General features: G+C 35.0%; 9 protein-coding genes and 2 long non-coding RNA genes across 23 annotated transcripts; 3 read left to right on the top strand and 8 right to left on the bottom strand.

Moving 5' to 3' along the window:
• Nucleotides 1–4,267: 4,267 nt before the first annotated feature.
• Nucleotides 4,268–8,677, bottom strand: LOC129922349 (cytochrome P450 2J1-like). Its single transcript, XM_056008084.1, has 2 exons — nucleotides 8,469–8,677; nucleotides 4,268–5,968 (listed from the first exon to the last, which is right to left on the bottom strand). Exons 1-2 carry the CDS (start codon nucleotides 8,621–8,623, stop codon nucleotides 4,468–4,470), a joined length of 1,656 nt encoding a protein of 551 aa, XP_055864059.1. The 5' UTR covers nucleotides 8,624–8,677; the 3' UTR covers nucleotides 4,268–4,467.
• Nucleotides 8,678–17,879: 9,202 nt separating this feature from the next.
• On the bottom strand, nucleotides 17,880–20,864 carry LOC106075286 (uncharacterized). Its single transcript, XR_001219085.2, has 3 exons — nucleotides 19,995–20,864; nucleotides 19,401–19,510; nucleotides 17,880–18,150 (listed from the first exon to the last, which is right to left on the bottom strand). It is a non-coding gene; the product is annotated as an uncharacterized LOC106075286 (long non-coding RNA).
• Nucleotides 20,865–23,427: 2,563 nt separating this feature from the next.
• LOC106075284 (cytochrome P450 2J1-like) lies at nucleotides 23,428–29,084 on the bottom strand. The gene is made up of 2 exons (XM_056008086.1): nucleotides 28,963–29,084; nucleotides 23,428–25,241 (listed from the first exon to the last, which is right to left on the bottom strand). The coding sequence occupies exon 2, from the start codon at nucleotides 25,232–25,234 to the stop codon at nucleotides 23,741–23,743; it is 1,494 nt and encodes a 497-aa protein (XP_055864061.1). The 5' UTR covers nucleotides 25,235–25,241; nucleotides 28,963–29,084; the 3' UTR covers nucleotides 23,428–23,740.
• A 4,792-nt stretch (nucleotides 29,085–33,876) lies between these two features.
• Nucleotides 33,877–38,677, bottom strand: LOC106075287 (cytochrome P450 2J2-like). 4 transcript variants are annotated; one of them, XM_056008780.1, is made up of 2 exons: nucleotides 38,427–38,677; nucleotides 33,877–36,397 (listed from the first exon to the last, which is right to left on the bottom strand). In XM_056008780.1, exons 1-2 carry the CDS (start codon nucleotides 38,543–38,545, stop codon nucleotides 34,888–34,890), a joined length of 1,629 nt encoding a protein of 542 aa, XP_055864755.1. In that variant the 5' UTR covers nucleotides 38,546–38,677; the 3' UTR covers nucleotides 33,877–34,887. The 4 variants fall into 4 exon arrangements, with proteins under 4 accessions (XP_055864755.1, XP_055864756.1, XP_055864758.1 ...); XM_056008781.1 differs by having other exon boundaries at nucleotides 38,469–38,677; XM_056008783.1 differs by having other exon boundaries at nucleotides 38,487–38,677.
• Nucleotides 38,678–47,872: 9,195 nt separating this feature from the next.
• Nucleotides 47,873–131,973, bottom strand: LOC106076228 (solute carrier family 2, facilitated glucose transporter member 1-like). Of its 2 annotated transcripts, XM_056007359.1 has the most exons (14): nucleotides 131,824–131,973; nucleotides 111,047–111,201; nucleotides 57,698–57,808; nucleotides 56,855–57,015; nucleotides 56,563–56,730; nucleotides 56,325–56,449; nucleotides 56,032–56,172; nucleotides 55,538–55,675; nucleotides 54,186–54,373; nucleotides 53,691–53,801; nucleotides 53,051–53,170; nucleotides 52,870–52,945; nucleotides 51,349–51,476; nucleotides 47,873–50,465 (listed from the first exon to the last, which is right to left on the bottom strand). In XM_056007359.1, the coding sequence occupies exons 2-14, from the start codon at nucleotides 111,056–111,058 to the stop codon at nucleotides 50,256–50,258; spliced, it is 1,689 nt and encodes a 562-aa protein (XP_055863334.1). In that variant the 5' UTR covers nucleotides 111,059–111,201; nucleotides 131,824–131,973; the 3' UTR covers nucleotides 47,873–50,255. The 2 variants fall into 2 exon arrangements, with proteins under 2 accessions (XP_055863334.1, XP_055863333.1); XM_056007358.1 differs by lacking the exons at nucleotides 111,047–111,201; nucleotides 131,824–131,973 and adding an exon at nucleotides 63,400–63,831.
• On the top strand, nucleotides 112,588–115,960 carry LOC129922246 (uncharacterized). 2 transcript variants are annotated; one of them, XR_008774184.1, is made up of 4 exons: nucleotides 112,588–112,602; nucleotides 114,169–114,314; nucleotides 114,791–114,900; nucleotides 115,709–115,960. It is a non-coding gene; the product is annotated as an uncharacterized LOC129922246 (long non-coding RNA). The 2 variants fall into 2 exon arrangements; XR_008774183.1 differs by lacking the exon at nucleotides 112,588–112,602 and having other exon boundaries at nucleotides 113,910–114,314; nucleotides 115,709–115,954.
• A 2,545-nt stretch (nucleotides 131,974–134,518) lies between the features above and the next one.
• On the bottom strand, nucleotides 134,519–163,502 carry LOC106075289 (phosphatidylinositol 4,5-bisphosphate 3-kinase catalytic subunit delta isoform-like). 4 transcript variants are annotated; one of them, XM_056008029.1, is made up of 26 exons: nucleotides 163,484–163,502; nucleotides 161,496–161,603; nucleotides 160,285–160,452; nucleotides 159,973–160,190; nucleotides 159,421–159,516; nucleotides 158,819–158,954; nucleotides 158,090–158,190; nucleotides 157,266–157,394; nucleotides 156,398–156,574; nucleotides 155,172–155,241; nucleotides 154,428–154,606; nucleotides 151,203–151,394; nucleotides 149,590–149,716; nucleotides 148,704–148,813; nucleotides 148,026–148,079; nucleotides 147,246–147,431; nucleotides 146,029–146,153; nucleotides 144,925–145,068; nucleotides 144,163–144,328; nucleotides 143,711–143,829; nucleotides 143,029–143,138; nucleotides 142,243–142,321; nucleotides 141,216–141,380; nucleotides 140,585–140,702; nucleotides 140,271–140,413; nucleotides 134,519–139,374 (listed from the first exon to the last, which is right to left on the bottom strand). In XM_056008029.1, the coding sequence occupies exons 4-26, from the start codon at nucleotides 160,138–160,140 to the stop codon at nucleotides 139,116–139,118; spliced, it is 3,153 nt and encodes a 1,050-aa protein (XP_055864004.1). In that variant the 5' UTR covers nucleotides 160,141–160,190; nucleotides 160,285–160,452; nucleotides 161,496–161,603; nucleotides 163,484–163,502; the 3' UTR covers nucleotides 134,519–139,115. The 4 variants fall into 4 exon arrangements, with proteins under 4 accessions (XP_055864004.1, XP_055864003.1, XP_055864006.1 ...); XM_056008028.1 differs by having other exon boundaries at nucleotides 163,266–163,499; XM_056008031.1 differs by having other exon boundaries at nucleotides 154,428–154,579; nucleotides 163,266–163,499.
• Nucleotides 163,503–172,677: 9,175 nt separating this feature from the next.
• On the top strand, nucleotides 172,678–191,151 carry LOC106075291 (PDZ and LIM domain protein 7-like). Of its 5 annotated transcripts, none has more exons than XM_013236257.2 (5): nucleotides 172,678–172,835; nucleotides 173,662–173,910; nucleotides 188,064–188,215; nucleotides 189,758–189,996; nucleotides 190,912–191,151. In XM_013236257.2, exons 2-5 carry the CDS (start codon nucleotides 173,797–173,799, stop codon nucleotides 191,019–191,021), a joined length of 615 nt encoding a protein of 204 aa, XP_013091711.2. In that variant the 5' UTR covers nucleotides 172,678–172,835; nucleotides 173,662–173,796; the 3' UTR covers nucleotides 191,022–191,151. The 5 variants fall into 5 exon arrangements, with proteins under 5 accessions (XP_013091711.2, XP_013091714.2, XP_013091713.2 ...); XM_013236260.2 differs by having other exon boundaries at nucleotides 172,698–172,767; XM_013236259.2 differs by having other exon boundaries at nucleotides 172,710–172,835; nucleotides 173,638–173,910.
• Nucleotides 191,152–193,542: 2,391 nt separating this feature from the next.
• On the bottom strand, nucleotides 193,543–203,556 carry LOC106075281 (tRNA pseudouridine synthase-like 1). Its single transcript, XM_056009077.1, has 9 exons — nucleotides 203,409–203,556; nucleotides 200,394–200,460; nucleotides 199,595–199,707; nucleotides 199,414–199,494; nucleotides 199,147–199,260; nucleotides 198,661–198,774; nucleotides 196,692–196,944; nucleotides 195,001–195,166; nucleotides 193,543–193,761 (listed from the first exon to the last, which is right to left on the bottom strand). Exons 1-9 carry the CDS (start codon nucleotides 203,456–203,458, stop codon nucleotides 193,616–193,618), a joined length of 1,104 nt encoding a protein of 367 aa, XP_055865052.1. The 5' UTR covers nucleotides 203,459–203,556; the 3' UTR covers nucleotides 193,543–193,615.
• A 445-nt stretch (nucleotides 203,557–204,001) lies between these two features.
• On the top strand, nucleotides 204,002–229,093 carry LOC106057550 (phosphatidylinositol N-acetylglucosaminyltransferase subunit A-like). Its single transcript, XM_056008715.1, has 12 exons — nucleotides 204,002–204,158; nucleotides 207,906–208,062; nucleotides 208,620–208,742; nucleotides 209,124–209,299; nucleotides 209,987–210,102; nucleotides 210,657–210,764; nucleotides 212,246–212,352; nucleotides 212,948–213,030; nucleotides 213,994–214,079; nucleotides 215,403–215,586; nucleotides 226,297–226,396; nucleotides 227,394–229,093. The coding sequence occupies exons 1-12, from the start codon at nucleotides 204,121–204,123 to the stop codon at nucleotides 227,514–227,516; spliced, it is 1,401 nt and encodes a 466-aa protein (XP_055864690.1). The 5' UTR covers nucleotides 204,002–204,120; the 3' UTR covers nucleotides 227,517–229,093.
• A 1,736-nt stretch (nucleotides 229,094–230,829) lies between these two features.
• On the bottom strand, nucleotides 230,830–239,656 carry LOC106053602 (uncharacterized). The gene is made up of 5 exons (XM_056008687.1): nucleotides 239,410–239,656; nucleotides 235,994–236,096; nucleotides 235,696–235,829; nucleotides 235,083–235,186; nucleotides 230,830–230,929 (listed from the first exon to the last, which is right to left on the bottom strand). The coding sequence occupies exons 1-5, from the start codon at nucleotides 239,554–239,556 to the stop codon at nucleotides 230,899–230,901; spliced, it is 519 nt and encodes a 172-aa protein (XP_055864662.1). The 5' UTR covers nucleotides 239,557–239,656; the 3' UTR covers nucleotides 230,830–230,898.
• Nucleotides 239,657–246,189: the final 6,533 nt, after the last annotated feature.

Here is a 246,189-nt window from a genome sequence, read left to right as displayed (position 1 = left end):
TTTGTGTTTCCACACAAACTGTCTTTTGTAACCTTGTTTTTTTTTTTTTTTGCTTTTTTTTTTTTTGTCATTTTATTTAGGCTACAATATTATCAAGATTAACTTTTTCTTTGTTTCCCACGAGACGTGTATGCCTATAGCCTAGTCCTTTCGATAATAAAAAAAACCGATTAGAAATGCTTAGCTTGGAGTGTCAAAACTGTATTAGGCCTCCTATTTTTATTTCGTGCAATTTAGTATATCGTAACAAATACGCATTTAGCGGAACGGTAGACAGGTCTTCATCCAGATTTAGTGTAAATAAACCAAACACAGAAACACTGAAAGATTGTATTTTCGGAATTTAGATTCTATTTTTTGGAAAATAAGTGGCATTTTATAGGGTGATCCAAAAAAATAACTTTTTTGACGATCTCTTATTCAGGGAAATTGTATCTATTTTATCAGATAGTCAGAAAATGGATAAAGTTTTTACAGATCTAATAAAATATAGTGTGGGGAAGTTTTACTCTCAATGAAGGTCAATCCAAGTGGCTCTCGGAGTAAATTTCTTCTTTGGCATCCTCATCGATTTTTCAAAATGGTACGGTGCGCGAAAAAAGATGCGCGACGGCACTTCGACTCTCTTTGTCTTTGTAAAAAACTCGAAGCTGGTGTTCCATTAGAATAGTTCCATGGTTGGATGTAAAACGCATCTGTCAATGATGAAATAAATATTTAATATTAAGTAATTAATAAATAAAGTAACTTCATATTAAATATGAATGAACAACTTAAGTAACTTGCTATGTAATATGTACATTTAAAAAAAAATACAAATCTATATTACAAGTGAAAAATACCATCAGCTGAATGATTTATGTATGTATCAAGAAATCACTTAAACAGTGGACGGATTCGCTTGAAATTTCCTACACATGTTCCTTTCACCACTTAGGTATTCGCTAAACACGGTCATGACAGATTTGCGAATCGGGAAAAAACGCAAACTATCTATTAAATCTGGTGTTGTTTTTCGGTATTTCCCTAAAACGCCTCATTCAATATATCTTCTACTATATGAAATTATTGGCCCTGAAGTCTAGAAAAACGAAGCCATTTTCAAGATCGAAATCGAAGTGGTTAAATTCACCCTAATCTGTGTCAGATACCATATCTACTTATCAGAATTGTGTGAATACTTGGCATACACGCTTCTGGAACACTTCTGTGTCAGGAACTGTATCTTGTCTTATACCACCTAATAGTCAGTATTTTAATCTGAGGCAGATCATGTGGAAGTGGTACCGTTTCTTGTTACATCTTCATATACTGTTAGAGAAATAAAGCAACGTCAAAAAGATGACGATGTGACACTGATTGATAAACCACCAACTCTTGGTACAAAAAGAAATGCTTATCGCAGAACCTGAGAATAAAGCGGTGTTGTGTATGTATGTTCTTGTTGTGTGTTGTGAACTGATCTGTTCTTATGTGTCAAACTGTCTTGATGTCCAGATCAGCTTGTGTGTGTGTGTACTGTTTTATCGTGAACTGTTTTGTCATTCTTGTTCAATAAAGCCTAGGATCAAGACCTGTCTTCTTGTAGTGTTTCATTAGGTTACTACAATTTATTGAACAAGAATCTTGTGGACTAATTGTGCTTCAAACTTCAATTATGGATCGTTTTCTAAAACCTGAATTATTGGTGGTTGATCCTAATGATCCGGACGCTGAAAGGATCTGGAAGCACTCGCTTCACACAATCGAAAAATTCGTATTAAAACTAGGTGTACCAGAAGATGAGAAGCTCGATTTACTATGTAACCTAATCTCACATGGTGTGTATGAATTGGTATATGACTGTGCCGATTTTGAAACTGCTGTAAACACACTAAATGGACTCTATGTCAAACAAACCAATGAGGTTTATGCTCGCTATCTCCTATCCAACTGTAAACAGGAAACGGGCAGAGTGTTGACAGGTATGTTCAAAAATTGAAATTGCTGTCTAAAGACTGCCGTTTCAGAGCAGTCTCTGCCCTCAAAAACCAGAACGAGGCCATCAGAGACGCATTCATTAGTGGCATGTCATCACCAGAGATTAGGCAGAGACTTTTAGAGTACTCATCTCTGGACTTCGCAAAGTCATTGGAGGTAGCTATATCTCTGGAGATGGCACAGAAACATTCTGTGACATACAACTCGCAACAAGCCACTATTTTTCAAACACCACAAGCACAACAATCCACTACATCGGAATTGCCGCTTTGCTCTGCTGTAGAGGACAAGATTGATTCGGCACCCCTTACCATAGCTGCAGCTCAAGTCAAGTGCTACTTTTGTGAAGGTTCTATTCCCTGTCGTAGCAAATGCCCCGCTAAAGATGCCATCTGTAATAAATGCGGTAAAAAGGGACACTAGAAAAAGGTATGCAAATCAAAACTTTCTACAGTTTACAGACCTAACTCTGATTCAGCAGCGTATAAATTAAAAGCCGCCTTTCGATTTCTCTATCTTGTGCTGTAATGAAAATACAAGTTAACAATATTACACTTGATTCCCTCATCGATACAGGTAGTTCGGACAGTTACATTTCTGCATCGGCTGTCAAAAGGTATAGATTTAGAACTTTTCACTCATCAAAACTTATATCTATGGCCAACACGAACCTAACTGGTTATACTCGCGGCCATGTTAATGCTAACATTAAGAGTAAAGGCTTCACTTATAAAGACTTCAAACTACACATACTTGACAACCTCTGTGAGGATGTTATTTTAGGCCATGACTTCCTTGAACAACATGAGAGTGTTCAGATCACCTTTCAGGGGCCAAAACCAACAATGGTCTTAAATGGAATGAAAGCTGCTAATGTCGAACCCGCTCACCTTTTCCAAAATATGATTAAAGAGTGTCGACCTATCGCTCCAAAATCCAGACGTTATTCTGCAAATGACACTCTATTCATCAATTCAAAGGTGGACAGACTCTTGAAAGATGGCATCATTGAGCCCTCGTCATCTCCATGGCGGGCTCAAGTCTCAATAACACCTATCGAACGACACAAACGAAGACTGGTTGTGGACTACAGCCAAACTGTTTATCGGTTCACACTTCGGGATGCTTATCCCTTACCCCGAATTCATGATATGGTCTCTCAAATAGCTAAATACTAAATACTTAGCACCCTTGAACTTCGCAACGCATACCATCAGATCCCTTTAGGGAAGACTCATCGCCCTTATACTGCCTTTGAAGCTGGAGAAATGTTATACCAATTATGTTGGATACCCTTTGGAGTTACTAACGGGGTAGCCTGTTTTCAACGGACAATCGACAAGATCATAGAACAAGAGTCACTGGAGGGTACATTTGCTTAATATAAAGTCCTCAACGAGGAAGTCCTGAGAAGAACATGGTGCCAGGACATTCAGCACGCTTGTAATTAATGCAGAATACATACAGGGGGGGGGGGCCCAAGATGTGACTGAAATCTTAGCAAAAATAATATTTTTTTGAGGACAAAATAAGTAGACCGCAAATTTCTAGACGTAATTTTGAAGACACAATAGTTAAGCGTAGCCGAGAAGTCAAGAATCAACATTCATTAAGCTCAGATCATCATTAGAAAATCGATTATTTTAATACCACAATTTTGAATCATGTAACTTAATAACGCATAATAGTTGAAGTACAAATGGGCAGTGGTGGCTAAGTGGTAAAGCGCTTGGCTTCAGAACCGAGGGGTCCCGAGTTCGATTATCGGCGAACACTGGGATTTTGAACTTTGTGATTTTAGGACTCTCCAGGTCAATCCAACTGTAATGGGTACCTGACATTAGTTGGGTTGGTCGTTGTGCTGTCCACATGACACCGTCGTAAACTGTGTCATCATAGAAATAGATGAGCTTTACATCATCTGCCCTATAGATCTCAAGGTCTGAATGGAATTACATTTTTTTACTTAAAGTACAAAGATAGAATGAATGAATCAATCAAACTAATTGATAGTGTGGAAATGAAGATAAATAAACAACAGACCCCCGCATTTACATTTATGCCCCATTTTTTTTATTTAGCTCAGAATTCTTGTAATTTGTGGATTTGTTTCATTTTATTTCGGATTCTATAGGCAAGTTTTTTTTTGTAAAAATAGGTTTTCATTTTTTTCTAAAAAAAAAATATGTGGACTGCAACTTTTCTGTTGTCATTGACGACCTTGGAATGTTTTATCACGTGCCATATATACACATTTGAGATTAACAAAAGACTTGAACAACTATACTTTAAAATTATCTATTTTATTGTTGGTAAGTTTGTGGAATAAAAAGTATACAAATATTTTTCTATTACTAAAGGTCAAAATATTTTACGTCTGCTGCCCATTTTCAAGTTGAAAACGTTGGCAGGTTCACCAGAAATTAGCTTCGATGAAATCTATTTCTTATCTATTGAAGATTTCAAAGTTTTAATAATATTTGTAGTTTAATTGTCTCTTTCAACACATCTGATTTCAAAATGTTCAGGGGCGGCAACTAAGCCCCAAGTATCCTGTAGTGGTGGAACCTTATCCGGAGATGCTGGAAGAAATTCAAACTTCTGAAATAAAGTGGACAGATATAAGAACAACTCCATTTTAGCCAATGATTCTCCCAGACAAATACGTCTGCCAATAGAGAAAGGCATGAGTTCTTCCCTCTTGATTATGTTTCCTTTAGCATCCAGAAATCTTTCAGGGCGAAAATTTTCAGGATCTCCCCAGATTTCTTTACTTGAATGAATGGCGTCTAGATTGGGCATTACGATGGTGCCTTTTGGAATGTTGTAACCAGCAAGTGTTGTGTCTTTGTTACAAAGATGGGGAACACTTAAAGGCAGAATGCTGGCCTTTCTTTGAACTTCCATGATCACAGCTGTCAAGTATTTCAAGTTGCTTTTGTCTGTTATGTTCGGTGGACGTTCTGTTCCAATCTGTTCAACTATTTCTTTATAAATTTTCTGTTGAACTTCAGGATAGTGCAACATGTATAACAGGCACCACATTATTGTTGTGCTTGTAGTTTCTGAACCAGCTACAAATAAATTGTCAATGTTGCGAGCCAAATTTAATTCGTCCAAATAAAGCTGTCCAGATTGTTTTTCTTTCTCCATTTCCTCAATATAAGCGACTATGTAATTGTCTAGATTTCCAGAATCATTTCGATTTTTTACTTCACTAATCATCTCATCTGTAAAATTGCGCATTGCAAAATATAACTGTACCAGCTTTTTGCCTTTGAACAAATCGAAAGGTAGATAATATAAACTAGGGAAAAAGACTAAAACTCCCGTGCTTAACTTCACCAGGTCATTGAACATTTCAATTTGCTTTATAAATTTTGGATCATTGAACTCAAAACGTTTCCCAAATATGATGGAGCTTATTACATTAGAGACACTCATATTAGTTAGATAATGAATATCACATGGTTTTCCTTTGCTATTGGTCAGCTCTTTGGTGTAGAAAGAAACTTCTTCTAAGATTTTTTCAGCCAACATATTTTTGCCCATACCAAAGTTTCTGAGAATGGCTAGGGACGTGGTTCTCTGGGCTTTCCAGTTGGACCCAGAACTTGAAACGATGCCATGGAAAACATCAGAGGCATGGTGTGAAACAATACTATTCTGAGATCTGTCTGAGAAAAAGTCGGCTTTCTTGATGAAAGCTTCTTTCATAGCTTCCAGTGTGTTCACAAAAATAGTTCTCTCTGGACCCATTTGAAGTGTAAAGACATCTCCATATTCCTGTGCCCATTGCTTAAACCTTCTCCGAGGATTTTTCCCCAGCAGATGCAAGTGTCCAATAAGAGGAAGAGCTGCTCCAGGTGATGGTGGTAAATTTTTAGGTTGACGTGACCTGATGTAGAAAGTCACCAAAAGTAACAGAACAGCAGCGAGAATGGCAGAAGTCTCAAAATATGAAAGAACTGTTTCAAACATTGTTAATCTGAAAATAAATAAAGGTTTTTATTTATCTAAATAAGGGGGATAAATGCTACTTATTGAGAGATGTGGATATATATATATATATATATATATATATATATAAAGATTTAGACCCCTTATTACGTTTAAATATGCTATTTCTCTCACTTCCCATTCTCGGATCAAGTTGAAATTTTGCAGAATTATTCATACTCTATAGTAACACAAGAACAAGTTAATTAATCCTTTAGTACTTACAAATTTATTTTGTTACACCTACGTGTTAATAATTAGCAGTTTTTCCCCATAGATAAGCTTTAGTTTCAAACAGTATTCTTAATTCTATTGTTTGTTTTATTTATTTTAATTTTAACTCAAAGTCTTTAGGTGTTTTAATAAATAAAAAGCCATCATGGAATTCCAATATTGTAGAAATCAAACAAAACATTAGGGTTTATTAAAAGAAATTCATACAAATCCAACAAGAAGATAAAGCTAACATGCAATTCAAACTTGGTTTGGTCAATATTAGATTATGCGTCCTCTTATTGGGACCCTTAACATAAGAAAACATAAAAAACTAGAACAGATGCAAAAGAGAACTGTGAGATTTACAACGAATGAATATTCACATTTGATGAGTTTAACACTATTATTAAAATCAAATAATTTAAAGACACTTCGGAACAGAAGAATAGCAAGAAAAACATTTTTAGAAAATACTTTTAAGAAAAAAGCCTATATTAAGTGTAATTTTATCAATTATTTTGGATCAGTCATGTATTTATATTACGTACAGACTTACACATAATAAGTCTGTGCGATTAGAAATATTTTTTCCAATTTTTTTTGTTAAGCTTTTAGCTATCTAAATGCACTCTAATCCTATCCCTTGTCTGAACCAATTGGAAAATACTAATTGCATCCATGAGAGGCAGAACCGGTCTTAGACTTGATAAGGTCCATAAACTATTTGAGATATGGGGCGCCTTGTAATCAAAATAAGGCAGTTTATTCTTTTGCATTTTGTTCAAAACAATATTTGCGGGGCCTTCCCTTAAGTTATAGCTTATGTTGCCTATAGGTAAACCCTGCACTGATAACAGGACTGCCCTCTAGCTGAATTGAGGCTTACTAGGGCTAGTCAGTCTGTTTTTTATTTTGGGGGGGGGGGGGGGGACGGTTGTTGTTTTTTTTTGTCTCCCCAAAAAAATATGTCTTCACCATAACCCTGCTCTGCATTATTGAGAGTAATGAAAACAATAGACTTTGTTTTCAGAAGGAGTAGAAGATTTGTGACTAGTGTTTGCCATTACAAGATCGCTGCATAGTTATACATCTACTGTTTACACGTTGAGGGACTGGACTGAAGGCCTAAATGAGATGAAGTATCTTGTAAAAGTATGAACAAAATTTTTCTTTCACTGTATTTCTTCCCTCTTAATAACTCGCTACCACAGTGAATGAGTTGGTGGGTGGACTCGACTCTCTTTTGGCTAGTATGAGTAGAAAGGAATTGTCATTAAATTATAATATTAAACACGAGTTCTTTACTTTCAGTATGTAATAATTGATATTGCATTCAATTATTGTGTAACTACAAGAACCTTTTAAAAAAAAAAAAACAATACGAAGTTTCAACACCGGCGACTTCTAGATTAGCGTCCTAAGTCATTTTATTAAAACATGAAAAACATTTTAAAAATATATTTAAAAAAAACAAAGCTTATATTAAGCGTAATCGTATCAATTAGTTTAGATCCGTTTTATATTTTATATGTGATGGACCTAAATCTGTAATAGAAAAAAAAATTAATTAATGACAAAAATTGATACCAATTTGTTATTTTTTATTCTTATGTTTTCAAGTAAAAGAAATAATTGTGCAAAATTTCAGCATAATCCGAGATTGGGTGTGGGAGAAATAACGTGCACAAACTTTTTACCATACAGACAGAAAGAGCTGATATTTAAAAAAAAAATACATATAGAGGTCCGTTACTCTAGGAACGATGATGTACCTTCTAATTCCTCATTGAAATTTACATGAAGGTCAGGGCTTGGCATTTTCCATTAAACTCAGATTTATTTTTAAAAATAACAGTAGAATAAACGAAGATTTTAAAAACCATTTTCCATTATTAAAAAAAATGTTATAACCCAATATTTAATTTGCTATATTCCAAACAATATAATTAAAAATACATGGATGAAAAATTAATCTACACAGTCAAAATTACATCTCGATTATCGGATTGTATATACATTCGCAATATCACATAGGATACATCATCATTGGCAATCGTTAATTCAGCGCTTTTTTTTTTCATTTCGTCGTTATGTTAATAAGAGATTATCAGCTTCACAATGACCTCACTTAAAAGCAATTAATGATTGACCTCGTCTTGACACTGACGGACTGCACAGTGAGAACATTAATTAGATATAGATCTCTACATTCAATACAGCTTATAACAACAATGTCTCAATGTCTGAACTTACCATTGATGTAAGCCAGTTACATAATAACTGTTCTCGTCTCGTACTTGTACTTGTACGGCTTATGTGTGGCTTCAGTGTGTAATAATTTACAAAAGAGTTCGTCTGAAGCAGAGGCAGGAGGAAGTAATGCAATATACACAATGCACATTTCGAAGTTACAGTTCTTGATTCTCATCGTTATTTAGGTCAAGGAATACGACTAACAGAATAAAAGACACTAAGAAAAGGGAAAAAAATTATAACATTTATGTTGTTATCTATCGTTAGAACATTTTTTTTGGTTTATATATCTCTATGTTTACGATATAAGTATTGGTGTTCTGGAGTCTACATTCTTTTATTTATGTATACAAAGAGATTTCATGTAGACCAGGGGTTCTCGACCTGTGGGTCGCGACCCCCTTGCCAGGGGTCGCCTAAGATTATCGAAAATTTAGATTATTATTGTCTATTCTTCTACTGCCGTATGTGTGTGTGGGGGGGGGGGGGTCGCGGCAGATAGGCGGATTATAAAAAGGGGTCGCCGAGCATAAAAGGTTGAGAACCGCTGATGTAGACCTACACCCTATCTGTAAATGACTAAATAATTTGGAATAAAGTAGATAATGGCTTAAGTAGCCTTTTATTTCATATGTATGCGGCTAAATGTGACAAATAAACATTTTACACGTATATCAACTCGGCCCGTCTGTCTGGTAGAAATCTTGTGCACGTTATTTCTCCCACTTTTCATTCTTCAATCAAGTTGAAACTTCGCACAATTATTTATTGCTTCTCACAAAACATGAATGAATAAAAAATATAAAAAGAATTATTTTGTTTGAAAAGGGGAAATAGATCTTACATTATTGAAATATTACGATGTAAATGTAAAATTCTTCCCCTTAGATAAGCTTTGTTATTTTTTCAAAAGTATTTTTAATATTTTGCTTGTTTCACATGCATTGATCTGTAGTTGAAAGCCGAAGTCGTGGGAGTCTTTTTTTCGTGGCAGTTTGATTTCAAGATGATGTATCAGATAGTGTTTAAGCATCTACTAAATAAAGTGCATATTTCGCTAAGTCCATGACTGAAAGTCACAGAACTGCGTTGATTTTTTGATAACAAGAAATGGGGAAAATTAAGTAACACTCATCTTTCAAGGTCTTCATTCTATGTAGAGTAAAGGCGATGTACAAAGTAGTCGAAACAAAGTTTACTTATAGACAAGACTCTGCTCACTTATCTTAGCCGTTTTCTTTGGTTTCATTGGTCTAATTATAACCGAAGGACAGGTTTATCGATCTGCTGTTTATGTGTTTTTTTTTTAATAAGATTTCTATGAATCAGATTAACTGAAAAAAAAAAGGGGGGGGGGGACACGAGATGTTTCACAATGTCCTTACTTAGATGTACTAAATAATTTGCCTCGTCTGAACACTACAATGGCGAATGACTATTCATATCTCTCTGGTGTATCCGGTGTACAGAATGTAGACAACGTTGATAAGCATTTAAAGGTTTATGGGTCATTCTGTGTGTGCACCTTTTAGCGCATTTCGTATGAGTCCAGTTGAAGAAAGTCGCACGAAGCTGCATGATCTGAATTTCTGTTTCATTCGTTGAGTTAGAAATTTGACACGCATGACGATTGGGAGTAAAAAAAAAACAGGGGGGGTGGGGTGGAGGGTAAGTTATGCATGCAGTACATTTACTATGCCTTTTAAATTCTCAAAGGCCGTTAAATGAGTGGTAAATATTTAAACTTAGTTGAAGCTTTCCATCTCGTGGTAATGTCTTTTAGTACATGCATTTATCACTTAACAATATAGATGTGTATTGCAGAGTCGGACTTGGTCTCGAAATCAGTCCTGACATAACCATACGAACCGGCCCACAAGTTACGTGTCATATGATGTACATCTATTGGTACTTGTCCTCACAATATATTTTGAAAGGCGTGAATGGAAAAGTGATTCTTGTGTTACCTATAAGGCTCTATCTCTATATGTAGGTTGACTTAGAGGCTATATGTCTTAGTTTTTACACACACGCATCTACCGTACAATCGTAACCTTACAATTTTTTTTATTGAATTCCTCATTACATACTTTTGAAACATTTTTTTATTACTAAAATAGTCATACATACATCTTGAAAATGGCACATCCAATAGTTCCGTCTGCTCAGTTCTACTGTATACATTAACATACATTCACGGCATAAGGTTTCCCATTAAAACAAATCACGTTAACAGGACTTGCTGTCATTCAAAGTGGCCAATTAGGGTACCGCCCCCACAGGGCATTTGCTCCAATGCCCGTATAACCATTCCGTTCCTGTGTGTATGTGAGCTTGCTAGTGTGGTGCACACTTTAAAATACACTTCGCACTGTCGCAACTATTATTCCGGGTTCGAATACTGCCCGCAGCTATTTCATGCGTCCTCAAGATGGTTTAGGCTAGGACTTTAAAAAAAAATACTAAAGTGAAAGTTCCGGAGCTACTACTATACAAGTCTTAACAGTGCAACATTGGCGGTGTTTTATCGAATCACTTTATTGGGGTTCATTAATCTATATGCAGATAATCATATGTAGACTGGGTGTCAAAATCGGCCCGGGCCTTACCATGCGATTCGGCCCACAACTTGATTGCATATGATATGGCTAAAACTGAAGGCTACGTATTGTGTTTCTTCATGTCAATAGACTTAGGGACTCTAGGAAATCTCAACTTGCAGTAAAAGAAAAAATCTATAGTGTAATCGCAGCTTAAGTAGTCTATTACATTATTTTGATATAACTCAAAGAGTCAATCATAACCCTGTTCCTGTGACATGCTCTCTGGAGTATCGTCTCGATGGTCGCGGATTCGCACTTTGTCACAGAAAGGCGCTTATATATGTTCATTGTAAATGGGGTAGGTGAGCGCCAATAAAGTACCTTGCCGAAGCGCACGTTTTGCCCACTACGCCTCTGATTGAAAAGGACGTAACGTGAAACGTTCTTGAGACAGATGTATGTATCCACATACAAGAGATAAGAAAGATCTCCTCATCAACAAGCTACATGTAACTCGCTGACCATTCCCTCATGCCTGTGTTCAAAAACAATTTCTTGTGAACATCTTTATCAGCAACCTTCAACATGAAACCTTGCAAGTGTTCTCAAGTGTTCTTGTGTCATGAGGCTTTTAAGCCTTTATATGCACAGATTACGTAAACTGTTAATACCTACTCGAAAAAGTCAATGTCAAATTAATTTATAAATTTGTTGTTTCGATACACTACTGTACTGCTTATGGGATATGTATAATGTTTACTTGTGTGTGTGTGTGCGTGTGCGTGGGTATTGTCGAAAGGAGATAGGGAGAAGGAGAATAGAAAGTCTACTAATGCCTGAGAAACTAAAAAAAAAAAGGATGAGAATCACTGCTGTAGATGTCAATCTACAGTGTCATACTGTCACTAATATGTGCCCTTTTTTTACAAAGCTTTTATTGATTCACTCTGTCTGTTTAGGTGGATTTGTTCTACTTTTTTCTTCCATTTCCCATTGAAAGTTGCACAATTATTCACTGTCGATGACAACACATGTGTGACAAGTCAAAAACTCGCTGTCAGAGTCACTCAAAATTATCACAGCATTAATTATTATTTTTCATTATTTATTTATTTTATTTTAATTATTTCCCCATCCTACCCCTAAATTATTCACCCGCCACACCTTTTCCGCTCCAGGCTAGACTTAGTTGACCACATTGGAGATAGCTAGGCCACGTCTTTCGAGTTATCTTCCCTTGACCGGGGCAAAGATACGCACAGACTTTGATCTTATCGACAGGATGTCTGACAGCCGCAGTGGACACCACCTTGTGTGGAATGCAAGTCACCCCCCCCTTTCTCCTATGTCTCTCTTTGATCTAGGAGACCACGAGGACAAACACGCCCATTGACCTCCCAATGTGCGAATCCCATCTCTTGTCGGACTTCACCCACGTGTAAGATAATTCTAAGCCTAGGACATTTCCTGTTTTCGCCTGCATTTTTCAGGCCTATAAAAAGTAGATCCAAATAAAATCAGACTCTTTCATTCTCATTCGAGCTGAGCTATCGAGTCTTGACTGCTTCATATATTCTTTTTCCTAGAGGAATACCTGGTGATAAGCCGAACTTAATCACAAGTTCCATCTTAATTACTTTTGTGCTATTTCACTGGAGATCATCATGTGTAGTTTATTATTTCATTTATATTTAATTAGTGCATTGTGTATTTCTCACTGTCGTAAGTAGAAAACATGAACATGGCTAATGTATATTTTATGTATTGCATTAATCTATTAATGCTACGTTGCTCAATTGATCATTGATGCAACCATGTATATATTTGTACATCTTATTTTATTTCCTTTATCTCGGTTGGCCGCCTTGATAATTTCACTAGCGCACTGATACTGCGTCTAGAAAAGAGTTATGAATTATCTCCCCTTTACTCATTTTACTCTAAAGAGAGTTGCGCCGCTTGAACGGACACCCTCTCCATTCAAGCGCGCTCCGTTGTTCTCGACCCACGGTCATATGTAAACATACCGTCAGGGTCGCTGACCACCGCCCAATTCACCCCCCCCCTCTCTTTCTCTATCCACCTGTGTTGTTTATTTGAGATTATTATCTCCCCTTCTATGCACATTTTTATATTATTACTTTCCCTTTTATATACATTTTTATATTGCTATTGTCAGCCATCTATTTTCCCAATCCCATTTGTCATCATCTCCCTATTGTGCTCTAAAGCAATTTCACCAATCTGACGAATGCACCTCAGTCGAGGGCATCGATAAGATGCATGAGAGACATGTCCTAACTTGTCTTTATTTATCCGCAGCCTCCCTCAGGTGTCTGCCTATCTATTTATTGGATCAACGATCTATTTACCTGCCTATTTATTTGCTAACGAGAATCACCTACTATTTATGTGCTTAGTGCTATTCAGCACTGCACTTGCCTACTGAGATCTACTCAACTCTACTACTTGGCGCTATCGGCATTGCCCGCCTATTCGACAGCCCACCTGTCATCTTATTAGGTGCGACGTCCCTATGGACTCAGGTCTGTGCAAGACGTCATAGCTACGCCAACCCTCTGTAACTCACTGGACATATCCTGTCAACTACGCTGCCCACGGCAGATCAGCTCTGCCCGCAGTACACTTGTGCCCACGGTAGCCGGCCACCCGCCCTACTGTGCCCACTACAGATACTAGAACTTGGGATTGAGACTCCACAAGAACTATATCCCCGGCGTCCCTCTATCCGCTAGAGCGCCACCTCCAGCTGCAGAACCTCAAGCCATGACACAGCCAGCTGCGACATCAACAGGAAAACCAGCTAAGTCAGAGGACAAAGTGACATACTCTCTTATTAGGTGCAAGAGTGATGAATAAACATAGTATTCACCAGAGATAGATGCGAACCCTCCCCCCTTTTTATTATTATCTGTAAATATTTATGTAAATAAATATTCTTCTTTTTAACTTTTGTATCTATGTTTCATTGCTTGTCTCGTTGCGTGTCTGCTCCCGATTCATATGCTGATAGGTTGGGGTGTGATAGCTTTAAAAATAATCATCCCCTAGACATTAAACGCGCCAAACACACGTCACATTTCCCCACCTGTCACAACATGGTAATTAATTAATTTTTCATTTACATAGAAAAGGGGAGATAAACCTTGCAGTATTTAGATATATATATGGCAGTGATTGAGTGAGCTTTCCTTTATGAAGGCTTTTTTTACGAACTAGAATCCCGGGCATGTTACCCTGCCTCATAGTAGGGCGCGGGTGGAAACGATCGTAGGAGGAAACGATTAGGCTAAAGGGTAGTAAAACAAGACTCCCGTGGGGGTGCCTAAGGGGGTGCGAGAGTATCCTCATTGCACTGTGCGGAGTTGTAAAAAAGCTCCCACAACCTTGTCACAATCCACTGTTACATAAATGGCGTGTCCTGCACTGTGTACGCTGCCTCTGGCCGCAAGTCTGACCCCACTCCAGACAGAGCAGGGTACACTGTTCCCGTTCAGGTGGTGAGAGGGAGCTCTTGTTCACTTTTGCTGGGCTAGAGTTCCAAGAGCAGAAGGCTCAGGTCTACCTGACATGAACTAAAGTCTATGCATGCCAGTGCTCTCTGTTGACATTTAGTAAATCACACACTGTATTACACTCGTACGTTCTATGGATTTCTTTTGTTCTAAGGGAAATTTTTTTTAAATGCCGGATAAAAGTCACCGTTCACCCTTTTTGTACGCTGCAAGTTTGCATCTATCTGTCGATTTATATAAAGTTATATACAGTTTACACTTAGTGTATTTTTTTTTTGCATTAGTTCCAACATTTTTTACATTAAGTCTAACATTCATTGCATTAGCGAAACCCCCACCAATCGGAGGCCTAAGGCGGCTGCCAAGTTTGCCTATGCCTAAGGCTGACCCTGCTTAAAGTAAATACTGTTATGACTCTACGTAGCGCACTGTCATTTGGCGCGACATTGTGTACCAGAGGACACGATAGAGAACAGAGGAAGGAAGATGGCCGATGATTAGCGATGTAAACAAGAAGGCCTGAGCTGTGATTCTAAGTTTGGCTCTAGTTGTAGTTTATAATTGATTATTAAACGTTCTGTTTTATATCACTTTCGTTGAGGCTAATTGCTAAGTTATAGCAATACTTATAGAATATATTTTAACAGTGACGTTACAAGGATGCCCAGTGTTGTTATTTCAGAAATTCAAAAGCTTCTAAAGAAACTGCGACAAACCGTTGAAGTCTCTTTCGCTCCAGATGAAATCCATTTTTGTCTTTTCGCTGTGAGCACTATCGAGATTGATTTCAATCTGAAGATTCAATAGTTGCGATAGCGACAAAAGTTCATATTTACCTACCACATCATGATATTGTAATAACTTAAGTGAGGCAACTCAACGAGGACATAAACGTATATTTACATAGAGACATGACAAACACAAAGGGGCATCTGCCTTGAGCATAGCGTCTCCATATTGGCTCTCTACTTGGGCGGAAATCCTTAGTCTCCTCATGTCAACATCCTGTTCTAGTTTGGTTACTAGAAGTGCGCATCTCTGCACTAGCCTGGATGGTGGTGCGCATGGCGCACTAGCCTGGATGGTGGTGCGCATGGCAAAGTCATAACATTGCCCCCGTCTTAGCACTTTTCGTCCCGAAAAGAAACACTGCAGTGGAGCTTTGACAGTTCAGGTGGAGGTCGATCGGTGGGAACCACAGACGTTAGGGTGTCTGTTGCCCACAAAGCCATCTGCACAGTTTCCCGTGGTCGTCGCTTCCTCTTCTTCCAGTTGGCAAGTCTACGCTTGAGGCAATATCGTGGTCGCTGCTTTGACCTCATGACGATAGTCGCTGATGCCAGCCAGCTGACACAGGGAGAGTTAGTGGAGGTCAGGGTTGCCAGCCACGTAACACAAATGGATGTTGTGGCGATCACCGTAGATTCCAGGGTTGTTGTTCTAAGACGCTGAGTCAGATGACCTTTTCCATGGATGTCTCGTGACACAGTTGTAGGCCCACTGGTAGCCATGGTTTCAGGCACATAGTCTTTCTCAGCCTCATCTGTAAGGTATTCCCATGAAGCATCCTTGTAATGTTCATCCACCGCTACATCAGGTTTCGCTGGAATTAATTCACAACCGTTCAAGTCACTCGCACTGATGTGGGCAGAAGTACACATTTCAGTCAAGTTCAGATCTTGTAGCTGGGTTTCTTGGCATGGGCACTGTCCCCGCAGGACGCCGCATATTCAGTTCAAGTCAATCGCCTGGATGCAGCTGCCTAGCATCGAGTTTTCTTATGCAGCTGCCAAAGTCCAATTCGTTGTTTCTGTCTCGGCTATTGTTGGGGCCCGTATTCGTAATTTTACCCGACGACATCCAAGGCAAGGAATCAGAAACGGTCTTCAGGCTTTCATGGTTTCAAGGTTTCTCGCCAAAGGTACTGACAGATAAACTGAGGTCTTTAAGGTCCACAGCAGAAAGCTTGGACGCAGACCCAACGTTGTCTTGATCTGTCCGGCTCACCGAGATACTGGTAACAGGGGATGGGGACATGTATGCACTACGCAATACAGAAGGGTTTCTGTCCAGGGCTTTTGCAAGAGAGGATTTGAGCCTCTCAAGCCCTCACTCAAATGGAGTTTGATGATGTTGATGATGGTGACTTCTTATGCCCTATTTTCTGTCTTGGTGAGAGTTATTGTAAGACTGAATTATTGACATGCAGCTGTCGAAGTATTGACTAGCCTTTGTAATCATTATTGCGGACGGTAGTGAGAGCTGCATCGTCGTCAAACATCAGTTGCCTAATCAGGATATGTCGTCTTCTCGTTTTGGTCAAGCCAGTTTAAGAAGACTTCCATCCAATCTACTGTGGATATATACATCTTCCAGGTTTTTAAAGGCGCTGAGAGTACAGACGAAACTTCAAATTTCAAATAGTGTTAATGGCCTAAACCCAACCTTGTTTTATCCTGCTCTTGATAGATAATACCTAAAAGTCTAAAAGGAAGAACTGTAAAACTTTACATTTCCTATCATGTGAAGCTGACAGTAGTTTCAATAGCTTATTGGGACAGACAATTTTCACTAGTAAAAAACCACTTCTGCTTAGTGTGAGCATATTGCTAAATGAAGTTCATATTTCTATTACTTTCTACTCAAGTCACCCAAGAGAAATTTGATTTAAAACAATTTTTATAATGCATTTATCTTTTTTACTACTTCCAAAAACCTGATTTGATAGTCACTAACTTTCAAATTGAAGGGGATCTACTACAAGTGAGATTTTTTTTACTTTCTCCAATAACATTGTGTGTTGTATTTTTTAAAAACATATAGGTATCACTTTAAATTACTTGTCATTGTGAAATAATAGGTAAAAAAGCAGCTAAAGTACATGCTATAATTAATCCTTCGAATAAAATTTATTTAAATTAAAAAGATAAACAGTAAAGCAGGCCTAACTGTAGAGAAAAAAATATTTCTTGTGATTGCATTGAAATCAGCTTTAAAGATGCTGTCCATTGTTGTAACAAAAAGTAGTCTTACATTTTTATAAGCAAATATATATATTTATAACATGTCTAAACTAGTTTGAATTTCTTTTCTTTTTTTCTCAGCTGGTCATGAATTTTGAGATACTACAGCTAATATTTTAATAAGTCAATAAGCTCTAAGTCTCATGTTAGTTAAAGCATACAGTATTGTTTTTTAAATCTTTTTAGTGTGCTAGTTAACTTGACTCAGCTTACATTCACAGTTAAAAAAAAAACAACAAAATGTTTAATAATTGAGTATCAATTTTTCCAAGTTGGACAACTATTTATTAAATGTATATTATACAATGAACAAAATATGTTTAAGATTATTTTCAAATAACTTTGCTAAAATATTAATATTAAAGAGAACAATATTATCTTCAATTTCTTAATATTATAAAGACAATATTTTCTGAAGAGTTTTTTTTTCGAATTATAGAAATAATGCTCAAGTCATCAGAAATGGTAGTTTTCAAAATCATCAAATCAAGGACAACATAATATTCATGAACTTCCAGCTATCAGCAAGGTACTAGTAGGTATTATGGAGCACATTCTCCTTCAACTCAGAGGATCACAGGCATTGGACAAACTCTAGGTCTGTTGATGGAATATAAACAACATACATTAAATTCATATACATTAAATTCATAACAAGTCACCAATTCAATCTTAGTTTCATATAGTACCAAACTTCCATATGTTAAGTCCTTTACGGATAAAATCAATTCTGAAAAATTCTAACAAAACAGTTCTTTCTTCTTTTTCTTCAACTGTCAGGTAGAGTAGAGCCTTCGGCTCTTGGAACTCTAGGCCAGAAAAAGTGAACAAGAGTTCCCTCTCACTGGCCTGCATGAGAACAGTGTACATTGTTCTGTCTGATGGGTGGGTCAGACTCACAGCAAGAGGCAGCGTATAGATCTACTAAGACCACCACCATTTTCTTTTCTATACCAGGCTAACCGTGCGGTCACGTCATTTATTATGTAACTGCCCCTTGAGGAACAGCGCCTGGATTGTGACAAGGTTGTGGGAGCTTTTTTGCAACTCCGCACAGTGCAATGAGGATGCTCTCGCACCCCCAAGGGAGTCTTGTTTTGCTACCCTTTAGCCTAATCGTTTCCTCCTACGATCGTTTCCACCCGGGCACCACTATGAGGCAGGGTAGCATGCCTGGGAAGACAATTCTTTAAAAAGTAAAGTATATTAGAAGTTTTATGGGAACATATTATGAAACAAAAATAGTTGCAAATGTATTACAAAAAAAAATAGTATAATAATAAAAATATTTAATCTGTAACATTTTATTCAGTAATATGAAAATTTAATGAATCATTAAATGCATTTTAAAGTGAAGGGAACAGATTTAAAAATAACTTTAGGAAATTTTCTGCACAAGCATGCTGATGTAACCCAAATAAAAAGCGTCATTGAATATTGTACTGAGTGTTTGAAACAATTTTTTTACTGCATACATTAAAATATGAACATATCTTTGCAAATTTAAAGGGAAAATTTGAAGACTGCTTTTATTCTTTTTGCACTAAGATTAAAATATTAAATTTTAAGCTGCCCTATTTACTGGAAGGAGGCGCGGTGGCTGAGCTGTAAAACGCTCGGCTTCCGAACCAGGGTTCTAATCATGGTGAGGACAGGGTTAATTTGAGTCTGAGTCCACCAAACTCTAATGGGTACCTGACATTAGAAGGGGAAAGTAAAGGTGGTTGGTCATTGTGCAGGCCACATGACATCCTCGTTAACCGTAGTCCACAGAAACAGATTATCTTTACATCATCTGCCCTATAGACCACAAGGTCTGAAAGGGAAACTTTAATTTTTTTTTTACTTACTGGAAGTTTCGTAGGAAGAGTTTCTGACAAAGCAAGTAAGTTTTGTGGCATCCATCCTATTGATAAACTCTTAGGGATAAGAAAGATTAATTTCTTCTTGAAATATACATCTGCCGAAAAAAAAAGATCAATTGCTTTTAATGTGAGCAATAATAAAAATATTATTAAATTTTAAAAATATCTAAAAATTTATAGTGACTTAGTTCAAATAATTATGTAAAGTAAAGTAAAGACTTTCTTTAAGCATTTTCTCAACTCATCTGACATCCTTTTCCACCAAGATAACTGGAAAATCTGTACTTCTAATTGACAATTGTTGCACTATATGTTTAATTCTTATGCAAGAAAGTATAATTTGTAGGAAAACACCTTAGATAAAAAAAGAGTGGTATTGGCCTGCATGAGCCAATTATCACTTTAAAAATACACTGCACATGCTGAGGGGAATATAATGTTTTATTTACAACATAACAACAATATTGTGTAAATATTCACCTAGAAAATTAGCTTTAAATAAAATAGCACATGGATTCTTACATAAAAATAGACTTAAATACCGTTTAAAAATAAATTATGATTTAATTAAATACTTACTGTTAAATGTATTTATACAGCTTCTGGCACTGGGTGCAAACTCTTTTGAAAACAATGAACATATTGTGACAGTATCTGGGTAAATACTTGAATCCACACATTGAACACATTGAACAGTAGCAATTAGAGCACTTTGAGTACCATTCAACACCCTTAGTGTACTTCTTTGGTACTTAAAAGTTAAGATCTAGATCTACAGTGAATAATAGCACTATTTGGTACCTACTCAGCCTACTGGAATTGTGAGAACAATCAAAAAAAGAAAATAGAACCAATTAGAATGTCTAGTCCAAACTAGTAGTTTTTTATATCTAGGCAAGATATGAGTAGTGATCAATAGAGCCAGATCTAGTACGAGTAGGCTAATTGGTAATGGCTGTACAATAGTATTGCTCACCAGAAACATTAAATCTGTATATGTATAATCAGTGTAAGAATAGACCTAGATAGTAGATACAGATTCTAGATGTAGATCATAGATATAGATAGTCTAATTTAGTCTAAGTTATAAGAGTCTAGGACTTGACTCTAGGTCTATTATTATTATATAAAATATAGATATAAAGTAGAGTTAGTAAAGATAAAGTAGATCTTTAAAAAAATGATCTTAGAGCCAAGCACTTCCATTCGTGATACACAAATGAAGAAGCTAAGGCTAAGACTTAAGACGAATTTAACAAGTCAGGAAGTCAGATTAATTTTAAAGATTAGCCATGAACAAACTTTCACGCTAAAGGAGTAAAGCCCCTAGCCCTAAAGTTAAAGTAGGCTAGGCTAAAGCCAAAGCCTAACTATGATGAAGCTGATCATCTAGGTATATTATTATCTAGATCTAGAATTGAGATTTATTCTATGTATAGTCTAGAGATAGATTCTATATAAAATACAGATATAGACATCTTCATGATCTTGATTCTCTGGGTTTATCAGACACACAAAAATGATGATGAATCTATATCTAGCAACTTGACGGTTTTGACGTTCAAAATATTATTAGTCATAATTTTGTTAACAGCACTATAGCCAGATTTTAATAAAAACAAATTCTGATTTTACCAATTTTGAATGTGACATTTACATGAATAGTGTTTTAACTTGTTTATTAATAAAACAAAGAAACTATATAGTAGTGTGTACGGTCGTACTTGAAGATAACGTTTATAGCCATAGGTCACTACATGTATTTGTATGAAAGTCTACATGTTTATGTGCACAATTACTTTCTATTGATTCTATAATTTTATTGGGCGAAGAAAAACAAAAAACAAATTATATGAAGGAGTGCAACCACCATCAGATATTGTTGTCTTTACAGACTCCCAATCTACTCTGCAAGCACTTAACAGCAGCACCTCAAACAGCCCAAGAGAGTTGACAACACTCATTGTGATAATCCACCAGATGATATCAAAATTAAATATCAATATTACACTACAGTGAATCCCTGGACACATTGGCATCATGGGAAATGAAAAGGCAGATAAGCTATCAAAGGCAGGTTCATCTATGGAACAACCAGACAGACCTGTTAACTACCTCACCCTAAGGTCAATGTTAGTCAACAATCACAAAGAGGAGTGGCTCAACCAATGGGCATCGGGAAACACAGGCAGAGCCACGTACAGAGAAATGACTACGCCTAACAAACTGGACAGTATTAACTTCCTCCCCCGCAAAGAACAATCTACAATCTTCCAACTAAGAACAGGACACATGCCACTATTAAATTACCACCTGAACAAAATAAACTCCACACAACTACCCCTTTGCAGACATTGCGCCCACCCCTTTGAAACCGTAAACCATATCCTCTTTGAATGCCCCTCCCTAATCCACCTTAGGCAGACCCTACTTCCACTACAGCCCAACATAACCAACACCCTGTACGGCAGTGCTGAACAGCTGAAGAAAACAGCACACTTTTTTTCCTTGGCACAGTCTGCAAAAGAGCTCACAGCTCAGCAGCAATAAAGCTGGCTAGAAGAAGAAGAAAGAAGAAGAAGAATTGGGCGAAGAAATATTTGGCAGTCCTAGCCCAGTTCCGAGTCGGGTGCGTACTTTGGATGGTGGAAGGAAAACTACGACACACGGTGCCGCAAATGCGTCGAGGACGACGAGACAATAGAGCACATTCTTTATGAATGCTGAGCTCTGCATGGGGGACGACCGGGACAAGGAATTGAGAAAGAGAATACTGGTCTATGTGCGGCAAGAGGCCTGTCCTTGTACGGGGATAGGCGACTTTACAACTCACTGCCCGCTTCCTCTTTCGTGCTATAAGGGAGTAATTCTCAGCACTGTTCGTTACTAATGGGGTTTCTGATTCGGTCTTTAAAGAATCTCCACTTTTTAGCTAAAAAAAAAAAAAGACTTATTTTGGCATATGTTCATTCACCATACGAGATATGTATAAATTGTAAATCCAAACTGGCATTACAATTCGATTAATGTCGTAAACAAGAAAATACACGAAATACAGGCTTGGCTAATTAGTCTATGTTGGCTAAGAAAATCAGTTATAAGGTTTACACTTATAGATCTAAGTCACAAATTGGTTTGTGCACACTTACATCTGTAACATCTTCTATGACAATTAAGTTTCCATTCATGATTTGCTGTAAAAGTAGTGGTAAAAATCTTCGGGAATGGTTTCTTTAAATATTAAAAAAATCTACCGGAAGTCAATTTGTCATGCAACCAAGGACGCCTCGGTGAACGGGACTTATGCTTAGTTACCTTAGTGTTAGCAGTCCATTTATATATAGTCTATGGTTCGGAGCAAATTTTCTCTCAGGAGTGGATTGAATTTGGGTAGTAATTTCACAAACTCCCACAAATGACCTACACTTAGTCTTTGCAATTCTTCTTGAGCTTGCTCATTAAGTGTCAGATTCGTCAGAACATACATACTGTTGTAAATCTAAGGCAGGCAACTCAACGAAGTTCTGAAGTAAATAAATGTGTTTATTCAACAGGACAACCACATAACAGCCTTCTGCATTCAAAGAATCTTTTTACTAATTATATTAGTCCTTTCAACAGCAACCGGAATACGGACCAACGACAACCTTCCCCGCTTCGCTCCAGGTCCCACTACAGAATTCAGGAAACACAAAAGACGGCTCTTTAGTTTCCAACAATTCAGACTCTCCACAATCTTTTGATACATGTTCTTTTCCTCTATCCTAGCGTCTTTCTGTTCTGTTTCAATAGTGCGCTCGTATGCACCACAAGCACTGGTGCAAGACAGGGTTACAACAAAATACATAGATAGTACAAAGATAGTATGAATCAATCTAAGTGATACTGTTGAAATGAAACTATTTACATTTATGGCCCTTTTTTATTTAACAATTCTTGAAATTCGTAGATTTGTATCCATATCATTTTGGATAATATACACGTCTTCATTTTATTCTGAAAAAAATATTTTGTTGAAAGCAACTTTTCTGCTGTTATTGACAACCGTGGAATGAAAATACCTTTGAGATTAACAAAAGACTAGAACAACAAAACTTTTATTTACCATTGTTTTATTTTTATTGTAATATTTGTCCATGATGATAAGTTCGTGGAATGGGAAGTATACACATGTTTATCAGAGTATAAAGAAAAGTCAAAACGCATTTTACGTATAGTGCACATTTTCAAATAGAGGGAACGTTTCCCAGTGTACATAAACTAAGCATGGAGGAAATCCTTTTCTTATCTATTGAAGGTTTGAAAGTTTTAATAACATTTCTAGTTTAATTTTCTCTTTCTACACATCTTATTTCAAAATGTTCAGGGGCGGCAACTAAGCCCCAAGTATCTTGTAGTGGTGGAACGTTATCCGGAGATGCTGGAAGAAATTCAAACTTCTGAAATAAAGTGGACAGATATAAGAACAACTCCATTTTAGCCAATGATTCTCCCAGACAAATACGTCTGCCAATAGAGAAAGGCATGAGTTCTTCCCTCTTGATTATGTTTCCTTTGTCATCCAGAAATCTTTCAGGACGAAAATTTTCAGGATCTCCCCAGATTTCTTTACTTGAATGAATGGCGTCTAGATTGGGCATTACGATGGTGCCTTTTGGAATGTTGTAACCAGCAAGTGTTGTGTCTTTGTTACAAAGATGTGGAACACTTAAAGGCACAATGCTGGCCTTTCTTTGAACTTCCATGATCACAGCTGTCAAGTATTTCAAGTTGCTTTTGTCTGTTATGTTCGGTGGACGTTCTGTTCCAATCTGTTCAACTATTTCTTTATAAACTTTCTGTTGAACTTCAGGATAGTGCAACATATATAACAGGCACCACATTATTGTTGTGCTTGTAGTTTCTGTGCCAGCTACAAATAAATTGTCAATGTTGCGAGCCAAATTTAATTCGTCCAAATAGTGCTGTCCAGATTGTTTTTCTTTCTCCATTTCCTCAATGTAAGCGACAATGTAATTGTCTAGATTTCCAGAATCATTTCGATTTTTTACTTCATTAATCATCTCATCTGTAAAGTCGCGCATTGCAAAATATAACTGTACCAGCTTTTTGCCCTTAAACAAATCGAAAGGTAGATAATATAAACTAGGGAAAAAGACTAAAACTCCCGTGCTTAACTTCACCAGGTCATTGAACATTTCTATTTGCTTTATAAATTTTGGATCATTGAACTCAAAACGTTTCCCAAATATGATGGAGCTTATCACATTAGATATACTCATATTGGTCAGGTTATGAATATCACATGGTTTTCCTTTTGTCTTGGTCAGCTCTTTGGTGTAGAAAGAAACTTCTTCTAAGATTTTTTCAGCCAACATATTTTTGCCCATACCGAAGTTTCTGAGAATGGCTAGGGACGTGGTTCTCTGGGCTTTCCAGTTGGACCCAGAACTGGAAATGATGCCATTGAAAACATTAGAGGCATGGTGTGAAACAATACTATTCTGGGATCTGTCTGAGAAAAAGTCGGCTTTCTTGATGAAAGCTTCTTTCATAGCTTCCAGTGTGTTCACAAAAATAGTTCTCTGTGGACCCATTTGAAGTGTAAAGACATCTCCATATTCTTGTGCCCATTGCTTGAACTTTCTCCGAGGATTTTTCCCCAGCAGATGCAAGTGTCCAATAAGAGGAAGAGCTGCACCAGGTGATGGTGGTAAATTTTTAGGTTGACGTGACCTGATGTAGAAAGTCACCAAAAGTAACAGAACAGCAGCCAGAATGGCAGAAATCTCAAAATATGAAAGAATTGCCTCAATCATTGTAACTCTGAAAATTTAAAAAAAAATGTATTTTGTATTTGTATTTTCAGCTGTATATATTTATATCATTTTTAGCTGATACATTTAAAGTTTTGTCCTCCTGTCCACACTCTCACTGTCATTTAGAACTTTATATTCAGTTAAATACGTTAGCAAACAAATTTATGAATGTTGTGATGATAGAATGTTAACTTTATGTGCTTACACGTTAACTTACACGTCAATTGTAAGTGCTAACATGACGACTTAATATGCTTGATTACATGTTACCAAAATGTGCTAAAATGTTTTGACGTATCGTGCAAGCATGTCAACTGATTTCTCCGTCACGAAGTCCAAATGTGTTTGTTTTTCTTACTAAACATTTTTGTTTTCCTATTTCGTTAAACATTTTTTTTGTTTAATATAACAGTAAAACAGATTGTTTTCAAGATATCTCACATTCTGCTGGCACTTTAACTTGAAAAGCTGTTGTACAAATGTAGGTATCGAATCGGAACTTTCCAGCCAGATAAATCTCAATTGTTAAGAGAAGCAAATAAAAAATAAACAAGGTTACAAAAACAGTTTGTGTGGAAACACAAACTCAAAATCGGCTCCCGAAGTGGTCCACCCAGGCAGGTAAAATGGCAGGTTTCAATATTTTTAGAAAGAATATCAGAATGAAATTCTATCAAAGGCAAATGACAGTGAAGAATTAAGAAAAAAGGTTGACAGATCCTGCGTGGTGCCCCAACGGTCCAGCAGCCCAAGGGATAGGTGAAAATGTAAGTGAAGCTAGATATAAATCTGGCTTAACTGATATCATATAATGATTATCTACTTGATGTAATTGTTTTGTAAAGGTTCAATCTCTTATTCAAAGTCTTAAGAAAAAAAAAACAACTTTGGTTTTATATTAATATCCATGCACTGCTGTTCACGCGATAATATGAAAAACTACTTATTATTTGTTGTTTTAAATTATGTCCCACTTATATGCATATTAAATAGATTTTTTTCTCTTTAAAAAAAAACAGGATACATTTTTTCGTAAATGGGATAGTTTGTATGACAGAACTTAACTAACTTAGCAATACATTTGTAAAAAAAAAAAAACTAAAACCGTTTGCATAAATATTTTAAAATATGGTAAATAGCCATTTCCCTTACTAAATCGCCTCCTGTGTTTGTTACTATTAATAGTGAATAGTTGTAAAAATGGTGTTTTTTTAATGAAACAAAATTATTCAATAGTTAATTTTAAAAATTAAATTTTTAGCTTTTAGAAAAAAAAGTAGCCGTTGCATTAGAACTTTAAATGGTCTAAAATGTCATGATGTCGGATTTTCAATATCTTTTCTAGTTTACGAGATCTAAACCGGACGGACGGACGGACGGACAGACAGACTCTAACCCTAACTTAAACTACACAATACTAATAGCGTCTTTTCTCCTTTTGGGGGCCGCTAAAATTACAAAGCTTATATCAACTCATCTTGTCTGTCTGTCTGTTTGTCTGTCTGTTTGGTTAAATGTTTGTAACATGTTTTTTCTCCCATTTCCGATTCTCGGATCAAGTTTAAACATTGCACAATTATTCATTGAACCTGACAAGACATGAATCAATCAAAAAATAATTAAACAATTTGGTAATTCATTGTTTGTGATTAATGATTTTGTTTGATTCGAAATAATGGGAATAAATGCTACTTAATGAGAGATGTATATATATATATATATATATATATATATATATATATATATATATATATATATATATATATAATGATATATATATAATGATATATAATAAATAAATAATTATCACAGAATTCTAAAATTGGCGAAATTCGTTTTTAAAAACATTGGGGTTTATTAAAAAAAATTCTTACAGATCAAACAAGAAGATAAAGCTGAAATTCTATTAAATCTTTGTTAGGCCTATATTAGTGTCAAGTAGCAGACAAGCTGATCAGCCGGAAGTAATCTTAGCAACTAGATCCGCCTTTTTTCTAGAAGGTTCAAAAACAAAGTGTAATGACGTCATTGAAAGCGTTGTTTGCGTGAAATTGTATTAGCTACGCTAGGCGTCAGTTGTAGACAGGATTTCATAAGAGAAGGTTATATACTAAAACTTGTAGATAAAAGTGGAGTTGTAAAATTAATACATTTGTTTGAATCTATTTTATTACGAGCATAGAAGAAGATGCACCATTTCATTTGTACATATATATATTGTGAGTGATTCCTAGTTCCTGAATTAAAGTTTTTGTATTTTAATTAAAGAATCTTCATCATTTGAATTTATCAAAATATTTAGAGTCTATGTATGAATCTCAGGCGTTACAGGATGTTCTTTAAGTGTTTAATAAAGATCAGAGTTTGTGTGTTTAATAAAGATCAGAGTTAAGAGTCCTCAATAAACCAAGTACTAAAATTGAATTGTCTGATCAACACTATACCATAGTAACCTCAAGTCAATATTCACATATTAACAAATAAAATCACACTGTGACATTATGGCACCTCAAGAACTCCCTGTGACAATTAGAATTTGCATCCTTTTGTTTAGGACCCTCAACTTAAGAAAACATAAAGAAACTGGAGCGGACGCAAAAGAGAGTCATGATTTATAATGAATGAATATTCATATTTGATTATAGTAACACCTTTAGTAAAAATCACTTGATTTTTAAAGACACTCCAGAGCAGTAGAATAAGAAGACAAACATGAGAAAAATATTTTAAAAAAAACGAAAGCTTATATTTAGTGTAATTGTATCAACTAATTTGGATCAGTCATGTAATTATAAATCTTATCGATGAAAAATTTGTATCGATTGTTTTGGTTTAGGTTTTAGCATTCTGAATATGCTATGATCCTGTCTCGTGTCTGGACCTGTTTGAAAAGGAAGAGAAGAATAGTGTATCCTAGTGAATGTTTACATGATCGTTTTTATACATATTAAAAATAATTCACTCAGGGCTCAAATTCCATAAAAGGACTAATTCAACTTATACCACCACATCTGTCAAGTACGATTTCTTTCCATTGTTTAAGATACCAAACACAATAATTAATTATCAATTTGTAATTAACTAATTAGTGAAATATTTATTGATTCTTGTGTTGTCAGGTAAAAGAAATAATTGCAAAATTTCAGCCTTATCCGAGATTGGGTGTACAAGAACTAACGTGTATAGACAGACTGAGTCAATATATGCTTTGTAAAATAAAACTATCTAATCTTATATTATAAAGGTCCGTTACTCTAGAAACGATGGTATACACCTCAATACTCATTGAAATTGACATGAAGGTCAGGGCTTGTAATTTCCCATTAAACTTATCTTTATTTTTCTTAATAACGGTGGGATAAAGGAAGATTTTTTAAAATCATTTTCCGTCGCTAAAAAAATTTTGTAAACCAATATTTAATTTGCTATATTCCAAACAAAATCGCTAAAAAAAATACAAGGATGAAAAATAAAGCCACCTCGATTATCGAAAATTTTATAATTTAACCTTATCACTTAAGGTGATCATCTCTGATAATCGTTAATCTCAGCGCTATTTTCTTTTATTTTGTTGTTATGTTAATAAGTAACAATAAGCTTCACAATGACCTCACTTAAAACCAGTTAATGATTGACATACTGCTCAGTGATATGGTTAATTCTTGTTAGATATACATCTCTACATTCAATACAGCTTATAACAACAATGCTTCAATGTCTGAACTTACCATTGATGTAGGCCAGTGACATAATAACTGTTCTGGTCTCTTACTTGTAAAGCTTATGTGTGGCTTCGGTGTCTTATAATATCCCACAAGAGCTCGTCTGAAGTAGTGGCGGAACATATACTGCAGCATGTATGAATATTAAATCTAGAAGTTTCAGTTCATGATTCGCATCGTTAGTTAGGTCAAAGAATACGAGTTTATTCTATGAGTTTTTCTTTTGTAGCATTGCCAAAAATGTTTTCGAATGGAGTTTATCGCAGTTAATGTGGAAAAATAAAATGATGGAAATATTGTTTATAATGCCAACATTGCTCTTAAATATTATTGATACTTCAAAATCTTATCTTCTTGTCTTATATTACTTCAAAAAAGAAGATGATTACGTCCTACGCGTCATGTATCTAGTCATACATGTTAACCAATGGCTTAAATCCTGCCAAGTCACTGGTTTTCCTGGCTGGCTCAGGCAACCCATTCCATGCTCTAATAGAACTAGGGAAGATGGATCGTGGTCGAGAGGCCAAGTGCGCTTGAACTGGGCTTGGCCAAGAAGGGGGCTCGAGGTTCGAGGTTCGACACCCAACTCGGGCAGAGTTGTGTTTACTGAGCGCCTAAAGGCAGCACGGAAAAATAACTCCTAGATATACCCCCCCCCCCACTGGTCCAAAAATGAGATTGGACCAAAAACGCTCTGAGCATGCTATAAGCATGAAAAGCTATAATAATAATAATAATAATTTGTACAAATTTGTCCTATCATATGGAAAGGGGAATCCTTGTGTCTTTCTGCAGTATTTCATTAGATTTTGTTTTTGTATTTGAAGATTATGGTTTAGTGTTTTATGTATAATTTTCTATTTTACTTTTAAGTCTTCTCTCCTGAAGGCTTTCTAAATTTAGTGATTTTACTAAAGGTCTTACTCTAGTCAAATGTGAATATTTATTTGTTATGAATCTCAATGCTCTATTTTGTGTCTGTTCATGTATCTTAATGTTTTCTTGAGTTTAGGGGTCCCAAACAGAGGATGCATATTCTATTATTGGCCTAACCAAGGTTAAATAACCTTAAACTAGTTCAATAGCCACTGATTGTTTTTCACATTCCTGTTTTACATTTAATAAATTATTTATCTTCTGTTAGGTCACGAAAATAAATATAGTTGGTTTAGTTCTACATACTACTGCGGTGCAATTGTTATTTGTTAAAACCTTTTTTTTATGTATCTTTTTGTTTAAGATATAAGTATTGGTTTTCTCGAGTGTGCATTCTTTTTTTTTATTTATACAAAGAGATTCAACGTAGGCCTACATCTTATCTGTCAATGATTAAATAGTTTGAAATTAAGTAGATAATAGCTTAAGTAGCCTTTTATTTTATATGTATGTGACAAATACACATTTTTACACGTTTATCAACTCGGTCCGTCAGTTTGGTTCAAATCTTGTACACAATATTTCTCCCACTTCCCATTCTCGGATCAAGTTGAAACTTTGTACAATTAAACATTATTTCTCATAAAACATGAATGAATAAAAAAAATAACCAATTAGTTAATAAAATAGTAGTTATTCATTAATTTTGTTTAATATTGAAAAGGGAAATAGATCTTACATTATTGAGATATATGGCTGTAACTGTACAGTCCTTTCCTTATGTTATCTTTGTTAAATATTTTAAAGTATCTATATATTATATATGATTCTTTTCAAAGCTCAACAGTTTGGACATCTAGAAGTAATGGAAGGATCGTTCTTTTATTTCTGCAAGTCGGACTAGACTTACCCCACGTAACTTTAAAGGCGAAAAAAAAAGAGGGGGGTGAACATGTTAACTACTCTGTATTCACCCGTCACTAAATAGTAGGGCCGGACTTATCAATTGTGGGGCCCTATGCGAAACGGATTTTACGGGGCCAAGTTTGGGTAGGGAAGCGGATAATAAGTGAAACTTAAGAGTTTGTATTAGAAAATAAATTCGTCTATGCATTTTATTCATTCTTTTTCTACGTACAGAATTATTTACGAACCTTTTTGTAGCAAAGTCATACAGTATATCATAATAATTATGTTTCATACATAGATCACGCTCAATAGCAAGAATTACCAAATGTTTCAATCTATCTTTGAGAATTGATGAGCTCAAGTAATTCTTCATTAGTTTGAGGCGCTAGAAGCTTCTTTCACCAGATTACACAATTATGGCTAATTCATAATGCCGTTTTTATTTATCGCACGTAGGATTGGCGTTTTCCATATTGAATGACACCCCAAAATGACAATTTTCGTCTATATTTTTCCGTATATTTTAAGGACATTTTCTTATATTTTGTAATTTCGGGAGATTTCCATAAGCTCCTGGTAAATCGACAGGAGGGTGCGGGAAATCTGTTTTAAGTTATAATATAGTTTAATTTAGTAATTTATACACCTAGAATTAGCGCGGGTCCTATTAAAGTGAGGGTCCTATGAAAGTGCGGGGCCCACTGCGATCGCATAGTTTGCAGTGGCCTAAGGCCGGTCCTGCAAATTAGAGGCGTATGCTACGCCGCCGGTCGACTAGTATATTTATAAAAAGCTAAAAAAAAAATAAAAATTTCTAATCAACACGGGTAAATCTCGCGCGTTCGAGGCGTAAAATCCTTCTTTGTCTCCATTATTTTATTTTGTAGGCATTGCAGGATGCGCGAGAACATGCGCAAAGAATCTGTTTTCTATACGGCTTTGTTAAAAAAAAAACACTTGAAGTTGCTGTGTAGTATAGTTACATGGTATATCATTATTGTGCACTTTCTAGCCCTGCTGAATCAAAATTCCCAAGCTCCTCCGTTTGTTGCTCAAAATTAATTTAATATATATATTAATATAATAATATATTATGGTAGACGTCCATTGTAATGGGCAGCTAACTAGCATTAATAAAGGAGATTTGATACGATTGTCAACTGCCACGCAGTGAGATAGTAATAAAATTCACTGGCTCAATTCTTTTTCTTTTAGTTGGCAACTGTGACGTTCATTTCAGCGTTCTTGACATTGTTCTCCAAATACTCGCAGAACCTTTTGATTCTTTTTAGAAGAGCGTCAGAATCTCAAAATCAACAACCAATCCAAAATCCTTTCGCCTTATCTCGAGATTCAAATACGTTTGCAACATTAATTTGGATACAAATCCTAATGGACTTTATAGTTCAAGTTTGATGCCACGACCAAAAGTAAAATCCCACAGATTAATGAGCATTAACATCAAATCTTTCTCTGGAACCAAGTTTGGTCACAGCTGCTTAATTTTGAATATTATTCCTCAGTATTAGCCTACATTTTAACCATATAGCCTGGATGGTACACCAGAAAAGCTAACCTTAGGAATGCATTTTAGCTCTTTACTCAACAAAGATTTTTTGTTGGACTACCTTGGACTAATAAAGCGAATAGCTTTCTTTAGTTTGTTTAGAAAATATGTTGTAAACTTTTTTAACATTTTTGAGGTAGCAGAAAGCAGAGGCGTAGTTAGGGATCTGGGGGCCGGGAGGGCTTGACCTCTTTAGGGAGCTCTGCACTTTGACATTCGACATCATGACATGAGTTAATGGCGTAGTATTTAATGTAAAAACAAATTTAGGACACTCATTTGGGTGCCCCCTCCTCATCAAGTGGGGGCCGGGAAGATTTTCAAATTTGGACCACCCACCTATGCCACTGGCAGAAAGTAATTATTAGTTTTAGGTTTAATTTAAATCTAAAAATGAGTACTCTTTAAAATCCTGTATGCTCGTTGATAAGCAATTCTCTGATTGGATTTATGTTACAACTGCAAAGACGTTGCGTTCATATACAACAAAATATTTTTGTATTCAGATTACAAGACAAAATGTTGGACTGCATCTTGATACAAATATTAAAAGGATGTACGTTTGTTTGGTACCTATATTAGTTTAGAGTCTAGAATATTTCTAGTATTTTTTTCTTTAAAAAATATGACATGTCATGGTTGCACTTGTCTGGCTGCAATCCTTATAAAGCTTTTCAACAAATCTATTCAAATAGAGCAGTATGTATTTACTTTACAGTCTATGACAAAATGTCACGCACACAGACTACACACACTCGAAGACGTATACACACAGTCATATAAAGACATGCACACCACACATAATAATACACACATAGTTTAAAACCAATTGACAACTTTGATTTTTTTTTCTTCTTGAAGACCCATTGACATCATTGAACTAGTAGGCCTACCTGGATGACTCATCATTGGTCTAGTGTAAGTAAAAAGCAATAATGTCTAAATCTGGCTATGATTGATATTTAGACATATATCATGAAAAGACTACATTAACTTTCAAAACTCCACCTCTAAAAACATAAATATATAACAACAACAAAGAAAACAATTATTGAATCTCCATTAGTGTATTTAATATTACTATTTATTTCAATTCTATTCACATTGTACAGTACGCACAGACGGACGCACAGACGGACGGACGGAGAGATGATCAGACGAGAGAGAAAGAGGGAGAGAGTTTCTAATTCTCCAAACAAGAAGCTTCTGATGTCTATCAAACAAAACATTCCAAGTGTGAACTTACATCATAAGTATAACACAATGAAAATATGAGGAGTTTTGTAAGTACGTCGTCGCTATGTGTGTAAATATATATACACACACATATATATATATATATATATGTTTATACATATTATATATGTTTATTTTTATAGAAAAATTATTTTTAAAAATTTTAGAAACTATGGTCCATATTTTTATATTATAATTGAACACTTAGAACTTGTCATGATATATATAAATGAGAGAGAGAAAGATAAACATATATATATATATATATATATATATATATATATATATATATATATATATATATATATGTGTGTGTGTGTGTGTGTGTGTGTAAATCTCTAGAAAAAGAGTAAGAAGAGAAAAGAAAGAAAAAAATAGAATAGAAAGAAACCAAGAGAATGAGACAGACGAAAAAAAATGATGGAAAAGAAAGAGATAAAGCAACAATTAAAATAAAAAAAAGTCCTTTTTTTTTAAAAAAAAAAAAAGCTTATCTAAGGGAAATCAACTATATCTCTCAGTAATGTAGAAGCTCTTTCTTTTATTCCATATCAAAAATAATAATTAATGATAATAATGAATTGATTAGTGGGTTAATGTTTTAATCGAGTCATGTTTTGATAGGTACAATAAATAATGGTTTTAAGTTTCAGTTTGATCCGAAAATTGTATTGGGAGAAATTAATTGTTTAATTATCATAGACATAAATAAATATAGACTGGAAAAAGGAAGTAACTTCATGTAACTTGAAAACATGTATATCTATTGTATTCGGATTTCCGAATTATGAAAAGTTGCATGATCTTCATTCTTAGAGATTAAACAAAGCTACACTGCCTCCTTATTTACAATATATATAGGTGTGTATCAAAGTTAAAAAAACACTTTTATACTGCTCATAAATGCTTTATAATACAGTACACAAAATTGCAAGTCACAAATTTTCGTTTCATAAAACTCTTTAATTGGCCAGTCTATATTTATTAATGTCTATGTTAATTATCTAAGGGGACAAAACCCACATAGTTAGCTGTATTTGTGAATACTGCATTATTTTCCTACGTTCGCAAAAAAAAAAGATAATTATTATTAATATAAATAGCGTATACAAACTTTTACCAGACAGACAGACATATAGACAGACTGACAAAATGAGATGATATAAGATGATGTAAATAAAAAGATAAAGTAAGAAAACTAGAGAGAGAGCAAAGAGAAAGAGATTAAGGGACGAAAAGAAATAATAAGGTTCATACAATAACTAATGACATTTCCAACAGTAGACAGAATTATAATTTCGATATATGCAGAATGCACAATTAGCTCCTGTACTTCTGACTCATTTGTTTCTTTCCACACATCGTATTTCAAAAGGTTCCGAAGCAGCAACTCCTCCCCATGTTTTAGTCAATGGAGGAACCTTGTCAGGAGAAGCTGGAAGGAATTCAAACTGTTGAAACAAGCTCGATAAAAACAAGAACAACTCCATTTTAGCCAAAGACTCTCCAAGACATTTTCTCCTTCCAATAGAGAAAGGCATCAATTCCTCTCTGGTCATTACGTTTCCTTTGTCGTCCAGGAATCTTTCTGGGCGAAACGTTTCAGGATCTCCCCAGATTTCTTTACTTGCATGAATGGCGTCCAGATTCGGCATTACGATGGTGCCTTTCGGAATGTTGTAACCTGCTAGTGTTGTGTCTTTGTTACACAGATGAGGAAGCCCTAGAGGCACAATGCTGGCCTTTCTTTGAACTTCCATGATCACAGCTGTCAAGTATTTCAAGTTGCTTTTGTCTGTTATGTTCGGTGGACGTTCTGTTCCAATCTGTTCAACTATTTCTTTATAAATTCTTTGTTGAACTTCAGGATAGTGCAACATGTACAACAGGCACCACATTATTGTTGTGCTTGTAGTTTCTGTGCCAGCTATGAACAAGTTGTCAATGTTGCGAGCCAAACAAATTTCGTCCAGATAACTTTTTTGGTCTAAGCTCGCTTCTTTTCTCATTTCATCTATATACGCCACGATGTAATTATCTAGATTATCTGGGTCATAGGACTTTTTGATCTCTCTAATCTTCTCGAAATCAAACTGGCGAAGTTGGCCAATTATTTCAAGCAGACGTTTACCCTTAAAGAAATCAAACGGAAGATAGTACAGGATAGGTACAAAGTTTAATATTAGATCAGCAGAATTAGCTTTCACTGCTTCGTTAAACATCTGAACAAGTTCTGTGAATTTCTCATCTCCAAACTCAAAACGTTTTCCGAAAATGATGGAGCAGATGATGTTAGAGATGCTCATATTCGTAAGATTTCTTATGTCAGAGGGTTGACCGTTTTTTCTGGCAAGCTCTTTCGTAAAGAAGGATATTTCCTCGATGATTTTTTCCGCCAAAATATTTTTCCCCATGCCAAAGTTACGGAGGATTGCCAAAGATGTTGTTCTTTGAGATTTCCAGTAGGATCCTGATGACAGAACAAGTCCTTTATCGAAATTTTGAGAAAATTTAACTGCAAATAAATTATTTGGTCTGTCAGAAAAATAATCTCCTTGTTTGATAAAAGCTTCCTTGAGGGTGTCCAGTGTGTTGATGAAAACTGCGGTGTTTGGACCCATCTTTAGTGTAAACATGCTTCCGAATTGCTCTGCCCACTGTTTAAACTGTTGCCTTGGATTTTTCTCCAGCATGTACAAGTGCCCCACAAAGGGCAGGGCTGTGCCCGGTGTAGGGGGTAAGTTTTTAGGCTTGCGTGACCTAAAGAACATAGCCAACAATAAAATGAACAGTCCAATTAGACACGATGAAACATCTAGACATGACATCACACTCTCGAGCATTTTTAATCTGAAATAGAAATAAAAAAGGGAGATAACAGAAGAAAAACAATTTAATGCATCTTAAGCCTATAAATTGTAGAATATTGAATCCCCTTTCTGTTGCAAACAGGTCCTTTCTTTCTATCTGAAATAATACCTCACATTCATTTATTCACAAGGCCCATTGCTTGTTCCATATGCTAGAACAAATTTGTACAAATACTCCTTCTTTCCTTGTGCTATTAGAACATGGAATGGGTTGAGTGAATCAGCCAGGAAAACCAATGACTTGGCAGAACCTATCATTCTATCCATACTTTGGGTTCTAAAATTAACAATGCACATGTGCATTTACTAATTTAAACTGTATACATATTAAAATTTACTTATATAAAAAAGCATAATAAATACTTAGCTAACTAATCTAGCACAATTAAAAAATTATAAATACTCTAAATTATTGAGATCAATACAACTAGACATGCTTAAAGAAGATATATAAGGTTATGTTTTAAAAAAGCCCAATCATATACCAATATATCATTGCTAAGAAACGATTACTTATAGCAGGGTGTAGGTGAGCATCCTATTGTATGTAAACAGTTTCAATAGGCCATCTCTGTTGACTAGATCGAAGGCTTTCGACAGGCCAACAAAATGAATGTACTTAAGGCATTCTCTGGCTTCTGATCTTTTCCTGCAGCTGGCGGAAAGAGACTATCTAGTCAATTGTTTGTTTGTAAAATGTTTTACATGTTTCGGATGTTCCTTCAGAGTTGAAGATAGTTTACTTCCTAGTCCAAATCTCCCGCAGGACGACGGGGGATGGGAGCGGGCAGGATTTGAACCCTCGACCATCGATAAATCCGAACTACAGTCCAGCGCGCAAACCGCACGACCTCTAAAAGATATCTAAAAGAAAAAGTTACATTGGAATTCTGGGTAGACCCGTTCGGCGAGCTTTGTAGCCTATGCATTTGGAGATGTTTATGTTAAAGTGTACGCAGATAAATTCCTAGAAAGAAAGAAATGGGTGTAATGATAAAATGGTTGGTCTATGTGACGACAACAACGGGAGACAATGGCATACAAAACAAACAAACAAGAACAAACTTAGAATTAAAACTTGACAAAGTAAATGCTTTACCTTGCTTCCAACTCAAGAAAATAACAACATGCAAGTCAGTGACGATGGACGATGTTGAATTGTACAATGTGCTTTTTGTTTAAGATTATATAGGCGACGTATTTTTACAGTACGTGACCCGCTTTGTTGTTACAAAAAGTAACCCAGTATGTGACCTACTTTTAACGAAGCAATGGCTCTGAGCTTCATAAGTTATAGGCTGTGGAGTCTGTTTACATTTCATGGTTATATAAAGTTCAGTGGTTCCCCAGCTAGCACACAGTGCACTCAGGAGTTTTTAATTTATATTAGTAATTGTTCAATACAAAGTATAAGGATAAACAAAAAAAAAAAACAAGGTTATAAAGACAGTTTGTGTGGAAACACAAACTCAAAATCGACCCACGAAGTGGCCCACATTTTTTTATCGAAAATACTTTAGACTGACAACATAGTCGTGGCTGAGAAGTGTCTCCGTCATTTTGTCAACTCAGGGCCTTGACATTCATGTACTAAAAATGACACTTTTTTTTTACTCAAATATGCTTATTAAATATTCTTTTTTAAAGAAGGAAAGTAATGTTAAATTTACAAGTACTCAATTTATTTCTTCTAAAATACAATATAGCCTACTGTTAGATATAAGTATTATTATTAATAAATCAATTTTTATTAAAGCTTTTGAAAAAGTGTAGGGGCCTCCACTTATAACACATAGGCTACACTTAATTAACAATTTCATAGAATAAGTGAAATAGAGCAGTGACATTTATAACAAACGAATATTCAAATTTGATTAGAGTAACACCATTAGTAAAAATCACAAAACTTAGAGACACTTTAAGACAGAAGATTAAAAAGTAAAGTAGCTATGATACATAAAACACTAAACCGTAACATATAAATAGAAAAACAAAACCAAATGAAATACTCAGAAAGACACAAAGATAAAGGCACATTTCCTAGTCCATACGCTAGAACAAATTCATACAAGTGCTCCTTCTTCTGTAGTGCCATTAGAGAATGGAATGGATTGCCTGAATAAGCCATGAAAACCAACGACTTTGAAGAGTTTAAGTCATTGATTAACAAGCATGACTAGATTGACGCATGAAATGCCTAGGACGTAATTATCTTCTTTTTTGAAGTAACGTCTGTAATACATAAGATAAGATGTCAAACAAATTGGCCACTTTGCTGCTAGTAACAATATTTGGAGCTTTTTATAGTTTGTCTGCCTTGACCAACTTCATTGTTACACAAGTTAACCCCATACTTTTACCAAAAGAGACACTAGGTCTAATCTCGGCAGGTTCTAGATCTAGGCCTGCATTTACTAAGTGCAGTGGTTCTCTAAATAACACATAATGGACCTGTATTTTTTCTTTCGTGTTTGTGAATTTTATTTAATTTAATTTGAACGAAAGTTATGAGGTATATCCGCTGGATTTGTTCAAGTATAGAATTTCCTAACATTTTAATGCCTTTAATCCATAAATCAAGCAAGAATAACAAAGCGAAATTTCCGATTTTTTTGTTTCATTCACACGGCACTGAAGAGCGTGGTGACAATACTTTTTTTTTGCCTTTCTTATTACTGAGTTCAATGTGAGGTGAGACCATTCGTAATAGAAGGCTTCAACACTGACTTGCAACGTCGCAACTTGTGGGCTGTGGAGACCAATAGCTTGTTGCACGTCGTACAGTCCTGTGACGTGGCAACAGGCTATTGGTCTAAACGGCCCAGATAATCTTCATCCTAATCCAAACCTACCGCAGGACGACCGGGGATGGCAGCCGCCTGGGTATGAACCATCGAGATGACAGAACGACAGTCCAGCGAGCATAACGCACGACCAGACAGCCATCCACGTATTGAAATGTCTTCTTTAAAAAAAATTATTAAAATATGCAGTGGAACTAAGATTATCAAACCACGTCTCTTAATTGAATTATTGACATTTTTGAAACATTCATAATGATGTCATTTTTCCTAATTAATATTCACATGTGGATTTATAAGATCAGAGCAAATATATTTGTATCCTTTCCAAAATTAATTAAACATGTTCACGCTCTTTTCAGCACGCCAAGCCCCCATAGCGCGCGTCATATTTTGAGATACGCTGCTCTGAAGGTAATATTTTAGACTGACCTTGAGTTTGAAGATATGCATTAGCATCAGCGGTTCTCAGCCGTTTTGCTCCGCGACCCCCTAATTCAATTTTCCATTAGGCATTGACCCCCAACCATTTAATTTGTTCGTTCCAAATGTATATATCTGATCTCCATGTTGTTAATTTCAGTGTTAGAAACTGAACAAAAGCTTCATTTAGTGAACAAGAAATATGTACTTAAAATACAAAAAAAAAGTGTATCTTTTATGATTTTTATGTATTTATTTTTCAATTGCATGTTTATAATATTCATGTTGTATGCATATCTTACAATTTAGCAAACTATTGCTAAACATGGAAAAAATAAAACGTTTGCTACAGTAAACTACATTACTACAAAATATTTGCAACAGTATTCTCAAACACGCCAAAGTTGGGGCGAAGGTTGAGGGCGAAGGTTGAGGGTTGAGGGCGAAGGTTGAGCTTGTTTCTGTTTCACTACATTAAGAGTTCACGGGGCAGTCTTTGTAAGAACACATCTTCTGCATCAGGTTTTAGTTTTGTATTTACACTTGATAACTATGAAGCAGAAAAACATGTTTCGCAAATATTTGTTTTTGGAAAATGGAAGTGGAAGTCGCGAAAAAATCTCAAATAGAACAGAATGGCTCCAAACAGTTGACCCAGAATTGTGTAACTGACATAGAAGAGAAATCATTTAGCTGCAGTGTAATACTTTTGGCAGTGTCTTCATTGCTAATATGTGTCGATGAATCATACAGTGAGTTACGGTGAATTCATATGGTGACTTATTCTGTACCAAACATTGAAATCCAGTCCGACATCCAAGCATACGTAGAGCACCATCTGTGCAGGAAAAGGAGCGGACATCATTTCCTGTATTACCTGATTGATAATATCAGTAAACAGTGTCATTAGATATGGAAATTGCACTAAATTTATAAACAAATTCGGCTCCAATCATAACTCTAGCAATGTCTCGGAGTGGTGTGAGGTTTCATAGCTCTGGCAATTCTGAGAGCCACCAAATAAAGAAGCTTTTAGAATCACTATATTTTAGTTAAGGTACTTGCAGTAGCGGCCTTAGGGGGTGGCAAGTGGGGCAACCGCTCCAGGCCCCGCTATCAGAGATTCCATTGTCATCCTCAGCTTCGATAACCAGATCAGTCTTCATAAACTAGGATATTTGATACCACATGATTTGATATGATACCAATTACTATGTAACTCTTAACATGACATTTTGGTTTCAAAATACCGTTCAGTTTTAGTAAAGACAGCATCTTAATAGCTGTCGAGTCTTAAAGATTACAATAAATAAAAACGCAGGAGTATTTTTGTCATTAATTTTATTTTAAAACCTTCCACGACTGTCGGAGCTGTGAATGAAATGAACTACTGTAGCTCCTAGCTCACTCTTCGTTCTTATACCAAAGACAGAGTATTGTGTTTTCCTTGTCAAATTGTCACGATAGCTACTGGAGGCAAATTAGCAACTAAAGGCTACTGTGACTGGAAGCATCTTGGTAATAAACTTGTCAGCACGATGTTTTTGTGAATCACGTCCAGTGTGTGCCAGCGTGGTTGGATTGAGCTCTGTCCAGCGGTAGCACAACGGGTAACAGAATGCTAGAACAAATTACAAAAGAAAGACTGCATTTGCGAAAAGTCTGAACAACAAGCATTTCGTGGGAACAGATCAACTTTATGCACCAAACAACGGTCAATTTTAGGCTTGGTTGAGATGCTGGCCAAATTCGACTCAATCATCTTCGACTAATTAAGAACTCCGTAACTCATGAACATCATTTGTACTCACGTCCATATATTCGGGCAAATTATTTAAAACGAGCTTATGGACCAGTTGAGATCAGAAGTAAAAGGGAAAATTATTCATAAAATCAATCAAGGAGCAGATGTCCCTTCTATTACGTTTTGAGGACCTATCAGATACAGACGTTAAGGTGGAGAACACTTCATCAAATTTGTAGATGTTGAAATGTTTTGTCAGAGTCTCTTCTCGCCGTGCTGGAGAACCTTGGCCTGGACATCGCCGACTGTCGTAGCCAGGGATCTGACAATGGTGCGAATACGAAGGGAAAGCAGCAAGGCGTTAAAGACGCACATTATTCGCATTAACAGTTAATCATTTTACACTCCGTGCGGCTGCCATAATATGACATTTGTTTTAGGAGACATAGCTTAATGCAACTCAAACAGTGACGTCTTTTGATATCATACAGAGATTTTTTTATATAAATGTTTTGCTGGGTCATCTGAAAAGTAAAAAAAAATTCGAAAGACACAGTGCCTTTCATGACACCAAAATCACAGTCAGAAACACAATGGTAGTGCTGCCTCGAAAGTTATAATTCACTACGCCATCAAACGAAAGAATTCTGGAGGCGCTATTGACTGTCGCTGACACCACACATGATCAATTGGGGAAAAGTAAAGCCGAATGTCTAGCGAACTTTTAACAAGGAAGGAGTTTTTTTATCAGCTTCATCTTATAGTATGATATTTGATTTGTTATGAATACTGTCAGCAAAACGTTGCAATCTGCTGACATGCAAAGGCCTTCTTGCACTTTTTAGAAAGTACCGGGACAAAGATTTCTCTGGTGCACTGACTACAACAAAGAAAATTGCTTCTGAAATAAACGACGATCTGAAATTCAAGGAAAAGAGAGAGTAAAACAAAGAGTCAGACAGAGAATCAAACGAAAGAAATAAAAACAATTTGATTAAGAAAGTAGAGATGAATGAACATATTCGCCAACAGCTTTAGAAGCGGACGAGCCCGTTGGCGTGATGTTAGGATATATATATATGTGTGTGTGAGTGTGTAGGGCCCCGCATATGACACGCACTGCTTAGACCGCCCCTGGGTACTTGCCACCTGAGTCAAGTCGGAATTTGTTGACTCCATCAGCTTTAAAAGTAAAATACTGAATGTCCTTATCGGCAAAGCTCATACATTTGTTTGGCTTCATACATTTGGCAGAGAGAGCTTCATTACAATTGACTTATCAGGATATTTCAAATCATGCTTAAACGATATTATTGAAGTAAAACCATGTCGCAAAAAATTCGTCACTTTCTTAACGTTCTTTCGTTCAAACTCCATGTTCATGCGTTGTTCCCTAATGAATGCATTTCCTTCAATAACATGGACAATCATTTGATGGCGTATTATTAATTAGGTTTGCTTTACGAGGTGATTATATCTTCACCATAGAAATGTTTGATCTCGCAATGGCATTACGACGCATGTGATGGACAGTTATTTCCATTGTTGAATAATTTATTCTGCATCAACGGAGATGTGGTCTGCAATATCTATTTTCGAATGACAATATATATATATATATATATATATATATATATATATATATATATATATATATATATATATATATATATATATATATAAATATATATAATATACCTCGAGTGGGTTGGTCGGTCGAGCAACACTCGAGCAAAGATCTTTCCTGCTACTGACAGAAGTGTAATGCCTCGCTAGTTGGAGCAGTTAGACTTGTCACCCTTTTTGTATAGGGATATGATTACGGAGTCTCGGAGTTCTCGAACTTAAACATATACGCTGCCTTTGTGGACCTCACCAAGGCTTTCAACACGGTCAGTCGCGATGGTTTGTAAAGGATTTTAGCTAGGCTTGGATGCCCATCTACGTTCCTATCCATTTTCAAGCAGTTTCACGGGGGACACAGAGACCACATCAGACACAATGGTGCCCTTTCTGATGGACTTCCCGCTGAAATATTTAAAATGGGTGGTGTTGCCCTAACAGAGAGGCTAACAGACTTGTTCGCTCTATGCTGGGAGAAGTGCGTGGTCCCACCTGAACTTCGAGACTCCGTAATCATATCCAAAGGGGTAAAGATAAAGATTTTCACCTTTTGATAATCAATGTATGTATTAATTAATTTAAAAGATAAAATGTAAAAAAATTATAACGTCAAACTAGAGTTTTTCCAGTATGGCCAATTAGCTAGTAATTCATTTCCAAAAGATATGCATCAACTCTCAAATTTCTAAGAAAATCGTTAGAGCCGTTTTCGATTACCGAGTCCACCAAGGTTCAAGAATTTGCTAGCTGAATAGGGGAATTCTAAAAACCAAAAAAAGCTATAAATTATTTGAAACAAAGTAAGAACCATATGTATGCCACTTAATAAAACACAGGCTACACATAATTAACAACAATACCATAGATCTAAGGCAAACAAATTGGCCACTTTGCTGCTATAACAATTTTTGGAGCTTTTTGTAGTTTGTCTGCGGTGACCAACTTCATTGTTACAGAAACTAACCTCATACTTTTACCATACATAATGGGCCTGTACTTTTCACTTTTTATAGTTACGCTTCTGCGGCTTGCATTTCACTGCAAAGTGGATTATCCTTTTGACCCAAGCTGGGCTTAACTGTCTGTTAAACTCATGTCTGCTTTAACTCTTTCTCTCGTAATTATTTTTTCACGTTTCGACGGAATTCTTCATTTTACTCATTACTATTTCACTCCCCTGTTATGATCAAGCTTCAATAACTTTGTCGTTTGTTATCAGAAAATGTTTTATTTGGTCTAGAATTAAAGGGGAATGCAGGCTCTTTTTATAGTACACAAAATAAAAGTTAATAAAATTAAACATTAGTTTAATTAATGAGGTCAAAATCAACGATGATATCGTCGAATAGGAGATAAAGAGTTAAAGCAATCTGCTGTCTTTCCTATTGAAATTGTGCTCCTGCACAATGAAGTAAGCCTATAATGACATTTAGTTGACATTTGCGTTTCTTCTTCGCCATTTACGATAATTTTTAGCAATATTACTACCATCTATCACATTTCAATTCTGTGGTTGGTATAAGCAAACATTCTGCATTGTTTCAATAATACTAGATCTACTCTGGTTTCTTAAATTACTATGGTTGAATACAATCTGTGTGTGTGTGTGTTTTGTAAATCGGCATTGTAGTTTGTCTATTTCTACTCATATTTAAGAGTCCATTTCTTAGTACATTTCTGACATCTCTGGTATCGACTTTTGAACTTTGTTCCCAGCCAGACATTAAAAAAAAAAGGTTAATGTTAGATCGTCTTGACCCAGCATTCACATGCGGCCTTCTTTCTGCGAGTCAGGACAGACAAAAAAAAGTTATTTCACTAGAAAAAAAAAAAGCAGATTATCACGAGGTAGTCAACTGTATTTACAAAGCTTATATCAACTCACTCTGTCTGTCAGTATGGTCAAAAATGTGTACACATTATTTCTCCCACACACAATCTCGAGTTAAGCTGGAATTTTGCACAATTATTTCTTTTACCTGACAACACAAGGATCAATAAAAATAACAATTAGTTAATTAACTATTGGTAATTAATTATTTTGATATGTATCTTGAACAAGGGAAAGAAATTACTTGACACATGTGATGTGGTGTTATAAGTTGAATTAATCCCCTTGAGGACTCAAGCCCTGAGTGAGCATTTTGTTTGTATGCATTTAAAACACCATCATGTCAACATTCACCAAGATACCCCCTTTCTCCCTTCCCGTTTCCCAACTGGTCCAGACAAGTGATAGGATCAAGGCGCCTTGAGAAAGCTAGGAACTAAACAACAAACAAATGGTAAAAATATTTCTAATCACAAAGATTTATTATGTCTAGGTCAACAGTACATAGAATTACATGACTGATCCAAACTAATTGATACAATTACACTTAATGTAAGCTTCGTTTTTTAAAAGGTATTTTTTGTTGTTGTTTTTCTTGTTTTAAAGTATTTTCTTCCATTTATCTCTGACGCGATAAAGATACTATGTCCAAATCAATTGCCTTAAAGTAAAGCTTAAACTGTGGGAAACAGTACGGTAAGCTTTGAAAATCTCTGTCTTTCCAGGCAACTGATATTCACCACAGTCTAAAATAATACATAACAAAATAACAACTCATATTGACTTAATATAAAACATTTATTTAATAGCAGACATTCTCTAGTGATAACACCGAGCAGACGAGTGTACACCACAAACTCATAGATACAAAGCTTCCCAAAAAGGAGTACTGTGTGTCTTTACCCCTCCCCCCGGTCTTAAAGGATTAGAGGCTGAGGGCAGTACATCAATTCTGTAGTGCAGGAAAAAGTGGGGAGGGGGAGGCGGTGTTTCATCGTTTCAATCAGTACTGAATCAAAAGACCGACCATTCGAAACATTTCTATGTACTTCCAAAAATGCTTTTTAAAAAATTTGCTCTGCAGCCCCAGCCAGGTCTTTTAGAATGTACGCTATTGCTCCAGTGAACCGGAGATTCAGAAGGGGTTTGTTTGGGAAGCTGCATCCTTGTGCATCTAATCTATAGCAACAATGGGTACAACACAGTAGCTTGGCCTTTTGAAATGATAGGGGAAAAAGTCATAGTGGAACAAAAAAAAAATAAAACAAGTCTAAAGATTAACAAAAACAAACGTGTATAAAACTAAAATCTAATTGATTGGTTTCAATTCTCCTCACTCGCACGAAACTATGAAACCAGGAGTACAGAGCAACTTGAACTTAGACATTATGTCATGAATACAGAAGTATCAAAACATAGTGTCTGTTAGATACACACAAACTGAACTTATTAACAACAAAATAATGCACCACAGCAACAAGGGGTAAAAAAACCTGCTAAGAAGCTATTTACACAAATATCAACCTATAGTTGAAATCGTATTTTATTTATAAACCAATGCGAAGGAACAAACTAGAATCAGAACAATTCATTCTATAAATGCCAACGTCCTGTTCTGATTTCTGGATGGAGGAGGGGGGAGAGAGAAAAGTAGCCCCCCCCCCACATATGTATGTATTTCATTGGAAATCAAACACGCGAACACTTGTTTGTTAAACTCATATTTTAGAAAATTGCTTTACTAGAAATTCCGTTTTGTAGAAGCTTTGATTATGAAGTCAGTGTTGTGTTATACATCTACTAAAGAATGATGACAGACTGACAACATACAAACATTTTACATGCACATTGAATTTGTAAATAGCAGCATGAAATTATTGAAACAAATGTCTATTATATTGGCAAACAAAAATATCCTATATATTGATGGCATCAAGCAGATATACTCTGACATAATAGTAAGTGAGAAGTCATTCTGATGAACATGAGTTTAACCTAGCAGGAAGACAACAACAAAATGACAAGATTTCAAACTCTTGAAGGAGTTAAAAAGAAATGTATGAAAATATTGTGTGTTTTTTTTTAAATTCTACTTATTAAGAACAATCCTGATGTGAGGTAGTATCCAATGCCACGTAAAATACCCTGGCAATTAAAACTTTAAATTGCAGATCATTTGAAAAAAAAAAGTGGAAAAATTAACAGAATTAACAGTAGTGCAGTAGAGACAACACTATGAACACAGGAAGAATTACTAAGTAGAAAAAAAGATTCTTGAATTAAAATCTAATTTTAAATAAATGAAGATTAAGGAATGAAAAAAAAAAGTTTTAATTTTATTTGACATGGAAGAAAACGGATTGACCTTTCACATTAAGATTGAACTTATCTGGTACTCAAAAAGATTTTTTCAGTGATACAATGAAGACTTTGAAAGTGCTGCTATGTGAATGGTGGTGAGAAGTAGCTTGTATGCTGTTTTGTAAACCAGCCCTTAACATTCTCTACATATTGAAGTATCACATGACAAACCCATATATTATGTTCATGCTGACATAATAAAATGCCATGTTTAAACAGGAGGGCATGCATGCAAAATGTTCACAGATTAAAGCAAGCTATTATTAACATGGCCTGATTAAAAAGATACCCCCCCCCCAAAAAAAAAAGCTAAAATAAGCTCTCTTGGTCTAATTTAAAGATGTAATCCCCAGCTTAAAGGAATTACAACTGCAAGAAGACCCTAACCGTAACCTTTTCTCACGACCACTGTGTGGCTCTGTAGAGAAGTTTGGAATGTCTACTAATTGACTCTATTTGGTTTCATTCAACTCTGTAACAAAACACAGTGTAAAATTTCCCTTAAATATATACTAGAATAACTGATGCATAGGCTACTATATATCAGTCCCTTGGTAAGACACATACAGAAGAAACTGATTTTTTTTGTCCATATTTTGAGGTAAATGAATTAAAGTTTGATTCTGTAAAAAAAAATGTTCCTAATAACAAACTAAAATCAAGAAAATGAAATAATTCTATAATAAAACATCTTTTATTAAGACAAACAATGGAACACAAATAGTGACAGAACAATGGACATTTGCATGCAAAACTAAAGAATAGCTCCTAATACATTTTTTTTTTAAATGTATATAAATGTACAGTTTTTATTTCTTTTGTTTCTAATACACTTGTAACATAATCTGCGTCATTCTAATAAATGTAGTAATATGATTTATTTTTTTACACATGCCTCTGTTTATATAAATGATTGCATTTTATACATTCAGACATTTTTATATTTATGAGTCAAAACTTTTCCTAATCATTCAACATAATTTTTCACAACCATCACTAATAAAACACAAATGGCCTAACAATGAACACTACAAAGAACTAGCCAGGAAGAATCAAGCTAACATACTGAGACAGAAAGGATTTTTTTTTTAGCAATGGCCAAGCATTTTTTTCACATAATAATATATTTTTTAAAAATCTAAACACAGCAAAACTACGGTTTAAAACATCTGCACAATATATAATATGAAAATATAAATTATTTTTTTTTGTGGAAAATTCCCAGTGACTGATATATAATTAGACTGACGCCCAACAAAAAATTTAAAATCTTTAAAGAAAATTTACTTTTAAAATGATGTAGCGATCATACATAATATATGTAAGACATTTGGAAAGTAAAATATCTTTATAAAAACGTATTCTGTACAAAATATACACATAGTAAAATACAGAATAGCTGACTAAAAGCAGTCATCAATGGAAAGTCTGAATTCAACTGAATACATTCAGCACTAGCATACTGCTGTCAAAGTACATAACCATGTTTCTAGGACATCCACTAATTTAACCCTTTAATACCATCATGTGTGGGATGAAACAGGTTATAAGTGCTGTAGTCACAGCACATGCCTAATGCCAGCAATTTGGCAATGTACAAATAACACACACATTTTCTATCATGAGATTTGTTATATTACCTAAAATATTCCACTGTCTGGAAGGAGTTAAGCCCCGTACCTTTGTGTCTGAGGCCTCAGATATGATGGCTCTACAACAAGGCTTCCAAAAAATAAGGAATTGTTGTTGTTTCTTTTTAAATGAACACTCAAGTTAATTGAGTGAATTAAAATGATAGTGAATAAAAACACAACTAACAAAAATATCTAAGTATGCACTCAAAGAGTTTAAAAAAATTAATATTTTAAAACAAACTAATTATTGTCTGATACCCTCATAAGTGAATGAAACAGATGAATCCACCAATCATACAACATTTCATTCATTTATGAACACTTCACTAGTCTGTCAACAAACCATACGACACATACACTATTCATCCTATGAAGAAACATATAAGACATTGGGGAAAAAATACTGCAGGAAATAGTATCAATGAAGTAATGACTAACTGAAAGTAAATAATAACCCACTGTTATATTAAAACACACCCAAAGAATATTTTGACATGTAGTTCATTCAAATGACTAATAACACTAGCAAGAAGCAGTTGAAACAATTGATAAATTAAAAAGATTTAATAAGAAATCATAACATCTTAAAGTTTCTATGTTGAACATATTGACAAGACTAACTTACTGCACTATTCAACTCCCATTCTGAGTATCATTTCCTTTGAAACAAAAGTTCAAAAGATGATTCACTTCATTTCGTCATTGACTATATTTTTGTTTATAATTGCAGTATGAACAGAATATACTGTGATGAAATAGATACATGGTATGCCATAAGTGTTACCTTTAATAATAAATAAACAAACAGGCCCTTAAAAGTTGCTAAGTGAGAAGCTCAGCTCTCGCAATGATGGTGGAGATGAACATTCCATGAATGAATGTAGTGTTTAAGACTTGTTCACAACAGGAAGAATGATCAAGCTTAGTTATGCAAAATAAGTCAATCCCAGCACTGACCTTTTGATACTTTATGGGGTAATATACAGAGAAGTTTTTAAATATTAAAGAAAGTTTTTGGTTTGGTCAATAAATTAATGTTATAAAGCACTTTTCATGTTATTTACACATCAATAGCCGCTATATGACTAACGCCACAATTTATAGCCACAGGAAAAAAAAAAAATTAAATACGTAAATGAAATTTAAATGACAAAAACTTTATCTTTTTTATTCTAGGACATTTCATATTTCATGATATATCAGACAACATGTGAACTATTTAAATACAGTCCCCACTTTGTAGAAACATAGCTAGTTATTAGCTCTACAGTTTGAAATTTAAAAAAAAGCCCAACTGTTTACGCAATAAACATTAACATGGAGATAGAATTGGCAAGGTGTGGAAACACTGCTTCCCCTGAAAGGTAAAGATCTCGTCTCACGTTGAAAGGTACTAGGGCCTAGTTTGACATTGTCCCAGCTCAGACTTTCTCCAAAGGTATATTTTCTCCTCCTTTCTCATCATCCACATTGAAAGATTTCTGCTGGCCTCTGGCTTTTCCGAATGCAATGGAGTTGGCTATTTCGTCAAAAGTTTTATTTTTGGTCTCAGGTACAAAGAAGAAGATAAATGCTATGGCAAAGGCCAAGACTATGGAGAAGAGTATGTAGACGTAAGCACCAAGGCCATCCTGTAAGCAAAGAAAGAATTGAATTATGTCAACAAAATAAAGTTTATCAAACAATCATTTTTCTAGATGAGCTACTGTGCCATATGCCCATCAAAAATACTCAACAAATTCTTTATCAATAAATTCTTTATAAATGTTTGTATTGCTTATTAATGAAGCCATATTAGAGAAACCTATTGCTGATGTCTGACATCTGCTCTCAGAAATGTTCAAAGACACCTGCTGTATAACAGCAAATGAAGTAAGATGAGGATGATTCTTTAATTGCAGTGGTAGAACTAAAAGTATCAGGGCTGAATGTTGTCAGTTTTCTTAATTAACCTTGGAATCTAGTTTATTTGAAGTGTTTTTTTTTTAAGTCAAATGGTTAGCAACAAATTTGGAAAAAAGTAACAGCTGGTAAGAACAGCCCAATCAGACTTAAACCACAACACATCCAGTCTACTTGGTATACTTTGTAAACTTCGTGAACTTTGTCGCAATCATTTAAAAAAACAAACTTGTTTTAAGAATAAAGTTAGGTTTAGTAACAAGTGTTTCACCAAGGTCCATGATAAATGCTTTCTATTGTTAAACTAACACTTAATTAATGCCTCTGATGATATTTAAAACAAAATGGTTTGACTTTCACAAATTGTATAGCTGTCTTGAAGGCTGATATTCTCAGAAGCATAAAAGCAAATATTTGAACTAGGTTGTGTTATGTTAACTTTTTTAAAAAGAGATAAATAAAACAATTTATATAAAAACACTTTGTTTTCTGTTATTTTCTTTGAGCTAATTAAAAGTGTGATTGCTTACTATACATGAATCTTTGAGCCAATAAAAAGTGTGATTGCTTACTATACACTGCACACATTTGTATGAAATACATTTGACTCACTTTTAAGAATGGGAAAGTTAACATGAGAGTGAAATTACAGATCCAGTTGAAGGCCAAAGACAAACTCATTGCAGCAGCTCTGGGCTCTTGTCTGAAAATTTCACCAACAACAATGAAAGGGATGGGGCCTGAAACAGAGGAGAAATAATTTGTTTACTCATATGTCACAGAACACTGAATATTTCATTTCAATCTAAGCTTTTTTTTCTTCTGCAAAGTTTGATATAATATTAAAGAAAAATACTGTTCTTAACTCTTTGACTCCGGAAGAACACTCCCATCGTTGATTTTTTACAACTATAAAGCTGTGATCAATGCTGGCAATGTCGATGTTTAGAAATTATCCGGAATTTCATTCTATATTTTTACAGTGAAAGATTTTTTAACTGAGTGGGGTCTTAAAAAGGCTCTATTTTCTTTAGATTTATGTTCTGGGTCATTGTGATAAGTGATAATGAGCTAAGAACATTCATTTTATGTGTTTTTAAATGGTTTTCATGTAAAGTTATGTGGAAATTTGAATAAATATAGTAAATCATTTTTTTTTCTACTTTGGATCATAATATATTTCCAATATCTGGTATAGACCCAGAGCTGTTGACTTGTCCAAAGGTGGTGGTCAGTTTTCATTTTTCCAATAGTAATGATATAGATAATGAGCTCAAAATTTTCATTTTTTGTGTTTTCTATATAAAGTTTTGTGACAATATGGATAAATGTGATTAAAAAAATTGTTTTTTTCAATATGAACCATACATTTTTTCTAAGACCAGGTCTAGATCTAGTTCCTGGAGGCTTTTTCACAGTCAGTAAGTTTCTATTTTTTATTTTCAAACATTAATATAAAAATAATTCTTTATTTTATAATAATTTCTTTGAGCTTTATAAAAAAAGCATGCATTCCTTTTAATTCTATACTAAATATATCATTTTCTAATAAAAAAACAAAAAGTTATAAAAGTGTAATTAAATTATTAAAGCATTCTTTTCATTCCAAATGGCCCAAAAAATTATCCAAACGTGGAAAATAATTCCGGAGTCAAAGAGGCATCTTCAAATAATTTTATGCTTGGCAAGAACAAATAGGATTTATCATATCAAGACTTCATAATCTCCCTTTAATCATTTGAAAAATGATTCTATTGTCTGTGTACCAAACATGATTTTAAAAAACCCAACTCATTGAATATTCTCATTAACAATGATAATTGAACTAAATGATGATAAAATCTATCATCAGATGACTTTTTTTCTAACATTTTAAAATTCAATTGACTTTTACTTCATTTATATTATTATTATTATTTAAGGTGACTTGTAATAAATATTCAGTAAATACTGAAGCAGAATATATCAATGATAAACAGTCATATACTGAGTTCTAAGTTACAGCTAGTATAATTCAATACTCCCCAATAGAAATATTTAATATTCTTACACTAAATCATTGGATACATTGACACATTTGTATAGACTGATCAAGTGCCTACTTTATTGAACCAAACTGGTACAGAGACTTACCAAGACCAAGAGCAAAGCCAATAATGTAGGTATGCATGAGAATGATACAGATGTAAGCAAAGTACTTGTGGGAGTCCTGTGGAGAGATGACACAAATATAGTTTTATCAAACTGAAGTCAGCAGAACAGCGTAACATTATTATTAGTATTAGTATGTCTGCCATCTTAGGTGAACACTTACAGCCAGATCTGAGTTTTCCCCAAGATTTAAGAAGATGGTCATGAGTATGAAGGAGATTAACATGCCAATCATGGGATAGAGCAACAGTGGACGACGTCCAGCCTTCTCCATTAGAGGAACCTGTCAAACATAAGGAAAGAAACACAGACTCTTAGAGACATAATAAACAATGGTTTTAAAACTTCACTTAACTAGTGAGGAACTTCTCCATCCCAACAGTTGTCTGGCAAAGTTCAGAGTTGTTCATGACTCATCACATAATTAACTTAATTTAATGATTTTAACTACCATCTGAATCCCTACTAAAAGAGGGAAATGACATCATAAACAACAATTTTTAAAGCTTGTTCTAAATTTTCTTACTACAAATTGAGTTTTGGGTACAAATTACAAAATGTTTTGGACTTTAAAAAAAAACACCTTTAAAATTCTTGTATTACTTTCTAATCAGCATCAGAAGAATCAAATTATTCATAGATTTTTAATGAGCATCATATATTTTAATTAATTTTTTTTTCTACAAAGATTTAAGAATTGACGATACAATTAGCTCAAAGGTTAAGCTCCTAACTATTATAAAATGGTGGAAAAGATGTATGTAAAGTACAAGCTGATGTAGATTAATACAATAGCAGCTTACAGCAACAACAGTACAAAGGACATTGATGACACCAGTTGCTACCACAATATAAGGGATGGTTGCAGGGTCCATGTTGACTTGACCAAACAGAAGTGTAGAATAGGACATCACCTGGAATGGAAAACATATTATGTCTTACAAAGGTCACTGGTTGAAATTTTAAAAATTACTTCCTATATATATTTATATATATATTCTGAGGGTTAACTTTTCTTTTTCAGCTTAAATTGTTTAAGTCGTCAAGTTTAGGCTAGTCACTTACCTTAAATTTAGATATCATTTAAATAAAAACAAATGTTTCTTAATGTGTTTATCCTGTTCATATTAAATCTAAGTTGAGATAACAACAATTTTCCCAAACAGAAAGCTAAAGTTACTAACAATAAACAAAAGTCCCTACTATTCCCCTAACCCTGTGGTGCTAATGTTGAAAAAAGCTGGGTCTATTGGGCTAACACATTTATGTGCTATAAGTAAGACTTATTGTAGACTTACAGCGTTAATTCCTGACCATTGTTGTGAGATCTGCAATACGCATGCAATGATGACTGGCATTCTGAGTTCGGGTGCTACCAAGAGCTCCTTGATACTGAAATTCTTGACGCTGACAGACTTACTGGCCTCCAGTCTCATCTCTTCAATTTCATCCGAAACATTGTCAGTGCCTCGGAATTTCTTCAAGGCTGCAAAATTTGTACATTAAAGCATTTATCATCAAATTCAACTAAAGAAACACTAAAAACATTTTTAAAATTTACTTTTGTAGAGCAAATCTTTCCTGCTACAGCGAGATCAGGCACTCTGTCTGAATCTCATTTGTGGACATGTGGGGTAAGGAGTATATGGGTCAGCAAACACAACTAAACTAAGTTGAGATTCAAACTCGCAGTTTATGTTACTCAGCCACACATCCCAAATGATATCATAATTATAAATTATTATGATATGATATGATATATATATCAGTTTGTTTCAATTAGCTGAGGAAGGCTAATTCAATTTCACATCAAGCTTTCATTAAATGTTTTTAAAAAGATTTTTGTTGGTATTTTTCATTCAATATCTCAACAACAAATAAAGTATGACATGTCACTTGGAAAAGGTAGGGTGGGCATATCTGTTTCTTTACTAATGAAATGTCCCAAAGCAAGTCTTTTTGGGAATTATTATAGATATTTTTTTTAGATCCATCTACTACCAGTTTACACAAAAAACTACAGTCTCTGAAATAAATATTATTTTCGTTGCATTTAATTCATTGCTTTCTCTCATTTAAAAACTTGGTCCCTGGTGCTGCTTTTCATTTATGTTTAATATTTATGCACCATTCAATAGTTTCAGCACATAGCTTCACATTTATTTTTCCATTTCCATATGTAGTGTATTTATGTGGTCCACTTGTCATAGTGAGAGATACACAATTAGATCAGAGTCATTGTTGGTCTAATACATGCCTAATGGCTGTCTGTGTTATCTAAGTTGTAATCGTTTGTGAACACAGATATGGCGAGGTGGTGGGCGGGGCTAGCTGGGGCATGTGACCATTGACCACTGGGGTGGTGATTTGCATATGGGTGAATAACTCTGGACCAGAAAAATGTTGTTATTATGACATTCAGAGAGGTTGAGTTCACTTTGCAGTGCATTACTGCTAGGCGGTGTTGTTTCCAAGGTCACTGGTTCAAGCCTCGTCTGCGCAGTCCCTTATTTTTGTCACATTTAATTCCCTACTTTCTCTCATTTAAAAACCTGGTGTTCAATATGTAAGTATCATCCCTGAACTAGAAACTGATAGTGGGATTTTTTCTATTCAGTAGAAAGTAATAAAGTTTTAAATAGATAAATACCTTCTACAGCAGCGCTTTCTTGTTTTTGTTTAATCAACAAAAATCTTGGACTCTCAGGGAAAAATGGCATGAAGACCAAGCAGATCAGGGATGGTATGGCATTGAAAGCAAACAGATAGGGCCACAGTATCTCAGTACCTAAATCAATCAGATTCAGTTTAATTTATTTACTTTCAATAAAATAAATTGTTACAGAAAGTTAACACAAATTCATAGCACTAAGAGAATTTCAAGTTTTTTTTGTCAGCACTGGCTACTTACTCAGTTTACATTTTTTTTTTCAAATAAAAAACACAAAAAAGTTTCAAAAGGTCAAACAGTTAAAGATTTTTTTCATAATGTTCCATAACTGTTTCAGAAAAGTATATCACGCTGTAAAAAGGTATTTTTATGCAAGAGACCGAGTACTTATAAAAAAAATTTGTTTAAAATTTAAAACAATAATTTCATTTTCATTTTCCAATGTTTCCATACAACATGAGACTAAAACTTACCCAATAACTCCTTAAGGCCTAATATCTGTGATACCAGGATACCAATGGTGCATGCTAGCTGATGGCAAGTGCCGATTGCTCCTCTAATCTTTCTGGGAGAGATCTCAGCCAGGTAGAGAGGACATAGAGTGATGTTCAGACCTGAACACAACATTAGCATGGTAACAAAGAAGGATGGGGAAAAAAAGGCTAAAAACTCAAGGTTTTTATATCTATGAAATAAAAAAAAAACTGTTCACAACTACATTTAAAATATATTAAATTTTCTAAGTAAAATACAACTAGATATATACCAGAATGTAAGCCCACAAAAACTCGAGACAGAATGAGACACTCTGGAGATGCAGCAATGATGGTGATGCCTCCCAATATGGCAGCAATAAACATCAGAACAGTTATGATAATCATGCCCTTTTTTCTGAATTAAAAAAAAAAAGAATATCTGTATGTGGTTGTAATCATCGTCATGCCAGTCTAGAATCATATAAATGTGAAACAAAATACAAAACTCAATCTCTAAAGTGTACAAACCTGCCAAAAAAATCTGCCACTTTGGCAGAACAAAATGCTCCAATCATACCGAAAAGCACAAAAGCGGCGACAGTTGTTGACCACAAGATTTTGACAACCCATGGCTCAAGCAGTAATTCTGTTTTAGCACCAAAAACATCTGGAGATAAGAGCTTTGTTGTGTTCTCTCTATTCAGAATAAAACGAATCAAGGGAAAAAAATTAAGACTTCTTCATGTCTTCAACTTTGTTTTCAAAGATTTCATTTCATTTATAATCTACAATTTTCCTACTCAAGAGAGAATACACTTACGTTGGGGCATTCTTAACAACGTTAGAGTTGCTGCCAAAATACTTTATAATGGCTTCGTCATCTGTGATGTTTTCTTGCAGATAATCATTGTAGCGTGTCATATTATCCCAATTGCCCCCCTTGCGCTCATAGTAAGTTTTATTGTAGAAAGCTTGTATGAGCTAAGGAAAAAATAGTTCAGAAATACCAAGTGTTAAATTAATTAGAAAACATGCATATTTTTTTTCTTTATACTGGTAAATATTTTTTTTTAATTGATTGTTCATAAAATTTTATTTAAACCTGAATTTCTCCAGTCACCTCAGCGTGGCGCCTCCATGAAAACGTCAGAAAGAGGAATCAAATGGGTTAATTCTGAGAGCAAAAAATGCCCGGCAGTGGTATACCATGGTACATTCTAGCTAAGAGAGGTTCACTAACCCAGTTCCATCTGTTGCACCATTTCTCAGCAAGGACCATACATGTGGTGATGGTGCTCCCATGGTAACCTTCATGGGTTTGATATCAGGCCTTCACATAAGACTTGCGGCAACCGCTTAAGGAGCTGTGCCTCATGAAAGACAGGTGTGAGTAAATGATCACCTTTTTGTTGGGGGCCTCCTGACAGGAGGCTCCACTCTCTCATGCTGGCCACTGGGTAAAACCCTCCCAGCGTCAAAGGGTCATAAAAGGGATATTTTTTTACCCTATAAGGTTAGGTCAATAATATATGAAATTTAAGAAGACTTTTGAAAATGGAAAAAAAAAAAAAAGCAAATAGACAGCCATGTGCATTTTGTATTAAATAAATGTAGTTTCCATGAAACTTCATGCCTAATTAAAAATTTTTCTAAGTGTTCTTACATCAGCTGGCTGGTTGACAACACCAATCTGGTAGCCATAAAGGAATGAGTTCCCTATACAAGCAACTGTCACACTCAGAATCAGAACTAATGTTGTCTTGCCTTCGTTCTCCTGGTTAAGAAAAACAAAAACACAAATTATTAATGGTGTCAATATACAAAACACTCAAAAACAAAGCAAACATTTATGTAGTAGAAAATGGGTTATTTGAAGACAGAATAACCAATCACTTGTTGCCATGTTAAGCAGGGTAGCTCAGCCAGTGGACCAGGGCTTAAATGCTGAACCTGTGGCCAGAGACTCACTCTATGAAGGTCAGCCAGAGGCCCACTCTCTGAAGGTTAGCTAGCGACCAACTCACTTCCTGAAGGTCAGCTAGAGAACCACTCAAATGGTCAACTAACCACTCTCTTAAGGTCAGCTAGAGAACCACTCTCTAATGGTCAACCGCAGGCCCACTCTTTTAAGCTCAGATACAGACCTGTTAAAATTGTATAAACCTTGTAAAGGTGATCAATGAATTTTTAAAATTCGAGACCTCTTAATCTAGTGGACAAGGCATGCCCTAGAAACAAAAACAAAAAAAAACACACACAAAAAAACACAAGGCATACGTATTTGTTAATTGTACACACTACAAAGTAGTAAATATCCTCTTCCCATCCCCTTTTCCCGTTGAATTATTGGATATCTTCTGGGAAACCAGATTTATATCTGGCACGCGTCTGCTAAGGGTAATGTTTATTTATTGGGGATGTTCTCTTTTCATAGTAGGAGTTTTCCTCAGACAGTAACTAAGCATAGTGTCCCTCTCGTTTGCGCTTGTCCACGGTGCAGTAGGCATACCGCTGTCATCTGGTTCACATTGAATACAGTTTCTTCCAGCCCTTTTTAGCGTATCGATTTTTGTTATACTTACTTTCCTAAGGGCCTAGAAATGTCCATATTTACGCGGACAAGAACAAGGCCCTGACTTTTTTTGTGTGTTAAGTCCTTAAATTAGAGGCAGAAACATTCAGAAAGATGGTGACAGTCTGTGCCTGGTAAGACTAATTTTTTTTCTAATTAAAACAGGCGCAATGCGTTGGCGTAACCTTTCCAACACGACCCGTAGAGTGATTTAGATCGTTTATAAGTGAAATTTTAGCAACTCCAGTACGTGTGGTCAGGCAAGTGTATCAGTAAATGTGTTTATAAAGAACACTATGAGATTCGTGCTACGTTCTCGCCAACAGAAAATAATGACCGGTCGTTTAATTAAACATTTTAACATTAATGTGAAAAGTGTAGCCAGGCGTTATGTCAAATTACGACGTGGAGGGGGGGGGGGGCGAAGGGCGAACTAGACTGCCCGTGGGGCGATTATCACGCTGTGAGTAACGCGGGGTCAGCATAACCACTTGAGAGCTAAGATAAATGGTCAGATAACATATGGTACGATGTTGGTGGACACAACTGATGACCTTGAGTAGCGGCGGCCCCGTTAAAGGGGAGCTACTGTTCGGGAGGAGGATGTGCCATTCACTACAAAATGCGAGCCCTCTCATTTAAGTTAAATATTGGTATTTTAAAACTGGTTAAATTAAAAACAAAAAACGAATTGATCTTGAAACTAATATAAACAGAGACATTGTATTCAACAGCCCGTGATCCCTACTAGTGTTAGTTTTTTTTTGGTTAGTAATATATAGATTTATTATTTACTTATAGAATTATAAGAGGTATTTTATAAGATAATTAATATAACTTAGAAGTTTGACAAAGCCAGCACGGAGATCTACACACTTTTGTCCTCTCCACAGTGGCTACGCCTTTGTACCTAGCACAGTAGGTAGCGCCAAAGCAAATTAAAAGATTAGTATTCTTTAGTATTCAAAGTAGGTCAGTGTAGCTCCAGTATGTACTAGTGTGATGTTCACCTTGCATCCTTTGCACTTTATCCTTCACATTGACTTGAAGGTGAAAACAGCCCGTTCCTGTCCTGTCTATTTCACAACGAAACAACTGAACGCAAACAACGACTCAAGATAATTCAGCACACACAGAGAAACATTAGAAAGCAGGATTCAACTTGGAAACAAAGTTAAACAAACACGTCTATATACAGGAAGAGAAGTCGTAGATGTTGAAGTACTTTAATCAGGGGAAGATAATGCCATCAGAGCTTTAGTACCTACAAGGGAACTATCAGAACTTTCATAAGCACTAAACAAGCTGGTTGTCTTTGCAATTTATACTGAATATTCGAACTATTCATTTACTATTTGAAAGATCATAGAAGAAGACAAAAAAACGCCCCTCGGTCACATCAGCAATAAGCCACAGCGGCTAAGTCAGCTGTTCAGTAGACGCATTGTCACGCTCCAACAAGTAAAGCCGCTGACCGCGATAAAGAGCATGGGTCCGCGTTACCATGGGCTATAAGCACAGGTCCTCACCCCCCCCCCCCCCCCAACGCCTTTTATTTCCCTCTTCACAGGTGGTCAAGTACTTAAACCAGGAGGTTATTCGCAGTTCAAATCCGAAGCATAATTTGCCTGTTTTCTCAAAAGGAGTGTAAGAGCTGGAACGGAGTTTAAAAAAAAAAAACATCCCTCCCCTCCCCCCTTTAAAATGAGATGATGGCAGTCTATGGAACATTTCTGAATGGTCGTTTGATAATTGCCCACAGTTTTCTTCGAGTCCGGTAGGCTTCAATAGCTTGAATAGAGAGGCAATATTCAATGGCAAGCCAAAGTTCGTGAACTTGTGCCTGTGTAGTACACCTCCCACTTTTCAACATTTCATCAGTGTTAGTGACTTTCTAAATAACATTTGCAGTACCCGCTACAGTCAAATGAGTCTCTAGGAATAGAAGAGTTATACAAAGAAACGTTTTCTTTTTTTTTTCCCAAAAAATCAAACTCTGAACCAGAGCAAGAACCCAACCACATTAGTTACTATCGAGCATTTAGTAATGTCTATGCATTGTAGAATTTCAGCGCAAGAATGGCTAACCCAGTGGTAAGTCTTGTTACCAACCATTCTAGTTGATCGGAACAAATATCCAGGCCAGCGACACGGGCATCAACACTACTGTAACTCTTGAAAAAAAAAGTGTCAACTTGAAAAAGGTGAGAAGGTCATTTGAATTAAATTGACTATTCAATAAACAATACAATAAAAAATGGTTATAGCAACAGTGCTAACAAAAAAGATGTCGTGACAGAGACCAAAATGTAGAATATTATATAAGAATTTTTTTGTCTAGACCAAAGGTCAGTTAACTTGTTCACTTTGTGGGCCACAAAAAAACTCAAGGTGGGAAGCTCAAAACTTACGCATAACAAGAAAAACAAAAAATACTTTTAAAAAAATAACAATAATAAAAAGAAAAAGCTTATATTAAATGTAATTGTATCAATTAGTTTGGATCAGTCATGTATCAGTCATATATGTATCATAGACTTAGACATAATAAATGTGTGCAATTAGAACTATTTTTACAAATCGTTTTTATTTAGCCTTTAGCTTTCTCAATGCACCACAATCCTATCACTCGTCTGGGGCAGTTGTGAAAGGGGGAGGGAAGAAGGGGGTATCTTGGTGAATGTTTCCTCGATCGTTTTTTTTTTAATGCATAAAAAAAATGTTCACTCAAGGGGACTAATTCAACTTACACCACCAGATCTGTCATGTTCGATCTCTTTCCCATGTTCAAGATGCAAAACAAAATAATTAATTACCAATAGTTAATTGACTAATTGTTTTTTTTTTTCATTTATTCTTGTGCTATCAGGTAAAAAAAAAAAGTAATTGTGCAAAATGTCCTCTTGATCCGAGCTTGGGTGTGGGAGAAATAACGTGTACTGGTATAAACTTTTTACCATACTGACAGACAGAGTTGCTATATAAGTTTTGTAAACATTTGAAACAATAACACGAATCATTCTCTAAAAGTCTGATGTCTATAGTGTATACTGAGTATACATATAGGACAGTACCTTATAACTGAGGTTTTTTTTTTTGTTTTTTTTTTTTTGAGTGTTGCATACCCTCTCCCAGCGAAGCCATATTGTATTTCAATTTCAAAATGTCAACACTTCATGTTGTGTTCATTTCATTTTGTCTAATTCCTTCATTTTGTTCAGACAAGCGACTCTTAAGTTCTAAACATTACTTGGACATTTCACAGCAGTGCGCTTAGAAGCAGAGATTTTTTTTTTAAAAGCATAGTATAATTATTTTAAAAATTTGTGGGACTCGTTCGTATTCATTGAAACAAATAAATTACATTTTTGTTTTGACAAAACTCGATGGGCCGCATGGAAAACTTCGGCGGTCCATGCGTTGGTTCACAAAACGTTATGAGTTGTATATATTTTTGTTTTCAGAACCCAGGGCTTAACTCCCTAGGGGCGGCAAGAAGTATACAGGCGGGCTCTGTGTTTCAGATGTATAGCAACTTGTCAGCTATAGGCTAAAACCTTTTATTTTGGTTTTACTTCTCAATAGTGTTGAAATAAAATAGTGTATGACTGTTGTATTCCCTTTCCCAAATTCATTATCTCATTATTTTCTTATACCGTATGAGGTATTGGTTATTATAAGGATCAACGTCAAGATAAAGGGAGTTTTTTTTTCTAGTCCTATTGCCTCCCCTGACCCAGTTCTCCTTTGACGTATTTGACGACTGTATTATATACGTATGACTGTACGTAACTGTCACTATTGATACACGGATACAATTTCCGGGGCGCAGAGAGGCAATAAGAAGGTGTGTCTATAACATGGAAATAATGTGACAGGGATATTTACCCTAACAGGGCCTAACCTTTACCTCTATAGGCAAACATTCTAAGCTCGAGTCGGCAGAGCTGTAACCAAATAACAAAGTCGTAGGATCCAAGAAACTAAATACTAAAGGGAAAGTTTTAACTATTCGCATAGGCGGCATTTCTATAAGCACATTTAGAATACACGAATTAATATCCCATTCGATTATTTGTACAGATCTATATATAATTATTATTTAATATTATTATATCTTCTTAATCAAATGAGTTTCTAGATCTTACTATTTATTATTATTATCATAGGCTACGCTTTATACTAACGCTCAGACTTAGATTTGTGTTGTCATACTAATACAAGATAAATTACTTGAATAATAAAGTTTAATAAAGGTATTTAATACAATAGCTATAACTTCGTCAAATAGCAATATGTCATGATTATGATGATAGATCTTTATTATAAGTTCTATTGGAAAAAAAGACTATTAAATAGCCAACTACAATAATTTATACAATATCTACATGTCGGTTACATGTACACGATTTTATAATAGATCTAGAGTCTAGACTAGAGATCTATAGTGACTATAGTCTTTACTAAGACAGGACATGTGTTAAGTTAGTATACATAAATATGATAAATGCCAATAATTAATGATAGCCTAGTACTATAGTCATAGAGTATAGACTATAGTAAGTGCATATCTTAAACTTAAATATCCAAAATCCAAATAGACTCCTATGCAACAATTAAGTTATCTAAACTGTTTTTAAAGTAGGAACCAAAACAAGCTGACTAATTAGGATTTACCTGGGTTGCATAATTAAGTATTTCAAAGTTGTATGACGTAGATCTATAATACTCTTTTAGACGGTACCTTCTTAATATGATAAAACTAATTACTAAAAAAAAAAATAAACACTCACGGGTACACCCATTTTACAACAGTTGTGTTCAGTCAGCCACTAAATCACTTGATCTGGTAACAATGTCTATCCAATAAATAGAAGAAAAAAATCCCTTTCCGTCTTCTGTGGAAGGAGTCTGCTCGTATCCAAGTACTATCACACACTAAACAGAAGATTACACAACTACGACAGGGTCCAACACGCGAGCACAAATCACATGGGAGAGAGTACGAAGGAAGGCCGGTACTCTGTTGGTTTGCTTTATGGGAGGTCTCGATTTAAGAAGCAATGAATATATCACTCGTCAACTGATTGTAATAAATTGTTTGTGTTAAGTCGTTGTAGTTAATTAGCAAAATATAAAACACTTGTCTTGATCCACTGTCACTTTCGAACTGACACTATGCGTACGAACACATGGGTGATGATGAAACCCTCAAGATCCCTATGCGAAGTAGACAAAAGGTGTGTCGGTGGTGTGTGGCGCAAACAGCCAATCAGAAAAGAGAAAGAGAGAGAAGTGGGGGGGGGGGGGAGCATTGAGTAGGCGTCTTGAAATAGAAATGGGTCGGGCTCTTCTTGACGTCAAATAATGAAGGGTCGAAAATGTGCATCATTTGAACAGTATCTAACGTGTAGTTAGTAAGTTCCTAACAAAATTGTATTGAAGACAATGTCCTCTTCATGCTTGCTAGAATATGACACAGTCAGACACACTAAAGACATTTTCAAAACAAAATGTAATATCATAAAAGTATAGCTATAGAGTTGTACAATAGTAGAGCTTTCCTACGTGACAGCGGATGAACAATGTAATAGATAATATACATGGGTGTGCCTGAATGCCACCATTTAATTGAATAGAATTTAATGTTTACAAAAAAAAATTGGGCTTTGGGCTACAGCTATATCGGTCCGCCGTGTACCCCCCGCCTCCCAGAGACACTCCCACACTAGAAACGCTCATGATTGTTATTTATTATTTCATTTTAGTCTTTTGATTATTGCATCTAGAAGTTTATCTATACAAATCACAGCAGTAAAGCCCCCACTGGAGTATTATCCGTAGATCTAAGACCTCCACCATAACACAGACGTTAGAGGACGCTCACGCCAATGAGATTCCTATGCCCGTGGCACACAATCACCAGTGATGTGTTGCCTCCACTTCTCTCCCCATCATTCTGCAGTCATCCAGATCAATACCCAGCTTACAATGAAAGCCTCCTTCCACCCTCCCTTTCAATGTTTCAACCTCCATAACATTGCATCACCGCTAGCTGGATGTAGGGCGCGGGTTCGGTCGTTGTTACTGTAACTAATATTGCCAAATCATCGTAATGCCAACTGTCGAGGAATTAACCTTTGCCCCTTTCACCAGCTCATTTTCTGGACATGTCAACAGCATAGATCCCTGAGTTTGTCAGTGCATTACAATAACATCAATCAACATAACTGTCACATTGTCCAAGTGAAGTATAGTATTTACACACCATGGAATAGTGTCATTAGCACCATTTCACATGGTTCTTTTATCTGATATTAACAGTGCTTTTTTTTTTTTCTTGTAAAAAAAAAAAAGGTGCCGGTACTCAGTAGTTGATTGCCTAACTTTTAACTACTAAAAATTAATAATATACGTTAAAATACAAGAAAAGTAAAATTTTTTTCAAAAAGGTGCCGTCAGGCCGTACCGGTGAGTACCGTCACAAAAAAGCCCTGGATGTACTATAATAGCACTATCGGTCTACAGAAGACATGATTCCGGAGACTCAATTGTACTAGTATTGTACTAGTAAGCATAAAAAGGAAATTCTTATATAGTTATATGTTTATATAAGCTACATTTGTTTAAAGTAATTAATTACATGAATGTGTGGTTTCTTTGTATAAATGTTTATATTCCATACATGAATGTTTAGTCTCAGTAAAGTTGGCCAACAGTTGAAGACTATGTTGAGTGACCAAAACATCGGACTAACTCCTTGTACTCTCAGGCATCTTGGAGATCTAAATGCTTTCATAGCTTTTTTTTGAAAATATGCATCTCTCAAGAGAACCCTGGTTGGTGGCTAGTGTTTTGCTTCTCTGTAAAATGTTATATGAATTTTTCTTTTAAATGTCATATGAAATATACGGAACAAACTGTGGAATTAACCACCAAGCAGTCAGACTCAACTTCATATTCAGATATATGTGTGATTGATCAGTGAAGCGTGACACTCAGGGTGTAATGGCCTGCCAGTGGAGGTAGGCCTACGTCATGGCGACAAAGGAGTCTTTCATACACGTACTCAAACCTGAGGTAATCAATAATTAGGTACAAGGGCAGTGCCAAGTCTCTCAACTCTAGAGTGCTTTGTACGGGGATTTTTTTTTTTTAATTTTCAATTTAAGCTCGTCATTTGATTGTTCTTAGAAGTTTTTTTTTCTTAAGTTTAGTCAGCATTATTTTTTTATTACATTTAAATTACGACTCGAACCTGGTCTCTTATTTATTTATTACCATAATAAAATATCTTAGTTTAACATTCATACCATTAACTCTTTCTCTCCGTATATAATTATTTTCCCACGTTTTGATGGAACATTTCATTTTGCACATGACTATTTCACTACTATGGTATGATTAAGCTTCAATAATGTTTTCGTTTGTTGTCAGAAAATGTTTCAGTTGGTCTAGAATTAAAGGGGACTGCATGCTCTATTTATAGAACACAAAGTCAAGTTTATAAAATTAAACATTAATTTCATTTAATAAATCAACGATGGTATCGTCAATTAGGAGAGAAAGAGTTATTAAGGCCCATAAGGAAATCGCTTAGTGAACCATTAAGATCCATAAGAAGATTCCTGTAAGAAAAAAGCTATCTAGTTTGTTACGGTTCTGTAACGTCAGCTGCGTCTAGAACGTCACCAATGCGTCAAGTACACGAGTGACAGGTTCTGTTCAACAGTACAATAACACCTTGTGTACCCCACAAGACTTGAAAATAACATACCTCATGCTAATACAATACAATCGTTAGATGTTTCTTGTGTTGACAAATCAAATGTACTTCATCAGCTAGGGTCACAAATGGACCGACAAGTAACCCCCCCCGGCCACCCTTTGATTTCTTTCGTATGTCTTCTCCCCCAACTCAAAACCCTAAAGCGTTAAAGGTTAAGGTCATATGATGATGAAACTCCGGTCACAAGGATTCCTATGCAGTAAACTTGTGTGTACCAAAACTTTCTAGTTAGGCGATAGATGAGATATAAGTGTTCAACACACTTGTTAAAAATGTACAATCAACCAAAATGTGCGTGACAACTTGGCACCTATATCTATACTATAAAGTAGAATGTGAGGTGTATGTATGTATGTTACTTATAGACATCAAAACCGCTTGACCAATCTTGATAAAACTTGGCAGGAATGTTTCTTAGGTACCAACTTAGACCTTAGTGTATGTATTGTAGCCCTAAAACAAACTTAAGACCCTAAAAAAAAAAGTTGTCCAATTCTAATACAGCTATAGTATTTTATGGATCTAGGCCATGTCTACAATGTTGACATAGAAAAGATCGAAAGGATTTAGACCTAGATCTAATTTTTAGAAATACACTTTGCGCAGATAGTTTTTTACTTTGACACATGAAAATACAAAAGAAGATCCATTGATTTTATTATATAATAAAATTAACCTTCAATTTTGTGTTTCAAAAGCATTTTTTGAATTAATTAGTTCGTTATATCTGTGACTGCAGATTTCCTGACAAACATTCTTTCTTTAGACAATACCGTAATGAATCGCTTACTAAAAATTAATTCGTTTAATTGTTTACTTTATAATCCCATCCCTAGATCTAAAACTCTAATTCAACTCCAAGATGATAAAACTTCTCTTCGCACAGATAGTTTTATACTTAAACACATAAACATATTAATTAAAGTCCATTCATTTCATATTTTGATCAAATAAACATTCAAATTTGGTTTTCTAAAGCTACATTCGTTTACGAAAGCTGCGAAGCCGAGTTGAGATAGGCCTAGATCTATATTCAATCATGAATCGCGTACTAAAAATTATTTCGTTTAATTGTTTACTTTATAATCCCATCCCTAGATCTAAAACTCTAATCCAACTCTAAGATGATAAAACTTCTCTTCGCACAGATAGTTTTATACTTTAACACATAAATATATTAATTAAAGTCCATTCATTTCATATTTTGATCAAATAAACATTCAAATTAGGTTTTCTAAAGCTACATTCGTTTACGAAAGCTGCGAAGCCGAGTTGAGATAGGCCTAGATCCATATTCATTCATGAATCGCGTACTAAAAATTATTTCGTTTAATTGTTCACTTTATAATCCCATTTATTTAACAAAGCTATCGCTCTTTTTGTTTTTAATAGATAAGAATGTATCGACTTCGGGTAAACCATTTTCGCAAAACTAATTTTATTTTCGTAGCGAAAGAGAAATAACGTGAAAGGATCATTAGTTACGTTTAACATACATCTAAATCCAATCCACTAGATTATTCAAAAGCAAATGTTTTAATTTAAAAAAAAATGGATTTTCCCCTATTAGCTATTTTGATTTGATAGCTTCATTCACACTATTTTTACATTGACACATTCGCTTTACTTATTACATTATTATTTCGTTTAATTGTTTACAAAACACTCTCAGTGACTATATCGAAAGTAATGCGCAAATAAAGACCCGCGGGTCGCGGGTAACATATGTCTAGTATACATATAAACAAATCTAATTAAAGTGTAAACTATGTATAGTAAGCTTTTCTTACAAGAACTTTAAATCCAAAAAAAAAAAAAAAACACGTTAACCCTTTCAATAACCTGATGAGCTACAGAAAATGTTATCATTGACAGCACTACAGGACGAGATGAGATTTCAAGACCGTTGTTTGATCAAAGAAATACATCTGTTGAAAAAAAAATCAAGCAGAAAATAGAAAAGAAACTCGCTGTGACTAAATTTATAACATCAAGTTGTTCTTCCTGGCATTGTGTCTACATCTTCTTTCTGTTCTTCACAGCATATTGTTGACATCTTTAGGCTGTTCTTCACAGCATATTGTAGACATCTTTAGGCTGTTCTTCACAGCATAATGTTGACATCTTTAGGCTGTTCTTCACAGCATATTGTAGACATCTTTAGGCTGTTCTTCACAGCATATTGTTGACATCTTTAGGCTGTTCTTCACAGCATAATGTTGACATCTTTAGGCTGTTCTTCACAGCATATTGTAGACATCTTTAGGCTGTTCTTCACAGCATATTGTTGACATCGTTAGGCTGTTCTTCACAGCATAATGTTGACATCTTTAGGCTGTTCTTCACAGCATATTGTTGACATCTTCATTCTGTTCTTCACAGCATATTGTTGACATCTTCAGGCTGTTCTTCACAGCATATTGTTGACATCTTTAGGCTGTTCTTCACAGCATATTGTTGACATCTTTAGGGTGTTCTTCACAGCATATTGTTGACATCTTTAGGCTGTCTTCACAGCATACAGATCTGTTTACAAAACATTTCCAAGCGTAGACAGTACATCTATATAGCCTCCATTAAAGTCTCAAGCATTTACGTTGAACTACAACTAGTTGTGTGTGATAGCCGCAGCACTGTTCCCGTGTCCCAGTAATAGAGAAGTGTTTCAATCGTCTAGTGATGCAACTTATAAGACCTATCCCTTTCTTAGTAAACGTCTGCGCTGTGTCTGGAGTAAACTCTCTTCTAGCGGAGGTAATAACTCAACTTCCAATTCAATATGAGGCGAAAGCCAACAATGAAACGTGACAATAAATGGTGATGTCAATGCATTACATATAATTCGGCAATGAAGGGAATCTGTCGACTGTCGTGGATACACCAAATACTTGGTCCAAAAAACTTTCCAATGCATAAACTTGATTGCCTCCTAAAAACTCAACATCTGAACTGTTTATGTTTCATCTCATAGTCTTTGGTTTTATTATGACATATTTGTCGCAACGCTTTAAAACTCAACCCAAAAGAAACAAAACAATTGAGTCCTAACTTTTACGCGCCAAATTCCTTAATCAACCTTATGGTAAAATAACATGTAAAATAAACATAACACTTTTTTTTAAAGATTAGTTAGTCATTTAATTCGTCTGTAATTTTATCATAGCGCCTTCAGCCTGCATTATGTTTGTTAACAGCGCTATATACATGAAATTTTTATAACTATTATTTTTAAGTAACCAGCGAACATTTATAAACGAATATAAGATACAAGTCAATACAAGTACAGTCGATACTGACACCAGAAGAACTCATTTTGTCAACGTGCCAAAAAAAAAAAACCCAACATAATAGTAACCATTCCAAATTTCGCGATATTAAAATATAAACTATAGCTTACGTCAGTAAGACATGAGCTGTAAAAAAAAGAAAAAGTGCCTTAATAATGATTTGAAATAAGTGCTGGTGTTGCAATTTGTAGAAGGTTTCATAACTAGAATACTAGCGTGCACAGACATTTGTGGAACACAAAAATGTAAGTCAAAGTAGAAGTCGCTCTAGGCAGTCACACATGTTTCCAGTTTTTACAACACAGAAAGACACAGACGACATATTCAGGTCGTTTACTTCTTCTGCTTTTTCATTATCACGTTGGAGCGTTCAGATAGCCACGTCTGTATCTTAGATGAACTGAGCAGTTGTTTCCAGATACGGCACCTCTCCAAACTCTACACAGATGTTTTGGTGCTAATAGCGTGTTTGGGCCTCTTCATAAAGTGTGCAGCTTTGATGGACCTGGTTGCATTCTCTGGTCACACTCCACAATGGCAAGTTTCGCCTGTTCCAATTTTCAGTTTGCCTCATTTTATTGTGACCTGCTGGAGGCGAAATATTTTCATTCATCGTTTCGGGCTAGCTTGTAATAAGCATCGATTTGGGTGAGAACTGGTCAAACTATTCTCTGTTAGTTGTTTCCATCTTTTCAGAATAGAGAGAAATGTTCGACTGCTTAATCCATTCTACCCTATCTTTCCTGTAGATCAGCTTTTTTCCCCATTCCCTTCATTTTGATTGTGTGCTGGAAACCATTGAAGAAATTTTCTTCATATTATTGCTAAGGTTTACGAGAGCTGGCCAGAGTTATTTAATATAGGAGGCAATTACCGACACATTAACGTCTAATCTTATACAACTCTAAACAAAATGTAAGAAAGGAACTGTGGTCTTAAGCCAACGACCTGGGTGATCATGAGACTAAGAGGCAGGATGTCAATACTCTGAAGTGACGTCTTATGAAGAAAACTTAGTGTAGATGTCTAGTGTCAACTTATCGAGTCAATAAAACAGTGACAGTAATGTCTCTTGTGTCTCCCCCCCCCCATCTTAATATTCTTCATAGCCCTGATCTGTATTAGTCACTAATCGAGATCTAACTGTGGCTCTTGACCTGTAATTTTAACGTATTCTTTTTAGGTCAGATCAGGTGAACCCATGAAATCAATAGGTCAATGTGCGTTATGACCTTTATCGATGGCTCTAACGATCTATTTCAATGTTTAAAATGTTTAGAAAACGTAGCAATGCAAGATCAATGTCGACACTCACACTTTTAGATGTACACATGACCATTGGCCCTTCTTACACACACACACACACAAGTCTGTACGACGTGGCAACGAGCTATTGGTCTCCATTTCCCACAGGATGCGACGTCACAGATCAGTGCTGAGGCCTTCTATAACGAATGGACTTGATCAAACGCCCATAAAAAGCATACTCTACAAGCCCCCTTAGATCTATGTAAACAAATAACTAAAGGCAAAATAATTTTACATCATCCCCGGGCCAACTAATGCTGATTGTTAATCATTCATTACACACAGAATGACTAGTAAGCCTACATATACACACACAATCAGAAATTTATTACAAACATTCATAATTCATACCAACACACGCATTTACACGACATAGGATACATTCTACAAAGATCAAACACACTCATCTACTGGACATTTTCCGAGATGTAAGGCAAATCTATAAATAACAATGTTTTTTTTTCATTCCATGACATCGCCACCACATTATTTCATACCGTGTTCTCTTTTCTTTCTTGCTAAATTTAATTGATTCAAACCCCAAACATGATCTTCAGTATCAACAGATCATACTTCACTTTTAGTAAGAGATAAGATACATAAAGTAAGAAAGTAGCGATGGAGAGTCCAAGTTCACTCATGTTGCCAGTACTACTAGCAATGGTTTGTCATTTCTATGGTATGTCACACACCAATCAACAGTAAACTGAAGACCACAACGCGATGTCAACACTATGGCATACCACACAAGGTTCAAGGTTCCCAGTTGTCACAATAATTCAACTCAACACATTTATTACCATTGCTAATGAACGCGCTAACCCAGGGACGAGTCGAAGGATGAAAATAACAAGTAAAAAGGGAAAAAATCAATATGGGCAGATTCGGTAGCTTGTCTACTGTCGACCAATCGGATTGTGAGTATCAGTTGACGCCCCCAAGTATGAAACATTAACACAATAAAATATACCCCCCCCCTTTTTTTTCTTCTTCCTCAATTTAAAAATAAAATCATTATCTGCACTGCAACAAATGGATCTTATAGCTTTGAAAACTAAATGTGTAGACTCATAGGCAAGAAAGAGGTAGACAACACTATTGGGCCAATGGTGATGGAAAGCCGAACGTTGTAGGATCTTTTTGGTCTAATTATTGAAAGAAACGTTATCCAAATAATATACGTTTTTAGGAGAAACTACACTAGTGTTTGCACAGAGAGCGTAGTCATTTTTTTACATCAATGTTTCTAATTAGGCTTTTTGTCCCTCGTGTACGAAAAATGAATTACTTCAATATGGATTTTTTTTTAAAGTCATATTTATATATTATATCTAATAAATATACTGTGACATAGGTGTATTACCAATAGTGGACTTATTGATAATGGGCAATCTTATTCTGAATCTAATTTTTTTTTAGGTGGACAAACATACGTGTGTGAATAGATTGGCATCTGTGGAAAGATTATAAGATTACTGTTCGGCTACTTGTCGAATGGACCATATAGACACACACGGGCAGAGAGAGAGAGAGGGAGAGAGAGAGAGAGAGGGAGAAAGGGAGGGAGAGAGAGAGAGAGAGAGAGAGAGAGAGAGAAAAGGGAAAGGTTAGCTTTAACTCGGGCCAACTGAACACGCTGATTGTAATCTAGTTTTTCAATTAACGAAATTTTAGTACTAAATTAATCACCTCTAGATGGACGTGGACTATACTTAGACCATAACTAGACCATCTTGATATAAAGTACGCACAAGACAAGGGAGAGAGAGGGGGGGGGGGTAAGGTATAAGGAATACAAGACTAAGACGTCATTCAGAGTAAATATAAGCTTGAAAGTAAATAAAACGAAATCCTCCACATTGTATCTATACATTCTATTGACCTACTAGGTCTAGCTGAGAGATGCTGCGTATGTGCCACATAACTTCATCTTGCAACTTTCACCTTCAACTACCGGTATCCCTTTAGTCCAGAGATGCCCAACGTAATCCGACCTGTGGGCCATTTTAATTTCAGACACTCGTGTCTCGGACCACATGGCCAAAAAGATACAAAAACAAGATGAAATTGACTTGAAAGTATAAGAAACCCGTAGATCTAGTACTTACATTAATTCATGAGAAATTTGAAGCATATTTTTGTACACGTCAGAAAAATGCTTCATGTCTCTACTTAGTATGTGAGCAACGTTGTAGCGTTACCACCGAATAATTTCGTCTTTTTTTTTGGGTAAATATTCTCATAAATCCTCCTATTTCTAGGCGTAACAATCTTTTATTTGCGGCTCAAAACAAGAATGTCGCCATATTGGTTTCATAATGACGTTCAATGTTGTTTTTTTAAAATAAGGCCACACTTTCTTTATAAAACATATGTTGGCTTATTATGTTCCATAAAAAAAGTCAAGTCCCGTTCACTTTTCCTAGTATATTCTATATTATGAGTCCCATTTCATAAACACACAAATGTTAAAGGTCATGGTACCAATTCATCCGCGTAAAGGTGAAATCGTAACATAGGGAAAGATACATTTTTTGAACTTTTTTTTCCACACATTATGCCGACGTTTCGGCGGGCCGGATGTGGCCTGCGGGCCGTATTTTGGGCATCACTGTGGCTTAGTAGTTGTACCGTTGCGTCACCACACAAGATTTGTCAACCGCCTTTCTCCATTCCTCTCTGTCTTGCAACCATAGCACGGGACAATGGCTGCGTTTGTCAGACCACACTCAGCCACTATATAATTCACTTTACGAAGTATAACAATATACAGAACTGAATGTAGTAATCTAATGCGTTATTGTTTGGACACTGTCACTCCAAGGAGGTTCCATTCAACGTCAACAAGTTGTGGTGTCCGAGTGTACGTGTCTGTGACAAGACTGCCCTCTCCTTTCAATGACACAGAGACGGCCTCTACATCCAATGTCATTGGTAACAATAAAACATTCAATGCCTGGCCTAGTTGGAATTCACAATTAGGTCAAAAGTACTAATGAACCCTATTAAAAACTCTCCTCCTCTCGACCCCCCCCCTCCCCTGGGCCACATCATACGCAGATTCCTTTGATTTGATGACCCTCCAATTCATTAAGCGTGACGTGCATACATTTGACAGCGAATTATCACAACGCTTGGAAATTATAATTTTTTTTTTTAGTCACGCCGCACTTTGCTGAATATAATAGTCAGTTCTCTTTACAAAAATAAAACAAAAAGTCAGTATATAAAACAATATCACTGCGTCCATTAAAGAAGCCGCGGTTTGACAGCACAGTTTAGTAACCTCTTATCATTACCATAGTACTCGATGGTCTTGACAGCCAACAGTTCAGTGCTTCCCGTAACAAAATATTGAAATAATAACTAAATTTTGTTATAGAAATTATATTTACTCAAATTCAGCTATATCCCCTTGATATTTTGACAAAAGGATAATTAGTGAAAAAAAAGTTGGGAAGGGGGGAACAAACGTTAAGGTTCAACAGGTTTAGTAGTAATAACCTCGTCCTTGTATTTCAGCAGAACAGTTGACCCAGAGGTCACGCTGTTGCGTCACCAGCAGACGTTGTTTTAAAAAGAAATCAATCACGCTATTGGGACAGAGTGTAGCAAGGAGTGCACTGAGTCTACAGCACAGGTAGAGACATAAATCAAACACAAAAACTTTGGGCTCAAGGGCGATGATGAAATCTTGAAGGAAGATTGACGCTTTGATTGTACACATGGACGCTGCTTATGGGGGAAACGTGGCCACCCCAGCATGTGGAGAAGAGGGCGGAGGAGTATAGCTAGTGACCTCAGATAGTAAGCAGGCTTAGAACCATTATTAGACCAACAATGTTTTGGTTTGCAAATCTACTGAACAAACAAGTATTTTAATAAGAATAGACACCCTCTGAAACCCCTCCTCACACACACACACACACACACACAAACTACAACTCCCCTGAAGATGTTTCCTTTAGCAGCAAGAGTTAGTGTTTCGAGGCTTTCTGATGACTGCTTCAAGTCTCCCCTTTAGCAATAATATGTATCAAAATGTGTGACTAAAAATGGATGAATTTGATCTTTTAACACAGATGTAATAAAAACATGTATATAGTCTTTGCTGGAGTCCAATGCGGATACAAGTAGGGTCTAGTGAGGATCATACATTCCGCGGCACAACTTTCCAATAAGAAGAAAAAAAATATGCGGATGTCCACAGAATGTTCTTCTGAATTTCAAGTTGCTATATTTTTAAAATGCTACATTTTCCGGACTCTTCAAATGTCTGGATAATATTACATAATGTAATTTTTTTTTTCATCCCCAGCGTCCGCATTCGCTGAGATCCATTTCTTTCTATCTCCAGTTATTTTTCTACTCCTCGATATTTCCCTAGTTGTTCTTTGCATGCTAGTTGTAATGCTTTAATATTTGAATTAAGCAGCTAAGTTTGACATCATGCCATCTTTCCACGGCACTTACTGCACCAGAGCCTAGAGGGCACTAGAGGCTAAAAGCAGACAAAAAGGAAAAGAAAACAGTATCTGAAATGTGTATTTCAATGTTATCCAAATGTGATGGTTTCATGGAGTACACTTACAAATTTGAGTTCGTACTTTGACGTAGATCTATTAGTATTACACTAACAACCAACATAAAACTTTCTGGGACGTTACGGGATTTCTCTCTCTTTTTCATGAGCAAACTCTTGAATGGATGTGGTGACAAAAACATATCCGCAGGGGCGTAGCTAGGGATTTGGGGGCCCGGGGGGGATTGACCTCTTGGGGACCCCTTGCATTTTGACATTCGACATCATGACATGAGATAATGTACTTAATAAATATTTAAGAATACATTCTAATTGGTACAGTATATCAGTAAAATTAACAAGAAATAATTGGCCCATCTCTGGGGTGAATTGGAAAAAAGTTGAACAATTCATGTACAGTTTCCAAAAAAAGGTGACAATTGCTGGATCTATCTCAGTAGAATGAAGAGCTGCCAGGTTGAGAGAGTGATTATCACAGACTGAAATGTTGCCTTTGGATTTATGTCTAAGAGACGTTTCTGCAGGCCAGACAGACGGCCACTCGATCATTGTGACTGCGTTATCATAGATTTGAGACATTTTCACTTCTTCGACTGCAGTATCTTTGTATGAATCATCTGAATAGTGATACTTTTCTTCAACACGTTCATGGTCTCCTTTGTTTTCAGTGCTCTTATCAGGTTTCTTCTTATATGATAAGGATGATGAAATAAACTACCATAAACTACTACTTCCTGAGAGTAACAAGGCACTAGTCAACGCTACTCCTTGAAATTGAGAAAAGTTTTAATACTCTGAGTGGAATACACGCAACAGGGTCACTGACTTATATAACAAGATTACATGACAGTGACCTTATATTTAATTTATTTAAAAACAAATTTCGGACACTGATTTGGGGGTACCCCTCAAGTGGGGGCACGGGGGGATCTTCAAATTCCCCCCTCCTCCCCCCTACCTACGCCACTGCATATCCGGTACTAGATTTAGCTGGGTATGCTTATCCACACATATATCCGGCTCACTCCTATAACAAGTAATTTCAAATACTATACAGTAATAAGAAGTTTCCGGAATAATCCTATCAGGTTATGTGTACTGGAATCTAGGCGAATGAATCTAGACGTATGAGCTATCCGCTAAACTCTAAATGATTTACAGCCTATACCCGGATAGCTTAAAGTAAACTCAGGGCACAGCACTTACAATGTGTGTTTTCGGGTGGTAAACATTTGCATATAATGTAAATAAATATAATAGCTATATCCATAGTATGTATCCAGATACATATTTGGGAATGTATTCTGAACTATGACTCAGTTGAGTCGGACAGATGATTATACATTTTAGACTGTCAGGTCACATAAACAACAAGGCGTTAGATCATAGGTAGAGAAAATAAACACGTCATTGGACTCCGTGCTTAAGAACCAACATCTCTGATCGGCGTATGCCAAGTCTCTTGTATTTATACAATGTATCTATCCACAAATGTATATGTTTTTGACCTGTGCAACTAAACTTTAGACTGCGTGATTTTTTGATTTTCAAATAAGAACTTTCAATGATACGCTCTCAAACAGATTTGAGTGTTCCACAGTGTGCACTTATTGGCCTCAGACCTCTCATCTGTATGAGGTGGGCAGATTATGCACGAGTTATCAATTGTGACTTTTAACAAGTTAATAACTGAAATGTTGCAGCAGAGAAAAAAAAACACATCCGAATAAATCTGAAATAAATAGATTAGATCCTGACTTTATGTTTTAATTTCTTTTAGGACTCGAAATCCGCTAATAAAGTGGTCATTCAACCTTCTAAATGATTCTGATAGAAAATGCCTATTTCTGAACATAGTCGGCGGTCTAACTCAATGGTATTTCAGAGACAACAGGTGAAGAGAAGCTGGACTAAAAGCAAAAATAACTCGAAATTCCACATAGAGAAATATACATTTCTGATGCCAAAGTATTAGTCTGACCTTTCTTGTTTCAGGAAATGTGCTCCTCTATCCTGCGACACAGTGACGCAATGCATGAAGACGTATTACGAAAGGAAATCCCCGCACTCTTGACCTAAAAACAACACAGTGACGTCACACCTTAAAAAGAACTCGAGATTTGCATTAGCTGCTCGCTCTAGAGAGTTAGAAAAAAGAATCCTGTTGTTTGTAATATGTTTTTCATAAACGTGAATTAATCCATGTAGTAGGCGCATGTATGGGGGCAGTAAAGTGTCAAGCCTGGCTACGTGATATTTCGCACAGGAGCTTCAATGAACTAGGAATCACCACTGACATACCAAACAGGCCTATCCCCCCTAGATAGACGTCTATAATGTGTGTATCTAAAAATAATAAGGAAAGGGGCTGGCGGTTAATAAGCATTTCAATGATTTTAAGATTTAAAAAAAAAAAAACAACACTTGAAATGTAAGTACAGCAACAACTTATGTTGATTAAAACACTTCAATCATTTAGACTCATTCTTCTTGAAAGTTACTGGACACACAGCAGATACTCTGACTTGATCACGTAGCGATTTCTCTTAAGGTTTTACACTTGGGCAAGAAAAAAGTCGAAATAGCTCAAAGGTCGAGTTACTGTCATATCGAAATAGGTCATAATGAAAGGTCAAGTTACTGTCATATCGAAATAGGTCATACTGAAAGGTCGAGTTACTGTCATATCGAAATAGCTCAAAGGTCGAGTTACTGTCATATCGAAATAGCTCAAAGGTCGAGTTACTGTCATATCGAAATAGCTCAAAGGTCGAGTTACTGTCATATCGAAATAGTTCAAAGGTCGAGTTACTGTCATATCGAAATAGCTCATACTCAAAGGTCGAGTTACTGTCATATCGAAATAGCTCATACTCAAAGGTCGAGTTACTGTCATATCGAAATAGCTCAAAGGTCGAGTTACTGTCATATCGAAATAGTTCAAAGGTCGAGTTACTGTCATATCGAAATAGCTCATACTGAAAGGTCGAGTTACTGTCATATCGAAAGAGCTCAAAGGTCGAGTTACTGTCATATCGAAATAGCTCATACTGAAAGGTCGAGTTACTGTCATATCGAAATAGTTCAAAGGTCGAGTTACTGTCATATCGAAATAGCTCATACTGAAAAGTCGAGTTAATGTCATATCGAAATAGGTCAAAGGTCGAGTTAATGTCATATCAAAATAGGTCATACTGAAATGTACAATATTTACCAATCAAAACTATGTTCCAATGTACCACCTTTCTAAGGGAAAATAAGAAGATGAAAGGGAAAATAAGAAGACGAAAGGGGAAAAAAAAAGAAAACATAAAGGAAGTAGATCTCCTTCAAATTGTTTCTAAACAGTTAGATAATTAATACTAGATCTAGTACTGAAATATACATCTAAAAATATAAAAATAAAAAAAACTTAAAAAAAAAAGCTCAATCACAGGCATGCTTGAAATGAATTTCACTATTTCAATATTTACCGACTAAACTGTGTGAACCTCTCAAAGTCATAGGGATATGAACGAGATGAATAGCAATACTACTATCGCATTACACACCGAGTTGAGCTTATTTGTTTCCAACTCATGTGTAGAAGGCGTGGCACGAGTGTTCGATTCAAATGTCCTGTGTGTTAAATGTACGCTAAGAAAGAAAAGAAAAATGGGTGCAGCACTGTAGCTGTAAGTCAACGGTTGTAATTAGTTGAAGGCCTGAACATTGAAAGATTGAATTCTCAGCTTACGACATGCTCTCTCATTCACGACATAGCTCTAGACATTACTAAGGAACGTGAGTTCACCCAGTGCTTTAGCTGGTGCAATTAGTAGCCAGGGGTATGATAAGTAATGATAAGTAGGCTTTAGTAGATCTATTTATCTAGCTGGTGCAATTAGTAGCCAGGGGTATGATAAGTAGGCTTTAGTAGATCTATTTATCTAGCTGGTGCAATTAGTATCCAGGGTTATGATAAGTAGGCTTTAGTAGATCTATTTATCTAGCTGGTGCAATTAGTAGCCAGGGGTATGATAAGTAGGCTTTAGTAGATCTATTTATCTAGCTGGTGCAATTAGTATCCAGGGTTATGATAAGTAGGCTTTAGTAGATCTATTTATCTAGCTGGTGCAATTAGTAGCCAGGGGTATGATAAGTAGGCTTTAGTAGATCTATTTATCTAGCTGGTGCAATTAGTAGCCAGGGGTATGATAAGTAGGCTTTAGTAGATCTATTTATCTAGCTGGTGCAATTAGTAGCCAGGGGTATGATAAGTAGGCTTTAGTAGATCTATTTGTTCAGCACCAGCAAAAATGAAGCCTACCTAACAGCACATCAGAACTAAAGTCTCAATAGCCTTACAAGTTACATAAGATCAGAACTTCTGTTGCACACGCTGTGCAGGCTACAAACCATCATAATCTAGATGTCATCCTATACAAATCAAGCAAGCTAAGAACGTACAAGACAAATGTTACATTGATTTCAAGAAAGAGTGCTGATGCAATCTCCTCTCTACTGTACACAACGCTACTAGGATCTGACGAACACAGGATATGTGTAGGTCAATACAGACCATACAAGGAAGTGATGATGAAACTCATTCAACAGTCGTGCCTCCTCTCTAGCCCCATATTTATCCAAACATTTGAATCACTTCTTTTTATATAACGGATACTAAACTATGTTGGGTTTTTTTTAGGATATGATTTCAATGGAAACTTTAAAAAGCAGAAGAGATTTCCCAGTATTCGTCACCGTTGCACTCCGGAAACTAGGCAGTGGCGGCATTAACAGTCAGCGTGGCCCTGAACGATATTGTGTATCAAGGCTACAAATGTTTGTACGAGGTGCTAACAGTGATAAAAGATTCTCATTATCGCGCCCCCTCCCCCCAGGACCGTCTCTGCATTAGGTGCACTCAGTTGAATAAATAAATAAATGATTACCGGTACCTCCAAGGTTGACAATATAGAGACTTTTCTTTTTCTGGCTTATTGTTTGAATTGGTGTGTGTGTGTGTGCGCGCGCGCCCAGCTGAGGAAATATTTTCAAAAAAAAAAAAAGGAGGGGAGAAGAAATTCTCGGAACTGAGCACATTGTCACCAAGTTAAAGGCAACATTTCCTACTGTCAGATGTAGACGACTTTGATAAATAACATTAACAATGAACTAAAAACGTGGAAGAAACTTATGGAGGCTAGGTGAGATACTATAGAGAGAATAGTCTAGATTTCATAAGCACAATAGATAAAAGTTGTTTTTTTTCAATCCATTTGTTTCTGGACAATCCAGATTTAGCACTTCGCTAGTTACATTTTGCATTGCAAGGGCCTCTGGTTGTTAGGTCTCCACCCCGAATTTAGGAAATTTAGGAACCGGATATTTAGGCACCGCATATTTACGGATATTTAGTCAATATTATATAATGACTCAGCAGTAATTTTTTCCACACATTCTCATGATTGTCATTTTTTTCCCAATTTGTCAGCTTTTCTTTAGCTAGAATCGTTATAGTGGCTATTTATTATAATGTCACCGATAGGCCATAACCTAAGGATAAAATATACGTTAACATTTTAAAATTATTTTCACAATTAAGGTCGCTAATTAAAGAGTGCCTAATTATCCGGTGCCTAATTTTCCGCCTAGTCAAAAAGTGCCAAATTATCCGGTGCTTAAATTTCCGGGTGCCTAAATATCCGATGCCTAAATATCCGGTGGCTAAATTTCCAGATACCGTTGTTACCCTCCACCCCACCCCCACGGGGGCATCTTGTTTTCTTTCTTATTGAAAAGGGTCTGTTCATGTGAGAAGAATTTGTTTTTACCACTAAAGTATCTTGGAACCACATGTTAAAGTCATAGACGTGACTCGGGAAAAAAAACAACAACCCATGGAGCCCAACCATCACCTAAAAAACAAAAACAGAGAAGTTGAAAGGTCACAAGTGGTGTCCAGACGTCAGCACATCGTGAAGTACACACCCACCACTTCAAGACGTTTGTTTGACAAGTAGCCGAAAGATCCTGCTGCGATGAGTGAGGTGTCGACTGCTGGCAGCCAAGTGCAGCAGAGCGCAAGGCTTGAAAGGCTTTCACGGCTGACCGCGCATAACTCATTGCACAGCGAAAGTCCCAAGTCTCCTAGCAAATTGAGAGCTGCGCGGTGCATGTGTACAATGGTTTATCTACCGATCTAGGGGCTTTTTTTTTTGTTTTTATTTTTAGTTTACTGCATTTTAAAAGAAATTAAAATCACGTCAGCGTTTATATGCTTTACAACTTTAAAAGTCCTATAATTCATGCGGTATTTGTGGATAAGTCTACCGCGATAGTTACCCCCCCCCCACACCACCACCACCACCAAAACATTAAACACACAAATGGTGGCCCAAAAGTAGGTGGACAGTAAATAATATCATTTACGTCATAAATAACAATGTCCTCATAATTGTAGTAAGATAACCGATAGATGACCAAATTCAGCATACTGTTCCCCTACCTTTAAACCACTCTGAACAAATTGTCTACCAACGAAATAACATGATGTTTCCAATGTACATACCTAAATATCAAGAACACTTAATGGAACGTCAATGTTGCCAATGAGAGGATTTAAAAAAAAAACATAAACAAACGGAAAATTCAATTCTGCAGTGCTAGAAATGCAAAAAAAAAATATCATCTAACTTTTTCAATACCTATCTTATCAACACTTTTCTTAGAAACAAATAGTAAAGATCCACGGCAATATGCACGTTAGAGATGTTTGTGTGCTTTGAGTTGGCTTTCAACATCAACTATACAAACATATAGTTGCGTACATTGCATTAAAGTGTAAATACAATACCCAGGTAAATGTTTGTTATATATTGTAAGTATGTAACGCTTTATTTTGTTAAGGTCTTCAATAACATTCTGAAGATATTTCTGGATCTAACAAAATTTTGTCACATTGGTTATAGAAATAAAAAATAATGGGTCATTCGTCTTTCGCTTCAAGTGCATATGTAGAAAATCTCAATTAGAAGAGCTTATGAATAAAGATGAATAATAAAGATGAATCATATTGGCGAATCACATTATATATTATCTGGAGTTAAATACGGAGTTACAAAACAAAACAAAAAAGCTGGAAATTATGAAACATTATATGGGAAAGGGCGGGGAGGCAGAAAGCCCGCGGGGTATATGTAATTGCGGCGCTTAAAACTATGTGAAATCAGGCTCGTAGGAAAGCAAAGAGGGAGAGGAGAGTTGTTGAGTCTCCCACCGCATCCCAGCACACCGTACATTTTCAAGGAGAATGCACAACTAAAGTTCCAGGTTATAGTAATAACCAAGGGGGCGACCAATGGTAATCTGATCATATGACCAGCTCTAATAGTGGGTTTAAAAAAAAAAAGAAAAGATTCGGGACACATTCCAGAAAACTGACGCAAAAGAAAGGAGGAGGAGGGGCATCCACGTTATAACGGAGGGGGGGGGGGGGGGGAAGGGGCAGTCAAAGGCTCGGATGCGTACGTGCTGTTGGGCGCTCCCTTGTGTGGCGGTGTGATCAATACATTGCTACAGTGCCTGACCACTGGACTTCCAACCAGGCCAAGCTGAGGAAAGACGATTTATGAAGTTTGAACTAAAAAATCTTCCGACACCTACACCCACCCCCTTCCTTCAGTCGGTCTCATCGTATTTTAGAACGCGGTTACGAAGGGGGTTGAAGTATCTAGTAACAAAAAAAAAGTAAAGTTCCCATTTTAGACTTTGCCATCTATAGGGCAGATGATGTAAAGGTCATCTGTTTTTATTATCTGGTAGTATTTTTAAATAGTCGTATGTGTCTTCTCTTAAATTGTAGTTTTGACTAATATTGTAGTCATTCCTTGTGTAGTAGTAGGTCATTGTAGTATTTAAAATAATGTCTCAAGACGAGGGTGTCCAGGGCTCATGGAGTTTTAAATTTTGACTTACTGATATAATTTATATTCTGCTTAAACATTTGTAATAATAAATGTAATATATATTTATTTATTTGCATGCCAAGATGTAATTTACTATACTAGACATCAAATTATTCAAATCTTTTAAAAAAAGATTACACAAGACTTTTATTTTGTAAAGGGAAGTAACGTACCAAGTGGGCTCTGGCTCATTCTTACAGGGACAATTGAACATTCCAGTCCTAACACGAAGTTGTTTTGTGTGTGTGTTATTTTTTCAATCGATAGTCCTGATCGAACTATAATCTAGATACTATTTAATCCAAACAATAAAATAGTGATAAATGCTTTTTTGCACTATCTGCTCATGAAAGTACAGATAACTAGATTTGGATTTATGTCGAAAGACTGTTTTGTTTTTAGTCAAAGCACAAAAAAATCTGTTTTATTTTCGGTTTTCAAAGTTGGGTCTTTGTCAAACACTCTTTAGATGAATAGCATACAATTTGTTTGACCTCAAAAAAGAGTAACGATTAAAAAAAAACAATTGAAAAGCATTTCTTTGTAACCGGTGCAGTATTATTATTTTGCTTTCCGTGTTTATTGTATTTCATAGTAATCGTATACAGCAGCTAAGCAAAGGTAAGTTATCATTCTATTTGGATCTACTATTCTAAGACCAACTAAGCGACATGAAAGCCCGGGATATTTGTTATTGGGCTTACATCATCGCCAATGTGCCAATCCCTCCTGGTATCCAGGAACGTGCCCACTGCGACTTTCACAAAAACAGGTAACGATGAGAATTGGGGGTGGGGGGGGGAGACAGGAGATGGGGAATCTGTACCACAACGCGAAGTTTGAACGTGTAGCAACACCTGCCAGCAGACGTCTATTAACCTTTTTACGTCACTTTGTCTTAACCGTTTAACGCGAGCACGTTCCGTGAGTACACCTGCAACACACACACACACACTCACATCCCCGTGCCTCTAATAATCAGCCAATGAGCTCCGAGTGAGTTCAAAGAAAACGAAAAAGACATAACGGGGGGGGGGGGAGGGGGGAGGAGGACGCGTTGGAAAACAAGACAAAAGGGAAAGAGTGATGAAAAAACATAAAAAGATAGAAGAGGAAAGAAAAAAGGAAGAATTTATTACATAGGAAGAGTGATAAGAGAAGAGGCAGAGATCAAATAAAAAACGCAAAGCGAGAGAGAGAGAGAGAGAGAAGTGGTGTGTTGGTGGGCGCCAATGATCTGTTCTATATCTCTGACTAGTTAGGTACTTATCAAACAGTGCCAGTGTTCACGGGAGACTATGTTCAAGTACAAGCACTGGATCCAACAGGTGAAAGAAATCACTGAGCTAGGGAGCAGGGACTCAACTGTTCCAGGCCTAACCAACAGAAGGATTGGATGCTTTCCTTAATCATAATAATGTCACACACAAAACGGAAACTCAAAATTCGCCTTCCTTAAATATTGAACTCAGCACCAAGCATTTAACATTCGAACTAGGCGGGGAAAAAAAGGTCTATGCAAGGTTCGCCTAGTACCATGAAGCTTACTAAGAGCAAGCCTCTGACCCCCTCAAGGTCACATATAACTAACACTTTGCACTAACAAGGTGCTCAGTACAAAAAAAATGACTAAATTGCGTGAGAACTGCCATGATGAGATTAGATTTACAGTATAAACTTAAATGGCAACGTTTCAACAGCGCGACAAACAGCAGAGTGATGACATTTCAGAAGGTCTCTTCCTCATTTGTCAGTACCGTTAACATGAATGCCAGTGTCAGTAGTAGAGTGACATCTCACTGCCATAGATAAGTGACTGTCCAAAGAGTTCTTCTAGGTCAGTGATTCTTTGACTGTGGGTCGCGCCAGGAAGGGTGCGAATGATTGTTTCCATTAGGGGAAAGGGGCGCCCTGTTCTAGACACATACATCCCCACGATTAACACATTAGCATAACCTAAATACTGTGGGTTAAAAGTTATGTTCAATATATCCATTTTATTCCCGAGCTTCGTAATAATTAGTTCGACTTAAACATTTCAATGATATTGAAGTCTACTGGCGGTGGTAAGCTAAAAAACAAACAAACAAAAAAAAAACAAGGTTACAAAGACAGTTTGTGTGGAAACACGGACTCAAAATCGGCCCCCAAAGTGGTCCACCCAGGCAGGTAAAAAGGCAGGTATCAATATTTTCAGAAAGAACACGAGAATTAAGTTCTATCAAAGACAAATGACAGAAAAGAATAGAGAAAAAAGGTTGACAGATATTATGTGGTGCCCCAGCGTTCCAGCAGACCAAAGGATAGGTGAAAATAAATGTGAAGTTAAATGCGAACGTTGTCTAACTGATGTCTTATAATGAATATCTAATTGATCTAATTATTTTGAAAATGGTCAATCACTTAAATCCTCAACAAAAAAAAAATGCGTTTCGGAAAAGATATGGTAGATTGCTATTTGCCCTACAAAAGAGCATCCCGTATTTGTTACTATTAATAGTGAATAGTTGTAAAAGTGTATTTTTTATGAAAAACTGCTTGCATAAGTGATTTAATAAATTAGATTTTTCGCTTTTAGAAAAGAAAAAAGTAGCCGTTGCATCATAATTTTGAAAGGACTAAAATATTATGATGTCGGATTTTCACTATCGTTTCTAGTTTACGCGATCTAAACGGGACGGACGGACGGACAAAACTAATAGCGTCTTTTCCCCTTTCGGGGGGCCGCTAAATAACACAAAGAAATTATGTAAGCTAGCTAACAGTAAGGACTAAGCTATATCTGCTAAGATGTCATTCCTGGATACCCCCGAAACCATAATGCTATTGACTTGTTGCTTCCCATACTGAATATGACAATGGCTAGGCACTGGAAGATCGTGTTCGTTCACTTCTATGAGAGAACACCATTGCCTGGTGGTGGTTGTTGTTGTCTCCCGTACTCCCCATCCTTAAAACGTAAACAACCAGCAAGCCAATGAGGTTATAAATACTACCGCTATTTCAGACGCTGGATGGAGACGAGGCGGTGGTATCCTATTATACACGACCTAACAAACAGGAATGATGTCTGGAACTGGAATGGGGAGAGAGGGTGGGTAAGAAGCTAAAAATTCTTCAGGCTATGGAGATTACGCAAGAATTGTTTTCCTCTTGAAGACACAGTCACACGTTCATGCTAACACGCATGCGGACTCAAAGAGAATTACATTCCTTATCGCTCGAGCTACAGAGTTAGAGGAGGCTGGGAAAAAAAAACATAATTTCTTTACGAGAAAAGTAACAAGCTGCGTTACTTTTGACGACAATACACAGTCAATTTGCAAAGATATACAATTCAGCTTTTAATCTTCACATACATAGAGGAAACTTTGTTTAGTCTTCTACTGGAAGATAGTTGTTCACTAAAACGACACCCAAGGCCTGCAGACAAACGTTTACTGAAAACACGTCGCAAAAGCTTGTGCGCTAAACGTGAAAAAAAAATACTCCGATAACAGCTGTGGCTGCCTAGCCGTATTGTAGGCACTCTGGAACCGATGTGCCCGAGAGTGATCCTTGCTCTCTGTCATAGACCCTGGCGTCCTGCTGGAGGTTAAGCTATGACGTAATAATTGCCATTTCTGAATGAACAGACTGTTTTATCAGATACACAAAAGTATCTGTTATTATCTGCATTTTGTGGTCTAACCAACCTTGATGAACCATCCACCTTTAGTTACTTAGACAAGTATCAGATACGCTGCTCTAATTTTCTTTATTTGCTTAGATATGCTTTTAATGTGCATACAATTTGAATATTAACAACATAAAATCATCTCCATCTATACGCTCTGCAAGAGACATAATTCTTTGAATGCCCTTGATAAAAGAGGATGATGAATAATTCCTAATGAGATATTATCACAAGGTTAACAAATGCATCTACGCCGATTTTTCTTTTCATTGACTAAACTCTACTATACCACACTTAACGTAGGATGAAGCTGTGTCAAGGTCACTAGTCAAATTTTGATGGTAAAAAAAACAAAATTTTATAGATATACCAGATTTTCTTTAAAACAAAAGATACATGAGGGGGTAAGAAGAGTGAAAACAACTTATAATTACACACACACCGATGTTATTCACGTGAAAGATGTCTACATTATAACCTTGTCTGATTGTAAAGTACACCAACAGTGCATTCTTAACATAATTTGTTGCAGCCCTCCATGTTGCAGCCCACCTAACATTTCTTCTGTTGAGTTCCAAGTCCACTAAAGACGATAAACTTTCTAACTAAAAACAGATGGGACAAATTAATTGTTCTCTATCGTTTTACTTCTTATTTCATGCTTGGACCACTGAAGATAAGTCTCTCTCTCTCTTTCTCCGTGTCTCTCTCTCTCTCCGTGTCTCAAATAACATTTATTATGCTTCTAAGGAAAATACAAACAAGCAAACACATCGACGTTTAAAGGCATATTATACAAATAACATCAGTGCATCTATTTCCATATACGAGAAACTATCGCCAATCGCTAATATAGCTTATGTTATCGTGTATGGTTAGAGAAATAAAGTTTTAAAAAAGATAGCTAATGCAGAATGGGCTTTAGAAGGACACAGAGGTAGTCTACAAGAGTTAGTCTCCAAGAAGGAACCTTCAAGAAAAAGTCTACACAATGAAGAGGTCAAAAAGTCTACCTCACAGTTTCGAATCCTCATGCTACCTTAAATATTTAGTCCTGTACATTTTATTTGTTCGCAGTTAATACAAATAAAGAGGAAGAGACCTATTTAGATTTCTCCTCGGGCGCCATATCTTCTCAATACACAATTGCGCTGCATTGAAGTGTTGGACATTTGGCAACGAACATTACAAAATAGCATCAGGTTTATCCAAGAGAACCTATTGGTCAATACAACATCGTACGTGTATTATTTGTTTAATACAGATTGGATGTGTGGGAGGGGGGGGGGGGAAGAGCATTCAATTGTGAATAGACAATCACGACATTTCACCACACACAACATACACCCACAGCATCGACCCTCACAGCCAGTCATCCAGTAGGCCAGGCAAACCAAAGCTTCTACTAAGAATTTATTTTGTCTACAACAATACATTAATCTATAAAAAAAAAATACCGGTATATTTTGTCAAAACCCTATCCTACTTCTCCACCTACTCGCACTCAATCATCAGCCAACCGTTAATACCAATTAATGACGACTAAATTTGGCAGTCACATTGATTTTTCTGATAAGGATTAGTTAACCCAAACGAATTTCATTCTTCCAATCGATGTTATAACTAGATCTTCGAGTGTAAAAGTACAGTTTAAAACATCACGGAGAACGTATATGCAAGTAATGTAACAAGAAGTGTCCCGACTTGGACATAGCAGTTCCCATCTCAGACTGTGTGGTCCACTATGAATAGGACGTTAATAGTGTGCTTCTATGGCTAAACGAGGACGAATTGTGGCCTTCATAACGACTATGCTCTACAAACGTTCATGCACATGAGGAAGACCAAAGCAGACCTTCTGTTTATCTGTACTGTCACACATGGAGACAAACTAAAACAAGTTCATTAACTAAAAGAAGCTAAGCCATTTTGATTCTGTCATAATTTACGGGCATGCCGTTTGACTTGAAGCCACTATTACAACAATGTTACTGTTCTAGAGTTCAAGAACTCCTATTACAAACAAGGTCATTTCTTGATTCGTTCTTCAGATGCAAGTAGTGAATGTAGACTAATTATAGAAAATCGGAAGAGACGTCAGATATTTATGGCACAGTGTAATCCACTCTTTACATAACATGACAGATTAACTCGGACATTAAACCCAGACCACTGCCTACATAGATCTACATAATGAGTTTAGAAATGAAACACATCCTAATTTTGAATAAAGTGTCGTATTGCCACCCAAGCGATAAAATTGCTGCGACTCAAACTACACGCCAACCACCCACGTCTACAATTAATTGTGTACCGGTATCATCATTATCTTTCCTTTGTGTTCCTCATGGAACGGTCTCATACTAGTTTTTTTAATGACTTCCCAGCTCTTTCCTTGATCTAGTACACTGCGTCGCCACGTCCTTTTTGGTCTTCCTCTACGTCTTGTTCCCTGGGGGTTCCACTCTAAGGCCTGTCTAGCTCTGTTGTTGGTATCTTTTCTAAGGGTGTGACCAATCCATCTTCACTTTCTAAGATCTGCACCTCTATATTTCTCTGTCCATCAATCTCCCACAGTTGGGTGTTTTTTTACTTTGTCATACCAGTGTATTTTTTAAAGATATTTCACAGCCATCTCTTAATGAAGGTCTCTAATTTGTTGTTGTTGTTGTTGCTTCAGTTGTTCACCATGTTTAATATTTGAGTATAGTAACATGAAAGTGCCTGTCATTGAAATTAATAGGCCAACTGTTTACAGACATGACGTCGATCTAAACGCTAAACATTGTGAATGTGTTTCAGTAAGAGGTCTAAAGTAACTTCTAATTAGTAGAGACACGAGATTCCGACTAAGCACGCCATTCAAAAACAGATGAAACTCTCAAGGGTAAAGAACTTTAACGGCCACCTGATAGTAATGGCATGGCACGATTCATCAAGGATTAAACCCATTTAGACAAGGAGAAAATGGAAAGGGATATTTCAGCACCCCTAATGTATTCAAATTAGACTGAACAGGAAAATATTCACAATATCTATTAGATGTAATAATAGAGTTGGGAGGTTGCCAGCTGGTGTTGTGCATTCTACTACAGTAGCTCGACCTCTAGACCAGACTCATAACAACTCGGATCAGTTTCTTGCTTCTCAAGTTATGCGAGATTGACAACTTTTAACCTCATTATAATTTCAAAGCGGAGACAAACAAGAAATCCATATATGCCTTGCACTAATTTTGAAATTATTACACAGTCTACAAAATGTTTACTAAGTATGGGCTATATTTTAGAACCGCTGACTCGGAATATTAGTGGTAAGTAAGCTCGTAATATTTGAAATTCAACAACAAACGCATTTTTTTTCGTTTATCTTCCAGTGCCCCACTTGATACTTAACACTCACCCATCACTTGGCACATACTTTCAAAGAAACAATTGACGTGAAAACTGGAGAAGACGGGAAACATAGGATTAAAGAAAGTTGGGGGGAGGGGGGTAGCGCAGGTTCAAAGAATAAAGATTCTCAGCTGTAAATAAGCCCATTATAGCTACTAAATGTTTCTGTCACCATTGTATAAATAATATCCTAATTTAGAACAGTGCTTTCATAAGTCATCCTTGTAAGGAAAATAAAAAGGGGAGACCTACTTAGATAGTGGACGATTGTGTCTGAAAACACCTTTGAAAGAGTGAGAATTACGATAACCCTCCTGGAAAGGGGATCAAAAAACAGGTGCTAAACAACAAAGGGAACGCAGAAAGAAAAAGATAAATGCTGAGTGAACCAGTTAGTTTTTTTTTAAAATGATGCACAATATTGTCAATATGCCTCGTAAAAAAAAAGATGCTTCACTAGTTGCTATTAGCAACGGAAGTTGTTTAGTAACACTATTGTTCAAGAAGCAACTGAAATCTTGTAGTAGAGCTATAAATAGCTTACAAACCACAGGGAAGATAACACTAAAAAGACTCTTCACATTTATTCAGGCTCAGGTTCTAAAACTCGAAGACTCACAAAAGAGAATAGAGCTGGAAGACAGATGTATAGTTCTACTTTATTTCAACAGTGTCAATGTGCAATGTTTCAAAACAATTTAGATTGGTAGAATTTATTCCTTGTACAATTAAAACGTGTGCAATTAGTTTTTCCATAGTCTACGTCTGAACCGTGTACATTGAGTTCTAATTAAACGGACCAGCATTACTTACAGAGTCTTGATGTCACTAGAATCAGACCTAGAATTACAATGTAAAGATTGCACAAACACAATTGCGTGTGTGTATGAGAGAAGGAGAGAGAGAGAATATGAAAGAGAGAGAGAGAGAGAGATGAGGTAATAAAATAAACAACTTAAAGAAGCGGGGAGGGAGGGGGGGAGACTTAACGAGGGAGGGGATACAAGACAAAAAGAGTGAAGAGTACAGGAATAAACTGGACAGGACAACGTGCAGAAAAGTCTAAACCTACTTTTAAACAACGTAAAGCAGAACCAGTTGTGTAAATACAGGATTACAAACGTGAGATTTGAACCCAACCACCGACTTAAAAGATGGCAGAAACGTGCTGAAGTAGACTTACCCCTCCCACCCTGCCAGCTCTACTCCGCCCAACACTCATCACCTCAGCCCTCTCCCCATCCCAGCCAAACAAACGTCTGCCGACAACAAACACCGTCCTTGACTTACAAACAGACACAGACAAAAAATACAAGGGAAAGCCCATTTGCTGTACAGGCAGACAGAATGCGTTGTTCTGCAGTAGGTTCAGTTGTTGCTCGGCATAATGAATGTTCTTTAGTGTAAGCGTATTAACAAACACAATGAACAGTGGTAACATTTGTACATCAAGAACTGTACATTCCCAAATCACCCACTCACACGACCACACATTTCCAGCACATGTTCGAGTTGAAAGCACCTTAAATGTCTTCAACCCATTCAATTGACAGTCACACACATATTGCATTGAGACTATTGGATGGTTGTTTGGTCTTGTAATGTCATGATGGTCCCGGGTTCGAACTCTGCTCGCTGCCTCTCGTCCAAAACAAGACGACACTGGGTTACCCAATTAAAAAAACAATAGATTATAAAGGACGAAGAAACGATGGGCTGTAATTAGTTGAGATATTGAAATAAAGCTAAGTTCTCTGTTCGACTAAGTCTCAAAGTTAGCTTGGCAGCGAATGATACGTTTGTGATAAAAATTAGCATAAATGAAATTAACATAAAATGAAAAGTTACTGACACAGACTTTTGAATGTTTTTTTAACTACAAGTGGACATTAAGTATAAGTAAATAAATATATAGCCTATTGTTGCATAAAACATACTTTTAAATAAATATATATTTCAATCAATTCAGAGTTCAAATATTACAAAGGCAATTGTAACAAAAGTTACAGTAGATTTATTAAGTGTATTAGTTGTCAGGCAGGGCTGGATTAGTCGACCAAGTAAAGGGGTAATGCTGAAACTTGTGATCGCCATGAAGTGGTAGAAGAGTTCGAATATGAACTCACTAAATATGTCTGCGGAGTCATGTGAAGTACAAGTCATTCATCAAATAATATTTGTATATAAAAAATAGTTGAAAAGAGAACCATCCCAGTTAATTGGGATACACTACACAATGTAAAAAAAAAAAAGAATAAATTTTAGTGTCGATGATGAGAAAATAAAAAAAGAAAATAATTGAGCTTTAATTTAACAAAATCTCAATGCAGTCAAAGTGTGTATCAAATCTACTTTATTGCTTCTAGTCAGTTGCCCATTCCTTTTTCAATAAGTTGAAAGTCTTAATAAAAGTCTCCGTCAGAGAAAGGAAGAGCTTTATTTATTCTGCATTGTTAAAAAATCTCACACAAATGATCCTTGACCTGTTTACAAACCTAGCTTATCAACACTTTGTTTTCCACAGCGGATACATAAAAATCTGTGAGCAATTGATTGTTTGTTTCCGCCATGAATACAAATCTTCTATCAGAAACAGATAAGGTCGAGTGACTAGAATAACTTATATTTTATTTTGAGACTTGTCTGTAATAAAGAAGCATTCACCATTCACTTAATATAAAAAAAAACAATCCGGCCCAAATTTAAACAGGAGAAAGTTGTGCAGCTAATTGTCGAGGTAAATATTGCGCTAGGTTTTGTGTACATGATTCTCTTCTAGACCTATCTCTATTACACAGCCAAACGGTCAACAAATAGTGACTGGATTTAGTTCTCAAGATTCTGACAATTATGATCCACTTCTTAAGTGTCTTAGTTTGAAAACAAAAAAGTGTTTGCTGTGTCTACATTGAAACCAATGTCTCGGACGTTATGAAGTGCTTAAGTCACGTCCTTCTTGCAATGCTGTAAACTAAGCTTTCAACAGTCCTTCCTCCTACCATTGGGTCCACGTTTTCCTGCCTCAAATGAGATCAGGAAGTGGCTGCACCCTTTGTCAAAAGTGAGCAGAGTAGGCCACGTGACAGGACACTCGTAGATTTCAGTCAACCAAAACAATGAGTTACTGTGCTAGATGACATTCAAACCACATAGACATTCAGTCACACACAACTAATGACACTTGTTTAGGGGGTAGAGAAGGAGATGGGCGCCCTACTGGATCAGGGCGCCCTCATCGTGGGTTTCCCAAGCAAAAGGTTGAGGGGAGCAGTTCTATCTAGCAGCGATAACTCACTTTTTAATATCTCACCTGTCAACCCTGGTGAGAAAATTGAAATTCCAGCTTTATGGATTGTTTGAAAACTGTCAATTAGAAAAGTAGACATTTAGCGCTTATTTAGTTACAGGAAATGTCATGTAGAACTTCATCCATCAAAAAAATAAATTAATTTACGGATATTATAACTTTATCAGCGTTATAAAATGTGCATAGTATAGTCATAAAACTGCGAATAGACCATTACACGTGTATAGGCCTACATACATTGCACTTAAAGTTGAAACGAAATGATCAAGTTGGTCAGTTTATCAATCTCAGCACATTTCAATACATGCAGGCCGAGAGGGTAGAAAATGTTATCCACGTCATTCCAGCGATCAGGTCAAAGAGGTCAATGGCATTAGCCAGATTGTGTTATCTTGACCACACTACAAATTGATTAGGAAGAAATCGATCGGTCGCTCCCTTTTCATTAAGGACCTGGTCGTCGCTGTAAAGGGACTGGGAGGGAAGACACGGAGACCTGTCAATGGATGGAGTACGTGAGTAAACCGAAGTCAACAACATGTTGCTCATCTAGAAGTTGGAGGAAATGAGGACATAGTATATACACACTGATTCATACATTTTAGTCAAGCTTTTTTTTTTTTTTGAAACATGACTACTACTAACAATTTATATGCGAAGCGATGAATTTAAGAGTAACTTTTATAACTAATGAAAAAAAAAACTTAGTCTTGTACGCGCACATAGTTCATTGGCTATAACTGTGACTATTTTTAAATCAATTGATATATATATATATTTATATTGCCTAATGACAAAATCAACTTAGACACATTCAACTCAGCTCAACTTAGAACAAAAAAGTTGAAGAACCACTGTGTAATGAATGATACCGTAGAAACTACATTGGCTGAGAAATAGATTTTGATTCCCTAATTAATACGCGATTTCAATAGTATCGATTTTCAGCCTCGCTGATAAACTCTCTAGCGTCCAAAATATCCTCAAGGTGACGTAATATGGCATCGACGGTAATGTCAAGGACGGCTTTGTCCGCCAGACGAAACCGGGGAATGGGCTGCTCACAACGAGGCTTGATCAACATGGCGTGGGCGTTTACTTTTACCAATCGCAGTATAAAATTGTTAAAAAAGCACGTAGCTTGATTCTGTAATCACCACAGGGGTGTTGCGTTGTCCACTAAGAGAGAAAAAGGTCAAAAAAATGGCGAGCCACAGAGTAATCACCATGATATATCTCTATCATTGATGTTTTGTTAGATAAACTAGATCACTAAGATCTATCGTGTAGAATTCTAGATTCGGTGCTGAAGTAAAGGAATAATACTAAAGGAGAAACTCTGTGGAATTTCCTTAAGTTAGCGAGGACAAAAAAAAACCTATTCAAGGAGCCGTCTCAAGAGATCCATTCGACGACTTTTATGTTCATAGGTTTTTACATTCTGAATAATAAAATATGAATTTAAAAAAAAATGCTTAAAAATAGCAGGGAAGCTAATTTAATCTTTGAAAGTTACTGAGAAATTTAGATGAAACATTAGGAGATGGGATTTATGGGTTGCGGGTATAGCCGGTGGAGGGGAACCTAATTCTTGTATAAAATTGTGTTAAATATTGAAAGAAATATACAACGTAAAACAAATATATGTTTCTGGATAGGAATAATCATCTATCAAAAATTAACAAATATCGTCAATTAATTTTTTTTATTGAAGTTTCTTCGCCCTCTATCCAGTAATACGCCACTGACTTTGTCCAATTTACAAGCAATTTCGAATGAGCTGACAAATGAATAGTTCCCCCCTCCTCGTCGTCCGACCTCTCAGTTAGTTCAACTAGGATGATGAAATGCTTCTAAATAAGGAAGCAGACAGAAACATGATAAGTATCAAACAAGACTTGTATGGACAATTATTATATCGAAACATTTAGTGTTTTATTATTTCAAGTAGATGTACATTTTTGTTTAGATATTTGATTTAAAACAAAAATAGAAACAGTTCTATGTTAAATGGTAAGTCGAACAAATCCGAGGAATTTTTTTTTTCTATTGCAATGGCCACTAGCTGCTTGAAATGTCATAAAAATGTCAGGATATACACACAGGTCAAATGACCTGGCGAGTTAAAGCAAGCAGTCAGTCCTTTCTGTTTATTGCTGACAAATTGGGATTCAACATCATGACCGACTATTAGGAAAACTATCTAATATCACAGGGAATATGTTCTAGCAAATAGTCAAAACAATAGAAAAAATACTACCTAATGATAAATACTATGTAACAAATAGTTGATGTCTTTAAATAAAAATTGCAAACTTTAAATTGTATCAATTAAAAGAATAATTGCCTTGTTTTAAATAGCTACATTTACATTATCGTAAAAAAAAATATATAAAAAGATGGGTGTTATATATTCAATATCAATCTGATTCCAGCAGGTTTCTTAGAGATGACACAAGATGAGAGTATCCTTAAGAAAAGAACGTAAGAATCACTGTTAAACTGAAGTAGAGATAAACAGACTGTTTAGTTCTACCCTGGCACGAGCACTCGGGCGTTCACCACTAAATTAGCAGGAAGCTGTGTACCAAATCTGTAAGCAGACACTTCACTCACTAATTGCTCGGGTCATCAGGGGCGCAGGGCATGAGAAACAGGCTCAGGTGTAGCTTGACCTTAAGCAAAATTTGGAAATAGTATTGACACGATGAGCTTCGTGGATTTATTTGTCTATGCTTGATTTGAAGTAACGATTACACTATTTGATTTATCTGATCATTTCTTGTAAGTAGATAAGGCTTTGAACAATGCCAGTGTTCTTGAGATCTGTACTTCGCTGCAAGCGATAAGCCTAGAAACACTGGATTCGGAAAGTCCATACAAATTCAACCTTTACAAAAAGCTCGTAAACACCTTTAGCCTTTACAGTACGGAGAAGATACGTGTACTGGTCGTCTACCAGGCCTCTACCTTTTTGATATTTATATGTAAGACACTCATGTTATGGGGAGGGGTGTGAAGGGGTTGGAGAGGATGAGGACTTCTAAATAGCTGATATAACTTTAGGACTTCTCCTCGCGAGTATCTGGCATAGAAAAGCGTTACACAAGAGGTTTTAACACAAATATTCAACTAAAGCAAGACATGCATTTTATGTGTCTGATAATTTGCATGCCATCACGATAAGCTATTGCATAAGGAACGTCCTAATCAGCAACCAACTCTAATTGGTAGAAATGTGTACCTGGTATTTCTAAGTTTAGTTTAAGCTCTCTAAATACTCAATTGAATAGACAGAAATAATGAAAGTTCAGCAGCCAAAACTAGTTAGTTTTACTTACTCTAGGCTGAAAGAAAAGCAAATAAACTCAAATCATCACTCGTTCTTAAACACAAACAAAATACTTTTTCTATTTTCTTTTGGTCGTGTAACTCTACAATCAAATTAAACAATCATCTAAGGAATCAGCTTTTTTTGCTCTTTTTAAGTATGGCAATCGAGCGTTACATTCCATTTACACTAACCCCGAATACCAGAATTATGTACATTAGCTGACCTTCTAACCTAGATGATACGGTGTCATTGTTTCCAGACTGACAGGGATATTTAATATGTGTGTCAAGTGACTACATGACCCCAATGTGTGATAATATATATATATATATATATATATATATATATATATATATATATATATATATATATATATATATATATATACAGAGAGAGAGAGAGAGAGAGAGAGAGAGAAAGAGAGAGAGAGAGAGAAAGAGACGGGGGAGAGACAGAGAGAGAAAGACAGAGAGTGTGTTTTGTGTGTCAAGGGCAGAGGTTAAATGTTTTATCTTAATCCCCAAGACAGTCAACTGACTGGAATAGTAATAGTCCACAGACCGGTTGTTTTTGAGAGAATTGTGTAACTGACTCCATAAGGCTTATAAGAGACAAAGGAAATGATATAAGAGTATTAGACTGCAATGGTTTCATGTCAAAACCTCTTATCAAAACATCGACTTCTATGTATTCCTAGGAAGATTGCAAATACTTATAAAACAGAGAGGAAATAGTTTGTTTACAAATCTAGGGGAACAAACTTCACTGCCTGCCCAAAGGTCAGTCGATAAAGACGACATTGGACAACACAAGCTGGTTAACGAAGCAATAGGTACCAAACAGGTGTTTCACAATACTAGTGATAGTGATTGATCTTGGACAACAATGTTGCTACAAAACACATGTTCCTGTATCGACATATAGTAAGACCACATCAATATGGTAATTCAGTTTCAGTAGCGAATATACTACGCACGCATACTAGGGTCAATAATTCTCAAATGGACAAACCGGGCTCACGTGTAACAAAGCGAAGAGGCTATGTTGAATGCATTCGATGAGTGGTGGGCCAAGTCTTTACATACAACAAACAACCTGACAGTTTCGAACACTATCAGTGAACGTGACAAGTCAAAGTGACTCTCCAGAGCCTACATGCTCACGAAGCAGAGGAAAGTAAATGTGTTTTCAAACGATGACAAGTAAAAGATTGCGTTAGAGGACCAAATCCCAAACAACATGTTAAATAGGATATGAACTCGAAATCCGCGGTTCACCAGCCAATCTCTTTAATCCTTCACCACTCCTAGGTCCATAATTGATCGATTGAAAATACATCAATTATTTTGAATCAATCTGTGTGATTAATTTTAATAGATCTAGAATCCTAGACTTACAATAATAAATTTGTGCGATTGAAAATATTACTAATTGTTTTTTGTCAGCGCAATTTTATGCTTATAGCACGCTCTGTGCGCTTTGGTTCAATAGGTACAAAGTTTTGTAGATCAGTTTGAGAGAGGGGTGGGAGAAGGTTTCCGTGCTGTATTTTCAAAAGCTATTTTTAACTAAAGTTGCTCGACACTGAATTGAAACTCGAGGTCTCGAGCCTCCATGGTGAAAGGCCGACGATTTAGCCAGTGAGCATTTTAGGAACTTACAAAAATAGAAGTTTTTGTCGTCTGTTGTTAGTTTAAAATTGTTAGCGTACGACCTGATTCTCTACACAATGCTTATCTCCTCTTAGCTTCGTACATTTTCGAAAGAAAACGAAATTACTTCATTAGGAACAATTGATGAAATAATTGGTTCATTTTGTATTGTCAACAATGAATAAATGTACACAGTTTCTACTTGATCCGAGATTGGGAAGTAATAGAAATAACGTGTTTAAGGTTCCACCCAGACAGACAGACAGACATACAGCTTTGTAAAATATAACTAATAATAATTTTATTTATAAAACAAAATGTAGGCTCAAGGCGCTGTGATAACATTACAAACATAAACTGAGAGCTAAAATGACAAACTAATCTACAATGGTTTAAACAGGTAGGTCTTAATGTTCTTCTTGAAAGTAGTGTAGCATGTTGTCTGAGATCAATGGGGAGTGAGCTCCAAACCTTTGGTACGTGCACACAAAAAAAGCCTGCAGACCGTATCGCTTTTGATGGAGAAACCTGGCACCACTACAAGCGTTGAGTCCATTGAGCGCAGGGCTTTTTGTGGCACATATGGAATGATCAGTTTGCTAAGGTAATAAACAAATCGCTAATCAACAAACAACGTAAAGGTTACACAGACATTTTTTTTTCCATTTTTATTAGGTTGACTAAAATGATTAAAATGTAATACGAAGTTAACAAGTTTGAAGCTTTTTGTGTACGTCTAGATCAGTGGTTCCCAAACCTTTTCCTTAACGGAACACTTCGCACATTCTGAGTATTTAAAGGAACATTTTGATTATTTTTTTTAGAGATATTTATTCACGTGGTGGCCTACTAATTAGTTATTCCATTATTGGAGAAACACCTATTTAGTCCTCGCGTAACACTAGGGTTCCGCAGTACACAGTTTGGGAAACACTGATCTAGATTTATAGTCAATTAAACTAAATAGTATTACAATATAGAGGAGAACCGCTAACTTGTACGCAACATATAGTAAGAGGTAAACTAACATCTCCCAGCAACACGAAGGTCAATAGAAAATAAAAATCATGAGCTCAGCAAAACAAGTAGAAAGGTTCAACTGTGTTGTTACATCCAGATGTTTCAATGGGTGCTTCTCAAACTGGTGGGCAGCGAACAGTACCACTGTTTTAAATGCCCAGTTTAAAATAAAAATACCGGTGGACTGCAAACAGTGCCGCTGCTCAGTTCCAAGACAAAAAACTTTTTTTTTTAAATTAAAGAACGGCCACACATCCTCTTACAGATACTTAGAGCGATTCTTCGGGTCTAGTTGGGCTTCATCTCAAAAGTGCATCCAACATTAATCTTACGTTTAAGATTTGATTCCCTCACGTCAATAAAACAAAAAGTAAGAACCAGAATTTAATGGAAGCAGGTTCTGAAGGAAAGCGATACAATTTATTAATCCTATTAATGCCACCAAAGGCTGTCAAGAAGTAAAGGTTAGGAATAACTGCCAGCGTAGCCGACTCAGCTGATTAGTTTGTGGCAAGACGCTTTGTCACCTCGAACGTTCCTCGTATCATAGCGCGCTTTGAGAAAGCCAAAAGCATGAAATTTCACTAAACAAACACCCTTGCGTGAAAGGGAAAGTGTTTACTGAGAAATCAGCAAAGAATGACCTGCTACATGGCTTTATTTATTTCATGTTTATGCAATTCATAACTATATTTGATACGGAAGATATAAATTATATTATCGAGTGTGTTCACATGGTACTATAAAGGAAATTATACATACTTATACAGAGAGATGGCGAGATAGATAATGATACGTAGAAATGTAAGTTTTATGCAATTTCCGTTAAGACTTTCCAATAAACGAACACATTCTCCACAAAATATAAAGCTTAAATATTAAAACTGTAAAAAGCTGTATTATACAAATAATTTAAAAAAAAAAACATATAATTTTATATCGATGCAATAATATAAAACCCCCCAACCCAAAAAAAAATTATATCTCAATATGCTCAAATTCGATTGGTACAATTGTTTATAGGTTGGGACTTCGTATCTGGACCTAACATAAGCTGTCATCTAAACTTTCTTCTAGCCTACCACCATCGATATATTTTTAAAAATTACTTTTTTATGTGTAAATACACAGGGGCGTATACATTGGTATGCTATCCGGCTTAGAAAGGAATGGTGCCCTTTTCTTCCAGATCTGACCTGGCCGCGGACAACATTCTGTTATACCCCAGTGGCCTAGCTTTTTTTCATAAACTTTCTCCATGGCGGACCCCGTCCCCTGCACACTTACCTGTTAGGTTTACCTCGAGACTGCAATGTGTAACACACATTTGGTATGTAGAGGCTTGGCGTTGCACTGAGCAGACAGTGGACCAAAACAAAGTGTACAGATACAATTTGCACAGAATGTCGTTAATTTATTCACAAACAGCTAATACTAACGGGCCTATATTTGGATCTATAAGCTAACCTCTGATAAAAATCTCAATATATAAATTGCAAAACATATTAGGAAGTTCAAGACAATGGACAATTTTTGTACAAAAGCTTCTGTCTGGTTCAAACTGTGTACACGTTATTTCCCCCCACTTCCCATTTTCGGATGAAGTTGAAACATTGGCACACTTATTTATTGTCCCTCGCAAAACATGAATCATTATTTTTTTAATTAAGTAATTAGTGGTAATTAATGAATATAGTGATTTTGATGAAGGAATCTTACAGTATTGATTTGTATATATGGCTATAAATATACATTTCTTCTATATCGTAACAAATCACCAAAGGTGTATTTTAAAAAAAATATTTTTTTTACAACAAAATGGTGTGGACAATAGTATTTCATTCCATTATATTAATTGTTGATTTCCTGATGTCATTTCTTCTCTACCCTTTTAAGAGTTAGCCATTTTCTCAGTTGGAAACAATAGCAAGAAAGAAAGCGTCTAAATGGATCAAGATCAATGTTCGTCATCCATTCGACCTCTACAGCTCTACGGTGTGAGATTCACAGTATGCCCTACTATGCGCTTACTGAATGTTTATATTTAATAATGTTTTGAAGACCCCATTGCGTGTGGAATGCTACTGACTGATATCTTAAGCCCTGTTTGTTTCACGCAGTAATTAGCTTGTTAATTATATTCTCACGCTAGGTAATTTGGCAATGAATAGAACTAAACAATTATCGTGATAGGATTTACATAAGTTAAGTTCCAATCCAGAGCTAGCTAAATACCTTTCTCCAACAAAAACAAAACTGTCATTGCTAGCGTTCACTTCTTAACAAAACCTTTATAGACTGATAATGTACAGATACACTGTATCCAAGTTCTAAACAATGTATCTCCATCATTGAAAATATAAAGATGCCGAAACTACCGAGAGGTGCCGAAATTGAAAACAGGCAGAGCCAAGGGGGTAAAAAATAAATGCCTAAATGTTATGTATCAGTTTTAAAGAGTATCGTGAAAATTGTACAATCATAAAATTTATACTTTATACAAGCAAATAGAAAAGAAGAAAAACTTTTTGAAAAATCTATTTTTTGAAATGACTATACCTCCATTATTAAACTTCAAATATATTAAGATATATTTTTAAAAATAATTTTAAAACTTTTTAGTTCAATTAGGATATCGAAACCGTTACACAGCTGCTAGAAAATATACATTTTCTGATTCGGCCAGCGAGGAAGGGTAGATTTGTGCGATTAGTTATTGGTATGTTTATGGACATCTAGATCTAATGCTAGACCCACAAATCTCATTTAAATCCCTTAATATCTAGTATAGAATCTAGATGTAATCTATATTAGATGTACGTAAAAATATAAGCAACGCTTATAAACTTCAATACCACTGAAGCAACTTTAAATTTACTCAGTTATCGCATTTACGGTAATACGGCTGACTACGCCATGTTGGCTCTAGACCTAGATATAGTCTCCAGCCAAATTTACATGTATTTTGTATTTTGAAAAATTATAACGGTCGAAGTAGAGTTTTCCCAATGTGGCTAACGAGCTAGTAATTCTTTTCTCTGCGATAAACATCAACTGTTAAATTTCTAGGAAAATCGTTGCAGCCGTTTTTTTTTTTTTTTGAGATCAGCTGCCCGCCCGCACCCCAGGTCCCCTAAAGGAGTGACTAACATTTCCGACGGCGAATTGAAAATGTAGGAACGACTTGGGTCATTCGTTAATAAGAAAAATAAAATAAAAACTGGAAATCGTATGACAATGTCAATATAAAATTAATTTCTATTTCCATCAGATGTATACTTTATAACCGGTTCTTGTCCTCAACAGTAAAGGACTGAATGCTTTAAATCAATGCCAATAACGAAATCCTTCAATATAGATAACTTAGAAGAATGTACATTGTAAGAGTATCATTTATAACGCACTAGAGTGGTTGTTTGGGAGTATAGAACGAGACCACTCGTTACAGAAGTCCTCTCATTACTGACTTGCAAACTGTGGAGAATAAAAGCTAGTTGCCAGGTCGAGGCAACACTATTTTGGTCTATACTGCCCCCAGGTTGTGACGTTGCAGGTTAGTGTTCAGGCCTTTATAACGCTTGGTCTCGCTAGATCTCCTGTTACGCCTCTGACAATGTCACCCCTTGGTAATATGTGTGGAATAACCCTTCAAGACACGTGACCCCAAATCTTACTATCATTATCATACATAAATTAATTTCTTTTGCATTAGGACTTCCGGCTTTAAATCTATTTTTTCGATTTTAATAAGGAGTCCACTGTTTGTTACATATAGCGTTCACTTCTGCTAAGAACACCAATAGTATTTTGGGATCAGGGACTCTACGATTTATAATAAGGGTTATGACATTAACTTGACTCATGTATAGCTACATCTCTATAAATGGATCGGGATTTCTTTTCAACGCAGATCACGCATCTAGTCCATGGGAGATAATCTACTTTATCGAACAAATTTTGATTTAAGTTTTATTCTTCTCCCTAATAGAAGCTAGTAGTCAATAAGATTTAAGAAAGCATTTAAAAAATTGGGGGATAACTGCTCTGTTATTAACGCGCCAATCATTTGTTCCCGCTATTCCCCCTTTAATTTGTAGTTGTGTGGGTTTGTAGGAGCCTTTAGTTCATTTAGTCTAGCATGTGTAGACAGTGTAGTAGAACTATCTCAGTGTGTCGATCCACCACACAAGCGGCACAGAAAATTTCATAAAGTAATGTTTCCTTCCAAAACTAAAGGTCATCATGGCAGGTAAAATAAAGTACACTCTTAATGTTTCTTTGGCCCAAGTTTTAAAAGGGTGTTATGTGGTCTACACGGCTATTTCCATGCTAAACTATACTCATATGATAGCTGGTAGCAATATTTAAATTAATATTTAAAAAACAACAACACAACATAGGTTTTCTATAATTACAAATGGAGACTTTTGATTAAGAAGCCTTTCACTATGTAGGATAAGACTGATTTAGTGATCCTTGTCGGAAATGAACTGTGATAACAAGGACTCAACAACAGCCACATAAAAAGAACAGACACAACATACATAGAAGTTCATTGAGTGACTACACGTGTCGATCCTTTTCACGTTCCCTAGTCAACTAGTGAATCTAGGAAGTTTAGGCACTGGGATTTTTGGCACCGGTAATTTGGGCATTATGTGGCCACCCCACAAACGACCATCGTTATTTTGCCCAACTAGTGTAAGGTACCCATTGGAGTTTCAGTGGACTCAGGGGCGTCATCAAAATCCAGAAATTTGAAATCCCAGTCTTCACGAAGATTCGAAACCAAAACGCATCTGTTCAGTAGCCAAGCGCTTTACTACTCAACCACCTTGATACCTTCAATAACAATGGTGCTTTAAAAAATGTCAAACAATCCTCCTATAATTGCTACATCAACCTTTCTATAATATAGGAGCTTCTAAGAGCAGAGGTGCCTTAAATGTCTTGTCAGTGTAACAGTGTAAATGATTTTAAGATCATTGGCTTTTAATGCAAGAACATAGGAGGATAAACATAATTTGATCTCATACATCTGACATTTTGTTTATAGTCACAATGAAAATAATTGGATGCCCATCTCTACCAAAAAACCTCGCCCATCCAAAACATGAAAACAAGGTCGACTTTTCTACACAGTGCAATGCAATAACAAAAAACTTAATCAAGATATATGAAACAAAATAACTGAATGCTAACGTAATTGTACAGGTATGTGTGTGTGATGTATAGTGTAATAGACTCAAAGTGTCAAACAAGCTGTTCACTGAACTAGTGTTGGCTTCAACAACAGACTGGGTCATGAATACAAGAACTGAATACTGAGCCAGTCATGCATTGATCTAAAGGAACATTCTTATTTTTATCAATTCAGTCAGTCTATCTGTCTGTGAAAAGTGTGTACACCTTATTTCTCCCACACTCATTCTGGGATCAAGTTGAAACTTTGCACAATTATTCATGAGTCAATTAATAACTGGTGTAATTAATTATTTTGTTTCATACCAACAAGAGAAATCAGCCCGCTAGTATCCACACATATGGATGAATTTGTAGAGTTAAGTCCCCTTAAATATTTGTTAGCTATTTCTTCCACACACATTTTCCGATGAAGTAGATATTAATTATTTATTTTACCCAAAAAGACATAATCATATAAACAATATAAACCAATTATTATTATTGTTAATTAATTTTTCTGTTGGATACTGAATACGAGAAATAACTTCTACATTATGGATAGATTTAGTTGTAATGGCAAAATTCTCACCATTTCTGTAAGCTTTGTTTTTTTAAAGCATTTTTTTAATATTTTGCTTGTTAAAATCTTATTATTTATATAATCATGAGCTTACTGCATTTTATTTCAATATAACATCAACTTATTTAAGTCCATTCTTTAAAGAAAAAGAAGGAAGAAACTTTAATTGGATAATCCTCTAGAAGCCCTCCCCTTTCCAAACAAATTATACACAATGAAAATCATAATAGTTTCACCACTCTGATTTACGTATTCCTAATTCATTATGTATCTGAAATTAGCAAAGATAATATTTTTGATAAAAATATTTAAAATTTTAATTTCTTATAGAAAATTCCCAAAAAAAACAGGGATCTCTACCTTTAATTAGGAACAAAAATCATAACATGATAGCAAATTTCAAGGAGGTTATTGGTGTAGAATAAAAATGGCATTGTTTCTGAGTGGTTAATATATATTTTAACATGTAGAGCTTTTTATTTGGAGACACAATAATAAAGACAGCAAATTATGAGCTTGAAGCATCAAATAGCAAAACCATTTTATTAATGTATGCATTGGTATAAAAATATTGCTATCATAATAAAGACAACTTAGAATTTATCATGTTAATGGTTTTACAGTAAAATCAAATAAGAGGTAATGGTAAAAAAAAAATTAGAATGGTTTTCCTTTTTTGCCTTCGGAATAATAAGGCCTGTAAAATGTATAGGAGTGAGTAGCTAAATAATACAGCTATTAATAGCTACTTCAATTGCTTTACAACTAGCCTTAATTATAAGAACAGCGCTAAATGTGTTACAAGTTTTTATCAGTTTGCTGCCTTAAAATTAAATATTTAAACATTTCAAAAACTATTCAGCTTAATCAAAATCTAATAAATTAGATCTATATGTCCTTAAAGCCCTGTAAATTTACCTGTAAAAAATATTTTAAAGAACAGAAAAATTACAAAAAGATAACTGCTTGATATTGATATATTATAAAAAGAAAATAGGATAAGACTGATTTAGTGATCCTTGTCGGAAATGAACTGTGATAACAAGGACTCAACAACAGCCACATAAAAAGAACAGACACAACATACATAGAAGTTCATTGAGTGACTACACGTGTCGATCCTTTTCACGTTCCCTAGTCAACTAGTGAATCTAGGAAGTTTAGGCACTGGGATTTTTGGCACCGGTAATTTGGGCATTATGTGGCCACCCCACAAACGACCATCGTTATTTTGCCCAACTAGTGTAAGGTACCCATTGGAGTTTCAGTGGACTCAGGGGCGTCATCAAAATCCAGAAATTTGAAATCCCAGTCTTCACGAAGATTCGAAACCAAAACGCATCTGTTCAGTAGCCAAGCGCTTTACTACTCAACCACCTTGATACCTTCAATAACAATGGTGCTTTAAAAAATGTCAAACAATCCTCCTATAATTGCTACATCAACCTTTCTATAATATAGGAGCTTCTAAGAGCAGAGGTGCCTTAAATGTCTTGTCAGTGTAACAGTGTAAATGATTTTAAGATCATTGGCTTTTAATGCAAGAACATAGGAGGATAAACATAATTTGATCTCATACATCTGACATTTTGTTTATAGTCACAATGAAAATAATTGGATGCCCATCTCTACCAAAAAACCTCACCCATCCAAAACATGAAAACAAGGTCGACTTTTCTACACAGTGCAATGCAATAACAAAAAACTTAATCAAGATATATGAAACAAAATAACTGAATGCTAACGTAATTGTACAGGTATGTGTGTGTGATGTATAGTGTAATAGACTCAAAGTGTCAAACAAGCTGTTCACTGAACTAGTGTTGGCTTCAACAACAGACTGGGTCATGAATACAAGAACTGAATACTGAGCCAGTCATGCATTGATCTAAAGGAACATTCTTATTTTTATCAATTCAGTCAGTCTATCTGTCTGTGAAAAGTGTGTACACCTTATTTCTCCCACACTCATTCTGGGATCAAGTTGAAACTTTGCACAATTATTCATGAGTCAATTAATAACTGGTGTAATTAATTATTTTGTTTCATACCAACAAGAGAAATCAGCCCGCTAGTATCCACACATATGGATGAATTTGTAGAGTTAAGTCCCCTTAAATATTTGTTAGCTATTTCTTCCACACACATTTTCCGATGAAGTAGATATTAATTATTTATTTTACCCAAAAAGACATAATCATATAAACAATATAAACCAATTATTATTATTGTTAATTAATTTTTCTGTTGGATACTGAATACGAGAAATAACTTCTACATTATGGATAGATTTAGTTGTAATGGCAAAATTCTCACCATTTCTGTAAGCTTTGTTTTTTTAAAGCATTTTTTTAATATTTTGCTTGTTAAAATCTTATTATTTATATAATCATGAGCTTACTGCATTTTATTTCAATATAACATCAACTTATTTAAGTCCATTCTTTAAAGAAAAAGAAGGAAGAAACTTTAATTGGATAATCCTCTAGAAGCCCTCCCCTTTCCAAACAAATTATACACAATGAAAATCATAATAGTTTCACCACTCTGATTTACGTATTCCTAATTCATTATGTATCTGAAATTAGCAAAGATAATATTTTTGATAAAAATATTTAAAATTTTAATTTCTTATAGAAAATTCCCAAAAAAAACAGGGATCTCTACCTTTAATTAGGAACAAAAATCATAACATGATAGCAAATTTCAAGGAGGTTATTGGTGTAGAATAAAAATGGCATTGTTTCTGAGTGGTTAATATATATTTTAACATGTAGAGCTTTTTATTTGGAGACACAATAATAAAGACAGCAAATTATGAGCTTGAAGCATCAAATAGCAAAACCATTTTATTAATGTATGCATTGGTATAAAAATATTGCTATCATAATAAAGACAACTTAGAATTTATCATGTTAATGGTTTTACAGTAAAATCAAATAAGAGGTAATGGTAAAAAAAAAATTAGAATGGTTTTCCTTTTTTGCCTTCGGAATAATAAGGCCTGTAAAATGTATAGGAGTGAGTAGCTAAATAATACAGCTATTAATAGCTACTTCAATTGCTTTACAACTAGCCTTAATTATAAGAACAGCGCTAAATGTGTTACAAGTTTTTATCAGTTTGCTGCCTTAAAATTAAATATTTAAACATTTCAAAAACTATTCAGCTTAATCAAAATCTAATAAATTAGATCTATATGTCCTTAAAGCCCTGTAAATTTACCTGTAAAAAATATTTTAAAGAACAGAAAAATTACAAAAAGATAACTGCTTGATATTGATATATTATAAAAAGAAAATGGGACTCAAATGTCAAGATACCATTTTCACAATTCTTTTTCAATGTTTATTGTACACTGGTCATACATCCCAAATGTCTTAAAATGTAATACCAAAGTTTAAAAGGTGTTCTTTGTGTTTTCACAGCCTTTTAAGTCCTAGATATAATTACTGCATGTGGATATGAAATGCTGAAATATATGTGGAAAAAAAAAGAAAGAAAGAACTAACATGTTTATCTACAACCACCATTATGAATATATAGAATCAAGCACAAAACTCTTAGTTTGACGTTCTTTTTTTCAGTAGACCTACATTGTCCTAGATTAGAAATAGAGGTCTAGCATGAGTATGAGTCCTAGACAGTTTATTCCTACTCCTAGACTGCAGAGAGAAGTAGAATAAACTATAGATTCTAGATCTAGAATTCTATATAGACAGATAGACAGTATCAGATATGTTGGTAGACTCGTCAGCGGCAATAGAAAACATTTTTTAAACCTGGTTTGTCTGTTAGTTTTGAATTAGAGATATATACCCATATATACATGTTTCACTAGTCTTATAATTGTCATGAGAACGGTTGACAGCTTCAACAGCGTTCTTTTTTTCAAGACACATTTTTTCCATCATTGCCAAACAAGCAGTTTTTGTATGCATTTGCCATTGGAAAATGGCTTCGTGTCTCTACTTACAATGTGAACAATTCTGTAACTAGCCTTACAGCTCATTTTCTTCTTTTTTTCTGTGAATATTCTCTTCAATCATCATATCCTATCTAGGTGTAATCTAACAATTGCGTCTCAAACCAAGAATGCCACCTTATTGATTTAAATGTTTGGTATCATAAAGCTGTTGAATGATATGTTCTTTAAAAATATATTCTTTCTTTATAAAACAAATATATTGGTTTATTATACTATCAATTATTGGTATCAATCCATTTACCCTGATGTAGGAAAAGATTTTTTTTTACATTTTTTTTTGTGGAGTGTTTTTCTACACTTTTTGCCAATGTTTCGATGGGCCAAATAGAACCATATTGCAAACCAGACGTGGCCCAGGAGCAGTATTTTGGGCATCACTGATCTAGATGGATCTACAGAGTCTAATGATTATGACTATGAGTAGATTTTTAGTAGACCTACATTGTCCTAGATTAGAAATAGACCCTTTACTATAGAGGTCTAGCATGAGTATGAGTCCTAGACAGTTTATTCCTACTCCTAGACTGCAAAGAGAAGTAGATTTAGTAGAATAAACTATAGATTCTAGATCTAGTATTCTATTATTTCTATATAGACATAGATCTAGTCTACTATCTAGTCTAGAATAATATATAGACCTCCTAGATTCTAGATCTAGACTACTATCTAGTCTAGAATAATATATAGACCTCCTAGATTCTAGATCTAGACTCTAGTCTAGAATCTAGGAGGTCTATATATTATAATAATTATATAAGAGTCTAGTAGATATCATAGTCTATTAATATAATAAGTCTATTAGATCTATATGTCAGTACAAGATCTAGATTTTATTATCTAGATCTAGATTATTTCTAGATCTAATTTTTATCTAAGACTAATCAGAGTTCAGACTAATGACACACAATGTCTAACTTCAGTGATATAAAAGTAATAGGTAAATAGACTAAATAGATCCGATTTAGTTTTAGAAAGAAAAAATCTAATCTATGATAATTCAATAATAATAATTGACTTAATTGTTATTATTTGTTATATAGATTCTAGATCTATCTACTTCTAGAAAGACTAAGACTCTAGATCTAGATCTAGTATTGTAGTATCTAGTCTAGATAGATTTTTTTTAGATTCCTAGAGCCTAGATAGACTATTCTATATAAAATTCTAGAAACTAGATTCTAATTGAAAAATCGATGTGTCAGTTTAATTATTTTTATTAATGATCAAATTTGTTTTCATAAAGCAAAGGTGAAGCTTAACCAATGATTGAATGTTAAGAAAGTGTTTTTTCATTGGTTGGTACAACAAGGGCACGAAATATGTTTGTCAGGGACACAGGGTCAATGAATGAAAATAGTCATCCTGGTGGAATCATGGGCAGTTTTGCCGCTATTCCTAAAATACATATGAAATAGAACAATATCCTACCTCATTTGGCATTTTCGTAGTTTACTGAGATCTAGTATTTTTTATAATATTTCACAGCTGTATGGTTTAAAATCAAAACTACAATTCACTAGACTCTTGATCTTCTAGTCTAATCTTCTTGTTGAAAGTTCCTCTCTCTCAGCCAGTGTTTATTGCTGTAACAAAAAAAAAAAAAGAAAACATAGGTCATGGACGAGTCTATTGGGAAGGAAAGCGTAATTGTGCAGGGAAGAAAAATGTCATTTGTATTAAATATGTATATATTTTTAGCGGAAAAGACGCTCTATTAGTTTTGTGTGGCATGTCTGTCCGTCCGTCCCATTTAGATCTCAGAAACTAGAAGAGAAAATGAAAATCGGACATCAGGATATTTTAGATCATTCAAAGTTCTGATGCAACGGCTACTTTTTTTTCTTTTCTGAAATCGAAAAATCTTATTTTTTAAATCAATTATGCAAGTAGTTTTTTCATAAAAATACATCATTTTTACATTTATTCACTATTAATAGTAATAATAGTAACAAACACTGTAGGCTTTATAGTAAGAGATTATTATATTTACCATTTTTAACACATTTATGCAAATGGTTTTAGATTTTTGTCAAAAAATACTTTTTTCTACAATTCTTATCTTATTGTATTGCTATTTATGTAAGTTCTGTCATACTAAAGACTACATTTAAAAAAATGTTAACTTCTTTTTAAAAAGAAAATCTATTTACTATGCAAATAAGTTGGACATAATTTAAAACAACAATTAATAAGTAGTTTTTCATTTTATCGCGTGAACTGCAGAGCATCCATACAACCTTGGAACACAAAACTAAAGGAATTTTTTTTTTTTACAGAAATGTTTTTTTCTTGAGGTTTTGAATAAGAGGCTGACCCTTTACAAAAACAATTAGATCAATTAGAAACTTATTATAAGACATCAGTTAGGTCAGGTTCACATCTAACTTCACATTCACTTTCACCTATAATATCCCTTGGTCTGCTGGACCTTTGCGGCACCACACAGAATCTGTCAACCTTCTTTCTCCATTCTTCTCTGTCATTTAATTGCTTTTGATAGAATTTCATTATGATATTCTTTCTGAAAATGTTGATACCTGCCTTTTTATCTGCCTGGGTGGACCACTTCTGAACATAAATGTACATTTTGAAAACAAAAATATTATAAAGAACTATTCCACATTTATATGTGTTTATCAATTATTAATCAGTAGATTATACAATTTCTATTTTGATTCAATGGATAGCACACCAATAGACTAAAATTGCTTTTTTTTTTGGTCCTTTCGAGAGGCAAATAAAACAAAATAGCGTCTATTACTAAACTACTTGATTTTTATCATAGACTATATATTACATGGACTGCCAACACTAAGGAAACTAAGCATAAGTTCCATTCACCGAGGCGTCCTTGGTTGCGTGGTAAATTGACTTCCGGTAGAATTTTTTTTACTATATAAAGAAACCATTCCCGAAGATTTTTATCAACACTTTTACAGCAAATCATAAATGGAAACTTAATTGTCATATACGATGTTACAGAGGTAAGTGTGCACAAATCAATTTGTGACTTAGACCTGTGACTATAAAGCTTTGTAACTGATTTTCTTAGCCAATATAGACTAATTAGCCAAGCCTTTATTTCGTGTATTCTTGTTTACGACATTGATTGTTTGCTAATTGGTGCTGCCAGATTGGATTATTTGTTTTTGTTTTTTTTTCATCACATTTGATAATTATTATCATTATTTTTACAATGTATATTTTAAATGTGATAAGCGATTTACTGAAAGAGTCAATACATTTCTGAGAGTATCATTTATTAATTTTGTATATAATGGGTGATATAGGCCTAAGTTAAGTCTGTGAATGAGTCAGTCTAAATAAAATAACAATATAGTGAGTCAATAAGCCTACAATCTTACATCTTTACCAACTTTTGTTTAGATCTACAAATATTTTTTTTATTCAATTTGATTTTAATTTCAAGATAATGTGCATTTTTATCTATAGTAATGGAAAATCAACCATTAAAAAAAATCAACGATGTATGTATGACTAACTGAAAAATCTGCATAAAAATTTCGACCTTCAAGTTTTTAGTGTTTTTTTTTTAACTAACTAGAATCCCAAATAACATCCAATTCTTCTAAAAGCTATAAAAAGATCTGATATTGTTTCGAATATTTCTTCGCCCAATAAAATTTTAGAATCATTAGGCTCTACTTCAATAGAAAGTGATTGTACACATAAACATGTAGACTTTCACCCAGATGTAGTGACCTATGGCTATAAACTTTATCTACAAATACGACCTTACACACAACACACTACTATATATATATTGGCAAAATTTAAGTCATTGGTTAATATGCATGACTAAATGCATGACGCGTAGGACGTAATCATCTTCTTTTTTGAAGTAACGTCTGTATTATATAAGATAAGATAAGATATAAAATAGAACACTAAACACTATTTATGTAAATGCCCATTTTTAAGTTTGTAAAATAATAATTTGTTTTTATAAAAAATCTGGCTATGCCTGTAGTCTGTAGTACTCTTAACAAAATTATGACTAAAAATATTATGAACGTCGAGTCGCTAGACTCATCATCTTTGTGTGTCTGATAAACCCAGAGAATCAGAATGAAGATATAGAATCTATATAGGCCCCCTATTATATAGAATCTAGCTCTAGTTGACTCTAAACTAGATCTAGGATAATTTCAAGTCTAGATGATCAGCTTCATCTTACCTTGTCACCTTGATCATGATGATTAATTTTAATCTGACTTCCTGACTTGTTAACTTAAACTTCGTCTTACTTAGCCCTTAGCTTCTTCATATGTGAATCATGAATGGAAGTGCTTGGCTTACAGTGTCACAGATCGTTCTTTAAACTATTTGAAGATCTACTTTATCTTTACTAACGACTCTAATCTATATCTAGTTTATATCTATATTTTATATGATAATAATAGACCTAGACTCTTATACTTTTAATAAAGTTATAAGATCTAGAATCTGTATCTAGATCTATTCCCATTTATACACTGATAATACACTACAGATTTAATGTTTCTAAAGTACACAAAGGATGTTGAAAGGTACCCAAAGGGCTCTAATTGCTACCATTCAATGTGTGGAATCAAGTATTTACCCAGATACTGCCACAATATGTTCTTATTATTTTCAAAGGAGTTTTCACACAGTGCCATAACTTCTGGCAGAAGCTGTATAAATACATTTAACAGTAAGTTTTTAAGTAATTAATCATTTATTTTTAAACGTTATGTAAGTCTATTTTAATTGTAAGAATCCATGTGCTATTTTATTTGAGCTAATTTATAGGTGAATATTTACACAATATTGTTGTTATGTTGTAAATAAAACATATTATATCCCCTCCAGCCTGTGCAGGGTATTTCTAAAGTGATAATTGGCTCATGCAGGCCAATACCACTCTTTTGTTATCTAAGGTGTTTTCCTTCAAATTATAATTTCTTGCATAAGAATTAAATATATTATGCAACCATTCTCAATTAGAAGTACAGATTAACCAGTTATCTTGGTGGAAAAGGATGTCAGATGAGTTGAGAAAATGCTTAAAGAAAGTCTTTACATAATTCTTTGAACTAAGTCACTATAAATATTTTGGAGATTTTTAAAATTTAATTAGAATTTTATTATTGCTCACATTTAAAGCAATTGTTCTTTTCTTTTCCGCAGATGTATATTTCAAGAAGAAATGATGCTTTCTTATTTCTAAGAGTTTATCAATAGGATGAATGCCACAAAACTCACTTGTTATGCCAGAAACTCTTCCTACGAAACTTCCAGTAAGTAAAAAAAAAAGTAAAGTTTCCCTTTCAGACCTTGTGATCGATAGGGCAGATGATGTAAAGATCATCTGTTTCTGACCATTCTGTTGCCTACGGTTAACGAGGGTGTCATGTGGCCAGCACAATGACCAACCGCCATTACTTTCCCCAACTAATGTCAAATTAAAAATTCCAGTCTTCACCAGGATTTGAACCCCGGTTCGGTAGCCAAGCGCTTTACCGCTAAGCCACCAGGCCTCCTTCCAGTAAGTAGGGCAGCTTAAAATTTAATACTTTTATCTTAGTGCAAAAAGAATAAAAGCTGTCTTCAAATTCTCCCTTTAAATTTGCAAAGATATTTTTATAATTTAATGTATGCAGTAAAAAATTATGTTTCAAACACTCAGTACAATATTCAATGACTCTCTTTATTTGGGTTACCTCAGCATGCTTGTGCAGAAAATTTCCTGAATTTTTTAAAAAATCTGTTCCCTTCACTTTCAAGTGCATTTAATCATTCATTAAATTTTCCTAATATTACTGAATATAATGTCAAAGATTAAATATTGTTATTATTATACTATTCCTTTTTTTTGTAATATTTTTGTTTCATAATATGTTCCCATAGCATTTTTTGTGTAAAACCTCTAATATACTTTACTATACTCCTAATATACTTTTTAAGGAACTGTTTTGTTAGATGTTTTCAGAATTGATTTTATCTGTAAAGGACTTGAACATATGGAAGTTTGGTACTATATGAAACTAAGATTGAATTGGTGACTTGTTATGAATTTAATGTATGTTGTTTCTATTCCATCAACAGTACTAGAATTTGTCCAGTGCCTGTGATCCTCTGAGTTGAAGGAGAATGTGCTCCATAATACCTACTAGGAGCTTGCTGATAGCTGGAAGTTCATGAATACTATGTTGTCCTTGATTTGATGATTCTGAAAACTACCATTTCTGAAGACTTGAGCATTATTTCTATAATTTAAAAAAATCTTTTCAGGAAATATTGTGTTTATAATATTAAGAAAGTGAAGATAATATTGTTCTTACTATTGACTTATTAAAATAGAAAGCACATCATTACCAATATTCACTTGTCAATAAATGTTAGCATTATTCAATTTTTAGTTGCATGTTCAGACTATTAAATTTTATTATTTAAATTATAGCAACTTTCTCTTTCAGTCCAGCTTAAGAAACATTCCTGTAAAAAGTCTATAATAATAAGTTAATGTCGATGTAGTATTGTTCAGACACTTACAAGTTTAATCATCTATACTTCACAAAAAAAAAGTGTTTGAATGGTTTTCATTTGTTTGTACATCAAATATGTATTAATATAATTATCATTTTAAGATGAAACATTAAATACTGAAGATGACCATTTCAATTTCTGATGTAGGCCTATTCTCATTTCATCAAATAAACAGAATATTATCTGAAATTTCATCCCTTCATGGTAACTGTAACTGGCTTCATAAACAAATGGAGTGATGACTGGGTTGACTATACATTTTTGTATAAATAATGCATCAATGAATGTAGCTTATACTGTTCTTTTCCTCATCTTGAAATGTGTGGACTGATAATTAGCTGTTGCATGATACTCTAAATGACAAATATCTTCTACTCATTACAATAGCACATTTCCATGCTGTTTGGCTAAGTGGAAGCAGATAAAATTTGTTCCTCTATTAGCTGTAAAATCTCGAAATTCATGAGCAGCTGAGAAGAAAAGAAATTCAAACTAGTTTAGACATGTTATAAATATATATATATTTGCTAATTAAAAAATGTAAGACTACTTTATGTTACAACAATGGACAGCATCTTTAAAGTTGATTTCAATGCAATCACAAGAAATAATTTTTTCTCTACAATTAGGCCTGCTTTAATGATTTTTTTTTTTATGTAAATAAATTTTATGCATAGGATTAAATATAACATGTACTTAAGGAGATTTTTTACCTATTATTTCACAATTACAAGTAATTTAAAGTGATACATGTATTGATAACACAATGTTATTGGAGAAAGTAAAAAAAAATCTCACTTGTAGTAGATCCCTTTCAATTTTAAAGTTATTGACAATCAAATCAGGTTTGTGGAAGTAGTATGCTCCTTTTAGTAAAAAAAAACAAAAACAATGAAAAATGCATTATAAAAAGTTTTCGCTTTAAATAAAATTTCTCTTGGGTGACTTGAGTAGAAAGTAATAGAAATATGAACTTCATTTAGCAATATGCTCACACTAAGCAGAAGTGGTTTTTACTAGTGAAAATTGTCTGTCCAAATAAGCTATTGAAACTACTGTAAAGTTTGACAGTTCTTCCTCTAAGACTTTTAGGTACCGGTATTATCTATCAAGAGCAGGGTAAAACAAGGATGGGTTTTGGCCATCAACACTATTCGGTATTGTTTGGTCTGTACTCTCATAGCGCCTTGGAAGATGGAGTATATATCCACAGTAGATCGGATGGAAGGCTTCTTAAACTGGCTTGACCAAAACGAGGAGACGACATATCCTGATTAGGGAACTGATGTTTGACGACGATGCGGCTTTCATTACCGTTCGCAGTAATGATTACAAAGGCTAGTCAATACTTCAACAGCTGCAGGTCAATATTTCAGTCTTACAATAACTCTCACCAACACAAAAAAGGGCATAAAAAGTCACCATCATCGAACTCCATTTGAGTGAGGGCTTGAGAGGCTCAAATCTTCTCTTGCAAAAGCCCTGGACAGAAACCCTGCTGTATTGCGTAGTGCATATTACATGTCACCATACAGATCGAGAATTTTAGGTTCTGACCTGTTGAGACGGAGATCAGCAAGTCTGGGGCAGTCTAACAGAATATGAGGCACGGGGGCACCGGGATTCGAAATTGGCCATAGCCGTGAGAAACATGAGGCAACAGGACAGTGGCCTGTCCTGCACTGTGTTATAATAACTTGCCATAAAACATCACAGAATGTACTTTTTCTATTTTATCAACGACACCATCTAAATGCCAAACATACTTTTCTTACATTTTTCAACTCGGAGAAAACTTTACATCTAGACTTATTACCTTTACTTTAGGCCTACACATAATAAAGGACTTTTTTTAAAACTTATATAAGAAAGGTCATTTTAGCCTATTATAGTAAGAGCATATAGATCTAAACGTACCGGGTTATCCTTCTGAATAAGTCTTACTATTTGGTTTATATATATATATATATATATATATATGTATATATATATATATAGGCTATGCTCTCACAAGAACCTCAATTCAATCAATGTCGTAAACAAGAAAATACACGAAATACAGGCTTGGCTAATTAGTCTATATTGGCTAAGAAAATCAGCTATAAAGCTTTACAGTTATAGATCTAAGTCAGAAATTGATTTGTGCACACTTACCTCTGTAACATCTTCTATAACAATTCAGTTTCCATTCATAATTTGCTGTAAAAGTGGTGGTAAAAATCTTCGGGAATGGTTTCTTTATACGTAAAAAAAAATCTACCGGAAGTCAATTTACCACGAAACTAAGGACGCCTCCGTGAACGGGACTTGTTTATTGAAAAATATAGGCTTAGTGCGTAGAGTTGGCAGTCCATGTAATATATAGTCTATGATTTTTATCGCTACAATGAAAAGAAGCGCGTAATTTAAGTACGCTACTGTCCGTTCGGAATTTAATATAGATGTCCTATTGCAATTATTTTATTGAGCCTTATAAGTCTTTGGAATCCTTAGTGATAAAAACAGTTGTCTATAATAAAAAAAAATAGTATAATCGTTAATCGAAATGGTGTGACCACATTGTAGGACACAATGTTGAGTGTTCTAGAAATTATAATTGCTTAAGGTTAATTATCTATGAATAATAGACGCGCCCATACGATAAGAAAAATATGCCGCTTGTGGAACACTACTAGAGGCATTTCTAAGTTGTGTAATATTGTGTACATATATTCTGCAAAAGTGTGTTTTGGCCATTATTCTGTCCACTTTTAATGAAGTCACCATCATAGCTAGGTTCTTGAAATGATTTCAAGAGAACTAATCATTTTTCATTTTTTAATTCACCACATTTGCAGACTTTTTGTACTCTCAGATTTGAAATATCAGAAATAATACTCATTCCTATATCTTTGAGTATCTCTTCAATAGAGATCAACAAACAATTTCAGAAATGGATGCTAATTTAACCAATATTTGTTATGTGACGTTAAGTCTTGAGTAATGTCAATAATTATCATTGAGTTGAATTGAATCTCCTTTTCCTTTTGGCAACAACGATATTGTCCAATAGTTCTGTGACTCTTTTGAAGATTTGTACTTTGTATTATTATTTAACACTTGAAAACCATATATCATAACCATAGACTATATGTTACATAGTCTATGATCACAACTACAAAAAATTGTCTTTAATACTCGTGTCACTTAAATGATAATAGTCGCGATGGCCGCCAAATGGTTGTTGCATTTTGATAATAAAGTGAACATCAATTTGTTATTTCGCATTTAATCATGCCAGAAGTATAAAAAAACAGAGTGAATGCTAAATATAGCCTATATATATAAATAAATATATATATATATATATATATATTTATTTATATATATATATATATATATGCGAATATAGGGCCTATATACGAATTTTTAAAATGTGAACTCGTGGGCCCCTTTAAGTCATGGGCCCATGTTCATTAAATCCCTTCGCGCCATGGATGCTACGCCACTGGAGCACAAGAACCTTCGGTGAAAGCGTTTAAGGAGACTTGGAACATAGACCTCAGAGCCACAGCTCTGTTGGAACTACTGCTTCATAGACGTTTTTTTTTTTTGTTTGTTTGTTTGTGTGTGTGTTTGTGTTGGTCTACGAGAGGCCTTCTCGTTTGTTTTGTTTTTGTTTTGTTTGTTTTGAAGACGTCCAAAAGCGTTGCTTGCTTTAGCCAAGCAATTTGTCTCTCTCTTTAGTAAGTGATGCCTCTTATTATTGTTAAAAGCGGCCGGCTTTTTAAAGCGAGGATTGGACTTTACAGTAATCTTCGAGTCCATAAGATATGAGAAATGTGCTCATCTTCGATCACGTAGGAATAGCTATGATGCCTCTTAAGATACCGTGCTGCCCAATTACGAAATGGTCTATCGAGGTGGGCATTCACACATTGCCTTTAATTATTTGTTGTTCTATAAATGTAGCCTATAGCCCACGATTGTTCTATAAATGTAGCCTATAGCCCACGATTGTTCTATAAATGTAGCCTATAGCCCACGATTGTTCTATAAATGTAGCCTATAGCCCACAACAAGCGTTTCTGAACAGTTTCTTATCGTGTGCCTTCCAGGGCCCTGGGGTCGGATTTTTCTGAAGGTCCTGACAATTTTTTCGAAAGCTTTGATAAAAATCCACTTATGAATAAAAAAAAGATACTTATATCTAAAAGCATGCTATATTTTAGAAGAAAGAAACAGTTATTGTAAATTAATGTCACTTTCCTATTTCTAACAAAATTTTGTAATATGCATATTTTAGTTTCAAAAACATCATTTACCATTACTTAGAGTGCCCCATTCAAAGCAGCTGTAGAAATTATCAAGAAGGTAATATAAGGGAAATGACTGCGCTTTTTTTCTCAAACTCCTGTAGGCTCACCCAGTTACTGCATACGATTTTCGCATTAAAATCATTTATGCTAATCTGCCCCCCCCCCCGGCGTCTCCAAGTTAACATATAACTAATCTTTAAAAAATAAAATTCATAAATCCCAAATGTTCTCAAAAAGATATTTGGAAACCAACGAACCTCACATTAACACATATTCCAGTTATTAAGAAAGAAATCTTAAAAAGATGATCACTACACTACACATACACTATAATAAATGTTCTACGGGGTGCGATTTCGACCTATTGCTATCGGTGGAGATACGGGTCACCGATTAATAACAAATGCAAACTACCGAATACAAGCTGACTTTCTTATGTAAATTTCACATGAAATTTGGTAACGTACTATTGTAAGACAATATTTCTCAAGGATAATAAAGATATATTATTTAAATTGTATTATTAGGCCTATTATTACTTTATTACCATTATTATTGTCTAAAAGCATTTCTACTGATGAGGTAACGTTTTAAATCAAAGTTCACGATATATTGTAGTATTTTTTTTGGTCATTTCCCTTTTTTATTTCGTGACTAAGAAGGCTGATAAATAAGTAATGTAACATTTGTTCCAAGTATTATTGCAGCCTTATTTTTTAAATGCAAAATTTCAGTCGATTTCTTTGAATATCACAAGAAGATACCATCCACCAACTTTGGAGGAGCTTTGTGAATAAGTTACACTTGTAGGCGGTCGCTGAGGGAAAGCGAACTCATTGATATAAATTTGCATATGGCCACACCACACTGTAGTAGAAAATGAAAATGATTTGAATCTTTTCGTTAAAATGCTTTAAAATATACAATTAGCATTCATGTAATGTACTATTTTCGAGCGTCCTACAGGCAACAATGAAATAGCATTGTAAATGCTTGTTTTCGAAAACTAAACGTAACAGACGGCTAAACAGACAGCCAGACAGCATAAAACTAACTGCGGCTTTGTTTTTATTTTTCCTTTGGGAATAATTTAATATGTATGTATATGTAAATCATTACCATAGTTTTTTACATAGCTTATATCAACATTTTTTGGTAAAAAAAAAATATGTGCCGGTACTCAGTAATGGATTACCTAACTTTTAACTATTAGGCCTATAATAATAATAAATGAAAAATAAAAGTTAAAATGCAAGAAGGTTATTACTTTTTTTCCCCACATTGAAAACGGTGCCGGTACGCCGTACCGTGCGTAACGTCATAAAAAGCACTGCATATAACATATATATATATGGTGACGGAGTTTCGGAGCAAGTTGAAATTTTGCACATTATTTCTTGTACCTAAAAAAAACAAGATTTAAAAGAATTAAACAAGTAGTAAATGCTATAGAAAAATGCTAGGTACTAGATACCAAGAAAAGAAGACAAATGAGTTTGTATTTTTATTTAGTGAACACTGGCTGGCAAACTACTGCGATACATAATTACTGTGGAGAGCCAAAAGTTGAACTGCTTTGGTCCTATTGTAAGGCGACTCACTAACAAAAGTCATTCTTCAAGTCAAAATGGAGGGAGCACGAAGAAAGTGGACGTCCAAAGAAAAGCTGGCTGGATAAAAGAAAAGAATGGGCCGGCCTCTCTCCTGACATCCTGCTCAGAACAACTGCTGACTAGGAAAAGTGAAGGGATTTGGTGACGCAAACTGTCACAGCGCCTCTACGACGAAAGCCAAGGGACAGATGAGATAATTAACTTTTGGTAATTAATTATTTTGTTTGGTATCTAAAAGGGAAAGAAATTGTACTCGTCAGATGTGGTGATATAAGTTGAATGAGTCTCCTTTATACTTTGTTTATATATATATATATAATATTTAAAAAGCAATTGCGGTAACATTCACACATTTTTGTCTCCCGATAAGTTTTAGGTTATTGGAAATAGGAAATGATAATCTAATTGAAATAGTACTACAATGAGGGCCTACTTTTGACCTAGATTTATTCACCTGATCTAAAAAATACCGGAATAATCTGTGTTGTAATGTTTCACGCATAGGCCACTGCCTGATCACATTCTGCTTGCATATCTGTCGCAGCCTGGAAACACGAAGAGGGCAATCAAGATGGCCGTGAACATTGCAAGAGACATTCTATGATTTTAATAAAGGACAAACCTTTTTTTTTTCGGGGGGGGGGGGTGTCTTTTCTTTTCCAAAAAAGACGCAGATACTGTCAGATACCATAATTTAATATTTTTCTATGATCTAATCAAATCTAAAGTATGTAATATGGGATGAATGTAATGATTCTCAATACTGTTGACAATACGTTTTTTCATTTAAAAGTAGTAAACCATTCTTAGAGCGCTAAATAGAAAACTTATAGGAAGGTTTTCTATTCGACAGACAAATACCTAGAGGGAAGGTCACGCTTTTCATTTTAAAACTAGCCAAGGTAAACTACTCCATGTTATACAATATAATGCTTTGAGGCATGATGTTATTAGGTACGATATTATAAGGCATAATGTTATAAGGGGTAATGTAATGAAACATAATGTAAAGAAGCAAAGTCTAAAGAGCACTTAATTTAATTTTAAAACCAATCTAAGGTAAGTGAAAACTTATTTTAGCTTATTTATTTAGCTAAATTACCGTGTTGTTAGAGTTATTTAATGTCCACTTTGGGAAATAGCAGGCGAGGTTACAAAAGAGAAAAAAAAATCCTAATTTTCACGGTTCAGAAACGTTTTTTTATTTTTATAAAATGATCTGGGTTTATTTTTTACGCATTTTCACAGACTAAATATGAAAAGCTTTACCTTGATCCAAGAATGGAAAGTGAGAGAACTAACGTGCATAAGTTTGTTTGTATTTTTTACTAGAAAGACATGGGGAGTTAATATACAGTTTGTAGACACACATATATACAGTCATCTACTATTAAGAGACGAATTCTTAGTGTCTATCTATACTCGTGAGTTATGAACCAAAAATTGTTGAGTGGTTTACATATCGCCGAATCATTTATTTTAAACTTGAAAATCTTATGAATACAAACCCAAGTGTTGTTTTTTTTTTTTTTCGAAAGCGCAATAAAATATAAAGACAGAACTAACTAACTCGACAGAAACACAGGAGTCCGACCGAGAATAAACCATTCTGTCATAATGTTATCTGCCCTTGATCAACCTAAAAGTCCACCGTTTCAAAAGTGAACGTATCTGTCCTACAGTCCCAGATAAGAGATACTTAAACAGACCCAGAAGAGTGACATGTGGATTAATGTGCTATCACCAACATACTTGACCTACATTGTGATATGCATTAAAAAATATGATTTCATTTCAAAGACTTCGAAATGTGTTAAGTCTGAGCGAGGTTTCTCGCCATCTTGTATCTAGTCCAAGTCTAGTGGAGAATAAATCTCAACGCTTAGACTAACTTAACATTAGATGTAGACTTACGAACTACAAATCGCGCTGGCGAGACAAACAAATAATGTTCTTGATAAGGTCTCATTGAAAATTATGAAGGCATAACTTATTTTTCAACAGCAGCATTGTTAGCGAATCTTCCATTTATGCAGCATGATTGAATGCCAGAGGCATGAAATGCACCAAGATACCTGTTTGTAGTCGCTGAATGAACTCTTTATGTTGTCTGTTGTATTTATGTGTATTTTTCTGTTGTGTTGTCTTTATATGAGAAACGAGTCTTTGTAATCACAACAAATTTCCGTAAGGATCAATAAAGCAGTCTTAGTCTTAGTCTTTTCGGAGAGCGTAAATTAAGTCGGAGTAACAGAGGCGCACTCCAAAAGTACTACAAAAGACCAGCTTTGCGTTAATCGAACTAAGAATATCTGGCATCTAGATTCTAGCTGATTATCATTTACTTAGCACATATCTTTAAAACCTACCATATAGGTACAAGATGGGTCTGTCTAGTCCAAATGTTTGCGAGTAGGCTTCCATTTCAGAAGTATATGTCTATTCCCTAAATGATGTTTATATAACTCATTGATCTGGACACTATCAGAATGAGATGGAAGTCTTTACACCCCTTCTAGGACTAGCCACATCACTAACATATATATATTGGAACGAGAGATGAGGAGTGGGAGACAAACAAATCCGTAACATAGTAACATATTCCCTAAAGGATTTTTATATTACTCATTTTTACTTATTTGTACAAATGCTTCGTCTTCCCCAGAGCTATTAGAGCGTGGAGCCTGAGTCAGCCAGGAAAACTAATGATTGGGCATAATTTAAGTCATTGGTTTGGTTAACATTCATGACTAGATTGACCTAGGAACACGCGTAATAATCTTCTTTTTTTTTAAGTAACGCCTGTATTTGATAAGATAAGATTATAATATTCGATTGCACGCCAGAAGCAGCTAATGAGATATACATTGAAATCTTTGGCTAACAATAGTTGTTATATTTTTTTCTTTTGTTGGGGAAAATATAAAATACTTTGTATAGGCCTACGTCTAAGCAGGTCAGATGACGTGACCAGTTTAACCTTTTATTAAAATAGTTTTCTTCTAGTGTAATCAACATTTAGTGGCAGCAAATTTGATGGTCCATTAGATATTCACATGTAGCCTTTATTTTATTATCAAATCAACACAATTTTTTTTGGTCTATGACTTCCCCAGAATCTTACATGGTTTCTATTATCAAATCATCTACTTTTTCTAAATTAAGTCACAGCCACAATGTTTTCATGACATAGTTATGAGACCAGTCCCATCTTAAGGTTCTCAAAAACTATTTGGTTTAGCATTTAGTTACCAGAAGTTGCCTAGACGCCGAGTCGAGCAGTGTTGAACCTTTCTATTTTAATCCTTCCGCGAAGTCTGCATCCATTCTCCACTCAAAGACAGAACCTGTCTTTCCAAGGTAGACTATATGTCAATTTAACTATCTTCAAGGTTGCAGAACACTCCTACAAATCAAGGTGCGTGTTTGAAAAAAAAATTGAAGATCTGTCGAGTTTTGTTTCAGTATATAATATATATACATTGAGATAACATTGAGATAACGGTAAAGTTATCCGAGATCATACTCCTTTTACGACTGATCATAAGGGGCAACAACTCAATGGGATTAGATTCTAAACAAAAAAATCTAAATGCTCGAACGCATATATCAGTTAAGTAGGTCTTTATTTAATTAATTCTGACAATTCATGCTTAATTGATGCCATATGTTTGTGTGTTTCTCCATACAAGATCCTCTGGAAAACTATTTAATGTTTCAAGGCTGCAGACAAAATCCAAGGTTAGGAAGGTACTAATCAGGGAACTCCTGTATGCTGATGATGCAGCTATTGTGGCTGATTCTGATATTCAACTACAGTACTTGGTTGTCAAACTATCTGCTGCTTGACAGAAGTTCGGCTTAAACATCAGTCAAAGCAAGATTAAGATACTTGTCCAAAACATAAACACTGCACCTCAAGTAAGCATTAATGGCCAACCACTAGAAATTGTTGATCACTTTTGTTACCTTGGCTCCATCATATCCAACAATGCTGTACTGGATAAAGACATAAACAATGGCACGCCACCATGTCACGGTTGCAGAAAAGAGTCTGGGACAACATATTGCTGACTAGCAGTACTAAAGCCCTAGTCTACCGGACCTGTGTGTTGAGCACTTTGCTGTACGGAAATGAAACATGGTCAACCTACTCATGGCAGGAAAAAAAGCTGAATGTCTTCCACCTCCGATGCCTAAGGCAGATCTTTAAAATAAGATGGCAAGATAAGATAACCAATGAGGAAGTGCTACAAAGAGCAGGGTGCCAGGACATCCGCTCTGTTATCAGCAGCAGACGCCTCGGCTGGCTTGGCCACGTTCGTAGAATGCCAGTAGGTCGACTTCCACAGGACATCCTGTATGGCGATCTAATAGAAGGCAGGAGAGCCGCTGGTCGCCCACTTTTACGTTATACGGATGTATGCAAACGCGACATGAAGCTCTTCAAAATCGACACTGGCAGCTGGGAAGAGGTGGCACTGGATAGATCCACATGGAGAGAGAGCATAAAGGAAGGGTCCCGGATTGCAGATGTCATACACAACAGAAGCAGAAAGAAGGGTGAAAATGCAACGGCGCCTGGTGATTATATATGCCCAACCTGCGATCGCAGCTGTGTATCAAGGATTGGCCTCTTTAGTCACACAAGAAGTTGCAAAGGGAAAAGATCGTCTCTCGCGACGTAAAATGCTACAGATGCTACAGATGCCTTTTGTTTCCTTAACTAAGACAACTTTAAATTTAAAAAATTGCATTTACTAATATTAAAACTGAACGAAATTCCTACATCCCAAAAGGTCAGCATTGTAGATTACAATGGCCACATTTATATAATTTCTAATTTGATTTGACCATTGTCATATCAATAACTACAAATGACCAGCATTGTCATGTCTTCCGCGTGCTCGCTGTTAGTCACAGATCATTTACCCATGGTTCCCCGACACATCATATATAAAGCCGCGCTATTTTCTCGGGTCACATTTACTTATACCATCGCACTGAGAAGCGCTACCTAACGTTTAAAAAAAAAAGTAGTGTTTCTAAGCTACAACCTTTTCATCACGCTATTGTGCTGTGACGCTTCTGTGTGATAACTTCTGATGATGTGGGTCTCAGTCTGCTTCGTGACATGACCTCCCCCCCCCCACCTCCCCTTTACCTTACCGCCTGCCTTTCATGATAATTCTTATCTTTTATTTTGTTCTTGTAGAGAACATTTTAATCAGAGAATCATGCGTTGATATGCTGACTGTGCATACGTAAGTGTGTGGTATATGCATGTAAGAAAGTTTGCTATATTCTTATATTATTCGTCCTCAATAGTATCTTTTATAACGATTGGGTTTGTGTTTTTTTGTTTTGTTTTGTTTTGTTTTGTTACTTTGTCACGAGGTTTCGTGTTCTGATTAAGGACAAGAAAAAACGAATACAAAAGTTGAAAAAGCCATATCACATTTTGGTTTTAGAGTTATCGAACATTGTCGCACAGTGCCTTATCATTGTTTCACTTGTATCTCTGGGTAATACCCATTCTTTCCAAGGGAGGGGGGGGGGGGTATTTTTAGTTTCTGCTGATATTGCCTAACGTGGTTTATCAACGGCCCCGCCCTACTACAGGAATATAGCTGTAGACTTCTGCTGGCTGGTAAAGTTTGGAATGCACCCACTGAAAATTCTCTATCTTTAGGCGTGATAACATTCAACTTTTAATACGAACAATTTGTTGGTGATTTTCACGATCAACTAAACATGTCAGCTTAATTGAATATCACTGCCCCCCCCCCCAAAAAAAAAATCTATATATATAATTCTTTTCATAGCTCAACAGTTTGGACAATAAGAAGTAAAGGAAAGATCACTCTTTTATTTCTGTAAGTCGGACTAGAGTTACCCCACGTCACTTAAGCGGCGAAAACAAAAAAAAAAAGGGGGGGGGGGAGAACAAGTAATCTACTCTGTATTCACCCGTCACTAAATAGCAGGGCCGGACTTAACCACAGTGGGGCCAAGTTTGGGTAGGGATACGTTTAATAAGTGAAAATTAAGAGTTTGTATTAGAAAATAAATTCGTCTTTGCATTTTATTTATTCTTTACTACGTACAAAATTACTCTACGAGCCTTTGCGTGTCATAATAATTCTGTTTCCTACATAGATCACGCTCAATAACAAGAATTACCAAATGTTTCAATCTACCTACGAGTATTGTTGACCTCAAGTAATTCTTCAATAGTTTGAGGTGCGAGAAGCTTCTTTCACCAGATTTTACAAATACGGGTATTGCATAATGCCGTTTTTTTATCGCGCGTAGGATTGGCGTTTTCCATATTGAATGACACCCCAAAATGACAAATTTTTTTTGTCTATATATTTTAGGAGATTTTTATGAGTTTTGAAAAGATTTTAATAATTTCCGGAGATTTCCAGGACTTTTTCGTATATTTTGCAATTTCAGAAGATTTCCAGAGGCCGCGGGAAATCTGTTATAAGTTATAAAATGGTTTACTTAATAATTTACACCTAGAATTAGCGAGGGTCCTATGAAAGTGCGGGGCCCACTGTGGTCGCATAGGTTGCAGTGGCCTAAGGCCGGCCCTGCATAATAGCGGCGTATGCTACGCCGTGGGTCGACTAATTAGATATAATTTAAATAATTTCTCAAGCTGTAGCAGTTGATCTTCGTATGAACTCTCCTTCATTGACACTAGTTAGTTGCCCATTATGTTGACTTTGCATTATACGTAGTTCAACTTCCAAGTCAAGAAGTTCAATTGACCTTTACAAATGCAACTGCACCTTTTATCCCACATTAGCTTTATACGTGTAGCGTGGTTGGCTTACTAAACAGGCCACAATCAATGAATGTTTTAATGGGTTAAGACAACGAACTGATAAAAGTGTACACTTACAATTGGAACGTACTGTGGCCTAATGACCTGTTTTCTCCTCGCTATAAATTAACGACAATACCTTTTGAAGTTTATTGTGCAGTTTATTGCTAGAGACCTAGATATAGATCTAGTTGTAACGCATAAGATATTGTCATGATTCTCAAATCAGAATTTGGTACATCAACCTTTCTACTATAGAGTAGTTATCTCTCATAGCATGTCGCGACCCATCGATTTGTGAAACACTGAGATATAGTCTAAAGAGGTGAACATTAGACTGCAGTCTACTTGCTACACAGATCGTTATTTAGGACAAGTCTAGGCCAAAGTGTTTCAACTTTTCGTTTTGCCAACTTTGCAAATTGAGCTCAAAATGATGTGAAAATAATAATTGGTCATAGAATGGTTTCTACCAAGTCACTTTGTTTTTAGACTCCGAACTTTTGTTCAGCCCTTGGCCAACCTTTGACCTCCTGCATGAGGTTTTGGGTTTGACGAAAATTATCTTTAATTTCTTTGGAAACGCATGAAGCTTAAAAGTCAATGAATATGGCGGACAACATAGTGCAGTAGAACAAGACAATGTCTCGTAACAACATAGTGCAGTAGAACAAGACAATGTCTCATGACAACATAGTGCAGTAGAACAAGACAATGTCTCGTGACAACATAGTGCAGTAGAACAAGACAATGTCTCGTAACAACATTGTGCAGTAGAACCAGACAATGTCTCGTAACAACATAGTGCAGTAGAACAAGACAATGTCTCGTGACAACATAGTGCAGTAGAACTAGACAATGTCTCATAACAACATAGTGCAGTAGAACAAGACAATGTCTCATGAAAACATAGTGCAGTAGAACAAGACAATGTCTCATGACAACATAGTGCAGTAGAACCAGACTATGTCTCATGACAACATAGTGCAGTAGAACAAGACAATGTCTCATGACAACATAGTGCAGTAGAACCAGACTATGTCTCATGACAACATAGTGCAGTAGAACAAGACAATGTCTCATGACAACATAGTGCAGTAGAACAAGACAATGTCTCGTAACAACATAGTGCAGTAGAACAAGAAAATGTCTCATGACAACATAGTGCAGTAGAACAAGACATAGTGCAGTAGAACAAGACATTGTCTCATAACAACATAGTGCAGTAGAACAAGACAATGTCTCATGAAAACATAGTGCAGTAGAACAAGACAATGTCTCATGACAACATAGTGCAGTAGAACCAGACAATGTCTCATGACAACATAGTGCAGTAGAACAAGACAATGTCTCATAACAACATAGTGCAGTAGAACAAGACAATGTCTCATGAAAACATAGTGCAGTAGAACAAGACAATGTCTCATGACAACATAGTGCAGTAGAACAAGACAATGTCTCATGAAAACATAGTGCAGTAGAACAAGACAATGTCTCATGACAACATAGTGCAGTAGAACAAGACAATGTCTCATGACAACATAGTGCAGTAGAACCAGACAATGTCTCATGACAACATAGTGCAGTAGAACAAGACAATGTCTCATGAAAACATAGTGCAGTAGAACCAGACAATGTCTCGTGACAACATAGTGCAGTAGAACAAGACAATGTCTCATGTCAACATTTGAGACAAGGCTGGAATAATTAAATAGATCAGATTTTAATGCAAGATTGTTAAGTGTTTTAACGTGTTTTGATTTCAAATTAATTCACTGAAACATCTTATCTTATCTTATATAATATAGACGTTACTTCAAAAAAAGAAGATGATTACGTCCTACGCGTCATGCATTCAGTCCTGCATATTAACCAATGACTTAAATTCTGCCAAGTCACTGGTTTTCCTGGCTAGTTCAGGCAACCCTTTCCATGCGCTAATAGCACTAGGGAAGAAGGAGTATTTGTACAAATTTGTCCTAGCATATTGGATCAGGAATGTGTCTTTATATTTGTGTCTTTCAGAGTATTTTATTAAATTTTGTTTTTGTATTTGAAGATTATGGTTCAGTGTTTTATGTATGATTGCTACTTTACTTTTGATTCTTCTGTCCTGAAGGCTTTCTAAATTAAGTGATTTTATTAAAGGTGTTACTCTAGTCAAATGTGAATATTCGTTTGTTATGAATCTCACTGCTCTTTAAGATATTGTTTGTTTGTTTTTTTATTTTGTTCATGTCCTATTCTCACAAGTTCTTGTTAATCGATATAAATATACAGATCTAGATCTGTAGCCTATATATTTAAAGAAGTAAATTACAGACATATAGGCCTAGTATCTCATATCATAAACCCTGCATATTTTATCTAAACATTTTAATTGTTGCTTTAAAATGATACCCAATTATTTTTTTCAATTTACAATTCCAGACTTTTGTTTTTACAATGCAAAGCAAACAGAATAAAGTATTTTGCTTTCTAAATTTTAGTATTTATTTCCCTGGCAGTGCAAGAGGCTATAATAGTATAATAGATCTGTTTTCTAAAAGAAAAATAATGTTGCTTAACCTTGATCCGAAACGAGGCTATTGGTAAAGTTGATGAGTCCTATTTTAAAGATGTAACACTATCACTGATACTACTGTTTTATTGTTGTCTCGCTTAAAGAAATGTTGAATTAAATTGCTTAATCTTCGTTTTAAATTTCTTCATCTGGTTATGTTAGTGTCTATTTTTTTAAATCTTAAAAATGAATCGAAGTCGTGCCCCATTGGTAGGTAGTTGAATGGATTTTGCTTCCCTGCCACACGAAATGTTTTTATGATTTACAGAGAGCTCGTAAAACTGCTAATCATTCATTACATTTATTGTAAAATACTTGTCACTCAATGTAAGAAATTAAAATAGAAAGAGGTGTAAACAGCTGACCTTGTGTTCTCCAATGAAAACTCCAAACGCTAAGAAACACTTTCAACTTAGATTAGCAGCAACTTGTGTGTTAACGCATATGTCTTGACTGTGTGTGTGTGTGTATTATCGGACTTTGTGCTAAAGCTTCACTCAAGAAAAAAAAAAGATCAGCTGTAGCCAGAGTGCCAACAACCTTGATGCATTGGCCTAAATATTATCATATAAAAAAATTATCTTGATAATAAACAGAAAGTGGGATAAGTGGGGATTGTGGAAACAATAGATTCCTAGAATACAGGCGCATAAACTCTACAATCTTACAGTGTTAGGAATAATATAAACTTTCTGCAGTATCCTGAAAAAGGATGAGGACATATGTGCTGAATTTTGTTTTCTATATTGTATATTATGGGGAGTATAATTACTTGAAAACTCTCTTTGCCACTTGCTTTTTCTTTTAAATTAAGTTACAATTGCTATAAATTGTACCTATCATTAGTAAGTAATAGTAAGTAATAGTAGGAGGCCCTACACATACACGTAACAGAGACGTAAACAAAAATGTAAGCCCTAGAAAGAGACAGAGAACCCAAAAAAAGAGGACAAGAAAGCCCACGAAAGAGGACAAGAAAGCCCACGAAAGAGGACAAGAAAGCCCACGAAAGAGGCAACAGCTCAAGGATTCCAAGGATGTAAAAAGCTCGACAACTGGTGTCACAAACAAAACCGAGGTATCCTAAAAAAAAATAAAAAAAAAAAATCATGATGCAAAGGACCTAATTGCATCCAGGCCCATGACTAAGGGCAATCGAAAGATAGCACTTCGTTGATTTACTCTTCAGAAGACGTATAGGCATTGAGTCGTCATGAAGCTACTTGGAAGAAGTCGTTACAAGTGTAAGGACACTATTACTTGTACGATCATTATTGGTATCTGACATTAGTTGGGGATAATTAAAGGCATTTGGTCATTGTGCTGGCCCCATGACACACTCGTTAACTGTGGGCCACAGAAACATGATATTCTGCCAAATAGACAGAAGATCTAAAAGGGGTCCTTTTTTTTCTACTTGTAAAATATGGTGTATATATAGTTATGTCATACAGTATGCACACTCAAACTTCAAGTTTGTAATGTTTCTTGTTCCTGTATCCGGGCCCACATGTAAATGGCACACATAAAGTGTACTTTCTTCTTGTGGTAGGTATTAAATGGCCAGTTTACCTGGTTGAAAGTAGCAACTCGTTTTCTTACCCAAAAATCTGTGGCGTAGAATGTGCTAAGAGAGAGTAACCCACTTAATTACTCACTTATAATGAGTCGGAAATAACTGAGAAAGAAGTCCGTAAATGCAATTTAACAAGATGAATGATAGTCAGTTTTTACATACAGATCAATAACTAAAACTGTGAATTCCCTGATTCCCTAATGTTGACCTATCCATTAGTCTGTTGTGGCACCACACATGACCTGTCGACCGTCTTTCTTTCTCGTCACTTGAATAGAATTTCTTTCCATGACATGCCCGTCCATTCTTTAATGTTGTCTGCCTCTTCGTCTTTTTTCCTGGTAGGTCTACTGTTACCTGAAGGAAAGTCGTTATGAGCCCTGAGGACCTTGTAACATGGCCAAAACGTTTTACTTCGCATCTTTTTCAAGTGGTCATAAAGTTATCGTGGGGCCTCATTTCCATTGTGGTCCTGTTTCCAATCTTTTCATTTGTGATGCGGTTTTCTTAGGTGATCCTATAGTGGTTTGTATAACGTGACGTCGGCATGCTTTATTTTCTCAATATACTACCAAAAGACTTAGATATCTAGTTGCTTTAGACCAGCAATTTCATTTAAAAAAAAAAGAGTTACGGGCCATTCGCTTAAGTGCATTTTGCTCTTCAATTTTTAGAAACAGGTCGAAATCTACTGACAAAAGCTTGATGGAAATTATGACCTTTTTTTTTGAAAACAATAGTAATGGAACAATGGAACCCACACAATGTTGGAGTTACTCCTTATACAAAGTTTGAATCTCTTTGGAGGAGTGACTAAAAATTCTATAGCGGCATTCGCCACGCATGTCACTTGTTTCAGGTTGATTAACTTTTGATTGATAAAATGTGACACGTTTAGGAAGTTTAGAGAGGACACATGACCGTATGCGCAAGTAACTACAAAAGTTTGACAGAGCTTCTATCAACTCACTCTGTGTGGTAAAAAATGTGTACACGTTATTTCTCCCACACCCAATCTCGGATCAAACTGAAATTTTGCACAATTATTTCTTTTATTTCTGATGTAGTACTACAAGAATCAATAAAAAAAAAAACACTTATTATATAAGCTGTTTTTAAAACAAAAGTATTTGTATGGTCAACATATTTCCACTTTTTGTTTTCTCCTTCAAGGGCTCATGTGGCCACCAATTGGTCATGAGTTCTGTGCCCAAACGCAATTTATAACCCATTCGCGCCATGGATGCTACGCCACTGAATACAGCCACAATGCTCTACTATGAGATCTGAACCAAGTTTCGCAATTTTTTTTTTTAGTCATGTGCGAGGCCCCCACTAATTGGAGGCACTAAGCGGCTGCCTAGTTTGCCTATGCCTAAGGCCGGCCCTGGTGTTGAGCTTACATGTATATAAAAAAACAACTTTTATTATTTATTTGTAGTCTGTAAAACAAGAACTTGAAAAACAACAAAAATGCTTATAGAGCTATTCAATTGAGTTTTTATTGCCCCTTATCTAAATGTGACTTTGATCATGACAAAGACTAATTACTGTTAGGTACAAGATCAAGTACAATTGGAATGGCAATAGTTTTGGTCATCAGCAGGTAAGATAAATTCAAACACATACACCGCAAACATATGCACAAAGAATGCTGTTAATTTCCTCAGAATGTCAAACTGTAAAGTACAATCACTCTGACAATGAGAAATAATTTCATAACATAACAGTATCTAAAGAATTAAGCCAAAAAAAAAAGTAAGTTGTATGCTTGTGATCATTCTGACTGCTAAGAAATACTTTAGAACCAGTCACACTAGTTTCTTTTCTCTTTTCATCAATATTGCCAATAGTGAATCTCATTCTTTAGGTGTGTTTTTTTTTATCAATTGTAATCAACATATATTGTGTTTGCAGAGTTATTCAGTGATTTAAAGTAACTGTCAAAATGTCTTGTCAGTATGACTTCATACAGTAACCATCCTGAGTAAAATATGCCTAAAAACAAATAAAGGAGCCCAATGTTACATGCAAAAACACATTGCACTGACACTGACACTTTATTTTTCTTGGATTCATTTGGACACTTAACTTTCCCTCTCAAAAAAAAATAATTATTATTTCTATATATATACTAGTTCTAATAGAATATTGACACATTTCATGCTAATTATCACAAGTGAATTGTTCTGGGTGGAGTAGCAATAATAATGATCTTATCTTTCATGTACAATTTTACTTTTGATTCACGCCCAGGCTTCAAAACCCAGAAATCCATGTAGGAAAACTCATCAACTGAACTCTTGGGTGTGTGCCTAGAGAATCTATTATCTGTCTCCATGTGGACCAAGCATGCTCAGTGTGCTCTGGCCCACATTCCCTCCTCAGTCTAAGGTAGAAGTGGGGTGGGGGATCTGGGATAGAATTTTGATTTTGTGTTGCGATTAATAATCCATAATGCACTATTCCGAATGAGATAAATCCTGAATAAAGATTCCAAAACTACAATTTAACATCAGAATTAAAATGTCACTCAGCTGAGCCATTATTTTAATTTGGTTAATTGTGATCTATTGGAAACATTTTAGCATTGTTTAAAATAAATACCTAGTAGACTGGATAGTGTCTATATCAAAATATAAAAAATGATAATCCCATTTCCAAATCAAACCCTGATTCAATAGGCTAGGCTGCACTTTTAAGTAAGCATTTCACAAGCTTGGATCATGTACATACAACAAATAAAATGTGACTTTAGAATAAAATATATACACACCACACAAATCAATTATACAAATTGATTAGAACATAATGACAGAAACAGAACATAAAGGCCTGTGTTTGTAGTTGGCGTGAAAGCACTGTGGTATGCTTCACTTCATATAGAACAATACATAGCTAGAACGATACGTAGCTCTCAACATGTTTGAGACTTTCAGAATAGAAGATCCTTACATTCTAGCCTAAGCCTACAAATAAGCAAATCAAGGTTTGAACCTTGGACAATTATGATAGCAGTCATAGGGTTCATAAAACATAACCAGGCAACCAATTATGCAGCTAAAGTACTCCTGTTTACTGCAAGGGGGGGAAAAGCAAGTATAAAGGAAAAATAATTTCAAGCCATTACAATAAACATTCTTTTTCATGAAACTTCTACAACACAACCAAAAGCATTTACTTAAGTATCTCTTTTTTGTTTTGGACACAGCCTTACAGACTATATAGGAAGTGACGAGCTCCCAATTAACTCCTGACCACTGAGAGAAAGCCTTCTCAATGTTGAAAAGGTTCCACACAGTGGTCTGACCAATACTCTTGAATTTTTTTTCAAAAACAAAATGAAATGCGGTGGAACTCCAAGTGAAATGTAAACAAATCTAAAACAATGGTCACGAAGAAAATTAGTTGAGAGCTATACAGGCCAGAGTTTTAAAAATCTACCATCAAAAAATGCTAAAACACTAAAAATAAATATGATGCACTAATAGATCAGACTTTAACTTCATTTACTGGATATCAAAGTTATTCTCTGTGATTAGATGGTCTACATCATCACGGCTTTAATGATGGCTTCTTATGAGGTCTACTCTTAACAGATTGGTGTAGCCTATCACTCTATGACAAATATACCAACACAACGCACACACACAATAAGTAATGAAACACTAAAAACATCTTGGAAATGCTGGTTGTAATCCTGTAGCACAGTACAGATATAATGCTGAGTACATTGAACTAAAACATCAATTCTGACTGAACAAAATATAAATGTTCTAAGATATTCAAATCATTATACCACAATTTTCAGCATTAATACATCGAATCCCCTTCAAAACCTATTTTAGCAGTACACTATCTGTTTCCTTAACCTAACAAAATATTTTGCTAAAATAGATAATTTTTGTACTATGTGACACATGCCTAAATGGGTGGCATGAAATCAAATTAAGATTACTATTCCATTCCCCCACACCATTTTTCTAAATGTAGCTAACACAGTCATCAAAAGTTACAATACCTCATATAACAACCAGTTAGAAGCATTTATAAAATTTATAACACAGAGAACCATAATAGTTATTGTAAAAAAATTCTTGATTTTAGATCAGATTAAATATTTGAAAACTTATGGTTGGTAATGTGAGGTAAGCACTGCTATGCTGACAGATTTTTTAAACATTAAGCACAATAACTGCATATGATCAACATATATTCTGGACTTTCATATAAAATAACTTTTATAATACTGTTGGCTCTTTTTAGAGATATTTTTCAAAAATATATATTTTTTCAAAATACACATATTGATGTACAGCATTCTATTTACCTTCATGTCACAAAGCCTGCAAGTTGAAACTATGTATCTTGGAATGATGTAACTAATTTGTACAAAAACACTTTTAAAGCTTGATTAGCTATGACAACCCTCAACATAAAAGGCTCATTTACAATATTTAGGTCCCTAGGGTGGTGGCTACAAGGCAACTATTAGATGAACACATCTTTGCTTCATGGTAATATAGATGCACTAATGTAAAGGTAGTTTTACTTTTATGGAATATTCTCTTATTTCCAACATAAGTATCTTTAAATAATTAACACTATTATAATGAACAATCATAACCATTAAAAAAAAAAAAGGCACGTGGTAAGTTGTTCAAGGCTGTTAGGTAGAAGCAACAAGAACAAAATGAAGCCCTATAAATGTAAAAGTGAAATCACATCTTGAAAATATAAATCTTTTCAGTATAAATATAAACTTTGTGTTTTCAATCAAGAGAAAACATAAGAAATTATATTAAATGTAATCAAAATATCTGGTATAAATCTTATGACATGCAAAATAGATTCAAAAGGTCTAAAGCTTAACAACAGTCATAATTCAAAGTTACAAGTAACAATTCAATTCAACAATATAAGCTGTAAACATAAACTATATACAAATATAAGTCAACATATCATCAAATGTCAAGAGTGGTAAATAATCCAGTTTTTACATCTCTAGCTAATAATATCACATTTGCATACATTACAATCAAGGAATGAAATTGATCTAATACAAAAAGAAATTGAAAAACATTTTATGTCGGTAAAAATGTACATTATTTTACTAAACAATGCATAGCTACATTGAACTAAATGTTTTCCACATGACCTTAAATTACATTAAATGGACACTAACCTCAAAACATAAACATCTGTTTACCTTACTAACACATATGAATCTTTTTCTCTCTTAAACCCTTACATAGCTAAAGGTCAAAGGTGAAACTTCTATACAGGATTATATCTATCCACAAGAACATCTTATCTCCACTATTCACACAGACAGAGAGAGAGACACTGTATTGCATTTCAAAGTGTCATGGAAAAAAAAATAGAAAAGAATCATGAAATATTTTGTTGTGAAAATAAAGGAATGTTGAGATGTACTAGGAATGTGGAGAAGAAAATGAAATCAAAGAAACAGAAGTCTCAATAACTTAATGGATTTAAACGCAAAGAAATTATTGCTGATTGTTACCAAATAGCAGATTTTGAGTTGATTGAATCATACACAAATTGTTGCACTAGTCAATGTACTAGAACAATGAATTTAAAGATTTATAATAACTGGCAATAAAAGTCTGCTGTAATTTCAAATTACTGCTTGGCAATTTAAATATTGAATTATGTTTACATTTTGACATGTATAATGTCAAGTTGTTTAATGATATGCTAATGGTTAAATGTCTTATGTTGCTAGTGTTACTGTTTTTTTTTGAGAATCAAATCATATAATCATTATGTGATAACCATATTTGAATTAAACAATTTTATTTTAACAAAGTTGTGCATTTGTTGTTAGTACATGTACTTCAATAATATAAATAAATTATGATTTTCTTTTCTTTGTGCATCAAGATTGTGACCTAAGTTGAAATCAAGATTATATAGTTCTAGTTCAACATGGAATAACTTGATGTTACACTACATTGGGACATCTAACTGAATTTAAATTGTAAAAATCTAAATCAATAATTGCCTGTTATGAATACCTAATGTTATACCATCTGGGATATAAGTGCAACCTTCCGGCTACTTGGCTTTCATATGGAAAAAGAAATTCACACTACTCTTCCAGGAGCCGAGGAGGGCCTCTTTGAACTTTCCTCGGAAATGTGATCTGGCATCTGCCTCAGTCATATGAGGGACCAGTGTTTCCTTAAGGTAGTTGACATCTTTAGGGCTGGTCAGTTGAGGAATACCGCCGGACAACATCATCATAAAGAGGGACACCAGGAGTGGGTACTTCTGCCGCACAGCCAAATAAGCCTTTTCACACATGGTTTGAAACCTGTTGAGATCACTAAAATGAGACAACCTCTATCTGGCAAGGTCTTAAATTTATTGTATTTTAGTAGCAATGACACTAGGGTGGGTGTCACCTAATGTGGTAAGCTCATGGTGTCACCCCAGTCAACTTTTTTAATCAAATCTTACCAATAAAACCAATTTTTAGTTCTTTTATTTTTGTACAACACTACAGTGAGCTAATTACCTACATTCATTGATTGTTTATCAAGGTTAAAAGAAGTGTCCATTCTGTTTTAAAATTTCGTTTTTATGACATTTTTTCACTAATTATTACATATAGTAAAATTTAAGATTATTTAAATTATAAACAGATTTAACATCAACTGAAATGTTTTTTTTAAGTAGACTTGAAAGAGCTTAAGGAAATGGTTTAATATTGTACTGTTAGTTAAGTATCAATGATGAATGAAACAAGGCCTCTGAGTCAGTGCGGAGAGTTTAGGTTAGAATTGAGATTAAAACTTGATTTAAAGTAAGAGCTGTTTCTTGATTAGTGTCACCCAGTGGGGCCCCCCCGCATCCTCCTAGTGATGTCACTGTATAATAGCATTACATTATACACAGGTCAGCATTTCTTAACCTAACATGTGATATGCCTACTAATTCTGGACTATCTGATGGCAACACCTTCATAAACTTTTGGCCATAGGAAGAGATAAAGTTCATATCTTCTGTCCCAGGGATTGATAGGTTTCAAGAGCTATTTTATTGTATTACCAGTTAGAGCTATGTGGCACATCCTAAAACAGACTGCTTCATTCAGACTTCAAAACTTATTTTTATAAAAAAATATTATAATGCTAGGTTCATGAAAGGTTTAAGAAAAAAAAAAAAAAAAGAATGTTTATCTTAGCAATACAAATGTCACCAACATACTTTTGAAAGTTGTCAGGGTTAGTGCCACCTTTAGTTATGACGTAGACGAAGTGACTAGTTAGCACAAATGGAACTCTCTCACGCTTCACATTAAACTTGGTCTTAAAATTGCCCAGGAAATGACCAAAGTCAATGTGGAACATCTGAACAAATTATAAAAAAAATATCTTAAGTGTTAAGAAATAGCATTAAAACATAAAATGACAGATTTTCAGTACATATGAAAATCAAAATGTTGAAATAAGAATGGCTTGAAAGTGGTATCAATTCCAGTAGTGTAAAATGTCCTGGATTGGATAAAAATGTCAGCTTACCTGGCCAGACGTTTTCATCATGATATTATCATTGTGTCTGTCTCCTATTCCTAAAACATAAGTAGCCACACAGTAGCCAGCGCAGGATAGGGTGAACTCATCCACAGCAGTGTTGAGGCTAAAAACATAAAGCAGAGTGGCACTAGACTGTAAAACTCAGAATCAACAAAAGTACATTTTTTAAAATGTTTTATCACAAACCCACAAGAAAAAGTGCAAAGAGAAGTTCATTTTATTCTATTACAACTGATAATTATTTTAAATTAACTACATATGATTAACATATTTTGTCACATGTAATGTAGACAAAGCTGTGTCTGCCAAAGACAACTTTGGCTATCCAGTCAATAGTGTAGCTATGGCATGAAACAGAGTGTGTTCTATTTTCAAGCAATATTTCTCTGGTGGAATGCAGTAAGAATAAGATATGTAAGCTCTGGCTTTTAACAGTATTTTAGTCCAGCCTTTATTTCTTTATGTTAAAAAATATATATTCTGTTTTATAATGATAAAAAGTATTTTATAAGGTAAATGTCTTTCTAATATAATTAGACAATTTTTTTTTAGAGTCCAAATGCATTTATGTCTGTCTAGAAATAGAATATGATTATAGGAACTTTTGGTTGTGTACCTCTCCTCATTCTGATGTTTACTTTTCAGCCACTCAAACAAAGCCTTTTTGTCAAAAGCTGTTTTCTTGTACCACTTTTGGATGTTAGCCATTGTGTCAGCTGAGGTAACTACCTCTATCATCCCTTGCTGCAGGTCTGTGGCCATGCACATGTAAGGATTCATCCTGCAGTACAAAGAAAAAGAAAGTGTGCATTTAAATGTTTGAAGACCTTTTGATATGCATCATCAATTCTGAGAGAAATAATCATCCTTGTATGGTCCAAGTTTCTTTTCCCAACACCATGCTAATGACACTCCTCACATGTAAGAGTGATAGTAGACATGGTCCTAAATCTATAATAACATGGACCAATGCCATTAATGTTTATATCTAGCAATAAAAAAATAGATAATGATGTGTACATACAATGTGCATTATTGTTTTTTTTTAAATAATGATATATGTTATATGTTGGTAGCTGATGCACTAGAAGAAATGCATGTCTTTTTTTAAAACATTTTTACAACTGACAATACAATGCATTAATAAAATAAAAATAGACAGTAATCATCTATCCTTGTTTATACAATCACTCTTTCATTTATGTATTATTTTTTTTTAATTTAATTAATTTTAAAAATAAAACAGTTGTCAATACTATGTCATGCCCTCCCCCCACCCCCTTTTTTTTTTAGAAACTCTGGTGTAAGAAGAATTAGAAAAATGGAACATAAACAAAAGGACTAACAAAATTGGATTATTAACGTGAAAGGAGAAATCCTTTTATTAAAATATCTAATGAGCTCATTATTTGGACTTCCATGATCCAACTTCTTGTGAAAGTGGGATTAGAACATTATGTTTATCTAGGCACGTTGCAACATATTGTGTGTTGTACATTTAGTTATTTTTGCTAATTTACATGATTGCTAAAATTACCTACATCAGTTTCCTTCTTTTTTTTTTTTGAAGTAAAATTATGATTTTTTCAAATGTAATCTAAACAAAGTTATGTAACAGACAAAATGGTGGGGAAAAGATTTACCTGAAGTCTAATCCTTCAGCCTGCCAAATGTTGTCCATAACTTGTAGGATCTGTAAAGTCAGCATATCCTGCCGAAGATCTGTTGAGATGTTCAATGTATAACTTTTTACCAATTTTATAACTTTTAATGGCTGGTGACCCAAAAGGAATAAAAAAAAATACCCCTTTCAGATGTTAGGATCTATGGGGCAGATGATTTAAAGGTGGTTAACAAGGGTGTTAAGTGGCCAGCACAACAACCAGCTGCCTTTCTCAAAGTATTTCAAGTAGCATTGGTTAGCTAAGAGGGTTCTTAAAAATCCTGAGCTTCAAAATCCCAGTCTTTATCTGAATTCAAGACCCTTTACTTCAGAAGTCAAACCCTCAGCCACCATGCCCCATAATACAAGCCCTAAAAGAGTTTAATTTCTGAGGATCTGAGGGATCAAATTCTGAATAGATTGATTTCTGGTTGGACTAAATTCTAGTTGTAAGCAGATCAAAAGCTAATTAGTGACATTATTCTATTATATAAAGTTAATCAGAAATGTTTGGAATGAAAGCTGGGTGCGGAAGGGGATGGTGAAGGAGGGGGGAAGAGTGAATGAGGCAGGATATTGGAGCTAACCACCCTGTCAGTCTATAAGGTCAACAAAGTTCTGCACCTCACCAACGCCTACAAGGTACTTAGAAATGAGGTGGGAGAAAGGAAACAAAAACCTGTGGTTGACAAATGAAACCAGAAAAAAAAACAATAACTAAGTGATGCTAAGATATTACATTTTAAAGAATATGTTTCTGACATACCATCACCATTCTTGTAAATGATCTGGATGTCTGGCCCCATGCTGTCTTCATTAGACCAGACAAGCCATAATGGACGTTTTTTGGAATTCATAAATTTACAATTATCTATTCTAAAAAAAAAAGGAAAACAAAGTGACCTGAGAATGTAAAAATTAAAAATATATTGTGTATTAAACTGAAACTATAAATTAAAAACTTAAGGGTTGAAAATGACTAAAATAATATAGATTCAATACATAATACTACATAAATATTAGCACACTCAGGAATATTCTAAACTATCCTATTCAAAAAGCAGGTCAAAGGTTAATTGAATACTTGTATAAAGAACTTTCTCCACTAACTATGTGAGCTTTAAAATAATTTTTTTCATTTATGTATCAAGAAAGGAGAAATAGATGTGTGGTCAAGAGGCTTGGCTTGGCTGCCTATCAAAGGGACTCGAGGTTTGACACCCAACTCAAGCAGAATTGTGTTGACTGAGCACCTAACGGCACCACAGAAAACAACCCAGATACCCCCTCCCACCACTTGCCCAAAATGGAGATAAGACCATAGTGCTCTGAACATGCTTTAAGCATGAAAGTTGCGCTATATAAGAGCTTTTAAAAAATGAAAACCAAATGAACTAAAGGGAAAAGAAACGATATTCCTGTTTCTCTCTTCCCCCTCATTAACTTACTTGAGGTCTTTCATTTTGTACAGCGGAGACAATGGGCTAGACAAATCTGTCAAGAATTTCATATAGTTGGGCTGCCGAAGAACTTCTTGCATTAGAGTCTTAGCATTTTGTCTTTTAGTCTGCAAATGAAATTCAATAACTAAATTAAGTTGTTAACAGCTTAATGAAGCTATTAAAAATATAATTGTTTAAAACATCATTTCCCTTATTTAAAAAAAAAATGTGTGGCTTAAACTGTAACAAGCATTCAGATTAAAAATTGTTTTAGTAACGAAAAAGGTAAATATATTTTACATAAATACAAGTTATACTTGGTGTTGATTAAAAATTAATTATCCTTTGAAAATAATTATCCACAAAAGAGAGTGGACCATAGCCCACTGAGCATGCTATAAGCATGAAAGATGCAAGATATAAAGGCAAACAAACAAAAAAAAGTGTGTGACCCTTACATCGTCATTAATATCACATTCTTTTATAAGAGAGTTCAGTGCGGAGAGTTTCTTAAGGGCATCCTGCTGCTTCATCAGCACAGCCAAGTGGTCATTATTATGTTTGAGGTAAATCTGTAGGATTAGACTATATTGTGTGCTGACTGTTGAGTTGTGAGTTTCAGACCTGAACAAATCAATAAATAGAAAGTGTTTATGGCACAGGAACACAGACCAATAACTGATGTAAAAATTGATGAACAGGGTAAAAGTGAACAAAAGAGAATGAGAAAAAAAAACAGTATTACTTTTAGATAGACTGGAAGAAACTGCATCATGATTACTGATGACTATTGCATAAAGAAAGCATTAAAATATATCAACATTAGCATATGACCTCAGCCTTGCAATATAATTACTGGCCCTTAGGCAACAACTATCGGTACAAATTGATATTTCATGCCACAACCTGCCCACAGCAAATCTGTTGCTGCTCATTTTTAATATACATTGAGATAGTTCTAAACAGCTGCAATCTAACACAAGTTTCTCACATTGTACATGTATGTATATGTAGTCCTTTTGTTCCATGACAGTATATAATTAACTAATTTGTTAGTTTAAAAGAGGAAGAATAAATCACACACTATATCAAATATTTTGATTTTGATTTATATAAAAAATTTGTCAAAATATCATGAAGGTCAAGTCTAAACTAAGCTGTTGGTCACTAAAAATGATTAGAGTTCAGAGTTGAAAAGTTTAAGGTATTGTAGAGCTTACCTCAACAACCAGAAGAGTTTGTGACCTAAGTGCTGGTTCTTCAGAGCTCTAGTGAGGAGAAACTTGGCCAGAGAGCAGCACAAGTGAGTCTCAAACTTGAGAGCCTGTACCAGTTGTAGCATGTACTGGGCTACATCATCATCACTGGCATAGAAAACCAAAAATAATATATAAATAGAGTTATGGGCAAAGCACAGCAAAAAAAAAAAAAAAAAAAAAAGAAATGCAGGCTATATTTTGGTTTATGTCAAGATGAATTTCTTTTGCTTGAATGTCTTTTGTTTCCCCCATTAACCTGAAATTCAAAACACAACTTATAGTCTGTAGTTTGAATTCAGTTTTTTCATTCTATTTTCTTTCTCAGTAAAGAATACACAAGCTGTTTCAAACTCTTAGACAAACTTGTGGTCTTTGTTAAAACATCAGCAAAGTCTTTAAAGAATGTGTCAGGCATAAATTATATTAGAAGAGGCCTAATTATATTAGAATGCACATCAACCCAAACTTGCTATTTAACTCTACCATCCCTTAGTCTCTATATCTCACTGTGCTCTATGTGCTTGAGTTCCTGAGGGCCATGCCCCCCTTTCTTCTTACTACCTTAATAGCTCTTGATACAAGTTCAAGATCTTTCTTATCTATAGAGCTATAACTAGTCTCTTTAAATGAAAGTAAAACATTTTTAATAGAAATAAGACTTCTTAGCGTCTAAACTAAAACAAATCTATCAAATTTCGGCTTATTACAAGCCTATACCTACTGTGTAAGTTCCTGGTTCAACATTGGTAGCCATTAGGCATGGTGGATATAAAAGTTTCCCCACATTTGGTTAGCTATTTTTAGATTCTGAGGCCATTTGCTATTCATTGAGTAAATAATTCCCTATTTATGAGGTTCACAGACAAAGACATTTAATGAAAAAGTAGGCTCATGGTACGGAGAAGTTAACTAGCATTGTTTTACAATTAATAAACTTATTTAAAAAAAAAACAATATAATTTTGAGATTTAAAGTGTTATTGAACATAAAATGTCCTATGGATAAAGCAGACAAGTTTGCTGTATTAAAAAAAACTTTTAATATTTACACTAAATCTTAGATTACCTTAATTCACTATCTAGACACTTCACAGCAAATTCTCTCACATTGCGATCTGGGTATTCATAATCTAGTATTTCAAGAGCGTAGTCCACAGGCAAAGGTTTCCAGATCTGTAGCAGGGTAGTTATCTGAAGTCAAATAATTTCCAGATACTATCAGTATGACATTTGCAAATTCTTATAAAAGCTCTTAAGTTCTCATTTAACAATGATGAAATGTAAAATAAATAATGGATAACGTCCCATTATTTCTTTTTAAATTGAAGTTGTGGTTAAAGTATATCATTATACAGTGAGTGAGAGAACTCACTGCAGATAAGCAAAGTTTATCAACCATCAGACTTGTATTTTATAAGAATACATGTGACCAACAAGATTACCTAACACAATGGCGCCCAACCTATTTCAGACTGGGGAACATTAAATTTTCTGAAGAGGTACAATGAAATGCATTCAAAAGTTCTCAAGTCTGCTGGAACTCATCATCTGTGACTTTATAATGCACTGTAGGCAAAGGTTTTAAGGGGTGAATAGCGTCTTATCTGCCAGATATGGCCAGCAGGTCTTAGTTTAGGCATCACTGACCTAGCATATTACTTCAAGCATCCACTAGAACCAGACGGATTCGGGAAAACCCTTAGCAAATACATTAGTCTCACATGAATCTAGGTTTGGTCCTTCATTTTAGCAGCCAGCACTTGAATATTAAATGCAGCAGGTCACATATTTTGTTTCAGTAGGCCAACTGTTCAAAGATATAAAAGTTACGTGTGAAAACTGTAGACACCAACCATAGAAGACCGATTTGAACATGACTAATGGTGACATCACAATATATTTGAGACTAAATCTATCATAGAAACAAGGCAGTTAGTGTAGAACCTTTACAAGATAAACATCTCATTAGAGAGAGACTAGACCATTCCTGCTTTGTATTCAAGTTATGTCATGGTTCATCAGAGGTGGTCTTGGTCATTTTTGCCTTCAATCTTGTGTATGTCTTTGTTACTGTCTTGAAGTGTACCCAACTCATCACAATCCATATGCCCAGACATATACACATGCATCTTCAGATGATTCAACATATTCAACAGTGAGAAAACATACTACAAAATATATAGTAGTGACATAAAAAGCCGCCACTGATTCACCAGCTTAAGTCATTTTGGTTTAGGGTTACCTGTGTTCGTACTATGTGTAATCTGACTTAAGATTGTTTACCTTGGCTACATCTATGTAGCTGTTCCACTTGACAGATTGTAGTACTTTAGACAGGAAGTTTGGAAATTTCTGTTGGACTTCATAACGGAAGGTCCAGATAAGATCTTTGTCCTGTTCACAGAGCTGTTCTGACTGGTAGAGAGCCTGGGTCAGCTGCTCAACATGAGACTTGCTCACCTTCATACACTAGAAAAAAGGTGTTTATATTAGGGTAATATTATATTGATGAAAATTAATATTATGAGCATATGAATACTGACAATCATTATCTAAATAATAAACTTTGTAATAACATTAAGGTAAATTATGATCTTAAAAACTGAAATTAATTACAAATTTGAAGGTGACAATAAGGTGCTGATTAAAAGATGTATATGGGTGCCCAGTGGCAGCAGATCAAAGTAAAATATGTCATGCATTTAACCCAAGATTACATAATCATTAGAGTGAGAAAATGACTTGATATTAAAAAAAGTTTCTTTTACTCACTGCTCAACTAATCTCTGAGCACTAGGGTGTGCTCAAAATGCCAGCAGAAAATAAAAGTTGATTGTAATAAAGATGAAATTGAATAGTCTCATTTGACTATCATCATATATTCATCAAAAGTATGTTTTTAACTTTAATTTTTAATGTTATTAACATCAAATTGTTTTATTGTTTCCCAAGTTCCTAGCTTAGCAATAAAATAATGCAAAGCTTACTGATTCAGCTAAAAATGTGATAGAAGTAAAAAAATTTATGAAGTATAAAAATGAATTTTGTAATCAACACACATACCGGTGATCCAATACTAGAACTAGGCTCCATATTTTCTGCTGCACATTGCAAAATCTGAACAGAAATTGATAATCCACTTTATAATCAGAAAATGAAAAAAAAAGCATTCCTGTTACAGCAAATATTTATTGTTAAGTAGTCATTAGAATAGCAAAGTTAAAGGTATAAGAATATCTTAGAGCAAATAACAATTACCAAAATCTTAAGTTTTAATGATCAAAATGTGTAATATGGTACCTATCAAATAAATATTACTAACAACCTGATTTTTTAAGTAACCAAAAAAACTCAATTTGAATTAAAGTAAATAGAACATCCTAAAATATAAAAGATCATAGCTGGATTTATGTATAGGCAACACAAGTGTAGCCTAAGGCTCCCAAGAAATATTTAGCACTGAAAGATAATATAAGGACTTATGAGTCCATTATCTCATACATCTTAGGGCCTTTTCAAGTCCTACAGACAGCCCTGACATAGATTCAATTAAACTGAAAGCTCAACCAGAATTAAGTAAACAGAAAGACATTTTAAGTTTCGTTTCAAAGCATAAAGGACCATAGAGTTAAAGTCAAATAACCAAAGAATTGTTTAGATAAAAGTCAAAAAGACATGTAACATCCATGTCCTAAAATAAATGTTTGGTTCAAATGTTGATTCAAGTCTGTGTGCACTGACCTTGTCATAAGGAGGATAAATTAGGTAGGAGCCACCTTTGTTGTCAAAATCTGGGAAGTTAATCTTCAACAGTGTGGCATCCATACTAACAGCATTCACTGCAACACCACCTAATTGCAAAAAACACCATCATTAACTCCTAATAGAAAAAATAGTTGATTTGACTCCATTATGCAGCCTAATCAATGATATTGTTTATTAAAAAGTCACTTGTTTGGTTATCTTTCCTCCAAAAATGTTTTTAGTTGCATATAATTTAATATTGAATAGTTTCCTTAATATATGGATTTTTTACCATGGAAAAGTTATTAAAGATTTGGGGCTTTAAAAAAGCTCTACTTTTATATATACTAGTTCTAATGTGACTTTTCCACAGTGGCTAAGTTTTTACTTTTAAATTCCATAATCCAAAATAACATGAATTTTTAGTTTTGATAAACATCAATTCGTTTTATCTAAAAAGGGCCTGCATTTCCCTTTAATTCTACACCAAATATAACATTTTCTAATAACAAACAAAAAAAGTTATTAAAGATTAATCAGAACAGGGTAGTGAAATACATATGGGCAAAATGAATAGTTTCGTTGGAACATGGAAAATAATTACGGAGAGAAAGAGTCTAATCATAATGACTATGAGTAATTTATGGAATAAAAATAATTAAATGGAAATTCTACAATGGTGGTGTAGTTAATCATAATGATTATGAGTAATTTATGGAATAAAAATAAAAGGAAATTATACAATGGTGGTGTACTACAAAAAGGTACAGTGATTCCATCAGAACATTGAAAACAATGAGAGAAATAGTTAAATATCCATTTGATACAAATCTTACACTGAAGAACTTAAATTTCCTATAAGTGAACACATAATTGGACCAACCAATAGGATTGCAGTGTTCCTCAGGCTGCTGCAAGACATCATGTGGCCACATGGGGAGCTCTCTGTCCCCTCTCTGAAGACGTTCTTTAAAATCATAGACGGGAATGTTCACCCAGCAGGACAAGTCCTGTTCATCAATCAATAAATCAATGGGAAACTATGAATGCAAGGCAAAGGTAAGTGCTTATCCACAGCTAGTGTAGAATGAGGAGTACTGTATAGACTTGCTCTGTCCTTTTACTAAGATGATAAAATCCCAACTTGAGTTATTATCAAAAGGTTTTGCGCAGGTGAAAAATACAAATATTTGTAAATTTAATATTTTATATCATTTTACACTTTAAAAAAAATGGAATAAAGAATTGGACCCATTGTATTTTAATATAAAATGATCCTAACATGGTTCAAGAAAGTTATGTATTACTTTACTTTACTAATAGTGCTCTTTGATATTATGGACCATATTGTGTGTTAGAAGACAAATATCAATTGTGTAATTAATAATATGTATCACAGCTAAGTTGTTGGAATATATCTGAGTCAAACATTTTTTCCTATTCTTATTTCTATTCTAGAATTTTAATTTCTTTGCTATTTCTTTAATTACTTTAGTAATGCAATAAAAAACCAATGACAATGAAACTTTGGAAAGTTACACATCTTCAAACTTTAAGCATTTTTTTTGCCTTGAGTCAAGACTGAATCTGTAAAGCTGAACGTTTTGGTAAACAAGTAAATTTATTAACATTTTTTCGATAATTTCATTGTTTCACTATAAAAATAAATTCATTGAAAAAGTCATCACTAATTTCATGACAGTAGTAAGGATGGCCGAACAAGTCTAAACTGTACTCTACAGTTTTACACATTTTGAAGACAAAACTATCTACATTTTTTTAGACTTCTTGTTCAAGATATGCAAAGCTCCCTCCCTCCAAAACTAAAATTGTATTGATTTGAAATTTGAACCTTCTTAAAATACAAACTAGCCAAAGTAAAATCTAGTTATTTTGATAAGCAGAAGCATTGCTAGATAATCATGTGGTATGTGGCTTTCATTATGAACACTAATAACTCATCTTTCTCCTTTGCAATGCAGGAAGTTTTGGCAATGAGATATTCTGGAACTTAACAACTAATTGAAACAAGATAGATCAGCAGTTAAAAACAAAGAAAATGTATGAAAGAATGAGCATAGATGCTTCTGAAATGATTCAAACCATAGCTTAATATGTTGAACATTACACACAGAGTTTGAGTTTTGAGTATTTGGTACATCTGCACAATTTAGGCCATGTCGTGCCTGTAATACCTCAAGGATTACGCTCCCTTCATACCACAAATTTATTTACTCTGATCCAGCTGATTTCTTCTAGTTAAACATTTTTTTGGTGAGCGAGATGTCCTTTATTTGCACATATATAAATGAAAAAAGTAATAACAGTAATGAATTATCCTTTTTTGTCCATATTGAGCATCTGAAGTTGGGAATCATAACCTTTCCAAATAGACATAATCAAACAAGCACTACAAGTTAGACTTTTGCTTTAAACTAAATTTTTTATTTCTAGTAAAGAGAATATATAGTTTATAAGATTTTGATAAAACCTGACCTCTCGTTTGTTGGTGTTGATATGGTAAAGGGCAAAGCACAGCCTGGCCGCCAGCGGCAAGTCTGCTACCTTGATGTCAAAGACAATGTCCACTCTGACAGTACAGCTGCCATCCATCACTGGCATTTCATATGTTTCTATTTCTTTGCACAAGGCTTCAGCCCCATGGTACAGTCCTATGTACAGTTTGATCTAAACAAGTAAGAAGGGAAATACAAATTTCAAAGCATGGTAATAGTTATTTCAAGACATAGCTTCAGACGAATAAAATATGAGGTTATGTTTCCTTTCCAGATCTAGAGGTAGGGTTGAAATGTATGTTAAATGATAAAATCATTAACCACTTTTAGTCTTCCCAAAAATGCCATGTTTCAAGTGTCAGGAACTGGATAAACTCAGGAACACACTCAAATTTTTATCTCTCCATCGGGATTGGAATCTAAGACTCAATATCTTACTCTTGCGCCATACAAAAAGACAGACAGACAAGTTAAACAAATAGTTTGAGGCATGGGCGTAGCGCGACCCCCCCCCCCCCGCGAATTTTTTGTATATGTATTTATTGCATTCTGACTCTTCATTCTTTCGGAAGACGTTTATTGTGCCCTATAATAGGTTCTTCCATGAGTTAGTGGAAAAATTGTAGATTCCCCGCGAATACTAGCAAGGGGTCTGGGGGAGCGTTAGGAGCTCCCACAGCGCGGGGCGAAGCCCCGCCACCAAGCACTATTTCTGGTATTGAAAGCCAACAAAATGCATATTCTGAGATATCTACAGTGCATTTTCCTGCTATTAAAAAGTTTTATTTCAAAAACCTAATGTGCTATTCTTACTGACTTAGACCCAACCGCGCAGTTCGGAGCATTGACGTCAAGCTGTTTCCATCAAATCTGTCACTGGTAATGTCTGAAGCCTCTTCCCACCTGCCATGAGGACCTCAATGAACGAGTGGCGTCAAGTTGTACTAGGATATCATTGCAACTCTTCTTATGCGTAATTTATTTTGTCGGAGAACATGTCCCGCAAACCTCATGCGTCGCTCTCTCACAATCTTACTAAAGGGTCGACTCCCAGTTCGGCATAGGATTTCCTTGATTTAAACCTGATCTCTATAACAGACTTCTAAAATCTGTCTTAGCCATCTTTGTTGAGCCACTGTACATTTAGTATTATTCAATTTCGGCAGATGACTATTCACTGCAGTTTATTAAGGGAGCCTTGCCACTGGTAAAAATGTGTAACCACTCTTGAATACGCTCTTGGAATTAAGTGACTGTAGTTTGCTTTAGATTTTATATCGAAAAGAGAAGTTTTATCGTCAAAATCATCTGTTGGGGGTTTTCCACCTCAAAATGCTCTGTAGGGGGATCTTAAACTCAAAACCATCTGGAGGGGTTTTAAACTTTAAACAAACGCCATCTGTAGAAGAGGGGTTTAAACTCAAAACCCCCGATTGGATTGGCTACGCTCAAATAATTTTAGTGTATAATTTGCTTTTTTTTTTTATATTGAAGAGGTATTTTTAGCATTAAACCTCTCTGAATGGGGGTTTAAACTCAAAACCCCTTTTGGCAACGCTCATAGCATTTTGAGTGCGTAATTTGCTTTTTTTCTTACACTGAAGATGTATTTTTTAGTCTCAAACCCACCTGGCGGGGGGTTTAAACTCAAAACCACTTTGCCTGCGTTCATAGATTTTAGTGTGAGTAATTTGCTTTTATTTATATTGAAGAGGTACTTTTTAGCTTCAAACTCCACTGGAGGGGAGTTAATCTCAAAACCCCTTTGACTACACACAAAACATTTTGAGTGTATAATTTGCTTTGTTTTTATTATTAAATAGGTATTTTTTTACCTTCAAACCCCGCTGAGGTGGGGTTTAAACTAAAAACTAAGTCAAAACCCATTTAGCTACGCTCATAACATTTTGAGTGCGTAATTAACTTTTTTTTATATTGAAGAGGGGTTTATCGTAAATTTTGGAGGGGGTTTTAAAATCAAAATCTCCCTTAACTGTGCTCTTGGAATTAGGGGATTTTCGTTCGCATTTTTGTTTTGTTTTGTTTTATAGAAGGGGGGGGGGGGTTAACTGCAAAAACACCAAATAGGGGGTTTAAAACTCGAATCCCCCTGGTAGGGGGTTTTAAACTCAAAACCCCCTGGTAAGGGGTTTTAAACTCAAAACCCCATTGGTTGTGCTGGGGCAATTGATGGTTTAGTATTAAAATCTCACCAAAAATAAACAAAATCAAAGCAAAAAATCATTCACTAAATTCCGATCCCCCCCCCCCCCCCCCCCGGGGGATTTCATTTCGGGGGGTGGGGGGGGTGGGAGTTTGAACCCCAAAAACCCCTCCTGGCTACGCCCATGGTTTGAGGACAAATTTAGACTTGCAGACTCATCCAACAAGCTTCTAGTTACAATCATAAGCTTCAATCATAATAAGGCTTGTCTTCGAGTCAGAAAATTAGCGAGGAATGCAGTATTTCCCGTGTCTTCGCAGCACCAGCTGTGACCTACATATTTTGCCACAACCAGGGCAAGCATAACCATTGTCTGCAGGCGGTCGATTTAGATTTTCTTTTCACCGTCTGCATCTGTCCTCAGCAGGGGATTTTCTTTTGGTCTCAAATGTGTATCCCACAGCCTTAGTGAGTGACCTCTAGCTCTCTCGTTCTGTAGCCGCATGCAGCCAGGTGCTCTCTTCTATGTCAGCTAAGGCAAGTTGGCGCCTACGCTGGTCTTTGAAGCATTTCCGTGGGACGCCTCTGTTATATCGACCACCTTTTAGCTCACCAAAAAAGACTGCCTTTGGCATACGTACCTTTTACATCATATATTCTTCTAGTCAGCCTATTGCTGTTGAACTGTAGTATAACCTGTAACATGTAAAAATTAGCAGTTTTTCAAATTGTTCTGTGCTGCCACATTAAGTATTGGTTATCCTTGGTTGTTGAGAGATGGAATTTGAAGTGCAACAATTCAGGACATTCTAAGAGAAGTTTGAATGACATCAAATTTATGAAAAACTTGGAAATACAACTGTTGAGTCCATTTACACACGTTGATCTCAAACATTAGAAAAAGCAATGCACTTTCAACACAGCCCTTTTTTATACCATGGATTGTATTTCCTAAAAGAATTATTCCCATTGAGATGTACAAAAATAAAACTGAAGTTTTACATTTCATGTTAGAAATGGACCAATGTATCTAGATCATACCTTGGAAATATCGGGCAGCTGTACTTTATCTATTCCTACTAGTTGTATTCTATAGTTGGATTTCACTTCAGTGACGAGCATATTCTCATTACCTGACGACATTGGACTTCTTGGTACAATAGTTGGCCTCCTAGGGACTGGAGGTGTGGACTCTAATTCAGGAAAAGTAAATTTAACAACTTGACAAAAAAAAAAAAGCAAAGAATGTTTATTTTAAGCATATGCAATTTTTAAAACAGAATAACCTCCATTTGTTTTAGCCCAAACAGGAAAACACAAAAAAGTTTTACCATAACTTTAGTTTTAATGTAGTTTGTGTCAGTTTTGAAGTAATTATCTCTAGTCTTACAAGGTTAGAGTGATAGACAGACACACAGCTCTAAGTTCTGCAGCTTTTTTTTTACTCTATATTATTGAACAACCATACTGTTACACTATAGAACCCCAAAGGCACAACTCAAGCCCTCCATGAACCAGGTGATGTGCTTTGATTGTAATCAAGCTACTAAAGATGGAAGTTATGCCGTTTTAATTTGGCAAAAGTTGAGAATATAAAATTATTGTTACAATACGTACGTAACCAATTTCTTATTTAACATTTAAAATAATACTTACTTAGCATTGATATGATAAAAACTTATACAATTTTTTACTTTAACATTTAAAGTTGTTTTTTTTTCATTTTCATAACATTGAGAGAAAATGAGCCTATACCCTAAAACCTCTAATGTTTATACAACTCACCAGGGAGTTTAGACTTTTTCACCATCCAGAACTGCGGAGCTATCTTCTTTACTAAACACTGATATACATACTGGAAGATTATAAATGGAACAAATGTGGTTATTTAGTAGATAACATTCTTGTACATGTGTGAACATTGTCTTACAGGAGGTGAATGTGTATTATTAATAAATCAATAGAAGATCACCTAATAGAAATAGGTCAGTAAAGAGCTTCTTCCCCAGATTTGTGTACATTAGAACTTGTGTATAGTAATAAAAGTGTCACACAAGATACTGCATCTCAATGTTTGACCATGCTCACATCTGCCAATATTTTCAGTTTCAACCTCTCTACCCTAGTTTGACAAAGTGAACATTAAATCTAAAAATAAACTAAACAACCACAGCAGCAGAGGCCTGAATGAAAAGAACATGTTTTAACACATTCACCAGCTATTGAAGCTTAGTTAAGAGAAGAAAAAAACTCCACCTATGTAGAGACCTTATTAGCAAAACAAAAATGAAAAGTCTAATGGCCTTATAAACCAAAAGTACTTCTTTTTAATACATACATTACAATTACAGCTAAATGAAATCATTAATAATAATAATAGTGATAATAATAATTATCTTTATTATACTTAAGGAAATGATAGCCCAACACATAACAAACCATTAAAACAATAACAAAATATAAGTTCATGCAAGTTTCACCCAAACATTACATCAGAAAGTTGGATTGTATTTAATGTTTTGATCGCCAGAGGAACAAAAGAGTTCTCAAATCTGTTTGTGTGATTAGTGTCTTGTATCTTCTCTGTGATAGTCAAATGTTAAAATCATGATGCAAAAGGGGGGGGGGGTCTCTTAAATTTTAGCTTTCTTAAAATTGTTTTTTCTGGAATAGTTTTCCTAGTAGGGTTTGTTTGTTGCAATATGCTTTACTGGCAGCATTTAGGTTTTTATGAAGTTTTTTAATTTTCAGATTGCCATACAAGGCAGTTATGTTGAAACTTTAAAAAAAAAACTGCAAGTGTGAGCATTTAAAAACGTTTTCAGCAATAAAACTTAATGAAAAAAAAAACACACATTCAAGGCTATATCAACAATGTCACACTGAACTGTCTTGTGGAACATTATCACATATTTCTTAGACAAGATTCTAGATTTCAAGAGTTCATAGCTGTTAATTCTTCTTGACAAAATTTTTATGAGATGTGAGATTTAGTATTTAAGTCTAAATACCTTGAACCGAATGAGTGGATGGTTCCCATATATGTATTCCTCTTGACCTATGACCTTCAAGATGTAGTCATCGGAATCTTCAATGTTTACTCCAGTTGCATTGCGTCTTTTGATCAGTGCTCTCTGAATGGCTTCATCTGGTGTGCCATCAAGGTCTACTTTTAACTTATAACATATCTATTAGAGTAAAACAATAGTGTTTTTTTTCTATTGATTCTATTCTGAGCAACCTATAACAAGAAATGGTTTAATGCTATTTTCTTTTTTCAAAATATATAACCGAAATGCCAAACAAAAACTTTAAGATCATTAAGTCTATTGAGCAAAAGATAGTAAGATGGCCTAATTTTTTGGCCCACAGTTTTAATCTGACATGTTTATGGACAGGCTGACAAAACCTGTCTTCATATTTGACTTAACAAACTAGAAAAAGGTAGATTCAGTTATGTCCCACATTCTCAATTAAAATCTCATCCTGCACTGGCCTTCAAAGTTTCGAGATCAACACCTATGCACTCTACCACTCAACTGCCCTGCACTCTACCACTCAACTGCCCTGCACTCTACCACTCAACTGCCCTGCACTCTACCACTCAACTGCCCTCCACTCTACCACTCAACTGCCCTGCACTTTACCACTCAACTGCCCTGCACTCTACCACTCAACTGCCCTGCACTCTACCATTCAACTGCCCTGCACTCTACCACTCAACTGCCCTGCACTCTACCACTCAACTGCCCTGCACTCAACCACTCAACTGCCCTGCACTCTACCACTCAACTGTCATACCCAGAATGTTATTTTTTTTAAAGATACCTGTACATTCCAAGAAAAAAAGTTGAACTGAGTATCTAAATGTAAGCCTACCCCATCAACATTAAATCCTATGTCCACAACTATTTCTCTATTTTCTGTTCTGGCCGTTAACTCTGCAGGCACACTGTCAGATCCACGGAGACGGAGGGGATAGCGCCACTCAAATTTTTCCATAGTTGTCTGGAAAGGAAAAACAAAATGAACCAAGACAACTCTGACACAAATAAATCTTACATGAACGAATCAGTAGCATTTATTTACGCCCTTTATTTTCAATTAAGACAAAACAGAAAAATGACAGAATTAGAGGAACAGGTTGAGTAGTTTTTAAAGATAATTGGATTAAAAGAAGCATATCATGTGTGAAACAAGATAATACTGACTATGCACTCAGCACAAATATAGAGGAGGATCCTAACCATAAAATCGAGATGATATAAAAGGATCCTAGGTTATCACCTACAAAGACTGCATCACAAATGAGGAAATTCGAAAAAAATAATTGCAATGGGGCATTGCAATGACTTGCTAAAAGTCAGAAAACGCAACCTTGAACTTTATAGACAGGAAGGTCTTTGCAAGTTCTGAGGACCTCGTAATAATTTTTTAACTAGATGATACAGGTACATATACAGAATATAAACATGTATAGGAACTGAAATTTAAATCAAGAGATTTAATAAACACAAAAGACTTTAAAGTGATCAAATAGAGAAAAGAAAATGCAAAGAAATGAAGGATAGCTCCGAGACACCAACCACCAACAAAATAACAAACAATCAACATAAAAGTCTAAAGTGCTACTACTGCATCTTTCACATTTACATATATCTACAGAAACAGGAATAATCTGACTAAGAGATAGTATTGTTTACCTGGGACCGCCGTTGAGTTGAAATCTGTGTGCACAGTTCAGACATTTTGCATTTAAAATCAGATATTTCTGCTGCTTGAAAAGATTCCTGCTTCTGAAAACCTGAATTAGCAAAAAAGGAGAAAATGAGAGCAAACTTAGTGGCATCAAACAAGAAAATAAAAATATCTGAAAAAACTTTCAAGGTTTTCTTTTTATCTATTATGAATTTTTTATGTCTCTTAAAGTAAAAAAAAAAAAATGACAACAAGCTGGATTTGATCACATAAGACCCTTTTTACAAAGCTTACATCAACTCACTGTTGTTTGGACACATTATTTCTCCCACACCCAACTTTGGATTAAGCTGAAATTTTGCACAATTATTTTTTTTACCTGACAACACAAGAATCAATTTAAAAAAATGAGAACAAGCTGATTACACTTAATATAAGCTTTGCTTTTTTTAAAAGTATTTACGTTTTTCTTGTTTATAATCGTTAGGTTATAGCCATAAACTTTTTAACATCACATGGGCTATAATGAAATTTACTGACCACATGAAATACAAGAATAACTTAACTACAGAAATAGACATTCAAATTAGGTCAACTCTATTTCATCTGCACGGCACCTCTTTAAATAAAGTCACTCATTTCAACAGTGCTGTAAATCTTCAAATTAGAAGAGTTCTATTGTGCTAACAGGAACAACACTAAAATTTCAATGAATACAAAAACACCTCACTTACCTCTTCCTATTAAACTGTTTATTTTCTTTGTCAGAATCTGTTGTGGACTACTGTCTACATTTTTCTCAACAAGTTGCAAATATGGAAAAAGAGGCTGAAGTTGTTCTAAATTCTGACTCTCATCTAAAACTTCCTCCTGACAAACACATAATTATTTTATGTGAATACAAAAGCAAAGAAAAAAAAATAAGTTTTTTTTTATGCACACTATTACTTAAACCCACATGTATGATTACCATGTAAAACAAAAATGTAATAACATTCTATTTATATTATATTATATAATATTCCTGTCTAGTCAAATGCTGTGCTAGGGCAAAACTAATGGAGAATTATGTTTAAAGAGAGGTTGACAGGTGATTTAACTTGGGTGTCAGCACAAATAACCACCTTTACATTCTCACTGTAATATCAGAAATCCTTTAGAGTTGAGTTGATAATTTTTTTCTCCTAAGATGTATATTGTGAAGTTACATATTCTCTTTAAAGATTTAATGTAAATTTACTTTTTCTTCATAGAAGATTATAGTAAGAGTGCTATTCCTCCATAAATATTTCATGTAAATATACCTTTTTTCAAAAGATGTTTATTGTAAATGTACCTTTTCTCCAGAGATGTTAATGAAACTAAAATAGTATGCTTCTTCCTGTAACAGTTTGTTAGCTAAAGGTAGTTTCTGAGCTTCTCTCCATATGACCTGTAAACAAAATGTATATACTTGATTGTAAAAAAAGAAAGAAAATAATTTGCCTTTATTAAAAGACAAAAAAAAAATAAACAATAACAAAAGTGTTTATATTTAATTGGGATGAGAGCAGGAGTGGTGAGGTTGTCTACTTGTTTAGTTTTTTTTTTGGTCATAACATGTTGGACACCAGTTGTAGAACAACTATGGTCTGGGCAGTAGCTAAGGTTGAAATGCTATCACCAAAACAGCTACCCAAAATCTAAATGCAGCTATTGGTCCAAATCAAAGATGGACTTGTACAGTTTGGAATTATACTCTTAAAGACTAAACACTATCAGATTAAAAAAAATATACAAGGGAAAGACTAGATTTAAATAGCAAAATGCCTTTCTTATTAATATACAAGCTTTAACATGGTAACTTAAAGTGTACATACACAGCAGCTCATTCAGAGAAATATCTTACCTGCTTGATCTGATCTATTGGAGAATAGAGATTTACAGATTTGGGAATCATGATACCAGTTGGAAACAAAAAGTCTATCAGGACTTGGTTATTTATGTCCATATTGCACTTGATGCTTGGCAAGGATGTCATCCCTTCCAAATTGGTGAAATCTGGTAAGTTAATCATTTTCAAAGATCTCTCTTCAAATCTGAGTAAATCACATCACATCCAAAGCACTGGTAGAAATAGAATGTAGAAAGTTGTTAATACATGAAGTTTGTTTTTGTTTTTAAATCTTAAATTGCACTTAGCAAGGAAGAACAATTTCACCTTATTTACAACCACAGTTTACAAATGTGTTGTGTGGCCAACACAATGACCAAATAATGCTCAATATCCATAGGAAATGGAGGAACACTGCATATTCAGGTCCAAATCAAAACCACAATTCCTGCTATGATTTATTCAATGAATTTCTAACCAACACAAGAATTGTCCCTGTCGAATAAAATGAAGTGATTAGTGATGACACTGCATGATAATATGTGCAAGACTTTAAATATTATGGAAGAAAATTGAGAAACTCATGAATTAGCTGAAATGACAATAATATCTGAAAAGCTATATGGGCTCAAACTGAAGGAAGATCTGTGACTTCATAGGAATTAGTTAAATGTATAGAATGAGTTAAAAAAGAGTTGCTACACTTCCTCTTATTAGCTTGAAAATTCTTCATGGGTGGAAACAGTTTGAAAACAGCACTTAACAATTTTCCTAGAAATTTGACAATTTATGTCTATCATTAGGAAAGAAATTACTTTGAACTCAACATATCATCGGCTAACAACTTTTTATTTTGAACACACTTCAGCTAGAATTCTAGCATTCACCTCAAATGTTTCTTTGTATTCAGTAAGGAGTTCAATTTAACAAAGAATTCTAATTTTTAAATTATTTAATTAAATTTAACTATAACTTTATCTGAAAATAAATGTAAAATTTAAAAGTTATTGCAATCCATTTACATGTCTAATTCAATAACTTGATACAATTTTAAGTAGCCTGGTCAAATATATATATATAACTACAGTGTTAAAGTATTTATTTTATTTCTTCTTCATCCTCAATTTATTTTAAATTGTTCAAATTATAATTTTGTATAAAAAGCTTACTTTTTTTTTACAATTAGAAACTCCTAGGCTGATGGCTAATAAGGTTATACCAACACATTATGTGACGGGAAAGAGAACTATTTTGAGATGTTAAAAAAAACAACACTGAAAACCAGGAAATGGTTTGTTAGGAATGTGTGCAATTTGCAATTTTTTAAGAACATTTAAATGTTTCACTTGTTTTGTCTTCCCTTTACAATAGTATTTCATATCTAGGCTTCGTAAAAGTAATTATTGAATGAGATGGCTGAGTTGCACGGTTGGGGTACAAGGTTGAGTCTCAATCTGAATTTTTTTTTTAAAGATTCACAATAAAGAAAAGACTTCTATTCATTGATAAGTAAGTTGTTTTGCTGAAAAATTTAGCACCTTGGTATGATAGTTGGGTGATTGTTTGAAAAATTAGATCTTCTTCACATCTGCTACACTCTGCCACTCAGGGGTTTGCCAGTGTGACTCCAGTCAAAAGCCTTGACCCTATTTAGAAGCACAAAGTAGTTGATCAAAATTTGCTTTTTTTTCAGATTTCAACATTTCCCCACAAGCATAATGTATCATACTCAAATGAAATTTTGGGGGTTGAAGATTTAATAGGTTTAATAATAATTTTATTTATAAAGCACTGTTAACAAACAAAATGTAGGTTTAAGGCGCTGTAACAACATTACAAACAAAGACACGAGAGCTAAAATGACAGTTAATCTAAAAAAGTTTTAAACAGATAGGTCTTAATGTTCTTCTTAAAAGTGGTGTAGCATGTTGTCTGTCTGGGATCAATGGGGAGTGAGTTCCAAACCTTTGGTCCGTGAACTGAAAAAGCACGCAGACCGTAGCTTTTGAGGGAGAAACGTGGCACTACTAAAAGCGTTGAGTCCATTGAGCGCAGGGCTCTTTGGGGGACATATGGAGTAATCAGTTCGCTAAGGTACAAGGGCATCTCATTGTTATATATACACTGATGACAAAGTGTGGCGACCTTGTAATCGATTCTCGCTTTCACAGGAAGCCAATGGAGCGTGCGCTAGAGTGTAGTAGCAGAATCTTGTCTAGTTATATACAAATACATTTTTAAGAAGATAGTTTTGAAGAGCACAACAAGGTTATTATGCAACTAGCACAGTGACCATCATTCAATATTTCTTTCCTTACTAAAAAATCAACATGTAAACAATAGAAATGGTTAGACTTATGGACATCATTGTTTGTGCACGTTGAAGAATAAATTAACATATAACTTGAGAGAAAATGTGTCAAGCAAAATTTAGGAAATCAATGCAGCCTAAACTGAGTCATTGGCATTTCATTATAACATTATTTAAATCGTAGGTTTATTTTTCAAAGATTTCTTCTTGTTCATTTTTCCCAACTTTGTTAAGGCTTTGCCTCATTTAGACATGTATTTTAGTTTTCACAGCTTTAGATTTCTAATAGGCCTACTTACATCTAGAAGACATAAATCTAGGTTTACTACATAGATTAATATATCTAGAATAATGTATTTCATACTCTATAGTTATAGAATCTACTCTAGATCTGGGATATCTATTATTATAAATCTAGCATTATTAAGTAGATTCTTAGTAGATCTAATAACTCTAGTAAACTTTTTGGGATATTTTTTTTTATTTAGAATTTAGGCTAGTCTGCTCTACACTCTACAGATATAAATCTAGATTATCTTTAGAAATATAAATCTGATCTATAACTTGATCTATGTTTAACATGAAAACATAATCTAATTCTAATTATGCTAGGCTTATACTTATATATATATATATATATATTTAGTAATAATTAGTAACAGAGTTAGAGTATAGAGTCTAAATCTAGAGTTAGAGAGAGAGATGATGGAGAGAGATTTAGAAATAATTTTGATAGAATAAATTGATAGATCTAGATAATCTAGATCTAGCTAGAGACACTAGAGTCTATACAATGTTGTTCTAATATTGCAACGTCAACTTATAATTATTTATTATTACAATATATCTAGAATCTAGTAAATCTATAGTACTATAGTAAAGTATAGTATCGATAATCATAATATTCATAAAAATCATATTTTAAATCGAAATCTAGATTCATATATATAAAAAAAAAAAACACCCTGCCTTAGGCCTTACGCCACTTGTGACTTACGGCGAATTATGATTATCTGATTATTAATAATAGACTTCTAGAATCTAAATCTAGTCTTCTAGAGTAGATTTCAAATTTTAAAGTCTAAAGCAGTCGACATTTAGAGTCTATGTTTAGATCTAGACTAAGCAAAACAATAAGACAGTGAGTTATTATTTCGCGTACACTCTAGTTTAAATTTTAGCATTTAGTTCGTTAGACTTCCTTATTCGGCATACCATTTGCTTCCTGCTCGTGTTTTTTGTATTTTCATTTCGGGAGAGAAGAAACAAAAACAACAACAGTGACCTATGACCCCGTTTAAGATTTATTTTTTTTCAAAGCCAGGTGCCCAAGGTCCTGAGTTTGAGTTCATGAATAAATGGTTTCATTTTTATAGCGCAAAATTAGATCCAATACATAGATCTATCTAGATTAGATTCTAGACGTCAATTGCACGTATTTTAGATCGATGACCCTTTGTTCTCTTAATATTTTATTATAGATCTACACCTAGAATCTAGACTAGATCTACTTTTACCCCTTATCTTCCCGGAAAGAATAGAGATTAGGGGATTTTTTTTTAGCGGGAAGAGCGTGGCGGGGAAATAATAGAGCAAAAAAAAAATAATAATAATTTAAGCGTAAATGTGAAATAATAGTTCACCATAACTTAACATTACAGAGGCTAGGAAAGTGAAAGCTTATGAGCATGGGATGATAATAGATTTTCAAATTAAAGCTATACGCGCCGCTTTTCATATGCCTTTAGGCCTATTAAATTGGAGATATTGTTTATAACAGTGGCGTCACTTTGGAGCTGTGCACAGCACATTAGACACACAGTGTCACCTGTCAGAGGCCGTGACTTTTATTGGTTCGGCGGCGCGCTAAGCCTAAGGGGTTCAATACGGACTGAGCTGACCTATTAGGCCTACCAATATAAGGGCTCGCTGAAAGAAAAAGATTTAAATTTTTTAAATTTAGATGCATAGAATTTTCGCCTTGCTCCAAAAACGTTGGCCATAGAAATTTAACAGACGACAATTAAGTTTAACATAACATTTGTATGATTATCGGCCCATACTGATAGTGATACTCCATATCCCATACATTGCAAGGTCTGTCGAAAGCGAAACTTAACTTTACATTGCACATTTATCGTTAATAAATCATAGTATTTCTAAAAATAAAAGATAGAACATGTTCTGTTTTCACAGAGAATAAAAAAATTACTGTAGACAATTAAACCTAACAATAATTAACAGAGACTTCGTGTTGATAAAAGTAGACATTGAAAAAAACTCTCATTTTATTACGTCACATCCTTCCAAGTAGCCTACTATTCACGAAAACATGCACAACAAATAATGACGTAATATAAACATATTAGCACAATACAGACCTACCAGCAGCGGAATGCATTGTTTTTGTTGTTGCAAATGCACTGACACATATTGGATGACATTATTGAAGGTATGATCTGAGAGCCGCCACATTACGAGCCGTAGAGAGAATGTAGCCGCCACCGTGCGAATTTTAAAAAGGCCGGTAGTCGTACGACCTAAGTTATTTTGCTTTTTTTTTTAGAAAAAAAAACAACATATCTTATACTACGGAGTTGTTGTTTTTTTTTTTTAATTATTCTTCGTTTTATACAAATGCCTAGAGACGCAGTATGTAAATCGACCATACTGGGATAGTAATTCCAACTCGAAGAAGTTTTTAAAAAATTTATTTTGTCATTCTAATTTTTTAAATTTGTCATGCTTACATAGTGGCATACTTTTTATTTTTTTTTAAACTAGTTACAGACTGTCCTTTTTATAGTGACTATAAGTCTCTGATAAGTTGCTCTAGATCGATAAATCCAATGGATTTGGAAAGGCATTTTTACAAGCACGCCAATAAATCGTAGGTGGAAGCGGGGGCTAACTGCATGGAATGTAATTAAAGTGTTGATTATATAGATATGAAGTTTAACGATGAAATGCATTTCCCCCCCCCCTCTCTCTCTCTCCTTGTTAGTCTCTGAATTTCAAAAGTTGAGCAACTAAAAATGCCAACTATACAATCACAGCATGTATATGACATTTCTTATTTTTAGGCTTACAGTAATTAATGGAACCATACCGGTTAAAAATCAACAACAACAAAAAAATAACAAACAACTAAAATAAACATCCCATGTTCAATTAGTCTATAGCGACAAAACAAACAAACAGGAATTCAATTCTATTTCCTTGACTCCAGGGGCGATGAACAGAAAAAATCTCATTAGGCAAAACAAATGACACGAACGGAGAGGGTGTGATTAGAATGGGGAAGGTGAAGATGGCGCCGATAGAAATTAAAAGTGTGCTTTACAAGCAAATAGGTGTACTGGCTCGAGGAGACTCGATGCTAGACTTTTTTTTTTCAGTTTGACTGCAAAAAAGTTGTCCTTTCCCTCGTTCTCCAATAAGAGTAGCCTATATTCCTTGTAATTAAAACTATATTCGCCTAGACTCTAGACAAACGGTTATTAATGTTGTCTAAATGTAGCATAGGCTACTTATGCTGATTCATTCATTCATTCTATATCCTTCACCCCTTCACTCCCCTTTCTCAGACTGTCTCTATCCGTTTTACACAAACTTGACAATATTCGCAAAAAAAAAAAAAACATCCTTTAAAAAAATAAAATTAAAAAAAATATCCAACAGCGTTTCTCAACCTGATGTAGGCCTTCTTGTAGGCCTATAGGCAACGATATCTTTAGAAAATAATGAAATTCAATTAATGAATCATTGGAAAACTTTGGGATTAGGGATATCGAAGGGTAGGGATGTCTATTATTCAGTGATCTCATCCTATACAATAGTTTTTTACTTATTTATAGCATCCTGCTGTACGAGATACGTATTTTTTCTTAGCTTTTTACATTTTGCAGCTATAGTCCAATGTTTTATTCAAGGGAATCTATTAGGGTTGGTAGTAAAGAAAAGATTTAGAGTTAGTATTGCAATTATTGGTCTCTATTATTTTAAAGGTTGCATTTAGTGGTGCCGAATGCAATAAGGGGAGTACGGAGGGACTGCTACGTTGGGCAGAGCAAATATCCCGCACGAGGGACGATCGTATGCTTGTTTGTTTGTTTTACATGTTTCGGATGTTCCTTCAAAGTTGAAGATAATTACTTCCTAGTCCAAACCTCCCGCAGGACGACGGGGGATGGGAGCGGGCAGGGTTTGAACCCTGGACCATCGATAAATCTGAACGACAGTCCAGCGCGCAAACCGCACTACCAGGCAGCCATCCAAAGGCAGGTGTGCTTTATTTTTTATTTTTTTTTTTGGTGAGCTGAAAGGTAGTCGGCTTTAACTGACATGGAGAAAGAGAGAACCTGGCTAAAGGACGGCTTCCGAGCGAGACACTGGGGATTTATGGCCGCGATATACACTTTTGAGACCAAAGGAAATCTCCTGCTCAGGACACACGTAGACGGTGGAAAGAGAACTTAAACCGACCACCGGCTGTGCTGGATGTGGCAAAATGTGTAGATCACAGCTGGGACTGCGTAGCCACGTCAAATACTTTACTCCTCCCTAATCTTCGAACTCGAAGACAAGCCTTATATTATATGGTATTGGACAAGCTCTTGTTTCGTATTTTTTATAGAGACAAATACCAGCATCACATGTAAAATCCTAGAACACATAATATGTAGCAACATCATAAACCACTTAGACAAACAAAATGTCCTAACTCCGTACCAACGTGGCTATAGGAAATATAGATCATGTGAAACACAACTAATAGGACTAATTGATGATTTTTCAAAAGGTTTATAAATTAGATGATAGTGAGCAAATAGATGCTATCTTACTAGATTTTTCCAAGGCTTTTGAAAAAGTTCACCACCATAGATTGCTTAAAAAATTAAATATTTTGGCATTGATGGTCCATTGCGTCATTGGATTAGAGATTTTCTGATAGGGAGAGAACAAACTGTAATAATAAATGGCTCTAAATCAACACCAATAACAGTAAACTCAGATGTACCTCAAGGAACAGACTTAGGTCCTCTACTATTTTTAATTTACATAAATGATTTACCAAATTGCCATAGTTCAGTAACAAAAGTCAGATTATTTGCAGACGATTGCATAATATATAGAACAATAAAAACAACACAAGATACAGAACATTTTCAAAGAGAATTAGATGAATTACAGAAATGGGAAACAATTGGAGCATGTCTTTTCACCCAGAAAAATGTCAGTTATTAAGAGTAACAAAAAAAAAACTAAAACAAATTAATTCCACTTGTCTTTTTCATGGTAAACCAGTAACACAGACTAAAAACGCAAAATACCTAGGTGTTATAATAAATGAAAAACTGTCATGGAATCCCCACATAGATAAAACTATAAAAAAAAATCAAACAAAGCATTAGGGTTTATTAAAAGAAATTTCTATAAATCAAATAAGAACATAAAACTAAAATGTTATTTAACCTTGGTAGGGCCAATAATAGAATATGCATCCTCTGTTTGGGACCCCTCAACTCAAGAAAACATTAAGAAACTGAAACAGACACAAAATAGAGCAGTGAGATTCATAACAAACGAATATTCACATTTGACTAGAGTAACACCTTTAGTAAAATCACTAAATTTAGAAAGCCTTCAGGATAGAAGACTTAAAAGTAAAGTAGCAATTATACATAAAACACTGAACCATAATCTTCAAATACAAAAACAAAATTTAATAAAATACTCAGAAAGACACAAAGATAAAGGCACACGACTCGTTCCATATGCTAGGACAAATTTGTACAAATGCTCTTTCTTCCTTATTGCTATTAGAGCATGGAATGGGTTGCCTGAGCTAGCCAGGAAAACTAGTGACGGCAGAATTTAAGTCATTGGTTAATATGCATGATTAAATGCATGACTCATAGGACGTAATTATCTTATTTTTTGAAGTAACGTCTGTATCGTATAAGATAAGATAAGACTACTAACGCTGTGTCAGCCTGTGTGTATGTGTACGTTTTTTCACATTTTGTGAAGCTTTACTTTACGTCATGTTTTAATCTAAACCTTTTTTCTAATAAAAAATAATCCCAGTGAATTCGTTAAGTGATCATCGATAGACGAGCCCAGTGTGGCACAATGAGTTACATAATGTCTATGTATGAGTCAAAAGTAAAATTTTATGTTATTAAATGTGAAGAAAACAATTTAAATTAAGAAGAAAAAAAAAGAAGAAAAACAAGAAGTCCACCCAATGGATAAACATACATATAACACACACATATACAAACACAAAGACATAAACATTAAAATATACACATAAACACACACATACAAACACATAGACAGTAACATACACATATAAACACACACACATACAAACGCACACAAATGAAAAACAAACATATAGGAAACACACATGCACAAACACTCATATTCAAACACGTACATACAAACACACACACACATAGACTACAAACACACTCGCACACGTATATCTGAAGGTGGTATAAGAAGAGAAAGGAAAAAGAATGAGACTGAAAAAAAAACTCCAATGTGTTCTTGGATTTTTCATTGTTGGTCTTAGGATATGGCCCCTCACCTAGACAAAAGCTACCTTAACATTTCTCTCATCCGAATGCAGTCACTCATATCTAAATAAGTTACAATACGACAAGAAGAGCAAGAGGGAACTTTTCCCACTGTCATTTTCTTGTACACTTCACTACAAGCATTTATCTATATATATAATTCTCTTCATGGATCAAGAGTTTGGACACCAAGTAATGGAAAGATCACTCTTTTATTTCTGCAAGTCGGACGGACTAGAGTTACCCCACGTAATTTTAGAGGCGAAAAAAAAGAGGGGTGGGGGAACAAGTAGTATTCACCCGTCACTAAATAGCAGGGCCGGACTTAAGCATTGTGGGGCCCTATGCGAAACGGATTTCGCGGGGCCAAGTTTGTGTAGGGATACAGATAATAAGTGAAAATTAAAAGTTTGTATTAGTAAATAAATTCGTCTTTGCATTTAATTCATTCTTTTCTACGTACAAAATTACTTTTAGAGCCTTGCGTGTAGCGAAGTCATACTGTCATACAGTATATAATACAAATTTTATTTCCTACATAGATCACGCTCAATAGCAAGAATTAACAAATGTTTCAATCTATCTACGAGAATTGTTGACCTCAAGAAATTCTTCATTAGTTTGAGGCGCGAGAAGCTTCTTTCACTAGATTCCACAATTACGGGTATTGCATAATGCGTTTTTTTATCGCGCGTAGGATTGGCGTTTTCCATATTGAATGACACCCCAAAATGACAATTTTTGTCTATATATTTCAAAAGATTTGTATGAGTTTTCAAAAGATTTTAATAATTTCCGGATATTTCCAGGACTTTTTCGTATATTTTGCAATTTCAGATTTCCAGGAGCTCCTGGTAAATCGACAGGAGGCCGCGGGAAATCTGTTATAAGTTATAAAATGTTTTAATTAAATAATTTATACACATAGAATTAGCGCAGGTTCTATGAAAGTGGGGGGCCCACTGCGGTCGCATAGGTTGCAGTGGCCTAAGACCGGCCCGGCAAAATAGCGGCGTATGTTACTCCACCGGTCGACTAGTTAAAAATATTTCAAAAGAGGTTATGGGCCTCCATAAAGGTCTGCCCCACATACCGTAATTTAGTACTCTTTACAAACATTTATGACAAATATTTTTATTCTTCATCCGAGAGACTAATGATAGAATACTATATATATTAATATAATTTACAAAAGAATACTGTATATATTACTATTATTTATAACTTTTTCGTTAAACGGATGTTTGCAAACGCGACATGAAGCTCTTCAAAATCGACACTAGCAGCTGAGAAAAAGTAGCACTGGATAGATCCACATGGAGAGAGCGCATAAAGGAAGGGTCTCGGATTGCAGATGCCATACACTACAGAAGCAGAAAAAAAGGGTGATAATGCAACGGCGCCTGGTGATCACATATGCCCAACCTGCGATCGCAGCTGTGTATCAAGGATTGGCCTCTTTAGTCACACAAGAAGTTGCAAAGGGAAAAGATCGTCTCTCGAGACGTAAAATGCCACAGAATTTATAAACTAGCCTACAAAACTATTATTCTGTAATCGTTTAAATCTCTTGAGTTTATAAGTTATTTAAAGATTAGCTAATTAATTTAGAAAAAAAAATGAAGATATCAAAGAACAATATCTGTTTCTGCGGCTTAGGCCTATTGTTAATGAGGGTGACATTTGGCCAGCGTATAATGTAAATAAACTTTGATCTATCTGTACTAGCACATCTTTGTACTCGGTCAAAATGTACCGGAAAATGATTTTTTTTAAAGCGATTTAAACAAAGCTGTATTTTTAGCGGCCCCCGTAAGGGGAAAAAGCCGCTATTAGGTTTGTGCAAAATGTCCGTCTGTCTGTCTGTCGCTTTGAAACAAGATTGGGTGTGGTAAAATAAGCTGTACAAACTTTTTACCAGACAGACAGAGTGTGTTGATATAAGCTATGTAACGAAATATAACGTCAACTAAACGCCTTTTCTGTCTCTCTCTTCTTGCTAGTTTCCTCTTCCCCTTTTCTAACAGACATACTTATTCACTTGAATTGCGACAGACCACCACACAACTACTTTCTTCATGGTTACATGATAAACAATATGTACACTCCTTAACAATAAGTCTGACAAATAGAGTTCAGTTATTCCTTTAAACTCCAAGTGGACTACAGGGCGTAACAGTAGGGCTACTTCGCCAACGGACTCTATTTTGGGCAATCCTGATCAGTTGGGTCCTTTTTCATCCTTGTTTCTTGGTCTAACGATCTCCCCCATGTAGATCATTCAAATTCATATAGACACCTTTTTAAGTCTAAGAAGTCAATTACTTGTAATAGGCATGTTTTTTCTAAATGTACAAATATAGGATGACCAGATATGGTTTTTGTCAAACTCAGCCTACGGGAAGAAGGGAACACAATCATATCACTGCCCCACGACTGGTACCTTGCTACGCTCCTGGCCAGTTTATGATATTGTTATAATTATATAAATCCTACTTCTATTACTCCTTGCATTCTCTACTCATATCTTTCTCTCTCTCTCTCTCTCTCTCTGTCACTCTTCTTCTTCACATTACATGGTAGTTCTTAAGCCCACACAATCAACGTTATTAGTTTTTGTGTGGTTTGTCTGTCCGTCCGTTCCGTTTAGATATCGTAAACTAGAAAAGATAGGGAAAATTCGACATTATAATATTTTAGACCATTCAAAGTTCTGATGCAACGGCTACTTTTTTCTTTTCTGAAAGCGAAAAATCTAATTTTTAAAATCAAGTATGCAGGCAGTTTTTTTTTTTAAATTACACCATTTTTACAACTATTCACTACACTATTAATATTAAGAAACACAGGAGGCTATCGCGTAAGAAAAGGGATAATTAATCATATTTTTAACACATTTATGCAACCTGTTTTAGATTTTTTGTCAAAATTTTTTTTTACAATTGTATTACAAAGTTACATAAGTTCTGTCATACTAACTACTACATTGACACATAAAAATGTTTATTTTTATTTTTAAAGAGAAAAAATATATTTAGTATGCATATAAGTGGAACATAATGTAAGACAACAATTAATAAGTAGTTTTTCATATTATCGAGTGAGCTTCCGAACGGCCATGAAGCACAAAGTGAAGGTATTTTTTTTTTTTCGGAAATGTTTTTTTTTTCTTGAGGCTGTGAATGAAAGATTGACCTTTTTGACAATTAGACGGTTTGACCAATTAGATAATCATTAAAAGACATCAGTTAAAATTAGGCCAGGTTCCCATCTAACTTCACATTCACCTTCACATATCCCATGGTCTGCTGTACCGTTGGGGCACCACACAAGATCTGTCAACCTTCTTTCTCCATTCTTCTCGTCATTTGCCTTTGATAGAATTTCATTCTGATATTGTTTCTGAAAATATTGATACCTGCCTTTTTACCTGCCTGGGTGGACCACTTCGGGGGCCGATTTTGAGTTTGTGTTTCCACACAAACTGTCTTTGTAAAGCTTGTTATTTTTATTTTCTAATTCTATTTATCCCACGTGCGTTCAACTTTCTTATTTACTGAGTTGCGTGGTTAAGCATTTCTGACTGAAACCAAATTCTGTCACACGTCAAAATAAACACGCGCGGAAGAAAAAAAAAAGACATCTGCAGATGCACGATAGAACACAGTATGTGCTTTTACACCCTCTGACTTTCAATGTACCCCAACCACCTTAGTCCCTCCACCGTAGCACGTACTTCTGAAGCAGCCAGGCAAGTAGCAGAGCTAGGTGTAGGTAACTGGGTTCACCTGTTACCCCAGCTTTAAGAATGTGAGAAGGGACGGGGGGGGGGGAGGAGCTACCTGTATGCGCCACCAAATAGCTCGCCCTTCTGTACACATACGAAATGCAGGCTGTTTCAATGAAGTCATAGTAATCTTTCCAGTTTACACGTTTGATGAGTTGTTAAAAAATTGGCTTAATTTTTCTTTAATTTTTCAGTGAGGATTTTTTTTCCTGCGTTTCAATTGAATTCTTAAAAGTTCTCTAATGTTTTATTGTTATTGCTTGTGCTATAGAAGAGTTCTGTGTTGTATCTAGATGAATATTTAAATAGGCGCCTACTAGTGTACAGTCTCTCTTTCTCTATTCCTTAGTCTTCAGTCTCTCTCTCTCTCTCCATTCCTTAGTCTCCAGTCTCACTCTATTCCTTAGTCTCCAGTCTCTCTTTCTCTCTCTATTCCTTAGTCTCCAGTCTCTCTCTCTCTCTCTATTCCTTAGTCTCCAGTATCTCTCTCTCTATTCCTTAGTCTCCAGTCTCTCTCTTTCTCTATTCCTTAGTCTCCAGTCTCTCTCTATTCCTTAGCCTCCAGTCTCTCTCTATTCCTTAGTCTCCAGTCTCTCTCTATTCCTTAGTCTCCAGTCTCTCTCTATTCCTTAGTCTCCAGTCTCTCTCTATTCCTTAGTCTCCAGCCCCCTCTATTCCTTAGTCTCCAGTCTCTCTTTATTCCTTAGTCTCCAGTCTCTCTCTCTCTATTCCTTAGTCTCCAGTCTCTCTCTATTCCTTAGTCTCCAGTCTCTCTATTCCTTAGTCTCCAGTCTCTCTCTATTCCTTAGTCTCCAGTCTCTCTCTATTCCTTAGTCTCCAGTCTCTCTCTATTCCTAAGTCTTCAGTCTCTCTCTATTTCTTAGTCTCCAGTCTTTTTTTTCTTTATTCATTATTCTACCCCCCCCCTTTTCTTTTTGCATGCATCTTATGCACCTTTATAATTATATATGAACCTAAGCGAACACTCATTTTAGTTGGAACATATTTTCTTTACCTAGAGATACACAAACTCTGTAAATACACCGTACGACACTTAACTGTACATCAAAGTCTCGCTTTGCAAATATAATTCAGCAGTGAACTCGTTAAGAAATCAGTTTCTGTTGGGTGCCATACTATTGTAAACATTAAACATGGCTTCTGGATCTTCCGACCTAATCCGGCTAAGGAGGCACGACACTGCAACCCCGTGGGGGTTTCGCCTTCAGGGTGGACGAGACTTTGGACTACCTTTGTTCATTGTCAACGTAAGTTGAGACAGTTTGTTTTTCTTCTTGTACGCTTGCTGTTGTTTTTCAAAGGAGTTTTCGAAAACCATGATGCTCGCTCTTGACTAAGAACCTCAAGTAAACATAAGAGCAAAATACGATAGAAAGCAATTGAAAAAAAAAAGAATAGTTTTTAATAACAAAGCTTATCTAAGGGAAACAACCACTAGTTACTATCATGTATCTAAAAATTATAGGGTTTTGCTCCATTTCTGCCAAATAAAAAAATTAACTAATGAGTACCAAATAATTAATTAATTGGTTAATTTTTGGATTGATTCGTGTATGGAATGTATTTAATATGAATAATTATGCACAATTTCAACTTGATCCTTTAATGGGAAGTGGAAGAAAAAACGTGCCAAAACGTATTAAGGGAATTAATATTTCCTTTGCATATGGCCACCCCCCAAGCAAAGTTCAGACTCGATCAAGTAATAAAGATTAAAATATCATTTAAATATGATTGCAATGTTTACTAGATTACATAAGTTGAACATAAAGTTTATTAGATTATTAAAGATTATTTTTTTATATATTATATTTTTACTAGTTTTTACTTACAAACAACAACAAAGACATGGGACATCTCTAATGTTTAAGTAAAGTATTCTCTTCAGACCACGTGGTCTATAGGGCAGATATGTAAAGGTCATCAGTTTCTGTTGCCCACGGTTAACGAGGGTGCCATGTGGCCAGCACAACGACCAAACGCCTTTACTTATCCCCAACGAATGTCAGGTACCCATTAGAGCTGGGTGGACTTGGAGGCGCCCTAGAGATCTCGAAAATAAAAATCCTAGTTTTCACCAGGATTCGAACCAGGGACTAGGGCTTCGTCTGACAATCACTTTACCACTCAGCCGCCGTAATCTAATGTTTAGAAGGTAAATATATACTACTCTCTACAGCTCCTGGCAGTAACGCATCTTGTCGTTTCTTTTTTTTTTTTTTTTTACATTGTTAAATGAGCAATTATTTTTTCAAGAGCCAGTCGGTAAACACAATTGACATTATTTCCCTTTCTTCAACACTTTGAATGAAGGCAATGAAGTGTCAGCGTCCGTCATATATGACGCTGTAATGACCAAAGGGGGGGGGGGTGGCATTCTACATCAACATGTTTGACCTCAGCTCATATGCATGTATGTAGACCCTTGTGTGTAATTGTACACATTACTCTTTACAGGGCACCAGTGTGTGTATCTAAAAATAGATTCAACAAATTGTGTCATAATTACTCTGACAGAATGAGCAAGTCTAGACCATCTCTCTCATCCTTTCTTCTTTTCAATGACATATTAACACAAAATCGTCACGTGATAATCTTAAACCTTCTAACGATCTAGAAGACCATTTAAAATAAAAAATTCTATTCAAGTCACTGAAGTAGGCCTATCGAAAAGATTTTAGAACACGTTGAATTTTATTTTGAATTTGATATATTTCTTTTTTTGTAACAAGTTTATTCTCATTACTTCTCGATTAGTCAACGATACCATATTTTACTGTTAAGTTTTCTACAGGTCTACGCCATAAATATTCTGGGTCATAGACAGGCACCCTATTTCGATGTTTAGACTGCGCTGTAGAGTTAGGTCGTACATACCTTTGATGTAATGTAAGTCTAGACCATACATATCTAAGTGTCCTAACAGTAACACAACATGGTCCCCATACATGCCATGTATCTCCGAAAGTCATTTAGATTATTTACTTAAAGGGCGTGTACAAACTATTCTCAGTTTTTGTCCGCAGAATTTGCTTTTGCACTATTAAGTCTATGTTCCCCAAAATGATCAAGGTCTTGTAGTCTCTAGGCTCTACATCTTCCAAAATGTTAAATTTCTTAGCGTATTTATGTATGCATTTTTAATTTCTTTTATTTACCATTGGTTGTATTGTCTGTTGCTGCAATTGAGACTTAAAAATGTCTTACTTTAATCATCTTAAACTGTGGTTACGGTAAAAAGTTAAACTTCGTTTTAGAAGGGAAATGCCAGACGAATTGAAATATCTGGGCGTTTAGTGTTTCCTTTCCTTTGGACAAATTGACTAACAACTGTTAGGAAACATTCATTCTCCATTTCCTACTTTGCCTAGGCATACAGTATAGAATGGCTAGTGCTGCTTCAAAGTGTGAACTGTTGCTTTAAAGTATTTTATTAATATTATCAGTTTCTTGGAATAACATTTCATTTCGCCAGTAATCTAAATAATTTAGTCCTGTTCCTTTAATTACGCATGTCGTGGTGTGTATGCTTCGTACAACTTAATCGTGCTTGGTAAATTGTTCATACAGTGTTGCATGAACGGTGTAAGAAAAAATATATGATCTTAGGTACTGAGAATCTTTTATGTGGCACAATTTCAAGGAGTAGTTTAACAATATTTTAGCTTTTTTTTAAGCGGTCCCCGAAAGAGGAATAGACGCTATCAGTTTTGTGTGGTCTGTCTGTCCGCCCGTCCGTCCCGTTTAGATCTTGTAAACTAGAAAAAATATTGAAAATCCAACATCATGATATTTTAGGCCATTCAAAGTTCTGATGCAGCGGCTACTATTTTTCTTTTCTGAAAGCGAAAAATAAATTTAATTTTTAAAATCAACTATGCAAGCAGTTGTTTTTTTCATAAAAATACGCCATTTTTACAACTATTCACTATAATAGTAACAAACACGGGAGGCTATTTAGTAAGAGTGCACTGGAGTAAAGGAAGTTTAGTTTTACGAAAATGTTGTTTTTTCTTGAGGCTTTGAATAAGAGATTGACCCCTTACAGAACAATTAGATAATCATTATATGACATTAGCTAGGCCAGTTTCACATCGAACTTCTCTTTCACTTTCACCCATCCCTTGGTCTGCTGGACCGTTGGGACACCATACAAGATCTGTCAACCTTCTTTCTTCATTTTTCTCTGTCATTTCCTTTTGATAGAATTTCATTCTGATATTGTTTCTGAAATATTGAAACCTGCCTTTTTACCTACCTGGTTGGACCACTTCGGGGGCCGATTTAGAGTTTGTGTTTGTAACCTTGTTTTTTTTTTTAATTTATTTGCTGCTTCGTAGAAGTGCTATAGATTTCTAAATATTGCACGTATGCGTTTTATTGTTAAAGCTAATAATTAGGCCTATGTGCCATGGCATCAAAAATTGAAATTATAATTTAAAAAAATTATTACATGATGTATGTTTGCATTAAAATTTACACGTGACCTGTGCATCTTTATTTTTTAAATATGTAAATATATATGCCTTTACATTAAGGAAGTGTAGTTCAATGTAAAATATATATGGCCAAACGAGTGTTGTTTTTTTCTATGCCTTCATATGTGGACTTTTTTCTTTATTTAATACCGTGTTTGATTAAATGCCAACAGTTATATATAAAAAGTCACTTCCTGATAATCCGCAATTTTATAAGCACTCTAGATATAAGTTTGTGTGTATCGTAATGTGTGAGTACGAATGCTAAACAGGTGCCGCCTACAACTCCCTTATTATCTTGTTTTTCTTGATATGATAAGATTACTAGCTACACTTCTAGATAAAAAAAAAAGCTTTTCAGTTTCTTCTACGTTGTTTGAAGCTGATACTTTCGTACATATTAGACTCAAATGGAATGTTTACAAATATTGATAAAGCCCAGAACTAGGACTCGAAGCCAAAGTTGTTGAAAGAAAAGCTAATATTAGCGTCTCTTCAAGTATACAAAGTATTTTTAAAAAAATGAGACTAGTGACGCCTGTGTGTTTACTTTTGAACCTAATAGGCCTATAGGTTACGACTATAAGTCCCAATCCCATAAGAGTGCTTTTTAAGTTGAACAGATAGGACTACACAACATGTATTAGAAAAATATCAACACATACATACATACATTTACATAACGATTACCCTCTAAACACATATAGGCCTACTCGCCTACACACTGTGACAGACAGTGACAGATGTAAACACATGACTCAGAAGTTAAGTAGAGTGTAAGATTCGGCTTTATAACCAGTTCAAGTCTTTGATTCTCTTCAATTAGCGATATCGAAAGTGCAGTTGAAGAACTTCTACAATGTATAAGATTTATTTGAAATATACTTTTTTAGTCTTTTGAACTTCATGCATTAGAATAGTTCTGAATTCTTTTCACTTTCACCCATTGAAGAACACACACAGACATATCTATTTATAAAAATTGTTAGCCATCAGATAATAAAACATATGAGTTAATTAATATTATAGTTATTAATTATTTTGTTTGATACCAACAAGGGAAATTAATCCTTCACTATGCACAGATATGGCTAAATATGTCGGGTTTTGTCCCCTTAAATGATTGTACGCGTTATTTTTGGTTATTAATTATCTTGTTTGATATCTAATAAAGGAAATAGCTTCTACATTCTTGAGTGATATAGTTATTAGTGCGGAGTTCTTACCTAAGTTAAGCTTTGTTTAAAAAAAAAGATTTTTAAAAATATTTGCTTGTCTACTTATGAAAAGAATTTTGTCCGACAAGGTAATCGCTAAATTTTATTGATGAAAACAATGTATTTGAAAATAGAAATTGTCACTGCGTGTTGTGCGTTAGGCTCGCCAAAATCTGAACATTCTGGGAGAAGGGGAAGAAAAACAAGAGAAAAACAGTTCTAATTATCACAATGCCAAATGTTTTGTCATCTGATATATATCAAAGAGATTGGAACTCATTTGTTGCAATTAGCAATAATTTTTGGCTTTTTTTTTTAAGAGTGGGGGGAGGGAGGCTTTGAGTGTGTGTAAAGTTTGAGTTAGATAAAGAGAATGATGATGAAGAAAATAAAATGCTAACGATGCTCCAGTCCTGCTTTAATGGTGGAAAAAAGCAACAACTTAGATTTGGACTATTATAAATTCTAATTCAATCTAAATTAAGTTGAAATAGTTCTAAAAAGACACGATAAGGAATCCTTCTACTTTTTTTCTGAAAAAATTATGTTTGTATTGAAAGTTTAAGCTGTTTTCTACTCATCAAAACATGTATGTCCAATGAGACTCACTGTTAACATCTCTCACTGTATGTTGGGAATCTCATGTCAACAATAACAGGCAACATCCTGAAAACATTTTCAAACTGATTTTTTTTTTACATAGAAGGAATTCATTATTCCCCTGCTCTCAGTCATCTCTCTCTCTCTCTTTCTCTCCCTCTCTGTCTCTCTCTCTCTCTTTCTCTCCCTCTCTCTCTCTCTCTCTTTCTCTCCCTCTCTGTCTCTGTCTCTCTCTCTCTCTGAAAAAAATCTCGCATATATTTTCATTTTCTGTATCGCTCTACTTTTTTTCCCCCTAACACTTTCGCTCTATTCTCAGTCTAGTGCAGGGGTCGGCAACCTTTTGAGTTGGAAGAGCCAAAAATGACAATTTACACAATTTCGAAGTTTTTAAAGAGCCACAAAGTTTTTTCTTGCCAGCTATAAATCTCACACAATGAATTTTTTAAAATGTAAAAAAAAAAAAAAAACTAATTCATGTAAGTAGTGTTTATCACAACAAATTAGATAAGATATATATTGTCACCACCTCAAAGTTGGTGCCATAGAGTAGAAACCCTAATTCTGTATTGTGTATGTTAATTCCATATTGTGAATCTTATTCACAACCCATGTTGCACTAAGGTGAACACTTTTGACCTTAGGTGAACCAGGGAGTTAAAGGCAGTCAGTCCACATAGAGATCTTGTAGCAAGCACTTGTATTGAGTCACTTAAGATATAAGCAGTAGAGTTAGATGTTTAAAGTAGTTGGTTATAGAATAAGTACTAAGTTGTGATATTCATATATTACTGTTGGATTAATACTGACCATTCCTGGGTCGAATTGTATGGTGTATTCACTATGTGGTGTTATATTAAACTTATTGTATCTGCTACACCCAGCGTCATTTCATTATTCAGTGATTTGTAACAAGAACCCAATGTCACCACCACGCCTACATTGATAACCACAGCCACATTCATAACATATAAAATAACCCAGTGACATTTATAAAATCATACGGTGACATATATGGTATTATTAGATAATTATTTTTTAATTCGGTAACAACTAAATAAGTTAGACATTTACTTGCAACACTAACATGTACTCCAATAACAAACAATTGAGGAAACAAATTCAATGGGAGCGATGGCTTAGGTTTGGATACATTTTGGCTCATAACTTGTTGCTTTTAGTTTCAAACACGACTCTAAATTTTCTTTTGTTAGTGGGCTTCTTACTTTACTTTTAATTATAGTCATGCAAGAGAACAAAGGCTTGCACGAATATGTCAATCTGAAGATAGTCAGCACTCCAAATGCCAACTTTTTCACCTCACTATAGCAATCTGGAAGATTATTCCATGTGCCGAATTAACTCGTGGCATTCCTTAGAAAGCTGTCCACTTTTGTTGCATTACGTACATATATTTCTGGACCTCCAACACTTCCAACTTGCTTTTCAACTCTGTAAATTTTCCACCCCACAAAGCTTTACTTTTTAAATCGATCAATTGCATTTCTAGAGATCCAGTATCAGTTCCAAATGGATCAATGTGGATTTCGTTTCTATTTGTGTTGAGAAGGTGTACTAGGAATACTAGAATAGTTTTGTAGGTTTTGAGCTGCTCAAATCTATCAAGAAACTCATTTTTGATTTTTTTGTTATAACCGTGCTGAAGTAATTTGTGTCGAAAGTGGCGCGGATTTTATCGCAATGCTGCTTTAGACATTCAAAAATGAAATAATTGACCGCTCTGATTATCTTCGGCAAAAAGAATTAATTGTCCTTCAAAACAAACCAATTCTTATACCAAAAATGTATTTATTTCATTCAAGCACAAAGCTAAACGTTTCGTCACCCTACCTTTGGAAAATCATTGCACTTTTTGGGGAAGAAGGAGGTCGGATTACTGAGTCTCTATTTCCTTTAAGTGATAGAGTGCTTTTTACAAGATGCTGTTAACAATCTTTATTACCAAATTCATGACTTCACCTAGTTCGGTCGGAATTTGTTTGGGCTCACAGTACTTCTTGGTGCATTATTCAGTGAAACGTAAGAATTTCTTGGTTTATTTTGCTCCGACGAATCGTTGTTTGCCCTTTTTTCCTGTCATACTTCTGGCTCTATCAGTTGCTATTTAAATGATTTTATCTAAATCGATCTTATTGTCTTCAAGGTATTTTCGCTTAGCTTTCGCTTTATCGTCCCCTCTAGTTTGTCATGAGAGCGGTAGAAATCCTAGAAGTTCTTCTTTTGGACTTTGGGAAGACAAAATGGGCAACTTGTGCCGTGTCTTTATGTTGCAAGAATAATCTATAGCAAGTGATAAATGATTTTGAAATCACGAAACATTTCTTCAGATGCACGTAGGAAGCAATCTTTGACATACTCATCATCTGTAGATGGTATGCGTTTTTGTGCAATTTCTAGTGGTACCGCAAACTTTGCCGGATTAGTATTACTTGTAGATTGTTTATACATTTGAGGATATCATTCACTTCTAACTCATTTACTTGAAACAACAAACTATACGTCACAGCCAAAGCATGTGGTTAAGATGCCAATTCGTCTTGCGTCAAAACGAATTAAAACCATTTGACGACGGCGTCATTCGAGAGCTTCTGACGGACTGACAACAGTGACGACGCGTACAATGGGGGAGGGGTGTGGGGAAAAGCGAGTACAAATGGCTGAGAGATCGAATCGGTGCCTAATCCCTGTTAAATGATTCAGAACTATTTTTTTTTTTAAATGTTTCCATAAAATAAATAATATTTGCGTATGGAACTAAAGAGCCGCAGCTTCACATTCAAAGAGCCGCATGTGGCTCGCGAGCCGCAGGTTGCCGACCCCGGGTCTAGTGTTGTGGGTTACGTTTGTCATGTTGGCAACCCTGTCTTAGTAAATCTAGGTCAGTTCATTTACTTTCTGTCTCGCTCACTTATAGTTTGTAAACGTTCCGTTTTGTATAGGTCTCTGTGTGCTGGTATTACTGGGTATTACTGTCTTACACATCTAGAGTCCACTTTTAGCACCACACACACTTCACATGTGCAATGTCTTTCTGCCAGCGGTGTAGGAAACAAGACAGATGGATTGAATTCCCAAACTTAGATTAAGAATAAAGTACTAGCTCAAAATATACCAAATATCTTATTTTATCCTATGAAATACAGACGTGACTTCAAAAAAGAAGATGATTACGTCCTACATGTGTTCCTAGGTCAATCTAGTCATGCATGTTAATCAATGACTTATATTCTGCTAAATCATTGGTTTTTCTGTCTGACTAAGGCAGCCGATTCCATGCTCTAATACAGCGGTTCTCAACCTTTTATGCTCGGCGACCCCTTTTTACAATCCCCCACTCTGCCGCCCCCCCCCTACCCGCAAACACACACAGCAATAGAAGAATAGACAAAAACAATCCATTTTTTCGATGGTCTTTGGCGACCCCTGGCAAATCGTCAATCGACCCCAAGGGGGTCGCTACCCACAGGTTGAGAATCCCTGCTCTAATAGCCCTAGGGAAGAAGGAGCATTGGTACAAGTACCTATTTATAATACAGGCCTGTTTGATCTCCCACCCATAATTTAAAAAAAAAGTAATTTGTGTCTTTAAATAAACAGTTACAATATTTGCCTCGTAGTGTAAGAGTGAATTTGGCGCATCAAATTATGCTAGAGTTACCCAACTTTAATCTTATATATGTATTTTATGGTATTATAGATATCTCTTAAATTATCTAATGCATTCGCATACAATTTCGTACATACGTTTCTTTTACCTATTTGGTGTTTGCTAAGACACGGTTTTGACAGATTCGCAGACTGACCGCTTCAGTTCGCGAAAAAACGCAAGCTTTCTATTATACCATCCATATTTTTAAAACAAATTTTCTTTCTTTTTCCTAAGTCAACTTATTTTTAATTTTCCTTACGTCATATTGTATTTTCATTTCTGCTTTTTTTTTAAAGACACGTACGAAGTAAGAACAAAACTAACAGCATCAAACAGATCTATAGTCTCTCTCTCTCTCTCTCGCTCTCTCTCTCTCTCAATCTCTCTCTCGATGAGGGCGTGACAAGAGCGAGAATTGATAATAATTTGGCATATGTCCATGTGTAGATAAAACTACTTTATTCTGTAGCACTGACTTCTCTATACAAAAGTGGTGTAATATAAACGATAACAATTAATAGAACTAAATTGACATCTTCTTCCTTTCTTTATACTCGTACAGACTTAGACGCCAAGTTATACGAGGACGTCTTTGTTTGCGCTTTCCTCGTATTGGCCTCCGTGTCATCGCAACCCTTGGTATGCCTAGTTCATTTTGTCGTAGAACATGTCCCGCAAACCTTACGCGACACTCTGTCACAACCTCACTAAGTGTTCGACTCCCAGTTCGGAATAGGATTTCATTGTGTGAGACCCGATCTGTGTAATTGACTCCTAAAATCCGTCTCAGCCATTTTTGTTGAGCCACATTTAGTCTTTTCTCAATTTTGACAGATGACTTCCATGTCTCACATGCATATGTTGCAGTTGGAATGACGATTGTGTTGAGAAGGTGTATTTTTTTCTCGAGCCCAATGGCTTGGTTTTTCCAAATACGCTGCAGCCTTTGGAAAATGCCCCTGCCTTTCATATTCGTCACGCTACATCATGGTAGACATACCCATCATTTGTTATGATGCTGCCAAGGAACGTGAACTTGTCCATCTCTTCAAGCTTTAACTCGCCAAGTCTGACGGGGACACCCTTTGTCTTATACCCCACTCGCAAAGTTTTAGTCTTATCCAAGTGTATGCGGAGGCCAATTTTGGGTGCCTATCTAGGCTCTCCGTCATTTCTTGTATGCATTTATTTGTAGCCCCGAGTACATGCAAAGGTGAAATAAATTTTCCCCACCCTATTTAAAATGAACAATAAGTTCACAAGATAAGTTTATTAAAGTATTCAAATTACAACAATATAATAGACTGTTTTTGGACTATTTCTGTTCATTGTTCAATAGGAATATCAACATTTTAATACACAGCTTTGGAGAGTTGAGAATTTCCTGAGACGTTTTTGAAGCTCTTTTATCTATATTACAATAAAACGGGAATCCAATATATATGTAATGAGTCTGTGTGTAAGCCTATATGTAATGAGTCTGCGTGTAAGCATATATGTAATGAGTCTGTGTGTAAGCCTATATGTAATGAGTCTGTGTATAAGCCTAGATGTAATGAGTCTGTGTGTAAGCCTATAGTTTTAGGCTAAACCTAAAACGCACAATGAGGCTCACGTTTTAGGCATCAGTGTAGCCAACGAGGGAGAACAAGAATGCATTGTGCAATGAAATGTCAAAGAGTAAGCATGGAAAAAAACGGAGCGGGAGAGGGGGAAAAGCCAACTATGAATTCTGTACGTACCCTTACCTACGTTCTTGCAGCGCTTTGTTAGATGTAACCAAGGTGATGCTGTGCGTTGTCAAGGATGAATTCTCGTTCTTGAACTTGTGGGGTGTGCTGCAGGTGGGAGGAGAATAAAGTGAGGTAATGGATGGGGAGAGGGCGGTGGAGGGAGCCTAGAGCAAGGAGTGGATGAGTAGAATGTAAATATTAATGAAAAGAAGCACACACTCTTTCTTTTCTCTCTCTCTCTCTCGCTCTCTCCAGCCAGCCAACTGTTTTACTTCAAAGGTAAGTAAATATACAGTGGCGACATTGGGAAGATATGTAGATCTAATGTTCAGATAACGAATGTGGTGTCTTGTCTCCTGTATTCAGTCTTAAGAAAGAGATTCTGGCCAAGGCAAAAGACAGAGAACAATGGAGAAAAGACGGTCAACAGTTCCTGAGTGGTGCCCCAACGATCCACCAGACCGGATAAGTGAAAGTGGTGAAGACAGGCTCACTCACATGAGACGATCAGATTTAATGTTTTTTTAAATCTCCTTCTCCCTTTTATCTTATATTTTAATTACCCAGACACTCTTCAATCTCAGATTTTATGAGCTAGTTGACAACATAGGGAAATAAGCGTCGAGATGAACTGAAATACCAACAATCAAAGAACCCCAGAAAAACACAACATAATTTTATGAGCAGAGAAGGGCGCTTGAGGTTCTATTCTGAGTGCAACTAGTGTTATGCATATTAATAGGCTATGTAGGTTACATTTACTTCATAGTAGTCTACAATATAGCTACCTACATAGGAGAAGGAAACTATGAAGCCTTACCTTACCTCTGGTGCCACTGGAAAATGCTTTGAGCGTCAACTGAGGACCAATTAGGAGTCTGTGACCCTTAGGAAACTTGCTACACCCTTTCAGAACCAGCGATGTCATAACCCCATTAACCATAATTAATTCCCGGCTTTTATCTCATTTCTTTGGTCGTTCTACGACTCGAAAAGGCCAACACACAGTATGTAACATTCTGCCTAACACCTACATCCACATTGTCTGTCTATATAATTTTCAAATAAACAAAAGTATTTTTTTTTTCTATTTATCTATACCATTGACCTAATATTTATAGAGATTACCGTTACATTCAATACTGTCTCAATTCAACGCTGCTCAATCACTGTGCTGTGACTCTTCCGTAAATAGCGTTTCTTACTGACTTAATACTGAGTATGTTCTATTTCCTTCAGTAAAAGAGTTCTCTTTCTACATTTTTGTCTCCCCCCCCCCTTTTTTTTTTTCTAATCCTATCCCTGACCTATAGACATTGGTTGTTTGAGAAACTTCTGAAATACCTTTCGTCCAGTTCAACCTTGCTCAATGCAAGTTAGCTAACCGGAACTAAAGTGCAAAATGCAGGAGAAAAAAAAACACACTTAATTATTTGTTTTTAATCTGGAAAAACGATTAGACGTCGATCAGGTCTAAGCGAAAAGTTCCCACTTGAAATTGAGTTTGAGTCTCCTATTTCGTCACAAATTAAACTACTCTGAATTTGTCTCTTATCTTTTGTGTGTGTGTGTGTGTTCCTCTCTTATTGCTAGAATCAGAAGCTAATAACATCTTCAAGTTATTACTGTTAGATAAATGTAAATTATATACAAATAATTCCTTATTTAAAATACAATTGAAAAAACATAATTTAGTTAGGCCTACATTTACAGAAGTCACATAAAGTTACATTTCCTCCAACATGGAGCCGATAACTATCGAAAGATCGATTACTTCACTCATAATAACAAATAAAGGATAGTTTTTGTTTTTTTTTAAAGAAGAACGTAAATGTTTTACCCCCCCCCCTCCAAAATCCTCTTTATCACACCCTCATCCAAAAACAAAAATTCCTGGTTACGCATTTATGCAATTACCAAATTAAAATATATGATTTGTAAAGCAACCATGCCATAACATTTTTATCTCATCTCACATATACCCTGACAATTTCCATAGGGCTGCTGGGATAGTTTGAGTAAACAAAGCCCTCCTTTTTTCCCAGCCAGCAGCTGTTCTTAGTAGGATATCACATCACAAGAGAGGCCGATCCATTCTTTTATATTCGTATCTTATATATAATACAGACGTTACTTTAAAAAAGAAGATATTGTCCAGCCATATGGGACCTCATTAATATTCTAAAAAGTTTTAGGCTTTGTATAACTTAACATTTTAGAAAATATGACTAATGTAGATATGAATATATAGAAGTATATAAATTGTTAAAACAGGTTTTACTTGATAAAATTAATACCAAGTTTCAGGGCCGGATTTAAGCATGTGGAGGCCCCAGAGTTGTAGGCCTACTAGCTATTTTTGTTGAGGCCTTTACACTTTTTCGAAAGCTTTAATAAAAAGCAACGTATTAATAATAATTATTGTATATGATAGGAGGCTATATTTTTGAAGAAAGATAAGATTACTATTAAATTTTCCTTTTTTAAAAAAAAACAACATTTAATATGCATTTTTTGTTTAACAAATATTTTTGAGTTTATGGAGAAAGATAAGGCCTTGGAGTTGACACAATGCCGTAAATTCGGAGCTGCCACAAGCGAAAACGTCTTAACCACAACCAGTGTTGCCAACCATGTTATTCTAAACATTAAAGTTTCTGATCCTTCGAAATTCGGATATTTTGTTATCTCTATTGATACACCCCCTCCCTCCCTTGTGGATTCCCCGGGGTAGTAGCCTCGACAACACTCCCTTCATCGGCCTGCCTAGATGTCATTAAAAAAAGTTTTTCGTTCGCTGAATCACATTCAATTCCAAATCACTTTTCATCTATGGTGGAGAACTAAAAATATCTAGCTTTTGGGTGTACCCGGCGTAAAGAAATTAGAAGGCGGCTGTCTTTGATGTAGTGCTACGTACGTAAAACAACAGTCCGCCTCCACCCCAGCGGACACATTGTTTCTGAGGCGTTGGAGTAACTTTGTTGCAAAAGATAGGTCTTCTTCTCTTCGACAAAATGTAACAGACTTTTTTTTTTACCAAGCTTATATCAACTCACTCTGTCTGTCTGTCTGGTACAAGGCTTATATCAACTCACTCTGTCTGTCTGTCTGGTACAAGGCTTATATCAACTCTGTCTGTCTGGTACAAGGCTTATATCAACTCACTCTGTCTGTCTGTCTGGTACAAGGCTTATATCAACTCACTCTGTCTGTCTGTCTGGTACAAGGCTTATATCAACTCACTCTGTCTGTCTGGTACGAAAACCCTACTGTAATTCTAACTACATACATTTACTCACTGTACTTTCTTTTTCTTCTTTTTTATTCCTAAAAATATCCTGTTTTCGGTTTCGAATTAAGCGGACTTTCAGTCAGATTACCTATATGAATATAGATTAAATTACCTCCCCCCCCCCCGGCCAACCCAAGGACTAATAATCTAGTCCTCCGAGTGTTTTGAATTGCAGAGATTTATATAGCTTAAATATGTAACTGTAGGCCTACTCTGGGGGAAGTGAAAGCATAAGAGTTTTTTTTTTCCTTTACATTTTCATTAAAAATCTAATAATTAAAAAACAAAATCCTTTTTTTTTTAAACTTTCGGTCTTGACTTTTTTTTATTTTTATTTTTGGGCTTTCACTAGATCGTTATATGTGTCAATAGTTTAACCTTGTGTTTCCATATATATGTCTTCACAGGTGTCTCCCAAAGGTATAGCTGGAAAGGCGGGCTTACAGAACGGGGATGCCGTACTCCAGATCTGTGGGACGAGCGTGGCGGGTTGGACACACCAACAAGCTAAGAATGAGTTAATTAGGGCCGGAAATGAGGTGGACCTTTGTGTAGCAAGGTAGGCCTAAAGCTGAAACCGAAAAAAGAGTTTACTTTTTTTTTCAACAAAACTCTCGAGTCTTATGCAACTACAATGTACACAATGTAATTAAGGAATTAAAAGTCAAACTTAAACCGTAAACGTGTTAAATAAAATGCAAGGGATAGGCACATAGATCTATATATTCTACAAGTGCTTCTTCTTCCCTAGTGTCAATAGCGAATGGAATAGGTTGCCTGAATCAGCCAGGAATAACATGCATGACTAGATTGACACATGAATTCGTAGGACGCAATTATCTTTTTTTTTTTTTTAAATTTTGGAAGTAACGTTTATTATATATAGGATAAGATTTCTAGGTTATAACTTTGGAGAGGGGTGGTTTCCGGATCAGGCACTTCTACATAGGTCTTGTGTTTAACAAAAGGCCTAGTGACATGGGTCCAATGTTTTGATAGGCACTTCCACATAGACTTTGTCTTTGAAATTAGTCACTTGGTACAATGTCTTGATCGGACAGTAGGCCTATTTAGTTTTGAAGTGAAAGGATATCGTTGGCGTTGTCTGTTACCACAAAATAGTTTTTTCGCTAGTTTCAATCTCTTTTGTTTTCCCATTTGTCATATACGTTTCATGCACTCTTTTTAGAATTGAAGATTATTCTGTACTAGCCCTACTAATGGTGTTACTCTAGTCAAATGTGAGTTTGTTATGAATCTCACTGCTCTATTTTGTGTCTGTTCCAGTTCTAGGGGTCCCTCTTGTAGCATGCTCATAACATCTAAGCTTTGACAATGAAGAGTTTCTAAAGCATTTCGTTTAAAAGACAAGAAAAACAAATTAAAAAAAAAAGACAATACCTCCTTATGCAGCTTATAGAGCGATTGTTTTTCTCTTAAAAATTAACGAATTTTAGATTAGTAGCCTAAACAATGGAACTTTTTCGTATCCCCCCTCCCCCTTCTCCCCTAGGAAGAATCCTGATTAAGTGAATGTATAGATCTACTACATTTTATAATAGTACAATGATAAGCTTTTAGATATAGAGTAGGCCTAGTCTAGATTTATAAGACGATGCGCACAATTTTCCTGAACATTTATTTACTAAACTCTTGAATCAATAAAGCCTTACATTCGGAAATTCCCGAAAGCTATAATCCTTTCAAAACCGATGTTGGATCTAGACCTAGAAACCTAGTTATGGATCTCTAGCCAAATTTAAATTAATTAATTTTTTTTACTTGAAAAATGCTAACGGTCAAACTAGAGTTTTCGCGATTCTTTTCGCAGCGATATAGGCCTACATCAACTGTTAAATTTCTAGGAAAATTTTTAGAGCCGTTTTTAAGATCAGCTTTCCAGGTTCCTGGGTCCAGGTTTCTGAAGGTTCCATGAAGTTGTGACTTGAATGGAGGGGATTATAGGTATAGGTAGTTAAAAAAAAGAGAACTCAAATGATAAAAGATAGGCTTTAAAAAAAACACGTTTTGTTAGAGTGACATGCAAAAATTTTGATTTTATAAAAAAAAAGTTTTCTACTTTAAAAAAAAATATTTTTAGAGGCATGGTCAATACGTCGGATCCCAAGGTGAAGGCTGCATGTGGCGTGGGTCAGACTGACAAGAGAGTGGAACTGGACGAAGGAAGCATCAACCCACACATGAACGAGGGAACGAAGTTTAGAAATGTTACACCAAAAACTTACAAGATCCTGGAGGCTCAGCTGGGATCTGAACCCTTGCCCCCAGCTGTGGCACAACAGCCAGCGCAGAATATGGCACCAGTGTATTCGCAACAAGGTGAAAATAGTTATACATATTAATCAATAGATATCGACGTTAATGTTTTATATGTGATACCAAACACTGTTATCACATAAATATACTTAACTATCAGATAACATTGGGCATAGAGCCTGTGTATGTTGGTCATAGAAATATGGTGTCTTTTCTTTTCCCTTTCTTTATTACACGTTGTATTAAAAGCCTATTTACTCAAAAAAAAAAAAACAAGAAAGAAATGATAATCGATTTTGGTAGGGAAAAGAAGGAAAATGATATTGTTTCTGTAGCTGGATTGACTATTGAAATAGTGCAAACTTTTAAATACCTTGGCGCTATACTAAACTATAAACTAAATTTTACTGCAAATACTGATTATAACAGCAAAATAGCGCAGCAAATGTTAGAGAAAAGGCCTTGGCAATGTTTTATCACGCTCATATCTGCAATATTTTAAGTTTCAATATCATTGCCTGGTAAGGCAATCTGAGCATTAACAATAAAAATAAACTTCATATAATCCTAAATGCTGCTGGTAAAGGAATTGGCAAAAACCAAAACCCATTTGGGCAGCTGTTTGAGACAAACATCCATAAAAAAAGCTAAAAAGATTCTACAAATACAAAATCACCCTTTGGGTCAGGATTTTGTGATTTTACCATCACAAAAGAGATACAAGACACCGATAGCAAAGACAAACAGACACAGACACTCTTTTGTTCCACTGGCAATCAAATCATTAAATAGAAACAATCTGATAGAAATTTTTCACATGTAAATTATGAGTGAATCAGGTGTAAATGTACATTTTGTTTTTTTATAGTTATAATGTTTTGTTTAATGTAATGCACAAATTGTAAGACAAATCTCCTTACGGACAATAAAGATTATTATTATTATTAAATTAACCAGCACTTTATTGTTTTATTACAGCGCCAGCGCAGGCGAAACCGTCATCGATCTTTGACAGAAAGAAGACCGAGAGATCTGACTATTTAGTGGCACAGGGGAACACAATCCAGAAAAGTTATGGAGAGCAGTAAAAGGAGTTATCTAGCCTTACTTTTTTTTTTCTTCCTTCCAGCTTGTAGATCTTGCAGCATGGTTAATAGATAGATGAAATCAGAAAGATAGTCTTTTTTTTTTGTTCCAAGATATTAGACTGCCAAGAAAGATCTAAAAGTATACAAGCTTTACAACATAAGACATTAAACCTATTAGTAAACTGAAGTGATCTAAGGGAAACAACTCTCCCCCCCCCCAGACAGTTCTTCATAATGTTATGGAGTCCCATTTATTAATTAATTCATTAATTAAATTTTTGAATAAAATTTAAACTCCTAATGCTACTAAAGAATATAAAAGATTTAACATCTTTTTTATATTAATCATTTGCTGCAGATATGTTTGATTTTTAGGATCTGTAAGATTGAAATAGGTCTTGAATTACTACTCTATCCCTTGAACACAAAATTATCAGAAATAATTATTTTATTTTTAATAAAGTGCAAATGATTTAAAGCTTATTCACATGAAGTTTCTCTTTTTAACTTTTTTTTTCACCTGTGTTGTGTTCTCAAAGAACAGTAAGTCAATATTAAGTTTGTTGACACAGCTATATACATAAAAAAATTATTATTATTAGTTTAGATAAGCCAACAAAATTTCATTGCATGGAATCTCTTGAATCAGAACATTGAAGAATGATTTCTGCATTATAATAAATTTTTGACAAATCTACATGGAGACTTTCTATGATAGTAACTATTTTCTAAGTGTGAAGCTAGATTTGTTTTTCATCAAGAAACATACATAATATTATATATTGAATTTAACAAACTGTCTCTATTAAAGCTTTTGCTTTTATTTACATTAAGACTTTATTTTCTTGACACCATTGTGAGTTCAGCTTGCAATTTTATTGACAAAGTTTTGTCTAAAAGGCTAACAACACTTATTGTGATCATTTATGTTTCTCTTCCATTTTCAACCTACATAAAAAAGGAAAGCCAAGCAAGCCTCTGTCATCACTTATTTGTTCATCTTCCCTTTCATCAAACCAAGTTCTCTAGTCTATAATTTTTTGATCATGTTGCTTAAATGAAAGTTTTTCCTTTTTATCAGAATAAACATACTATTAATACAGTAGTTAAGATTAAAACAAAATCAGACCTTAATATCATTCGTTGATAACATTTGGCTTTTTTTTTTCAAGTAGGTGATAAAATCTCCTGACTTTATGTTATTAATTGTGAAAAAAACTACATATCCTAATGATAAATATTACATTGTGGTAGGACTTTAAGGCATCACAATTCACTCTAATGAGGTCTAATTGTGAATGTTTAACATAACAACATGTGCTCTGTATTTGTATCATATTTTCCACGAGAATTATTGAATGTGATAATGTATCATAAAATATAAATAAATTATTTGCTACATTGAAGAAAACTTTTACAATCAAAGTTTTATTTCCATTACTTTTGTAAAATTCTTCTAAAATTTATTTTTATCTTTTATTCATGCAATGCAATATGTCCTACATTTTTTTTTTACAATGTTTGATTTCTTTTTTGCCTTACCATCACTTTCTGGAATATCCTATTGATCCTATGCTCTTTTTGTTATATCTACCATTTATAACAAATGTTCATTTGATAAAAACATACCAAGTGTATAAACAAAAATAATTCATATATGGATTCATCTCCATTTTTTCCTATTCTAACAACTATTTAAAGTGACATCCATTTTTTGCATTTATTTTATTGATCACGATTCTAATCTATAATTTGGTCATAAATATAATTTTATAAGCAACACCAGGAAAAACTGTTTAATTCATACATACTTATAGCAAAAAGTGAAGCAGATAGAAAAGTATTTCGTAAAGTTTTCTGTGTATTGGTACCTTTTGATTTCAGAAATAAAGTTTTCTAAACTAATTCATTTGATATTGTCTGTTTTAAATTATTTAACATTAAGTATTTATATTTATTAACAGAGATTTAAAAACATATATTTGTACATAACAAAAAACAGGAGATGCTAGTAAAAGTAGTTTTTTAAAAAATCTTATTACCATGATAAAGTTAATTCTATTTTGTTCCTATCACACTGTGAACAAGTGTATAACTATATATTATGTATACAAATATTTGTTTTTAGCTGAGAAAAATGTCAAACTTTTTGTTTTTAAATTATTTCAGCTAACACAGCTTTCATTTTTCATTTTCTGAACATTTTTAGATTTGGTCTTTTACTTTTCAGTTATAGCTTCTATAAAGAATAAATATTTGAAAATGGAAAATATGCTAAATCAATAAATAAGATATTCCCTGCAAGATAGTGGGAGCAACCAAACAAGAAAATGTTTATAGCAAATATGAGACTTCACTTGCGTTTCAGATGCTCCTACACATAGGAAAATTATTGTCTTAGCCCAAACTTCTGCAGTGCAACTGATGGGTCAGGGTTAAATTCCAGAAACATCATAATGACAGTACCAGACAATCATCATATTGAGAATAAAGCTACAAGACAAAAAAAAAAACCCACATGTTTTTAAAGGTTATTTGATGTTATTATCTTTGGTTAATGCTGCAATGAACACTAGGACCAATGTTGACACTCATCATCTCTCTTTGTCCACTTTCTCATTTTGGTCATCATCAGTTTCATCTACCACATCATCACTACTATCAGCATCATTAGAAGATAAAACATCAGAAGATGTAGAAGATAAAGTATTATCTTCAGATGATGAAGAAAATTCCAAATCTGAAATAGAATTTTGGGGGTAGATTTCATTACACACTCAAAAAAAGTTTCCTTTTTTTTTCAGCATTAAAACAAGGATGTATTTCAAAATATACTTATAAATTCATTTGTGAAAGAGATGATTCTAAAACAAGTATAATTTTTAAAGATTGAAGGTTCTTGTGTCTTTTTTTTCTTGGCAAAAAGAAATGTTTACTTTAAAAAAAAATTAATATAAAATCATCCCAAAGATTTACTTAAATGGATTTACTTATTCATATAATGCTAATCGGGATAAGATATTCCTTGCATTCCAGTTATGATTTTGTGGATTCTAAGGCTTGAGAACTAAGTTTCAAAATCAGTAAACAACTAGCTTAATTTTTGTATGGCAGCCCTTCTAAAACACCTCAATTACAAGAAAAAGGTCACTTATTATAAACTATCTTGACATCACCAATGTAAAATTTATTGTCGCAGAACAGGACACAATAGAATGAGACAACATATGTTCCGGAAGCTTAAAATCAGGACGAGCGAAACCTGCCCTTGTGGAGCCTCACCAGAGAATGCTGACCATGTCCTACAAAGCTGCATACTATATCAAGAGGCCCAAACAAGACTCAGGCTCCAAAACCTTCCTATACAACTAAACGGAGAATGCCTGGAAACCACTGCGCAGTTCATCTCAGATATAGGATTACTGATCTGAACCCTCCAACATGTAAAATGAGAATGAAGAAGAGGAAGACTTCTAAAACTTTTAGAAAAACACAGTTTACATTCACAATGATCATTTTAGCCAGCAAAAGAGATAAGAAATAACTCTTTATGCAACATTCATTTCTCTGACTGGCAGAAAATCAACAAAACATCCTGTTTTAAAAAAGGATATTTTTAGACCAACAAGGTTACCTTAGTGACCAGAATTTTCCTAAAGGAAGAGAATTTGAAAAGTTGTAGGTCTGGCTGACAAAGGATAGACAAAGCATTAAATAAATAGAATTTAATTTGTGTGCTAATAAAATTTGTTTCAACCCCAATTGGACCTTGCAACCTATAGTGAACTGATAAACTTAAGTTTAAAATATGTCAAGTTCAAAAAAAGTTTTAAGTTTAATACGTTTTCAGAGAATCAGGGGAGGCAAACATAACAAAGTGGTACCAGTACCTTAGTACCTATATAAATATCTTACTCCATGAAAGCCTATGTGTCTACGTTTGTGCACATTTCAATAGATTAGTTGTTAATAATATTACCTCTGGGGTTGTACTCAACATCTACCAAGTAGAGACCATGGTCTGGCATTCCCATGATTCCAGAGAAAGAGAAGTCAGTACGGGGGTTATCAAGTATGTCCTGGAGGTCAGTAGTTTTAATGTGGTTGGTGGCCAGCAACACCATTGCACCTACTACCCTCCTTACCTAGATAAAAGAAAGATGAAAAGTATTTGCAATGAAAAGATTTGAAGAGCTAGAAACTTGCTTTAAATTATTCTAAACACTTACAAGCCTTCTATAATTTCTAATTCTACAAGACTTGTTAGGTAAAAATTACTTTTACATATATGCAATACACTTTATAAACAAACTTAATTTGATAAATGCAAACTCCATTTACGAATAGTAAACACAGTCCTAATAAACTATCTCAACGTGACCAACGCATAATTTTTCGACTCACAACCGGACACAACAGTATGAGACAACATATATTCTGGAAGCGTGGTCGAGAGGCCAAGTACGCTTGAACTTGGCTTGGCTACCTATAAAGGGGGCTCGAGGTTCGACACCTGACTCGCAGAGTTGTGTTTACTAATCGCCTAAAGGCAGCACGGAAAACCTACTCCCAGATACCCCCTCCCCCCACTGGTCCACAAATGAGATTGGACCATAGCGCTCTGCTATAAGCATGAAAGTAGCGCTATATAAAAGCCATAATTTATTTTATTTATTTAATTATTATGACTATCATCTAAATATTATAACTATCCTCTAAATGGCAGTGAAATCCAAATAATTCAAACTTGCAAAGTACAAGATCCACTTAATTTTTTAAAAAACTTTAAAATAGTTATTAATACAAAGTCTGTTCTGTCCTGTTATTGATAGTAAACCATTGAGAGTTTTTCATATCCATTATGCCTTTTTTTCCCACACATATCAAGCCAGTGATAAACCTTTCAACTCAAAGAAACCAATTGATTTCTAGCATCACATTTTGTGTGTTGGCATGGTATGACATGAAGGTGTCAACTGGGTGAGACTAGCAAAGCACAAAGACAGACAAACTGACACCTGTGCTATTTCTTTCTCACAATCACATACACACCAGACAATATGCACTGTGTTATAATCACTATCACTTGCTATATCTCATTTTTCTTAATTCTAAACAAAATCACATCATCAATTTCTTCAAGTCTAAATTCTTTGAACAAAAATAAAAATCTTTATAATTGAAAAAAAGAACAAAACAAAAAAACACTTTATCAAACAATATTGTAGACATCATGAACAAACTTAAAATATGAAAGACTACCAAGAGAAGTAACTTTGCAGGATATCTATATCATTCAGTTACTCCCATTGCAGAAATGCAACTTGAGCTCATTTAATTTGAAAAATCACTCCATTTTTTGGCACTTCAACTGACACTACTGTATCTATAAAACATCTCTATGTCATTTAAAGATCCTAAAGCAGGTATAACTTATATTCAGATAAAATTCATGTAATAATTCTTAAAAACTTAATTTAAAACCACTGACTACAATCAGTTGCTTATTTCTCTAACAAGCACACAGTCCAGTGTTCAGGATCTGGAGCTTTGGTTGGGCAATCAATTATTTTAATACCCAACCAATGTATGTTAATATATAAACTCTGATTAGCAAAAATATCAAATCCCATTTTAGTATTTTGCCTTAATAAAAAGCAAAACACCTACCTGTCTGTACAGAAAAGACTTAGAGCGGACATGGATGTCCCAAAACTGTAAATTCTCACTGGCAGAAATATGACTGTCAAACATAAAAGGAAAGCCCAGCGGTTGCCCCCTTTTTACACCGATGGTCAGCATTTTGACAGGATGTGGCAGATATGTTTCACTTTCTTTCCTCTTCTTTGAAAAAGATCCATAGTTATGAATACCAGACACAATTTGGGCCCCTAATATCAGTTTCTCTACATCAAAAGGTTTCCTGAAACCATTCACAATTCTATCATTTTAATTCAGTTTTCCTTTATAATAATAATAATAATAATATTAGTGCCAGAGAATAAATACTCATTTGTTTCTAACTTAATAATAATCTTTATTGCCCGTAAGGAGATTTGTTTTACAATTTGGGCATTACACCATACAAAACATTATAACTATAGAAAACCAAAATCTACATTCACACCAGACTCACTCAAAATTACATGATAAATGTTTATTTCAGAAAGTTAAATAGTATTTAATGATTTGATTGCCAGGGGAAAAACAAATTTGTTTCCCTCTGTCTTTGCTATCAGTGCCTTGTATCTCTTTTGTGATAGTTAAATCACAAAATCCTGACACAGAGGTTGATTTTTCATTTCTAAAATCTTTTTTCCTTAAAGTGCCTAACACAAAAATGAAAAGTTACAACAAATTCCAATAAAAACAATTATACGAATAATAATTTTTTTTAAATGAAGGTTTATCTGTATAATAAAGGAAACAAATATCTAGCTTATTAGCCACACAAGATAAACAAGCACTAGACTGTTTCAATGTTGAAACAATTATTTTAGTATCTAAAATTTGGCTTCAAAAACCTCATGACAAAATCTGCTAATGCAACATTTAACATATGAACCCTTTCATGCGGCAAACCTTAAATTGGGAATCACCATTACGTTAGTGTTGTACACAACATGAAAATATGTCATACATTCAGATTTATCCTAGAAAAAGTTAACATTGAAAAAAAAAAGATTTACAGTTATTGTGAATTATGTTTTATTTGTTTAAAGAAGCAAAAAGTAATTCTGAATAAAGGCCAGACATTGTTTTTCTTTATTACTCTTAATTTATATATTTATAGCCTTTTGCCCCAAAAGTTGAGCTGAGTACTACTTGCACTGTTCTCTGCTTAAGGAAAGTGAACTATTTAATTGAAAAAGCAGAAGCATGGCTGGTCAATAAAGACTTTGTGCCCTTTTCACCTCAACAAACTCATAGCTTCAAATGGAAAATAATTGTTATGACATGATTAGGAATTAGTTATTTGTTTCGGGAATAGGGTAAAGTTTTACTTAGCGACGATGACGTAAGGTTGGTTAAAAAAGAAGAAACGCTCTAAGTGATGCTAAATGAAGACGCTTCGTGGAGAGCAGTAGAATAGATATACGGATTTACGGACATAGCTAACATCGGACGATTCCTTTCTTGATGATTAAATATATTTGTAGAACAACATCAGTGTCGACTACATATTTGATTGTTTCTGCCTTTCGCTGGTGTTACTGAAGTAGTTTGAGTTCAGCATTACTTCCAGTCAGACGTAGATCTACACTAGTTATATTTCATAGAATTAACACCGAGCGGAAGCCTTAACAAATAAAAGAAAATATACTAAACTTAATCTATAGGGAAGATGATGTAAAGTCATCTGTTTCAAACGCCAACAGTTAATGAGTGTCATCTGGTCAGCACAATGACCAACCGCTTTACTGTCCCCAACTAATGTCAAGTATCCTTAAACACATTAGAGTTGAATGGGCACAAGGGCACCCTAAAAATCCTGAAATTCAAAATCCCAGTCTTTATCGAGACAATGTAAGAAGAATGTTAAAAATTTTATCAAATCACAGCTTAACCTTCAACATTCATTACCTTTTGTAAACTTTCATCATAATTATAATCTTTTTATTATTGATAAATCTCCTACCATATATATGCCAATTTATTCTGTTCCAGCACAGACTCTGGTAAACCATATGGGAGACAAGGTCTTTTGTTTTTCAAAAACCTGAACTCATTTAATTCTTTTAGAAAGTTTTCACTGAAACAAGACAGAAACAAAGTCTGAAGATGCAATCAACAAACAGAAAGAAAATTCACTCACAAACTAAATATTATTAGTCTAATTGGAAAGGAATAGATTAATTAATTACAAAACAATAACACTTTTTAATATAATATTTATTTCAATAAAAGAAAGCTAAACAAAAAGATTAGAAACCCAAACCCTAATGACTTATTACTTAAGTTTTGCAGTTCAGATTTATAGAGACAGCAAACTAGCCACCTTGAATTTCCCCTTCGTTGCAGGTGACCCATTAATCCCATTAAGTAATCATTTCTTTCTTGACCTTCATTGCATGGTCCATCATTAGCATGGTAAATCAATGTAAACCTATCTCCATTTACCTACTTGTGTTCAGCATCCTCCGTCCCAGCTAAATGTGCTAGTCTATACACATACTTTCTCCCAGAAGCATTTAATCGACAATGAAAATGCTTTGGCACTTTTTTAATTTTCAATATTCTGAAAAAAAAAAAAAATCTTTTTAAAAGAAATTTTGGGCTAACATATTGCTAGTAACAATAAACAGATACTGTAAATAAAAGCCATTGCTTAAGAATATTTTACAATTATTGTAAATTGTATACATGTACAAAAAACAAGTTAATCACTAACCTGATTTCTTCATTCTTTAACTTCAAATGATAATTTAAAACACTAACCATCACCTCTGGATTATATTCTTTTCCTTCAACCCTGAATACAAAGGTGATCACAGTAATACACAATTTAAAAAATAAAGCAAAAATATCCACGGAAGAATAAATTTAACCCAGAATAAAATAGTAAAACTTACGGGTGAGTTAAATCTACATGACAGGCGTTCTTCAGGGCATGTACTCCAGTGTCTGTCCTACTGGACAAAAATATTTTATATTCATTGGCAGGCCGCAATTTTGACAAACTCTCCTGTTGAAAAAATTAACAAAGATATATGGTTAGCCCCTCTAACATGAACAAAATGAGAACAAAGAAGAAGAAGATATGGTTAGCCACTAACATTTTTTAACTGTCAAAAAAAAAGCATTCATTTATAGATTTTTTTTTTTTTTTTCCGTTTGAAATAAAAATTAGCCACAAAAAAAGGATTTGAAATGTAAATAAAAGATGTTACTAAAACATTGGAAGCAGTCATTGCATTAATAGTCTACTTTTTCTCTAAAAATGGTTAGGAAAAAAAAAAGGGGACAAAGAATTTCTCAAAACTTTTTCTGTTTTAATCATTTGCATGTAAATTGGATTTATATATTCAGCTTACAAATACATTCAAGTAGTCTCTAAGAAAAATAATATCAACTGACTAAACTGAGTCATATTTAAATTCATAGCCAATTTAACAGTTGAGAGATCATTTGAAGTCACTTTTCTTCTATTATGTGTGTTTGTGTGAGGGGTGGTAATAAGTTGAAAAAAATACTTTTTCCTGAAATTCATTGTCTGGTATTCAAATATTTTTGAAGGGCTTTAAGATTCCAAGACGATTGTGAGCCAGTACTAGTATTAAATAAATGATAATACCTTTAAATAGTAAGATTGATTAAAATAGCTGAAAAAATAGTAGGTAATAATAGATGCATTAATATTAAATTACTTACATGCAGAACTCCTTGAACAGTGGGAATAACATTTCCTTTTATAATAGTCGGTTGTATCTGAATTCCCCTGTTAGGATAAAATAATAACATGGATGCAAGCAACAGAGCCCTGTTTTGCCTGCAAAGGGGGGGGGGGGGGGTCGGCAACCCCAAAAAAGACTAGACCTAAATCCAAATTATATACTCTAGATTTAGTTCTAGATCTAGATCTTGAAGTTAGATCTAAACACTAATCACTAATCAAGTGTAACTGTAAGATTCTAACTAATTATTCTAATTATCTAGATCTAATAGTTAATACTCATTGATATCGATCTATCATTACTCATCTACTGAGATGATCTAGACTATTCTAGTCTATACCACTAGCCTGACTAGTTAGGTCTAGTGACAGTCTGGACTAGTCTAGTCTCTGGGCAGAAGCAGCGACCAGGCAGCGTAGATCGTATTTATATAATTATAATCTATTACCAGATATAATATTCTACTTGTAAAGTCTATATCTAATTAAATCTAGATTCTAGATCTAATAATAAAAAACTTATTTTAAAAAAGCCAAGACTATTGGCTGTTTACTATTTTTATATAAATAAATATTATATAAGTTTTATACCGGTAACTATCAATAATACTACTAGACTAGTGTCTAGACCAGTGTTTCTCAAACTTTTTTGTCTGGCGGCACAGTAAAAAAACTACAAAAATTTCGCGGCACACCACGAAGAGCAACAGTTGTTTTATAATAAAAAGGAAAATATATTTTACCTGTTTTAAAGTATTATATTTAATGTGAAGGGTGTGCCTGTTTTTTGAGAGCAAATGCGATCTAATCGAGGCTTCAGAGTCGACAAACAACTCGCATTTCATCGTCTATTTTAAGAAGTCTCTCTCTTTTCTTAGACTTGATTTCAGTCAGTGCTGAAAATCCAAACTCACAAAACTTGAAGATGCAAATGGAAGAATGCTCTTCAACTGATTGCAGGATATAACTTGTTGATTGAAATCCCAAACACATCCAGGCTTTTCTCTGCAAAACTTGACTTAAGAACTGCATCATTTTTTAAATCAATGAGGTGCTATGCTTCTTCAGTTTTCAGATTTGTAGCTCCATTGTTTCCAAATGGATAGCTGACCCATCCATACTCTTTACTGTTGGAAAGTAATGCTGCAATGCTGACTGCAAGTGTGTCAAATAGCCAAGAATTTCGGAGGTGATTTCTTTATTTGAAGCAAATTCATTGTAAGTAGGAAAGCAGTCGAAGACTCCTTTCGAGATCTTACTCTGCCACACAGACAATTTTTCACCAAATGACTTCAGTTTTTAGGATACAGTGATGATGGTTTCCGATGGTCATTGAAGACTTAAATTCAATGAATTTAATTTGTCAAATAAATCAGAGAGAAATGTCACCGTAACCCACCAGATCTCGTCATGAATAGAAGATCCAAAGTCTTTTTTTTTTTCAGTCTCCAAGAATGAAATCAGCTCAGCCTTGAGCTGGACGACACGCTTTAACACTTTTCCCCTGGAGAGCCAACGAACGTTGGTGTGATACAGGAGACATTTGTAGTCTGAATCCATTGCTTCACAAAGCTCTGAGAAAAGTCGGGATGCAAGCGGTCGAGATTCGATGAAGTTTACAACTTCATTCACTTGATCCAGAGCAGACATCAAATCTTTCGGTAAAGACTTGAAGGCAAGAGCTTCTCTGTGGATCATGCAGTTAACAACTAATACATTTGGATTTTCTTGACCCACAAGAGTGACGAATCCCTTTCTGTTTCCCTGCATGGAAGACAGCCATCGGCGCAAACGCTGACACAGTTTTTCCACTGTAGTTTGAATAGCAAAATGTTTTCGTTCACCACTTTTAAAATATCTTCGCCTTTGGTCATAGTTGGTAAGTCTACACATTTTTCATCCTTTATGAACCGAATAAAAGCTAGCAGCTGAGCTTTGCCGCTAACGTTAGTGGATTCATCAACTTGAAGAGACCACAGCAGAGACACTTCATCGCCTGTCACGTCGAAGTGTTCGCAGACTTGATCTTGTAAATCTGACGTGAGTTTCTTTTGACAAAGGATGGGTTAGGGTTTTTTAACTTTTTCAGCGGCATCGGGTCCAAGGATAGTTTCAACAACTATTGCTAAAGCTGGTGCAATGACTGATTGTGTGTGTGTGTGCTTTCTTGCGTTTTGCTAATAACTGAGCAACCTTATAACTTGCAATCAATCCTTTTTCTGGCAGCTTTAGGTAGTTCGTAAGTTTCTGAGCCTGTTTATTTTGTTGAGCCCTGATGTTTTCGAAGTATTCCTTCGGCTGCGCTTTTACAGCTGGATGTTTTGTTTCCAAGTGTCTCTTCAAGTTGATTGGAGCAAGCGCCTCAGAGTTGCATTGCAGATCAAACAGAAAGGCAATGGAACATCTTCAGGTCCAGAAGATATGAAACCATACCCGATGTAATCTTCATTGTACCTTCGTTTGGTTCCTTGCTTTTCATTTAACGCTTTCGCAGTTTCATTCTTGCTAGCGTAGTTCTCCATGGATAATAAATAACGCTTATTGATAATTTGTTACTATTAACATACACCTAAAAACTTTACATGAAACTAATCGCTTATTATTATCGTTACCAATTCAAGAACTGCTGTTCGTCAGCTAAGGCGGCCTACAATTATAATAATATATGTATAGTGAACTATTTCATAACCTGAATAGCTAACAGACCTTTCCGTCACTATGCAGCGATCCACTACTATTACTGGTCTTTGTAAGTGGGGATGTCATCGTAACGTAAAATAAAAATTTAATAGTAGACAGACCTGGGTAACGCTGCACGTGTGGCGTTCTGAAAACTCCCGCGGCACACCTGCAAATCTTCGACGGCACACTAGTGTGCCGCGGCACACAGTTTGAGAAACACTGGTCTAGACTCTAGACTACTACTACTACACTAGTTGTCACTAGACTAGTGACTAGGACTAGTGTTGAGATTTAAAAAGAAAAATGCAAACCTATATTTGGTACCAATGTATGCGAAATAAATAAGAAATCGCCCCATCATAAAACTTTATCTAGATCTAGTCTTTAGATTTTTTTTTTATAATGAACTCATTGAGTTGCAATTCTTCTTAGAAAATATCAATTTGTATGGTCTCGTCAATAATGTGCAGGAGAAATTTAAGAGTAGTTTCCCCTAGAGTGTATTTGAAGTCTTACCACTTCTATATGTCAGTGATTCTTTGTCATCATAGTTTTTATAACTAAAATAAAATGATCTAGAATCTAGATCTAGATCTAATATAGATAATAGATATTGCAATGATCTTATATGAAAAACAAATTAATATACATATATAGATCTGAATCTAGGTCTAAAAGAGCTAGACTTCTAGATTTAAATATAGATCTATTTGAAACTTGAATAATTATTATTTCTTTTTTGCGAATGTGAACTTACACGTTTTTAGGGTAGGCTACTCCCAATACTTTTTATATCACTTTTATTTATGTAGTAGGAATTCATAGGAATTAGAATCTAGATCTAGAATTAGATCTCACCCGTCTAGATCTAGAGTATAGATCAAGCCCGATGATCTAAAATCTAGTAATCATCTAGATGATAGATCCAGATATATTACAAATTTAAGTCTAGATGCTAACATTTCACTTAAGTTAATCTCAGCAGAGATCTAGAATCTAGGCCTAGGCTGCCCAATTTTATCCATGGAAGATGAATCCAAATTCAAATTGTTTAATATTTGGTAATAATAATATACTAAATATATACTATTACTAGATATCTATATTTAATTTAATTAGATCTATAATCTATATTTAATATTAATTAGATCTACTTAGACTCCTTAGAGTTAGAGACTGACTTATTATATTTATATATAAGACTTACAATTATTTAGTAGGGATGTGAAATAAAAAAATTATCTTTGAAAAAATAATTTTTCTTTAGTGCATCATTAAAATACTTTGAAAGAACTTTCCAATGGTGTATAAATTATGAATGTAAGTTAAACAGTTAGAAAGTTATGATTTTTTTTTTGTCGCAGCGTCATTGCCGTAATTTAGATCTACTAAATCTAGACCTGAAATCTAAATTTTATTTAATTAAGTAGATCTATATAAATATTAATATATTATAGATTAGATCTAGATCGATGTCCTCAATATGGTAAAGCCACGTAATGCCGTAATTACCATAATGCATAATTTAGATCTAGAGTCTAGATCTACTAATAGTTACTAGATCTAGACCTGAAATCTAAATTTTTAAAGTAGATCTATATATTAATATACTTCAGATGATAGATTAACATTATATCTAGACCTAGATCTAGTAAAGTATACAAATATAGATATATAAAACTATAGACTAGATCTAGATCGTTGTCCATTTAAAAGGGTAGACATCGATCATATGGTAAAGCCACGTAATGCAGGAAATCATAATGTGCGCATCTTAATAGCATTCGCTAGAAAACTATAGAACTATGACATCCAATAAAGCATTAAAAATAACTACTGTAATATTAAAGAGCTATTGGAAACAAATGGTTCTATGTGTTAGAACTGGTGAAAATGCACGTTGCATAGATGCTCTCACATTGAAATTTCCCGGGAGAATGAAAAAAAATAATTAATCGGATTCAAATGACCCTGATGTTTAGCGACGTAACATTTGGGTGGGTACTAAAAAACATGTTTTTGCTAAAAAAATAAAAAACCAGTACCGGTTCTTTAAAAACCCCAAAATATCTATAACATGTTTAAGGGACCTAAAAAATGTCTTTGTTATATAGAAATCGCGTTTTTTTTTTTTTTGAGGGGGAATATTCTTTTCTGCCTGTGGTATAGTACTTCTTGACCAATACTTGCAATCTAGAAAACTAGATTTGCATTATATTGATTTATATCTGCATTTTATAATTATAAATATTTATTGTAATATTCTACAATACTCAGGTGTATTTTTTCATCTTCAGAAAAAAAAACTATGTTGTTTGAAATTTCTAACATGCTAATGTGTCGCCAAAAAGCTAGAAAAACCCTATAATAATATTCAGACTCGATGCACAACATACTTTATATAACTCAAATGTTTCATTATGTTTCTATATGCCCAATATAAAAGTCTCTTTGAGCTGATGCATCATCAGACTTTTAAAAATAGCCTTAAGCCAAAACCCACCTCCCTCACTCATCATCATGAACTTTACCTTAACAAGGAAAAGGAAGCAACATGTGTCAAAAGTGAAGAAAAAAGGTGCATCTGCAGAATTAAAATAGTTGTCCTTTTTTAAACTTTCAATTAAACAAGTTATAGTAATAATAAGGTGAGCTTTTGAACCTCTTGACAAATCGCAGCTGTTTGAACTTAGCAAAACTGACTATTGTGTCCGACTAGATCATCTAGCTTCTAGATCTAGATTATTCTAGATCTAATCATTTTAAAAAAAATATACTAATAGATAGTAAGATATATATTGGCATCTCGAATCGTAGAACGACTATGGTTCATCTCAGAGCACTCTTCCTCGTGTGGCTGTGGAGCCCTATTTTGGAGAGACACTCCCATCCACAAATATCGCAGGTTAAGGTGGCTTTTGCTTCGGTGGTAGAGGAGCTGGCCATTTTTCGGATTGTACGTTTTTCTTCCTGAGCTGAAACCCATGTTCTTTCACTGTCCATAGCTTTCTTGGTCACTGTCTCTCTCCATCTAGTGCGGACTAGAGCTATGTCTTCCCAATAGTCAGTATTGATGTCCATTGATTTCAGGTCCCGTTTTATTACATCTATGTAACGGAGGTGGGGGCAACCAGTTTTTCTTGTACCAGTCACGAGTTGTCCATAGAGGATGACTTTTGGGATGCGCTTGTCCTCCATCCGGCGAACATGTCCAAGCCAGCACAATATTAATATTTAAAGTAAATAGATTCTAGTGAATGATTTGTATATATATATATAGTATCTACTATTTGACATCTGTGATTGTACAGACATCTATTTTTTTTAGAGTCTAGAATCATATGCCTCTATAATATGTATACTGATACTGAGTCATTTAATTCTAGATCTAGAATTTACTAAGAAATTAAATAAGTCTATTTATATATATAATATATATAATACAATATGATCATTACCTTTATCATCATATATGAATTATGATGGCTGTATCTAATAGTTTCTAGACAATATCTATAGTCTAATTATTGAGTCATAGAATACTTGAGTCTGGTATATCTATTTTCTATTATTCTATACAGATATAAATAATTAATCAATAGATTTGATATAAAGACATTAAAATTACTAATTTAATAAAAATATATTGTAAGCCACATTCTATCAAATCTAAGCTGACGTTTTGCATTTTTAAAGGGAAGAGCTTGAAATTTGTGTAAGGCATACGTCATTTGTGGACTGAAGCAGAAATACTCATACATTAATAGGCATAATAAAACCCATTGTTGCTGCAATTGCGATTTCCTTCTTTTTCAGACTTTAGGTCACTTAAATTTTTGTGTTTCTGATGCTGTTCATTTTTCCATTTCCTAGTCCATACTTTTGTCCATAAAGTCTTGCGCCTGATGGTTATGTAGGCATATTCGCATAACTATGAAAGTTTCAAATTAGTAAATAAATCTCTAATAATACATACACATAACACAAAATAAGAATATTGGAATTAATTAATTTACCTTCGGATGCACATGGTTCAGAAAGGTAATGTTATTAAAGTCCCAATTTTTTAATTTTGCTCCTATGCTGTTATATTTAAAAGTATTAATAAACATATTTTGTTGAAATTTTTACAATAAATTATTTACATATATGTAGTTATATATAGGGTGATCTCATTTGAGACAGCTGGTACTTTAGGATAGCAAAATCCTCTTTAAGTAACAATATGAGGTAGACCATGAAATGTAATTAATACATCAAATACATCATCAAATAAATACATCATTAAATATGAACCTGGGACTATTGAGACGACCAAACTGGACTGTTGTGTGATGGTGGTCCTTTGTGGTTGAAGATGAGCTATCTTTATTTCCTCTTAAATTGAAGATAGATGTGTAGAATCATTTTGATTGTTGTTATGAAGCTGATTGATTGATTAAAACTATTTGAATTTCTTTATAATTAATAAATTGTAATCATTTGTAGATATGCTCACCATGTGTGTGTGTGTACATGCATAAGTATGTGTCTGCAACATTAAAGAAAATCCCTGTTAAAGTTTTTAAAGAAGAAAGCAAATTTGAGTTAAAATAGGCAAGGAGAAAAAGAAGTAAATACCAGCCTCTACATGTATTCTATTTATTACATTTTTATTTAAATGCTACAAAAAGACATGTCTTTTAAGATGTTTATTTTTTTGTTGCTCATCTACATTTTTTGTTGCTAGGATAAATAGCAAATTATTAAAAAAATATAATTTTTTAAGAAATGCCTTGTCTTTAAGATTTTGTTAATTTTTTTTATAGCATGGTCTCTGACTTTTTTTACCCTAACATGGGCGGGGTAGAAAGTCACATCTATCAGTTATCATCTTGCTTGGTTGAAAGGGGACATAAAGTGATTATTGTCACACATTGCTACGGTGACAGGCAAGGAGTTCGCTATTTAGCTAATGGATTAAAAGTAAGTCAATTTGGCCTGACATGTCAATCGTATCTGTGAAAATTTTATTGATAAATCTTTCCTAAAATTTTATTTTATGTTCTAACACAAACAATATCATTTCAATCTCCCAAAGTTGCCAAAAGTTCTGTCTAGTAAAAGATTGATGGATCTGGAGTGCCACAAGCTCTTTTCCTGTTTGGTAACTAATATGCATTGCGCACAACTGGGTTTTGTTCAGGGCTTTTGCAAGAGAGGATTTCAATCTTTCAAGCTCTTATTCACATGAAGTTTAATCTAATGGGTTGCATGTTAACATGCTTATATCATGTTAGGATGAGAGTACCTGGATAAAAAATTAGCTGTACAAAAAGAAATTATAGGGAAAGCCACATGATTAGCCAGCCAGCCATGTAAATTATATATGTAGGATTATAAAAATTGGCTAATGTGTATATAACTTAAAATAGTAATTTTCTTTTAATGAAACACACACACAAATTTGATTTAATAAAAAATGACCTTTTTTCAATAGACAACTCTTGTATGTTATTAAAAATGTATATATTTGTCCTCAGATTTACTATCTTCCATTTCTTCCTTTCTACAACCAGTGTGTCCTCCCAACAATATTTCCTACTTTTCCTCTCTTGAGAAATGTATTTATTCGAGAAAATATTCAAATTGTGCATGGTCATTCGGTAAGCCTCATAAATTTTTTTTTTTAAATAAAAATTTGTTAATTTTAGATGCTTTTACAACATATACATATTTTTTTTTACATATTTTTATCATTGATTTATTTTCTTCCAATACCATTTAATATATATTATATATATATATAATAACTTGTTCTATATTTAGGCCAATATTTGACAACTTTTACATTTTTTAAAATCTTTTCTCTATTCATAGCATTGGTTGAAATTATAGGAAAACAATTTTTATTGTTTTGCTAATTCTACATCTGGAGTCCTTCAGAGCACAAAACTTTTATAGTTAACATTTACTATTACAAAAGAATTAGATAATAACTTTGATTATTAAATAAATAAAATGTTTATTTTTTCTCCCTTATTCAGGCTTTTTCAACGCTAGGCCACGAGGCTATGTTTCATGCTCGTACAATGGGGCTGAAAACGGTGTTTACTGATCACAGTCTGTTTGGCTTTGCTGATGCAAGTTCCATTCTAACGAACAAAGTTCTGAATTTTTCTCTTGTAGATTGCACTCATACAATATGTGTCTCTCATACCTGGTGAGGTTTTGACTTTATTATTTTTTCCGTTTGATTTTTTTTAGACGTGATCTGATGTGCATCTAACGCAATTAGGTTGTAAATGAAACTGGATAATCCTTTTGACTAAACTTTTAAGAGATTGTTGTTATTTTACATATTTATAATAGTGTACAATATTCAGCATTTATGTATATGATGACAAAGAAAATGTAATATACCCGGTAACCAAAGTAAATTTTCATTTTTAAATCACCAAAAAAATATTTTGTTCTTAAAATGTGTAAATATTGAATTGAAAAACTGATAACAATAATTCTACTTTTCCGTTGGTTATTTTACTGCATTTATATAGCTTGATAACACAATTGGATTTTGGATAGTTTTATACTGTTATTTTACTTTTTTGCCCTTGGAATGTGAAATTTGGTTTTGAAACAGACCATCTTGTGGTTAAATGTTTTTCCTGGAATGCTGAGTTTGATGTGGCATCTCTTGTGTATGTGTGTGAGGTGCTATATAGTTCTAAGAACAATGAAAGATTCGCTATATAAAAGCAATTACTACTAATAATAATAAAATAAATTTAAATCACAATAAACATCCCATATTTATTTTTCCCTTTTTTTTTAATATGTGACTCTGTGTTCAGCCTCTGTTGTGCAAATAACATTTCAAATATTAAATGATAGATTTGTTTACCTTTAGCAGAGAAAACACAGTTCTTAGATCAAACATAAGCCCATCCCTAGTCTCTGTGATACCAAATGCTGTGGACTCTACAGTCTTTCTACCAGATCCAACCCAACGGCAGCCAGGAAAAAGTTAGTGATATATATTTTTTTATATTGTAGTAAAAAGTTTCCCTTTCAGACCTTGTGTTCTATAGGGCAGATGATGTTAAGGTTATCTGTTTCTGTGGCCTACGGTTAATGAGGGTGTTATGTGGCCAGCACAATGACCAACCACCTTTACTTTTCCCCAACTAATTGTTAGTACCCATTAGAGCTGGGTGTACTTAGAGACGTCTAAAGATCCTGAAATTAAAAATCTCAGTCTTCACCAGGATTCAAACCCAGGACCCTCTGGTTTGGAATCGAGGCACTTTACCTCTCAGCCACTGCGCCTCCTTTTATTATAGTGTGTATATCTTATTAAGACTAAAGGCTCATGCAGGAGTTAAAGTGAAGTCAAACTTATAGGTATATTTGTATCTAGCAATTTATGTCCAGATTTACAAGCAACTGGGATATAGTGTTAAAACAGGAGAACCTCCACAACTCAGGATAAAAGATTCAAAACAGGAACTAAAGTAATAAATATTAATTGAGTAAAAGAAAATTATATTGATGGTAAATCAATGTTTTTATATTTACAGTCACAGTTGTTGTCATCAGTCGACTTGTTTATAGGAAAGGTATTGACCTGCTGGCAGGTATCATACCTACAATAACAAGCAAGTATCCACAAGTACAGTTCATTGTTGGTATGAAATCCCTTCAATCATTGTTTTTAATGTCTTCTTTTGTGCTTTTCCTTTTTAAGTTGTTCTGACAGGTCATGATGTTTGTTTTTATGACGTCTTGATTTAAAAAATTCTTTTTAATAAATTCTTTTATGACTAGAATACATTACCATTTTATGTTTTGTACTTAACATTACATTCAATATTCTTTGTGCCAAATTTTTCACATTTATTAGTTTTGCCATTGGCAAAGACAATTCTAAGATTCCTGACTTAGACCATTGCAGATAGGAAATATGAGCCTAACTTTTTTTAAAGAAAGAAGCACAGGTGAAATGTATTCAGTAAAAGTTGATTCCTGCAGTGCAAAGTTCATCCAATAAAGAGTTTTAAATTCTGCCTTGTAATCTTGTTGTCAGACTCCCAGTTTTATTATAACGCCTTAAAAAAATGTTTTAGGAGCTAATTTTTTTAGGCAGCATAGTGATTTAATTTTTTTTTCTGATGATGGCTTAAGGATTGACTTGCTGATCAGCTGTTAATTTTGCTTAAAAAAAAAGATCTGATGTTTTTTTGTTTTGTTTGTTTTATTTTTAGAATTTCCTTGAGTTAGAGCATAAAATATCTATCACAAAAGATGAACTGAATTTTAGATCTGTTCCATCAGAGGAAACCCTCAGCGATGTTATTGCTTATAATAAATGTGGAAAAGTCATGTCACTTATGGGGGCCTTTTAGCACAGGGCTACTTGTGGTATAGAGGTTTAGACCATATTAAAACTCTGGTTACAATCCTGAACCAGAGAATATTGATATTAAGCAGTCAGAAAATGTTCCAACAGATGCAAAAATGAAGGAGGTGTCTTAAATCCAAGTCAAGTTGGCTGATCAAGCAGCTTATCTGCTGTGTAAGAAATGCAGATTTACGAAGAAATAAAAATGTCAGCTAACAAAGCTAAAAGATTAGAATACCAAATGTGTGAAAAATATATTGCCTACCAATAAATAATTTAGTCTATTTCAAAATTGAATGTTTTTTTGAAGCATGTTTTATAAGCAGCTTTAGCCAAAAATAGTGTTGAAATTTTCCTATTTTTGTGTACACTTTTTTAATGGGCATTTTAAATTTATGTATTAAAATGAATTAAAATCACTTTATAAAAAAAGTAAGCACAATTAATGACAGGTTACATTCTCATACGTTTTTGTGTACTGAAAGTGGGAGAAATAGTGCGTGGTGAGTGTTGATTGAATCAGTCAGAGAGGGCCATTGGGCTTATATAAATATGATTAGAACTCCATTGGGTTTATATATGACTTAAGTTTCTTTTTTTTTGGACCACTAATAGCTTTAGACTTCACAATGGAAATTTAGTTACTGGTATATTTGCATGAAAACAGTTTTAATATTTTATTTCTTTTAGAGATGGAAGTTCTTATAGAATATTAATTTGATGCCCAATTATGCTTTATTTTTAAATTATCTAATTTTGTGTCATCAGGAGGAGATGGTCCAAAACGTATTCTACTGGAAGAGGTCAGAGAACAGTTTCAACTCCATGATAGAGTGAAGATGTTGGGATCACTGCAACACAGTATGATTAGAGATGTGAGTTACTTAGTAACAAGTAATTACTGTGGCTTTTTAGTCAATAGATAGGTGTGTTTCTATGACAGTATGGTATCAGAACAGAAATAATCATACTTGAAAGCATCAAGAGGCCCTTAAAATAGGAAAGTTTTTCATGCAATGAAAAAAAGACTACAAAGTAGACAATTTAAAAAAAAAATCTTGAAAACAGGCATTTAAAATTCAAAGCTTTTTAAAATTAAAAAAAAAGTTAAAAGGTAGATATTTGTTCATTTTGTCAACACAACATTGTAATCAATAAACATGGGCTACGATTTTCTTCATTTTTTTTTTCTTTTTCTTTCCCCTTTCTCAACTCACTATGATTTCACCATCTTCTGTTTTCATCAGCCCCACTAACTGCACTTGATTTACATTAAATATCAATCAAATGAAAAAGTAGTGGATTTTAATTATGGAATAGTGTGTGAAACCTGGAAAAAATAACTTTTCCCAGAATGAAATGAATTAAAGCATTAGGAAATTTATTTAGTAATAAATGAAATTAACAGTTTTTAAGCACTTACATGCTTGTTGTTGTTTTTAATAAGTTAATAAATATTTCCTCATCTAGGTACTAGTTCAGGGTGACATTATGCTTAACACATCTTTGACAGAGGCATTTTGCATAGCCATTATTGAAGCTGCTAGTTGTGGGTAAGTTGAATTTAGAGCATAATGTGACAATTAGTGAAATATGCCCTTTAGCATGTTCTGCTTTCTTATCTCCTGAACTTAAAAATTCCAATGTTACCAATTTAGTCAATATAAGTTTTAAAAAATGTCAAAAATTTTAAATTCAAAAGTTTAGGAATTAGTAGACATGTCTTTGACCTAAAGTTTTTGCTTTTCTTGTTGGATTTTACTAAACTCTAGCTAACCCGTTTTTTTTTTAAATATTTTTCTTCAAGAGATTTTTGACACCATTTAAGGCTGATTAATGTTGAAATGTATTTTTCACAGACAAATAGTCTCCTAGGTAGACATTCTCTATAATGTTGAGTGTTTTACTTTTTAAAACCCTAGTAATGTTTTTTTAATCTTTTTTTATTCTTTCCCCTGTTATTTTCTACAAATTTTAGCTTTACACATATATGCTTAATGTTTTAACATCCCAACACAGGGAGGATGGTATGTGCAGCATCGTAATCTCTATTTGGTGTTGCCACTTGTTGACCAAGCAGCCTGTCATAGATACACATAACATAGTAGTTAAACTTGCATGCCTGTCATAGATACACATAACATAGTAGTTAAACTTGCATGCCTGTCATAGATACACATAACATAGTAGTTAAACTTGCATGCCTGTCATAGATACACATAACATAGTTGTTAAACTTGCATGCCTGTCATAGATACACATAACATAGTAGTTAAACTTGCATGCCTGTCATAGATACACATAACATAGTAGTTAAACTTGCATGCCTGTCATAGATACACATAACATAGTAGTTAAACTTGCATGCCTGTCATAGATACACATAACATAGTAGTTAAACTTGCATACCTGTTTAAAAATTAAGAATGACAACAAATTTTAAAAAGTGCAATCGTTTATTATAAATTATTGTAATTAAAAAAATAAAATAAAATTCATGTCCATGGGATGTCTAGACTTCAAGTAGTGAGCACAAAAGTTGGAGGAATCCCTGAAGTCTTACCACCAGAATTACTCTACCTGGCAGAGCCAAACTCACAAGGTACCATATGCATATTTTTATTTTTTTTATTTCTAATTGATTTCATTATAATTTTTAGCAGATTTCAATACAAAGTTTTTGTTTTTTTATCATTTGAAATATTGTCAGTTGGCTTGTCCAAAAGCTATTATTGTACTAGTATAAAAAGTAAAGAAAGTAAAGTATCCCTTTCAGACCTTGCCTTCCATAAGGCAGAGGATGTTAAGTCCATGTGTTTTTATGGCTAACAGTTAATGAGGGTTTCACGTGGGCAGCACAATGACCAACTGCTTTACTTTACCCAATTAATGTCAGGTACCCATTCGAGTTGGGTGGACTCTTTAAAAATCCTGAAATTAAAAATCTCAGTCTTTGAAGAGGGACCCCCTTGGTTCAGAAGTCAAGCACTTTACCACTCAGCCACCACATGCCAGTAAAAATGAGTCTAAATTGTGGATAGTTTCTTTAACATTTAACCTTTCCCTTTGCTGCATTGATCAAATCCTTGAGCAACACAATTTTTTGATTGGCCAACTTTTTTTCTTTCCCTATCTGTTTGCAATAGTCCTTTATATGTCACCAAATTTCTTATTTTATCATGCAAATTTTTATTTTGATTGCTTTTTAAAAACAGTTTTGGTAATGTACCTTGTAATAATGGTGGGGAAGTCCTTGGTTTAAACCTGCAAATATAAACAAATCCAATCCATCTTTTTGAGATGTATGCTCAGGTGACATCTCTTACAAATACCAAAACTCATATAGAAAGAAAACTACAGGGTTGAGAGGGTGTTTGGACTTGCAGACTTGCATTTAAAATTGAAATATCAGATCTGTCCAACAATATTAAATGTCTTTGTTTAATTTTTTTTTTTTTAAGTTTCACATAAATATACGTACTATAAATTAAATACATAACTTATTTTGAACAACTGTATAGTGAGCACATACTGCTCAATACAACGTGGTTACTGGGATATAATCTATATGCAATGTTTATATACATATTATCCTTATCATATATATCAATACACAGAATGTTTTTTTTTTATTTTTTATGTAAGAAAAAAATCTATCAAAAGTAAATATATGTTTAAAGGTGCAGTAGCTTTTTTATGGTCTTTAAAAAGTGTGCATATGGTATTCATATACATTTTAACGTTTCTTTAAAATTTGATTTCAAATGCAGGTCATATGCTATACACAACTGCTAGGTGACCCTCTCTATAAGTTCAGCAGGGGCAGAAACCAGCTTGTGTGTAACATTATTCTCTTTGTTATTCTGCTCTTATTATTTATTAAGTATTAAGAAAAGATGGTTATAATATATTCTTTTGGATTTAGCCATGACATTGGAGCTAGAGAAGGCTATTGAGGACAGGATACACAATAGGAATATGGACCCATTTGAGCTGCATCAAAAGATCAAGGAGTTTTACTCTTGGAGGGATGTGGCGATGAGAACTGAAGTGGTGTACCAGATAGTCATGGAAGCACCTGTGCCCAATGCTGCCACCAGGCTACAGAGGTGAGAGCAGTTACCTTGGGCATGAAGTGGTGGGCAGGGTAGAATATATTCACCAGAAGTTTTTTGTTACCTAGACCAGATTGAATTGACTAGAATTGGCTTGATTAGCCACACCAGATTCTGCTCAGTCTCAAGACAAAACCAAAACCAGTGACTCATCTGGCCTCATCCATTGCCTTCTGAGACAAAAAGGAGCCATATAGACCAGATTGGGGGGGGGGGGGATTGTTTAACTTTGACACCTAACAATCTAGTTGACCATATATATATATATATATATATATATATATATATGGCTCCTTTTGTCTCGAAAGGCAATGGATGCGCCCAAGTGAGTCACTGGTTTTGGCTTAATCTTGAGACGGGGCAGAATCTGGTGTGGCTAATCAAGCCAATTCTAGAACGGCAGACTTTGCCACAATTCGTACATGTGTATGCCTCTGATTTAGGGCTAGCAGACAGGGCAGCTTTCTTTTTTTCCCTCTTGATTAAAGCCGCTTCAATTCTTTTGTTCTCAGCAAGGGTTGTCCCAGCACGCACAGTCTGTCTCCATGCACTCCGGTCTTTGGCTATGTTTTCCCACATACTTTCACTGATGCCTGAGGCTCTCATGTCTCGCTTGCAGACATCTCTATATGTTAGTCTTGGGCGGCCCTTGGGTCTGACTCCTTCCACAAGCTCAGCATATAAGATATCTTTCGGGATTCTACCATCTGGCATGCGGGTGACATGTCTGAGCCAGCGTAATCTTCTTTGTGTCAGGAGAGCATACCTGCTGTTCATATTGGCCAATCTCAAAACTTCCTGATTGGAGACATGGTCCCTCCAAAAGATGCCCATTATGCGTCTCAGGCAGCGCAAGTGGAAACTATTCAATCTGTGCTCTTGGTACATGTATGTTGACCAGCTTTCACTGCCATAAAGGAGAGTGCTCACAACACAGGCGGTGTAGACTAGGATTTTGGTCGCTGTGGTCAATTTACCATTTTCCCAGAAGCGCTTGGAGAGTTTTGCCAATGCTGTGGTAGCTTTTCCTATCCTTTTTGTCAGCTCGATGTCTAAGTCTAGGTTACTGACAATTGTTGAACCCAAGTAGGTAAATTCCTGCACCACTGAAAGGGTGTGGTTCCCAATTTGTATTATAGGTATTTCTGCGACGTCTTGTGCCAGGATTTTGGTCTTGGAGAGACTTATAGTAAGGCTAAACTCTTGACAAGCAGCTGCTAAGGCGTTCACTGCTTCTGTAGACCTCCTTGTGAGTGAGATACGAGTGCCGCGTCATCGGCAAACAGCAGCTCCCTTATCAAGATACGACGCCTTTTCGTTTTGGCTTTAAGACGTGCCAGGTTAAAGAGCCTTCCATCGGATCTGCTATGGATGTATATTCCGTCTTCCAGGGATTTAAAAGCACTGGATAGTACGACTGAGAAGAAGATGCCAAATAGTGTAGGGGCCAGTACACATCCTTGTTTTACACCGCTCTTAATGGAGAATGGCCTGGAGGAAGAACTTTCAAACTGAACGGTGCCCTGGTGCCCTGCATATTTTCGTGAAAAGCTGACACTAGTTTTCTTAACTTATTTGGGCAGCCGATTCTCTCTAGTACAGCAAACAGACCGCTTCTGCTAACAAGGTCAAAGGCCTTGGTCAAAGCAATAAAAGCTATGAAGAGGGGCTGCTTTTGTTCTCTGCTCTTCTCCTGTAGCTGCCGCAGAGAGAAAATCATATCTGTTGTAGATCTACCTGCCCTAAAGCCACACTGCGACTCTGGATAAACACGATCTGCCAGGATCTGTAATCGCTTTAGTAATACTCTAGCAAAAGCCTTTCCGACTATGCTAAGCAGTGAGATGCCTCTGTAATTGTTACAATCAGAGCGGTCGCCTTTATTTTTATAAATTGTAACAATGTTGGAGTCTTTCAATTCCTGGGGGACCATTCCTTGTTCCCAGCACAAGCTTAGCAGTTCATGGAGTGGTTTGATTAGGGCATGTTTTCCATCCTGAATTACTTCAGCAGGAATGCCATCTCCTCCGGGTGTTTTCCCATGTGCAAGCAAGTCAATGGCAATGCTCAGCTCCTTTACTGAGGGCGTTTCGTCTAATTCCGTCAAAACTGGAAGTGATGGGAAGTTGGAAACAGCATTTGGTGAGATGGCGTTTTCAATCTGGTAGAGTTCTGCATAGTGTTCTACCCATCATTCCATTTGCAGCGCACGATCGCTGATGATTGAGCCATCTTTTGACTTTAGTGGAGCACATTTGCTGGTGTGAGGTCCAAAGGCTTTTCTCATGCCCTCATATAGTCCTCTTATGTTACCACAGTCGGCACAAGATTGAATGTCTTCGCATAGCTCCTGCCAGTATTTGTTAGCACATTGTCTCGCTACTCTTTGGGCATTGTTACGTGCAGCTCTGAGCCTTTTTAAGTTGCTTGGGGTGGGATCCTTCTTGTAGATTAGCATGGCTGCTCTCTTGTTCATGGTGGCAGTTTCCATTTCTGGTAGACTAGCTTCAAACCAGTCTTCGCTTTTCTTGGTTTTGTTTCCAAAGACCAGTGATGATGTTTGGTAGATTGTATCACGCATAAACGTCCAGCCTTTTTCTACCTCAGTCACAGAGAAGTTTTTAAAAGCTTCCTCTAATTTGTTCTCAAATTCGGTGCAAAGATCAGGATTTTTTGTGCTAGTAGTATTCAGGCGTGATTTTCTTTTTCCCTGTGAAGTGTGGATCTTAGTTGGCAGCAGTCTTGTCCGGCAGGACACTAAAGTATGATCAGTATCACAATCCGCGCTTTGGTAGCTACGTGTCAGCAGTATATTTCCAATGTCCTTTTTTCGTGTCAGTATCATATCCAGCTGGTGCCAGTGCCCAGACCTAGGGTGCCTCCATGAGACACAGTGCTGTGGTTTTGTTCTGAAGTATGTGTTGGTAATGCAGAGCTTATGGTATGTGCAGAATTCAAGCAGTCTTTGTCCGTTCTCATTCATCTTTCCGATTCCAAAAAGCCCAAGACAGTCTGGCCAGGTAGTGTGATCTGATCCTACTCTGGCATTGAAGTCACCTAGAAGGATCATATTGTTATGACTTTGCCATGCGCACCGCCATCCAAGATAGTGCAGAAAGAAGGTGCGCACTATCAGTGACCAGACAAGTCGGATGTTGACATAAGAGACAAATGATTTCCGCCCAAGTCTAGAGCCAATATGGAGATGTTGTACTCAAGGCAGACGTTATTAAGTTGTTTGTGATGTCCTCGTGTAAATAAACGTCAATGTCCTCGTTGAGTTGCCTCACTAAAGTTATTACAATTGGTTGTCAGAAGTGGGATTATAGGCAACTCAACGAGAGGAGGTAGGATTTACAATGGCAGCTTTGAAACGATTAGACCAACTCTCAGTTAGAGAGCTTAGGAAGGAACTTCGTAACCGATATGAGATAATTGGTGGTACCAAGGAGGTGCTTACAGCTCGTCTCCGGCAAGCCTTGATAGATGAAGACGAAGATCCAGAAACCTACTTATTTGAAATTGAACCGGAGATTTATGAGCTTATTGGCAAGATAAATGAAGCAATGTGTGAACAAATTAACAGTATGGGGAACAAGGTAGATAAAATGGTGTCTCGAATGAAAGAAGGGGTAGACTCGTTGGTAAAGGAACAGTTGCCTGTAGACTCGTTGGTCAAGACGTTGCGTGGTCAAGACTGTGGTTGCACAAACAGTGGTGACGGAGACGCTGGGGATTTGAGCGCCGTCTGTGTCTGTGTTGTGGGCAAGTCTTGTGGTTGTGACTTTCAAGACGAGAAACGTGATGGCGATTGCTGTGATAATCTCAACGAGATGTACCGAGTCAAACGGAAAGAGACAAATGAAGTATTTGTTCCTGTTGTACCTGTTACCAGTACCTTAACTGAAGTCTGTTATGTGCCTGAAGCGTTTGTTCCTGTTGTACCTGTTACCAATACCTCAATGAGCCGGACAGATCAAGACAACGTTGGGTCTGCGTTCGAGCCTGTTGTTGTGGACTTTAAAGACCTCTGCCTATCTGCCGGTGCTCACGAGGGAAATTCGAAGCTTGACAACAGCATCCAGAAGTTTAGCATGAACTGTGCGTGCGGCGCTTCACACATAGAATTTAGATGCCAAGAAAACCACCAACAGCGCATATGTACTTCTACCATCATCATCGACATTGGCATAGATGAATGTCAATCAAATCACTCTAAATCTGAGCTGTCAAGAGAAAGACATTTTCCACTTGAACCTGAAGAGACCTATCTTCTGGACGTAAGACTGTTGTCTGAGGATGACTTCGGTGCATTGGACTTTGCTTGCAACGTGGCTGCAAGCGAACCTGAAGCTCCCTTGAGAGGCGTCTGTCGGGAAGGTCTGCTGAGACAGTGTGTCCGATCAACGGCTGTGCTGAAGAAAACAGTGCTCGACCCTATCTCTTTGTGTGGCAAACGGCCACGTCATTATCACAACAACAGCCTGGTCAACTGGAGAAAGAGAAAGCGGCACTGGAAGAAAACAATGCGGATGGCCTCGTGGGGAACACGCTCCCTGCCGCCTGTGGCTCCCACTGATCGACCTCCACCTGAACTGTCAAACCTCAGCTGCAGTGTTTCTTTTCGGGACGAAAAGTGCTAAGACGGGGGCAATGTTATGACTTTGCCATGCGCACCGCCATCCAAGATAGTGCAGAAAGAAGGTGCGCACTATCAGTGACCAGACAAGTCGGATGTTGACATAAGAGACAAACGATTTCCGCCCAAGTCTAGAGCCAATATGGAGATGTTGTACTCAAGGCAGATGTTTTTAAGTGTTTGTGATGTCCTCGTGTAAATAAACATCTATGTCTCGTTGAGTTGCCTCCCTTCAGTTATTACAATATGTTCTTTTTGAGGAATGTTTGCAATGGCTTCTTTGAGGTCTTCATAGAACTTGTCTTTGTCCTCCTGAAGTGAGCATAGTGTGGGGGCATAGGCACTAATTAGAGTGACTTTTCCAGATGCTGTCATCATACTTATGCTTAGTAGCCGTTCCGAGCCACCAACTGGAGGGACTATCATGGGAAGAAGACTGTTCTTGACAGCAAAGCCCACACCATGTATTCGAGTCTCATCCTGTGCTTTCCCTTTCCAAAAGAAAGTGTAGTCAGTCTCGCGGAGCATGCCGTTTTCGGCCAGTCGGGTTTCTTGCAGGGCTGCAATGTCAATATGTAGCCTTTTTAGCTCGTTGTTTATAACTGCCGTCTTCCTTGCATCGTTGATCTGCCTTAGATCATCAGTGACACCAGGACACATTGTCCTGACATTCCAAGTGGCCAGTTGCATGACAGGGATTTTCTTTTTCAGTTTAATTTTTCTTCTTTTGTTGCTTGGTGCAAGTTTCCAGCCTGTAGTGTAACTGAGTTGATTTTCTGCGTGCGTCCAGCGTGTCTGAAGGTCATGGCCATTGTGTGTGTTTTATGTCCAGTGTGTGTGTATGTATAGACTGCATCAGTGGTATGCTAGACGTGCTGGTTTCATTCACTGTTTACTGTAGTCTAATTTTGTCGAATAAAGCCATGTTATTGGTATTCTAGTCGTTATCATTTCATTACAATTTATTCGACAAAATTATGTATCTGGATTAGTGTTGGATTCCTTTATCTACAATGGATAAATTACTCAGACCGAAAGAGTTGGACATTGATCCTAATGCTCCTCTGGCCTCAGAAAAATGGACTCACTGGTATGACACATTTCAGAATTTTCTTTCGTCCATCAAGAATATAAACTAAAGTTGTTGAAGAATCACGTATCGGCTACGGTTTATATGCTCATCAGTGATGTATCGTCCTATTCGATGGCCATAGACACACTCAAGACTACTTATATTAAGGTAAAGAATGATATTTTTGCTAGACATTTGGTTGCTACATGTAAACAGCAGCCGGGCCAAACGGTAGAGTCCTTTATGCTAAAGTTGAGAAGCCTGGCCCGGGACTGTGACTTTAAAGAAGTAACTGCTGAACAGCACACAGACATTTGCATTAGAGACGCCTTCATAACTGGTCTGGCATCCAACACTATTAGACAGCGGTTACTGGAAAAGACATCTCTTACTCTACAAAGCGCTTTTGACGAAGCTAGAGTGTTAGAAACAGCCACAACGCATGCTCAGGCTTACAATTCAACGAACGAAATCTCCTGTGGGGCAATGAAAACACCAACTAGCTCCCATCTAGAAACATACATTTCTAATGAAGACCTGGAATTAAATGCCATTAAGTCACTATGCTACTTTTGTGGTAGGAGGAGACACTCTAGGACTGAATGCCCTGCTCGAAATGCATTATGTCATCAGTGCGGTAAAAAGGGACACTTCCAAACTGTTTGTAAATCAAGTAAAACAACAGCCAACAAAGCTGGCAGCAAAATATCACTGACCAGTGTGATAACTCCATGTACCTTGTCATCAACGCATTTCTCTGGGCTTACACAGTCTACGGCCCAAGTGAACGTCAACGGGTTGCTGTTGCAAGCTCTCATAGACACTGGAAGCTGTGAAAGTTACATATCAGAAGCCATCGTCAAGAGAAATAAATGGCCAATACGTCCGTCTACAAACAGAATATTCATGGCCACTACACATCTTTCTGAAAAGACATTAGGACATACATTTGCCGATGTCCAGTACAAGGGAGAACACTACAAAAAGGTCAAATTTTCTCTACTTGCTGGATTGTGCTCGGATGTAATCCTTGGTGTAGACTTTATAAGTCTTCATAAGGAATTGACCATACCGTACGGAGGAAAACGCAATCCCTTACACATCTGTGGTCTTAAAGCAGCACGAGTCGAAACACCGAGCCTATTCAGTAATCTAACTTCTGACTGCAGACCGGTGGCTACTAAGTCCCGAAAGCACTCAATAGGTGATAACAAATTTATTGAGTCCGAAGTTAGAAAACTCCTCTCGGACAAAATCATTGAACCTTCAAAGTCTCCCTGGAGAGCACAGGTGCTTGTGACAACAAACGAGAGACATAAAAGAAGGATGGTCATTGATTACAGTCAAACAATAAATCGCTTCACCTTACTGGATGCATACCCAATGCCCCGAGTCGATGAACTGGTAGAACGGATATCCAACTATTCCGTTTTTAGTACACTAGACCTCAAAAGTGCCTACCATCAAATACCAATCAAGACTGAGGAAAGGCCGTTTACTGCATTTGAGGCATGTGGCAAACTTAACCAGTTCTGTCGCATCCCTTTCGGTGTTACCAACGGAGTTGCATGCTTCCAGAGAACAATAAATCAAATTATTGACAATGAAAAGTTGCAGGACACCTTTGCATACGTGGACAATGTAACGGTATGTGGTCATGATCAAGAGTCGCACGATGAGAATATGCAAAGATTTCTAGATGTTTCTAGAAAGTATGGGATCACATTTAATGAAGACAAAAGTACGATAGCCACTGACAAAGTTTGCCTATTGGGATACGAAATTTCTAAAGGCCTTCTCAAGCCAGACCTTGAAAGATTCCAGGCTTTAAGAAACCTTCCTCCCCCTCATGATATGCGCTCACAAAAACGGATAGTGGGCATGTTGGCGTACTACTCACAGTGGATCCCAAATTTTTCTAACAAAATAAATGTTTTGGCAAATAACACGTCGTTCCCTCTTTCAGAAACAGTAAAGACAGCCCTTAACGAATTAAAGCAGGAGCTGGAGAAAGCTGCCATCTTCACCATCGACTATACTCGACCTCTGACGGTTGAAACAGACGCTTCGGATGTTGCAATAGCTGCCACCCTCAACCAGGATGGCCGCCCCGTGGCGTTCTTTTCAAGAACACTCTCTAAAAGTGAAAGGCGGCACTCAGCTATAGAAAAAGAAGCTTATGCCATTGTAGAATCTTTAAGGAAATGGCACCACTACTTAGTAGGAAATCGCTTTACCCTTGTCACGGATCAACGCTCTGTGGCCTTCATGTATGACAAACAGAGCAAAGGGAAAATAAAGAATGAGAAAATTCAAAGGTGGAGACTGGAACTGAGCTGTTTCCACTACGATATCTTGTATAGACCAGGCAAACACAATGTAGCGGCTGATACGTTTTCTAGAAACGGGTGTGTGTCAGCTATGAGTCGAAATGAATTGAAACTGCTCCATGACTCTCTGTGTCATCCGGGAGTAACAAGACTATGGCATTTAGTGCGAGCGAAAAACTTACCTTTCTCTTGTGAAGATGTTAGGCTGGTTGTCAACCAGTGCAGAATCTGTGCCGAAGTAAAACCCAGATATTTCAGTAATTCTAATGGAACTCTAATTAAGGCGATGCAGCCTTTCCAGAGACTAAGTATGGACTTCAAAGGACCGCTCCCTTCTACATCTCGGAACACATACCTGCTAACCATAGTTGACGAATTTTCAAGATTCCCGTTTGCATACGCCTGTTCTGATATGTCAGCTTCAACAGTAATCAGATGTCTAGAGAATTTATTTGGACTATTCGGAATGCCTGACTATGTACACTCTGATAGAGGTACCTCATTCATGTCAAGAGAGGTGCAGGAATTTTTACACGAGAGAGGGGTGGCCACAAGCAGGACGACCCCTTATAATCCCAGAGGGAACTCTCAAGTAGAAAGGCTAAACGGGTCATTATGGAAAGCTATAACTCTGGCCTTAAAAACTCAAGGACTCCCGGTTTCCAAATGGGAGCAGGCGTTAAACCAAGCCCTGCACTCTCTTCGTTCTCTGCTCTGTACCGCTACAAACGAAACACCGCACGAGAGAATATTCAAGTTCTATCGCAGGTCCACCTTCGGCAAATCACTCCCGACATGGTTAGCTCAACCAGGAAAAGTGTTGTTAAAAAAGGGAGTCCGTGCATCAAAATATGACGATGGTACAATAGCTGTGGACTTAATTACATGCAACCCACAGTATGCCATTGTAAGACTTCCTGATGGAAGAGAAGAAACAGTGTCATTGCGACATTTGGCCCCCGCTCCAAGAGAGGGAGAATCAGAGGTGTATCAACATATGGAACATGAAGACTTTGAGCCGGAGACAAACCCTATAACACAGATGCAGGTGCCTACTGACCATGTGACTATAGAACCAATGGCTGCTCCTAACACACATGTACAACAAGGGGAAAATGGACATCAAGAAGAAGTAAATACAGGGGCTGAGTCTCCAGTTAGAGAGCCGCCGATGTCACCAACTCCAAGCGACGGCAGTATTGGTCCTGGTAGATATAACCTAAGACCAAGAACAAGCAGACCTAATTATAAGGTCTAACATTTATTTAATTATTTTTCCATATCACAAGTTCTAACTCAGTAATTGTAGGCTTAATATGACACACTTTGAACTGATCATTTTATAGTGCATAGCTTTTCTAGTTAGACTTTTTGTATTGTATTACTTATTACATTATTATTCAAGACAACTGGTCTTAATATTCGTATGCATAATATGACACTTAGGGACTGATAATTTATAGTGTATAACGTGTTTTTTTTTTATAGTTATACATGCTTTTCAATAGAGTAACTCTGTAAGTATTCTGTAGGGATACTAAGGCCTCTTATATCGCTGTCCTTCACTATTATTTACATGTTTATGTTCCTATAACTTTTAGGCGGGGTGATTGTAGTGTAACTGAGTTGATTTTCTGCGTGCGTCCAGCGTGTCTGAAGGTCATGGCCATTGTGTGTGTTTTATGTCCAGTGTGTGTGTGTGTATAGACTGCATAGTGGTATGCTAGACGTGCTGGTTTCATTCACTGTTTACTTTAGTCTAATTTTGTCGAATAAAGCCATGTTATTGGTATTCTAGTCGTTATCATTTCATTACACAGCCTACTTGTCGTTTTAAACTAAGCTCTAAGCACCCATTAGAGCAGGCAGGCTGTGGCGGATCAGCACCTAACTGACTGGGGGCTGCCCAGGTTGAGGCGGGCGGTAGCTGATCAGTGAGGCGCGAAGACCTCTCCCACCGTCAGAGACAACCCGTGGCGTCTATACATTACGCCAATCAAGTTGGACTTATAACCCGTAACTGTTGTCTCCCGTGTTGTTTTAGCCGCTTTGCAGCAGCACCAGAGTTTCCTCTCCAGGGCGCATTCCTGGGCCTTGGATAAAGGGGTCATGGGTGGCCCATGCGTCATGATCCCTCTCTCGACCTTGCTGATGTGATCCAAAGGAACGCATCGCATTACATTTGGCACCAACTAAGTTGCAGAAGCTGCCGGAGGGAATTTCGTAGCTGATACTCCCAACGCCTAAGGGGCTTCACTCCTGATTTCTCCTCGAGGTTGTCTCCTGAAGCCTCAGTACAATATTAATATAATATTTATATATATACCTAACATTCTAGTTTACCCAAAGAAACATTTATATTATAAATGATGGTACTTGACCTTTGTTGTTAAAAATTAATCATAGACAAATATTATCCCAATTTCGGAAAGAAATCCTCTAATTAGTGAATTGGTTTTGTAATTCATAAAACATTGCAATAAGTCTGACTCAGTCATGGTTTACTCATCATGTCTATGGTTGTTGACACAATGGTCTGTAGTTCTGAATCTACTTGCTGCTATTTTCTGCTGTCCTCCAAAAAATGCATATATTTTATCTATTGTATAAGATTCTGAGCCTCTCTAAATTTAAAAAAATGTTCACATCTATTTGTGTTTCAGGTTCAACCAGTGTGGGCCAGTTAGTGGTAAACTCTTTATGCTTACTGCAGTGCTTAATATGATCCTACTGTGGGTGCTACAATGGATATGGCCTGACCAGGTAACTAGTAGGATGACATTTGCCATCAGTTTGGAAATTTAAATTAATTTTTTTAGTGGAGAGACTTGGAATAAGTACATTTACAGCTGCAGGGGTGAACAAACAGCATTGGAAAATACAATAGATAGGTATACAAATAGGAAACTGCTAAAAACAAAAGACACTCGGGTCGCAAGGCTTTTATCAGCTACAAACAAACACAGAAGACAAACCTTTAACACAATAAAAGCAACAAATTATATGTCCAATGTTGTTATTGGCTATCAAGGCAGAAAAGAAATGAGCACATACTGGTGTCAAAGTTTGGAAAATCTGGAAGTTGAATTGGTATTCAAGAATAAAAAAAAAGGATGAAGCAGAATGTTGATAGCTCTGTGTCACACTTGTTTGCTCTCTTTCTTTAAACATATTTTTTTTTATTATTTGATTGTTTCATAACCGTGATGAGAAGAGCGATGATACCCTTACAAGGCTTATGTTCTTGATTTTGGATGTCTCAAAAATGTTCTTGAACTTGTATTTTTAACAGCCTACCAATATTTCCAATTAAAACTTTTGGCACCTTCATCATATATTATTGTGTTTATCACTCTCCCACTCTCCTGCTGTAAGGTAGAATGGGCCATTATTTCTTGGACAAGCATTGGTGACTGTGACAAGTTAGTTTGCAGTTGCTTCTCTCACATGGCCAAGTGCCAGGTTCACTTGTAATGCTGGGATGTGTGCACCAACAAAACCTGTACATTTTGTCTCACCTAAGCACCACAAGAGGTGGGGATGTAAAGATGACACTCTTCAGCCAGAAAAATGTTTAGGTTTTTCAGAAAAATACTCTTGGCTCTTAACAGTGTGAGTGCTGGGGTAATATCAATTTAAGCCTTCATCCGTACTTGATTTTTTTCCCCTTAATTTTAGTACAACACTAATCAGTCTCTTCACAAGCTACTATAACAAACTTTTTGTTGGCTTACCTTTTTAATTATTTTTTTTTTTACAGAGCATAGGTAAAGCTGAAACATTAAAACTTTCACAAGTGGTCAAATGTGAACAAAGGTCAGATGTTTTAATGGGGAAAAAAAGTTCTTCAAATGGAACAAAGTCATTAATAAAATTAAGCTAATAAGATGCTGATCTAGTCTTATGTTGAAATTGAGGTGATGTTTATAAAATCATTCCATAAAGCCTAATAGCATTTGCTGATAATGTTACAATGTTTTGCTGTATTTGACAAGTTATTGTACCAAAGTCTTAAAATTATCTTACATTGTTGTTATTTAAACAACAAAATATGTATGGCATTTGTTTTGTCCTGTGGCTGTAGAGTTGTTATGATAACCTTGTAAACATGGCTATTTAGGCAGCTTGACTTTGCCATTTGCCTTGTCATTTGCTGGGTTGTTTTCTTAATGATATGTTCTCAAATTCAAATGTGATAAACTAAAAAATGTTTTTAAAATACTTACACAAAATGAGCTACTTGGGTACTACTGTTGGTCTCTTATCTCTATTGTAGAATAAATCAAAATTGTTTGTTCTTCTAAGAAACATTTTACTTAGTTTTGTAATAGACACATTATGTAAAACAAAAGCTGTAGCTATTCTTAGTTTCAATTTTTCCTGAAACACTAAAAGCTGTATGTACATATATCTCAATTACTCTTTTCATTCATTATTTGTACCATTTTCTTCTTTATTTTCTTTAAAGTTTATGGAAAATCTTTCACTTAATTAAATCAAAGAACATTTTAAAAAAAACAAACAACCTGTATGTATGAATCAAAAAGTATTGCAACCTAATGTGTATTTGTTACAATTAATTCTGACAACACTATAAACAAAATGATGTTCATGTTTTTATATTAAAAGTTTAAACGTCAATCTACATATCACTTTACAACCTTCTTTAACTGTATAGCTTTGGAATTAATTTTAGTACTTTATTCAATAAATAAACATGTGCTTTTTTTAAAAACATTTTTACATGCTTAACAAAAGAAAAATGTTTTTTCTTTTTGTTTGTTTGGCTAAATATAGATCTACCTGGGTAATTTCTTAAAAGCTTTAGTTGTTGAACTAGTCTGAGACAGAAAATTGAGGCTCTGTGCTGAATCCCATTATAATGAATTGAGAGGAATCCATTAACCTAGCTTTCCCAACATGGTACAAAGTAGAGCCACAGCCATCAATGCCTGCATTTAGAGCTACAGAAATGCATTATTCAGAAAATGGCTAAGAGTGATTAGCATTATTTTATCTGACTACACAGACCCAGTTTTGACCTGCCTACCTTGTCTCTGATGAAGTTAAATTGTTGTCTGCTGGGCTATTTGTGGCTGTCTTCTGTAATAGTCTTTATTTGGATCTCAGAAGTGTGTCTTGTAAGCTCTATTAGAGTTCTCAACTTGTCTTTTCCAGCTGTTTTTCTCAATACCAGTGCGGATCAACTGATGACTAAGTTTGATAGCCCTTCCACCTCTGTTACACCACATACTCCTTGACTAAATTATATAATAAATGTAATAGCTAATATTTTGAGAATACTTCCAATTACCAAACAAATCAAAGAAGTAAGGTGAGATTCACTTCAGACTTTGATAGTTTGAGCTGAATACAGTCATTGAGTGTAGTTACTTGATATACCATTGATAGTCCTCATCATTTATGCAAAGGCTCCCCACATAGTACATACACCAAAGCAGTGTTTTCTTCTCGTTTCATTTTACTGGTTGTATCCCTTGACCAGAAAGAAAAAAAAATCACCAGGCCGACTAATCTTGTAATCTCTGAACCTGCTGTAAGCTAGACTGTCAAGAAAAATGCCCATCTCACAGTGAAACAAAGCTCACCCATTTTATTCCTTATGCCATTAGGTTATTATGTGAACATCCCAATAGCCAACCAGGCTTGCCTCCCTCATCTGAACCAAGTGCCCATTTCAGCAACTCAACTTTGGATCACAGCCAGATCTATACACTGTTACCTTCTGTCATCCTCTGTCCCCACACACTACCTCAGAGGCACAAGTTTCCTTGTTTTTTGTGATGTTTATTTGTTCCAAGCAAAAATATTAATATCATATCTTTTATTTGTAATAAAAGTGTGTGGAATTCAAACTTAATTAAATCAGTTTTTCCGTCACCAACTTTAATTATGTGAAAAGAAACAATTTTTTAAAAATGATTTTTTGTAATATTTTTAGAGATTTTTCAAATGTACACTATTATTTATTAATATTTTTGTTTTGCACTTATTTATTTTAGACCCAAAGCATTGATAATAAAAGGATGTATTTAATATAGCTTTCTTTCTGTCTCTCTCTCAGGTATCTCTCAGCCTCCTGTCTCTATTTAAAATAAACCTATAATCTCAATTGAAATCAAGCAATCTGTTTTTTTGTTTTATTACCCCAAAATTTTAAAATTTAAAAAAAGAAACTTAAATTTTAAGTTGATATAAATTCTGTATGTTTCATTATTATGATTGTTAGTTTCCTAAACTATCAATATATCAAAAAGTTTTCTTCTGAAAAGTATTGTTAGTTTGTGATAACATTTTAAAAATTATCCATGATTATTTCGTCCAATTTGTTATTTTAATTTTGTATTTTTTGAAAGTCGACGTAAAAGGTTTATATTTGTTTTATTCTTTAATCAAAATATGTTTTAAAAAAATATTGTATGTGTTTCACCTAGTCCATCCAATAAACAAAAAATTCTTTTTGTCTTCAAGATTATTTTTAATTAATTTATCTATGTGGTCAGTTATTGATTAGCGATTTTGTGGACTGCTTATTAATAATCTCTTCAGATGTAGTTTTTAGTTTAAATAATCCTCAAACGTTGTTACTTCTGTGCTATGGAGTGTGTGTGTGTGTTTCTATGGTGACGGTGGGAGGAGGTTAGCGATTGGTTGTGAATGATGCAACATAGGTTGCATTGTCGTCAGTTGGTCTTAGGACAGACGATTCCAGAACATGAGACTGAAAGGTTGTGTTGTTGTAGTGAGTTAGATTTTGTTAACAAATATTATTACTTAAGTCCACCACATTTATTTGATCTGATATAACTTGATTTTGTGTATATTATAAATGACGTTCTATTTAGTTTGTTCACAAAAGGAAGTTATTCAACTTATTTGAAGTATTATTAGTTAAGGTATACCACGCCTACAACTGTTTAGTTGTTTACCAGCAGTTTGGTGTTACAAGTCAACAACCGGTAAAAACATCTGGCTAAACTTAAGTTCTTTTTTTCTCTATTTAAAAAAGAAATTGAAAAAAATGCAGGCCTGCATGAACCTGTCAAAATGTTTAAGAATTGACTAAGTATTCCTACTTGCAGAAGAATCAAAGTAGGTCTATATTTTGTAATATTTGTCACAAAACAAATAATAAATATATATACATATAACATGATATAAGACATATTTTTGATCGGGATGCTGATTTATTTATTTAATTTAACCTATGTTATTGATCATCAAGTTGTATCATGAGGAATCGATCAGTAAGGTGTTTCGCCTATATAGTTGCCTCTGAAACACATTGATTGTAATGACATTAATAAAAAACAAGATTACAAAGAGAGTTTGTGTTTCACAAACTCAGAGGCGGCCCCCGTCGAAGTCGGATCCCTGTCAGATCTGCATATTCGCAAATAATATTCAAGAGGTTATTTAATTTTGATGGTCAAAAGTAATAATGTTTCAAAGATTCATTTGCCATAAATTTAAATTAAATAAAAAATAGTAGATTAGTTTTAGTATATTAAAAAATTGCAATATTGATCAAAACGTTTGGAAATGAAAATCTACACTTTTTTTTACACTTTAAGTTTAGAAATTGAAATTCTACATCTTAATCTAGTCTATTTTAGTCTAAACTCTAAAATAATTTTAATTAGAATATAAATCCAGATCTAGATATACTGTAATAAAAATCTAGATCTAGTTTAAAAAATCTAGATTAGATCTAAATCAAGATATCATTCCTTTATTAAACGCGAGTCACATAACGAGGCTTAATAAACATTACTGTACCGAGTTCTTTTAGCATTTCATTTGAAGAATTAATTCCATATAACGTCAGAGGGAAAAAAACACTATGTCACACGGCCTAGCTAGACTAAAAATCGCCTTCATCAATACGAGCCATTTATCGAGTGTTCATAGACATTGGTGCACCGAGTGCGTTTTTTTAGCATTTCATTTAAAGAATTCATTCTATATGACGTCAAAGGAAAAGAAAACACTACGTCACACGGCTTAGTTAGACTAAAATATGTTTTCATCAATTCGAACAATTTTTCGAGGGTTAATAGACATTGGTACACCGAGTGCGTTCTTTTAGCATTACATTTAAAGAGTCCATTCATATGACGTCAAAGAAAAAAATTCCATTACCTCACAATAGGCTAGTACCGGTACCATAAAAAAATGTCTTTATTTACACGAGATATTTAACGTGGGTTCATAGACATTGATGCACTGAGTTCTAATAGAATTTATTTAAAGAGGATCAAAGCTGCATTGTTTTGCGTTTTGTCTGTCAGTCGGTCTGTCCGTCATCTTGATATAAAAAAAAAAACAACAACTAAAAGTTATTATTAATAATTGATTAACCTTTATTTTACGTTTCAAAACATCGCAATAATTTTTAGGTATGAACACAATTGAAAAGTTTATATAATAGATTGTTCCGGATGTTTGTATAAATAGTAAAAGAAAAAGAGAATTTCAGATAAATGTAATACCGTTAATTAAATTTTTTGGATGGTCTCGTATAAAAATTAAATGTACTACAGCCATGTGGAGAGATTTTCATACCTTACTTTGGTGTTTGGATTCTGTTTTCCTTAAAAATCGGAACATAATATTAACGATAATTAGATTTTTTAATGTTTTAGTTAGACAGTTAGATGCACTGTAAGAGAGAAATGAGTTAAAATATTTTTCATAAAAATCCGTAAAAACATTATTTCGTAAATGAGAAGATTATTTGTTTATTAATTAGAAGAGTGAGTTCAAACAATTATTTGGCGTTAGTAGATTTTTAAATAAATTCGGAAATTTCTGGTGACGATTTGTAAGAAACAAAATCGGAACATTCTTTATCAATTACAAAACTTCTATGTTATGTTTCAGCAAGCAAATTAAATGTCTAAAAAGTAATTTTCAGTAATCAATTCTAGTAAATTACTTTTTTTTAAAGCCCTGAACAACCTATTGTCGATATTTTAAAAAATTTGTTTAAAGATGAAAATACGGAACAATTTGATATTGATAACCAAATTATAGTGACGCATTGTCAAATATTATAAGTGTAATATTAGTAAATTATGCGATTTCAAACAATCAATAGGCATAATTCATGTTTTATAAAACAATATCCGGAACATTTTTACACTTAATGAAATATAAGTCAGTATAGAGATTTTGATTTAGCATTAATATGCTATTTCCATAAAAAAACGGAACATCATATTATTGATAATGTGTTTTTTGCAACGTTTAAGCATGGAAATTGAATGTAATATAAGTTAGAAGAGCAAACAAACATTTGTTAGCGTTGATTAGTTTTGCACACAAAAAATCCGGAATAATCAATTTTAGATACTTAAAACTATTGAGATGTTACGGGAGGAACATTAAAGGGTAAATCAGATTTTCAATAGCTTTTAGAGTTCTAGTTTTTTTAATCTAATCGTGACGGACAGACCGACCAACAGACAAAACGCACAAAAATAATCTTCTTTTATTCGGATGGGGCACTAAACAAAAAATAAATAAAATCTGATTTTTTAAAAAAGTTTAAGGAATTGGTTTAGCACCTGGTCATGTAGCGACGCTACGCTACTGCACGAAAATCGCTGCATAAAAAGTCCATTTTAAAAAATGTGCGTGATATTTACATACAAAGTGCATTATTAGCCTTTATAAACAAACAGAAATGTTTTCTTTTAATTTTAGCAGCTAGTTGACCAGAAAAAACATCTTTAACTATTATTTATATTTGTTGTAAACATTTCCTGTACATTTTCAAAATATATTTGACTTAGTGATACTGAAATTACACAAAAATCGTCAATCTTTGTTAGCATATTGTAACATTGCCTCCCTTACTTTTACGTAATTGTTTTAGAATTGGTGTATTTTTATGAAAAAATCGCTTGCATAATTAATTTTATAAATTAAACGGTTTGCTTTTAGAAAACCAAAAGTAGCCGTTGCACCTAAACTTTTCAAGCCGCATTTAATGATGAAATAATATTTTTCATATCTCTTCTAGTTTTCGAGATCTGAGTGTGACAGACGGACAGACGTACAGACAGACAGACGGACAGACGGACATTTTGCACAAACCTAATAGCGGCTTTTTCCCCTTACGGGGGCCGCTAAAAAAGAGATTGGTAAAGTTGGCTAGTCCAAACAAGATAAAACACATTACAACAAAAAAAAAAAGTACAGGATAATGTCGTTACGTTACTTCCAATAGCAGGTTTTGCGAAGAACGCACATAACAATCGGTACTTTAAGCCAGTGTTTCTCGAACTTTTACCTAAGACGTCTCTCCCCCTTCCCCAGCGTAAATGTTTACTTGTCGTCAGTGTATGGCTGTCACGGAGATTTGAACCCTCCCCCCTCAGTCTGGAAGCCAAACGCTTTACCACTCAAACCAAAAGTGGTGTAATCAAATCAAACCCTGTAAACAACCCATGGGGGGGGGGCAGCATTAGATACAGTGACGTTGGAGAGATTAGGAGGCAGTGAATAGCGATCTCGCTCTGGGAGTGTGAAAAAAACGACCCCAAAACTAGACTTCGCTTTTGGAATGTTTTTTTTTTCCACTGCACTTAGTAAGTGAAGATGGCGGAGAATTCCCTCAGATATACACGAGACAAATGTATTGCATATATTAACTTTCAAGTTAGTATTTAAAATAAAAATACTAAGAAAAAGACTACTGGCAAAAAAAGACCCACTGACAAAATGACCTACTGACAAAATGACCTACTGATAAAAAGACCCACTGACAAAATGACCTACTGATAAAAAGACCCACTGACTAAAAGACCCACTGACAAAATGACCCATTGACAAAATGACCCACTGACAAAATGACCTACTGACAAAATGACCTACTGACAAAAAGACCCACTGACAAAATGACCTACTGACAAAAAAGACCTATTGACAAAAAAACCTACTGACAAAAAGACCCACTGACAAAATGACCCACTGACAAAAAGACTACTGACAAAAAGACTACTGACAAAAAGACTACTGGCAAAAAAGACCTACTGACAAAAAGACCAACTGACATAAAGACCTACTGACATAAAGACCAACTGACATAAAGACCTACTGACATAAAGACCTACTGACAAAAAGACTACTGGCAAAAAAGACCTACTGGCAAAAAGACCCACTGACATAAAGACCTACTAACATAAAGACCTACTGACAAAAAGACTACTGGCAAAAAAGACCTACTGGCAAAAAGACCCACTGACATAAAGACCTACTGACAAAATGACCTACTGATAAAAAGACCTACTGACAAAATGACCTACTGATAAAAAGACCTACTGACAAAATGACCTACTGATAAAAAGACCTACTGACAAAATGACCTACTTATAAAAAGACCTACTGACAAAATGACCTACTGATAAAAAGACCTACTGACCTGGGCTGGTACTCACAAATGACGTAGTTGTTGAGGATATTCATTGTTTCTGTCTTACAGTGAATGATGGCGCAGCCAACCTTTTGGGTGTCTTTCCACACAACCTATTTCACAGAGTGACACATCTACCAGTTTACTTTCCGTCAATTCATGTCATTAGATTTCACATATTTAATTAACTTAGTTTTTAATGAAATTTTTTATTTACTTGGGGAAGAGGCGTAGCCATGGGGTTACTAAGATCGTCACCCCCCCCCTCCGAAATATTGACTATAGTTTGCTTTAGTTTTACTTAGGCTGCTGTCGATTTACTTTATTTATGGTTCTCAATAACTAGTAGGAAAACAGGTCAATGTTGAAATATTTTATGACAGCTCATGGGAGTAGCCGGGTAGGGTGGGGAGTTAAACGCCCCTAATGTTAAGATATGATGGCTATATACGCCAATTGGTGTGTGGGGGGTTGTTTACATAAGCCTTTTAATAGCCTACACAGGCGTAAAAAGTTAAGTATTTTGACTACCTGTTTTAAACCATCAAAAAACTTGTTTTAATTTTGTAAAGAATAATGGTATGTGTGAGATTACTAAATATGAATTGCACAGAGTAATCACCTGGGAGTAGTGTCCACACGTCGTTTTGTCGTGACGTGTAAAGCAGTTCCAGGTGGGCAGGTCCACATATTTTATCTCTTTCACCCAGGAATTCACGGCGTTGGTGGCGAGTGTTACGTTGTCACTTTGTTTGGCTGTCAGACAACATTGAAACAAATAATATATAATAGAGATAATAATAATTTTAAAAAATCCTTGTATTAAAACGCATACAAAAGTAGAACTCCAAGTATTGTCTCCCGAGACGTCAAATAGCACAGAGACGCACATGTAATGAGATAGTATAATTTGTACTTACGATATCCTGCGTACAGGTTTTCACCGTAAGGTCCATCACTGTGACCATAAACGCAGTTCTTGGCATAGTTCTCGGCGTATGCACTCAGCTTGCTACTCCATTTCTACATAAAGAAAGAAGAGTTATAGATTCTTGAATTAATTAGTGCAATTCTTTTTAGTTAGTTGGCAACAATGACGTTCAATTTAGTGTCCTTGACATTGTTCAGTTTCTCGTTAAAATTTCCCCATGCTCTCAAAGGAGCTGATGAGTGGATTTTTTTTTTTTTTTTTGAGTGATGAGGTTCTTTAAACCAAAGGAAACAAGGTCAATAAAAACACAATCTGCCAACACTACAACAATATTAAATATAATTTAAAACTTTTTTTTTGACATGCATAAAATACATTTACATTTAACTAGTTTTAATTCAATTCACTTTGTAATAAGAAGGATCAATTATGAACAAATATCTACCTGATGCAGTTTGTATTTTCAATTTTAAAATAGCCGTACATATACTGCGTGGGTACATGCATTGAAAACACAACAATTCACTCAATTGGAACGCGCGTGTAAAATTGTACTCTGATCATGTGCCATGATCATTTAGGGCTACATAATAATTGGACACGATGATCTGCATGATCGATGAACAGAAACGTTTATCATGATTTTTAAAAACTTACAGTGCAGACCACCATTTCTATAGCCTACATTTTACTGATTACTCCAACCTAGAGCTAGGGACATTGTACACCTTGAGCAGAGATGATAGGATTGTAATAACTGAAGGAAGTTGTGGGAAGTGTTACTACAGACAAAGATTGCATAAATAATTCATTTAATATCTGGAAGAATTGTGTGAATCTATCTGTGACACAGTGGCGTCACTAGGGTGGGTGTCACCCGGTGCGGTCAGCTCAGGGTGTCACCCCCCCCCCGAAACTTCCCTATAACAAAATCCTGTTTTTTTTTCCCGTTTGTTGATCTGTAAAGCATTTAGTTTAAATTTACTTACGTTATTTGATTGTTGATCTGTAAAGCATTTAATTTATAATTACTTACGTTATTTGATTGTTGATCTGTAAAGCATTTAGTGTATAATTACTTACGTTATTTGATTGTTAAACAAATTTAAAATAAGTGCCTATTAAATTTTAAAATTCAATTAAAAACTCAATTCATCTATAGTTCATAGGGTTGGTGTAGTCATGTGAAACTCTGCACTCATCCTTAATCTTATCGTATCTAATACAATACAGACGTTGCTTAAAAAAAAAAGAAAATGATTACGTCCTACGCGTCATGCATCTAGTCATGCATGTTAACCAATGACTTAAATTCTGCCATGACATTGCTTTTCCTGGCTGGCTTAGGCAACCCATTCCAGGCTTTCTAAATTTAGTGATTTTACTAAAGGTGTTACTCTAGTCAAATGTGAATGTTCGTTTGTTATGCTCTTTTTGTGTCTGTTCCACTTTCCTAATGTATTGTTGAGCTGAGGGGTCCCAAACAGACATTGCCATTAATCTATAGTTCAATTAAGCAACAATGCAACCAGAAGTAAATTACACTATTTTTTTCTGGCTTTCACATTTCTCTAACTATCTCATTTTTAATACAATTGCTCGTTGTGAAAGTGTCATCTATTCCTTTGTATCAAAAAGTTTTTAAATTTTAATTTAAAATCCTTTTTTACATGACTCCAAATATATGCAGATGGTAGAAACGGTTGAAGGTTTTGTTAATTGATTTAGAGATATTCGTTAAGGTCTTACCAGCATATGAATTATGCACTGTCGATTTTTTATTTTCTTCAAAAATAACTTTTTACTGCCTTTAGATTTTATTATCAGACATGGTATTTTTGTTTGAATGTCGCCTTTTGGAAAATCATCATATACGCCAATATTTTGAAACTGACATCTACAATAGGCCTACTTGGTTGGTTATTGAACTGAAGAATGTTTGGTTAGATTGCTTCAAAAGTGTCTACGTAATTAATGATTGCTTCCAGTAGGAGTTAAATCTCAGCGTTAAAAAAGATCAAATCATATAAGAATGAACATCTTTTTCTCTTCTTAAATAGTGAGTCCGGCATCTTGTGATTTCTCGCCTGACATTTTTTTTATTGTTTTTTCATATTTTTTTCTTCTAAATCACTGGGCTTTTTTTTCTAAAAGAGTTTTTTTTTTAATAACACTTTGCGCTAACGTGTTATGTTTTTGTTAAAGAAAATGTTTAATTAGTCACCACATTTCAATAGTTGTGTATCTCTGGCCTTCAAGAATATCTTCCCACCAAAATAAAAAGTAAAGATAGGTAAAATAAAAGCCTCTAGTGGCTATTATTTCAGATCGAAAAAAGTATTCAGTTGTACCGAAAAATGCTAGACTTAAAGCATTCCAATAATATACCCTAAAGCTAGTCAATCTGACTGGGTAACATGTGACTTAGGTGCTTATTAAAACACAAACTACAATGTTTCACCTGCAGTCTATCGGCCTAGTGATCGATAAGCCAATGATGCATAAAGATTGATATTAGAGAAATATAAAGGCAAGAAAGAGTTGATCATAGAGGCCAGGGGCGGACTGGCTATATAGGCATTTGGGCAAATGCCCGGTGGGCCGGTAGGGCTAAGGAAAGGGCTGCATGGATGCCACTGTAGCACTTATTTATTGTTTAAGGTTTTATAATATTCTCTTATAAAAGGGGCCCTTTGAGCGTTCTGTTTAATAAACAATCTTTTACAGTATAATACTAATTTGATCTAACACATTGTCCGACAAAATGTAACATCCTACATCCGTAGACAGTGCTACTCGTAGGCTTCATCTTTGTAAAGCCTGCATATTTAGCGATTAAAAAGCAACATATTAAGCCTTTATTTCGTTAAAAAGATATATAGAGTTCGCGGTATGCATGTGTTCAGCTATCGATACATTATCAAACTTAACAGAATGACTTTGAGGACAAGGTAGGCATAAAATTGAATGCCCATCAAATGATATACAATTTATGAGCCGGATTGTATAGAAATGCAGGGCCGATTTTGACACCCTGTCCGCCCCTGATAGGGGCGAGAAAGAGTAAACAGAGGTGCGTAAAGATTGAGGAGAGAGAAAAATGGGGGGAATGATGGAAGCAAAAATGAAAACATCGAGATTGACAATACTCTGTTGTCTACGACCTCACAAATAGATCAGATAGTTGAAAAAAAAGTATTACTTACAATTAAAAAAAAATATTTAGTTGCGTTGCATCTTTAAAAAAAATGAAATAATTGACTGATTTAAAAAAAAAAACATAAAATTTATTTCATCTATTAAAAAACAACCTTCAAGATGGAATATGAAGAACAAAAAATGTATGATAAACAAACAGGACTTAACACTATCACAAAGATTAAGTCTATGATGACAACTACTTACCAAGTCTGGTACATTGACGTTAGCACGTGCAGCATTATGAGCCTTTAGGAAAGCTAGAGAGACATCATCACCTTCGGATATCGCAATGATTTCTGTGTCCGAGACGACCAGTCCGAAGCAAAGAGTCATCACCAGGGCGAGCTGCATTGTCACAGATGTTTAGCGATAGCAAAGAAGGTTGGATAAGAGAGGTAACTCTTTGGATGTTCCGTGAACAGGTTTAGAAACGTGCTGAAAATGCTAATATGCTGAGCGTTATTTATAGTTTCTTTCCCTTCTCTTCCTGTGTCATTCTTTGATGCATTAAAAAAAACACTCTCAATACAAATTATATTATATCGCAAATAACTTTATGTTTAATTAAATGGTCGTGAATTTTATCAGGAAAAAAAAAATTTTTGCGTTATGGGCAACAGGTGCAAAGAAATCCGATCGAATCCAATGATGAAGGAAAAACCCAGAAGTATATCGTCTGTCTTGTTGTATGAAAATGATGTTGAATACATAGAGGTTAGCACTAACGAAGCTAATGTGGCAGAACTTAGATATCAAGCTAAAGGTTGATTTTGATACCTTTACGTTTAATTATCCCTTAGTCTGTTGAAAAGTTGGGTCAACCATATTTCTTCATTGTCCCTGTCTTTTGCTTTAGATAGAACCTCTTTCAATGGCAGGCCCGTCCATTATTTTACGTTGTCTTCCCATCGCTTTGTTTTGGACTAGCTCTGTCTGCCTCTTCTTCTTTTCCCTGTTAATGTTCTCTGAAGGAAGGTCTCTGCGAGCCCCGAAGACGTTGTAATTTGGACATAGATTTTGAGCTTGCCCTTTTAACGACAGATAGCAGGTCATCGTGGGGTCCAATCGTCTCTAATCTATTGGTTTGTGATGCGGCTTTTAGATGTGATACCTAAAATCCATCTGTAGATTCTCATATCCTTTGCTTGGATGCTCCTCTCTAGCTATGCATTCAACGCCGAATTCTCGCAAGCATATAAGCTGAAGGTTTATGTTCAACATTAATAGTAACTTTTGATGGGGGGTTTGTGGTTCAGAGTTCCACTAGCTCTAAATTGAGCATTAAGATCAGTAGTTAAGAAAGAAAACTAACGACTGCTACCTATTGCTACCCTAACCCAAACGACAATGAAATTCAACAGCAAAAACGTATGTTTTTTTTTCTCTTTAAAATAGAGCGTATTCATTGTGAATTGCTTATTTACACAAAAATAAATTTTACAGAAAGTGCTATAAAAATATTCTCTTTCAATGGACCAATCGTAAACAAACAACATTTAGCCACGTGATAATATTGTTGTAACCCCGCTCCCGCGCTACACTAATGGTGCGCATCTGAGCACTACTGAACACGACTAGTGAAAGACATATTGAGACAGGAAGAAGGACTGTTGTGAGCCGGCTAAAAGTCATGGGAGTTTGAACAGTCTGGTGCTGAGTGCTGTCCTGTGTGATACTAGGAAACAGTGTGGGAGACCTGGAGCGACACTGGGAAGTGTGTCGGCGGTCTGTTCTGTGTTCTGGTATGAAGTAGGACTCTTAGAACTTAAGACATATTACTCCCTGTGACTTTATAGCAGACGTCCAAGTCTAACTAGTAACTATTACTATTTGTTGATGCTTATACTAGTTATACTAAATAAATACATCATTTACTCTTGTCAACCTGTCTTTCGTTGAGTGCCTGCCTTAGAGAGTTACAACAATATTGATAAAACAATGAAAAAAAAACGTATTGCGTGACAGCCTTTATGGATTGCGTAATTTGTATAGAAGAGATAGAGAACCATATTACAGCTATATACACCATTACTGTAGGATTCATTTGTTTTTCAATATACAAAAATTAACTCATAACCACTAATTAACTCATTGGTTTGGTTATTTTTTTTTTTTCAATTGATTCATGCGTTGCTAGGAGCAATAAATAATTTTGCAAAATTTCAACTTAATCCAAGAAAGAAAAGTGGAAGAAAAAATGTGCACCATACAGAGTGAGTAAGTTAGTGAGTGAATGAGTGAGTGAGTGAGTGAGCTGATCTAAGTCGAGTAAGTAGTTACCACTACCACGGATATCTCCGACAATACCAAAGACTGCCCCAAGTTTCAGCTGGATCCGACAATAGTAAGTATGAGAAATAACGTGTTCAAAATGTGTATCAGACAGAAAAGAGTTGATATGAACAAATCATGTAAATTTGATTGAATCAGGTCTAAAGCTTTCATTTCATTTATAAAGTTATGTGATTGAATCAGGTCTAAAACTTTCATTTCATTTATAAAGTTATGTCAGAATATCGGAAAATTAACGATGTAGCCCGCACCAGCCGCAACTTGCGAGCTACGCTTCTGATGCTACCCCTTGTTAAAGTGGGAAGTTACGACTGTTATCCCATGTTAGAGTGTGACGTAACGACTGCTAATCCTTTTTAAAGTTGGACGTAACGACTGTTACTGCTTTAGCTATGAAATGCTGCATTTTGTTTAGTCTCTGGTTGGATCCCCCCCCCCATTGCTAAATTTGACTAGAGTAACCCCCTTAAGTAAAATCACTATATTTAGAAAGCCTCCAGGAAAGAAGACTTAAAAGTAAAGTAGCAATTAGACATAAACATTATATATAAAATACTGTGCCAATTAAGTATTCCTTGTTGAAACTATCTATTTAGTTGTATACAGTGCTTTTTTTTTTTTGTAAAAAAAATAACTCAGTGATTAGGTACCGGTACTCAGTAGTTGATTGCCTAACTTTTAACTACTAAAAATTAATAATATACGCTAAAATACAAGAAAAGTAATATTTTTTTCAAAAAGGTGAAGGTAGGCCTGAACTCTGGTTATCTTCATTATTGGTGAACATTCTTCTACTTGTGTTACCATGGATATTTTTCATGAAGTAGGCTACACTGCAACTGATTACAGAATCTTTGTTTTAAATGGAATATTGATGAGGTCAATACTATTTCTATAAAATACTATATAAGTATTTAATTTAACTATATCATGCTATATGTTCTTGTATTCATTTATCATTCACATTAGTCATATATCATTTCATTGTATAAATCTCATTGGATTAAATATATAGTTTAATTTAGAGTTGGAAAACGAACCGAACCCGAACCGAACGAACCGAATTCGAACCTCACTTAAGACCGAACCGAACCCGAACTTTGAAACTGCTCGGTACGAACCGAACCGAACGAACCCTCCTTATCTTACCGAACTAATTTTGCAATTTATACATCCCTTTTTTAGCGTCCCTCGAAAGGGGAAAAGATGCTATTAGTTTTGTGTGAAATGTCTGTCCGTCCGTTCCGTTTAGATCTCGTAAACTAGAAAAGATAGTGAAAATCCGACATCATAATATTTTAGTCCATTTAAAGTTCTGATTCAACGGCTACTTTTTTCTTTTCTAAAAGCGAAAAATCTAATTTTTTAAATCACTTATGCAAGCAGTTTTTTCATAAAAATACACCACTTTTACAGCTATTCACTATTAATAGTAATAAACACTGGAGGCTCTTTAGTCGGGGAAATTCCAACCTACCATATTTTGAACATATTTATGCAAACGTTTTTTTGATTTTTTTCAAAAATTTATTTTTTTACATTTGTATTGCTAAGTTCAATAAGTTCTGTCCTACTAACTACTACATTTACACGAACATTGTTTTCTTCTTTTTTTAGAATTAGAAATAATCTATTTAGTATGCTTATAAGTTGCACAAAATTTAAAACTACAATTAATAAGTAATTTTTGATATTATCGCGTGAACTGCAATAAACAACAAACCATATATAACACTGAACTAAAGGAAAAACAGGCCAAGTTCACATTTAACTTTACACAGTGGCGTAGCATCCATGGCGAAGGGGTTTATTAAACCAGGGCCCACGATCATTTAGGGGCCCACTCCCAATGTCGCAACAACCGTTGCGCCAGGGTCAGATTTACCCATATGCAATATTAGGGCCCCCAAGAAATATTTAGTAGTTATATATAATCTCAGGACTTATAAGGGGCCCCAAAAAAGCCCCATTTCTCAAATAGCTTAAGGCCTTTTCAACTCTAAATACGGCACTACATGGCGCGTAGGGGTTTCATTGCACCTGGGCCCATGACTAATGACCAGTTGTGACCTACATGAGCTCCTAGGGGTGACAACAACGTGGGAGAACAATAATTACAATTTTCTTAAAAGAGTTTTGCAAATATGTAAAGTTTCCTAAACATATCCTAAACTTCAATTCAAACTTTATATTTTCAAAACGTTAATCCATGTCCAGTGCACACATGAGCAGCCAACCTGGGTGGCTGTGATGTAAGGAACTGCTTTCATCAGGTTTATTGTAATAGTGGTGAAGTATCGTTGGTGGTGACATGTGGGACCCATTCTTTCATTTGGTTTTTCCCATTTATTTTAATAAAACCGTTGATAGTATTTTTCTGCTTTTTTTTTTTCATTTTTCTATTACCATAAATTTAGACTAAACTATACCAGTGGCGTAGCATCCATGACAGAATAAACATCATATTCTGTTACATAGGGAATCTTTAAAGATGTTGAATTTTCGAACTACTTACCGTGAACGAATTGGGGAGAAGGTTAATACAAAATTGTTCAAGATAGAGCGATGATTAATTTATCATGAAATAGTGTCTTTCATTTGAAGGGCTGCCTTATCGTAATGTATGTGCACTGGACTGTCGTTCGGATGGTCACGTGTTTATACCCTAGGACAGAATCAATGTTGTTTGTTTTCCAACCGAAATTTAAAAAAAAAAGAGCCAACTAATGACTTAATTTCATCAACAACTTGCCAAACACACAGACAAAAGGAAAGACTGAGAACGGTGGGTGATGTAAACACAGAGCACATTGAAGAAGTTGACAATTAGTGACTGAAAGTAATTCATCGCATAATGAATTTTAGTTTTAACTTTAGCATGCAACAACATTTCATTTAATGGTCATCGCTAAGATTATTGTTTAAGTTCATGATTATGTTGTGTAATGTCGTTCAAAAGATTATCAAAGAGTTTGCTGGGTGTGTAAGCAATGTGGACTATGTTTGTCAGTACCTATTAGCCATGCTACAACTCTGCAAAGACATAATGCATCACACACCAGAGCGATTAATGTAGACCCTGGACAATTTAAAATGACAAGCTTTTTACCTAAAAAGTCAGAGGTTAGTAAATATAACTAGTTAGCACATGTTTCATTCTAGTTACTTTTGAACGTACTTATTGCTATCTTTGATAGGCGACTTGTTTTTAATAAACGATACACATTTGTTGGTAGTAGAAGCCGACAAATAAACACATGATGTATTCTGTAGCCTACATACCATTGACTATTTATAATTGACAGGCTCCAAAACATGGTCGTGAACAAGCACATCGTGAAGCTATGTACATGATTGCTAAGGACATCCAACAGTTCTCATGTCTGCATGATGATGGCTTTCGTCACTTCGCTCAAGCAGTGATTGACATTGGGTCAAAGTATGGATCGGTGTCATTTGACGATATCGTATGTGATCGAACAACGTTGTCCAAGTCACTCTTGCCAATATTTTAAAACGAATATGCTTTGGTTGCACATGTCGCAATCACCACTGATCACTGGACCGATGATATTCAAAAACATTCTTTTCAGGCTTTTACAGTCCATTACATTGACAATATTTCTTTTTTTTTTGTTGGTTTTGTTATAAAGAGGGGGATTTGACTGCAAAACCCAATGGTAGGGGGTTTTAAGCTAGGCTGGGCAAGTGATGCTTTAGTATTAAAATCTCACCTAAAATAAACAGAATCAAAACAGTCACTAAATTCGACCCCACCCCCTCCCTGGCTACGCCCATGATATAGCAGATACTTTAATAAGCACTAGAAGAGGTGTTACATGGAACAAACGCAAGCAACTCAGTCCAAAAAGTCCGTTACACCGTTCCCCCAAAGGGGTCTGAAATCAGTGTCCAGTTAGCTGGAATGGCAGTGCCTGAACGGAACGTGGCGATTAAAATATAGGAACATGAGGCAAACCCCTGTGTCCAGGCATGTTCGTTGGACAAAAGCATTTCTAGCGATCAGTTAGATTATGGTGCCTTTGACGCCCATTCCCTACTGGATGTTTTCGATGATTATCCCTTAATAATAATGTTATTTATAAAGCGCTGTTAACAAACAAAATGTGGGCTCAAGGCGCTGTAATAACATTACAAACACAAACACGAAAGCTAAAATGACAATTAATCTAAAAAAAGTGACACCACTTAAAGCGTTGAGTCCATTGAGCGCAGGGCTCTCTGTGGTACATATGGATTAACCAGTTCTCTAAGGTACAGGGGCATCTCATTGTTATATATACACTGATGACAAAGTGTGGCCAGCTTGTAATCGATTCTCGCTTTCACGGAAAGCCAATGGAGCGTGTGCAAAAGCCTAGTAGCAGAATCTCGTCTTGTTTTTCTAAGGACTTATTCGTGCGGCATTGTTCTGAATACGTCGCAGCTTGTCTATTTTGTCATCGGGTATACCTGCTAGCACGGCGTTGCAGTAGTCAAGGCGGGAGAGTATGAATACCACAGCTAGCGTTTTTGTTGACTCCGTTGTTAAATATAATCGGATCTGGTTCACAGCTCTTTTGCAGACTGTGCCAAGGAAAAAAAGTGTGCTGTTTGAAGAAATGGTATAAGATTTCTTGTAAGAAGAAGACGTAACTGTGACGAAACGAAATAAGCCAGCGTAATAGGGGC

Source organism: Biomphalaria glabrata, chromosome 13 (genome assembly GCF_947242115.1).
Source record: "Biomphalaria glabrata chromosome 13, xgBioGlab47.1, whole genome shotgun sequence".
NCBI lineage: Eukaryota > Metazoa > Mollusca > Gastropoda > Planorbidae > Biomphalaria > Biomphalaria glabrata.
This window is presented reverse-complemented; position numbering and strand designations above follow the sequence as displayed.

What these genes read in the sequence shown, in the direction of transcription:
- LOC129922349 (XM_056008084.1), bottom strand. Translation starts at nt 8,623, where the DNA reads ATGAGAATCAAGAACTGTAACTTCGAAATGTGCATTGTGTATATTGCA. An exon ending in GAGACGAGAACAGTTATTAT is followed by an intron (nt 5,969 to 8,468) that starts GTAACTGGCTTA and finishes ATTTATTTTCAG; the next exon opens with ATTAACAATGTTTGAAACAG.
- LOC106075284 (XM_056008086.1), bottom strand. Translation starts at nt 25,234, where the DNA reads ATGATTGAGGCAATTCTTTCATATTTTGAGATTTCTGCCATTCTGGCT.
- LOC106075287 (XM_056008780.1), bottom strand. Translation starts at nt 38,545, where the DNA reads ATGGCTTATTCAGGCAATCCATTCCATTCTCTAATGGCACTACAGAAG. An exon ending in TTATCTTTGTGTCTTTCTGA is followed by an intron (nt 36,398 to 38,426) that starts GTATTTCATTTG and finishes TTTCTATTTCAG; the next exon opens with ATTAAAAATGCTCGAGAGTG.
- LOC106076228 (XM_056007359.1), bottom strand. An exon ending in TTGTCAACCAGCCAGCTGAT is followed by an intron (nt 57,016 to 57,697) that starts GTAAGAACACTT and finishes TTTTTTCCTTAG; the next exon opens with CTCATACAAGCTTTCTACAA. An exon ending in AATGGTCAGGAATTAACGCT is followed by an intron (nt 53,802 to 54,185) that starts GTAAGTCTACAA and finishes TTTCCATTCCAG; the next exon opens with GTGATGTCCTATTCTACACT.
- LOC106075289 (XM_056008029.1), bottom strand. Translation starts at nt 160,140, where the DNA reads ATGATTAACTTACCAGATTTCACCAATTTGGAAGGGATGACATCCTTG. An exon ending in AAACAGTTTAATAGGAAGAG is followed by an intron (nt 158,191 to 158,818) that starts GTAAGTGAGGTG and finishes TTGCTAATTCAG; the next exon opens with GTTTTCAGAAGCAGGAATCT. An exon ending in TGTCTAGATAGTGAATTAAG is followed by an intron (nt 145,069 to 146,028) that starts GTAATCTAAGAT and finishes TTTCTATGCCAG; the next exon opens with TGATGATGATGTAGCCCAGT.
- LOC106075291 (XM_013236257.2), top strand. Translation starts at nt 173,797, where the DNA reads ATGGCTTCTGGATCTTCCGACCTAATCCGGCTAAGGAGGCACGACACT. An exon ending in TACCTTTGTTCATTGTCAAC is followed by an intron (nt 173,911 to 188,063) that starts GTAAGTTGAGAC and finishes ATGTCTTCACAG; the next exon opens with GTGTCTCCCAAAGGTATAGC. An exon ending in ACCAGTGTATTCGCAACAAG is followed by an intron (nt 189,997 to 190,911) that starts GTGAAAATAGTT and finishes GTTTTATTACAG; the next exon opens with CGCCAGCGCAGGCGAAACCG.
- LOC106075281 (XM_056009077.1), bottom strand. Translation starts at nt 203,458, where the DNA reads ATGATGGGGCGATTTCTTATTTATTTCGCATACATTGGTACCAAATAT. An exon ending in TACATTGGTACCAAATATAG is followed by an intron (nt 200,461 to 203,408) that starts GTTTGCATTTTT and finishes TTATCCTAACAG; the next exon opens with GGGAATTCAGATACAACCGA. An exon ending in TTAAAGAATGAAGAAATCAG is followed by an intron (nt 199,261 to 199,413) that starts GTTAGTGATTAA and finishes TTTTTTTTTCAG; the next exon opens with AATATTGAAAATTAAAAAAG.
- LOC106057550 (XM_056008715.1), top strand. Translation starts at nt 204,121, where the DNA reads ATGGAAGATGAATCCAAATTCAAATTGTTTAATATTTG. An exon ending in TTCAAATTGTTTAATATTTG is followed by an intron (nt 204,159 to 207,905) that starts GTAATAATAATA and finishes TTTTTTTTATAG; the next exon opens with CATGGTCTCTGACTTTTTTT. An exon ending in ATATGTGTCTCTCATACCTG is followed by an intron (nt 209,300 to 209,986) that starts GTGAGGTTTTGA and finishes GTTTACCTTTAG; the next exon opens with CAGAGAAAACACAGTTCTTA.
- LOC106053602 (XM_056008687.1), bottom strand. Translation starts at nt 239,556, where the DNA reads ATGCAGCTCGCCCTGGTGATGACTCTTTGCTTCGGACTGGTCGTCTCG. An exon ending in CGTGTGGACACTACTCCCAG is followed by an intron (nt 235,187 to 235,695) that starts GTGATTACTCTG and finishes TCTGTGAAATAG; the next exon opens with GTTGTGTGGAAAGACACCCA. An exon ending in ATTTGTGAGTACCAGCCCAG is followed by an intron (nt 230,930 to 235,082) that starts GTCAGTAGGTCT and finishes AATGTGTTTCAG; the next exon opens with AGGCAACTATATAGGCGAAA.